Source organism: Pelodiscus sinensis, chromosome 24, assembly GCF_052426305.1.
Source record: "Pelodiscus sinensis isolate ZL-2025 chromosome 24, ASM5242630v1, whole genome shotgun sequence".
Classification (NCBI taxonomy): Eukaryota; Metazoa; Chordata; order Testudines; family Trionychidae; genus Pelodiscus; species Pelodiscus sinensis.
The window spans coordinates 7,070,500-7,286,457 of NC_143075.1; the positions used below are offsets into that span (position 1 = coordinate 7,070,500).

General features: G+C 45.8%; 1 protein-coding gene and 2 long non-coding RNA genes across 4 annotated transcripts; 2 read left to right on the forward strand and 1 right to left on the reverse strand.

Annotated features, from left to right (window-relative positions):
* Positions 1 to 9,215: 9,215 nt before the first annotated feature.
* Positions 9,216 to 174,227, reverse strand: SKI (SKI proto-oncogene). Of its 2 annotated transcripts, none has more exons than XM_075906853.2 (7): positions 172,551 to 174,227; positions 28,056 to 28,181; positions 27,401 to 27,516; positions 23,535 to 23,803; positions 22,395 to 22,696; positions 19,734 to 19,964; positions 9,216 to 14,193 (listed from the first exon to the last, which is right to left on the reverse strand). In XM_075906853.2, exons 1-7 carry the CDS (start codon positions 173,460 to 173,462, stop codon positions 14,005 to 14,007), a joined length of 2,145 nt encoding a protein of 714 aa, XP_075762968.1. In that variant the 5' UTR covers positions 173,463 to 174,227; the 3' UTR covers positions 9,216 to 14,004. The 2 variants fall into 2 exon arrangements, with proteins under 2 accessions (XP_075762968.1, XP_014427050.2); XM_014571564.4 differs by having other exon boundaries at positions 23,541 to 23,803; positions 172,551 to 174,212.
* On the forward strand, positions 100,340 to 104,310 carry LOC142819457 (uncharacterized). Its single transcript, XR_012897375.1, has 3 exons — positions 100,340 to 100,477; positions 101,734 to 101,882; positions 104,173 to 104,310. It is a non-coding gene; the product is annotated as an uncharacterized LOC142819457 (long non-coding RNA).
* A 15,907-nt stretch (positions 174,228 to 190,134) lies between the features above and the next one.
* On the forward strand, positions 190,135 to 191,685 carry LOC106731706 (uncharacterized). The gene is made up of 3 exons (XR_001367961.3): positions 190,135 to 190,364; positions 190,775 to 190,902; positions 191,102 to 191,685. It is a non-coding gene; the product is annotated as an uncharacterized LOC106731706 (long non-coding RNA).
* Positions 191,686 to 215,958: the final 24,273 nt, after the last annotated feature.

Sequence of the window (215,958 nt, forward strand, 5' to 3'; positions counted from 1 at the left end):
AATGAAATTGGCGTCCCTGATACGGAGATACAACTGGCAACTTAGAGGCATGAATATTTTTTTCTGTGCTGGTCTGATACTGCTTCCGAGCAAGTTAGCATCAGAGCTTGTAGACAGTTGGGTTGCTTCCAGGTGCCTGCCAAAACTTACCTACAGCTCAAAAACCCTCCTGAGCTTAGGAGACATCTGTCATATGCATCAAATACGCACCTCACTTCCGAAAGATTTATGCTTAGGATGGCGGGGGAGGCAAATGAAAAACACAGTCTTTTTGCTCCGTGGATGTGTCTGCAATCTAGGTCAGTTTAATAAAGGCTCCCGGAATAAAGTGTAGCCAGATACATTTGGGAAAGCTGAGCAGGAATGAGCCAAGTATAAAGTGGCCTGTAGGACTGGCAAGCGCACCGCCGCACAGATACAGCCCGTGGAGATTTCCGTACGGTGGGCCAATCTCTGGCTGCCAGGTTAGCCTTAGCAGACTCCAGAAAGAGCAGGGCCCGAGTCTGACTTTGCTTTAAACCCACAGACGAGCTGGGTTTCTTTCACCCCAAGCTGGCGTTGCGGGACTTGTGTGCATGCATTTCCTGCAGCCAAGCACCTCACTCTCCATGCTCCGGCCAGGGAGGCCACTGCAGCCCAAGCCACTTTGCTCCAGCACCGTATATGTTCAGCCAGCCCGGAGCTGTTTACACGAGCAGAGAGAACTTTGGCCTGCTCCCACCCTTTTCACGCAGACCAAAGGCCCAGATGACTTCAAAGGGAGCTGTCCCAGAGTGCGGACAGCAGGCTCAGCCTCTTTGGCTCATGTTGTGCCAGTTAACCCACTGGCAATTAATCCTAAACTAGCGCGTCTCAAATGCAGACACCCGGGGCTTTTCTTGCCTTCACAGAGTCCTGGGCGCTGATGAGGGGGAGGGGGTAAGCAGCGTCCCTTCCCACAGGGCTGCCAGCAGGGCCTGGTTCCTGTCCCCTTCTGCAGCGGTAGGAGCAGGCAGGCAGCACGAATTCCCCACCTTCCTGGGGCTGATGGGGCTAGAGCTTCAGGCCTCATCCCTTGGGTGGTGGTGGGGCGGGGGGCAGGCAGACGGACGCCAGCCCCCAGGCATGGGGCTTCAGGCTTCCGTTTCGGGCTTCAGCTCTACTGACACCTACTGCCTCCCATCTATCCTCCTGGGCTCCCTCCCCATCCAGGGATTAATTTGTCTCCCAGCTTGCCAGGGCTGAGAAAGTATGCTGTGAAATTAATATTATTTGTCACAGCCTCCCAGCTAGCTCGCAAGTCTGCTGTGAGAAGTGATATTAACAAATATACAACTGTCACTTTTCACAGTAGCAGACTCACTAGCTAGCAAGGCTAAAAACAAAAAAGCAAGACATTCAAAGCCTCTTAGTTGGGTTTATGCTGTTTAGGTCCAGTAAAGAATGGAGACAACTGTACATTATTTTTAACGATTGAGTCTGCAACAAAAAAATGCGAACTAAATAAAATACGCTGAGCTGGACCTGGATCTGCAGCTATTTACTTGTTAATGTTAAGTAAGTATTTTAGGGGAAATGGGCAGAGTGGCCCCCCCCCCAGCCAGAGTTAGGCCAGCCAAAAATTTGTTGGTGGAACTCCTGGTGCAACCATATTTTGCTGTCAGTGATGCTAGTATAAATCTGGGCTGATTTCAGTGGAGTACGTCTGAATTTGCAGCAGAGTAAATGAGGCCAGGACTTGCCCCCATATTGCACCCAAAAGACAGGTAGAATTGCATGGTAAGGAAATGCACTGGTGACAATTTTCAGGGGCAGGGAAAGTGACGACTCCACCCCACAAGCTGGGACCAGTTATTGCGTGGTTTTTAAAACTTTTTTTTTCCAAAAAGACTGAAAAGTTCCAAGACCAAGGCACCCTGGTGTACTGTTGAAAACCCAGCCAGGCTTCCTGAAGACTCTGTTTCCACCGACCTGCTCCTTGGGATTTTAGCGCACGCAAAACCGAGGTTTTAGCTAAGCTAGTGAGCAATTGGGGGGGAAGGCTTGACATTTGCATTCTTGACTGGAAAGGTCCATTTTCAATACAGGGCAGATAACATGGGTATTTTATATTTTAATTTTGGCTTCCGATAGTCTTAAAAAGCAGGTAGATGAAAGGACCCGTGGGTGAATCTGCCTCTGTAAGAGCAGAGCAGGGAAACAGGTGAAGGGCCTCGGATGTGGCACGGTGTATAGACACATCGCTGAAGGGCCCAGTCCATTGTGAATGGAGAGGGACGAAAACCTCATTTCATTGAGTTACTTTTGTTTTGTCCTTAATTTGGAAGTTGCATTTTCAGGCCTCTGAGGCACCAGTTCCCCACACACTCTTAACCTGAAGGCTGTGGGCCTCTTCAGGTATGTACGTTGGCCCTTGTGTGTTCACAGGCAGAGCCTTAATCCACGTTGTCATTGGACATGGAGGTTTTGAACCTGTCTGTGTTCTGGCCTTTGGAAGCATCTGTGGGTTAATCTATTTCAGTTCTTTGAAGGGCAAGTGTCTGCAGATTTAACTTTTGAAAACAGCTTTTAGTTCATAACGACGGGGTGCGGCCCAGCTCTGGGTGGGGGAATGGTGGGCGCTGGGTCTCATTGGAGCAAGTGAGCAGTGGGGGCGGGGGGGGGGGGGCTAAGGCAGCTGCCTGCCTTTCCTTGCACTACAGACTGCGCCGGGCCCCAGAAGTGGCTGGCAGCAGGCCCAGCTCCTTGGTGTATGTGGGAGAGCACACAGGTTTCTGCTCACTGCCCCTGCCCCGAACACTAGCTTCACACTACCATTGGCTGGGAACCTGCTGCTGGCTGCTTCTGGGGGCAGCATGGTCTGTGGTGCTAGGAGAGGCAAGAAGCTGCTATAGCATCCCTGCTGTACCGCTGACCGGGTGCAAGGGAAGCCCCTCCTGCCCCAGCCCTGCCCCCCAATGCCAAAGCCCCCTCTTATATTCCAAAGCTCTCATTCTCAGCCCCACCTGGAGTCCACATTCCAGTCAGATTATGTTGGGGTACGGCAATTTTCTTCAACTGGGTCATGAGACGTTATGCCCACTGCTACCTGCCAGGATGTGGCAGCAGCGAAAGGGAACAAACCAACCAAAGGCTGAGTCAGAAATAGCAGGTAGAATAAAAATAAAACAAAAGCCAATAACTCCAAACTCACCCTGCTGATCCGTGTCTGGCTTTTCCACTGTTTCACAAGGGTATGCTAAGAAATGTGGAAATTCTGCTGCCATTTCTCAGAAACACCATAGGAAGAGTTACCACAAATTACTTTACCATAAGTTTCCAGCCTCTTCTTTCTGCCTTTTCCCTTTTCTCTTGCTGTAGATTTTTTTATATTGGGTATTAATTTTTATATATATTTACATTTCTCACTTTTCAACAGACAACTCACCGGCTTTAGCTGCAATTTCCCTGTGAATGGACTTGTGTGTGTGTGTGTGTTTCCACTGTATTTTGTGCAGCCACAGGGCTCAGCCAGTGGGGGTACAAAACAATTGTTTATGCTGCATAGTACCTGTAGAGGCCTGTTGCTAAACTGGCTGCGATTCGCTGCAGAGAAAGCCCCCTGCGATAACCCTCAACCCCATGGTGTCTCTGTCTGTGTGTGTCGGAGAACATACAAGACCGTGCATGCAGATTTTTAGTACGCCTCAAGAGACCAAACCCAGCAATAAATCTGAGTCTGCCTCTGAGATGAAAGAGAGTTTGATGCCCCTTCCACCTACAGAAGCCAGAAAGCAATTACTAATGGGAACACAAGTAAGAGACCCTAGTGAAAGGGTGAAGACAGAGAGAGAGAGTGTGAGTGCATGCGTGACACAATGCAGCCCGGGAGCCAGATCCAGCCCACCTAACACTTCGATCCGTCCTGCATCTGGCCGCTTTCTATTTATAGTCTGCTGCCCAGGCCACTGAATTTCCAGGTGGTGGTTCAGACAGCAGGCTCTTTTTTAAATGGCTCACCGTCATGGCGCTACCCTGGCAGAGGCCGGAGCAATGAGCCCTTTAAATAGCCGTAGCAACCCTGGGCGGCTGCCAGGCACCGTGGTAGTGGCGAGGCCGGGAGCTGGGAGCGTTTTGCTGTGTTTTTAATTCAAAGGGGGGGTGGAGCTAGTCACCAACCTCACCCCGTCTGCCCAACCCACGCCCCTTCCGGGGTGGAGCCAGTTTGTGATCACATTCCGAAATTCATTAAGTGGCCCCCAAAAATTATTGCCCACCCTTGTTGTAGATAGCTGTAAAATGGGGCTGAGAGTAGTGTAAAGTGCTTTGAGATCTGCTGATGAAAAACACTAAGGAAACAGAGGTAAGGGGTCACCCCGAAGGCTCCTAGCAGACTTGTGAACAGAACCCAGGTTGCCTGAGTGCCCATGCTAGCACCTGAGGGGATAGCCAGGAACAAGCAAGTTTGGGCCCTGGTCAGATTTGAGGTTTGGGTTTGTTTTTTTTTAAACAACAATTAACGAAACTGCACCACACCCAACTGACCCAGCCCAGACCTGTTTCTGGTTATGATGAGCTGCCGAAATGCTTAAATAGGGGCTAGTGGGACTGGGGTGGGTGGCGAGGAAAGACTGCCTGCCTAGCAGGACACACCATTTATACACCTGGGTCACACTATTTATAAACCTGTATTCACCGAACTGAACAAGGGCCAGCCTGACAAAGGCACTGAGCTGCCCGAAAAAACAACTGGGTGTCTTGTGGCAGCTATAGAAAGTGCCTGAGTTCGGTGTCTAACTGCATTTGACGGCAGCAGCATGTCAGTGCCTAAAGGCCTTCTCAGAGCTGGCCTTGGGTGCTTAACCCTGCCTCACGTCCCACAGCCTCTGCGTGTCCAGCAGGCAGGTTTACGAGATCGCAGTGCCCGTTTCTGCCCACGTTCAACCTTGTAAACCTGCCCTAAGCCAGACAACCTTGGGCCAGAGCTGAGTTACACAGTCTGGGTGCAGCATAACCCAGGTGTTTCCATGGCGATACATCTGGCTGAGCTCAGGGTCTGGGTGACAGCTTGCACCCTCAAGGCCTTAGCTGGGGCCAAAAAGCCCTTCGTTGGTCAGCCTGTGTCCTTAAGAGCAAGTAAATAAAACTCCTCGCGATTCAGCAGTAGAGGAGATGGTAATTTCCTCTTACCAACAAGGCTGTGGCAAGCCTCCGATGGTGTCACAGTGTGAGGTTGGGCAAGTCACTTGGAGGAGGGGAGACTTTTCAAAGCAATATGCCATTGGCTATTGGCCATCTTTGACAAGTCCAGCCATAATATCCCTGTGAGCCTCCTCATCATGGGGTGCGGGATAGAGGGGCTTCCCGCCTCATGATTGTCAGAGCCCTGAACTCCCCCACCCCGCGCCCCCTGGATCTCCAGTGAAAGGGGTCATGGAGGATGTAGAGATTATGCAGTAGGAAAGCTGGGCCATGTCAGACAAGAGCTTCATTCAGGGAAAGGCACTGAAGTCTTTGTCCAGCAAGGGAAGGATGTCATGACTCCTTCCCCACTCTGGCATGATAAATGCAGAAATGGGGGGCCAGCAAGTGTACCCCAAAGCCTTATCTACCAGGCTTTGATATAAAACTTCCCCCAACATCTTAAAAACCTAGATTTTGGGAATAAAATTTCCGCTGCCACCAACCAAATACTAACGAGATTAGGGGAAAGATCACTTGGGAAATTTCACTCCTATTATAAAAATCAGGACACACAAGTAACCACTGCCAGGTTAATAAAAAGAAAAGAGAAAACTTTTATTATTACAACAATATTCCTGTTGCAAGCATAAGGATCAGATGGAAAGATAACAAAATATACTCATGGAGGAATTACACCATGGGCTAGAGCTTAGTTAAAAAGAAAAGCCAAACCTCTCTTAAGCAGTGCCGGATATCAGATCCCATACCCAGCCCTTAAAACAATAAAGCCTAACTAAACTACCTAAACTTTACCCTACTTACAGAAAGTGAAGAATTGTTTCTTGGAGAGAGAGAGACATGCTTGTCCCTCCCTGTAGCTGCAGAGGACTCACCCAGAGAGACAAAGGAGGAAAAAACCCAAATTCCTTTGTCCCAGTTTGAAAGTCCTACCTACATTCCTATTGGTCACTCCACCTGGCTAGGTGTAGTTAACTCCTTAATCCCCAGGCTGCTGGTTAACCCTCATAATCATGACAAAGGGCATTATAGTTACAGTTCCAGAAACTCTATAGCGCTTGGATGTCCCCCCACCCCCACCCAGAGCCAGTTTGTTGCTGGGATAAACTGATGCTATGGTTACATTTGCAGGAGTGAAAACCGAAGGAACCCAACATGTGCTGAGCAATAATTTCACTCTTAAAAGGCCATTTCTTAATGTAGATAGCACATTTCCCACCACGTCTGGGCATGCTTCTGCCCGAAAGTGTCCTTCCTGGTTCTAGGTTTAAAGGTTGTCCTGGACTTTTGAAAGATGGCAATATCGGAACATGCACATAGTACAGAGGGAGGCTAACATGGGGTAGGTGTGTGAAAACACCAGCGCTATGAGCCATGGGGCAGGCCTGCCCAGATTTGAGGTACGGATGTGTATTGGGTGGGTGTGGGTATCTCAATAGACGTAGGGGGAGCAAGCTGCTGCCCCTTAGTGCCAAAGAAGAGGCCTATCCTATATTGCAGTCCCAGGCTGAAATAGGAGGAAAACTAGCGTTCATGAAGGACGCTCAGTGTGTGGTTTAACGATGAACACAAACTTTTCACCGTCACACGTTATGTGGCACAGCCACAGCAGGCACGCCGCATGGAATGCCGTTTACCTACCTCAGTAGAACAAGGCAGGGGGTGGGTGGGTAAACTGGTTCTATGGGCCTAGGCATTCAGATGAAAGGGTGATGCACAGTCCCCTAAGTCAGGCCCTCTACCAATGGAAGTGAATCAAGTCACAGGCTGGAGATGTGAGGCCAATGTTGACAAATGTTTGTTCTACGGGCAGCAAGGTTCTCACAGTGTTTCTCCAGTCACCTATTATAAACTAGGGATGTTAAATAGCGGTTAATTGAATAGTCGAGTAACCTCGTGAATTCTTATCAGTTAGTCGACTATTCTATAGTCCCTGGGGGTGGGGCCAGCAGCCAGTGCGCTCTGGCCTTGCTCCCGAGAAGACCGCTGCCACTCCACGGTGCTGCCACTGTTATCAGAGACAGCAGCAAAGGGTGCCAGCCAGGAGCTGATCTGCGAGGGGAGCCAGTTTAAAAACCAGCTCCCCTCATGCACCGGCTGCCTGTCGCCCTGTCCTGCTGCCTCTGATTGATAAAGAGGAAGTGGCATGAGGTGGCAGCAGCCTCTGTCTAGGGGGTGGTCTGAACGCCTGGACCTGGCGTGAGCCAGAACTGAGCTGGGCTGCCTGCCCATCCAGTTCCTAATACTCTTTAAATGCAGACCTCGAGCGGGGGTAGGTCCCGGACCCATAGCAAGCCAGAATTAAGCCAGGCCAGCCCGCTAAAAAATTTACTGGCAAGCAGGAGGGGGAGGGGAGGAGAGAGAATGTGTGTAATCTATAGCATTAACCTATAAGCATTTGCTTATCGGTTAATCAACTACACATTTACATCTCTATTATAAGCATGATGGGAGAACATTTTAACTAGAAAAAATTCCCTTTGATAATAAAAAATCTGTGCAGATGCCCCTTCCCCTCAATCCCTCCTGCATCTTTTATTGAGAACACATTAATACCCAGTCTCTTGTTATCTCTAAGAGTCATGCTCTAGCTTCCTAAGTGGCCTCATATCCCCTCGCCCAGCCTGTCCTGCTTTCAAGATGGCCACATCACCTTAGTCTGGGGCATGATTCTTTAATACTGGAGGAGGGGAGTGGCATCATGTTCATAGAAGGATCTGCTCCTTTAAATTCAATTGGAATTTTTTGCCACTCTGGGCCCAAATCTTGCGTCACTCACAGCTAATGGCACAGAACTGTCATCTCAGGCCAGGTCTACAGTAAAGAGGAAGGTCGACTCAAGATACGTAACTGCAGCTACGTTCATTCGTAGCTGGACTCAACATACCTTGATACAGGTTTCCTTACCGTCCCCACAATGAAAGGCTGATGGGAGCAAAAACTCCTGTCAGTTTCCCTTACTTCTCATAGAAGCAGAAGAACCAGACACCAAAGGAGGGGGCTCTCTAAATTCAATTTGGCAGATCTTAACTAGACTTGCTAAATGGCACTCTGGAAAATCAATCGTGACAGCGTCGATCTTCCGCTCAGTGAAGACATGGCCTTAGTAAGTGCTCATCAGGCTGGAGAATACCTTTCCACAGCAACGGGTTCGATTGTCATTGGGACCTTTGGCACTACCATTGTAGAAATTTACTCTAACTACATAGGAATTTGCCCCATATGAAAGGAGAGCCTGAGGCTATGTCTAGACTGCAGGCTTCTATTAGAAGAAGCTTTTCTGGAAGAGATCTTCTGAAAAGACTTTGTCTGAAAGAGAGTGTTCACACTGACAAAGCACATTGAAAAAGTGATCTGCTTTTTTGAAAGATAGTGTCCAAACTGAATGGACGCTATCTCACATTTAAGCTGTGATTACTATGGACGGAATGACCACCAGGGCACCTGTGCTTTTCCTCTTTCCTCTTCTTCCAAAAGAACTTCCTCTTCCCTGTCCACACACGCCTTTTTCTGAAAGAGCTCTTTTGGAAAAAGGCTTCTTCCTTGTAGAAAGAGGTTTACCAATGACGGAAAAACCCCTCTGTTCTTTCGATTTTTTTTCGAAAGAATGCAATTGCAGTGTGGACGTAAGTGAACTTTTTCCGGAAAAACTCTGCAGTGTACACATGCTCTGAGTGGCGAAAAGGATCACATTTTTGAGCAGGGAAGTGCATGCGGTGACTATTATCCAGACAGAAGAGGGAAATGCTACCAAACATTTCCTGAAACACCGGTCTGTGGCAGTACTGTGTGTGAGAGGGGAACACACCCACAAGCCTGAATTATCAAGAATGACGCCTGGTTTTTGGTGCCCAACACACAACATGTTAAAGGAGCCTGTTTTTCAGTCCATGGCTTCTCGGCCCTTTCTGAATTTTAGGCCCCTTAAAGCTAACAATCTGAGTTTCTCCAATGGGAGTTAGGTGCCTACATACCTTTGAGAAGCTGGGCCTTAGCCACACTTGAGAATTTAGGCTACAATCTGGTATTGAGAGATTCAAAGAATATAGCTTATCTATTGTTTTCTGGACAAACAATTTTATTTTCGGTAATGCGTCTATACACTGTACATTCAGTCACTGTGGTATATAAGCATAGCTATTTTCATACATAATCTCATAAAGTCCTTTATTTTACAATATCTGTTTCAGGGGCGGGGATGTGGAAAAGGGGATGTAAAAGGACTATCAAGGTACACAGCGAAATAGATAAATATGCCAAGCTTTTTTCTTATTTTTTTAAATCAGGCATTTATAAACAAGAAAGCATACATTAATTACATAAAAATAGTTCTAGAATAGTAGAGTAAGTCATAATATTGTCATTAGCAGCAGCATAGGAGAGACCAGGATAACAAAATGTGCTGAAATGCTATTGGCTATTATAAATGTATAGATTTTTTTCCTCAATTGAAAAAATGTCATCTGTGAATTCTCTTGATTTTTAAAAAAACAAAACAAAACAAAACACCCTCAAAAACAAAACCTCCCTCTAAAACACATTAACTGACACGGGGAAATCAACTTTTTTTTAATAATAAAATACTTTACAATGAAAATAAGGACAAATAAAATGCAAATGATGACGGAAAGTTAACCCACATTGAAAAACTTGCAAAAGTTGTTTTGTTTTTTTTCCTAACAGACAGCAAAAATTCTTCTTAGTTAAAAACACAACTCATAAAACAAGACAACTACCAGGTAAGAAAGAGTTTTGAAAAAGTAAACACCATATACACTTATAATACAACAGTGTAAAATGAAAAAAAAAGTATTTACATGTTGAATTTACTTTTTTATTTTTTTACATTGGCTAGTTCTGTTTGAAAAGCAGAGTATTATGTATACTAGTTAGCTGCTCCATAGATAAGAATGTTATTGCTGTTGTTTTTTTCCCTTCGTTAAGTCATCTTTCAATATAGAAACAGTGAGTAATTAAACTGAATATACAATTATCTAGGTAATATATTTTTAATTATAGGGAGAGTCAATAGCCTGTATAAATCACCTCTTCTCCCTTTTAACTTCTTAAAGGAAACTAAATGGCAAATGCAAAGGAGGGGATGCAATCTAACAATTCCTAGGCACCCTATCAACTCAGGTGCACATGGAATGCAGCTGTGGTCAAAGTAAGAGCAAGTCTATCTATGAGGGATGATGTAACTATTTTATTTCAGTGCAATGTTGCATACACAGAAATTACACACAGAACTCCCTCAATGCGAACAACCATCACAAAAGTTTCTCTCACAAGTGTTACTACCATTCTAGAGACATTTTCTAGATCATGTGGCTAGGTCTTGGCACTACCCAGATATCCCCAATACATTGATTTATATCCCTGCCCAGAATTGCTCAATTAAAAAGAAAAGGACATGCTCTCCAGCAATGCCAAAGATTCTACTGTTTGCTCACTGCAAAATGTAATTTGGAACGACAAAAAAAATCAAATCCCGTTTTACAGAACTGTCCTATGAACAAGTTGCTGGTGTAGTTAGTTTGTTCCCATAGTCTTCTTACACTACTGGGGTACAGTTCTTAAACTTTTTTCTCTGCATTGGTTTAAACCATAATTTAAAGTGATTTTCAATTAGGTTGTTTTCTCCAATTTAAAAGTAATCCTATTTAGTGCTTGATGTTCATTTGAAGCATAGTAAGGCTAGTAGTCCAGAGATTACACTCAACAACTTTATTGTAACACATCATGTGGAAAAAAATCTAAATTAAAAAACACATAGTGGCATGCAGTTTGAATATGGAGAATGTTCTTCCTTGGTGTTTCCTGATAAAGCTATTTATGATCTAATTTTTTTCCTTCCCTGAAAAAATGCAGAGTTCATTCATTTTTGAGGAAAAAGACTTCATACACACAGGAGAAGTTATACCAGTGTATAATTATACATGCTGCATAAATATAATGATGAAACATGTGATGTGCTGCAGGTGAAACGACTGTTTTTCCTGGATGAGATAAGTAGAGGCTTCAACATGCTGCAAATTTTTGTTAGGTCATAGGAAAAAGTGACATGTTCAAAGGATAGACAAAACAATAATAATAAAAAAATCTGCTTCAAAGAAGCCAGCATGGTGAAAAACAACAGGTTTGTTCTATGTGTAATTTCTTGACATGGCAATAGAGCACAACATATGAGAGACCTTGTAAAATATGCAATACTCAGCTAAAGCTAAATTATTTAGTTTCCCTTGAAGAAATAACTGAAAAAATACAGATGTGGAAATCATAAGGCTGAGAACAGTTTTATGCATATTGCATAACAAACCCTTTACATAAGACAGTAATAATGCCCATTAATGAATATACATATGGCAGAGATTTTAATTCCATGCATACGATCCTTTTAATAATTGCAGAAAAATACAAAGAAGCAAAAAACAAAAAAACAAAAAAAACCCCAAACCCACATAAAAAATACCCCTGCATAAACAATGTTCCTTTTGCATTGCACTTTAGAAGAGGAGATTTGCACCTTAATTCGATCTCCACCATCCCAAACACACAAGGGCAAAATCCCCTGTTTAAACGGACAATTTTAATTTCATGTAATTAACTTGGTATAACAATTTTTGTTTTGCTCCCCACAGTTCTGCATTGTCCCCATAATTTCATTCCTTTCATATACCTTCTCTCTTTGTACCTAAAACATATATGAACTTTACTTCCCATTAATGCTCACAGTTACAATGGTTATTATAATGGATTCAAGCAAACAGCTCATTTAAAAAACTTAAAAAATCTTTTATTTCTCTCTAATGCATGGTAAGTAAATACTATAATTTTAGGATTGGCAGCCGCTTTTTGTCTACTGGGAAATAATTTTCAAGCTTACACAGTTTGCATAAACGTCCAAAAAGAAAATAAAAGTTACCAGAAATATGCTTCACTGAGAGAATAACTTCTTGTTAATAATGATGCACAGATTATCTTTTTTTTAAACAGCTGAAACAAAAAAAAGTCAACAATTCCTTTACAAGATACTTGAAAGGAAAAATTAGCTGGAAGGCACATCAGCAGCCCCAGGTCTAATTTTCACTTTATGCCTTTAAACTTGGGTGCACTATGAGATGTGTTTGTTTTTTTAATCTACGTTTTCCCTCGTTCAGTAAAGCACTGCATACACGTGGGGAAAGCCCAAATCTCCACATCCTTCTACCAGTACTTTGTTGATTTGTACAATCATACAAAGCGAGTGTAAAATACTGCTACTAGTGTACGTGTATGGAAAATCCTGATTGGGAGGTTCTATCCCTGGTCTGCATTCACTTGGCTTGGGTGTGAATGATGACACGAGATGCCAGGCTGTGGAGAATCGGGCAGATGTTTTGAAGTCTTTAAAGCACTGTTCAACCGAGAATAATCAACCTGTAAACTTTACAACTGTGGAATAAAATGCAGAGGAAGATTTTGACAAAGTGCAGTTCTTTTAAAAATAATAATAAAAATAATAATAAAAAAGACAAAAGTGATGTAATGCTGCATTTTTATTCCAGGGTTGCGGCTTGGATCCCAAAATTAAAGTAATTTTTATTGTTTAAAAAAAATAAAAGATGTAGCCTTATTCACAGCAGCAAAAGTATCGTTCTTAGTTTTCTGTAGTATCGGGTGTTGCACTCTCCTCGGGCACAGTAATCCTGACAGACATTGCCGAGTAGGTAAATCAATACTGAATTCATGAAAAGATTGTGTAACAAAGACAAGTTCTCTGGAAAACTGAAAGCTGAAGTAAAGATTTCAGAATGACTTCAAAATGCATGTCTCTCTCTCTTTTTTTTTTTTTTTTTTTTTTTTGCTTATCTTTCAACCAACTTAAGTTCATCCACCTTCTTCCTTGCTTTTATTTCTTCTTCCATTCTTTTCCTAAAACTGAAGTGTTCATGGATGAAGCGAGTCTTTTGAACACATCAGTTAATGACAGATAACTTTAAAGATTTTGGCGTGATTTACAAACACTGAAGTCAATAAGGCTGGGTTTGTCTCTCTCGAGCATACACTCTCTCCACACATGCACTCCCCTCCATCCTCCTTTCTTCGTGGGTTTAGCAGAGGAAAATGAGGATCGTTTGGACAAAGAAAAAAATCAACTTTTGAAAAGCACTCTGAAATTCTCATAGAACCACATGACAGTATTAAAACTGTGATGGCTTCCTAAGGGGCGGAAAATTGCTGATGAAATGGCAACATCACCATAGGGCTCCTACAGTAAGAATCCCAAAGCCCGTAACAAGTCGTTTAAAAATTGTGCATCAAGGGTTTCTTTTTTATTCTTTTGTTTTGCTTTTAAAGGTTTGTTATTAAAAAAAATCTCATTAATTGTTTTAATACCAAGTCTGTATAAGGTCATCATTTTAAATAGCTTATAACAAAAAGTTTGTTGGGTTTTTTTGTTTGTTTGAATTTCAAAGTGTCCCAGCAAGCACAAGGACAACGTAAACGCACTGCCATGGTTGCTTGCCATAGACTCTGGTTTGAGTTGGACGATGCTGCTTCCTTGAAGTTTGCCAGTAGAAAATTTGCAGTGGACTGAAAAGTATTTAGTTTATAAACACTCTGTGTGTTATAGGCACAGTAAGATGTTGTGCTATATGGATTGAAAAAAGAGGTGTAAGTCAGTGCTTCTGTTGTAAAGAGTAACATTTGCCCTCCAACTAATAATAAAGTCCGTATTTATAAATGTGTGCAGAGCCGCACACACCCACTCACACATGCAGGTTCACACACACCCCACACATCCTCCCTTACTGTGCATATATGTCATTCTGTATCTGGATTAGATGACGTGGTGTTTGTTTAGTTCTCAATGTCGTTTGCTGTGTTCTCACTGCTGGCATGAGTGCTTGATTTAGGCCACAGTTGTTCCTGAAGTTCCTTGACCACTTTTTCCAAGTGTTCCCGAGCCTCCCTCTCATGCAGCAGGTCAGCTCGGAGCTGTTCCCTGTCAGCCTCGGCATGCTGAAGCTTGACTTGTAGGTCCTCAATCTAGAGCAAAAGAAAAGGGGGGGAATAAAAAACACACCATAGTATTTTGGTTTCATTCTGTCGTCGTGGATTCAGGCAAGAACTAGATCATTTTGGATCAATAACACACGTTGTTTAAACAGGCTATGAGAAGAGTGACGTAATCTCTTGCTTCAGGAGATAAGAGGATCGATGGCAAGTTCAAGAAGAAATTTCATGATCCCTCCTCTCCCCCCGTTCAGTTAGCCGTGTTGCATTGTGGGAACTGTTAGCCTTCTTGGAAGCACTTCACTATCTGGGATAGAGAGACAAGACCAGTGGTATGGTAGGAATTGCAGAAGAGTTAAAGATGGGAAAAACCAAATAGGCCATTTACTGAAGCCCCAGTCAGTTCTTAAGCCCATGGACTATTAAGGTAGTAACATGCCAGGACTCTTAGCTAAAAGAGCTAATGTGACTCATTTGCATGCATTTTAGAGATGTTATTTCCATGATTTTCCAAAAATGCATTCTGATTGGCCAGCTGCACCTCCAATCTGGACACACCCCTAAGAAGGCCAACGGTAATCACATCTTACACCCAAAGAAGAATCCCTACATGGTTTACGGTAAATGGAAGGGACTCCAAGGAAGGGAAGACAATTCTAGTCATGTAGAGGGGCAGCTGGGTTCGAGATGTGGGGCTGAAGGAGGAAAGAAATAACCACCTGAAATTTCCCCTGTCCCCCCGACTCTCAGTCACAGGCAATAGCTCTTTGAGCCCCTCTGACAAACTCAGACTGGAACTAAGGCTGACATTTTTAACATGAAGGGTAAATTGACCATTGGAACAATTTACCAAGGGGCACGGTGAATTCTCCATCACCGGCCATTTTTAAAGCAAGATTGGATGTTTTTCTAAGCAATCGACTCTCGTTCAAACCGGAATTATTCTGGAGAAGCAACAAGGCCTAGCTCTATCAAAGGTCAAACTATGCCCAGTGGTTCTTAACTCCCAGGCCTCTCGGCACACAGCTGCAGCTCTTGTGACATCCCCAGGACCAGTACTGGATGAAGCCCACAATAGTAAAAAGTGGGGCTGTCGATTAATCACCGTTTTAATCTCACTGGTAAACAACCGGACACCAAATGAAATGAATTATTTCAGGATGTTTTTCTAGGTTTTCAAATATATTGATTTCAATTACAACACAGATTATGAAGTGGACAGTGCTCATGTTATAGTATTATTTTTGAATAGCTGACAGACTGTGAGTAAAACAGAGCAGGGCACATACAATTCTCCCCCAAGGAGTTCAGTCACAAATTTAATTAACACTTTTTTTTTTTTTAACCAAGAGTCATCAGCATGGAAGCATGTCGTCCTCTGGGAGGCTGGTTGAATCATGAAGGGGTATACAAATGTTTAGCGTATCTGACACAAATACCTCACGGTGCCAGCTACAAAAGTGCCTTGCATATGCTTGTTCTCACCCTCTGGAGACATTGTAAATAAGAGGGCAGCATTTTCTCCCGTAAATGTAAACAAACTAGCCTGTCGTAGCAATTGACTGGACAAGAAGTAGGACTGAGTTTACTTTAGTTTAGGCACTAAAGTTTTACCTTGCTTTGTTTTTGAATGCAGGTATGTAACAAAAAGCCCTACATCTGTTAAAGAGATGGCAATACATTACGGCTACATCTACACTGGCATGAACTTCCGAAAATGGTTTTAATGGAAAACTTTTCCGTTAAAAGCATTTTTGGAAAAGCACATCTAGATTGGCAGGATGCTTTTCTGCAAAAGCACTTTTTGCGGAAAGCTTCCGTGGCCAATCAAGATGCGGTTTTCCGCAAAAAAGCCCCGATCACCATTTTCGCGATCGGGGCTTTTTTGTGGAAAACAGTACTATGCTGTCTACACTGGCCCTTTTGGGCAAAAGTCTTTCAGAAAAAGACTTTTGCCCAAACGGGAGCAGCATAGTTTTTCTGGAAAAGCACTGATGATTTTACATGAGATCGTCAGTGCTTTTCCGGAAATTCAAGCGGCCAGTGTAGACAGCTGGCAAGTTTTTCCGGAAAAGCTGCTGATTTTCCGGAAAAACTTGCCAGTCTAGACACAGCCTGCTTGTATGAGGTGAAGGGAAAATACCATTTCTTTTGTTTCTTTTTCACAGTGCAAATATTTGCAATAAAAAATAAAGTGATTGTAACTGAAATCAATATATGTAAAAAATGTCAAAAATATTTAAATAGACAGTATTCTATTATTAATAGCATGATTAATTTTTTAAATCATGTGGTTAATAGCAATTAATGCTCTTAATCACTTGGCAGCCTTAGTAAATAGGTTGAGAACCATGCAAGAGGATCACAGCAGCCTCTTTTGGCCTCAGAGTGCTGAAGTAAAAGCTAAACTGGCAGCTGATCAAACTCGTTTTTTGACCAAAGCGAGCTGAATGTAGCTGCTGGGCCATAAACTGATGCTGAAAAGGCTGCTGGGCTTCCCACACAGGAATGGGGCCAGACAGCCCCTGGCTCCTTACTCAAGAGAGGAAGGGTTAGCACCTTGCAGACAGGGAGAGGGTTGTGCTCAGAATCTGGGGCTTGCCAGTTATGCTGCAGTGAGAAGACGTACCAGCATCGAGTGTCAGTCTGTGACAATCCTCGACAACCCCAGGAGCAGCTCAGTTCCTCGCTGACTTGGACCCCATCACCTCGGCATGCAGGGGTATAGAGGAGGAGGACTGTGCTGACATGTCTACTGTAGCTTAGCTCAGTGGCAGAGTTGACACAAACCATCTACAGCCCCCTGGCATGGCATGGGAAAATGAATGCCTTGCCTTCCTGGGGCCAAAATCAGACAGCTACTCTGAATGTGGCCCTGTAGGCGTTCCGGGGCCAACTTGTCACGCCCTTCACTAGGAGACTGCCCCCTGAACTCTTTTAAAGCCCTGGTGACAAGCCCATGCCTGGTTGTATTATGTTTTCTCGTGCTTGTCGGATGCTAGTTTCGGACTAAACCTGGCAAAAGAACTGTGGTTTCTTTGAAATCAATAATAAATTATGAAAATGCATGCACACGGACTCGCTCTCTTGCTCTTCCTGTGCAAGTCTGTCAGCTACAAATGAAGGCCTAAGGACAGAGCATCTAAAATTTTCAGAAGCTCTTGTGTGTGTGCAAGTCCCATTGAGGTTCTCCAACATTTCTAGCCTCTTTAGTCACTTGTGACTATTTTAGCCTTCGGCTTCTAAGTCACTTAGGTACTTTTGCAAGTGTTAACCCCTCGTGCTAGATACGTGTCTCTGAAAACCCCACTACTGGGGGAATATTATGGGTGATGAAAAAAAAAAGTTAAATTTTCATTCTGAGCAAAATGCAAGAGAGGACACACCTGCAGCTCATGCAAAGCTCTAGCCAGTAAGCAAAGTGTTTATTTTATCTGCATGGCCTGTCACCTTGGGTTTTTTTGTTGTTGCCGTTCTTGCCAAAGTGGAAGTCAGTTTCAGGTAACGCCCATGCCTCAGCACTCAGTCTGGGTATGTTTAGTCTGGACACCTCTTATCAGTGAGACATCCCGTGATGCTAGGGAGGAAGACCACATCATTTCCTGCTTCTGGTCTCCTGGTTAGGCATGTCTCAGAGCGGTACATGCCGACCACTCCCCTTCCCGTTATTGAGAGCCAGGGTTAGACAAATTTAGGTTGTTGCTTTTTGCTTTTTTCCCTTTTAAAGAGACTCTTTGAAAGGCTGCAGTTTTAAGTTTTGATAGTTGGGCAGAATGACCTGCAATCCAGCCTCTAAGGAGGGGATGTGTGTATAACGCCATTAGATATCATCTCATGGCAACAAACCTATGTGGATCTATGATCTAATCCTCTTGTAGTTCAACTGCATGCTGCTTATATAGTCTTTGCACAGATGCTGTTCTGTGTCGGCTTATCTCTAGCAAAAACCATTAGGAATTTGCCCTCAAAGGATGCTAACACAGCATGAAACTGAATGCTTTCTGGAAGTTTTGGTGGAAGGATGGGCGGAGGTGGGGGTGGGGGGAGGGAGGGAGGGATAGGAAGTTAGTGTGGGGAGAGGAACTGTGGCAGGAAGGCAGCTGCTTGGACTGGGAGTGAAACCTGCCCCATTTCACTCCTGTGCTCTAGGCTCTCTCTGACCCAGCTCCCTTATTAACCATTTATTCACCAGACTCTTGCACAGAGAACTGACAGGGTTTGGCAGAAGGTGGTCAGGAGTGAGCAGGTCCGAATAAGGCTAGATGGCAGTACTGGAGGCCACTGGGGAGGAGTGTTACTTGGGGTTTGTTTGGTTTTTTTGGGGTTTGTTTGTTTTTTTTGAGAGGGCTAATGAAGAGCATGGGGCGCTGTTCTTTTATGGGGAGGAAATGAGGGGCCAATCAGGTTGTTCGATTGCAGGGAAGAAGGGGCCAAGCATTGCAATGAGATCCTTTTGACTGCTGCCATTCTGCTCTCAGATAAGCTGGGGACTTGGGACAGCGGAAGGCCTGGCATTTCACATGCCCTGCAAGACCAAGACACCACCAGGCGACTTAAGGACGTGCAGCTTGAGCTCCTGGGGCTTGTGGCTTTAGCTGTCAGTAAGTTACTGACTCATTTGTTAGAAAAGAATCAGGCTGGGAGGAGGGAAAGGGTGTGAGCGTGTGGGGGGAGGTGTTTTAATAAGCTGAAAGGGCATAAGACATGCTTACAGCAAAACACTCCTGCTGGCTCATGGCTATAGGCAAAATTCCTTCCCACTGGTGAAGTAAGGCCATGCGGCCTGAGCTACTCCTAGCCTCCTGAATCTGCAGGTGATTGCTAGGGAAACCCTATTATGGAAATCTAGGGGACTCAACTTAGTACTCTCAATAGATGAAATCAGCCCTGTGTAGAAGGACAGAACATGACCCATGGGGCTCAACAGGCACGGCAGAGGTGCCAAAACCAGTGAATTTCACCTGGCAGGAATATTCTTGGCACAGCCTCCAGCTAAAAGGTTTGCACTACAAAGTTTGGCCGTGTGCATGACCTTGCTCAAACTGGGGGAGTATTTGCACAGGCCCCAAGGAAGAATGGGTTTGTGCGTAAGGCCCTGGACTGGGCCTCAAGAGAGTTGGCTTCAATTCTCTGCTTTCTCACAGGCAATGTTCCCTTTAATCGTTTCTATCCATGCATGGAAGAAATTTTGTCATGTGCACCGAGGCATATGTGAATGTGCACCTGGAGAAACACTAACCTCGCTGCTCTGCTAATCAGCTGGGCAGTACTGGGATCTTTCATGAGGGGCCGCATAAGTGCACAGCTTACAGGGAACACCCGTCACAGACTCCCTACGTGACCCAGGCAAGCCACTTCACCTCTCTGTGCCTCAGTTCCCCATCTGTAAAATGGGAGAAAATTCCTCCCTACACCCAAATCCTACAGAGGGGCAGTAGAAGTGCTAGAGGGGCAGAGAATAGCCCTAACGGGGTCAAGAGGTGTACAGACTGAAGAAGGATGGCACTGACTAGCCCTAGAATGTGGAGAGCAGTCGCTCGCGTGCCCATCAGCTCTCAAAGGCCTGGCCTTACCTGGGCAGAGTACTTGGCCCGCAGCCTGCCTGCTTCACATCCTTTGTCGCACACCCGGATCTGCCTGGCTTGCTCCAGTTCCCGCTTTAGTCGTATCCGTGACTCATTGGCTTCTTTCATTTTCTTCTCGTTCTCAGCTCTAAGACGTTCGATCTCTTTCCTCAAGTTGCGCTTTGCCTCGGTGGCCTCTCTCAGCTTCTCCTTCTTTGCCACGCGCAGGAACTCTAGTTCCTGGAAAGCACAAAAAGTGACAGGGTTCCTCAGGGACTGGGGCAGCTCAGACAAGATTACAGCAAGGCAGTGGGTTCAATAAAAGGAAGAGAAGTTCCTGGAAGTTAGGTACGTCAATTGCTACTAGCCACTCTGGTCAGGGATGCAATCCCTGTGCTCTGGATTTCCCTAAACCTTTGACTGCCAGCAGCTGGGACCAGATGACAAGGAGTTGCTGTTTGCCCATGTCTGTTCATTCCCTCTGAAGCATTTGGCACTGGCCACTGTCACAAGACAGGATACTGGGTTAGATGGACACGGGTCTGCTCTTATGTTATAAGGGACGCTGGAAAGGAGAGATGGACCTAAACCAAATCCTAAGATCCAAACACCACTGCATTGTGGGGCCAGAGCCGGGGTGGGAAGGAGAGAAAGAAGCTGCAATCTGAACCTGGCTCCCAATTTTGCAAATGACCAAATTCTTCTATTGGACCAAACCAAAAGCCTTGGCCAAATTTACCCTGAACTCTGGGGCTTTCAAAAAGCCAAACCTGATTCAAATTTTGCATCTTGACTGCCAAGCAAAATGGCCGCCACCGTTAAAGGCTGCATGATGAATTAGTTAACTCTTTTGGAGCATCCGCTGCTTGTGCTGAATGCGGCACTGCCTAAAAGCAACTATCATATCATGAAGGGGCGAATGGGTTAACCCTACTGGCTGCCCTTGATCTGGAAACAGGAAGCAGAGGGTGCACAATGCTAGGACAATGAAGGGCAAAACTGGCCAAGAAAGGCTTTCAACAGCTGCTCCATCGCAGCCAGCCAGGAAGATACTTGTGACGAACCTAAAATTAATTTAATTTCTAACATTAAGAAATTCGGAAGCACCCGAAGACTTGATTGCTAATATCCAAACAGTTTGGTTAAACTTGCACCCCTAAGCCTATTATATACTATATGTATTGCATGACTCTGAAGCAAAAACTGACTCTGATCTGGCTTTTTAAAGGGTTAAATTAAATGAACACCACTTTTCTCTCTCTCCAGAAACTGGACTTCCTCTCTGTCAGAGGCAAACCCTCCCAGAAACGTGTCTCTGTTAAGTAACACGCTGCAGTCGGGTCATGGGAAATTCACTCCTTTGACAATCTCACTTCCCAGCCAGGCCATTGTTAGCTCAACCCCGACATGGGGGGCGCGCATGCATGTCCGCCCTGGCTCTGTGGAATCGGAAACCGAGCGCTGCCAAAATGGAAACTCATGGCCAGACACCCTCCCCATTCCTAGTCTGACACACTCCTTTGCTTGATTATTCCTGCACAGCTCAAGGTGGGTTCAGCACCTGTTTTACGTAAATGGGGTTTGTTTTGTTTTGATCTAAATCTTCTCTGAAACACAAGGAAATCAAGTGGCTTGCCCCCAGGGCACATGGAGTGAGTGAGCAGCTCTGGCTGCCTGGCTCCTGCCTCTGGAGAGCTGGCCCTGCAACCCGTGATACAGAAAACTTCCTTCTAGGAGCAGCAGAATGATGTGAGAGCATGGGCCACAAAACTGGTCCTAATGCAGGACCAATAGGTTGGGCAGACTCGGGTTCAAATATGAATCAGGTTCATCCAGGACCTTTCTCCTGCGACGGAGCCTGTGATAAAACGCCTAGATTCTCATGTTGCTTTTTCTTGGTGCAAAGCCTTTCTGCAAGCAAATTATGCCTGTATCTGAGCCACCGGTCCCCTAAACCTGGCATTTGTTGGCTGACAAACACATGTGCCTGCTTTCAGCAAACAGCAAAAGGCTCTCTGCTGCCTCTGCTCCTACTTCTTTATGCTAAAAATAGCAGGTCACTCCTGGTTAGAGAAAATATCCTGCTCCACTGAACTAGATGTACACTATCACCTAGTTATGCTCCGACTAGTTACCAGGTAGCTCTGCTTCAAATGGAGCATCCCATGAGGGAGACTGGTCCCTGGTTACTAGCACACAGATGTAGACAACTGACTCTAGATTGACAATCCCAACTCCCTCTCTCCCTGAGCGTGTCAATGCTATGCCCTGCCAAAGTACGCATGGGTTGGAGAATGGGGAACATGACAGACTCCCCATCAGACAGAAGCTCTCAAGGGGCCCCTCCTGGGAGAGAGAAACATGCACAGTGAAAACAATTTTAACTCGGCGGGACCCGGCCAGCTTTTCAAAGGGAAATGGGAGAAATGATTTGGTTTTGATTAGAAAGTTGTGACTCTCTTTTAAACAGGGACAGGTAGCATGTGTGAAACTAGGCAAAGCTCCCATATTCCAGGCATTGCCCTTTTCTGTTTAGAACCAGAACCCCAGAGACTGCCGCTGACATTGTGGGAAGGCAGATTAATTATTTTCAACGTCAGACTAGCCAACGGGTTCCCCTGGTGGAGGACATGCACACAGTGACCACAGGAAACTCTTGCCCATTAGTACCTGGTGCAAGCTGCGTTTAGCCTGCAAGGCAGCGTTTAGCTTCTCTTCCTGCTTCACCCTCATCTTAACCACTTCATGGAGGAATTTCTCTTTGGCTTCTTTAGTATCCAGGCCACTGTCCAGGGCCTGCCTTAGATGCTCCAGTTCAGCTTCCAAGCCGCTGTTGTGAGACTCAGCATGGGCGGCAACCTCAAAAGAGTTGCTGATGATGGCCGTGGTTTGCATTCCAGGGGAGCTCATGTCCTTCGCAGAGCTGGACGAAGTAAAGGATGGGGAAGAGAGCGAGGACAGGGACGAGGTGACTGCAAACAAAACACACATACCCTGAAAGTTAGCAAAGGTGCATTTTACATTCAACGCCGCATCAGTTGGCAGGGGCTGAGACCCTCTGAAAAGGAGGAACCACGCTCAAGGAATGTTTTATGCCTGATACCGGACGGATGATGGAAATGCAAATCTAAGCAACGCTCAGGGCTGCAGGGCTCCCACCAAATTCTCCGTGGAAGTTCTGTTTTAAGCACAGACTTCGGGGTTTAGCTGCATGCAATTCTCTGCACTCTCCCTCTGGAGAACACTTCCACTGCTTTGGGGAAGAACTGGACAGGGATATCCTGCTAGTCTTGGTGCAATTTCACCCAGTGCAGAGCCGCCTCACCACCTAAGGTGTGCTGCTTAAGGGCTGATCCTAGCCTGGCTGAAGTTAAGCCATCCCCAGAGGGCTAAAGTGGGCCTGTCACCCATTGTAATGCAAGTGTGAGGAGTTGTGGCTTGTGCTTTTCTAGGGGAGTCCACCTGGGGTGCCTTCCATTTCTCTGTGTCTCACTATTTACGGCTGGGATTTTCAGAGGGGCCTCAGAGAGCTGCGTGCAAGGGGGCTGGGACAATTTCTGCAGTGGGGGGACTGAGAGCCACTGAACTGAACTGTAAATCCTGCATATAATGGAAACCACTTCAAGCCAGGGGCTGCTGCAGCACCCCCCGCACTCCTAGTTTCAGCACTCCTAGTTTCAGCACCTATGGCTGGGTTTGAAGACCACATTAAGGACTCATCTCCCACAGGAGTTTAACTTCCTTGGACTCTTCTGGGAACCCAAAGTCCAAAATTATTCCATGGGGAAAAAGTAAAGGCAGGTAACTCACACTTACATTCCTCCCGGGTTTCTACTTCAATCTCTGCTTCTGATTCTTTGTCCTCTTCGGTAGCAGTGACAGTGGCTGCGGCTTCCAGGACGGCTGGGTTGTCTGCAGTCAGCTTCCTTTTCCGGGGCTGGACCGGGCTGCTCAGTGGTTCACTGTTCCGTGACACCACCGTGGCACATGGGGAATTGCTTACAATCTTCTGCTGAGCAGGAGGAGCGAGAGCCACGTTGGGGGCCACAGAAGTCTCGAAACTTTTGTAGGAGTAAAAACTGTGCAGAAAGGAGGAAGTAAAAGAAAAAAAGGCAAAATGTTCAGTCCCATTTGTGCCTTCAAAGTGCCTCTGAACCAGCATCTTAGACTGAGGCTATGGCTACACTGCTGCTTTTTCTGGAAGAAGATACGCAAATCGTGCTGTCATTTGCATATCTTCTTCCGATTCTTTTTGTGGAAGAGGTTTTGCCGCTATTTGGCCCCTTCTAGAAAAAACCCATCTTTCGCAAGACCCCTTATTCCTCGTAAATCGAGGTTTACAGAGCCTTGCGAAACAGGGTTTTTTTTCTGACATTTGGACCCATCTATACAGGGCCAAATAGCGGCAAAAGCTCTTCCGCAAAAAGAATCAGAAGAAGATATGCAAATGTGAGCACTATTTGCATATCTTCTTCTGGAAAAAAACGGGCAGTGTAGCCATAGCCTGAAAAAGGCCAGATTCTTCACTGGTGTAGCTCCATGGGACTGCATTGATTTCAATCCTGATTTACACTAGTTGAGGATTTAGCCCTATGATGTCCACCCATTAAGTGCTCCATGGTCTTCTAAGTGCACATAAGCTGCCCTCAGTGCATAGGGTTAAATATTGTGAACGCAGAAGAGACCAGACCCTCACGTCTCCCACATGCTAAATGCGGTTTCTATATTTTGGTCTCTGGTGCGTTAGGGATTCTTCCAAGAGATGATGCTTTTACATCTAACTACCCACAATTGCCTTCCAATTTTTGAGATTGCTGGAGAAAAGCCTTTAGAGTGCCAACAACATTTTGTAGTGTATAATTAATTTCTCCACATCACATGTACGTGAGTGTGTGTATATATATATATTATATTCAATGAACTCTGTTAAAAAACATTACGATTGCAATGTCAAGCACACAAAAAGTTGAAAGGTCAATGGCTTGGCCTTACAAGCTTGCCCATGTAACCTTAATTCAGTCCCCCTTGTATATATGCAATGTGAGACAATCCTTAATCATATGTTACAGTCTCTACTTTGCATGTGCAAACGAAGATTTTTGAGGCTTACAACTGCCAAATTTGGATGAATTTTCACAAGGACAGCAAGACACATGCTTGAAATCAGGGTGACTCCCCAGCCAAGTTCCGTTGGCTTTTTCAAAGCACTGAGTACAAGAGTGTTATATAGATATATACAAATCTTATAACAATTTGTTAATACGAGCAAAACAATGTATTTTCCCAACCGTTTCAGCTGAAACTTTTCCAAAAAATTCAGTCTGAGGCAGACAACTGGCACAACAGTTTTCAACCTGTGCAGTTAAAATTTGGCAAAGTTATAAACAACTGAAAACAGGGACTTATAATGGAAAGTGTCAGGCAACCTCAAGTATTGGTAGAGCTGTCACCACTGCCTAGATAGGGACCAATTCTGATCACTGCTTGTACCAGTGTAAATCAGGAGTAGCTACTGCCCTGTTATAAAACCAATATGAAAGCAGAATCAGGGTCCGTAACAGTAACTTTCCAAGGACAGTTGTCAAATCCTTAGCGGCACCATTTGTACACGCAACAGCAACTGGACATGTAAAAGATGGGTACACATACAAAGAGCGCAGACACTGACATGCACTGAACACAAGCACAGACTGCAGTTCCAACTTCAACTCTCTTTATAAGTCTGGACCTCCGGGTGTCAATGGAGTGTACTATGGGCAGATCCTACTGCAGTTACCGCTAAACCAACACTCCTATGCATGCAGAATCACATGGATCTGAGCATCTTTGTACATGTACAGATCCTTTTACCTTCCACAAAACGACAGAACTGTGCAGGAGGGAGAGGGAAAACCAATTGAAACAAAAATCTAAATGGCCAGGTTGGAATGACCACGAAGGCATCAGGTGTGTATGGCAGTAGAGTTGATCTTAGGGGCAGGCAAGCCAGGTGGCTGCCCAGGACTGCCAGAGACATTCAGCAATTAAAAGGGCCGTGACTGCATCCCCCCCCCCCCTTTTTTTTTGCTCAACAAATTTTCACCAATTGATTAGGACAAGCCCTGTGTGGCAGTGCTAGGTAAGGTCATGGAAACCTCTCCAAGAATAACTAGGGATGGGATGGGGGGTCCTTGGAGTCCTAAAGGGTGGGCTGATGCAGGTGGACTGAAGGTTTAAAGTCAGAAGGATGGGACCAATGGATGCTGGGTATCTGGAGTCTATTCCCAGCTCTGCCACTGATGTACCTGATGGAGTTAGCAACTTTGTTTCCCCTCCCAATTGTTTTTCTGAACTGTTTAGATAGTGCGCTCTTAAGGGGCAAGGATTTTTCTCAGTGGATGTTTAGTGCCTAGTATAATGGGGCTCCAATCTCTGGTGTTGCTGTAATAATAATAACACCACCACCTAATAAACAGCAAGAAGAGTGGCTTTAGAAGCTAATTTTGTTCATTCCCATAAGTGGAAGGCCTGTTAAATTCTGAAACACTACAGCTTGAATCTCTCTAGTTCAGCACTCTCTGGTCTGGCAACATCTGTGGTCCGGTATGATTTCAGTTCTCCAGATGTCCACTTATCAGGGCTGTGGCCAAGTTTCCCACAGTCCCATAAAGTTTGTTTACAGCCCCCAGTCCTGGCTCTGTGTTCTGTGCAGTTATTTAGCTCTAATTTATGCCAAATGTCTTCTAAGAGCCCAGCAAACAGTGGCAGTGTTGGTAATGCTACTACGCAATATTGACCTCCCGTAGTCTGGCATTCTCTGGTTTGGCACCAGGGTGCCAGACTAGAGAGGTTCCACTGGCAGTACACTAATAAAACGGGTTTAGGACCTGGTTTGTTAGGAAGTGTGAAATCAAGATGTTTAGAAGGACAAAGCAAACTGATGCCATGAGTTTGAGCGTTACAGCAATATCTCAGTATAATTCAGCCCAAGGGACAAGGCTGTAGAGACAGTAAATTTAATAGATGATTACTGAACAAAAAAAGGGTGAATTTAAGGCATGTGAAATGTGCTCTATAGAAGGTGGAACAACACACATAGCAGTAGTGGACGCTTCCATGCATTGCCCTGACCAGGGTGTCTCAAATCAACTCTCATGAAATCCCTTATATGGCCAAGAGATGGTTTGGGCTCCATGGCCCATTCAATCCATGGAATTTCTGCTGACACTGCCAACAAGCGAGCCCATGTGACAGGAGCACCTGTATGCTACTGACCTGGGCGGAGACCACCCGATTTCACAGGGGGCAACTAAGAGCGGCCTGGTGATCACAGCTGGTCCCTACCAGCTTGGAACAGTTGCCAGCCAGGGCCAAGCCATCTTTAAATAGTAGATGGGTAAGACACAAAATGCTTTTGTCTTTGCACCACCAAACTAGCAACACAGATCCTTCATTTTGCAAACTTGTGAGACACGTTTCACTCAAGGTAACTGAATTACTGAATGCATAAATACTGCCACTTTCTTGTTTTCCCTCCCTAGAATCACTGGTGGCTGCAAATGTTTTCACTGCACTACCAGCAGACTACTTGAACCAAACACGGTCACTAATATCAGTGCAAGGGAACATCCACAAAGGAGATAGCTCTCATAGAACATCGATTCGCCCTCCCACCCCATGGGCCCAAGTCTTCTTACCTGTCTCGGATCAACATGGGAAGATGTGTGGAGAGCTCTTTCTCATTTGCTGAAACCGCGGGGGACCAAGGCCGGAAAGCAGAGAGGCGCTGACGGGGATGGACACAACCAATGCTCTGCAAAGGCGGGAAGGAAAGAAAGGAAGAGAAAAAACAAACAAAAACTGGTCACCACTGAGTACATTGCAAAGGAAAGTTACTGACATGTGCGCGCACTTGGGTTCTGTTACCTCTCACACAATTCCTCAGCAGGGGCAGCTGGCTGGACCTAACTGCTTATCGCTTTTCACCAGAGGAGCAGAATTGGATGAGAATTAAAGTCCCATCCAGTTGTTGCTTGCCAACAAATATGTGGTTTGCAAGAGACTGTCTGGGACTCCAGGGCCTTTCAGGATTCCCATATGGCTGAGGCATCAAGAACCTGCTTATTTCATTCCACAGCCACGCCACTGCTCACTGAGCGGCAGCGGCAGAAGGGGAAGGGCACCGTAACTCACTGTCCCTCGGGGAAAGCAGAGAACATCTTTCATTGAGAAAGCATGGGCCAAAGCCATCTTTGGTGTTGGTCCCACTGGCTTCAAAGGAGGGACCAAGCACAAATTGCTTCCCACCAATCGACTTTAAGCAACAAGGCAAGTGTATTACTTGAGAGTCACCTTATTGGATGAACCAGACAAGGACCGCAACCAACTGGATTGCTTTTCCTTCTCAGCAGAAGTTGGAGATTGGGAAGCAGAGTCATCAATTTTGGGCTTTTTGGAAGCAGGAGGATCTGAAGAGACCTGAAAGGAAGAGGAGGAGAGGGAGCAGAGATTTACTAATTATTCTTTGCATAGTCAATTTGGTGCCAGGATAAAAGGTGATATTTAAAACAAATATTGATCTTTCCCCGCAATCCCTTGAACAGAACTGTCATTTCATGACTACACCGTGGAGAGCTGCAAATGGAAAGAGACAAAGGGAAAGAGACAAATGTATTCCAGGGCACAACACTGGCTTCATTCATTCATTAAAGCATAAATGGCAAGACACGACGTTACGATACAAGGGCTAAAATGAAGTGTAAATATAACTTAGCTATTCACACGGTGCCTCTAAGAAGTATCTGCCTTTTTTATTATTATTGTATGCAGAAAGGTAAATTTTAATGTGGTTCCTGAATTGGAAAGATTATTTTAAATGAGAACAGAGCAGACTTTGTTATTCTGTTTGCAATGGTTGTTATGCCGATGACTTCACTACCCCACAGCTGCAGTGGATTTTGGGGGCGCTGCCAAGAGCTGCTTTGCCTTTTCCACAAGTGCCTCAGCTTGGCCTATAAATCACCCTCAAGCATAAAATAGTCCTTTGGCAAGCAGGACCCCTTTCCTTCAACACCACGAAGAAATACAATTCCTACAGTCCCAGGGTGGCTTGCAAAAAAATTGGTAACTACTGGTTTCACTGGTGTGCGGGGGATTCCGGACTGAGGCATGGCCAGCACAAACACGGCTAGCGGACGGGCCCTGGACCTCGTTCTGCATGAAGAGTACAAATAATAAAACAAGAACACACCAACTTTCTTTCTGGGAGTTGGAAAACTCGTTCCTTTTCCACATTGCTGTCCAACAAGGCTCTTATTAAGAGGCAGCACAACAGAGCAATCTCCAGCAATAATCCCAAGACTGTGTGTTTATACAGAGCTTTTTCGTCCCTTGATTACAAAGCATTAGACAAAGGCAAGTAAGTGTCACTGAGATTTTTCACAAGTGTCCACTGATTCTGGGTGTACAAGTTGAGGCCCCCTGGAAGAGGCCTGGTTTTTAGAGGGCACGTGTTCAGTAATATCTGAAAATCAGGCCCCTTGAAGGCATCTGAAGTTGAGCACTCAAAAAAAAGTCACCCCATGCCATAGTGCCCTGCAAGCTGTGTGCTTGGGCAGCCACCCAGGAGAGATTCAAATGTCTGCCAGCTGATTAGCAGAGTGTCCACAGCTGGCAGCATATATTTCTCCTAGTGGTACACATCTGCACATGCCTCAGTGCACATAACAAAATGTATTCCACACATGAATGGAACAAATTAGAGGGAAAATTGCCAGTAGCCACTATTCTTGGAGATCATGCATGGAGTAACTGACCCACTGTTCACGAAGGGTGTTCCAGGCAGAGTTGAGATTCAACCTCCCTTCTCCAGACATCCAGGCCACTTCCCTGTCCACTCTGCTCACAGCAAAACCTAGAGTTAGACCCTTAGTAGCCTTAATTTGGAGATAACTCTGACCGCCACTGCACGATCAAATCTGCTGCTTTTATGGGTGCCAGAGCAGCCTGGCAGATCTGTAGCTCAAGCTAACCAGTCTCTAGTTAATGCCAGTTCATCTGGCAGGCTGCTCGTGGTCTTTTACGGCCTGATTCGTGCTGTATCATTAAACCCAGCACGGACCTCTTACTACTGCATTCCAAGGTGAGCGCGCGGTGGGGGCGCCTTCCCAAACACAGCAGATGAGGTACGGTGTATGCGTGAGTAACCAAGAGTGCAAAATTAGCCCGGGCTGGTGCCAAATACCAATGTCAATGGATTTGCAAGGGCTTCTTTTGGCTCAGCGCCAGCCTTTTATATCTTTGGGCTGAGTCTGGAAATGTCCGTGCTGCGGCCCCTCCTCCTCCGCCAGCGCGAAAGGGGCACTCTGACATGCCTTCTGCGGAAAGCACCGGGCAGCGGGTGGGGGGAAAAGGTTCGCTGCTGCTCTCAGAGACGCTGTCTGTGCAGAAGCAGTGACAGCATCAGAATGGTATTTGGCAGGCGAGGCGGGTCCCAGCCCTATCCACTGGGGATGGTGAGCAATGTGGGGAGGGGAGAGGAAGGGGCCTGGAATGAAAGAGGCAACAGGTGGCAAGACTCAGCAGAAGAGACCAGTCATCTCCCCCCCCCCCCCCCCAAATCAGCGCTACCCGCTCAGCTGCAGAAGAACATTCTGTTCAGGCAGGAGGGAGGACAGCCACCCCGGGCCCAGCATTGTGCACCCGCGGACAGCACCCTAATGGACTTGAACCCGGGGCCAGTGCAAAACCAAATAGCTTCTGGGGAGTGGGGAGCAAAGTGCCAAGACTTAAAGAGGCTGGAGGAAAGATATTTATATAGAATCCCTCATTTGCATTTTCAAGGGACAATGCGTCTCCTTTCTTCTTCTCCACCCTCCCCGTTTGTCCCCCTCCCATCCAGGCTGATAGCCAAGGCCGGGGGAAAGGGGCAGGGGGGAGCCCAAGCGGCACAAAAGAGAAGTAAACCAGCAAAAAATCCCTGCCCCTCACTGCCAGTAGTCAGCACTGTTCTGTGCACCGGAGCCGGGATGGGGAATCCTGGTAAAACAGGGGCAAAGAAGAAACACACGCACCTCGGTGGGAAGAAAAACACAGACAGACGGACAGACAGACAGACACACGAAAAACAGCTGCTGATAGCCCATGTCGATTGTTCTAAATGAAGCAACATCATCTTCCACCGTGCGGTACTGGCATTTCTGAGAATCTGGGCTGGCTTGTGGGCAGGGCACTGGACTGTGACTTGGAAGCCAGGCAGTCTATTGCACACACCAAGTTGCTGGCACACCTCAGGCAAGTCATGTCACCGCCCTCTGCCTCGGTTTCCCCTTCCACCCTTTCTCCGTCTGCTGCTCAGATTATTAGCTCTCTGGGGCAGAGACTGCCCCTAGGCACAACCGTGGTGACGGGTACTACTGTAACACCACCAGTAATTGCTTTCTCACTCTCCGTGAACAAGGATGACTCAAGAAGCAGAGCTGCTCATGAAGAAGTGGGGATAACGCTTTGAAATCCAAAAAAGCTGGGTCGCTTTTTGTCCCATCACACAATGCCCTGTGGTGTCCCTTCTCCTTACATCCCTATCTGTCTGGGCAGAGCCCCTGAAAATATTTGTTCCCTCCTCAGTGAGCGGCAGCAGCTTTGCCAGGAACCCATCAAAGGCTCATGATCTATAAGTGTCAAAAGCGGTCAACCGATGACCAAGAAGCGCAGCAGAGAGGTCATGTGGGCAGCCAATGAGAAAGCATTACGACATGCCTCTCCTCCAAGCATGACTTTTGCTTTGCAAAGCAGAGTCTGCTGATGAAATAGGCAGAATCTGATCTTCCTACGCCCTGGGAGTGTGAACAACCACTCAAAAAAAATCAGGGTTGAGGAGGTGGACGATGACAAGAAGGGAAAGGACAAAACCACTCGCATAGTATGGACAATATAACGCAAAAGTCTGACAAGGCATGTAGCACAACTCCCCCTTCCATATGATTCACCGACTGTACTCCAGGCTAGGACAGGCGCTCAGCTGGCAATAAATAAGACTGACAAAAGTATCACTCTGTCGCTTTCATCGTGGCCAAAGTAACCGCATGGGGGAGATACGATAGCTCGGTGATGAGCAACCGAGGCTAGTAAGTGGGCTGCATGAGTGGCTCTCCTTCATCTCAGGGGGCCGCAAGATTGTTGTGACCAAGACAGTCTCCCAGGAGAGGGTAGTTTCGCTGCACATCACTTTAGTAATGCTGGTAAGAAAAAAATGACGTGGACAGAAACAAGTGGAATTTTGCAACCCTGAGCGTGGACAGCAGTAAAAATAAAACGTTTCGCAGGCTACACCCAATGGGCAGCAGGTTGCTCATCCCTACAGTAGATCATGTGGGGATGAAAATTCTTTTATTTCAATCCAAACATCTCCCACATACAAGATGCTCACAGGTGGAATTTAAAAGGGCCTTTCTCCATTCTTGCCCCCCCCTCCCCCGCCCCACTGATGTGTGCAAGAAATTCTGAGAAGCTTGAAGCAGAAATCGCTGTTTCCTTTACCTTTCCCCCCTTCGCTTGTGTTGCTCAAGAACAATGGTTTGTGATGCTATCATTCCACAGAAGCACTGGGGCTGTTCATGCTAGTTTGGATTTTGGCCAAATGAGCTCCCATTTGACGTGTCATGCTAGCTCGACTAGGTATTGTGTTATCAAAGCATGAAATCAGTGGAGACAACCTTTACCCGCTGCTTCTCAGAAAGATACCCCTCCCTCCTGCAAACTCAATACCACCGAAACACACGGATCAGGAGTTAACTGGCAAGCCCAGCCAGGCACCTGAAAGTTCCTTTTCAGGCCAAGAGAATGAACACGGGGGGCTCGCACACTTGCAAGCCAATCGAGATCATTCCTGGGGGCTCCCTCTGGGATCTACCAGCTAGTTCCTCTCTAGCTGGTTTCCGGCTGGAGGCATTTGGGCTGAGTGGGTGATTTTTGTTCTCCCAGCTTCTCTATTCCCCAAGGGCAGGGGGCAATAAATGGCCTGTAAGCTGGATGCGGTTTTCCAGGGTTAGCCCCCGGCTTTATTTACCAGTGTATCTGCAGGTATGGCCCCTTACAGCTCCCATTGGTTCATCGTTCTCGACCAATGGGATATGCGGGGAATGGTATCCCGGTCTGTGCTGCTTCCTGCAGCTCCCATTGATTGGGAACAGTAATCTGCAGCCAATAGGAGCTGCAAGCAGTGGTACCTGTGGATGCACCGGTACATAAACGGCATCGGCCCACCAGTGGCTAACCGTGGTGAGCCACCTCGGGCTTACAGCCCACATCTGTTGAAGGGTTTTTTTAAAGCACAAAGCAGGAAGTGCTCTAGGTGTGTATGTTCGTGTGTCTGCCTAAGGCCCTGCTGTGATGTGAGCAGCTATCCAGTGGTGGATAAGCTCAAACCTACAAACAAAGCAGTAGCCTCGCTTGGGGCCTAATCCTGAGGGATGCCAAAGTCTATGGGAGCACTTCTCGAATCTGACCCTGTACTCAACAGGCAAACAAGCGCACATGCCTGTTTCTCTGGTCTCTGAAACCAAGCAGCAAACAACCTCTGCAAACCCAACCAGCCAGGGTTTCCTTCTGCCGCCCGTCACTCCAGTTTCCCAGCACCGTGAGGCTATCGATTTACACTGGTGCAAACGAGAGCAGAAATGGGCCTCGTAGGAGCATGAACTTTAGGTGGAGAGTGGTGGGCAGATGGGCAGAAAGATACAAGGCTCCCCAGCTAGGAACACAGGGGTGGATCAGATGGGACCTGCAGGGCTGTCCCTGATTCAAAGAGAACCAACTGAAGGGACCCAATCTCCGATTCAGATCTCACCACAGCCACGTCTAATCCTACCCCAGACCTCCCCCCCGCCGCAACCTACTGTTGTTAAAATGGGGTAAACTCCTGCACATTGCCATGGATTTTTAATCCTTCCCAGGGTGGGTGTGACGGAAGCCGCCCCTCCCCCAGCAGGGGGCAAAAGCAAGTGAGAAAAGAAAAACTCCCGGCTTTTGCTCTGAGTTCAGTGATGCAGGGCAAGGCTGGCCACTATAGCTATTATTGTAGCTTTGAGAATAGCTGACAGGCTGGAAGCAGGTGCAGTGACCCACGCTGCATGGGGTTACCGATTCATCTTTGCATGGAAATCAGACAGTGAAAGGGACGGAGCATGTTCTGTGCGGAGACTGATGAGGCCAGAGGGTGTCTTTCCCCCAACCCTGCCCCTTCCTTTTAAATGGAGCTTGAAACGGATCGGGGACGTGGGAACAATACTAGCAGAAATCACTTTATCTTACTTGGCTGGCAGTGTCTTTGAAGGCTGGACTGCTGCCTGGCTTCATCTGGTTGCAGATGGGCTAAGATTGGCTCCCACCCTTTCCCACTGCCCTGATCAACTCCTCAGATCACTGTCCTAGGTGCGGGGAGAGGGGACAGGCTGCATGGGGCCACTACTGCCACCTAGGGGAAAGCTGAGTCTGCACTAAGGGGGGAAGCAACACCCCCCAGGTTCCCAGACTCCAGCAAGGGCGTGAGAGCGGGAAGGAACTGTGATTCACAATTCCATCCTCTGGCCGCTCAGCTCCGCACCTCTCCTAACACAGGGCTGAGCCCAGAAGGTCCAAGGTCACCATCAAGAATGAATTATTCAGTCCATCGGAGGAGGGAAGGGAGACTGTCAGGAGAGCAAGCCATAGTAATGCACAATTTTTACATGTACATCTACTCACCCCAGGGAGATAGAGGTGCACAGCTCTGGAGAAGAACTTGGAATAAATCCTACTGCAACAAGAATCTATCTTTTTCATGGTTGCTTTAAATGTCCCTCACCACACACACACTGATCCAAGAAACCTCCATTTTCATCTCTTTATGTGACCCCTCGAAAGAAGTAGGAACTTGTGTGTGTATGGATCTGATTCTTTATCTCCCTGATACGGGCGTACCTCAGGAATAATGCCTATGAAGTCACAGGGGATGCATTCCCCTGAAACGAGTGGCAGCAAAATCAGAAGAAATAGGCCCATAAATCTATGCAGAGCATTATGGCATATTGTTCACACTGCAGCTTTTGCAAACAGCTCAGTTCAGTTACACCATAAGAAAGGGTGGAGCTTCCTGTCTCGGCAGATACGCCATTCGGGCGTGAAAATTAAGTGGATTTCTGACTAAGGGCTAAAACCACAAGACCAGACGCCAGTCTGATACCGGGTTGAAGAAACCTCAAAGATACCCTTCTTGAGGGGTTCAAAACGTGTCAGACACCAAAAGATAAAAATACATTAAAACTAAAGCAGCAAACAACGGCACGGCACACAATAACCTACAGCATGGGTGTCAGCCTCCTGACCAAATAGGTCAACATCACAGGGCAAGGCTGTGACCCTCTTCAGCTGTACAGCATGAAAGCAGAGGTGTCTGTGAAGCTTATAACTGGCTGCAAATACTAGCATGGTGTGGAGACACAGGGATACTTCTTGACTTGTGGTTTGCACATTTATCCCCAGGCAACTTGTGATCCAGGCACGCACCCAGACAGGAGACCTACCCCGAGAGCATGGAATGGCTGCAAAGACGATGCTGCAGTATACTGGGACCAAGCAGATACTCACCAAAGAAGCCTGGCCAGTCCTGAAGAATCATAGAGCAACAGGACCAGAAAGGACCTTGAGACGTCATCTAGTCTAGTCCCCTGCATTTATGGCGGGACTAAGTGTTATTTAGACCAAAGTGGGTTGCAACCTCATTTTAATGGGATTCCCAGGGCTGGCTTTAGACTTTCTGAAGTCCTTGGGCTTTGTCCCCTCCCCCCTCCACCCTCTCCAGGACGTAGGGTATGTCTACACTACCCCGCTAGTTCGAACTAGCAGGGTAATGTAGGCATACCGCACTTGCAAGTGAAGCCCGGGATTTGAATTTCCCGGGCTTCATTTGCATAAGCCGGGAGCCGCCATTTTTAAAACCCCGCTGGTTCGAACCCCGTGCAGCGCGGCTACACGGGGCACGAACTAGGTAGTTCGAACTAGGAAGCCTAGTTCGAACTACCTAGTTCGTGCCCCGTGTAGCCGCGCTGCACGGGGTTCGAACCAGCGGGGTTTTAAAAATGGCGGCTCCCGGCTTATGCAAATGAAGCCCGGGAAATTCAAATCCCGGGCTTCACTTGCAAGTGCGGTATGCCTACATTACCCTCCTAGTTCGAACTAGCGGGGTAGTGTAGACATACCCAGAGGGACTTGGGCTTCAGTCCCTCTCCTGGTGATATGCAGTAATTTTTGTTGCCAGAATGGGATCACGGTGCAATGAAGCTGGTGACCCCCCTGATCTAGATCATCCCGGAGAGGCATTTATCAACCTGCTCTTGAAAATCTCCTATAAAGGAGATTCTACAACCTCTATAGGCAATTTAGAGTTTAACCATCCTGATAGGAACTTTTTCCTAATGTCCAACCTAAACCTCCCTTGCTGCCATTTAAGCCCACTGCTTCTTGTCCTGTCCTCAGAAGATAAGAATAATTCCCCCCCCCCATCATGCTGCTATCATGTCCCCTCTCAGTCTTCTTTTTCCCAGACTAAACAATTCCAATTCTTTCAGTCTTCCCTCAAAGCTCATGTTTTCTAGACCTTTCATCATTTTTGTTGCTCTTTACTGGACCCTCTCCAATTTCACCCCCTCTTTCCTGAAATGTGGCACCCAGAAACGGACACAATACGTCAGCTGATGCCTGATCAGTGCCCAGTAGAGAAGAAGGACTTCTTGTGTTTTGCTCACACTCCTGTTAAATCATCCCAGAATGATGCTTGCTTTTTTTGCAAGTGTCACACTGTTGACTCATCTTTAGCTTGTGGTCCACTGTGACTCCTCCCCACCCAGATCCTTTAGGAGGCTAATAAAAGTGACACGCATTGTGCTCCGTCTGTCCTTTCCTCCTCAGCTAGACAGGTGATTCAGTAGCTAGGGCACAGGGCTGGGAGTCAGGAAACCTCGATTCATCTCTTGGCTCTGTACCTGACTTGCTGTGTGGTCTTGGGCAAATCACTCAGCCCATCTTGCAACAACTGCACAATGAAGACAACGGGGCTCCCTACTTCACAGGGGCTCCGTGCGGATAAAACCAACTGATGACGGAGAGAGGCACAGATAACAGGGGCTACCTAAATGCCTAGACGGACCTAATTCAGCCTTTAGGGTGAGAGACTGACAGCCACGACCATGCATGATCTCTTTCCTGGCCTAAAAGAACATGGGAAGTCTGAGTCCAGCTCTTAGGGGATCGGTGCTAATCTATCTTATTTTTATTTGGCCAGTACTTAGTTTGTAACAAAAGAGGCACCAGGGACCTGCCTGGAGGTGCCAGGTCTGTGACCTGCCCAGCTCGGAGACACTAGGGCTCTGAACTACCAAGCCTACAGATGCCAGGGCTTGATTGGCACAAATTAAGCCCAGCATTTGGGCCAAAGTAGCACCTCTTTTGGCCTGCTCACAAGGGCCAAAGATTAAATAGGACATGATGGGCACCGGGGGGAGGGAAGGGGATTTTCAAAAGCACCTGTGACATCTGAGCTCAAATGCCACTGAAGCCAATAGGACTTGTACTCTCAAGGCCCATGGGTGCTTCTAAAAGCTCTACCCCTATCTGGGCCTGTGGGTGGGAAACTTGTCCATTGCCACCTGCAGGGCATCCATCGTGTGGCTCCCTGGGGGTATGTCTACACTACAAAGTTAGTTCGAACTAACGGACGTTAGTTCGAACTAACTTTAATAGGTGCTACACTAGCGCTCCGCTAGTTCGAATTTGAATCGAACTAGCGGAGAGCTTAGTTCGAACTAGGTAAACCTCATTTTACGAGGACTAACGCCTAGTTCGAACTAGCTAGTTCGAACTAAGGGCTGTGTAGCCCTTTAGTTCGAACTAGTGGGAGGCTAGCCCTCCCCAGGTTTCCCTGGTGGCCACTCTGGCCAACACCAGGGAAACTCTATGCCCCCCTCCCGGCCCCGGACCCCTTAAAGGGGCACGGGCTGGCTACGGTGCCCGTGCCAGGTGCAAGCCTGCCAGCACCCAGCTAGCAGACCCTGCACCTGGCACGGCACAGAGCCACCCACCCGATGCCCCCCAGCCCACCCCCTCTTGCCGGGACCAGGCTGGCGGCTCCCGGGAGCTTGCCCTGGACCGCAAGAGGCGGGCACCTTCCTGGGCTAGTGCGGACATCGTGGACCTCGTCCACGATCTCCGCACTAGGCACAGGAAAGTGGCCGTCTAGGGCAGGAGAGCTGCCAGCCTGGCCACCCAGGACCAGGTGTGCATGAAAATCAAGGGGGTCCACTGAGACCCCCGACCCTGAGCCCTGAGCTTACAATGGCCGTACTGGGTCAGACCAAAGGTCCATCTAGCCCAGTAGCCTGTCTGCCAACAGCGGCCAACCCTAGGGACCCTGGAGGGGATGGACCGAAGACAATGACCAAGCCATTTGTCTCGTGCCATCCCTCTCCAGCCTTCCACAAACTTTGGGCAGGGACACCACTCCTACCCTCTGGCTAATAGGACTCCATGGACCCAACCTCCATGACTTGATCTCACTTCCCTTTCAACTCTGTTCTAGTTCTAGCCTTCACAGCCTCCTGCAGCAAGGAGTTCCACAGGTTAACTATTTGCTTTGTCAACAACAACAACAACAACTTTCTCTTACTAGTTTGAAGCCTGCTACCCATTCCTTTCCTTTGGTGTCCTCTAGTCCTTCTTTATGGGAACTCAGGAAGAACTTTTCTGAATGCACCCTCTCCACCCAACCCCTGCTTTTAGAGACCTCTATCCTGTCCCCCCTCCGTCTCCTCTTTTCTAAGCTGAACAGTCCCAGTCTCTGTAGCCTCTCTTCATCTGGGACCTGTTCCCAACCCCTGATCATGTTAGTTGCCCTCCCCTCTCCCAGCCTTTCTCTTCCCCTCTCCCACCTCCTTTTCCCAGTCTCCCCCAGTTTTTTTCAATAAAGACAGAGTCAATGTTGGAAGAAACGTTATCTTTATTTTGTACATCAATAAGAAGGGGGGCTAGGGAAGGGCAAGTGGAAGGAGGTGAGGGAGGAATGGGGTACGAGCCCCCGATGGGGAGGACTGGGCTGGCTCTGCGGGCTTCTGGGGGTGGAAGCTCTCCTGCAGCCCCCCAATTACTCCCTCTCCCCAGATGGCAGCCTGCGGCAAGTGCAGCCGGGCTGATGGCCGAGTGGTGTGATGTGCCCAGTGTGGGCACTCAGGGCACTCCAAGCCAGAACTTCTTTGCAAGTGGGGCACCCCTTAGAACTGTGTGTCCGGGGTGGGGGTCGGGACCCTTTAAGCGCAGCCCTCGGCTAGCCTGAGACAGTATCTCCATGCTCTAAGTCCTCCTTTTATGCCCTGCCGGCACTGCTTCCGGCCATCATTAAGCCCTGTTCAGAGTCCACTCAATGTGGACTTACTAGTTCGAACTAGCAAAACGCTAGTTCGAACTAGTTTTTAGTTCTAGATGCGTTAGTTCGAACTAGCTTAGTTCGAATTAACTAATTCGAACTAAGTTAGTTCGAACTAGCGCTGTAGTGTAGACGTACCCTGGGAAACATCATTCTCTAGGAGCCGTCAGACGGGAGATTTTCCTCAGCACTCATTTGAATTTAAAAGTAAACCTGCCAACCCAAAATTCGTAGCCAAACAAACAATGATGCAGCTTGTCTCTCTGTCTAGGCCTCTGCACCATACTCACCGCTGGGTAAGGGAGCATGGGGTGTAACACAGAAATTAGCTACTGCTGCTTTGACTCAAGAAACGAAGCGTTCATCCATATCGGAATTAGGGATGTTAAGAAGCGGGTAATTTGCTAATTGTGTAATTGGTAGAATTTTTAAAGCGCTCAGTCCTGGCTCTCACCGGGTTCAGGACCTACCCCTGCCGCAGCTCTGCATTTAAAATGTATTAGGAGCTGGACAGCCTGCAGAGACCCAGTGGGGGTAGTTCCCGGATTCGGCATGAGCCGGGACTGTGCTGGGCCGCCTGTCTGCCTGGTTACTGCTACATGTGAAATACGGAGCTGCAGTAGGGGTCGGTCCCCTGCTGCAGCTCTGCATTTAAATGCATATAGTCAATAGCATTAACCGATAAGCTTTAGCTTATCGGTTAATTGACTATACGATTACATCCCTAATCAGAATCAGGCGCAATCTGTCAGGCTGCCCTCCCGCAGCAAAAGAAAATCTATCACCAGCTACATGGATGACATGCAGCTGACTCCGGATAGGCAAGTCCACGTGGGATTTTGCTAGACAAAACAGAGATCAGGAGCTTCCGCCATTACAAGCCCATGCAGTCACAGCGAGCTCACAGGAAGCCTATGTGCATTCGGCCTTCGCCAGGGAGAAAGATTCTTTCTCCCTTCACCAAAAAGCAAAACCAGCCAAAGAGAAGATCTGAAAGCATCAACCCTTCAGGAACTGCTGCGCTTTCTTTCATCAGAGATGAAAAGTGGGTCAGTGCAACTTTCCTAACCCTTCTGCATGCTGGGTTATTGCAAAGGGCCCCAAGACAGCCTCTGTACGCAAGACATGTCACTCAGTGTCTCCTTGGAAGTCAGGGCCCCCTGGGATCTGTTCTGGCATTGGAAAGGTGTTGTTTAATGATCAGAAATGGGGCCTGTGAGACGTGACTTCTAGGTTCTATTCTAAGCGCTGCTGCTGATTCACTAAAATCACTTCAGTTCAGATCCTTCAGGTATAAAAACAGAGATAACATAACCTCCTTACCCACCTCCAGAGCTCTGTCTTGGAAGAAAGTTGGCACAGGTTGTGTTATTAAGCAGAGCACAACGCCTGTGTTCCCTGTAAGGTGAGTGCTTGGGCAGCCACCCAGGAGATATTCAGGTGCTGTCCAGCTGATTAGCAGAGTGCCCACAGCTAGAAGTATGTGTTTCTAGTGGTGGTGCACACCTGCACATGCCTTGGTGCGCTTACCCAAATTTATTCCGCACATGGATGGACAAATTCCCCAGTGATACCCCTGAGAGTTCCTTTTTAAGGGCCAGAAGGTAGGTTCACACTATTCCACATGTCATCATGACCACACACTGCACAGGCCAAACGGCAGGGTGACTAGGACCCTGCTACAATGGCATGCACCACGTTACCAACAAGCACTCTAAGCTGCTCCTTCAACTCAAGAGTTCAATCCCCAAGGGACACAGGGGTTCAGGTTATAGCCTTCTCCCCAAGCGTTCTTGTGTGGGTATAGTCTCCTCTGACTCGTACCAGTGCAAATCAGGAGTAACTCCATTAAAACATGGAGTCAAACCAGATAGAGCGAGCGAGGGGGGAATCAAACCCAGTGTGCTTACTTGGCCCATGCAACGGGCTCCGTAGGCAGCCAAATTATGAACAAACTCCTGCAAAATCCCAAACTAGGCATAGTTCAGATCTGAGTTCCCTTGCACCCACACCCTTTACAACCATGACACGAGCTCCAATCGCTTCCTAGAGGCTTTTGGCAAAGCAGCCTGCTGGTGATTAATACGAAATTAAAGGGTCTCTATCCAGGACTGTACTTTCACAGGGCCTGCAGAAAAATATTTAGTCTGATGCAGACTGATGGCTCCAAATGACCCGTCTCGGTGAAACAGACTGAGCACGGAGCACTGTCATCTGGAGCAGTAGGAAGATTTACTGCAACTTCACTGTACATATTTAAAAGTGCAGAAACTTACTGCATCTAAACACCAGTTCTAGGAAGCCCTTACTACAGCCCCCCCCCCCCCTTTTATTATTACATTTCTGGTTTTGGTGGCAGGAGTCCAGACAGCCAGAGACCAGAGCTCTCCCTCTTCCCCCTCCTGACAGCTCCATTGGAAACATCAAGTATTCATTTTACCCTGTCATTTTGGGAGGCCTGATGACATGAAGTATTTGCTTTCTATTCCTGCCCTTCCCAGCACGCTCACTGGCTGCCACTCTGTCGCCCTGCATCTGACCTGCGGGGAGGCCGCACAAACCACAGCTGAAAGCACTTCAGAGTGCCCCTGTTACGCGGTGGTTTGAAAAGGCGTTGTGGAAAGCTCCTTGATGGAGCTACTGGGCTCACCTACTAGGGATGTAAATGGTTACCTGGTAATCGGTGAGGCTTACTGGTTCCGGTTAACCCGTAGGAGCTGCAGCAGCTCCCTCCCTGCCGTGGGTAGGGGGCTGCTCCAGCCCCACGGGGCCCAGCCAGAGTAGCCCCTGTCTGTGGCAGGCCTGGCCTACCCCCATCACAGGTAACATGTTAGCTCCCCCAGAGCAGGGCCGGCAGCTTCCAGGTGACCAGCTGCAGAGCCCACAGTGACACCTTCCCAGGAGCGGGGCCAGCTAAAGAGCCGGTTTCACTGCGGGCTTTGCCATACAAAGTTTATAGATAAGCTCCATGCCGCAGTGCGTGTATCCATGTAACCACTAGGGTTTTTAGCGCTTACACAGTGAAATTTTTAAATGACTTTTTACATCCCTGTCACCTACTCCTGGAGTCCTGACATGGATTCACTTTGCCTACCTCCCGGCCGAGCCCTTTGCTTTTGAGTCTGATTATACTTAATGAACACCCGGACAACTGGCACAGCCCCACCAAAAATGTTACGCAAGATGCACAGTTTTGGTGATTTGGTACTTGAGAAAGTTCATCTCAAGGATCTGGGAACAAAAGGGGCTAATTCTCCTCTCCTTTACCCCTGCGTAAAATCCTTTGACTCACTTACAGGAAGGCGGGATTGGACCCATTCTGTCTCCTAGAAAGTGCTTCTCTCACAATTCCGAAATCTTACACATTCCTGAGACTGAGCCTCTTTTGTGAAATATTTGCAGCGAAGCAAAACTTAAAATAGTTTTCTAAAAAATTCTTTGTTTATTCCCAGCGGGCCCTTGGCTTCCATGCGTAAGAAAGCTTTTTGGGGGTTTTATTTTGTAAGTAAGTTTTTGGCCAGGATCCATGTGGTGGTTACACTTGCAACTAGCCAACAGTGGATCCATCTAAAAAATCTCCCAGCCCAATCTCCTAGGGTATGTCTACACTACCCCGCTAGTTCGAACTAGCGGGGTAATGTAGGCATACCGCACTTGCAAATGATGCCCGGGATTTGAATTTCCCGGGCTTCATTTGCATAAGCCGGGCGCCGCCATTTTTAAATCCCGGCTGGTTCGAACCCCGTGCCGCGCGGCTACACGCGGCACGAACTAGGTAGTTCGAACTAGGCTTCCTAGTTCGAACTACCGTTACTCCTCATTCCCGCGGCTATCACCAAAAAGGCTCCCTGACTCTGCAGCTTGGTGTTAAAATGTCCCTGGAAGAAAACAATATTTTATAGGCACAATTTTCTTTTCAAATTGCTCAGTACAACTTAGCAACTCCAGAGAGGCTGTGAATGTAGTCAACTGGTCAGATCTTGGCTCCTGTTATTCACAGAAGCATATTTATTAGGATACAAAATGGCTGTGATTTGTTGTGAACACACCTCCTGGGATACTTTCGGATTGCTACAGGCTGTAGTGTAGTTTAGCACATGAACTTATTTCTGAGATTGTTTCATAGAGTTGGGGTGGTAGAAAGAGACAGCTATTCCCGCCTTGACACATTTACATTCAGAAAAAAAAAAGTTCTACCAGTTGAACTGGCTCAAAGTTATTAGTGAACTCCAGAATTAAATTTTCTTACTTCCTACCCCCACCCCATCCTGTCAGCCTCCCAAGCTGTTAAATTCTTTTAGGAAAATGATTATTCAGGCCTGAGTCTGCATATTTTGACCCAAGGGAAGTGGAGGAGACTTTGCCCATCAGTAAAGCAGGTCTGGATCCACAGAGCTGGACTTCTAGGCATGAGATCAGTCACCAACAGTTAGCTGAAGAGGGACTACAGACACACTTTTGCAGCTTGTTGTTGGTTTACTGTTTCCTTCAAGGGCACGATTAAGCAACCACTTGGATCCAGACATTGGTCCTGATAAGGGCACTTCCCTGCCTGCTCATTATCTCTGACGACTGACTTCAGCAAACGAGACTCCCAGTGTGTATTTCCCGTCTTCCAATCAAAGACACTCTCAGCAAGGGTTACCGTTTTAAACTTCAGTTTACTTTAGGTTTCTGATGCATCTTCACAAAGAAAAAAAATCAGAGTGTGTGTGAATTAAATAGGCAACGCTGTTCCGAGAAACTCTGAGCCAGACATAAACATCTCTTATCCTTGAAATCACTCCCAGACCCCTCCTGGGTTTACCAGCTGACTACATCTGGGGAGGATTTTAGAAAAGGCAGCTCCTGATGGGATCCTTGCTCACAACAACATCAAAACACACACACACACACACTCTCTCTCTCTCTCCACAGCTGAGACTGGACACCCAAAAAACCCAACACACATTAAAAAATAAGGAAAATACAGGACTATGTAGCACTTTAAAGACTAACAAGATGGTTTATTAGATGATGAGCTTTCGTGGGCCAGACCCACTTCCTCAGATCAAATAGTGGAAGAAAACAGTCACAACCATATATACCAAAGGATACAATTTAAAAAAATGAACACATATGAAAAGGACAAATCAAATTTCAGAACCGAAGGCGGATGGGGGGAGGAGGTAGATGTGAGTGCATCTAGGCTGTGAGTGCAGTTGGAATGCAGCTGTGGATATTTTATAATAGGGAGTGTGTGTGTGTGTGTGTGTGTGTGTGTGTGTGTGTGTGTTCATGCATGTGTATGAATATATGTGTGCATGTGTACACTTGCGTATGTGTATGTACAATAAATAGGAAATACTCTGAGCAATCTGGAAAAAATGTACCAAGTGAAATAATTCTATTTATTTTTAGCCGCAAACTAATTCTTTTTTAGATTCCAGCTGCCATCAGGCCTAGAGGGGAAAAAGCAGCAACCATCATAGGGCAGTGTACTACCGGCTTCACGAGAGCTGGACAGACCTGTCTCAAACATTCAAACATCATAGCCTGCACAAACCAGTTGTCTCAAACACATATACAAGAGCCAGAGGTCAGTGCCTGGGTAGGCTGCAGGGAACCAACTCAACCACAGACAGTAACATTTCTATTACTAAAATATGCCATGATTTCTCTCTCTCCCCGCCTCTCCCCCTCCCGTCACACACTTTCTTTCCTATTCTGAGCTGCTATTTTTGAACCAGGAGCTTTCTGGAAGGAGGGCGGGAAGGAATCCCTTCCCTTTCCCGATGTTGCTTACCCTTAATTTTTTTAAAAAAATAATGTTTTTAGTTCTTATGAGTGCATGATACTGCCTGGATTTGCAGACAGCCTGAAACAATAGCTCAGGAAGTCAAGAGAATGGGGTTAACCTGAAGCTGCCAGACCCTTAGGGAGTTGTGAAAAGGAGTTAGAGGTTACCACCAAACTTCCCATCACATGTTGCTAAATGGGAGAGAGCCTCTGGAGGATCCCACCATGGAAATTTTAATAAGTAGCATGTTTAAAATAAACAAAAGGAAGGTTTTTTTTCACATAACATACAGTCAGTCTGCGGAATTTCTTGCCAGAGGATGTTGTGAAGGCCAGGACTTTATCAGGGTTAAAAAAAGAGCTAGATAAATTCATGGGGGATAGCTTCATCAATGGCTATTAGCCAAAATGGGCAGGTATGGTGTCTCTAGCCTCTGTTTGTCAAAGGCTGCGAATGGTTGACAGTGGGTAGGTGATTCTCTGTTACTCGGTGATTCTCTGTTCTGTTCAGTCCCTCTGGGGCATCTGGCATTGGCCACTGTTGGCAGACAGGACACTGGGCTAGATAGACCTTTGGTCTGACCCAGTCTGTCACTTTGGTTCACGATACTGACAGTCAGCCTTTTCATAAGAACATAAAAATGGACAAAGTAACTTTGGAATACAGTCATGTGCTGTAATCCCTACACTCTCCCCAAATAGCTAATGGAGTACAACCTGAATGTCAAGATTAAACCTCCATAGAACAGTGTTCCCACAAGAAATAGTTCATTTGTTAGGAACTGGACTTGATTTTCGGCCCTGGGTTGCAGCCCCTTTTTCCATTGGCTAAGATGCTGCCTTGTCCTTCCAGTGCAAACTAGAAGTTATGGGCTTGAAAAGAACTCCCTACCCTGAGGTTTGGGTGGTTTGGGTTTTTTAAATGAATAAAGCAAAACACACGCACACACGCATGCGCACACAATGCTGGAGTAGATCCAGTCACTGACACACGCGCAAACCAGGTCAGAGGGACTAAGCAGGAAAAATGGACCTTTTTCCTCTGGTCGTTTTCATTGGCAACAGTTGTGTGGGAACTCTTTGAACGCTATGCGGACATTCTGTGTGTGTGCATGTGCGTGAGTGAGTGAGAAAGGAGCTGTGTGAGCATGTACACAGGAGGGAGGACAGAAGTTGGGAGGAAGCTAGGTGCTTTGCTGTGACACCAATGAAGCTGAGGGGAGATTTACCTTTGGGTTTCCTGGCAGCAGGATTCAATAAGGAGAAAATAATCTCCCCTAAATGCCCTATCCTCTGCTCATTTTCAAACCTTGGTCTGAGTCCCTATGGGATCATTGTCCTGGGAACCTAAAAAAGCTTTGACCAGATATTACCCACCCCTTTTTTTTTTAAATTAAAACCAGAATCTGTTACTGTAACTGCCTATAAGTTCCATCATGAAATTCTCTCCACGGCATCAGTTCCTCTATTAAGAGGAGTCCACTCTGCCAGCCAAGAATCTCATTTTAATTTCAAACCTTACATAAAAGGGCAAGCATTCCCCTTGTGGCTTTCGTGAAGGTCGGCTCCAGCAAGCATGTTGTTCTTCCTCAAATACCATCCAACTTATAAGAAACTTCAGTGGCCAGGGTTTACGAACTTGGAAAAAAAAAAAGGGGGAGGGGAGAGAGCGCGCGGGGGACCCAACAGTGATAGAAAACAGATGAGGTTTTGTTGTTGTTTTGTTAAACCCTCCTCTAGTATCTGGGTAGACTGTTAACAAGCTCTGAAAAGGACTGATTTGGAGTTTCTCTGACTCCTCTGGTGCCTGCGGTAGTAGCCCGCGGTCTCCTAAAAACACATAACTTGCCTTTGATTTAAAAAGGGAATGTAGCTAAATGCTGCCAGTACCTGGAGAATGCAAACTTACAGGATTCCTCTGCTGCAAACAATCGAGGAGGCTGTGGATTTCTCCATTAAAAAAAAAATCTGGTTCCAACATGTCACATGGCAGATTTACCACCTTCCGCACCCCCCCTCCACTGGTCTATACAATGAAATGTCTTGGAGGAGGGGAGAGAAGACTGTGCCACACTATTAAACACGCTAGCCATCTTGGGAACTGCAGCAAAAAACAAACTGGCAAAGATCTGCAAGTGTCTTTCGATGGCAACTTAACAAAGTGCATCTCTGGATAGCTTCCTAGGTCTGAAAATAGACCCTCTAATGTCCTCTTCCCTAGGGTCTCTCCACCGGATTCCTGTCCTAGCAGCAACCATGCCAAAGCCCCCTCCCTCAAATTAACCTATATGTTGCCTATATGTAGCTATGTGTTGCCATCCTGCTAAAACTAATGTCTTCAGAGTACTAGCCCCTTGGCATAACCAGCTTCTTCCAGTGGAGACTGACAACAGTTTGCTTCTAAAGCCAGGATCACTCCTGACGGGAACCAAATATGCTAACCGGCAGGCCGCTGCAGCACTGGGCTGTCAATCAGAGCGATCGTCTCCTGTCATTGCCATGCGAACTGGAACGTCAGCAGGAGTTTTACACACACCCAAGCCCTGCCGCTTTTGCCTACAGCAAAAAAGTGAATAAAGCCCTATGGAGGGCTGCCAGGGTGATGCTTTTAAAAAGCATTTTAAATTTTTTATGGGTAGAACATTCTGCAAAAGTCAGTGCAGGAATTTGGTGGGGTTTTTAAAAAAAAATTGTAACCATGGAACAAAAAGAAAAACAGATGCAATGACCCCTTCAGGAATCTCTCCTGTCCCCCTTGCAGAGAAATAGGTCTTCACATCCTCTCTCCCACTCCCCGCCCAGGCACCTAACCTGATACTTGTGGCAGGCTGGTTTGCTATCTGGACCCTTAGCAAAACATGGCATGTATGCATGGCCATGTGACACTGAGGCTGTGTCCAGACTCAGGGGCTTTTTCAAAAGTAGCCTTTTTTCAAAAAAACGTCACCTGCGTCTAGACTGCAGCCGCATTCTTTTGAAATTAAATCGAAAGAACGCGGCTTTTCTTTCGACGGCGGTAAACCTAATTCCACGAGGAAGAACGCCTTTTTTCGAAAGTGCTCTTTCGAAAAAAGGCGTTCTTGAAAGCAAACAGGGCTTTTTAGAAAGAGAGCATCCAGACTCACTTGTTGCTTTTTCGAAAGTTCCACGTGCAGTCTAGACGCTCTCTTTCGAAAGAGGCTTGCAGTCTAGACATAGCCTGAGAGGAAGCAGGACAGGGGAGGCGAACAGAACTGAGAGATTCATCAAACTAAGCTGGGAAGAGTTGCTTAAGCACATCACAATGAATTACTTCAAAGTTCGAAGAGCCAGCAGAGCATGAGAGACACTTTTATTCCGCAGGTTCCCAAGGGACGAAAGTCGGGCACCCTTTCCTGGAGGTACGCAAAGGACCACAGGCATATAATCTTTCCTTTTCATTAAAAGCTGCTGTGTCAGTGTTAATCATTCACACTTATGCTGCATGCCTTATCAGAAAATCTTGAAACACAATTTTCTGGGTGATTATGTCCCTTTTACAGAAAGGTAAAACAGAGGCTTTGCTCAAAGCCATATATAGGAAGTTACTGTCAAAGTTAGAAATGGAATGCAGAAGTTCCCTGCTTTAACCAGCAGACAATACAGCTTGTATGTCCCAAGCTGCTTACAAAGTCTAAGGAGAAAGGATATATTGTCAAGTCAGTGAGTATGAATTCATGTGTACAAATCTTATTAAGGCTAATGGAAACTGCAAAGGGAGATGCCCACCCCTAATAAATGAATCTCTGCAGTTCTTAGAGACTGCCATAATTTTCATCCTATAGTGCAGACTGATGGGAACGCATTGTGCCCATACAGGGTAAGGCATTTTGGGTACAACTGAGCATCCAAAACGAGGATTTAAAGTCAATAAAGATACATCACTTTTTCTTTCCACCTCTCTTTTCAGTCAGGCCAAGGCCACTGGCAAACGCTGCATTTCAGGGAGGTGTCTCCTTCAATACCACACACAGAGCAGAAGAAGAAACCAAATTCTTTGCTTTCAAAATGTTTTCAAAGCTACAGGAAAGACAGGCAGATGCTTCTGTAAGTACTAGACAACTAATGCACTCTGAGGAAAGGTTATGATTCTAGGAAACCCACAAGAAGCTCATCTTCTTTAAGTAACCGTTATTACTCCTGAAGCCTCCCCAGAGCTCCAAGGATAAAGCCAGACGACCAATTACAGTCTTAGACTTTCAAAGCCTCTTTTGCTGCCTTTAGAAATAAGCATCACATGCTCTTTGCACCAGACATGGAGCTGAGGAGGGGAGTTTGTGGAAAGGAAGAAAGCCTTTGCAGCAGCTCAGTACAACTGTGCCCCTTTTCTTCTGGCACGTAAGAAAACCCCCACACATTTTAAGCTCCATTGGATAACTTGTCTAAACAGAACTAACGTGGCCTGGGACATGCATTTTACAAAGGATGCGCTTCACAAAATACATATATGACACACTTAGAAGAGGGTTTCTTTTTGCAAACGTGGCCAGAGGCATTAAAGGCGGGCAAAAATTTGTAACCATTTTTAAAAATAAAAATAACTTACCTAAATCCAACCTGCTAAACAGAGAGGATAGAGACACACACAGACACAACTCCTAAGGAACAAACTCTGGAAAAGTTACTCAGTTCAAAGGAGACGATACACACCTACTTACAATGATCTTTACATACAAAATGCATTCTTCTCCCCTGTTCCTACTCCTATGTTCCAATACAAAAATCATTCTTTCAATCTATAATGTTGTGGACAGGAAGATTTTTTTTTAAATGCAGCTACTATATAGATGCAGATACAAATGTATATGATGTCAAATGAGGAAAGAAAAAGGAATGGGGGCAGGAGGGAGAACCAGAAAGGGAATTAGGAAGGACAAGGGGGGGGGGGAACTGGGACACCACAAGAAGGCTTTCAGCTCTTGTATAACGTGATGGATTTTAAGCCTTAAGGGGGAGAACTGGCTAAGCAATATTACAATGCAGCATGACTGAGCAGCCACATGGATTGTGTCTGCTACAACTCTATTAATAGGATAAAAGCAAAGACAGAAGAGGTTTGGCTATCTATACTGCCTGTATCAACCAATACAACTGCTTGGCGGTGAGGCTTGCTCTTTTTCTATATTAGACCCCAAAGTCTTCCAGAGGATGTGTTAGCAAGCATGACATCTAACAGTCTAATCCAGTGGTTCCCAAACCTTTCGGCATCACGCCCCCTTTTTGATTTTTGAAAAACCCTCAGGCCCCCCCTCAAAAAATAGCAACACTTGTTGAGCGTTAAAAAAAAAAAAGGAGAGAGAGACCGACGGGGGCATCAAAACTTGATTGGGGGCGGAGGGCTGGGTCACTTCGTGCCCCCCCCTGGAATTTCTGCATGCCCGCCCCCCAGTTTGGGAACCCATGGTCTAGTCCTACAACATGTACACACAGTGTATACATTTACATTAGTTCAACTGATGTTACCTATGAAAAAAATTAACAAATGACGAATAGTCTAGAAGCGCCTTAAAGACTAACAAAACATGGTGTTACCTATGTACATTTTTGCATGCCTCAATTCAGAAACCATCTCAAATGAAGTACTGAAGTGTGTACATAAGTCCCATTGAAAGTTAACTGGACTTAAGCACAAACTAACTTTAAGCATACACTTATGGGCTTTGCGGAATCTGGACCCGAGATGGTAACTGCAAAAACCGATCTATTCCTTGTGTTCAAATAATTAAATATCTGAACATTTACTAGCCACCTTTGCTATTTTTCCCCTCTCTTCTCATTTTCCTGTTACAATGTAAGTCCTATTCCACATTCCCATCCCATGTGCGTAATCTGCATGACCCCTATAAAGATGGTCAAATAAATATCTGGTGATCTCAGAAGTATGGAAATAAGTTTATTTTAAACAAAAATTATATCTTCAGGGGAATTGGCAATAACTTTCAATTATTTTTAATTGCCTGGAAAATTGAAATAAGAAAATAGTGCGGTATAAATGTTAGGAAACATTATTAAGCAGTTTTCAAAACTTCTCAGTCTTAGCTTAATAGACAAAAAGAGACTTTTTTTTAAAAGCCTCCCCTCGTGGTCATCTGTTCGATATGAATGGACTGTCTGTTCCCATGTGTCCTCAAGGGGGAAGTGAAGTGAAATGTTCTATGATAGAAACCAGACTCGACTTGACCTGGTGGGCAAAAAGAACTCTACAGAACCCTCAAAACTTGGGTTTAATTATAAACCACCGCAGAGTCTGGATTGTAGCTTGAGAGCAGACATACAGGGAAAGGGCTCAGAAAGGCCTCGTCAATCCCCCTTTATTATTATAAAGCATGAGGTGGGGGTTTTTTCCATCTTCAAACCACAAATGATTTATTCCCTAACTGCAAGGTAAGCAAGATTTTCAAAGTCACAGCCCAAGTCTGTCTTCCTTTCTTCTCGGGGAATCACATTATCAGAAGCCTTTGACATTTCATCCAACATATCATGGGAATCAACAGAGAATTGAAATTCAGCCCCAGTGCTGTGGCATCAAGTTTTCTAATGAAGCCTGTGATGTCGTGCTTGGAAAACACAAGACTCTGAGCAGCACCATTTCTTAAAAACCTTTCAAGCAGTCCAGCTGGAATGCAGTGAACCAAATCTTGCCTGAAAAGTACACGTGTAACTCCTATGGACCATAATACTTGCATTAAAAAAAGAACTGAGCTAACTTTACATTTTTTTAAGGTTCCACCCTCTGTCCTGTAAAGACACCCTTATTTTTAAATTATCTAATAACATGGGCTTTTGGAGACTATTTCTGTATTGCTGGGAAAACAACATTAATCTGACTTTACTCTCCATTTAGTTTATACATCAGCAATGAAGCCTTATCCAAAGTCTACTGGAGTCACTGGCTGGCTTCAATGGTCTTTGGATCATGTGCTCACTCCACTGAAGTCAACAGAATTACACTGGGATAAGTGAAAAAAGAATTAGAACCATTAACATGCTTCATTCCACTAGTATTTCAGGAGGATGTTTAAGAGCAGCTACTAAAATTTGGTATTTTTAAATAATATGGTCCAGCCAACTCGTGCCAAGAGTTTTAAAAGATCTGGCTCAGGAGATCCCCGGACTAATAATATTGTTTTTCAATACAGTGGAGAAGTTCCAGAAGATCAGAAAGAAGCTAACATTATGCCAATATTTTAAATGGATTAAATGTGATGATCTGAGTAATTATAGGCCTATTAGTCTGACACTGATTCTCAGCAAGATAATGAAGAGGCTGATCCAGGACTTGATTACTGAAAATTGAAGGAGTGTAATATAATTAATGCAAATCAACATGTGTTTACAGAAAATAGATCTTGTCAAACTAATTTGATATTTTTGATTCAATTACATGTTTGTCTGATAAAAGTAATGGTGTTGTCAGAATATACTTCTATGAGGTGTTTGGTAACACAACTACCTTTGTAATCTAGATTGCTTGGTAAACTGGGCTCAAATTTTTAATACAGCTAATTATTAATGTATAATATTAACATATAAGAACAAAGAATTAAGGCCATAACTTACAGGATAGGGATGCTATCCCTAGGAAGAAGTAACCTGGAGCAAGATTTGGGAATGGCAGTGGATAATCTGTTGAACAGATGCCATACACAAAAGGGTTTATGCAAATCTTGGCTGCATATACAAGGGAATCTTGAGTAGGAACAGAGAGATTATTTTACCTCTGTACTTGGCCTTGCTAGACTGTTGCTGAAATACTGTGTCCGGTCCTGTTAACCCTCTTGTGTGGCTATCGGAGAAGACATTTACCTTCTTCTCTCCCTCTGTGCAATGCTATTATAAAAAGCAAAACTCAAGGGAAACAAAGCCACAAATGGTACTTGAGAGGTACAGTGGTTTTCAATCTATGGTCCTATGACCACAGACTGCAGACTATGTCTAAGGCATCCAAAGGAATCCACACCTCCCATCTGAAATTTTTTGGGGGTTCACAAATGAAAAAAAGAATGAAAACGACTGCATTAGTGCATCTAACTAAAATGCACTAGTGCACAGAAATTCAGACTAACCGTGAAACTCCAGGTAAACAATCTGTCCTTAGGTCACCCTTCTGTGCCTAGATAAATCAAGACTCTTTGGCGTATGTACCATCATGCACTGTTGAGAGACTTCCACACCAAAGGGGTGAGGTAAGGACAGCATGCTGGTGTCCAGTGCTTTTTCATTTAAGCTCTGAATTTCCCTGTAAAAATAGCACTTCCTATCACATCACCAGAGTTTTGTTTGGTTTAAACGATACAAAATATTAAAACCCAACAAAACAAAAGCCCACTTAGAAAGCTGTGAGAATACACTGTCTAGAGGACGTAGCTTATTTGCAAACCACCAGACACAGAAGTGCCTTGTTGAACCCAAACAGCAAATAAGAAGAATGCAAAACTCAAACATGTGATTAGAAAGAGGAAGCTGTACCAACCCTCCCTCCCCCCTTTTCACTTTTGCATCCCAACATAAAAGGGAGAGTTTTATTTACTATGGCTATGTCTAGACTGCAGGCTTCTTTTGGAAGAAGCTTTTCCAGAAGAGATCTTCCGAAAAAACTTCTTCCGAAAGAGAGCGTGCACACTGCCAAAGCTCATCAAAAAAGCGATCTGCTTTTTCGACAGATTGTGTCCACACTGATTGGACGCTATCCTGCATGTAAGCTGTGATTACTATGGGCAGAATAGCCACCAGCACGCCTGTGCTTTTTCCTCTTTCCTCTTCTTGCGAAAGAACCCTCTCTTCTCCGTCCACACATGCCTTTTTCCCAAAGAGTTCTTTCTGAAAAAAGCTTCTTCCTCATAGAAAGAGGTTTATCAATTTTGGAAAACCCTCTCTGTTCTTTTGATTTTTTTTCCGAAAGAACGCAATTGCAGTAATTGAAGTTTTTTCAGAAAAACTCTATAGTGTAGATATACCCTATCAATGGAGAAGGCCATGGCTAAAATGCCCACTGTATTAACAAAGTGCTGGGAGGCGAGAGGGGAGCCGCACTCGCTAATGCATTTCTTTGCTTTTATTCTTTCTTTAGCCTTGTGTTTTAGAGATTACAGGTAGATGATCAAAACTTCTAGCAAGTGTCTAACTATCCTACCCTTGAGGTTAGGTGTCAAGTCTGTGGGCCACAAGAGATTTCCTTGCAACCAGACCTAAACAGAATCCAGGTTAGTTGGAGGATTAGTGGCATATACTGTTGCAAATCTCCACACAAGACAAGAGTTGGGATGCTATACCGACTGCTTCCTCAGTCACTGGGGCTGTGTCCAGACTCCATGCCTCCGTCGACGGAGGCATGTAGATTAGCCAGCTCGGAAGAGGGAAATGAAGCCGCGATTAAAATAATCGCGGCTTCATTTAAATTTAAATGGCTGCCCCGATCTGCCGATCAGCTGTTTGTCGGCAGATCGGGAGAGTCTGGACGCGATGCCCCGACAAAGAAGCCTTTCTTCATCGACACAGGTAAGCCTCGTGAAACCAGGTTTACCTGTGTCGATGAAGAAAGGCTTCTTTGTCGGGGCATCGCGTCCAGACTCTCCCGATCTGCCGACAAACAGCTGATCGGCAGATCGGGGCAGCCATTTAAATTTAAATGAAGCCGCGATTATTTTAATCGCGGCTTCATTTCCCTCTTCCGAGCTGGCTAATCTACATGCCTCCGTCGACGGAGGCATGGAGTCTGGACACAGCCTGGGACACGGTGATGGATGGAGCCACTCATGGCTCTGCAGCATCTGACTCTGGGGCAGATGCTCACAACACATCACCTTGTGGGCACAGAGAAGCGGGAGATTGAAGGAGTGGGCAGAGGAGCAGACAGGGGGTTCCATTATGATAGAGATTTTGCGGGGAAAGCAGCTGCTCTGCTAGTACTATGCTTGGCCCACAACACAAGGACTGCTTTACAAACTACCAACAGTAAATAAAAGGGAATTGGCAATTAACCCTAGAAAGCCTGCTCAGGTGGTGAGAAATAGCACAGCGTAGGGGAGAATCTAACCAGCCAGGGCCCAGGACAAATATTCTCTAGCTCTAGGGGAGTTGGACAGATGGATCAGGTGGCTATGAAACCAATTACTGGATGGAAGGCCTGCGGCTTCAAAGGTCCCCCGATCAATCACACTAGGGCATGAACCATGCTAATTCACAACCGTCTTCTGAAAGGGGTTTTCAGCATGGCTCTCCCAGACAGCTCCAACAACTGGTTACCAAGAGGGTTTGCTCGTTGTTCTCTCCATCCATTTTGAAGAGGGATCTTTAACTAACATGTGCCGGGATGCCGGGCTGCAGACAAATAACCCTGACAAGTAGTCAGTGGGACACTTTTCTCACTAGGCCTCCTCCTGCTGCCAACTGGGTGTTTTCACACCCACTTCCAGGGCGACTGGCTAGAGCTGCCACAGTGTGGAAGCAAAATGGAACAAAGGCCCAAATTCTTTCCCAGTTTTCAGGGGGAGCAGTGAGAGTCTACAGGACCAGAATTCATTCGCCAAGACTCCAGAACCAGTTTCAAAATAGGTGGAAAGGGGTTAAGAGAAATCCTCCCAAAACCCTCTTTAAAAGGAGGAAGCGAGCGAGAGTGAAAGAATGAATTTGGTGGGGAAGAATTTTATCATCTCTGCTGCTGCTGCTGCAGAGAAAGAGAGAGCAGTGAGGGAAAGGCAGGCCAATAATAAGTCTGGCTCAGCTGTTCAGGGTGGCAGGTGTCCTAAAATCCTCATTGCAGAGAACCCAAGAGGTCATGGGAGTCACGGGCATTTCGAATGGAGCGGAGAAACAATAGGTTTGGGGCCCTCTGTCCCCTTGCTTTTCTTGTCTCCTTTGTTAGTGGGTCGCCCTCCCAGAATGGCCGCTCGTTTTATTTTAGGGAGCTTTTTTTTTTTTTTTTTTTTTAAATCTCCACAGCCCAGTGATTAAAAAAAAGACCCCCCTCTGGCCTTATTGTCTGATTCTGGCACACATGTCACCAACCTTTCAGTTGACAAGGCAGGCTGCTGGAGACTCTTGTTCTTCAGTCAGGGCCGGGCAGAGGCCAGAATAACGGGGCTGGATGCAGGGACAGGCTCTGGAAACTTCGCTTTCTTATACTCCCCCTTTGGTATTGCTCGCTGAAGGGCCTGCTCGCTGCAAGCCTTGGGGACAGGGAGGTTAAAATGCTAACATGACCCATGGCACAAGAGCAGGGATAAAATGTAGGGGGCGGGGGAGGAGAGGATAGTGTAGACAAGACCGTTCTTCGTGCATGCTTTGTGTCCAGAGCTAACACGGGTTGCAAGGAAACTGTGCCTCAATGTCCCTCCTGTGCGCACAAATGGGCTGCAAGAGGGTGACCTGCTATTCAATTCAGGGCTCTTTGCTGCTTACTTGTATGACACTGAGCAAGTCACAGCCAGGAAAGGAAAGGAAAGGAAAGGAAAGGAAAGGAAAGGAAAGGAAAGGAAAGGAAAGGAAAGGAAAGGAAAGGAAAGGAAAGGATGGTCCTGCCTCATTGATGTAGACAGACCCATGGGACCTGATTCTATTCACTTGCAATAGCTTTTCCCGGAAATTCAACTGGAGTGCGCCCTGAATCCACACCGTTCAGAGTGACAAGCTGACTTTTCCCTGCATTTCATAGTCCCACAAAAGGACTTTTGCTGCGTGCTGTCAGAATTCATTTAATGGGATATTCCTGGTGCTTTAATCTCCATAAAGAGACCCATGTGTGGATTGGAGTAACGTCTTGAAAGGAGATTGAGTGTAATAAGAAGGCAGATGGATTGAAAGAAGATTAATAACTCATTTGATTCCAAACCAAATACAATGGCTCATTGCCCCTCCCAGCCTGATCTGAACATGAGTCCTGACACCAGGTCAAGAAAAATAAGGCCCACAAACAAAACCCAACAGAAACCAGCATTTGGATCAATCCCATTCTTATGCATGGGAGATGAGCCTACAATATAGTTAAACCTTTCTCATTTCACCATTTGCCCATCCAAGGCCTCTACCTGTCCTAGGTTAGAGGGGCACTGTCTGATTTACACCACCATCATATTCTGTGAGAGAGGTTGGGACAAGCTCTCATTTCAATGGAATTTGGGCCCCACTGTTCTGAATTATGGTTGTGTTTGGGTTCGCAGGGAGACATGTTTCTGTAAGCTGATTTCCCTGCGGATGAGGATTTAATCAGGTCAAAGTAGCGATTAAAACCTGGACTATAAACCCAATCCTTAAAGGACCAGCTGCGATATTAAGCTTTTTATTTTTTGACTGCAACAAAAATTATTAAATATGTGTCTCTAGTGAACATATCCTTTTTAACGTTAATCTGAAAATCTGCTAGGTTGTGGGCCTCTTTTCCTCTCCAGTGTGGAGGCTGGCCTCTGGAAGGGTATTGCTGTCTAAATACATTTAGCTCGGTACTCAATGTGACTGCATTATTCCCATCCAAACACACTTGTTTTTCTGGTGTTTGGTTTTCCCCATTGTATGTCTCCTAAATTTATGCACGGTAGCCACAATCCCTTTTCTCCAGGTCCCAGCCTTTTCTTGCCAGGTCCCAGCGTGCTACAGTAGGTCTGGGGTTCTTTCCATCCATCCAAAGACAACAGAGTCAGAGCCATTTGCCCACTGAATGTTTTGTAGCCCAAGGCCACCTGGGGAATTACCGGGGTGCACTGATGCCGCAAGCACTCACTAGTGGTGGCGGGAGCCATGGGAAATAGAACAGCCCAGTCCAAGCCTGCTTTGCTCCTCTTCTCCCAGATGGGTCGCTCCTCTTCACAGTGGCGGCTGGAAGTGCAGAGCTCCAACCCCACCCTGCTTGGCTCCCTTAAACGACGCAACTGGGAGCCGGGCCCAGGGGAGTGCAGTGAGCTAGGGAAGTGGTGCGCAACCCATGGGCTGCGACCCCCAATGGGGTCATGTCTTCCTGAGGGGTCACCATAGTGGTGGGCATAAGCCCCGGCCGCACGGATCTAAGTGCCGCGCTATTCAAATTATCTTGGGGGTCATGACACGAATACAATAAAATATGGGGGTCATGGTTGAAAAAAGCTTGCGCACCACTGGGCTAGGGCAGATCAGTCTACTTCCCAATGCCGGGGTGGGGGGGTTACCTGCTGCCAGCACCACTCCCCCTAGAATCCCCTGGATCACATCACTTGGGGGAGGGGATACAGAGGAAGGGGTGGAGATGGGCTGGGGACAGAGCAGGGGCAGGAAGAGGTGGGGCAGGGCCTGAGGCAGAGGAGAGTGTCTCAGGTCCTGTACCCCTCCAGAGATGGCATTAACTACGATACCGTATTTACAGTGGTGAGGAAGGAGAAAAGAAAAAATAAAAAAAATCCCTTCCACACACTCATTTGAAATCTCCTCATGCTTCAGACAGGCAGAACGAAGACCACAAAGGCCAAAAATACTTCCTTCGTGAATTCCATAAGGAGGATGGTTCCTTGGTGAATGAATCAGTAAGTTCTGCCATACAATGGGGCAGCCCCCTCCCACAATGATACAGGAGGAATTCTCATCTTCACAGTGTCTTGCCAAGGGGAACTCATTAATCCTTAGGCCACCCTGGGAAGCGCTGCCATCACCTGCCTCATTTTTACAGAGGGAGAACCTGAGGGAGAGAAGGCCACTCCAAGGAGGAAGGAAATGTGAGAGTTGGTACTAGAACTCATCTGTTCCTGGCTTCTCCTCCTCCTGTGTGCCAACCACTACACCACCTCCTAGCAATCATTGTCCATTTCTACTGGCACGATTCTTGAAGGGAACGCCTGTGAAAGTTCATGGGAGCTGTAGGTACTGAGTACCCCTGTGAATCAGAACCACTGTGGGATATTTTCAAAGGCAAACACCCGAGGGATTTAGAAGCACAATTCCCAATGAAAGTCAACTGCACTTGTTCGAGAGAACCAAGTCCTGTAAACAGTTCACATTTACCCGTGTGGCACCTTTCACTGCAGTGGAGCTCCTCCTTCACAGCGCAATGGGACATCTTCACCCCAAGCTTCCATGATGCTGCACTCCTTTCTGTTCCCGCCATAATTTCTTTTCACAGGCTTAACCATTTTAAAGCTCATCTGTGTCTTGTCTAATAGGATTAGATACTAAAACCCCAGCCAATTGGGAGCATTCATTCCAGGACCAAAAGGCCAGTGTGGAACACACAAAATGATGCTTACACTTCCCTCTTCTCCACATTTAATTATAATTGGTACAGCACTTGGAAAGAGTCACTTCATGCAGCCCCTAGATTTCCACATGCCGCAACACAACTTTAAAAGCAGGCTCTCCGTTAATAGAAGATAATGTGGTTTGGGAGTATTGCTGTCTGTGTCCCGGAGCACCAGTTAAATAAACGAAACGGTCTAATTTTAAGTTTGACTGAACTACACTGGATACGATAGTTTGTCACATACATGGAGGACTTAAAAAATAAACAAAAAAACCCTGTGCTCACAGACTGTGGTGCTGTATAAAGTTCATTTACTTCTTGCTATTTTCTGCATCTGGCTCTTGATAATGTAAATTGCCCATCCTTTCCTGATCCACAGGAATATTTCAGTACCGAGACAGTGGTTCAAGTGATGAATTTTAAGGGTGTCCTAGAGAGCTGTAATTGTGCAGGCATCCTGACACCAATTCAACTGTCTTCCTCTGTTTTCATGACATGACATTTATATGGCAGTGCTTTCCCGATGCATCTGGAGCATGCCCGATGCAGCTGTACGAAGCCCAGGGGAAATCAAATCATGTTTGCATTGCACACTGGAGGAAGTGTGGTCTATTGGTCAGTACAAGGGCCTGGAATGTAGGGTTACTAGTTGTATACTTAGTTCTACCATTGATTTTTGTGGGGCGTCAGAGCAATCACTTAACTTCTCTGTCTCGGTTTCTCATTAAACAAAAATACATACCTCTTAGGGGTCCTGTAAGCACTAATTGATGTTTATAAAGTGCTGTGAGATCCTCAGATGAAAGGTACTATTGAAATAAAACTAACTGGTCTGAACAGAGTACTAACAAAACTTTAGTGTAGGAAACATTCAAAATACTTCTCAAAGTTTCCAGTTAAAACGCAGTTAAACATTTTATATTGTAAGTAGCAGCTCAAGATGAGAATTGTCATTTATGTCTTCTACACACTGTGGGCCCAGTTTTCAAAAGTTGGTGCTTTATATGCCTTCTAAGAGCTTAGATTATCAATTGGGATGAAAATATCCAGTTTCTTGAAAGAGGAGATGTAAGGATTTGAGTGTGTACACACACACACACACACACACGGTATCAACCCTTTTGCTTTACTTAAAAGGTTAGAAAGACAGAATGGTCCACAACACTCCACGATAGGGTGCTTTGGCAGTTGGCGGGATGGGGAGGAAGGTTGTTATTTTTTTCTGTGCATCTTCTTCTGAAACATCTGCTACAGGTCACCAGGTACCAGACTAAAAGAACAATCCAGAGGTTCCCAACCGCCGGTCTGTGGACCAGTGCCAGTCCGCGAACTGCTGGCTGCTGGGCCACGGCGGCTGCTGGAGCTGAAACTGTCTGTTTCCAGCGGCTCGGTAACATCTTATTTGTGCATCTGCACATTCATTATGTGCACAATGAATAGGCACATATGCAAATAAAATGTTACTGGTCTACCAAAAATTTGTGAATGGGTTTGCTGGTCCACGATATAACAAAGGTTGGGGACCACTGTACTAATCAGAGCATATGTACCTGGGATCCGGACATGCAAACAGGTCCCCCTTGTTTGAAATTGGGCACTATGTTGATGATGGAAAACGCATTTCCTAGCTACACCAAAGTTCACAAGGTAGGGATGCAAAATCCTATTTAATTGGTTAACCGGTTAAACGTTATGTTGAACCAATCAACTGAAAGGGGCACCCGGGCACCCTGCCTGTTGGGACGCGGGAGCAGTCCCAAAACTGGGCCCACAGGGCTAGAACAGTCCCCTGCCTGTGGCAGGTGGGGAGCTACTCCAGCCGCCACCAGTTAACCTTTCACGTCCCTACCACAAGCCAGATTTTCAAAGGTAAAGATACAGAAACACCAACAGAGCTTTCAAAAGTGGCTAGGCTCCTAACTCCTTTAGATTTCAATGGAAGTTAGGTACATAGGTGCTTCAGAAACCCCATTAGAGGCCTATCGTACATGAGGTGCCCAAATACCTTTGAGAATTCGGCTGGTATTTTTAAGGCTGGGCTCTCTTTGAAAGGGCCACCATAAAGGATCTTCAGGATTCCCAGTATAATTTTTCCTCATGACAGCTTCATCTTTTCTAAGCCCCTTCGACAGTTAATTAGTCAGGTTTCACTGTAAGTTACACAACCTTTATGTTACATAAGAAAAACCAAGTGTTATTCTTGTGATATATTTCTCCCTGATTTGAACATGCTGAATTACGCTAAAAAAAAAAATGAGCAAAGAGCCCTTGTACAACTTGCGGGGTGGAGGTGGGGGGGGGGGGGGGGAGGGTCTATTTTCCAGTTCAGAACAGTAAGGAAACAATATAACCTCCTTCCAGCATAAGGGAAAAACTTAGAAGTTCGTGGAAAGGAAATGGAAGCTAAGGCCTGGTCTTCACTACCACGAGCCATTGATCTAAGTTACGTAGCTGAAGTCAACATACTTAGATCTGCTTACTGCAGTATCTTCACCACAGTAAATCAAAAGCTGATGCTCTCCCATCAATTTGCTTTACTCTTCTTATTCTGGTGGAGTATGGGAGTCTATATAGGGGAGAGAGCTCGGTGGCATCTATATTATCGCTGGTTTTTAAACTGGCTCCCCTTACAGACCAGCTCCCGCCTGGCACCCCACGCTGCTGCCTCTGATACACCAGCTGCTGGCCCCACCCTCAGGGACTACAGAATAGTTGACTAACCGATAAAATTTCATGAGGTTCCTTGACTCTTCAATTAACCGATATTTAACATCCCTAGACCACACATGCATGCACACACCAAGATGTACACACAAACTGTGCAATTTCACTAGTTTTAACTCTCCAGCTCCATGGTTGGGTCACTTTACCCACTATAGCTGTGATCTTATCCAAGCTGACAGGTTTATTTAGATAGTATTAAGAAAGGAAGGTCACAATTCTGCAGCAGACATCAGCTTAGCTAATGTCACTTCTGTAGGTGCTAGCCTGTGAAGGATTCCAACTACCAAATCCATCTCACAGAGGCATCGTTCAGACCAATCCTCTTCTCTTGTTTTCCTTCTCCTAACAAAGGGTTCTGTGAAACTGTGTCTAGAAGAGAAACAAGGCACCAATGAATTCTCTAAAGTCAAAGCGCGCTTGTGTAGCACTGAGGTTGTGACTTTTCCCTGTCCTCTACTTCCACCTTCCCTTATGTCAGATCGCATTAAACTAACAATCAATTTTTCTGTCTGGTCTTTTCCAGCCTCTCTGCCTTCTCCCCCCAGAATCGCAGAGTCCAGGGAAACTTGTCACTTGGCCACAGATTCATCAGTAGGCGGCTCCAGAGCTGGTGGAATAACCTGGTGGCTGAGTCCCCTCTCAATTTTTGTTGGCTGGTGCTCAACCCTCGCGCCTGCTCAGCGCCGCTACAACAAGGATTAACATTTGCATAGGTGGGAAATAAAAATAGCAGACAGCAAGGACGTCACTGTCGTAAAGCACAGGAATGAACCTGAGCAAAATTAACCCTTTCCTGGAATGCTGTCACGTGTATCTAAAATACTTGGAAAGGTCAGGTAGGCACTGGACAGACAGCATGCCATCATCCTGCCAATGGAGCACTCTAGGCTCATGCGCAGAGCCAGTAATTTATGCCTATTAGAAACTACCAGCAAGGTTCTGCTCTCAGATCTCCAAGGCTGGAGGAATGGGTCATATGATCTGCAGCGTTGTGTTCCTGTCCAAGTAACTTGGATTCCCCAAGTGACCTAAGAACATAGGAATCACCATGCTAGGTCAGACCAAAGGTCCATCTATCCCACTATTCTGTCTTCTGACAGTGGCCAATGCCAGGTGCCCCTTGAGGGAATGAACAGAACAGGGAATCACTGACTGATCCCAACCCTGTCGCCCACTCCCAGCCTCTGACAAACAGAAGCTAGGGACACCATTCCTGACTAATAGCCATTGATGGACCTCTCTTCCATGAACTTACCTAGTTCTTTTTTTTAATCCTGTCATATTTTTGGCCTTCACAACATCCTCTGGCAAGGAGTTCCACAGGTTATGTGAGGAAGTACTTTTGCTTGTTTTAAAAAACCTGCTACCTATTAATTTCATTTGGTGACCTATGGCATAGGGATGTTAAATAGCAGTATCAGAGAGGTAGCCATGTTAGTCTGGATCTGCAAAAGCAACAAGGGAGTCCTGTGGCACCTGATAGACTAACAGATGTGGGCAAAGACCCACTTCGTCATCCCACTGCATGCATCTGACAAAGTGCATTTTTGCCCATGAAAGCTTAGCTCCAATACATCTGTTAGTCTATAAGGTGCCACAGGACTCCTTGTCGAAATAGCAGTATTAAGCAAATTGAGTAGTCAATGGAATTTCCATTGACTACTCGATTAGTCAGTAAGGGGGGTTCACTGCAGCTCTGCCTTTTAAATGTAGTAAAAGCTTGGCTGCCAGGCTCTTACTACATTTAAAAAGCAGAGCCACAGCATCTGGGCTCCCCTGCTGTACCTTTGCCTCCCCTGCCCACCCCAGGGAGACGGTGCTGGGGGGAACTAGTTTTTAGGCTGGCTACCCTCTAGCATCGGTTCCTGCTCCTCCCCACCCCCCGCTGCCTCTGATGCAGAGGCAGCAAGGGGGGCGGGAGCAACCAGTTGAGTAGTAGCTTAACTTGTCGCTTACATCCCCACTATGGCACTAGGCACCTGAGAGATGCCCAGGTATCATCCCCATGAGCTTCTTTCCTTACTTGCCTGCCACAGATGCTAAAAAGCTTACTTCCAACACCTGAAATGCTCTCAAATTCCAAGGTGGACGTTCTACAACACGATGCCTATGGTATGGAACTAATCTATCTACTGTGTGGATTTCAACTCCAACATTCTGCTGATTCCCCACCAGAACAGACACCACTATGTCCAGATGTGTAGAGAAAGTGGAGTACCACAGCTCCACTCCATGTATTTGAGAAGAGGACTTTGCTTTAAGCAGAGAGGAGAAGAGGTCATTGGGACACCGGGCTTGCAGCATGTCAGGTTGTCACCATGTCAAACGTGCAGCAAGAAAAAAGGCAGCAGTGAAGGGAAGCAGTTTGGTATTGTGCTAAAACACCCCACTGCATCTGTATCTGAAACCTGGGAGGAGCATTCTAGGGAGCCCACATTTGGAATGGTGGCTCCTCCCTGGCATTCCACAAAACGAGTGCATGCACGAACATGCATTCAGAATTGGAAGTGAGTCTGCTAAGTACGTGTCAGTGCATATACCTACATATGGGGATTTGTACGTGAAAACTGAGGCATGTGCAAAATGCTGCAGGCACAATGCAAAATGCTCCTTTGAAAATTTGCATTTTCTTGAACTCTGGACTCTGATTAAGAGTGGGGATCTCAACATGTAGTCAACTATACGATTGACCTAGGCCTATCAGTTAATTTTCTCCAATACATGCATTTCCTCCCCCTCTTGCTGCCTCGGGGGGGAAGCAGGAGCCGATACTGAGGGGAGGGGGGGGGGGCAAACTTAAAAGCTGGTTCCCCCCAGCACCGGCTCTGCATTGTTGCCTCGCCCGCCACTGCCTCTATTAGAGGCAGCAGCATGGGGAGGGCATAGGAGGATACTGTAAAGCAGCCTCTGTCTGCGGGGGTCTGAGCACAAACCCCTCACAGACAGGGGCTGATGCCCTATCAGTGCAGGCTGGCAGGCAGCTGGTCTCTGTGGGGAGCCAGAGGCATTAGCTCGAGATGATAGGGGGCTCCCCGAGAGTGGAGCACTGGCTACCGCTTCTGCCCCCCCCCCCCCCGGGACTATCAAAAAGTTTTGTAACCACAAAGATTTCATGCGGTTACATGTGTATTCAAAAACCGATATCAGAACTTCTCCAATTAAAGCATCAGTACGCTGCAACATGGCCCAGTTTACACCGAATGCAGCTCCAGTGCGCCTTCACACCCGTCAATGGTCTTTAAATACAGCACAGGGCCATTTGGATATGTACCAATATTAATTCACACACCCAATCAATCTTTCTAAGGAATTTTAGAACTACTCTGTTTCTGGACACTAGCCCTGCAGTGTAGATATGGTACATTACAGTCTAGCTAAGAATCGCCTTGACAGAAGTACAAATGAAATAGAAGAAATTCAAACTGCTGCTGCTCTGTCGACAAAATAAATCTACAACTTCCTTAAGGAAATGGATATCTAATTTTTGGCTTGGACATTTCACTCAAGAACATCCCCCATTTACCATCATCAAGCACTATCCATCCATCTGCCTACCTCTAAACAGGCATTTAGAATAAATTAATCCACTTAGCCTGAATGACAGTATCACAGCTGATAACGCGACTCACTGTACAGTTGTTTTGGCCTGGGCTTTGGAGATTATTTGGTGAATGCAGGCCATGCACCAAAGTCCAGAGAAGTTCACAGGAGAATCTCTAAGTCACGACATTAGGGAGGGTTAGATCAGACCCTTAATGTACCCTAAATGAGAGATGCATGGGGGGGAAATTCAACCTATCAATTTTTCCTGTTGGACCAAAGTTAATTATTTTGCTCTCTATCCAGGGCTCAGCAGAACCTAGGAGCTGAATACAGCAGAGCAGGTGTCTGTCAAAATGAAAAGAAACCACTAAGCCTCCAGGGAGGAAGGGCAGGGAGGAGGAGGGGGAGATAGTGCGGTTGGGAAGAGGGGGAGCCCTTGAAAGGCACCATGACGACAGAGCAGGGTGATGGAGAGGTCAGTCCCTTTCAATAATGCTCTTCTTTCTCGTCCAACTGGGATACTTGGCCGTGTCCATCACTGGAGTTCAATTGGAGGTAAATAACTAGACCAGGGAGCCATAAACAGTCTACAGATGAAATGCTGTGTGAGCCCAGCCTCCTGACCCTTTTTCCCGATCTTCTACAAAGGCCATTTCTATAGCAGGAGACTCCTATAGTCCCTTACAAAGGATGTCCTTGTGAGTATCACCGGGACAGAGCTACATCTTTGAATGATCCCTCCCCTATCCCCCCATCCAGCGTCTTCTGCTTCCTTCAGCTGTTCCGCATCCGCACGCGCGTGCACACACACACACACACACACACACACACACACACACACACACACACACACACACACACACACACAGAGTGTCATTTTCAATAATGAAATGGGTGATTAATCTTGATAGGCATACGGCCCTTAGAATTACTTTTCAGCAGCTTCTGGGTAGGTGGTCAAATTATACCTTTCCATCACATTTCACACTGTTGCATATCTCTTCAGTACATTTTTCTCATGAAACACTGTAAGGATTCAGAACAATTAAACCTAACTACTGAGTAATTCCCACACTTTTTTTTTTTTCAAGTATGAAATCACTCCTTCTAGTGAGGCATGGAACTGCTTTAGGGAAATAAAGAATAGAGAAGCTCGCAACTACCAATGCTACATTAAGTCACAGGTTTTTACAGAGAGCCACATGGGATAGGTGATTTGAATTAATCACCAAAAATGGTACATTATAACAAAAAAAGTGATGCTTCTTGTTCCACAGCTTTCCGTGTAAGTGATTGTTCAGTGGCTATTTAATGTTTTCTTCCATTCATCACAGGTACAATGGCTTGTAGGAAGAAAGGGCCCCAGCACGACATAGATTTTTAGTATTAAACAAATGCAGAAATGTTCTGTTTGCTACAAAATCAGCTGTGTTTGGGGCTGGGGCTTTTTCCCTGGCTCACTGAGGGATATGACACAATACTCTTAACTCATACTCGTGACACTGGCTTACTCCATGAGTAGTTCAATTAACAATGCACAAATACCATTCCACACTGAATGGACGATCAGAAACTAGCCTACAATTACATATGTCTACAAGGAAGAGGTTAAGAAAAATAAAAACAAACCTAGCATCCTTCACTGTGTGTGATATAATTATTTTAAAAAATATGGTGTGTCCCCTTGATGAACTCCTTAAGAATACTTAAATGATGAAATTCCTTACTCTCTTGTTCAGAATTTTATACATATGAAGGGCCCTGAAATCTGGAAAATAAGAACTGAAACACACACACACATTTTTTTTCCAGATTCTAAGTAAAGAAAACCAAATTCCACCCCCCAACACAATTTCACTGTTCTATTTTTCTCTGGTGTCCCTAAGAAAAAACAATAGTCCTTTTTTTCAGAGCTTTACATAAGAACATAAGAACGGCCGTACTGGGTCAGACCAAAGGTCCTTCTAGCCCAGTATCCTGTCTACCGACAGTGGCCAGCACCAGCTGCCCCAGAGAGGGTGGACCGAAGACAATGATCTAGTGATTTGTCTCCTGCCATCCCTCTCCAGCCTCTGACAAACAGAGGCCAAGGACACCATTTTATCCCCTGGCTAATAGCCTTTTATGGACCTAACCTCCATGAAATTATCTAGCTTCTCTTTAAACTCTATTATAGTCCTAGCCTTCACAGCCTCCTCTGGCAAGGAGTTCCACAGGTTGACTACACGCTGTGTGAAGAAGAACTTTCTTTTATTTGTTTTAAACCTGCTACCCATTAATTTCATTTGGTGTCCTCTAGTTCTTCTATTTAGGGAACTAATAAATAACTTTTCTTTATCGGCCCTCTCCACACCACTCATGATTTTATAAACCTCTATCATATCCCCCCTCAGTCTCCTCTTTTCTAAACTGAAAAGTCCCAGTCGCTTTAACCTCTCCTCATATGGGACCCGTTCCAAACCCCTAATCATTTTAGTTGCCCTTTTCTGAATCCTTTCCAAGGCCAAAATATCTTTTTTGAGGTGAGGAGACCACATCTGTACACAGTATTCAAGATGTGGGCGTACCATAGTTTTATACAGGGGCAGTAAGATATTCTGTGTCTTATTTTCTATCCCTTCCCTAATAATTCCTAGCAACCTATTTGCCTTTTTGACCGCCGCTGCACACTGCGTGGAAGTTCTCAGAGAACTATCCACGATAACTCCAAGATCTCTTTCCTGATTTGTCGTAGCCAAATTAGCCCCCATCATACTGTACATATAGTTGGGGTTATTTTTCCCAATGTGCATTACTTTACACTTATCCACATTAAATTTCATTTGCCATTTTGCTGCCCAATCACTGAGTTTGGTGAGATCTTCTTGGAGTCCCTCACAGTCTGCTTCTGTCTTGACTATCCAAAACAGTTTTGTATCGTCTGCAAACTTTACTACCTCACTGCTTACCCCTTTCTCCAGATCATTTATGAATAAGTTGAAAAGGATTGGTCCCAGGACTGACCCTTGGGGTACACCACTAGTTACCCCTTTCTAGCTGATCCCTCTCAGATATTCCAATAACATGATTTGCCTGAGTTAGGCTTGAGGAATACATGAAGGGGAAGTGTTTTGGTTAATGGATTTCTTGCTCTTTGGTACTCCTCACAAAAAAAAAAAAAAAATCACTAGAAGACAAGCAAACTTTTCCATCCAGAATTAGAGGAAATGTTGCAGAAAAGAGAAAGAAATTCAAAATGAAACACAGGATGTTGGTGGTTACTGAGCTTGGAAAGTTTATTTACTAGGATTCTGAGTAAATTAAAAAGGAATGTTTTATAAGAACACTGAGGAAGTGTGGCTATGTTTATGGCTTTTTGGCTCATAACCAGTTTCTGGGCTCCTTAAGAGTTTTGACATTAAAAGGGCCTGAACAAAATGGCTGCAGGTTTACCCTCCTTTAGCTTACAGCTGTTTAATGGTTTCTTTGCTGAGAAAAATCTTCTGAGTTTTAAAGAAGGATCCATGAGGATTCGAGAGGACATTATATAGGGTTGCTGCGCAGAGTTGGCGGAGAAAAGGCAATTCTTGCGGTGAAGAGAGCACTCAGGCAGTAATTATAATAATCCCTTGTCGCCTCCAATCATCACCATTGCACAGAGAGGGAAACTGAGACACAGGACAATATCAGTGGCAGAGCTGTTACTGGAACCTGGATCCTCTAGTTCCCAACCTGTGATTTAACCTGGCTTCCTAAGGGCAGAATTGCATCTTCCAATATTTTACCAACTACTAAGATGGGTTGGCAGTGGGATGATGTTCCCACCAATAGCCCTTCACGAGCATTCGTTCTGCTGTGATTAACCATAAAGATCGGGCAAACAGTCCCATGATGGCGACACAGCATAACCATCTCCTTGAAAAGCACTGAGCACAGAGGGTGACCCAGGGCTAATGTGGATACTGCTTGACCTACGTCAACCCTAACAGTCCTCCAGCAACTGTCCCACAATGCCTGGCAGTGACTGCTCTGCTCTCAATTATGTCTCTCTATTCAAATACGACTCATATATTTAAAATGCTCTTCCCCGACTACCCAACAAGACTGGATTCAAAAGATAGACGCCCTGTTACATGTACAGACAGTAACTCCAAAGTATTTTCTCCCCACACGTGCAGTGAAATACTTACAGGGACTGCAACATGGGGGGGAGTGGTGTTTCCTGTAAGCTGGGTTCTTGTGCAGCCACTCAGGAGATATTCCAATTCTAGATCATATACAACACAGACTCCTAAAATCTGTTCTTACATCTTTAATCACGGGACTAATTAAAAATTTTTATTATGGGACTAATTCAGACAAAAGCCTTGCTTCCCTCCATATAGATTTGGCAGGAAATTCCTCCATGGGACTTTCTTCTTTTATAACAATATTTTGCAACTCTCTATGCACATATTGCCAAGTGGTTTAAGCCATAAATCCAAAAATTTCTAAAGGAAGTTATGAAGAGGGTGGGAAAGATTCAATTTTTGTTGGTAAATGTCAATTTCACAGTATACAGGCAGTCCCCGAGTTACGCGGATCCGACTAATGTCGGATCCGTACTTACAAATGGGGCTTTTCTTGCCCCGGAGGATGCAGGCGGCAGGACCGCCCAGACGCGCTGCGGTACCGCTGCCCGCGTCCTCCGGGGCGAGATAAGCTGCTCCGCGTCTCCCTGGTCTGCTGGGGGGGGGGGGGGGGGGCAAAGCTGCGGAGGACCCGGGCAGGACTGCGGCGCGTCTGGGCGGGACCGCGGCGCATCTGGGCGGTCCCGCCGCCCGCGTCCTCCGCGGCTTTCCTCCACAGACCAGGGAGACACGGAGCAAAGCCGCGGAGGACCTGGGCGGAGGATCTGGGCGGCAGCACCGCGGCGCATCTTGGTCCCGCCGCCTGCGTTTCCATGGTCTGCTGGGGGAGGGGGGTGCACCTAGTGCGCCCCCCCCCGGCAGACCAGGCTTTTTTCGCGGACCCCTGAGGTAGAGCAGCTGGGGCGCTGCCGGTTGGTCCCGCAGCTCCGCTCCTCGGCGCTACTGGACCAACCCGGCAGCACCCCAGCTGCTCTGCCCCAGGCGTCCTGATTCAGCCACTGCTGGTCAGTTTCAGCAGCGGCTGAATCAGGACGCCTGGGGCAGAGCAGCTGGGGTGCTGCTGGGTTGGTCCAGTAGTGCCGAGGAGCGGCGCTACTGGACCAACCCAGCAGCACCCCAGCTGCTCTGCCCCAGGCGTCCCCAAGTCAGCTGCTGCTGCTACTGACCAGCGGCTGACTACAGGAAGCCCGGGCAGAGTTGCTCTGCCCCGGGCTTCCTGGAATCAGCCGCTGATCAGTTTCAGCAGCAGCTGACTTGGGGACACCTGGGGTAGAGCATCTGGGGTGCTGCCGGGTTGGTCCCCGCAGCGCCGAGGTGAGGCGCTGCGGGGACCTACCCAGCAGTGCCCCAGCTGCTCTGTCCCAGGCGTCCAGATTCAGCTGCTGTTGAAACTGATCAGCGGCTGATTCCAGGAAGCCCGGGGCAGAGAAACTCTGCCTCGGGCTTCCTGTAGTCAGCCGATGGTCAGTTTCAGCAGCGGCTGAATCTGAACGCCAGTTCCGACTTAAGTTCAAATTCAACTTAAGTACAAACCTACAGTCCCTATCTTGTACGTAACCCGGGGACTGCCTGTACACACAAACTGACAAAAATATTTCCACCAATTATAGCTGAAATTTACAAAGAAAGAAAAATGCTGCTTGAGAACTTAAGACGTTAATTTAAGGATAATGACTTATGAATTTTGTGGTACATTTGTGTTCGACCATTTACCACACTCTACTTTTTTGAATCACAACATATACTGACATGAAATAATTACTTGTTTGACCTCCGCATGTTTTCCCACAATGATGAAAATGAAATCGATTAAAAACTGAAAAAATGCTTAAAAACACACACTGACATTAGCCGTCTAAACTGAAGAAAAAAATTCCAATTCTGACATCACTAGATATGAACTGCAGCACTAGATCAGACCATTTCTAGTATATCCTGCCTCTGTCAGTGCTGAGTACCAGCTGCTACAGAGGAAGCAGCATGTCTCATGGGGTATAGATCTACACTGCAATTAAAAACCGGTGGCTGGCCGGCGCCAAGGGGCTGTTTAATGGCAGCGTAGACACTGAGGCTCAGACTGGAACCCTGGCTGCAGGACCCTGTGAGGTGGGAGTCTCAGAGCACAGACTGCATCTGGAGTCCAAATGTCTACCTTGCACTAAAACAGTCTCTTAGCCCAAGCACCATGAGCTGGAGCCTGCTGGTATGGGCCAGCTGCAGGTATCTAATTGCAATGTAGACGTACCCAGCGTGGACAATCATACAGTAACATACCGAAAAGGAAAGTTTCTTCCTATCCATTGACAGTTAATGGTTGGATCGTGCCTTTGTCACAAAGAAGAGGGTTATTAAAAAAATGGGTTAGTCTTTGTCGTCATGGGGATATTCTGATTGTTAATATAACCCCCTGATATGTTTCTTATTATTTTACCAAGGAGGAAACTGAGGCACACCGCATTTAAAAGACTTGTCCAAAGTCATGCAAAACGTCAATGGCAGAGCCAGGAATGGAATCCAGATTCTCTGATTCTCCAGGACCCTCTTCTCTCTCCTTTGTGAGACTCTAATCATGGCTTCACTCCTGCCACCCTTGCTCACCATGCCTTACTCCACAAGTCCCTCTACTCAAATCAGTGGCACTCCTAATAAAACTTCCCATACAGCAAAATCAAACCTAATCGGTAGGATGATTTTTCTGTGGTCTTTCAACTGCTATGTACAACGGAGGCACTGCATATTAAATCTATTAATAATCAAAGTCAGAGCAGGAGGCAAATGGTTCTGTTCCTGGATTTGCCACTGATGCAGAGCGTAGTCTTGGGCTAGTCAATACAAACCCCCTGTAAGTCTTAGGGATGTAAGCAGATAGTTGAGGAGTCAACTACTCGCATTTCCCGCCCCTTGCTGCCTTTGCAACAGAGGAAGGGAAGCAGGAGTCAGTGATGGGGGAGCTGGCTTAAAAGCCAGGTCCCCCCCAGCACCATCTCCACGGTGCCGCCTGACCCTCCTGCACTGCTGCCTCTATTAGCAACATGGGCAGGGGGGAGAGGAGGGACAGAGGAGGCTGCCGCAAAGCATCCTCTGCCCGCGGGATGTCCCAGCTATGCGCTGGGATACGCCGTGGACAAGGGCGGCTGCTACTATGAAGTAGCCTGTCTGCAGCCGCTGGAGTGGCCATGGGAAGAAACTACTTCGGTAGCAGCTCCCTATGCGGTGGGGACACCCCCATGGACACAGACTGCTGGACCCAGCACAAGCCAGGACTGAACAAGCCCGGCTCAGTCCCAGCTTGCACTGGCTCCAGGAGTTACTCCCGGCTCTGTCTTACTATATTTAAACTACAGAGCCGCAGCGGGGGTGGCTCCCAGACCCAGTGCAAGCCAGGACTGAGTGACTCCATCGACTACACAATTAGTGAAATACCTGCTTCTTAACATCCCTAGTAAGTCTCAGTTTCTTCATCTGTAAAATGGGAACGATAATACTTATCTTCTTCATGAAGGACTGAGGTGGTGAGGCTCCATTAATTTAGTATTGATAAGGTGCTTTGAAATCCTCAGCTGGAAGGGGCTGTAGAAATGAAAGGCATTATCCTCACCATCATTATTAGTGCACAAGGTTATAGCCAATGGGAAGAGCCAAATATTTATTAAACCTTGTGAGAGATGTACGCAGAAGCAAGCTTCCTTGAAAAATATAGCTCCAGGAGCACAGTGTCAGGGCTGGGCAGAAGGGAGAGAAACAAAGTAGATTCAAAGAAATAGATGCACTGGCCTTTCTAGTGAGAGTTATAGATCTTTAAACCACCCTCTGCACAGAAAAGAAGCCAGTATTAGTTGTGTCTGGGAAGCTGGCATTCCAGAGCTTGCCAAGTTTCCATGCAAAATAAAACCTTTTATTTGTTCAACTTTCTCCATCTCTCCACACAAAAGCTTCATGGTTCAGCGCAGCATGATGAATTATACATTACAGCTCAATTATGATGAAATATGCTGAGGGAAAACCAGAATCTAAAGAAGGAGGGAGAAGGGGGGAGAGAGAGAAATAGGGAAGAAAATGTTAGGTAGGAAGAAGGGGAAAGAAAAAAAGAAAGAACCCAGGGAGCTTTTGGAAAGTTGAAAAAAGAAGAGAAGGACGTGTGACTGCTCACAGTTTTAGAAAGAACATCCAAATTAAACAGATTGAGGAATGAAAGAGTTTAAAGATGTGCCGTTCTAGCCTAAGTTATACATCCAAATATATTCAGGACAAGAAATCTCCTGGAAGTCAGATGTAAAAGACTTACTTACCAGTTACTCGGTAAGCATTAGCTTTACCAACATGTTTATCTGGAAACTGGCTAACTGTGGGAACAGAATGATGGGAGCAGCCCCTGGTTAAGGCAGGGCTGGCTAGGCTGGTGCAGTCCCACCCACATAGGGCCAGGTAGGAGAAGCCCCCAGATCATTATGGACTGGCCGGTCTCATTGCTGCAGGAGCCCCCTGCCATGGTTAACTGGTTAAACGATTAAAATTATACAATTTAACCAGAGTATTTCATCCTTAGTCATATCAAAAAGTCTAAACATTTCATTCAGAAAATATCAAAATGAAATGTTTTGACTTTTTTAGAATTTTTAATGGCTTTTTCCCAACCAAAACAAATAGACGAAATCGACATTTTGGTCATGAAATGTTTCCGTCAACCCAAATCCACATTTCTCTCTCTCAAAAAAGTTGTGCTTGAAAAATTCTCCCAATTGTGCTGATCTATTTATGCACGGACATGCTAAACACTTAAAACATTTACACCACTGAAGTCAACAGGACTATTTGTGGAGTAAGTTACTATTCAAAATGAATAAAGGTCTCACAATGTGATTACTAGTCACAACTACTAACACTAAGATGGAATAAGGGAGTGATTATCCAACTTTTTCATCTCCCTGGACTGCAGTATGAAAGAGATCCCTTCAGGCACACCTATCTTACCTCTTAGCAACCAAACCCCAATTTTCTGAATATTTTCCATGCTGCATAGCTCCACAGATCGTGAGAGAGCAGTTTGAGAACTTCTGCATGAGGATAACATGACTCACTACAGCATGTGTGAGTAAAGCTGTCATCTGTCAACCACATTTAACATGAAAGGTCCGAACACCACACAGCACCAAAGAGGAAGTCTTGAATTATACAGGACTTCTTCAAAATGGCCCCTTGTTTTTGTTCAAATGAAACTTCAGCTTTAAAAAAAAAAAGCAAGTGGTTATGCAAATAATTAGAATCGCTAATGGCAGCTGTCATCTCACAAGATTATTGCTGGCAATATTGTGTGTATGTGGGGTGGGGTGATTTTAAATAATAAAAAAGGTTTGTCACTCACTCTAACATTAAGCGTTTATTATTCTCTCTCTGACTCTCTCTCTCATACACTCACACTCATTACCTTTCATTCTTCTTTCAGATTACCATGCTACACAACATGGAATAACCACACAGTAATGAATCTCCATTACTGCCCTCTTCTAGAAATGGGCAGGCAAGAGTCATTACTGAGACACCTTTACCAACACTGCCTACCTCCCTAACACAGTGAAGAACTCATACTTCCCTGCCAAAGGGGTTTTAGACTTCAGACTTAGCTGCAATCTGCAAAATATGAACATTATCAGCAGAGGAAAATCCTGCCTGAGTCAATTTTTCGATTGGAAAGTAAATCACTAGACAACTGGACGCCCTTCTCACCCTGAAAATAAGCACGAGAATGTGCAAGCAACAAAATGGGTGGGTCTCTACTGAGGAAGGGGGCAGACAGACAGACATCTTCCTAAGTCCATCTTCCCAGGGAGAACCCCAAGTCCCTTCATTTACTGAGAAAGAATCAGCTGAATGTGAAACCAGCCCACTAAGCTTACAGGTTTCAAACATTATTTGTCCAACAGTCTAAACGGGGAGATGTGTTTTTCTCTCAAATTAATAATCTTTGCTACTCAATAAAATTAAATATTGTCACACCACAGAGGGTAACCCCTGCAGAACAGCTTAAATGGCAGCCTTGAAAGAGACAGCACATTTCCCTTCTGTCCTGCCTCCTTTGATCCAGCTTTACATCACACAACAATTGCTAATGTTTCATGACAAAAAAACAAAACAACAAACAAAAAAACCCCACACACCACCCACCAACCAACCCAGTTCTTATTAATAAATACAAAATGTCACCCAGCTCTCCCCAGGTTAGGAACTGTGCTAAAAGGCCAATCCTGACTTGCTATATATATACACACAGAGAACATATCCTTTACCCATAAAAAGTATTTGAAATTACTTGCAAAATCCCAAGGTATTTTGGATTGCGGCCATGCTAGACCTCCATGGAATGTGTTGGGATAATAAATTCTTCTATTCACTCACCGGCATGCAGCTTTGCCATGGAGGGGGTTTTCCTGTCCTGACGGGTGTTTCACTGAACATCACTTGTCATATAGAACTGATAATAATAACCAAGGGAAGGAAAGTAAGGTCCTTTTGACTTAGAGCAATTAAAGATACATAGGACTAGCTACAAAGTGAACAATGACCTCACTTCCCTGATCGACAAACAAATCCAAATTCACCAGGTACCAATTGGTTCACTGTGTAAAAAAGCCACACCAAATTCTCCAGGGAGCAGAAGTCCACTTTCAAGACCATGGGATTACATGTATGTTATTTATAATTAATATGCTGCTATTATGGGACCCAAAAAAGCCCATAAACCAATCATCCAGCCAGTCAGCCATTTGTTAGACAGTACAAAATCATTCTAAGGAGAAGTAGCTAAATGCATTAAAAGTATCTCCTTGAAATGTAAGAGGCTGTAAGTCGAGGTTAATATAAATACAATGGGCACAAGGCTCTATCCATTACTTGGTGAGGGGCTATGAAATGTACCAGAAAGACCTCCTGACAGCAAAACAATTTAATATGTACACTATGCAAAGAGGACACTGAGCACTGCATGTTCATACACTTAAGGATATGCTGCAAGAGGATCAGTTTCTCAGCATTTGTACATATAAATCCTCATTTATGGCTCTATCATACTACAAAAAACCCCCCCAAAAACCAAATACTTGAAATATATTCCCGAAGAATGGGAAAATGCTTCATTTATAACACTTCTGTTCATTTGCAACTAAATCCGTATTAAACAGCTTCCTGCACTGGGTAATATTTCTATCTGACAAGCCACACCAAAAGGAGACTAACTTAGGTACAAGAGATCTGCTACCATACAAAACTCATACACTGTACTCCCGTCCCAGGGTTTGAGTGCGAGGCTGCCCAGCAAAATGATGTAATCCCTCAAAGAAAATGTTGAGCTATAGTCATCTGTTCATAGACAAAAAGGCTCAAAGCTTGGCAAAGCATATTCCCTTCATTACTATGCAGATTTTGAGCTCGCTTAGGAAAATGTAACAACGAGATTCAGTTATACACCAAGAAGCAGCTAGAACAATTTCAGCATCCAAGATGAAGGAGAGATACTCATGGAAAGAATACCTCTCATATAGAACTCTTCAGCCACTGATTCCAAACCACTTTACAAAGCAGGTGATCTCCCTTAACCCCATTTCACAGATGAAGCTTAGAGAGGGGAAACAACTCAGTGGCTGAACGACACACCCAGAAAGAGAACCCTGAATCTAGGCTAACTCGGTAACAATGTTCTAACACCCACCCGGATCCATTTCTGCTGTCTAAACTATGTGCGGTCTATGGAGATGGATCAAGTCCTTGAAAGAGTGAATATTCCAGACATACAGACAAAATAAACTGCGCCTTGCAACCCAAACATCCAGCACAATGAGACTAAATTGTTGATCATTCCAACAGGCTGAAAAGAATGGCCGATGAAGAAACATCTGTGTAAATTAAAAGGATATTCAAAGCCAGAGGAAACTTGTTTGAGGCCTCAGGGTGCACTGTAAACACCCAAAGGAGTAATCTATAGTCTGTGCTAACCACGGGACAGCTGTTATGTATTTATATTTTGTCAGGATAGTGGCACCATTGGAAATGCTACATAAACAAAAGAATGTAGCAAATATTTTCAGTATAAACCACTTATTTCAGGAGTTAATACTTCTGCCCAAATAGAATATGAACACCCTGAATCACAATATCTAAAACTATAACCGAGAGGTTAGCGGGTGCAATAGAAGGTAGGGGTAAATATTTATTCAAAAATATTTTAAGATAGCTGTACACTGTTGAATTATTAATGTTTAAAACCATCTTGGGTTCGCTGGACACTTTTATGCTCTCCTAAATCAGAATGATCTTATAGAAAATGAAATTTTACATGTTATTTTTCCATAATGTAACATTTGGGACACAGCCTTCCATCAATGTTAGTGCAAACTCTTACCCAAAGGCTATGGGATTATTATGGGTGCACAGACAACATGATATAACTGAACAAAAAAAACTAGGCCTGATCTTGCATTCTTCCTGCACTCAGTCCTTGAATCGGTCTATGAAGGAGCCACCCTCCCCCTATGCAAATCCCACCTCTGCTAATTATATTTATTTTGAAATATGCAATAACTTTAGGAGCCAGAGAGCGTGCAAAAGCTACTTTTAGAACAGACTCATCTGACGGCTGTTACCTTTGGCCTTCCTCTGCCTTTCCCTCCTTTTGGTTGTCTCACTCCTTTGTTGCATCTTGTCTCAAATTAGATTGTACTAGAAGCTCTCTGGGGCAAGGGCTGTCTCCTCCCATGCACAACCAGCCCGGATCCTGACTGAGAGCTTCCGTCACCACTGTGATACTAATAATATCTGATTCTGGACTAGGGATGTTAAATAGCGGGTAAGAGAATAGCTGAGCAACCGCATGAATTCTTAGCGACTAGTCGACTGTTCTATAATCTCCAGGGGAAGGACTGGCAGCCAGTGTGCTTCAACCCCACTCCTGCGGAGCCTCCTGCCATCCCATGCTGCTGCCTTTGAGACAAAAGCAGTATCACGGGGTGGCTGCAGCCCCTGTCTGTGGGGGAAAGGCGGGGGAAGAGAAGTCCGAACTGCCTGCAGACAGAGGCTGCTGGGAGGGGCGGGGGGAGGCTGCCATGAAGCAGCCTGTGTCTACCGGGAGCTTGGATCCTCCTGCGGACAGGGGCTGCTGCCATCCCGTGCTGCAGCCTCGATCCACAGTCGGCCCAGGCTGCCACAGACAGAGGCTGCTTTGGCAGCAGACTGTGTCCGTGGGAAGCTCAGACCCACTGTGGGCAGAGGCTGCTTCACAGCAACTTCCCTGCTCCCCCCACTGCCACTGATACAGAGGCAGAAGGGGGAGAATGCGAGTAGTCGAATAGATTACTGGAAAGGGAGCTAATCATCCACTTCTCCACACTTTGCAAAGATAATGATCAACTTTGAAGGACGGATTTCAATCCATGTTCTTCTGGTATGAATCTGGAGTGATTTCAGCAAAGTCATTCCAGATTTACACCACTATACTTGAGATCAGAACTGGACACTGAAGACCAAAATGTAAGCGCTTTATTTGTATACTTATTCTCATTGTCTCCAAAATGCCCACAAATGAGACACAATGTCAATTTGATTTTTTCCAATGACTCGAACTCTGTATCAGGTCAATTGGTGTAAATGCGCTAAACTCACTAGTGAAACAGGTGGAAACACTGACCATGTTTCTTTCCACAAGTGTTTTTCATTATAGAATCACTAAGAGGACAGAGCTGCCTGTTTAAGTAACTCTGCTTGTTAATTTTTTCCCCATATAACTTACAAACTGAATCAAGAGACCCATTTTATGATATTCTTGATAAAGAGTTCAGCAAAGACTTTAGACACACATTTAACACTCAACGTATAGGAATCAGTGCTTTAACACAGTGACTCTCCAGGCAGCTAACAACTATAGGCATATTAAAAAGAAATTGTGTGTGTGATTAGCAATGGGTACAACAGGCACATCTGCACACTTTTCTGCTAGTCCAGGAGCGTATATGATGACAAGAGGATCCTTTTGGTTTAGAGCAGGGAAGGGAGGAGAGATTGAGAGGGGGGGTAAGAAATCCAAAAAAGTCCGATTGTGTCTGAAAATCCAACTCCATTTCTGCTCTCTTTCTCTCAGATCTCTCTTGCTCTTTATTTAATACCAACTGTGGCTTAGAATGCTGATGTGTGTGTCTTTTGAAAGTTAACATTTAACAGAGATTTCAGGTCTACTGAATTCCAAGAAATAAAAATAAACTCTTGTCCTGCTTTAGTTGCCAGCTGAGGCCAATGTTTACTGAGGGGAGTTTTAGGAACCAAGGAGATTTTTAGGGTGGAAAACTTCCAAGCAGACATGTTGGCCTGTAGCTCCCCACCCCTACGGTCTCTCCCCCACCCCTCTCCCAAGTGAGTAATTTGCAGCCAACATGATTTTTGCCCTACAGAAACATGTCTTTTTTTCTCAAATATTATGCAGAGTACTTATTAATTATCATTGTTGTTGTTTCTTAAGGACCAACCCACGCCGCTTCCCGCAGCTCCCCTTGGCTGCAAACAGCAAACCGGAGCCAATGGGAGCTGAGAGGCTCCGTGGTGGCGGAGCCGGTAAATAAACACTCCAGAGTGGCAAGTTAGCAGGTTTCTCAGAGTGGTTTTGCAGATCGCTTTGAGAAACACTGATCTAAAGACCATATTGTAATTAATGTACATGAAACTGCCTTTACCAGTAGTTGTGTTTTAATTATCTAAAAGACAAATGTACAGACATGGTCAAATTTGCTGATACATTTTTCAAGATCTGGTCCAAAACCCAATGAAGTCAACGGAAAGATTCCCATTCATTTCAGGAGGCTTTAGAACTTTCCCCCTGCTTTCGCAGGTTTCTCCCAATGCTGAGATTTGGCCTGTAGCTACACTGTAGATAATTAATAGATGCTGTTCAGATGTCCCACACTGTGTCAAGGGGCGCTGTATACAACCTGCTAACTCCACTCTCAGCAGGACGAGTCAGATTCTAAATACAATCTGTAGTCACAATACAAATACATTTTAAAAAACCCCACAACTAGGGCACGTCATCTTGGAAAAAAAGGTGAAAAGTTGACTTCCCAAAGGTTGCAAGGCAGAAGCTGAGCAGTTGCACTCCTTACCCCCAGGTAAAACCACCAAGACACCCACAAGAAACACAATGGTCTTTTGAAAAGAAAATACCCTATAACCTGAGAAAAGAGGCACTGTTGTTCCTGGAGCATGTGAAGCGTATTTGTTTCAAGAGCTTGTCTTTAATATGCAATATTCTGCAAAGTTTCTCTTTTATGTGTTCTAAGTAAATCTTCTGTCAGTAAAGTATATATGTGTGTGACTTGTTTTGCAATCATTACTAAGGTTGACTGTTACTTACTCATGGAGTCCCAGGTGGCTACTTACATGAGTAAACACTACTCACAGTGAATGACCATTGTTGATTCTGTGCATATGACACCTCAAATTTGCTCCTCTAGCCTGCCAAACTTCTCTTAGGGTATGTCTACACTGCACTCTAAAATCGAAATAAGATACGCAATTTGCACTGCACAAATTGCGTATCTTATTTCGATTTTATTTAGGAATAGGCTATTTCAAAATATGGCGTGTCTACACGATGCCAAATTTTGAAATGAAGTGCTATTTCGAGCCATCCTTTATCCCTCGTGCAACAAGGTTTACAGGAATGGCAAATTATTGCGTCCGTTATTTCAAAAATTATTTCGTTCTGTGGATGCAGGGTAGCTATTTGGGGGATATCTTTGGTATCTCAAAATGGCACTGCAGTGTAGACGTACTCTTAGTTTCTACAGGAAGATGCTGATCCAGAAACTCTATTGCTCTTCCTTCTGAGTCCCAAAAGCAGCAACTTGGGAAGTTTTTTTTCTTTCTTCAAGGCCATGACATGGTCTTTTACGCAGAGAGAGTCGTGACTCAGCATTTCACAGAGATATAAATTTAGGTCTTAAAAGAAGGGAAATCCTTCATGAAGAGGAACAGTTGAGTAGTTGTCACATGAAACACAGCACTTTCCATTCATTGGGGTTTCTAGTTTGCTTTGTATGTCAACATACTCTTCGAGTCTCAATGAGAAGGAAACAAACCCAAAACTCAGATGAAACCACAGAAATTTTGTCTGTTTTCAGTCCAATGTCATAAATTGTTCCCAGGTTCCCCCAGCATATTCCAGAAGAAAAGCCTGTGAAACTAGGTGAGCCGAGTTCAAGTTTGGGGTATAAAATGAAACCCAAAACCTGGTGACTTGTATCTGGTTTGAGGTTTAGGTCCAGCTTTGTTAGGAAATATCGCACAGCTCAGCAATGACCAGGAAACTTCAGAGAGTAAACCCTGGCTTTCCATTAGGAACAGATCTGTTTGAGTCATCTGTGACAGGAGGGTGGGGATCTGGACTCCAGACACAAAATAGCCCAAAGCTATAAGACTGAGAGCTCAGTCCTGCAAGAGAAGAGAACTCTGGACAAACTCAAGAGAGCTCTTAGAGCACAGAGATAGCAGGGCTGTGTACTATCTTTCAGCGTGTCAGGATAGGGATGTTTTCTCCAAGCCAAGATGAGCGATGAAAATTGGTTTTCAAACAAAAACAAACAAAAAAACCCAACCCTTCTTTCTTCAACAGGAACTCTGAACGAACATGCCTAAAAGGGGACGCCTTCCAAGGGAATAGAAGCCAAAACCCTAACCTGGATATAGGAAAAAGGAATTTGGTTTTGGTTCCTCATCTCCTTCCATCAGAAGGCAGAAATCTCCATGTTTGGTGGAGCAGCAGGCGCTCCCATGTGCGAAGACCTCCGGTCAAGACCATCCACCTGGTTTAAATGAAAGGGGAATGAGGGAAGAGACTCACTCTTCTGGATTAACAAGAAACCTACAGGGATTTATATTGGAGACCTTGTGGTGCCTGCTGCTGGAACATAGGCAACACTGTGAACTGAAAATGTAAGTTCTGAGCCCAACAGAAACAGCACTGGACAGGGTTACAGTTGGAACTCCTCCCAGAAGGCTGGAGCAAAGTGCACTTCCTTAGCCTAACTCTTCAAAGTAAGATCACAGATGAAAGCCAGCCTGGAACTATGTGAACAAAACACTCTCATTGTTCACCTTAAACCCCCAAGCCATCCCATACACCTTCTCCTGTAAGACCAAGCCACAAAAAATGTCACAACAAATTAGAGAAGCCCACCTACCCAATCTCTGCTCCTCACATGCCATTAACATTGGGCTGGTTTCATAGCTCACACCAGAATTCCAAGATGCAAATTTCCACCTGGCTTTGCAGGGCATGGGAGACATACAGTCCAGAGAAAGAAGCCACATTTCACCTCCAGAGTGCATAAGGATCATATTCTTCTTCAATTCCCCTCCCTCCCCCACTACTCTTTTTAAACATACTCTTCCAGGTCTGGCAACCCTCATGTTATTTTTCTCCATAGAAACCGACATAACAGTGAGCTTGAGTCAGTCTCCAGCTCCACAAACACAGGCTGGCCCGAAGCAGACGAGCGTCCAGGGTACCCACAGCCTGCCAAGCACATCTGATCCTTTAAGTTAGCGCTCAAAATTCTGGACACAGGCGACAGCCCCATCTCTTCTGCACCACCCCGCCTAGCTAGGGGAAAAGATCATTTCACACCCTCCTTCCATCCCACAAATTCAGCCACTTAAAAGAAAGAAATGCTTTGCTTTTATCTTCCTCCCATCTTTGCTCAAGCTTCTGGCCCGAAGAGAAACTTATGTAAAGGGGAGGGGAGGAGAATCAAGTATCCACGTGCGAGTCATACCAGCTCAGCGGGTTTTCCGGGGCACTAGCCAAGCTACAAATGTGTTGCAAGGTTTTAAATAATGTGACCCTCCTGCTTTAAATAAAAATAAAAAAAATAACCAGCTCACCTTTCTCTGTGAAACATACACCATTTGCTTCCCAGCTGGTAGAGGGATTTGTGTATAAAATAAATAGAAAGTTTATTTAGACCCTTATATCCCCCACAACATGCTCCAAGCCAGGTCTATATGATATAAGGTTTGCCAAATACAGCTACACTGGTTCCCTAGGCAAAATATACTATACCAGGAAAAGCACTTTTTTGTACCTCTATAAACCAGAACTCTCTGGTCTGGCAACCTGGACATGCCAGACCACAGATGTTCCAGAATCAGCAAGTCTTGCTCACCTGCGGGGTGCAGGGGGAGAGCGAGGAAGCCCAGTGGGGTGGCATGCTGGCAGTAAGGGGGCCAGAAATGACCTCTCCTGGTCCAGCAAAATCCCTCATCTGGGACCACTCATGTCCTGAGGGTGCCGGACCAGAGAGGTCCAATCTGTAATATAACTAGGTCTACACAAAGACTTTTGTCTGTATAGAAATGATGCCAAAACATCACACCCCCAATCAAAACTGCAAAAGTTTCTAGTGCAGACCTGGCTTAAGGCACGCAAATTCCTTTGTGACAGCTCTGCTCTGAACAAACACCAATTCACACCAAAAGAATAGGCTGGTGTTCTACATGCCAGTCTCAGGGTACATCTACACTGCAAGAAAATACCCACAGCATGACTGGGGCTGGCCTGGGCAGACTGATTCAAGCTGGGGAGGGGGGGGGAGTTAAAGATGGCAGAATAGACGTTTGAGTCCAGGCTGGAGCCCAGGTTCTGAAATCTCATCGAGGGATGGGTCTCAGAGTCCGCCCAAGTCAACTGACACAGATTCTGAGACTTGGCGCGGCAGGTTTTTTATTACACTATAGAGGTACCCTTGGGGACCTGTGGGAAGCCATCTTCCTTGGATGTAAATATATTCTGATTAACAGAGAAGCAAATCAAAGCAAAGTCCCCAGTGCCCAATAAGGAATGTTTATGAAGAATTTAATCGACACCTCTGTCCCCAGCTCGGCCAGCTGCTGTGCTTTCCCCTCCAACACAAAGCTATCTCTTTTCTGAAGGTGCCTACCAATCCCAATGGGGAGAGGCGCCATCCATCCGTTGGGCACAGCAGGACTGGCGTGCGGTATCTGCTCTCCCCATCTTTAGGACAGGGCAGCCCGAACGTTGAGATGCTGAAGGAAACCCTGGAGACTTGCCCAGGATATGATGGTTCCATTTAACATGCAAGAAAATTCTGCACCCGCACACACACAACTTACGCCATATGTTTCAAACACACAACTGGAAATTCCTTGCTTTTTGCTCTCTACAACCATGAAAGGAACCCACAGTGGCTTGGCACTACCGTGGCACGCCAGAGAGTAGCTCTGACTGTGTCTTTATGACTCTGGGGGCTCTATTCGGCTTGGGTTTGTTGAAACATGTCAGGCCACTGGCCCTCAATATATCAATGTACCACCCTCTGGGGCAATGCAGCCAGATTGCAACCCTCCCACTCTTTTACCCCCAGGCACAAACAACACAGGGAGCCATGTGATCTACCTTCTGTGCACTCCAATGACCACTTGCCCAAGGGGGCCCAGGCAGAAATCATCCCTCATACAATTTAACTGGCTTTCTCTTCACTGCAGCAGCATGCGGGGCCAAGGATCTGTGGCCAAGAAAGGGAACAGCTTGAGGAAAGGGGGCTGTGAAGCATGGATGTGAGTGTGTAATCATTTACACTATTAACCGATAAGCCTGGGCTTGTCAGTCACAATGACTACATGCATCTCTCCCTCACTCTTCCTTGCTCTGATACGAGGGAGGAGGCAGGAGGCAGGAGCTGGTGCTTGTGGGGAGCCGCCTGCCACGCCTACTGCCACCCCCAGAGGCAGCAATGCAGAGGTGCTGGCAGGAGCCAATGCTCCGGGGAGCTGGCTTAAAAGCTGACTTCTCCCAAGCACCAGCTCCTGTGGAGCTACCTGCCCCCATGCTGCTGCCTCTGATAGAGAGGCAGAAGTGTGGGCAGGGGGAGAGAGTACACATGGGAAGTATCTGTATCAGAGGCATCAAGGAGGGTATAGGGAGGAGGCGGGGGGCAGTGCTCGCCTGCCCCACCCCCGGTGTGTAAACCTGTAACTGCCAGAAAATTCAGCCATTACACGTTTACAAAAATCAACGTTTGCTAGCATCCCTAGTGCAAAGAGATCCTTTGGATCCCCTGTGCTCACTTGCTGTAGCTTGGATGGCCTTAAACCCCACCCATTGATTGTGCTTCTCAGAAGTGCTCCATTGTTCTCTGAGTGCACCTGCATGAGTCCTGTCAAAACAGGGGGGCCAGAGAGACCCAGACTTTTATCAAGCTTTTGAAAGGATATATTAAATCATCAACTGACCCTAAAATTTGGTTTTATCTGGGACTCATCTGTCTAACCCAGCTTAGGGAAAGCTTAGTGATTTGTGTTCAACATAGAAGTGTTGTTGGAAGCAAAGATGGCTGGCCTAGAAGTCAAGATTCCTGCATTCTACTTCTGGTTCTCTGACTTGATGCGTGACTTAGGGCATTTCATTGAACCTTTCTGTACCTTGGTTTACCCACCTTTACAATGGATATAATAATACTTACAAGACTACTCACTGCGCAGGTAATCAAAGCTGAATTCTCACATGACAGGTGAGGCCATGTGCAAACAATTAAATATCACCAAGAAACAGGGATGTTAAAAATCATGTATTTGTGTAAATGTGTAACTGCTGAAATTTCTAGCAGTTCCACATTTACACGCAGGGGAGCAGGCAGGAGCCGGCTTAAAAGCCAGCTCCCAGAAAGCACCACGTCCTCTCTCCCCCCTCCTGCCACCTCTGAGAGACATGAAGTGCTATTTACCTATATATAACATAAAACCATGGGGTTAGCCAATAAAATTAACAGGAAGCAGGCTTAAAACAAACAACAACAACAACAACAACAAAGTATTTCTTCACAGTCAACCTGTGGAACTCCTTGCCAGGGGATGTTGTGAAGGCCAAAATTATAACTGGGTTCAAAGAAGAATGTGGTAAGTTAATGGAAAATAGGCCCATTGATGGCTATTAGCCAAGATGCTCAGGGAGGCACAACCCCATACTCCAGGTGTCCCTAAACCTCCAATTACTAGAAGCTGGGACTGGATGACAGGGAATAGATCACTCAACATTGTCCCGATTAGTTCGTTCCCTCTAAAGCGGGGGTGGGGAACCTTTTTTGAGCTGGGGCCCACTGACTCACAGAAAAATCAGTCAGGGGCTTCACACGAGTGAGAAGTAAAAAAAAAACCCAACACCTCACTGACGTGACCCATGACTGAGAAGGAGAAAGACACTACCCACATTCCCCTCGCACATCAGGACCTAGTGGGGTACAGGCTAGTAGATTTTGTGTGCTCCAGTCCCGCAGTAGACTCCCCAATGCTGGGGGGGGGGGGATGAGAGCCCTGGGCTCTGGGGCTGGATGCAGACCCAGGCAAGCTGGGTGCTGCTTCCGGCCCCCGGGACTGAGGTTCCAGCCCCCTGCTCTAAAGTATCTGGCACTGGCCAGTCAGAGACAGGATACTAAACTAGATGGACCACTGATGACACCCATGACGGTCATGTTCTTACATTCCTTCTCCTGTGATCTTTAAATACTCACAGTCTGCAATGCCACTACACTCTGCAATGAACTGTCTCTGGGTTTTAATTTCCCCCGTTCCCCTCCCATCCTGTCTGTTTCATCTGAGGCTGCGGTTCAAAACAACCAGACAGAATTATTATGGCCCATCTTTTTTACACGCTGTGTTAGACTGTCTCCTCAGCATGATGCATTTTTAATAGGGTTTCTAAACACAATCAGCTTGCTAATGACAAGCATTTTGTCTTTCCTCCTCTCCCTCCCTCCCTCCCCTCACTTCTTCTAGAGGTAAGCTGCTGTGGAGCTGTGATGTCTCACTGCACCTTATTACAAAAAGACATCGCTGGCATGACACGCAGTAATAAAGTTGACAAGGTTTGTTCTCTAAGAGCTTTGCTGCTGCTCATCCACAACCACTGCAAGACTGCAGTCTCATGAATCTCCTCTACCTTTTTTAGGAGCCCACGCAAGGGATGTCAATCCGCCCAAAAGAGTTAGCCGGTCAAGCAATTTGTTTAACCCGATTAACCACTGGCTGGGGGCAGCAGGGATTGCTTCGGCCTGGCCCCGGGGTATGTCTACACTACCCCCCTGGTTAACTGGCAGGCCCCACCTGCGGGAGCAGCCCCCCACCAACGGCAGCCCAGCTGGTAGGACCCTGGCTGGTATGGATGGTGGGGCTGGAGCAGCCCCCAACAAACTCCACCACCCACATCCGGGGGTATGTCTACACTACCCCCCTAGTTCGAACTAGCATTCCAGTAAGGCATACGCTTACCAGGTAACCATTTAACCGTTAACATCCCTAGCTTCTGCAATCTGTGCCTCTTAGGGATGATAGCGTGCAGTCGTTTACACGATTAACCAATAAGCCTTATTGGTTAATCCTAATGACTACTCATCCCCCCCCTTGCTGCCTCTTTATCAGAGGCAGCAGGGGTTGGGGGCGGTGGGAGATGGTCCTCGCAGGGAGCCAGATTAAAAAAACCAACTCCCCACCAGCACCTGCCTGTCTGCCCCCACCCTCAGCATGTAAACATGCAACAACTAAAAAAATGCAGCAGTTACATGTGTACACAAATATGCGTTAGTTAACATCCCTAGTTCTGCTTTAATGCCCTCAGGAGCCTAGCACAAGATCTCAAGAGACTGGACCTGGACATAGAAATAATACATAAAGCTGAGCACATCTCAGGTCAGTTGGAGCTCCTCCTCCAACTGTGGGAGGGGATGGGGAGAAATGTGAGGTGGAAGAGAAAAGCCTACTCCAGAGCCCAGATTTCCCCTGCTCAGCCTTCCAACTCCTCAAAGTCCGAGCTAATCCCTCTGCCTCACTCCAAACATCACAAACGGCAAAGCAACGCTGCACCAAAACCCCCATTTTTCAAGCTACTTAGAGAAGTGAACCAGCTTCGGGGTGTGTTGTTCTAAATTCTAACAGGACAGCCAGGTCATTAACACTATCAAATCACCTCAGAGGAAGAAGAACAGGAGGACTGACTGCCCAGAGACCACAGTAATGAGTGTACAGATACACAAGGTAAGATAGATGAGATAGATTTATTTTAAGGACAAGGCGTCACATTTCTTAATCTGTTTCTAAACGGATCCCACTTAAAACCTCTAAAAGTAAGGCTGCAATTTAGCACTGAAAAGAAATCTGCATATAAATAAAAAACAGGAGTACTGATGTCACTAGCTTCTTTCCCCTCCTACCCCCCCTTCCCTCTCTGTCAGCAGAACATTTAAAGTGGGCCAAAATTAGGGAGAAAAGGCTCTTCTGTCTCCACAGCTAAGATGTACCAGTTGGATTTGGCAGCTGAACAGCCTTCCACTGATTTGACACCCTCCCCCCCTCCTGGAATTCTCCCATCCAACTGCAGCTGGAGATGTCGTTAGAGAAAGAGGAGGCATTTCCTGTGTGGGTCCTCCCCCCCCCCCCCACATTCTTGGCACAAATGGGAAGGGAAGAGAAAAAGAGAGAGAATGTGCATGTGCATGGAAGGGAGGGGGGGAGAGAAGTGAGGGAGAAGCCTGGCTTTCCACCAAAACCCCTACAGACCGGGGGCTTCAAGAATCAGTAGAGGAATGCTATTCCCTTCCCCTTCTGAGATTCTCTCCAGCCAATGCCCTCAGAAACCAGATGAGGGACCCATTTGCGACACAATGAGGGCTTGACACATGGCAATGGCATTATATCCTGGCAGGATACTTTCCCCAAAGTGCAGGGGCGCTAGGGGAGATAACGGATATTCCATTTTGAACCCCATACTGTGTTGTTATTTAAAACGCCTGCACTAAAGTCCACGAGAGTTCTGTAAATGGAAAAAATAACGCGGGGAAATCCAGAGGCGAGGTCTGCTTTAAAATAGCAGAGAAAGATCATGGGCAGTAGATGTTTAGCGGAGTCCATCACACTGAGCCCTCCGAGGTCTCTGCTCTGTCCTCCAAAGGAGGTCTACCTTAGAGAGAGACAGCAGCAGGAATCATAGCTGTAAGAGCAAGGCCACTGCTCCCCCACGGCCCCAAGGACAACATCTGGTTATCTAATGTCCAAGTATTTTCCTTTGCATGGAAGTTTCCCTTTTCTGGAAGGACAGCTCTTGTCAATATCTTAGGCTACCCTGCCTGACCGTTTTTTTTTTTGTTTTGTTTTGTTTTTTTAGCTGCATTACTAGTTATAACTTGCAAGGAGGTGGGCAGCCAGCTCTTCGAAACACTGACAAGCTGCCCTGTCCTTCCATGCCAACGCATGGCACCCATCACCAGTCCCTCCACTGCCCTTGATCCGCTTCAAGCATTCAGCACTGCTCCTAGTGGGATGGGATTTTCTACAGCAAAAAGCCGTAAGTTCCGCTACTGCAACCCGATCTCCCTGGTTTCACTTAGTCATTGTCCTCCAATAGGGATCAAAGCCCTTGTAAAGGCTGAGTCAATTTAAACATTAACTCTGTGAATTAAACATTCTTCGATGGGTGGGCAGGGTGAGGTGAGTCAATCTACCTAAACTTTCACCTACTCTACAGCGGACAGAACAACTAAGGAAGGAGGAAGGATACATTAATAAGTGCTGTTTGTTTAAACTGAGCGTCAAACCAGGTTAGCCTGGTGCGGCATCAATTCTGTTGACGTAAATGCCTCTTTTTCTCATGGGGGTCTATTTTTCATCCTGACTCTACACTCGGCACCTGAGAATCATACCCAGGGAAGGAAGGGTACCAGGGACATGTGACCCTCAACTCATCAAGAACCTCTTTTGCTCAGCAACAAAGCAAAAGCTTCAGGTCCATTTATTTCCCCTGCCAACACAATAGGGAAGATTTTTTTTTCCTTACTAACAGAGAGATCCTGCTCTCACAGAAATCCTCGAACTCTTCCTCTTATTATTAGTATAATAGCTGCCCCAACCAAGGTGCTCGATGCTGTGTGTATGTCCATCCACCCATCCATTCGTCTGTCCGTCCACACACACTTAGAGCCATTGGTCTATAATCTGAATAGACAAGACCAACACGGTGCAGAGGATGTCACAGAAAATATCAAGTGACTTGTCCATGGTCGCTCTGGAAGTCCACGGCAGAACCAAGAATCAAAGCTGAATCTTCACATTCCCAGCACAGTACCTTAACCACAAGGGCCTTTTTCTTCCCTCACTTTCATGCACTTAGAACTTTTCTCAGTAGTACTGATCTATTCCGATGCCAAGCCGGAGATAAGTGGTTATACACACTGGAATGATCTGCTTTTTTACAAGCAATTCCTTAAAATACCCAGGCTGTTTTGATCAGCTGCCTCTGTCAGGGTGGCAACGGAAGCTTGTTCCATCTGGCGTCAAGACTCTTCCCCTCAGCCCTCAAACCAAATGAAAGAGAAAGAGCAAAATGCAGATACTGTATTGATTTGGCTTTCTAGATAAATTGTTACTGACACCTTCAGGTTACACCATCTCATCCCTTTGAGGGCGCTAATCTTTTCTTATCTGTAAATGGCTTCGGTACTCACAGACATGGCAGTAATACGCATTTGGCAGGCGGCGCAGAAATGGCTTAATGCAGTCTGATTTCAAGACGATTTAGTGGGTCACCTCCTACTGTTCCATTCTGCTGGTGCAGAATCTCATTACCGTCCTGATGTTTCACAAGGGGGAGGAAAGGGGGGAGATGGTTTTCAGAAGACCAGCAATGTTTGAAAGAGTCACTAATGTTTCCATCTCCAAGCTCCAAGTTGGAGGCAGTGACTGGGCGGTGGGTTTTCAGCCTCAATGAAGGCTGCTCTCCAGTGCGCTAGCAGCATAAAGGAGCCTCAAAGGGGGCAGAAAAGGCCACCCAGCAATACCCCCAGCAGTGCAGAGCCTCTGTAGCCTCTAATGCAGAGCAATGACTGAGGGTGGCATGTGTCAAAAGTATAGCGACAGTGCTGCATGGGGAATGGAGTTCAAGTCAGAGCATCCCTAAGGCTGCTCTCACTTACCCCAGGGGCCAGGAAGCAAGGCATAATATGGGGAGTCCCAGGTTAAAACCACCCAGGCTTTTCCTCCAATCCCCAGGCTCACACACTGAGAACCCGGCCCTGTGTCGACAGAACTGTACACACTCTTGTTAACACGGCGCATAATGTGAGCGTGCAGGTAATGCTAGAGGTTCCTGGCTTGCACCCTGAGAGACTTGCTGGGCTCTCGCTCATTAAAGAGAATTCAAAGCCTCCAAGTGCATAAGCAAATCTGGCATGGCAGGTAATCTTATATCTATGAAGGTAATCTACATAGATCTCTACACAGGAAAGGAACCACTAGGGCTCAGAATCAAGGGCAACTTGTTCCTAAAAAACAGACCTCGGTTACTTACCTCTGGTTCAGCTGCCCCACTCCTGCGTCACAGCTCAGGATCCAGCTGCAGGAGCGTGGTTGAGCAGCCAAGCAGTCTGGGCATACACTATCTGGGAAAGGAGGTTAGGGATACAATACAGAAAGCAGCTTACATTATTAATGCTACAGATCCACATGAGCTGCTGCATCACACTGGCTGGGCATCTCTGCGGGCCCACAGCAGGCAGGACTGTCAGGTGAACTCTTTTGGGCTATCCCTGCTGAAAATGTGCAACTTTTCTCCTCCAAAACTCTCCCCCCCCTTTTCTGAACGCTAAACTAGAGAAGGTGACCATCTTCCAAAAGCCAACTACAAGTCAAAATGGAAACCGCAGTCCCACTACACAGCAAAAAGAAGTGTGACATCATCTCTAAAGGCTCAAGAGGGCTTAGGCAAATTTCTCCCCTCTTCAGCCCAGGAAACAAGGAGGAAGCTGTGATTAGCAGACTTTGGTTCTCCATATATCCAAGGGATGGAGATTTCAGAAAGTGTATGGGAGAATACTGAGAAATTTACGCCCCGCTCAAAATTGGGATTATGATTTGGCATTTCTATGGGCTTGTCTTCACTGCATAACTCAAGTGTAGCCCCTAACGTGTGTCCCATCCACACATAAAACCTGTTAGTCAAGCGTGGAATTGCTTTTCACTCCAATTGGCTGACCCACGTGGGAGGTGTAAGTTAATGCTCACAGTTCATGGACCAGATCAGCTTACTGCAGTGCAAAGAACAATGGGACCAGAAGCCTTCATGTGACGCAAAAGGGAGTGCAACACCAGTACAGACACATCAGTGCAAGTGTTATTTCACACAGAGGCTGGTCTGACTGAAGTCAAGTTGGATCTACACTAGAGAAAGTGAACCACCTACATGGCTCAGGCATAGTAAAAATACCCCACACCTGTAAGCAATGTAGCCGACCTAACCTCCAGTGTAGACAATGCTAGGCTGACAGAAGAATTCCTCTGTCGCCCTAGATACTGCCTGCTGGGGAGGTGAAATAACTAGTGTCTGCACCAAAGCTGTGCTGCAAACATAGTCTAAAACTAACTCAAGAAGAGCAACTTAAATGTGGGATAACTCAAGTTAATTCTGCAATGAAGGCAGACCCTGTAAAGCCTCTCAGTTTGAAGGACCCTAAAATACTTCACAAACTTAACACAAGTCATATGCAAAGTTGTCATCTCTGTGTCCTCGTTGATAAAATAGGGATAAGGACACTGCAGCCCTTAGTAACGTGCTTTGAGAAGGGCTAAATCAGAACTATGCACTATTAAGTGCCTTTTCAAATCCCTTTCCGTGGTCCAAATATTCGACCATCTATAATTTATAGATGCCTGAGTACTGGGGAAACCACAGGGCACTTTGACCTATGTCCTCCATAATACAAACGCTGGCTAAAGTGTTTCTAATGGTGCCTTGGTAATAAAACAGATCAGCATGGGTTCATTAAATACTGCAGTTTTTCCTTCACAGGTTGCTAGTTCTTTACTACTGTTGCCTGCATGATTGGGTTAGGTTAAGAAATCATAGTTCAATATTCGTGGCAAAGATAAGTCAGTGAAAGAAGGTGGTTAAAGTCAGCAGAGGGGGAAAATACCCCAATAAAGACTTCTAGTGCATGCTTAATTTCTCAGGCCTTCTTGATGTCAGGAGCCATGCTCAGTGTGTTCTGTAAAAAATGAGGCAAATATCCTACTTTTACTGGCAAATCTCCATGGTGGCAACCAGATGTGTTGGAGTTTACCAAGCAGTAATATCCACATGTGGATAAACACCAAGACAAAGCTAACACATTTATTCCTGGGATGTGGATATTACTTGCCAACTACACTCCCAGCTGTTATCACCATTGTTTTTTGTTCCAAAAGGGGGGGGGGGGGGGAAGAGCCACAAACTTCCGAACTGCCAGACCAGTATCAGATGACAATGGCACTTCCATCATATGTTAATCACCCTCGCTGCAGTAGGCAAGTATCCTTGATGTGTCTTCACACTCTGTGACAGACTACAGCACTTAAGCCAATCACCACCCCTTGACGACTGACACATCCCCCCCAATGAACCAAAACTGGCTTCTGTTTTAGCAGCTCTTTCAAAGTCCCTCTTGCTTCACCATATCAACCTGCTTGCTGATTCAGCCCGCCCTGTCCTTCCTCCCCCTTACCCTCAGGTTAGCATGGGGAACACAGGGAATGAGGCCAATTAAATGAGGGAGCAGGTGGCAGCCAGGTGGGACCCTGGGAAGAAGATACGACATTTCTTCTCTTCTCAGTGTTATCTCTGCACTGAGCCCGTACTTATAAAACAGGTGCTGCTTCACCATATGTCTCTACATAAGCCGCACGGCACAACTCCCATCTTGTGACAAAAGAAACCCTTTATCTTTGGGCATTGTGCTACACAGATTCTGGGTCTCTGATCCAAGAGATACAGCAAGCATGCCTTAAAGCTGCATATGTTATGGAAACACAAAGAGGTGGTGTGTGTGTGTGCGTACATGTATGTGCGTGTGTATGTGTGTGAGAAAGAACCTAGATTCCATGATGATTAGTGCTGAGTCACTGACAGACAGACAGGTGCATGTTCTGATTTAAACCTACCCTCTTTCAACTCCCTTAGACAACTGTACAACAACAATGCAGTGCTCAGAAAAAATACATGAGACAGAATTACGTTAAACTTTATTAAGTTATCAGAATCATTAGCAAGGCGTAATAGAAACGCTTAAGCTTTCTGCCTACTGTCCTCTCCTTAACCCCGATTCTTGGCCTTTCCTTTGGAGATAAATATCTTGCACAAACAAAATTACCTTTTGACTGCAGCTGCTGAACTTCTGACTGCATTGTAAAAAGGCTTGCTGGCTACAGGGAGTGGGTTGCCACAGACATAAACACCAGAGAGCAGACCAGAAAAACAAGTTTTAATTAAAGTCACTTTTGCATAATCGATTTTCCCGTTTGTATCACAAATGTCTAATGTGCGTCTGAAGTGTCTGATATAATTCACACCTGCCACAGGTGGCTCCCTGTGGATGAGAGCAGGCAAGCAGGTTATCAAAAGCTTCAAAATCCCAGTGAGGTCAGGATCTAAGCTTTGGGTGGGGGTAGGTTTGCAGAGCAAGAATAATTCAGTCCCCATTTTATAGGACTGGGTGAAACTGTATACAGTAGTCAAAAAATAAGATTATATTATGGTATCATGCTCCCAACCAAAATCAACAGCTCTTTGTGCTAGGCACTGAGTATGCAGTGTGGGATAGAAGCATTTCTGGGCAGAGACTAATTTGCTTAGACAGTTTAGACAGAGGTTGGGAGAGAAAACAGAGAGGTGAAATACTTGCCCAAAGTTACCCACCAGGTCAGTGGAAGAGAACTCATGTTTCCTCAGACGGTGCTCTAAAAACTCAATGATTCAGAAGAACCTAATATTCTTAAATATAAAATAAGGGCCAAATCTCTTACATCAGGACAGATTCAAAACTGAACTGGTGTCAACTGAAAGCAGGATCAGTTATTGCCGGTGTATCAGGTGGCTTTTATTTTTAATACATGGATTGAACAGCTAATACCTATGGTATTTTAGAATAAACACAGATGGACGTATAAAATCAGAGTATACAATATATGTGTGCCCACATTTCCATACATAACATGACCACAACCATCATGGAAATAAACTTCCTTCAAACTAGAAATCCTCAAAATCTCAGAAGATTTATTATTTTCTTAACACAAGAAGGGAGAAAAATCAATCAATAGTATAATAAAGAGACCCAGCAGAACAAAGTGAAACCCCAGCTTACGGGCTGAGTTATTTTCCTAGGTGGGGAACAGCTTGTGTCATTTGTTGTTAAATCAAGAGCACTAGTGTGTCTGCCCCCCTTCCTCCACTCTCTTTTTCCATGCATCTGACAAAGTGGTTTTTACCCAGGAAAGCTTATGCCCAAATAAATCTGCAAGTCCTTAAAGTGCCACAGGACTCCTCATTCTTTATCCATGTCCACAGTGTCCGTAAAAATTCCTGCGCACTATTTGCAGGCAAGGTCACTGTGAAAGGGCATGGCTGTGAGCCAGGGTGTTTTTCAGCAGAGCTGCAGGGAGAGGAGGGAAGCTCAGGAACTCAATTATAAGTTTCTACAGTCTAGCCAGGAGGCTGCAAGCCCAGACTGCGGCTGTTCTGTCCTCTGTGCACACTCCCTCCTCCCGCTTCCTCTCCCCCCCCCCCATTTCCCTCAGTCTGCCCAGCTTGTCTGCCGCCTCACTGTAGCTGACGCATTTCACAGGCATTCTTAAAGTCACAGTAGGGTATTTATGGAGAAAATGCAGTTTCCCCTGATGGCCTGATAAATCCATATGTGGTTTTCCGGAATGACATATTGGTATGCAGAATTCACATTACATGTCCTTTAAGAGTCATTTTGGCTATCAACAACAGGCATTAATATTATTTTTATAATGCGCTCCGTTATGGCAACCCTGCCTAACAATCCGCCAACCTAACAGCACATCTAATAACACAGTCCTATCCTGATAGACTTCATTTATGCAACTGAAATATGCAACCACTCCTTCGCAATCCAACAACTGAGCAGGGTCATCTCAAACAGACAGACAATTAATCCTCGGAAATCTCGTTGTCTGAAGACACACGAATTATAAGTCATGCTGTGCTACAGAAAGCAATGCACGCTAGAATAATGCAGGTTTGAATACAGATTCTCATCCAAAGGGAACCGTCCCCCCAAATCCTCCACACGATTCCCAAATTTAGCTGTGACACTTGAAGAATCTTTTCCAGACTTGAAGAGCAGCTCTGTGTGGCTCGAAAGCTTTCTGTCTCACCAACAGAAGTTGGTCCAATAAAAGATATTACCTCACCCACCTTGTCTGTCTAGTATCCTGGGACCAACATAGCTATAGCAACACTGCCTATAGTTCCCAACAACGGTTCTGGGCCAGGCAATCCCTTAACAGTGCTTTAAGGAAGCATTTAGATTACAGATGCTGCTGCTTTTTAATATATATATATATGTATTATTAATTTGTGGTGCTTCATCTTCCAAAAAACTTTACTTGTATCACTATTAGGGATATAATTGCCTGACTCAGTCCCAGCTTGCGCCAGGTACAGGACCTACTCCCACTGCGTCTCTGCATTTGAAGTGTATGAGGAGCCAGGCGGGCAGCCAGCTCCGCTCACTTCCAGCTTGTGCCAGGTCCGGCTGCTGCCACCCCGCGCTGCTGCCTCTGCCTCCCCTTGTGGACCAGCTCCTGCCTTGACACCTCAGAGTGGCAGGGGGCTCCTCAGGAGTGAGGCCTGAGCACACGAGCTGCCAGCCAAACCCACAGGCACTACAGAATAGTCAAGTAACAGATAAGAATTCAGGAGGTTAATCGACTATTCAATTAACCGATATTTAACATCACTAATCACTATTTGGCCTGACTTCACAGCTTACAAACCAATAGCAAATGGCACCATTCTGGCAGGCAACGATGCCATGCAAACACTGCCTGGGAAGAGACTAAAACAGGAGTCTTTTACTGTGCACACACAAGTCTCCTGCTGCCTTTCAAAAGGGCAGGAAGTCTTATGCATGTAGACAGTGTGCAAGAGGCATAGCTCTAAGGACTTAAATGTTGCAAGCCCTAAAATTAATCAGCTTTCAAACTGCATTCCCCAACCTGAAAATGGATGGGCTTTTGGACCACCCACACCCTGCTGAAATTAAGTGTTCTCGTGGTAATCGAGAGCAATTAACATTTTTAATATTTTAGGCTTCACAAACATGTGTAACCCCTCCACCCAGTATTCATTTGGCTAGCTGGAAAATACAAGAGCAGGTGAGTGAAGCTATATGGAAGCTACACAGGTAAAATGCCAGCAGCATTTTCTTCCCAGCCTGAAAACACGGCGCACACACAATTCAATAATTATGCCCTCCTCACAATATGTGAAAAGGCGGCAAGTGATTTTAGAACGCCAAAAGCCTGAATTTGCTCTACAACAGGGGTTCCCAACCTGGGGTACGAAAAGCTTGCCAAGGGGGTACAGGGAATATTTGGTAAATAACTAGATTATCCTAATTGAAGTATTCCAAAAGTAGTAGTGTTAGTGAAAAAAGTTGTGGATTCTAGAGTCTAGAATTTATTTCCTTTCATATTGAATAAGGGGTACAGGAAGGTTTACTAAAAGTCAAGGGGGTACAGGGACCAAAAAAGGTTGGGAACCCCTCCTCTACAAAGAGGATTCCTTCAAGGCTAGATTCTGATCTTCGATAGGCTAGCACAGCTCCTGTGAATTCAACTCACACCAGCACATTTGAATACCAAATCCACTGTGATATTTTTCAGGTCATATTTTGCTGTAGATTTTTAGATAAAGGAAGGCTGAACACTGCTTGCCTGAGACCCAATTCAGCCACAGAGAAGTCCTAGAGGCGTTGTTACATGCCAACTGGAGGAAGTGATTAAAAATTAATGCAAGCTGAGAGATACAGAAACCTGAAAAGGGTGTGCCCGTAAAACACACTTTCAATCTGTCCCGTCAGCAATTTCCCCCCCACCCTCCTCTTCTGCGTTTTATAATCCTAGTCTCATGGGAAGCAGTTGAGCCATGAACTCAGGTGTTCTCATACAGATTCCCAACTCCCCCTCCCCCCACTGGAAAGCACAAGAAATTTCATGTTAGTGAAGGGGGGGGTTCTTTCTTTCTTGTTGGGGATGATTGGGGGGGTGGGGAAAAGGAGGCACAGCTGCTGGTGGCAATTACAGAATGTGGATGTGTAATCACTTCTAATTCTCCTCTAAATGCCTGGTGGTAGGTTGCCCTTGTACAATTCATTTCTTGGGTTGTTTTTATTATTAATTATTATTATTATTAGAAATAGATTCTTTCAAGGTTGCTTAAGGATGTAACATGTCTGTTTCTCAAGGCTGCTTTGGGGTGAGGCAGTTAGGGCATAAGGAGTAGAACGTACTCAGCAGGAAAGTGAAAGGCAAATGTATAGCTTCCACTGTATTAAATGCAGGGTGTAGCATCTTGTTATGCAGCTAGCTACACAGTAAAAGGCACACAAAACCCCATGCTCGAGGTAATTTATCTGGCTGGCAACAAGATTTAAAGCACTAGCAGAGGAACATCTTAAAATACGGCTCTCCCCTCAAGTTGAGAGCACCAGGAAACACTGGTTGGAAGTTTCATGGCTCTGTGGATTTTAAACAATTTAATTAGCAGCTGTGGCTTTCTTCTTTGGGATAAGAGCAGGGTTCAGTCTGATTTTCCTAAGCTGTCTGAGCTGTTTATGAAGAAAAACACCACATTTTCAGTTTGGACATAAAATAAAAGGAAGCTGCAAGCCACCTATTGGTCATAAAATCTATGGTTCAACTTCACGGAAAGTCTGGACTTCCCCCTCTCTTTCTCTCTCACTCCCCCCATCCGTGCCACTTTCTCTTCCTCCAAGCACTGAAAAATGCCAGCATCCGTTATGGTCATTTCACTAACAAGTCAGAGCTGCTTCTGTTCCTCCCAGTGAAGGGCCCTGACCTGTGACCTTTGCCCTTACCAAGCCCTCTGACTCTTCTATACCCCATACACTGCCCCTGGGACTTCCCATTTTTATTGCTCCACCTACATTGCTGGCAATAAAATGAGAATTGGGAAGCTGAGGGTCAACAGGGATGATGCTAAATGCATAGTGGCCTGTGCATGGTAATGGAGCCTGCACGTTATGGGATACCATGCTACACTGCTGAATGGAAGGAGTCTAGTACTGGATCCGTGGGACAAAAACTGATTAGCTAAAGTGGCAAAGAACTGAATCTGCCATATCCTCAGCAGGCCACCTTGGAAAAACAATCAGAAGCCAAATCTCCAGGCCCCTCCTGTTCAGTGTTTACTCCAGAAAGCATCCAGGGAGTAAAGATAGGCTTGAGGGAGCATGAAAGTACAATGGCACTCACTCCTCCGCACCAGCATCCCACCTCCCTTTTCAGGTGCAGAGCAGGCTGCGCAGTTTCCTTAATTACTCCCGATGTTCCTTGCAGGTTGCATGATTTTGGAATACTGACTGTAACATTTTTAAAACTCTGGTTGCCATGGTAGCACAGAATGTGGCACTTAACTGTACACATTCTTCTGATGGGAGCCTGGCTTCTTCTTCTTCTTCTTTTTTTAAATGTGTCTCCTCTGAAGAAGCTCATGTTATAATGATAAAAAATCCTTGGAAACAGCACACAAAGAAAATGGTGGCCATGAAAAAGGGGGGGGGGTAAATTGGGCAGAATAAGCTGCAAGGATATGTCTCTTTTGAAGGCAGAGCTGCCCATTTCAGATGGACTCAGGGAAGTTGAAAACGGGGGACAAGCCAAGCCACTTTCTTTGCAGAGGAGGCTGTAAAGTGGGATGTAACTCAGCCACTGGCTCCCTTTGAAAGGCCTTAGGCTGGGCCTGATCACTCAAACTCAGAACTTTAAACCTTGAGCAAGCTTTCAAAGAACGACTGGAGGAGATAAGGGATATGTTTCCATGCAACCAGGCAGACAAAAAGTAACTGCTCTGCCCTCTCCCCTAGCCCTGCCTAGCTCCCTCCCTCTCACTCCCTCCTCCCTTCCAACTATCTGCCAGAACTCTGGGCACAGCAGGAAGTGGGTAGGGCAAGCTACAGTCATTGCTAGAAGAGAACGGAGCTATCTGGATGACTGCACTAACAATGAGCCCTTTGACTCCAGTGTGACCCAGGATTCCATTCTGCAATACATAATCCCTATAGGTAGCATGTAAAAGGTACTGCAGGGCTCAGACTCCCAAGAGCCTTTTTCCCAGGGCTTGTCTATATACACAGAAGTTTCTGATTAGTTCCTCTGGGATGTTCGACACTAAAGTTCCAGCCCATCCTAGCAAGATGCTGAGCTCCCTCCCACGCTGACTGGAGGGAAGGGTATTTAGCACCCTGCAGAATCAAGCCCCTGCATATGCACATGGAGGCTCAAGGTTTCTGTTCTTATGGGCCTGTTGCTTTTGCGCTGTTTCTCCCAAGTTCTTGGGTCTTGAAAGCCAGCTGAACATCTCTGGTGAGAATTCCCATAGTTCCCCCATCCAGCCAGCCTACACTTTTCTTGCATAATTTCTGCTGCGGTTAGAACCCAGAAGGGCAGAGGAGCGTGAAAATTGAATTCTTCCAAAACATAAAAAAATTAATTTGGCAAAGGCATGAGTCACAGTTTACCCCTCACCACCAAACAGTCAATGGCAAATCAGTAATAATGGTAATAATCTGAACAGCTCCAAGAATATCACAAGATTGCATAAGAATCGTTGTTCCGCTTTAACAGACATAGGAATTTTAAATCAGAGGCAGTAACAGTCAAAAACTAAATACAGGTATCCTCACCCTCAGTCCTGTGCCCCAGTCACTAGACTACAAACTACTTTGAAACCTAAAAAAACTCACAATGTCAGAAAATCAGCCGGTCAGTTGCAAAAAAAAAATAAAAAAAAGGGAATAGAAAGATATGCTTGACTAAATGATGATCGGAATGACAAAGCAATATACTGATTTTAACAAGGTCATGAGATGCTGCCCAAAGTACTGCCAAAACGAGAAAGGCAAAGTAACAGTTTCTCTTTCACATGATACTGGCTTAAATTTTCAAGAATAATGGATTTTTGTGGGCTCAGTTTGAGTCCCTTTAAAGCTTGGGTGCTCAGCACTTTTTGATAATCAAGTCCCTTTAAGGTGTCTCATAAAAAAAAATCACAAGTCACTCTTGAAAAAGTTTACATTAATTTAATACAATTCTTAGGGTGTCTGTGTCTGCTGGTATTTTCCACACTACGGACACTTCATATCACATGGATATCCCGAATACCTGCGCACTCAATGAGCATCAGGTTCAAGAGACAACCCATCCCAAGAGAATCTTGCCCGCTGTCTGTGAAAGATGTAGCAAAGGTAAGTGTCAACATTAATTTCCCCTAAGTTCTAAAGCCTCTTCATTGCAAAGAGCCCAGTTTGCTGCATACAAAAGACCACTAAATCAGCCTTGTTGGCCTGGGTAGACAGACCGCCAAAGCCTTCTTTAAGAGAAAGTCCTGGACTAACCTGTTCATTTCCATGTTTTCTCTTCAAACAAGCAACTTTCTGGAGGAAAAGGGGAAGGGTAACCCCTTGAACGGAGTGGCAAACTTAAAACACATGATAAATTATAGGCCTGATGAATAAAAGTATTGTAGAAGGAGTCCTGACCAAGTCACACTGTTGCCATTTCAAAACCAGACACATAGCCAGTTTGTGGTTGTGTCCTCCCCCCCCCCCCCCCCGCGCTTCTTGCAAAGCTTGATTAGTTGTTGCCACAGCTGCACAAAACAGCCACTGCCTGAGGTCTCAATGGCATGGGAAGGAGAAGAGCTTTGAAGACACATTCTACTGATTAGCTATTGCTGGCCACGGTTAACCATGTCTGGCTTGAGGGAAATACGTCTCCAGTCAAATTCTGCACAAACTTTAAGTGAAAAAACACATCCAATTTTGCTCTTGCATTTGTTTTTGCACTTGTCACTCCTTTGTTATCAGTGGAGTAATTTACACAAGCATAAAAGGTGAGAAAAATCAGGCCAACATGCTATCATGAGACCTCCCTCACCAAATAAATACACTGAGGGCTCAATTAATTGTATAGTTTTAGGTTGCTGTTTATGTCCTCCACAATACACCTTTTTAAAGTTGCTCAACTACTTCTGTCCCATGGAACTCAGCATCCACATAACAGAATTCCTCTTCCTTGCCATATGCTCAGATCTAGTAATCTAATTGCTTCATTTAAATACATAGAGGAGGTTGAGGTGTGTCCCACCACAACACGAGGCCTGATGCTGCTTTTATTGGTGAAGATTTCTACATAAACTGAATTGTGCCCTCAGTTCAGAGTTCAGCCTTATCTACCAGTCACTCCTGACTGCAGCTTTAATCCCTAAACAAGCTTCCAAAGAATTCCTTATGGGTTAGAAGTGGCCTCTTCATTAGCAAAATAGGCACTGCTGAAAACAATAGTTCTTTTAACCATGTGTACTGTCTTCTTTACTTACTCTCCCCCCACCCTCCCACACACCAAACAGTCCTTCTTTCAAATAAAAACTATAACCTTCACCACGTATCTGAACTTGACTAGGGTTACTCTGGCAACATGCTAGTAGCTGCTTTGCTAAAAGTTTAAAACTAAACGCTTCAAAGAGAGGAATACACAAAAAAAGATACACTGGGATTTGGGGAGAGGGGCCCCCACATGTTTGATACACAAAAATTCAGCATCCATTTTCTCTCTGCTGCTTACTCACTTCTCATCCTGCTACACAATATTGTTCTGCCATTCTTGTCTATCCCGTCTAATGGGGCAGCACTCTACACCTCCTAGACACACATTTAGGACCCTGAAAACACCAAGTAATCTTGCAACAAAGTAGCCTCTGGGGACACTGGTGCACTTTTTTGCGTGCCATTAGTCAGACCTCTTTGAGGAGTATACCACAGAGTCAAACCTGTCCCCAATACTGGAGGATAGTTATGATCACATATGAATATTACTGTGAATGTTACTGTCACCCTTCACACCATTCTCAAAAGTGGCGAGTGATTTTGGGTGCTCAATTTGACAGGTCTCAGAGCCCCTCTAAGGTGTCTGAAGTTGAGGAGAAAAAATAGAGGGTGAGCACAATAGAGAAGGTAGTTGAGGTCAGGCCCGGCTCTAGCGCAAGGTGAATGCCTTGGGCCCCACGCTTTTGGGGCCCTGCACTGATGAGTATTCACCATACACTGGCCGGACCCAGGGCCCCACGCCCAGCATCCTGCCTTGGGCCCAGCAAACCCTTTGGCCAGGCATGGGTGAGGTAATATCTTTTGTCAGATCAGCTTCTTGGTGAGAGAGATTAGCTTTCAAACTTATACAGAAAAAAATATTATCTCACCCATCTTGTTTCCTTAGAATGTTAGGACAGCACAGCTACAACAACACAGCAAACAGACAAAGAAACAAAAACCTCACTGGTTATAACTCAAAATACTGAAAATGCTGGCCAAGATATTGGAGTGCATATATGCATACACTCTCTCTCTCTCTCTCTTTCTCTCTCTCTCTCACACGCACGTTTTTTCCCTCTCCAATAGCAGGAGATCTGACTGTCAGTGGTGGGGAAACGACAACAATTTATTCAGCTAAAATGTCGTTATGTTTATTGTTTATGTGTAGGAGCCCAACACACACCAGCCAGGAGGATGACAGCTCTGGCCAACTGGTCCAATCATCTGTGACCCAGCAAAAGATTTACCCAGCAGACATCAGATCTGATATCAAGCAACAGATGTTAAGTCAGCCCCATTTGCACTGAAATATTCTTCTTTTTTCCAGTATGAATATCTCAAAATTTGTTGCTACGAAATTCATAGATGCATGAAGCAAAATCTGCTAGTGGTAAACCCCAGAAAAGCCCATATTACAAGACCTGCGGCCTAAACTCAACCAGGTTCCTCAAGAAGAAGCGTTACAGTGAAAAACCAAGACCACAACACTAAGATTGCATGGGCTAATGTCGCATGCCGCTCTCATAATGCAAACTTCTCAAACTACACCTTCCGAATGGCCATTTATTTAAGTGCCACCTGCAAGCTCAACTCTGGCAAAAACACAAACCAACATTTCTCATCAGAAAGATCCTGAGATTTTCCTGTCAGCATGAAAGGAGAAAGTGAAAACGATAACTGGGACATCTGCACATTCTGACTTTCCTGTGGTGGCCTTCATAGCAAATAAAAGGGAGTTTTCTCTCCTCATTTATCGTCTCAGTCCTGGTTTGCAATATTTTACAAACTTCACTTTTTCCACTTTGGGGAATAGCGAATACATTTTACTTTCTTATTTGTCAGCCAAAAAAAAAAAAAAAGTAATGTTCTTCACCATAATGAAAGCTGGATTCTAAAAGACACTGCCACCTGTATGCTCCTTTTGGCAAAATACCAAATGCTCCTATTACTGACTCTTTAAAGAATTTCCTATAAATGGACTACAAAAGATGAGAAAGGGAACTCATAAATTACACAAGTTAATAACAAAATACATTTAGCATGTAATATACTTCTCCTATCCTTGGTAAAACCATTCTAATGATCATGTCTTTACTTCTTTAAAGGTGTGCATCTCTTTACTCAACATGATGCTCTGAGCAGCAGTTTTGCAAATTCTTTTGCCCCTAAGGAGAAATGCATTGATATGCCTTTTCCTATCACCTTGCAACCCTTTCATTTAAGATTAAGTACCCAAAGGATCTGTTGGAAGATAGTTTGCTGCAATGGTTGGAAAGACACTAAGTGATAACTAGGGGTTTTGTTACAATGCATAGTAACAATAGCCAACTGCCCGACAGGAAAAAAATATGCAGTCACAGCGTTCAGGTGCTTTACAGGTCATCTGATTAGTTTGGGGTTTTTTCTCCCTAAATACAGTACTGCCACTAACAAGCAGGGTCCCAGAGCCACATGACAATCCCCTGTGAGACACTGCACTATTAACATCTAAAGCAGAGCAGATATGCTCCAGCAGATTCTTGTAAGGTCATGCTGAGGCTAAAATATGTTTCCCAGTCAGATTGCAAGGCATTTATCTAGCAAGATGCTATCAATGCCAACGGCACTGTCTAAATAAAAGGCACAAGTGCACATCACTTACCTGTTCCAAGATCCAGCGGAGAGAGAGAGGAACACAACCATGTAGTGGGAAAAAATAAGAGAGAAAAAAAGAATGTAAACAATATAGAATGTAAACATCAAAGAAGCCAGGCATTAGAATTAGAGGCTCATGCAAGTAGCCCCTCTCCCCGCAAAAGTGAATAGCAATACTTCCATGGTAAAGGTAAGTTTTACTCAGGCCGTATTAACTACATCCTCATCCCCATTTTATACAACACTTTAGGCTTAGCTAAGTGTCAACATATTAAAGAACCCCAACAAACAAGCTAGAATTTTTGAAAGCAGAGACTTGCATCTAACATCCTCAATAACCTTAACCTTGCATAGTGAGAAAAGGTGGTTTTAACTAGCAATAAAGCTCACATTTTAGGTTAACTTTTCACCAAATCTAAACATGACACGGGAAGCCCATTAGACAAAATGTCTCAGAGGGAGAGCCATGTTAGTCTATCGTTTTAAAAACGAGTAGTCCTGTGGCACCTTAGAGATAAACAAAAACATATAGATAGAACCATAAGACAAAGGTCATGATTTTTGACTGCCTGCATTCCTGAATCAATTTTTAAAAGTGCTCCGGGCCCAACTGCACCCACTGAAGTGAAGGGGAGTTTGATAGATCCTTTAGCCCTTTTAAAAATCTGATCACTGATATAGGTCTCTAAATATGGATTTAGAGCCTAATTTGAGGATCGTATTGTTTGGAAAATAGTGGTCATTGGTTTTTATCAGAATACTTAGAGACATTTTATTTGCACCTATGATCTGAAGTCATAGCTTTACCTTTCACACAAGCTCATCAGAGCAAAAAAGGCTTGAAAAAAATCACATTAATGGCTATAGAACTTACTTGGCATTATTGAGTAGTAACCATAAAAGAATTTCACTGGAAGATGCAGACAGGCTGTTTTGTTACGAAAGAAAAACACAAAAGATGTGGCAAAACTACTCTGTTGAGCCCTGAGCAGACACGAAGTTTGTATCCACATCTGTAGCTGCAAAAAAGAGCTGCGGATATCCACATTCACACCTGTGGATAGAGGCAGCAGCATGGGAGTGGGGCAGGCAGCACCACAGAGTCGCTGCTGGGGGGAACTGGCTTTTAAGCTAGCACCAGCTCTTGCTTCCTCTACACCTTTGCTGCCTCTGATACTGAGGCAGCAAGGAGGAGGGGAAAATGCATGTAGTTGACAAGATTAACCAATAAGCCTAGGCATATCAGTTAATCATATAGTCAACTACACACTGACATCCCTAACATCCATAAAAGTAAGCTGCAGAGATCTGTGAATATGAAGTGGATATCCATGAATTTGCAAGGCTCTACTGCCGTGACTCCCGCCCGCATTTCACTCATTGCCTGTTCCCATATTTTTTCCCCTGGAACTGTTGCTCCAGGCCGCTGTGATGTTTCACAACAGAGCTGCTGGTTTTCAGGATTTTGTACCGTTTTAAGGCCTTGCCTCTCCAAAGTAAGGTAAATATGCACTTATCCTTAAATAATAAAACAAGAAATGTGTTAAAGGACAGATGGCTGGTGTTATTTAGACATCTTTCAAATGAGCCTCATAAGGAAGATTCTCTCAAAAGTATCATAAACAAAGAGATAACATCCCTGACCTGTCTGATGCCCTGGTTGGGTGGGGGGTGGTCATGGAATGGGAGTCATGAGAACCAAGCTGAAGGCAGTTAAAAAAAAGGGGGGGGGGCTATGACCTTTTGAACTGTGGGTCTTTTACAACCCTGCAGAACTAGAAATGCAGTGGAGGAAGGTGAATGTGGTGGCCAGTTGTAACTAGTCGAGGAGATCCCTGGGTGCAAAGAAATGAGTGAAAAGGCAAAAAGGAGAGGGGCTGTGAGCATCCCATGGCTGCTACCTTAACAAACCCCATCACACGGCCAGCAATGGCAGGATAATTCATGACAGACACACAAACTGAATTAACGATAGGGGGGAATTTGGAGGCTCAAGAGCATCTTCTCAGCCCTCCGAATGTCATGAGGATAAGATTAGTTCAGCTCCTTTAAATGGACCAGTACCATTTCCCCTCTGCCACATACCATCTGCCCATCAGCAATAACCACATCAAGTCCAGGAGGTGGGCGGGCAGGCAATCCCTGATAACACCTACAATCAGAGATGCCTGGCAGTGTTTTCTGTAAACGGTACGCTTTTGCGGCCACTCAGAAAATACAAATGCTACCCACGTGACTAGCAGAGCGCCCCCAGCTAAGTTTTGTGTTTCTATCAGTGGTGCACATTCACACATGCATTGGTGCACATGTAAATATTTATTCTGCACATGCATGGAAAAAATCTGCACACACATGGAAAAGATTAGAAGGAATATTGATGACTGGTCCTCCACACCCTTACACCCTCTTCAAAAAACCTCCCCATTCTCAAGCATTGGTCCCAACCTCTGAAATGAATGCATCAATCAGCTCTGGTATAGCTACCAACCTGAGTTTTTCATAATGGCTAAATGCAGGTACAGAGCTACCATTCAGGCCATTCAGGCACCAAATATGGCTATTATACAGGCGAGTATGTGTTCCATGCCTCCTAACGTGTTTCAAAACAAGCTTTAAGACCAGCATTTGCTGCTTGGCCAAGGTTTGAAAGCAATTAGTCGATGTTGATGAGGACATTGCTGTGCATCACAGAGCAAGAAAATCTATCCATCTGTGCCAAGAAAATGGGCTCAGAATAGTTTTGTTAATAAAGCTCTATCAGATTCAGCGGCACCCTAATGTTATGCACTTCTTTAAAAATTTTAATATAACAATCTGGTATAATGTAAAAGAGAAGAAAGTAGCGCTCTTGTCATATAACTGCAGTTGGTTTTAATTAGTGGTGCACACCAGTAGTACAGGACAGAGTTAATTTATTTTATTATTGTAATAACAGTGGCTGCTCTTTCCCAGGGTGGACGTCTAAAAGGCAACATTCAGTTTCGGGGAATCACTCTGTTACTTTTACTTTATTTTTTTATCTTTGCATCTAAAAGAGGCTGAAAGAATGTCTCCTCTTCGATTTAGACCAGGTCATTCAAACTAAGTGATGCATTTTGTATACCAATAGAGCTGTTAAAAAGTCAACAGAAATAGTCGCAATTCAATTGTCATGCATGTCAGCAGTCTGAAATTCTCTAAATAGGAGATTTAAACTTCCTCTTTAGAAAAGAGGAATATGTGCTTAAAGAAAGGCATAGTAAAGCCTTGACTACATGGGGAATGTTGCACTTATTTTGGTTTTAAGAGTAGTTCCGTTTAATTGAATCATGCTCCTAAATTATATAAACTAAAAAGAAAAAAAACACTCTTATTAGATCAACTACACAGGGAATTGTACCAGCTCAAATGTATTGGCTTAAATTGATACCTTAGATTAAACCTATGCAACGTAGGAAAGATTTAAGATGGAGACTGGATGTTTATTATATCAGCTCAATTCTTCAAACTGAGCATGTTATATCTTTATTGTCTTCAGTGAGAGGAAAGTACACTCAATACTTCCCAGAATTGGGTCCACAGTTCCTGATATTTTGATTTTTCTTTCCCAACCCTCCCTGCATTTCAAGTGGGTTTCACACAAGTTCTTATTAGCATCAGCTGTCATGCTAACTAGCATGCAGTTTGCTCCCTTTGCTTGCACTTCCTGCACTGTCCATCCCCCACATGAAAATTAAAATAAATATCTGGCAATATTTCAACAACCACCTTAAATAAAACTTGCCGTGTATGTTTCCACAAGGAGACTGCAAACTCCATTTCTATTCAGAATGTGAAAGATGATTCAAATTAACAGGACAAAACATGCCAGGAAGCTGCATTACCAACCCCGAGATGCCTATAAAACTGGGGCCAAATGAAAGTCATGCATAGAAAACATGAGTAATGTAAAGCTTTGCTATAGTCCTGATGCAGCCAGTGAGAAAGTGCTTAAACCTTCCCCGCCACCACCTCTCATCACGCCCTCCTCTGGAATGAGGCCACATGAGGACATCCCTACAAGAAGCACATGTCCTCAGAGGCCAATTTTCTTCCTCCATCTTTGAACACCTGTGCACAAGGGCAACCAGACTGTGTACCCAAACGTCAAAGTGATACTCAGGGCAGGTTGAGACCATGTGAACTGAAACCAAAGGAAACATTCACACGCCCCAAGAAGAAAAACCACTGAGGAGTCTCACAGTGCATCGATCAGCCGACCCACTCACCCCTCTATCATAGGCAGAAGCCACATAAAAAGAGTTGTCCATTCAAGTCCTGCCTCCTTTGTAGATCAGCACACTTTAAACAAAACTGCCACCAGATTATTTCACGCCAGAGCAGGATATACTTGCATGTGTTGCCTGGTGCTGCTTAGATCGTTCATTGATAGCAACGGATAAGAAATGAAAGCATGGCACTTGAGACATAAGGATTCACTGGACAGGAAAAAGCCACTTGGCCAACTGAGTATGTTGTGACTGGAGGTGTACGTAGATTAAGGTAGGGTTTTGTGGTTTCCGGTAGACGGTTGCGACTGACACAATGCTAAGAAATCAGCCTTTCCTTCTTCCTCTTCCTGTCCTGTGATCTTTAGCGTCACTTGTTAAGGTTCTGCTGCATGCAAAAATATTAGGAAATAGGCTCTCAACTGAAAGGGCAAAGTACTGCATCTAGTTTGGGAGAGTGTTGGACCTAGACAACTGCCATAAAAATGCACCAAATCTACTCACCTGTCCCAATAAAAGGGAGTGATATTTTGGGGCCACATCCACTTTATAGCATAATCCCATAGTGTAGACACAGCCTACAGCCACAGAAGGGGGTTTCCCATTGGTGTAGGAACATTGCCTCCCCAAGCAAGGGTAGCTTGTAATCAGATTTCCCCATTCCTCTGGGGTATGCTCATTGATCAGGGTCACTCTTATGGGAAGGAGGATTTGCTGCTGGTGTTACTCGTATCTCATACAGAGATTTACTTTTCCCTTCTGCCAATACGCTCCCAATGGAACTAACCTGCAGGATCTAGATTTCCAAGGACCCGGTTCTTCCCACCTTAGAATCAGATGCACGCACGCATGCACGCACACGACAAGAGTATATTTGAAGGGACCCATTAATCAGCACTCACAAACTGATCTCTTATATGTCCCTGGACTTAGTAGGCTGGGTTGCACAGCAATGCCAAGCTGTGAGCCTCATGGACCCTGGGACTCAATGGACTCCCCCACTGACCATGGCTCCATGCGATGCTGCCACTTTGAAACACTACAGGGAGCCCAGCATCAGGCTTTACGTGGCGTTTCAAAGTGGCAGTGCCATATGGAGCCGGGGTCAGCAGGGGAGTTTCCCTGCTGACGCTGGGTTGCACGCGGCTCTGCCAGTTTGAAATGCCACGTGCAGCCTGGGGCCACTCTCCAATGGGCCCCAGGTTGCACATGGTATTTCAAAGCATCAGACCCCAGGCTCCACACGGCGCTGCCACTTTGAAGTACCCCTTTCCCTTCTCCCCACTTGCTGCCTCTTTCTCATAGAAGCAGCACGGGGCGGGGGAGCAAGTAGTCGACTAGTGTACTGATTAGCTGATAAGCATTTGCTTACCGGATAGTCGACTAGCCATTCACATCCCTAAAAGACGGTCTTCAAGGAGTATTATGCACTGGTTCCCCAAGAACAAAGAGCTGGTGGGTAACAAACTCCACTGACAGAAGCATTCCTTTGTCATCCAGCTAACTAAATATCATGCCGGACCACGGATGTTTCCAGACCAGAGAGTTCTGGATTAGAGAGGTTAAACCTGTATAAGACCCCCCTGAGATTTGAAGTTGCAGGGACTTAAAACATTTGTTTAAAGCTAAACAACTGCATACGGCTTTGTCTACACTAGGGGTGTAATAGTATAGCTGATTAACCAATAAGCAAAAACGTATTGGTTAATGCTATAGACTACATGCATTTCCCCCCACTTTGCCAGTAAATTTCTTAGCAGGCTGGCCAGCAGCCCGGCTCAGTCCTGGCTTGCACTGGGTCTAGGACCTACCCCTGCTGCAGCTCTGCATTTAAAGTGTTTTAGGGGCCAGGCAGGCAGGCAGCATTTTAACTACCATGTCATTGAGACCTATATCCTGTCTTCACTAACCCTTGGCAGGACAGCGCATTGAACCTAAGCGGGCTGTTTTAATAAAAAGGGCTTAGCAATAGGGGTTTGGTAGAATGCAAACATTACAAACATAAAAAAAAAAAACCCAAGGTAGCTCTCTGCAATTATAACAGAGTCCACCATAACACAGACCAGATGTGCACTCCACATTCCAGTGCACTGGTTAATCTGGAGATTCTGAACTGCAAGCGACAATCGTCTGCAGAGCAATCCACATTAACCAGGTCCAACTCCATTTTAAAATGGCTTTTATTATTCCAGGGCTGAGGGGAGCTGATTTATCATCTTAAAAGACAGTTCACATTCACAGTTTAACCTCAGTTTACAGCTTTTATACCCTGTTCAATTGATCTCCCTTTCATCTTTCACATGCTGGATACATTTCTCTTTCGAAAAACAATGTGCTGGGCCACACTGCAACTGCTCACTGATTTTACACTGCGACCAGGTCTACGCTAAGGGTGGGTCTACTCAGCAGGGCTTACCTTGAAAAAAAGCTATGCACATTGAGCTATGTCAATTGCTTAGCCTAAGTCAAAATAGTTTATTTTGAAATTGGGAGCGTCTGCACAGCACTTATTTCCAAATAGAGCACTCGGCCTCCGACTTCCCTTACTCCTCGTACAATGAGGGTTACAGGAGTCGGCGTGAGAAGTCCCCCAGTTTAACAGTATTGTGACATTATTTCAAAATAAAGTTTCTGTGTAGACGTACCCTAAAAGCTTGCATCAGTTTAATCACGTCAGTTAGTGGCTTGAAAAATCCTTGCCCCTGAGCAACGCAGTTATGACGACATAACCCCCTGGGCAGTAGACGTTTTATGCTGAGCTTCTCCAGTCAACAGAGCGGCCACCTCTCACCAAGGCGGATTAACTATGCAGACAAGAAAAGTTCTCCCGTTGGTGCAGTAGTGTCTTCGCTGCACTGGCAGTGTGCAGAGTAGACCTGCTCTGGCTGTGTGCAGTTCCATTCACTCTAGCAGAGGTATTCCCACTCTACATCAGCATTAAGGAAAAACAAATCAAGCCCAATGGTCCAGTGTCCTTCTGATACTTGTAACACAAACCTGCCCATCTAATGAAACGTTAGTCTCGCTTACACTGGGACAGTAAATTGGGAGAAAGGATTTACACCCTCGTGTAACAGAGAGCACCACTTTATACACTGGGTGCACAACTCTGCCGAGGAGGGAAGGGAATCATGCACAGTTGTCCAAATTCATGCGCCATAAGGGGTGAGGTTGGAAAAAAGGATTAAATATCAGTCACCTTCTTTTCTACCCAGAAGCCCCCTTGAGTTGATTTGCTTCTGGGGACAGCACTCCCCTAAAACTAGGGAAGTGAACGGGTACCCATTTGCATAGTTAACTCATTGGTTAATGTGCAGTTACACACACTGCAGCCTCTGTTTTATGCAGGGGTGAGGGGACAGGCGGTAGCTGGTGAACTGGGGGAGCCAGCTTTTAAACCAGCTCCCCGTGCACACTGCACTGGTTCCCACGGAGCCAACTGCCCTCTCACGTGTAAGCCGTGTAACTGCTGAAATTTTTTTCAGCAGTTACACAATTACATCATTAAACGCATTTTAACATCCCTACCTAAAACTGCCTTGCTGCCAGCCCCCCTCTCTGTCCAAAGCAACTGTGTCAAAACTCTACCCTGCAGCCTCTGGAATCCCCAGCTAGCCCTTTTCCTCCAAGGCCTGGCACGGCAGCATTGCTCCCTTTCATGAACTACTTGGTTGTGCACAAAGGAAAAAAGTAACCGAGAAGCCTGAACTTGCCAGTTCATTGTTCGGGGGACAGCCTCACTGCTTCATCTAACGAGAGCATTTTGCAAAGTTCAAGCTGTGTCTAATTTGTCTGTTCTCCAAGTCTTCCAGCAATCAGAGCTTGGCTTGCCCAGCCTCCACTCATAACATAACACATGCAGCCATGTACGTGAGAAGGAAGGAAAGGGGTAGGAGTGGCCGGTCAGAACAAGCCATTTCACAGTGCCTGCATTCCAGCCCCCCTGCCTAACTCCTATCTTGGGGCGGGGAGGGGGGAGGGAAATGAGGGGAGAAATGGATGGCCTGAACTTTTGACCCTCGGTACAGACGCCTAACCAGAGGAGAAAAGAACCATAAAGGTGTCTGGTGAGGGGCGTGATCTCATGACAACCGTCTGCAGCTCGTTTCCTCACCATCCTCCTCAAAAATATGTGGATTGCCCATTTTATGACTGCCAGATGGCAGACCCTGCTGCCTGCAAACCTATCAGCCACAGTGACCATCCAACCTCCTTCGGGGAGGGCTGGATCCCGCCCTCCCCATGCCAGCACAAGGGTGTGGAGAGCTGCAAACCTCAAAGAGGCCGATGGCGTTGGTTCCAGTCCAACAGCACATCAATCTGTTTACAGTCTCATCCAAGGGATTCACACCATGAGCTGGACACAATGGTGTAGGAGTAGTAATTATTAATTTATACGGCAGCAAAGGTGTGGTGTGTGCTGTGCTTTAATAGACAAATGAAAGACGGGGGCTAGCTCTGAGGGCCTGATCTCCAAATGGAGGCTGTAATGCAAGGCACCATGTGTCTATGCCCAGAGCACAGCAGTGTTTATTTAAAAGACAATAAAAAGAATAGGAGGAAATTGTGAGTCCTAGCCTTGGGTTTCATTACGAGTGTGCAGTCATAGCATGAATGCAAGATTGCAACCTGGAAACCGAAGGCAGGTCCACAGAGTGAAAGTGGACAGAATAGCTCTCTGTGACCACAGTGTTCTGAAATAAACGTCACTGGTTCTGGAATAATCAAAGGTACATCTACACTACAGAGAAGACTGACTCTCCGGGGGTCGATCTTCTAGTGTTTGATTTAGAGGGTCTAGTGTAGACACCCTAAGTCAAATGCTGAGGGCAACCCCTGCCAGCATCCCGCACTTCTCATTCTGCAAGGAGTAAGGGAAGCCAATGGGAATGTGTTCTCCCGTTGGCATCCCATAGTATAGACACTGTGGCAGATCGGTTTAAGGTAAGCCGAATCCAGCTACGCATTTTGCATAGCTGAATGGCGTACCATAAGCCAACCTGTCTGGTCTAGTGTAGACCTAGCTCAAGTACACTTCGGAAGTAGAGTAATTATTCTGAAATAAAAAATACTTTTATTCCAGAACACACAGTGTCCACAGAGAGTGCTATTCCAGAACTGCTCCTGCAGAATGGCAACAGCTGTTCCAGTCCACTCCTCCCTGCACACAAACTCAAAGTTCCCACTTGTGGCCCTGTGACTAAGGACAGGCAATCGCATGGATCTGACCTGGGACAGGCATGATTGCCTCACGTACACTTCCTGCATGCAGCTCTTTAATTTTATTAAATAGCTCATTCTAGAGTTCCCCCCGCACTTTGCACTCCTTGCCTTGATCCATCATCTTCTATTTATGCAACATCTAGGTTAACCTTTCACCTCCATCTTCAGCCTCCAGCCATATTCCCAAGACCGTTTCTATTTCTCTCACGCTGCAGACACAAGAGCAGTTAGACAATACAATCCTAGATCCAGCACCGTGATCAGCATAAGCAGGCTTGTGCAACCCAATGGACCCCATGCAAACAGGGCTCCATGGTACAGTTGGAGCCTTCATTCATGACTATCAAGTTTTTGCAGGCCTCAGATCATATATTTCCCACCAAGCCCAAGCCGGCAGTCCAGGACCTGGCATGAGCCAGGTCCAAAGCAGTCCTGGGCTCACACCAGGTCCTGGATCTACTCCCACTGTGGCTCTGTGGTTTAAATGTAGTAGGAGCTGGGCTGTCGGCACCCACAACTCCTACTACATTTAAACTGAAGAGCTGCAGCGGCCCCTTTATGACTAATCATGTATTCAATACAAATTATATCGAGTACACGATTAGCCATTTACTCGATACTTAACATCCTTAATACAGGGGGAGGGAGGTAAGAGGTCCATACATAATTCTACTAACGCGCTCAAATTTTGGTTACTGGCCTGAAATGATCTAACTGCTCTTGAGTCCTCTCTAAATAAAGAGTAACTGAACATTTCATTTTTGAAAGAAATATGGGGGCCAGATCCAGCACTAGTAATACACATGGACATAACTCCCACTGAAGTCAACAGAACTGCACCCATTAATGGTAATAAACACAGGGCCAAAGAGCAAGGCTCTTACAGAGTGTTTTCTTAGTACTCAATCAACACAAAACTACTGAAGTCAAGGATTTGCTAAAAGTAAGAATGAGGCCTGCAGTTAATAGACTGCTACTTCCTTTGCTCCAACCCCATCTCCCAACGCCTGTTATGAGGGCCAGATTTAGTAGTGTGTCACCTGGCCTTGTTTTGTTACTTTCATTCCTTCTTCCTCGCTGCCACTTTAGCTGATAAAGCCCAAAAGTTCACAACCCCGCTGTCCTCAAATTCTCCCCAAATGTAGTGCCCATCCCTCCCATCAGCAATGAAAGAGATTTATAGCCAGGCCAATTGAAGGCCCCTCTTCTCCCTCCCCATACAAACATACCATCATGTCATAAAGTTCAGTCTGACCCTTTTTGTTGTTGCTTACCACAGTCCTGCTTTGGCTTCTGTCCTCAATAGTGATCAAGAAGGATAGTTAGCCCTAATTGCTCTGAGCCCCTCCTAATCAGTATAGGCACCACCTTTTTAATGGCCAGGAGAGAGAAAGGGAAAAAAAATAACCCAGACTTGACTCGGCCTTTCAAAAAGAAAGAAACAAAGCATGCAAGCTTACACTCTGGGGTTCTCTTCTCTCAGGCTATGTCTACACTAGAGTTCCTCCGGACTCTGCTGCGTCCAGGGAATGCGTCCGCTTTTTCGGATCAATTTCCGAAAAAGAGGGAGTGCTCTTTTAGAAGCCCTGTATTCCTCATTTTATGAGAAATAAGGGGTCTTCCAAAAGAGGAGGTTTTTCCCACATTGGGCCCCGTGTAGACAGACCAAATGTCAGAGAAGCCTCTTCTGAAAAAAAAAATTGGAAAAAGGTACGTAAATTGCGGTTCACAATTTGCGTACTTTTTTCCAAAAATAACCTGTAGTGTAGACACAGCCTCAGAGAGCTGCATGCATAACTCCAATGAAGGTTAGTGGAAATGCACACCCAGAATCCAGCATATACCCCTGTGATTAACAGACCTGGATTTAATCTGGGGTTGGATTCACTTCCCACACACGAGTAGTATTCCATTGACTTCAGTGAAATGGAGGACTTATATGTATACACATGTATATGCTGGGCTGCATGGTAAGTTTGCCCCCAAAACGAAATGCTCACCGGATCCTTTGTCCACACGGAAATGTTAAGATGTTGTACCAGATTACAGCATGGAAGGACCAAATGAGGTCACCAACTTCCATCAGAAAAACCACACATTTGTGCATGCAAAATAAGTAGGGTATGTCTACACTACCCCGCTAGTTCGAACTAGCGGGGTAATGTAGGCATACCGCAATTGCAAATGAAGCCCGGGATTTGAATTTCCCGGGCTTCATTTGCATAAGCGGGACGCCGCCATTTTTAAATCCCCGCTCGTTCGAACCCCATGCCGCGCGACTACACGCGGCACGAACTAGGCTTCCTAGTTCGAACTACCGTTACTCCTCATTCCAGTGGACAGGCCCAGTTACCCTCCGAGGAAGTTGAAGGTTTCTTATGCACCAGATTCTGCACTGAATGAATTTTATCTAGCTCCCTTCTCAGGGCACGTCTACACACCAGGGCTAAAGCTGAAATAAGCTAGGCAACCTGAGCTATGTCAATTGCGTAGCTGAAGTCGAAATAGCTTCTCTCAGCTTTTGGCGCTGTCTACACAGCAGGAAGTCCGAGAAAGAGCACTCTTCCTTTGACTTCCTTTACTCCTTGTAAAATGAGGGTTGCAAGAGTTGGAGTAAGAAGTCCTCCAGCTTGATATTATTTCAACATTATGTTGAAATAACTGCTTGCTGTGTAGACAAAGACTATGTCAATTTGAAATACCATCAGTTACTCCGAAATAACGGTGCTGTATAGACATAGCCTCAAAGACACAAATTCCAGGTCAACATTCTCCTGGAAATGGACAAGCTTCTGAATTTTTAACCAGCCCTGGTTTTGGTTTTCTCTAGAAGACCCAGCTTGGTCTTTGCCAGCTTTTTTGCCTTTCCCTATTTCCAGAGGTATGGCTCCATATTTGGTGCTCTTCCCATGTTGGTACTATTCACTCCCCTGACACCAGATTTCAGTGCTGTCACCATAAAGAGCTATTGCTCCTTGCTGTCTGTTGTAAAATCCGCTTGGGGATCAACAATAAATTCTTAGCACAAATGGGGTTTTCTGATTTTTTTTTTCTTTCCCCTCCAACATCTGGCCAGCAGAAGTGCTGATATGTCCCCCTTATTTACTGCGCTTCTGTAATTTACATCTCAATGCTAAACAAAAACCACATGCATGCATCCCATAGTGCCAAAGAGTCTAATAGTTAAAAATACTTATAAAAATACAGGAAGTTATTTACTGAATTTAACATGCACATTCCCTATAAAGAAGTTAACACCGGGAGAAAAACACGGTGTCTAATGTTAATTAACACAGGACAGGAAAATATTTTTTTTAGAGTGTGGTGTGTGGAATCTAGAAATGTTTTATAGTGGCGCCTGCCACACTTACTCTCTTTTCTATTAGCATTCTCATTATACATTTCTGTACCCTTCCTTTCCCTAAACCCCATCTCAGGAACCACTCTGAGGCTGTGTCCAGACTCAGGGGTTTTTTCGGGAAAAGTAGCCTTTTTCCGAAAAAACTTCACCTGCGTCTAGACTGCAGCCGCGTTCTTTCGAAATTAAATCGAAAGAACGCGGCTTTTCTTTCGATGGCGGTAAACCTTATTTCACGAGGAAGAATGCCTTCTTTCGAAAGTGCTTCTTTCGAAAGAAGGCGTTCTTGAATGTAAATAGGGCTTCTTCGAAAGAGAGCATCCAGACTCACTGGGTGCTTTCTTTCGAAAAAGCGGCTTGCTCTTTCGAAAGTTCCGCGTGCAGTCTAGACGCTCTCTTTCGAAAGAGGCTCTTTCGAAAGAGGCTTGCAGTCTAGACATAGCCTGACTGGGGTGCCTACAAGAAATTAGCCAGAGGGAGAGCCCAGGGGGCAGTGTTCCCTCTAAGATTTCCATCTGTGAGCAGAGTGAGTTTTGTCTTGCGCACCAATATTGAGGTCATGTGCGCTGGTTACTATGTGTGCCACTGTGTGCACGCCAGTTACTAACAAAATTACTTATACGCACGTGCACACACACAATTTAAAATGGTAAAGTAAGAAAAAATACTAAAACAACAGATAATTAACAAGGTGCATGACCCTGCCCCCACCTACCCACCCTGAAAACTACCCAGCTTGCTGGCCCGTGCCCCCAACACACAGTGTGTCCCAATCAGGACCCCACACAGCCAGCTGTTACCTGTGTAGGCCTGGCTAACTGCCTACCCCCCCCCACACACCCTGCAGTTGTGCCCAGCCTTACAATCTGCTCCCCCATGTCACCAGTATATAAGCCAGGGTCATATTATCTGCCCCCCAAACACAAACAGCCAGGACCTGGGCCTAGAGCCCACAGCCCAAGCACCACTGCCCAGAGACCTGTGCCCAGCCTCACGTCTCACCTGTTCCCTGCCCACACACATTGCCCAGAGACCTGTGTCTGTCCCTGCAACTTGCCTTCCCCTCTTCCCCCCAGAATTTACCTGTGCCCAGTTCCTCCCACCAGCATAGATGGCTGGTGCCTTTGCCCCCCACCCGGCTGGCTTCTGTGCCAGGTCCCTGATGTCCTTGGTCCCTCTGGCATGACCCCAGTACCAGCTTCACCGTTCTCCTGCCCAAGCTCTCATGCAGCTTGCAGCTTCTCCAGCCCCAGCTAACGCAGCAGCCTCCAGCCACGTGGCTCGCGGGTCCTCCAGTGCTGGCTACCCGTCACATGGCTGTGCGGCTCGGCATAGGAGGGGTGCAGGGTGGAAATGTTTTATGTGCACATGCACAAGCGCGCAGCTTAGAGGAAACCCTAAGGGGGGGGGGTTGTGGGGTTTTTTGGGGGGAGGGGTGTTATTTTTTTGTTTGAATACTTTCAGGTCATCTGGAACCACCAAGTTACACAATCACTAACCTATATAACTGCAGTATCCTCTGATTCGGTCTACCACCTCCCTTCCTTCAGACTCATGCTGCATCTTGTCTGACAAGCTCTACGGGCTTGTGGCAGTGTTCTCCAATGGGTTTATACAGCACTTGGCATAGACAAAGAGTGCTAGCCCTGACTGGGGATTTTCCACCACAAATTATAAACAACAAGAGCAAAGCCAGAATTAAGGGAACAAAACTCTTTGCTTGCACTGGCCAGAATGCACCCTTCCGTGGTGTTACTCCAGAGTGAAACTAAACATTTACAAGTGTCCGATTCTCTTTAAGAACAACGAGAAGTCCTGTGGCAACTTACAGACGAACAGATTTATTGGAGCATAAGCTTTTGTGGGCAAAGACCCACTTCGTCAGATGCATGCAGTGGGAATTCCAGAGGCAGGTATAAATATACAGGCATAAGAAAAGAGTTCCAACCAAGAGTAAGGTTAGAGATAACAAGGTCAATTCAGTCAGGGAGGATGAGGCCCACTTCTAGCAGCCAATGTGGAGGTGTGAATACCAAAAGAGGAGAAACTGCTTTTGTAGTTGGCTAGCCATTCATAGTCTTTGTTTAATCCTAAACTGATAATGTCAAATTTGCAGATGAATTGTAGCTCTGCAGTTTCTCTTTGAAGTCTGTTTTTAAAGTTTTTTTGTGGCAGGATGGCTACTTTTAAATCTGCTACTGTGTGTCCAGGGAGATTGAAGTGCTCTCCTACAGGTTTTTGTGTATTGCCATTCCTGATATCTGATTTGTGTCCGTTTATTCTTTTACGTAGGGACTGTCCAGTTTGGCTGATGTATATGACAGAGGAACATTGCTGGCGCATGATGGCATATATTACATTGGTAGATGTGTAGGTGAATGAACCCGTGATGGCGTGGCTGATGTGGTTAGGTCCTGTGATGGTGTTGCTGGTGTAGATATGTGGCCAGAGGTGGCACCGAGGTTTATTGCAGGGATTGGTTCCAGAGTTAGAGTTACTGTGGTGTGGTGTATAGTTGCTGGTGAGAATTTGCTTCAGGGATCATTGTCCAGGATGGGTTGTAGATCGCTGATGATGCATTAGAGAGGTTTTAGCTGGGGGCTGTAGGTGATGGCCAGTGGTGTTCTGTTATTTTCTTTGTTGGGCCTGTCTTGTAGCAGGATGCTTCTGGGTACACATCTGAATCTGTTGATATGTTTCCTCACTTCCTCAGATGGATACTGTAGTTTCAAGAATGCTTGGTGTAGATCTTGTAGGTGTTTGTCTCTGTCTGAAGGGCTGGAGCAAATGCAGTTGTACCTTAGTGCTTGGCTATAAACGATGGATCGTGTGGTGTGTCCGGGATGGAAGCTGGAGGCATGTAGATAGGCATAGCAGTCCGTAGGTTTTCAGTATAGGGTGGTGTTTAGGTGACCATCACTTATTTGCACTGTAGTGTCCTGGAAGCGGATCTCTTGTGTAGACTGGTCCAGGCTGAGGTTGATGGTGGGGTGGAAATTGTTGAAATCACGGTGAAATTCTTCCAGAGCCTCCTTCCCGTGGGTCCAGATGATGATGTCATCAATGTAGCATAACTATTGTCTTTAAATCATCCAACTCTGCCTTGTAATTAAAAGGTTACTTCCACGCAAGGACCAAATTCTAGCCTCCGTTTCATCCATACAGTTCTTGAATTGGAATGGAAGTGAGAGCAGGTTTTGGCTGCACTGGTTAATTTCACATGCACTGTGGGAAAGGCAAAAAACAAAGAGGGCTGGGGGGTGAGCCCAGATTGGAACTTCATTACACCCCCGGGGAAAACCAGAACAACTGACTTCAGGAGTGAATTTACATCAGTGTCACTGACAACAGAATGTGACCCTCCATGCCCTGGCTTGTGTGCATTTGTTAGACTGCGGTAGTTATTTGAAACCAGAGGTTTGTATGTAGGGTTTAATAAGAGCAAATCTAAGCCTTTATTCTTGGCTCCACGTGAGGCAATTTTTCAACAGCCCTGCATGGAAATCTGGGTGGTTTTCCAGGCCATCCATGACTCATTTTAATAGAATATAAAATGCCCACAATCCAGTTGGTTGCCTGTGCTCCATTTTGAAGGAAAAACAGTATGAACATATAACAGACCGCTGTTAAAATCCAACACCAGTAGTGCTAAGGCAGCCTTTATAACAGCAAACCCATACACACACAATGCATTTTCAAGCTGTCAAAAATCAGATGCATGTAGCCTGCTAACTAACTTCTCATGCTAATGCTCTCCTGCCACATAGGAGTGGGTAAGCCTCAACGGACTAGTAATTTTGCTTGCAAAAAATAACCCCATCTTATTCCACTGACTTTAAACCAAGGCATACTGAGCCAAACTGAGTTACACCAGGGCCAGTCATGAGTAACTCCAATGGAGCCAGTGGCATTTCCTTAAGATTTATATGAGTGTAAATGAGATGCACATTTTCAAAATGCTTCAGGGGGTAGTCGAGTTAGTCTGTAACACGAAAAACTTAAAAATCAACCAATAGCCTGGTAGCACTTTAAAGAGTAACAAAGCATGTAGATGGTATCATGAGCTTCGTGGGCACAACCCACTTCTTCAAATGATCGGAGTGTTGGAAGTCCAGATCCAAGAATAAATAAGGGAAGGAGGAAGGGGGAGGAGAAGGGAAAAAAATTGAAGGGGAGGAAGAAAGAAAGACAGTGAATAAATAAGCTTCAAAGGGATAGCCAAGTGAGTGTGTAACAGGAAAAGCTTAAAAAACAACAAATAGTCTAATAGCATCTTAAAGACTAAATAGTTACAAGAGGCTGATAAGAACCATTAGTTTGCACTTGGAAAGGAAGATAACCAACATCAAAATGGGTATTTAGGAGTTCCCCTATATGCCATGCAGTAGTAGCTGTCCCCATCCCAAGATATGAGAGACAAGTGGGTGGGCAGCAAGGGGGGGGGGGCAAGAGCCAATGCCAGTGAGGAGCTGGCTTTAAGCTGGCCTCCCACAAGCACCAGACCTGCCTGCCACTCCAGCCCACACTGGTGCCTCTGATAGAGAGGCAGCAGCACAGAGGGTGAGGGGGGCAGGTGAGAGCCGATAAACGTCGGGAGCTGGATTTTAGCCTGCTCTCCGTGCATGCTGGCTCCGTGGACCTGCCTCCCCTACTTGCTGCCTCCTACAAAGGTGGTGGGAGGGAGGGGAGAGTCAGGCACCACTAGCTCCATGGAGCCATCTGTCCCCCTCCCACTGCACAGCTGCCTCTATCAGAGGCTGCCAAGAAGCAGCCTCTGTCTGTGACCGGCCCGGGCTCACAACGGACAGAGATTGCTCTACGGCAGCTGCCCCGCCGCCTGTGGAGGTCCGAGTTCCTCAAGGAAAAAAAGCCTGCTCCATGTGATAGCAGAGCTTGGACCCCCCCACTGACAGGGGCTACTGCTACCCTGCACTACTGCCTCTGTATCAGAGGCAACAGTGTGGGGCGGCAGGTGGAGCTGGTCTGCACAGGGAGCTAGAGGCTCCCCAGGAGTGGAGGATGACAGGGGGTCCACGGGAGTGGGGTCGGGAGCTCACTGGATGTCGGCCACCGCCCCCAGGCACTATCACATAGTTGTGCTAACATTTGATGCGGTTACATGACTGTTCAATTACACACTAACACCCCTATTTCACACACACACACACACACACACACACTCTTCAAACGGAAAAATGGAGAACTAATATTAGAGACAATTTTACCAATACACCCAGTGTGTCTGGGGATGGTTATTCTGTCCGCTGTGATGAAGCAAGGCCACTCATGTAGCCCATTCACTAGCCTAGGCTGCCCCATCATTGATCTTAGCACCTTCTAATTTCCACTTGCAACTTATACTCTGAGAAACTCCACTCTGAAAGATGGTTTGGACGTTCTGATAACCATCCAGAGTTATTTTTCTCCTCCTACTTCAGGATTAAAAAGCAAATGCACCATGTAACGAATATTCATACCTACAGGATCTTGTCTACTTTGTCTGCAGAGAGCAGAATCTGTATTTCAGATAACTCTGCAATGGTAAAGGTGGCATCCTGGGTTTCTTTAAGATACATTTTCTTCTGCTGCTGGGTGCGAAGTCCATGCGTTCCTTTAAACTGGAGTGTCGATCCCTCTTTCCAAGGGTTTTGCAGAAGTGTGAGGAATGGGGGGGAATCTGAGCATTTTACTTGTTCCCTAATCTGTCAAGGAGGCACGAGTATCTACTCAACATGACTAACAAAGGCCACATCTTCACTCCATGGAAGATCCACGCTGCCGCAACTGATCTTCCAGAATTTGATTTAGCGAGTCTAGTTAAGACTCACTAAATCAAATTCAGAGGACACCCCTGCCAGCTGCCAGTATTCCTGCTTGTGCGAAGAGTAAGAGAAGCTGACAAGAGTGTTTGCTTCCATCAGCCTCCCACTGTGGAGATGGCGGGGAAATACGAAACAAGGTATGTCGATTCCAGCTATATAATTAACGTTGCTGGAATTGTGTATCTTGCTTCGATGTCCCCTTCTAGCATAAACCTGGCCAAAGACAAACCAAAAACCACCTAAGAAGATCAACAAACAATTCAGTTGTTGAGTGTGAACATGCACCGAAGGAAAAACCAATCTGTATATAGAAAAAGAGATACAATCACACGTGCACACACACACACTCACACGCACTGCTGCACCATTGGGTTCACAATTCTTTAATAACACAATCGCCTCAGGTACCTAGAGACTTTTACAATTTGGAAACAGTTTATTAATTGCAATTCCTGCTTCTCTGAGACAAAGGCAAGCACACGAGGCAGGCATGGAAATCAAAGTAAAGGTTTAGCGGCTACATTCTACAGGCTGTGGCTTTGCTGTAAATCCATAAACATTCCTATGACATCAATGGAGTGACACCAGTGTAAACAAGCGCAGAATTTGGCCTGCAACCCCACTGGCAACCAGGGGACTGCCATGTGCCAATTTTACAGCAGGGAACCACAGTGTGGCTTGGAGAGCACAGTTTTATGTAGCACATGTACATCCAATACAGATGCATTCACTAGTCCACACTAGTTTTTCAGCCTGTTCCAATGGCCCATTAACTAAATACCCCATTTCAATCCTTAAATAATTCTTCTCAATAGGCCACAATGTCCAAGAACACAGTTTCAAGGAGACATACAAGTGACCTCACATGGAAATCCTCAACACACCTGTTAATTGGGATCTGTAAAGTGATATGCATAACATCTATTTTTATGTCTATGTGTTAACTATGTGTGTGTGTGTTGGGGTCAGGAAGGGGGAAGGAGGAGAGGAGACAAGATAACCCATGCCCAGTTTTGCAATACAATGAATTCATATTTATCAAAAACAGCAGCTAATTATATGTGTCTGCCTTTCCTGACTCTTAAATACCCTCTTCATTGCAAAATTAATCAAAGTCAGTATAAAAGCTCTATGCACATCCTCTCAGCTTCCTCTATCTTAGGGTGTGTCTAATCTACGTGACTCCGTTGATGGAGCCACGTCGATTAGACAGGACGGCAAAGGGAAATGAAGCGGCGATTTAAATAATTGAGGCTTCATTTAAATCAAAATGGCCGCCACGCTGTGCCAATCAGCTGATTGTCGGCACAGCGCGGCAGTCTAGACGGGGATCTGTCAACTCCAGAACCCTTCGTCGGCAGATCCTTTATGCCTCGTGAAACGAGTCCATTCCTCTGCCCTCATGGCAGACCCAAGCACCATCTAGATCATCCCCGACAGGTGTGTGTCTAACCTGCTCTTAAATATTTCCAGCAATGGAGATTCTACAACCTCCCTAGGCATTCAGTCCTGTGCAAAAGCCCCCAAAAGCCCTGTAAATTAGGAATTAAGGAGCACCCAAACCTTGTGCTGGCCCTCAGAACACAGATAAATGTCATCCTTGATGCCATAGGTTTCTCACCCATCCCCTATATAGGAACTCCAGGGGTATGCGTCATGGGGAGGGACTGTTCTTTAACTGGAAAGAACTGTCTAGCAGGAGCTGGGTAGCCAGGTTTCCAGGATCCTATTGTGGGCGCTGTAGATCAGGTATAATAAAGCTCTCCTCCCTCTCAAAGCTGTGCTAGAATTATTTAATGTCTGTGAAGTACGCCAAGCAGTGTTGGAAGTGCAGAGAATTGCTGTGGGTATTATCACAAGAGGGGCACTGGCTGTGTGCGGTGTTTCAATGGGCCGATGAAGCTAAACGGTGAAGACGTAAAAGCTTTCTACAGACAAAAGCCCAGCTGGCGTGTCTGTGAAAAAGGCTGTGTGGCGAGCGATGCCGCCTGGCGCAGCAGTGGCTCCCCGCAGTCAATCCCAAGAGCTGCACCGGTACATGCGCACGCGTGTATGTGTGCGTGCCTGGCCTCTCCTTTTCAAAAGGGAATCTAACAAATCCTTCCAGACAGCATTAGAGAAGAGTGGAGACATTACCAGATCAAAACGGCCGCCTCAAGTGACCCCTTTTCTGCTTCGGAGACAGTTACATAAGCTTTCTGCAGAAGCAGGAGCTGACAGGAATGCAGGATGACAGAACAAGAAACCTCTCTCTCGTCAACAGCTTCCCTTCTGCGGATCACTTCTCCTTTAAACTCTCTGCCGCACAGGGCTCCTCACCAGAGGCGCAGGCTGCACCCAAACATCTCGGAAAGGACACAGGGAGGTGCGGGGAAAGCCTCTTCACTCCGTGAAGTAGGCATGGAAAAGCACATGCAACAAAACACAACCCATGAAAGGCTACAGTGTCCGCATTCCACAGCTCAGGCCCTGATTCAGCACTTAGGGCATGCGTGTACGTCCACACTTATCCAGCATAGCACTTCCGAACAAAGTACTCCCGTTCTGTTTGACTTCGGTCAGATTTAGGGAGGTGTTTAAGTATGATCCTGAATAATGCAGGGCTACTGAGTCAAGACCCAAAGGAGCAGTCCAGAAAAACTGCTACATCAGGCTCAAGATCCAGACAAACAAGATTCAGTCACATCTCTGAACCTCCTCTAAGCATGCTCTCCCAGCACATTGCTTTTCTCTGATGCCAACAGGGACCTGATGGAGGTAGAGAAGGAGGAGGGATGATCTGAAGATCATAAACCATTTCTTAAGTGTTGATTGTTTATAGTATGCTCTGGGACGCCCTTGTGAAAGTACTGCACAAAGGTCTAGAAGCTGCAGACTGGGGCAAATGTATGTAGTAATGCAACCTATGATCTTGCCAATCAAGGGAAACTGATGGAGGGAAAAAGGAGAGCAATGAATTTACATGGCAGCTGGTCAATGTTGACAGCCTGGAAGCTCTGTACTTGGGACAATTTTAAAAGAGAAAGCTGAGAAGAGAAGTTGGGGACTTCGTGGGCCTGACTCACTGCCAGCCAATCACTTACATTTGCTAGCTGGCTGTTGCCACTGATATAAAAAAAAAATCTGTTTGTTTTCATCATGATCCAACCTTAATTGCAAGCTGCTCCCAGAAGATATCGGGCCACAGATGCAAGAGTGTTGATGAACGCCTTTTAAGGGCTTTGGCCAGGGGAACTGTGCTGTGGGTAATTTAATTAACGGTTCAGCGTCGGACACACGACTGCAGCCAACTTTGATGCTATAAGCCTCCAATCCCCTTGAGGAATGACCTCTGAATATCCCATCAGAGAGAAAATCCCCCTTGTTTACTGACCTTTCCTAGGCAAGGTCAGTAAGTAGAAAACCAGTGCGCTTCTTCCCTGCATTCCTGTTTTTATTTTAGGGGGGGCTTCTGCTCTTACTAAAACCTAGGGCTTGCAGTTTTACAAGCCTGCCAACATTCGGCACAGGACCCAAAGAGATACCACTGGGCCCCTGCAGTCTGGCTCTGCAATACAGATTACACCCTTGAGTTTCATCAGCAGGGCACTGAAATGCTCAGTGCAGGATATTACAGCGTTTCCAGAAAGGATCTAAAATTAATCATTAGACAGAATCTGACTGCAGGGATCTGGTACTGCGGGTACAGTATTGCTCAGCCTTTGAAGCTGACCTCGCTCAAAATTGCTGACCTTTCTTAAAGGGAAAAGCATGAGCAATACCACAGAAAGCAGGGGAGGATGTCTTGTCTCTTGCTAAATCTTTTTTCTACAAAAGCAGAACTGTCACTTCAAGCCTGAAACAAGTGAATCTGCATTCGGGTGGTTTCTACTTTAGCTCGGTCCAAATGGAAAACTAACCAGCAAGACGGAAAGAGATAAAAAGAATAGGCTGCTGCATGTCTTGGGGTACATCTACACTGCAGGGTAACAGTCAAATTAAGCTACACAACTTCAGCTATGTCAACTGTGTAGCTGAAGTCGAAATAGCTCAATCAAGCTTTAGGCGCTGTCTACACAGCAGGAAGTCGAAAGAACACCACTCCTCCTTTGACTTCCCTTATTCCTCGTGAAATGAGGATTACCATGAGTCGGAATAACAAGTTCTCCAGCTTGACATTATTTCAAAATAAAGGCTTGCAGTGTAGACACGCTCTTTGTTATTTCGGAATAACGCCAGTTATTCCGCAATGACACTGCTGTGTAAATGTACCCATGGTGTTTAAAATAGCCACCCTACAAATTCATTACAATACTTTTATGGTAGTGACTCCCCTCTCCGTCAAACCATATCAAAGGGGGATTCTGAATATCGTCCTGTAATTCAGGGGAAGGGGGACAGGCCAAGTCTGAGGCATTGTTATTTCAAAACTTGGCTTCTTTTTCTTTTTAACGTGTCTGGATCCGGCTGCTGCAGGAGCTTTCTTCTGTATACGGCAGACAGCCGCAGTCTGCCAAACACTGTCTCCTGACTATGCTCACCCTGGTGCTGCTGATGCAGCATAGGGACCGAAACAGAGGTTCTGCAGATATCCCAGCTTTGGCAGCTCCCATGAACCAATGATCAAATGCTCTTACCTCGGCCCCCACATACACATGGGAGCCAGCAGTGCGGTTTTGCTGTCAGCCTGGTGCATCAACACATGATCAATTACCCTGTCATAGGCACCCAGCAGATGGAAGCAATGCAATAAAAACAGACTGAAAAGCCAGATGGACCTAGTCTACCTTTCTTGCACCTGGGCAACTCCACCTACAGGAGCAGCTCTGCCCAGGGTTAGAGGGCAGAATTTGGGCCATTTTACAGATGAAAAGAACCAAGACTGGCATAAGAGATTTTGAGAGTCTGCAGCAGTGTTCCTTGTAAGTTGAATACCACCCAGGAGAGATTCAAATACCACCCAGCTGATCAGCTAAGTGCCCACAGCATTCACAGCCAGCAGCATGTGTTTCTACTGGTGGAGTGGTGCTGTACATCCGCACATGCCTTGATGCGCATAACAAGATTTATTCTGCACACGGATGGGAACAATTAGCAGGAACACTGGGCTGCCGCATTCTTCAGAAAGTGGGATTAGCCCTGTCAAAACCACACCAGAGTAAGGCAGCTCTAGCTGAGATCCCCAAAATCACCACTCACTTTTTGGCAAATCTCAGCCAGTGTGCCAACTTCGGCTCTCTCTCATACTGGTATGCATCCAAACCCAAGTTTACTAGGAGGATCTGGCCCACTTACTTTCACACCTAGTACTGAAGTGTGCTCAACACCTAAGTCTAGCACCAAGCTCAATGCAAACGTGCATTTGGCAATAGCATAAAATGCTGCGTGCCTAAATTTCAGAGTTGCTATTGTTTCCTCTTCTTTTTATAGGGAAGAAATTCCCCATCCCCCACTCCCTGAAACCACTCCACCTCATTTCCATCTGGCTGATGCTGCATTAATGCTAAACCTCCAGCTGGATTCCACACTATTGGCTTGAACATTTTGTTCCAGCAGAGCTGAACTCTAGGAGACTCTCAGCTCTGAAGACAAATCACAAGGCTTTATGTACATACAAAAGTAGCCTCTCAATAACAGACTGTGCCCCTGGTACCATGGCGGGGAGGGTGGAAGTGGGGGCTAGTTCATGGAAGGCGGCCAGTTGTTGTGCTGTGTGGTTCTTTTTTTTGTTTTGTTTTGGTTCTTAAACACTACCTCTTTTCATTCAGGGCAGACAGACACAGGAGACTTTCTCTCTCTCACATAGCAGGATTTAGTCTGCATCTCTTAACACTTTCCTGGGCTGCGGTTTTACTCTGGGAGCGCTTTGCCTCACACAACAACAAACAACAAATTACACGCCAAGATTTTCTGAAATGAATCCGTGAATTTAAAAATATCCCAGACAAAATTTAGAGCTCTCCCAGTGAGTGTATGTGTCTGTGTGTCTGTATGTTTGCGTGTCTGTGTGCCCCTTCGAGGAAAATTACCAACAGCCCCAGGCCACAGTATCAGCCAAAACAAGAATAACCTGGAAGGGGAAGGTGTTGAAAGTACCTCTGGCAAACACTTTGGCTCACGTTTGGTTTAGTAGTTCATGAAGGTTGGGTGAGGTTAGTAGATAAATGCCCAATCCTGCAAACATTTACTACCAGGTGCAGTACAGCACCATTGACTTCACTCTACTAAAACCGTGCAGGTTAGATGAAATTCTCTCTATCAAATTCTAGAAAGAAGCCGCCAACACTGGTAACTCCAGTGACCCACTTAAAATCATAATGACCCATTTTTGTTATGACACACAGGCAGCTTTTACAATCCCCCCCCCCCCGAGCTAATCTAACGATGTATAGCATCTTAATCAAGCTACAAGTAGCCCCCTTATAGAGCCAGAATCCTTGTACTCATAGGAAGAAATAAGAATGTCTAACATTTTTATAGCATATTTCACTCCACTGTCTCCCAAAGTGCTTTACAATCAAAGAAAGCACATTACAAAGATATAAATCAAGAGTGGCTTTATCACTTTCAATGTTTTCCACTTGCTCTGAGCAAAACTAAGAATATCAGCATCAAACCTGGTAAGAATAAGCACACTCCTCCAGGAAACGAAGGGTGTGTCTGCATACACTAGAGGCACAGCAATGGCACTGCAGCTATTTATGCTGCTGCCGTGCCACAGTGTAGACACTGCCACACTATAGTGTAGATCAGTGTTTCTCAACCTTTTTTTATAAAGTACCCCTTTTTCCACACACAAAAATTATAAGTACCCCCTTTAAAAAAAGTACCCCCAGCACCTACAGTTTTCAGACACACACATTTTTTTTTCTACCATTGCAACACATTTGTTTAAAACAACTTAATCATAGCCGGGCGGGCGATGAAATTTTTGGGTGTAAAAAGTACAAACATAATAAAGCGCTGTAAAACTTAAAAAAAAAAATCAGTTTTCTCCAAATTTCAGTTGTGTTGACCTCCCCCCCCAGACTTCTCGAGTACCCCTGAGGGTACTCGTACCACTGGTTGAGAAACACTGGTGTAGATGCTGCTGCATCATAGTATTGACATTGACTACATTAATGGCAGGAATTTTGTCACTGACGTAGCTAATTAGAGAGGCAGCAGCTCAGGGCTTGTTTCCACTTACCGAGAGAATGATGCTGTGGAGATCTATCGCCAGGCGTTTGATTTAGTGGGTCTAGTAAGAACCTGCTAAATCAAATGCTGATCATACCCCAATCGACTCCAGAACTCCACCAGGTCATGAGAAGTAAGGTAAAGTCAATGAGATAGTTTCTCCTGTCAAAATCCCACAGTAGGGATGTCTCAGAAATTCGACCTAAGTTTAGTCGACTCCAGCTATGGTATTCATGCAGCTGGGAGCTGCATATCTTAGGTTGATTTTCTCCCCTAGTGCAGACCTGGCCTAAATTGACAGAAGGATTCCATTGACCCAGTCATGTCTATCCTAGGAGCTAGGCTGACCAAACTACAGGTCTCAAGACATGAATTTTTTCACTGCTCTAAACAACAGAGCTAGGTCAGCCAGGCTTAAGACTGAATTCTCAGTGTGGTGTGATGAGTTACCAAGTCCTATTCTTAATGCTTAGAATTTAAAAGCCTGATTCTCAGTTCCACTAAAGCCCCTTTACACCCCCCTAGCAGTGGGAAGCTGTCAAAGTGACAGAAATTGTGATGTGCACCCATTTTAAGGCATCTTTAACTAAGAGCCCTTTACGCTGCTGGAGCAGTGTAATAGGGCCTTCGTGTAAATGAGAATCAAGCTCTAAGTGTCAACACACTGCATTTTAAGTACACATGATATGATGGTAATGTGAAAACTTGTCCAAGTGCACCAAATGAGAATGCTAATCAATGCGTTGGTGTTTAGCAGGGGAATGGGATATTTATTTTCCCTGCAATTAAAATAAATAAATAAGAAATTTTGGAACCAAGCCATGAAATACAAGGCAAGAGGAGAAGGGGAACAAAAAAAAAATCTGTTATCCCTTTAAATAACTACCTCCTACTATATTACAGCTAACTCAGTAGAGATCACCCCACTGTGATCATGTGACTTTCAGACACCAGGGTTGTGTCAGGGGTAAAAAAGGCACACAAAAAGCTGTGATGAATCACAAAAACCTCCAGAACTTTGAAATGAAGAGAGAATTCAGTCAGCAACTCCTGCCCTGGTGAAAACCAACCAGACTTTTCCCTTTTGTGCTCAACATGATGCTTGCAGTCTGGGGGAAAATTTACTCGGCACCTAAGGAATTGAGACGTCTCCACAAAATACGGTAATTGATAAAAAAGACTGCAGTTCATATTTCATCCTCCCCCAACACAGCTAGTTTTTCTTTCCCCAAAGTATAATTCAAATCCCCAGTCAATAAGTAATGAATATACAAGAATACTGTTTATAGGTAATAAACTACCGATACAAGTGTGCTTAATGAAAACAAATCCCAAAGTGGAACAGTTCCCTACGTAGAACTCACCTAAGGGCCTCGATCCTGCAGAGACTGAAACAAATGCACAATTTTACTCACATAAGTAATCCCACGGAAGTCGACAAAAGTAGAGTTGTGCACACACTTCGGTGTCTGCAGGACCAAGGTAAAAATTCTATTGCAAATTAAAGGATTTGTTGGGAGGAGGGAAGCCCCCTTAAAAGCCAAATAATGACCATCCCTGCATTGCAAATGCTAGGGCTCCAGCCCTGCACAAACTCTGCAGGGACACCACATGCTCAGGAAGTCCACCTGAGCAGATCCAGGACTAAATGACCTTATAGGGAGCCAGACCCCATGGCCCTTGCTCTTCCAAAACACTTCTGGAAGGTCAATGAGAGCTTGGGGTAAAAACAGCTGCAAGCATTAGTATTAAAAAATTAAAATACACGGCATACCCAAAGAACACAAGCATGAGTCTTGAGAAAATGCCAAACACCGTGGCCAAAAGACACAAATGCACAGAGGTCAGAGAGAGGAAGTGTAGGCAAAATGTCGCTGCAGCAGTTGATCTTCCGGAGTTTAACTTAGTGGATCTAGTGAAGACTCGCTAAATTGAACTCAGAGGGTGCCCCCATTGGTGTTGGTGCTCCTGCTCCTCGCAAGGAGTAAGGGATGCTGATGGGAGCATTTGGTCCTATCAGCAGGGCCGGCCTTAAGCCGATTCGGGCCCCGTGCATAAGGGGGCCCCGCATCCCTGCAGCTGGAAGTTGGCTCCCTCGACTTTGCTCAGCTCCTCCCCCCCCCCCCCACCTGTGTACGCTGCCGGCTGCTCCAGCTGTGCATGCCATTCCCAGGTGGGTGGGGAGACGCCCGGGCATGACGACACGTCACGCCCGGGATTTTAAAACTGAAAATGCACTTTTTGCGGAAAAGCGTCCGTGCCAATCTAGACACGCTTTTCCACAAAAAAGCTCCGATCGCCATTTGCGGAAAACAAATCTGAGCTTTGCGCAAAAGGACTTTTGCCTGAACAGGAGCAGAATAGTATTTCCGGAAGAAGCACTGATTTCTTACAGTAGAAAGTCAGTGCTTTTGCGGAAATTCAAGCGGCCAGTGTAGACAGCTGGCAAGTTTTTCCGGAAAAGCAGCTGATTTTCTGGAAAAACTGGCCAGTCTAGACACAGCCTTGGTGTTTTCTAAAAGCCTGGAGTCAATTGATTATGTAGGAATCTCAGCTTTCATTTAAAAAAAAAAGTTCTCTATACTTCTGGGCCTTACAGCTAAGGAGGAAAGCTTTAAAACATGAACCCTAAATACTCAAGAAACAAAAGGCCAATAAAAATCGAACATGTTATATTTTTAAAAAATCTTATGATTTGTAGACCATTCTCATAACTTTGTGTAGGCGTTCCTTGTGATTTTTGGGTTGGCAATATTGCTCTTTGATTGGTGAATTTAGAGAGGTCTCTCCCTTCAGTTTCCCTTTCCACCCTCCTTTTTTGTCACAGGTCATCAGAGAATCATAGAGACAATGGAGAGTAGGGTGAGTCCATGACTATGGTTAATGACTGGTCAGGGTGACTAACTATTATCAGCCAGTGGTCTGAATGAGGTATCTACTGCCATCTGTTAATCAACTGTAGGAAAAGGCTTCACGAGCAGACCTTATTTATACAGACAACTTATTTTGCCACAGAGCTCAAATTCACTTAAGACTTGGAGCTGGGAGAATGAAATGTTATCATCCATACTGTAGGATTAAAAGACCTGAACTTAATATGACCTGGCTTAGGGTCTACCATAACTTGAACACTAAGCAGAGAACAGTAAGTCACATCTAACTGAAAGTCACAGACTCTACACCACCAGAAATAAAACCTGTTTCCATCTTCTATTTGAGAGTCCTCAATTATATCTGACACTTTACATCCAGTGTTTAAAGGCAGAGCTGACTAGAATCAATTGAGAGTCCTTGTCTTGTCTCAGTGATCGCTTGAGCAAAAATCATTGATATAATCTTGTGTAGACTGACCTTGGACTCAACATGCAGGCAATATGTGTTGAAGGGCAGTGCAAAGGAGGCAATGGTGGTGAGGTACCATATTACCTAGTGAAATCATTGGTGCTGAAATCACTAAGGACTGGGATTTGACCACAGAACTGACACTTTCTTAACAAAGACCCCATTTTTGCTATTTAAAAAGTAAATCAATGTAACAAAAAACTGCAACGCTCTCTGGTAACTTTTTAAAAATCAAACTTTAAACTTTATTGAAAAAATTGGATTGTTTCCAATCGAAAATATTTGACCTACACTTAAGGCAACTGATTTAATTTTGTGTAAAATTTTGCATAATAAAGGATGGCATTTTTTTTTTTTAAATGTTCACTTATACTCTGCACTAGTTAGGCCTCAGCTGGAGTACTGTGTCCAGTTCTGGGCGCCACATTTCAAGAAAGATGTGGAGAAATTGGAAAGGGTACAGAGAAGAGCGACAAGAATGATTAAAGGTCTAGAGAACATGACCTATGAAGCCAGGCTTCATGAATTGGGCTTGTTTAGTTTGGAAAAAAGAAGATTAAGGGGGGACAGGATAGCGGTTTTCAAATATCTAAGAGGGTGTCACAAGGAGGAAGGAGAAAATTTGTTCCTCTTGGTTACTGAGGACAGAACAAGGAGTAATGGGCTTAAAGTGCAGCAAGGGAGGTTTAGATTGGACATTAGGAAAAAATTCCTGTCAGGGTGGTCAAATATTGGAATAAATTGCCAAAGGAGGTGGTGGAATCTCCTTCTCTGGAGATATTTAAGAACAGGTTAGATAGACATCTGTCAGGGATGGTGTAGACGGAGCTTGTCCTGCCTTGAGGGCGGGGGGCTGGACTCGATGACCTCTCGAGGTCCCTTCCAGTCCTATGATTCTATGATAGATACACATTTTGATCAGATCGACTTGTGTGATATTTGTGTGTGGTTGTGGGTTTTTTTCTTTTGCTCAGCAAAAAATCCTGAGGGGGGGGCCGCCAAAATGGTTCGAATTGGGCCCCACACTTCCTAAAGCCAGCCCTGCCTGTCAGCCCATGGATGGCGCAGAAACTCAATTTAAGATACGTCACTCCAGCTATTTAATTAATGTAGCTGGAGTTGAGTATCTGAATTTGACCTTCTGCTGTAGTGTAGACAAGGCCTCAGAGCCCTGGGTCTACACTTAAAATTTAGGTTTGGCCTACCTACCTCACTCAGGGCTGTGAAAAATTTCACGCCAACTCCATTACTGCTGCAGAAGTGGCAAGGTCAACAGAAAAATTCTTTCCTCAACCTACCTACCTGCCTCTTTAAGAGATGATTAATGGCACCGGTGGGGAAAAAACCCTTCTGGCCACGTCAGAAGCCCCTACGCTATAATGCTACAGCAGTGCTGTGGTACAGACATACCCCAACTCAAACTGAGACTTTTTACAGGCTTGTAACTGGCCATTGACTGCCTAGTCAAAACACCAGGCTAAGATAGTCTTTGACTCTGAGCTCTCTGAGGCAAGCACCTTGCGTGCCTTTCTGTAGGAAGAAAACACTGTGAGCAGCTGCCAGCACACATGCATAGGGAAGAACTACTGACATAAGGAGAAAGCAGAAAAGTTTACTAAAGATTACTTTGCACCTCCATAGCTTTATTCTCCTAGAAGAGTCCCAAAATTCTTATACACACGTGGAGCCAGGCAATGTGTGAAGGAGGTTATTCTTATGGTAACAGAGGCACAGAGTGAAATAGATAGTGGAAGAGAAGGCAGAAGTCCTGAAAACCTTAGCCTAATTCCCTGTCTGGTATCAGGGGCGCCTGTTTCTGGAGCTATGTCTACACTACGGAGCTTTATCAGAAGAAGATACACAAATTGCGCGCCAACTTCGGGAAAAAACCCTCTTTCGGAAGAGCCCTTCTTCCTCGTAGGAGGAGGAAGATGGGCTTACGAAAGGGCTTCTGCAAAAAAAAAAAAAAAAAAAAAAGTGGAAGAGCAGACGCGTTCCTTGGATGTGGTAGTTTTTTTTCCAGGATACCTCCAGTATCCAGGAAAAACCCCCGTAGTCTAGACATAGCCTGACTGCCTGTGGGCTGCAGCTTTGCCCCAAATCTCTGCAGCCCTATGTGCTGTGGCCACAGCCCTGACCTTCTCCTTCCTGTCCCCGCCTCATGGCCCCCGGGCTCCGAGTGGGGGGGGGGGCTGAAGGGGATCTGTGAAGTCAGGGCCTGCATGAGGGAAATTCTCCCCCCATTGGACCCCAGTGTCAAGCAGCTGGAGCAGGGGAGAGAACCTCACTCTAGACTTTTTGTGCTGTCATTACAAATTCATCTCCCCCCACCCCTCCTGGTAACCTTGACCAACCTCTTGAAGTGATGCAGCTGCAGAACAGTGTTGATTAAAAGAGGAAGTTTGCCCTGACACCACAAGACTGACGCCCTAGAGACAGCCCTTGTGCAACCTCCTGCTGCGTCTGTGAGTTGCCGGTTCCCCTGCCAAATCTCAGTTGTCAGGCTACAAAAATAAATGTAATAAGCAACTTCTCATTAGTAGATATTGTTTTTTCTTCCTCTCTGAAGATGAGCTGGATTTGAAGGCCACACCAGGTGCTCTGCAACAGGAAATGACACCTCTGCAGAGAGGTAACTCAAGACCAAGCCCCTCTGGTTTCCAGCACCAAAAGCTGCCAAGTGACTGCAACCTTCAAAAAGGTACCCGATATTTTAAAGCATTGGCAGCGATAGCTGCTGAGAGCAGAGGTGCTGGCCTGTTCCATTTTACACCACTCCCATTATCTTCTCAAGCCCATTAATAAAAGGACACCTCCATTTAGCATGCAGCCCCTCCCTTCTGTATTCAAAATGCTTCACAAAGACCCTCCGAACATCCTTGTCAGGAAGGGAGCAAATATGACTATTCCCATTTCATATGGCGGTACAGTGACGTGCCCTAGGGCACACAAGAAAAAGATGGCAAGACGGGATTAGAACCCAGGTCTCTAGACTCCTGTTTCAGTACCCTGCCTACTAGTTAGTACTGCCTCTCTACAACTTTAAGAACTATTACTATGAGAAAGGGAAACCAGCTCTTTTCCCACTGCCCAAAAACAAATGATTCTTAATAAACCCTGAGCAATTTCAGATAAAGGACAAACACACGTGTGATCTGAAGAGCTGATCCAGCCCATCACCAGTAGGAAATTCTCTTTCACACCCATATAAAAGCAATAAAATAAACTTTTAAATGTTAAAACAGGGGTCTGATGAACAGAAATTAGGTATTAAAACTGCTGTAAAGGCCCTTAGGTAGACAAAAACATATTCACCACCTCCAACAACTGAAGTGCCTGCAAAGAGACAAACATTCCCGAGTTGAATACATCTTGCTAACCCAACTTTTCCTGCAAAACCCTCTGAGATGTGCTTGTTGCCCGTAGAGATTTTCTTGTTACTGCACTTGGAAGGCAAGAACAGGCTTGATCATCAAAGAATTCACTGATACCTCACTGGGGAATGAAGAATGCCGTAGCCAACGACTGCCAGTTTTTAGTTTCCCGCCTAGAATGTAATTTCTTGATGCTTGAATGTCACTCTGGAATGAGATGCATGCTGGGTCTGACCCCTCTGCTGCCATTCTATGGACTCCTTAGTCTCCTCAGCCCCAAAGCAACCCATTCCCACTCCCTGATATACACGTTCCCTCCCCATCCACAATGGCTTGCAAATTTTGAAACCCATCCTTCTCCAGGAGTTTTCTCAGTGTGTAGATGCACATCCTTACAGCTTAGACCTGGGGTGGGGAACTTTTTTTGGGTCGGGAGCTGTTGACCAACAGAAAAAGTCAGTCAGGGGCCACACACAAGTGAGAAGCAAAACACCAAAAACCAACCCTTACTGTTGTGGCCCCCAACGGAGAAGGAGGAAGTTGTACCCCACATTTCCCAGCACACCAGAGCCTAGGGGGGTCCAGGCTAGTAGATTTTGTATGTCCAGCCCCACGGTAGGGCACTGGGGGGGAGGGGGGTTGGAGTGCCAGTGCAGTCTCCCCAGTGCTGGAGGAGGGAGCCCTGAGCCTCGGGGGCCGGATCCAGGCATGCGGGGGTCCGCATCCACCCCCCTGGGCCTGAGGTTCCCCACCCTGGCTTAGAGAGAGATGGGTCTTTTTCTTTTTAAAAACAAAATTAACAACAAATTAAACAGAAACAGAAATATGCTGTCATCACAACCACCTCCGGGGAAGTACTGCACCCTTCAATTAAAAACACAAGCGCCTGATTCTGCACTCCAGTTACACTGCTGTAAGTCAAGAGTAGCTCTACTGAAGTCAATGTAGCTACAACCTACATTGTAAGCAGCAAAAAAAAAAAAAAAACCCAAGCCTGAAGTGTTTACGTGCATACATAAAACAGATTTATATTTACCTAGAGAGGGCAAAGCCCTAGAAACTCTATTATAAGGAACTCATGTCTAGGTTTAGTTCAGCTTTGCTCAATATAAGTTTTATTTCTTTGGAGGAAGGTTTAAATCTAGTTGTTGTCTTGTATGCCCCCATATCACCATGGTAAATGACGGGGGAGGGGGGTTGTGCATTTGTGAGGCTGGCTATTTGGAAACCATGGTGCAATATATGAGCACTAGTCTGAGGAAGGTGGAGTCAAGGTTATTCACCAGAGTTTCCACAATCATTTTGTCATAGGCATGTGGCATGGATGTGTCACGCATCCATCACGGATGATCGTGGCCTGGCCTACACTGCATGTGAAGGTCCAAGTAAGATACGCAAATTATGTAGCTAGAGTCAACATATCTTGCATCATGCCATCCACACAGCAGGAGGAGCTGGAGTACCAGTACCTACAGGGGTGCCCTCTAAACTGTTGCTAACATCACTGAAGGTGCATTTGGGCTCTAGGATCGGAAAAGGCCGGAATCCAACCACGGAAAGGTTCATTTTAATACCTCCCCTTAACACTTTGACTCCCACTGGCTCAGAAGGAAGAACTGGAATAAAATTAGGGATGGCTCTCCCAAAATATTGTGTTTTCATCTTTTAAAATTATTTTGGTTAACCAACAGCCTGGGCACCAATGGAAAGGATTCATACTAATGTAGCATGTGTATTACCATAGAACATAGACCCAAACATAAACATTCACATCTACACTTTATTGGATTTGTTGGAATAATCAGCAAGTACCAGTGACTCAATTAGCCTCTTAGCGGTGCCTAAATGCCACTAATTCAGCATGCTGGCTGCTGTAACAAGCTTGTCCCTTTAGATTTATCGGTAACAGCACCTCTATTCTTCTGATGACAGCACTAGGGCCCAGACAGTCTCTCTCTCTCGCTCTCTGTTCCGCCAGCCACACAAAAAGAAAGGACCCCGGGGGCTGCCTGCCTGCGAGGGTTGAGTCTGAAGAGAAAGGAAAGGGGAGACACAATTTCTATTCATTTTAGAGCTTCGGAAAAAACTCCTGATGGATGAAGTTAAAATTTAAAAAACGTATTCCGACAAGCGTCATGGTTTAGAGTAACTGCATAATCAGGTGTTAAAAAAAGAAACTGACCTAAATCTTTAATGGTCAAATTTTCTGTAAAAAGGAGAACGTTTGACTACTGCAAAGATCCATCACAGAAACTGGGGCTGAAGATGTGCTATTGGATTCCATTTAGTTCATGCTTTTCCAAGTGCCAGACTAGACCATTCCTTACAGTGTATATAATCTACTGCTTTGCTTTTCGGTTGAAGGAAAAACCACTAACAGGGAAACTGCACTTTTGTCTTAAATTTCTGCCTCCATTACAGTTACAAGTAGCACTATTTTCAATTTGCCTATTTTGTGCATTTGACGCAAATTTTCAATTTGCCTATTTTGTGCATTTGTGTAGTCAATTTCACCATCCTATGGTGTCTAATTAATTTGTCCGTTTCTCCCCCTTCCTGAAAAGGCCCTTATAAACATCAGCAGGGGAGCAGAAAGTGCTGTATAACAAAACAGTGAAAGCACTTTATTTAAATATTGACATCATACTATTTATAAAAGGGGATGGATATTTTTTTTAAGTTCCAAAACATTCAAGCTGACCACCTCTCTAGAACATGATTTTGTGTGTGTGGTTTTTTTTAATGGGCATACTCCAGTTGTGCATGAGGTGTAACTTTGCCCTCACACATCCTGGCTTTCTCTGGGAATAATTCCATCCAAGCAAATTAGATTGCACCAGTAGAAAGACAGTATAGCTGAAAGGGGGGGAGGGGAAATCAAGCACCATGGTAGGTAAGATAAAGTTTGTGCCTCTTTTCTCACATCAAGTAGTCCTTACTCAGTGTAAGCAAGGGGCAGAGTTGCAGGTGCTGGGCACTTATGCTGAGCATTAGACCTGTGTTGCTCAATGATTACTATATTAACTACAGAATGGAACTGCAGGCTTGAAGAAAAACACTGGGAATCCCAGAGGAGAAAGCTTTAGCTAACCAGTGCGCGTGAAGAGCAGAACACTCATACCTCGTGGGACAGTGCACAAAGTGCCCCCAAACTTAGGCACTTTCCCCCGCAGTGGAAGAGGGACGCTCATTAATAATGGTCAAAGGCAAAATCATTGTAGGTTTTGGAGCCATGACACTTGCAAAAAGGCATTATGCCTTTAAACCCTCTCTCCTCCCTCCCCCCATCAACTTCCCAGCTGATGTTCACATGGCATTTAAAAGCCTAGGTAGGAGCCTGGCAACCATGCAGGATTCCTACAACAATATTTGCAAAACAAAACAAGGGGGGGGGGAGAGACCCCCTTTTCACTCACTAGACAAGCAACCATAACTTGTACCTCCCTTCCTCTCTCCCTCATTAATATTCAGCAGCTTAAAACAAAGAGACAAAAGAATGGTAACCTCAGTGCCTGGGGAATTCATTAAACCTTCAGTATTTCGGTTCACCAGCCTCTCAGCTGCAATCGACTGAAACTGGAAAGAGTCATTACTCTACATTTAGCTGCAGCCTGGGCTACAGTGAAGCACGGCTGATTTCACACTAAGTCACAATAAGGTGTCAGACCTCATACTGGGGGAAGAATACTTTAACGTCTGATTTTGGCAAAGGGGCATAGAGGAAAGAGGTTTCTTTTTTAAGTTAATTTCGGGAGGGGGGAGAATAGGGCCAGAAACATCGTTGGTATAAACCAGCCTAGCTTTATGGATGTCACCAGATTCATGCTGGCTGAGACGCTGTCCCCTACATGGCGAATGTAGTGCAAGGAGGTTTGCTGAAAGGAAGGGGGAAAAAAAGCTCTCCGTTTCATATGGTCGTAACGACCCTTCCGTCTGATATCTGGTTCTTAAGAAGCAAACAATGTTCGCAATAAAAATCTTTATGTTTATATAGCATCTCTCCTCCCCAAGGATCCCAAAGCACTTTACCGACTGCTATATAAACCACACGCAGGGATCTGCTGTCACTGAAATGCAGCTGTCTCTCTAGTGGGTAGGAATCAGCCCCTTGCTTTAATTTTGCTGTGCTTGTTGATACAGTAAGAAACCACTTAACGTGAAATTGGTCCACTTACTAAGCAGCGGAATGGAAGTGCCAAGTTGTATCCAAGCACTGCTGAGTGCAATTCCCGTTACAAACCCCTCCCCCCAGAGGCCCAAAACCTCTCCCGTGCACAAAGGCAGAGAAAACAGGCAGTGCTCAAGAGTGCTGTATAGATTCAAGGGGTTTGCATAGCCCCTGCATTTGATAACTGGGGTGTCAGGCAGCTGGGTCTGTGTCATCCCCATGGCCACGGCTCTGCCCGTTCACACATCTCAGACTAGAACTGCCTCTCACCCCCAGAATAACCATCCTGCGAGGATGGTTCCAGGCAGGACTTGCAGCACCCGCTGGCCATGTAAGCACCTGGGACGAACCCTGCAGGGCAGCCACGAGCCAAGACATTGGCCAAGCACTAGGAAACCCTTCGCTTTTTGGCAGTGCCACGTGAAACAGTCCAAGTGCCACCAGAATTCAGTGAGCGCTTCGGCTGCATGGTGGGGCCTCAGGAAGGTTCCTCCCAAATGAATACAGTCCCCTGGCCACGTAGGAAACATACGCTGAGATTGTTTTTAGAACCCTTATCTTGAGTGGGTGATGCTATCGCAGCTCACGGACATTTTGTCTTTCCTCGGCAGAAAGCTGGCTGGCTAATTCATGGACAGAATGGGAAAGGCAAAGGGCAACCAACAGACGCAGAATACTTAAAGCAGGCATGAGAATGGAGACAAAGCTCCCCTTTCACCTCCTGCTGTTATTTACCATCTGGGCTCCTGAAAAGGGGGTGATGGGTGGGAGCGTGACAGGTCTGGGAAGGGGCAGTATATTTAGTACTTTGTGTATGCGAGGAGGTCATGTGTCAGCGCCTTCACAGCACATGGGAACACAACCCCAAAGAAGCCTCAACAAAAGGGCTGCCTCTTCTGAGCTGGCTAGAAATTCTGTGAATGAATGTCCGGGCACCACAACAGCAGCCTGCTCAGAATAAGAGACCGCTTTTTAGAAACTGAACAAGGCTTAGAGAAATATCCTTTAAGACTCTAGCGCACTCGCAATCCCACCCTGAGAGTAACATGCTAAAGGGACACTACCAGGTTAAAAATCTTATATACAAAAAGGCAACGGCTTTCGCTCTTGTTAATAATACCTTCTAGCATTAGAATGGAGAAGGTTTTCAAAAGCAAAATTCAATTTCCCTTCCGCAACGATCCAACTCATTCAGTTTGGAAAACAAAATACTAAGTTTTCACATTAGTCTGCAGTCATTCCCATTTTCTGATTTCCCTGCATTGCTTTTAGGTTGCAAACTCTTCTGGGGGATATTTAAAAGGCACAGGACATATGGTAGCAAGAACCAACTTTTTGGGGGAGGTTTTTTCTTTCATATTTTATTGATATTAATGTACAAAAGATTAACAAAATTTCACACCTAGAAAAGACAAGGTTTTTGTTTTTAAAGTTAATTTTTTGTGATGTGATTTTATTTAAAAAAAAAATCCAAAAGAAGTGTCATGAAATCAAGGAGTTGAGGATGTTTCTCTTCTATTCTTTTCCTTTTTCACTCCTAAGCAGGATTTTTAATAGTGTGCACTGTGCACTCTTTTTCACATTTAGTGCTACTGTAAATCTTTTAACAGGATCCCTTAGTCAAAAGACATGATGGAATATTGAATGTGAGCATCCTAGCCTCTTGCCCAGACTGGCTGTCTGCTGACTAGAGTGTTTCTAACAAAGCGGCTACTATAGACATTACTCTGTGCATTTGCTAAATTATTTAAAATCTATACTCTACAAGATGGGCAGATGTGAGAATCAGTCACCAGAACTAATGCAGCAGTTCTGTTCTGTTTTTCAATCCATGTGGCTCTCAAATTCTGTTAGTGGAAACCACTGCTTCCAGGCGAAAAGTTTGAAACTGAGGACTTTTGTACTGTACTATACAGATGATAATAAAGAAATGAGCATAATTTTTAATGGTGATAATGGAAAGTTAGGAGGACTAAACAGGAGTTTAAAAGGGCTACCAAAAAATACCATTACAGTATGCACTGTAAATCTGAGAGACACTAACTTGTAAATGAACATGTTGTTCTTCTTGTCCCACAACCTTTTTCTTTTGTGCATGTGTGCGTGCACATGCATAATCACAAACCAACTTCACTACAACCAATAAGCACTGTAAGGAATTGCAAGTAGCACCTTTTTGCAATGCACTGAAACAGGGTGAGATTTTCATGCCACTTTACCACAGACTTTCACTCCATCAAATTTCACAGAGAGGCAGCCTTCCCCCTGTACTTGGGTGGCGGCTCAGGAGAGATTCAAATGCTGCCAAGCTGATTAGCAGAGCACCCACAAGTAGGCTTTGGTTTCCATTAGTGGTGCACATTTGCACATGTCTCTGTGCACATAACAAAATTTAGTCTGCACGTGGATGTACAAAATCCGCACATGAATGAAACACAGTAAAAGAAACATTGCTGAGAGGAATGGAACTGGGGAAGTCGTCCTCCCTTAATGCCATCTGACCTACCATCCTCGGAAGCTTTGAAGCAACGTAGCACCATTTCTGCTTTCGCGTCCGTTTGCCTGCACAATGATTGCTTGGCGTCCCATTACACCCTGGACTGCCCAGCACTATTGCATCAGGGATATTCCATGCTGAATGTTCATCCCGCCTTCCTAACTGCCCCATGTGAGGTTCTGTAAGCCCAAGCACTGCAGACAGGTGAGGGAGCAGCGCCTGCGGCCAACAGCTACCGTGAAGATAAGGATGTAAAAGTATAACCGGTTACCCAGTAAGTATTAGTCTTACCAGCATACTTACCACCCAGTAACTGGTTAACTGGAGGGCCGGGCCCAGGGAGCAGCTCCCCACCCATGGCAGCTGAGCCAGCCAAAGCACTCCCTTTCCCCCGGCTACAACATGGCAGGCCCACCCTGGACCAAAGCAGCCCTCTCCTCCCCGCAACATGGTGGGCCCGACCCAGGCTGGAGCAGCCCGTCCCAGCCTTCCATGATTAAAACAATTAAAATTACATTGTTTAACCAGTTAACTTTTTTAATGAGTATTTACATCCCTAGATGAAGAATAAGCTGCCCTACTGCCTAAGAATGACAGGTCTCCTCAATGGGAGATAAACTGAGAAGAGTAGCCCAATCCCTAGCTCCTGCACTCACCACCTGATTGGTGCCTGGAGAGATTTTTATAAAACAAGGAGCCAGCTGTTTTCCTGAACTCTGCCTTATAGCTGGGGGAAAAGGGCTATCAGAGACTTAGCACTGGAACAGTGTCTCCCGTTTCACAAGCAGTACACAGGAGCATGGCAGTGGGTGGCCGAATTTCCAATGTGTGTCTACTCTAGCATCCCCATTAAAGGACTCAAAGGTGCATAAAGCACATGGAGGAGGAGAAGAAGAATAGCAGCCCTGGACGAGTTGCATCACGTTCAACAACGCTACGCTCTGAGGTCAATATGGCTGAGTGACACCAACAGCTTATCTTTGCTCTGCAAAAGATCTGGCTTTGCTACGTCTGTGCAGTTATCGGGACAAATATTCTCTGCTGGTATAAGTGGGCATAATGCCATGAAAACCATATACACCAGCAGCTAGAGATGTAAGCGATTAGTCGACTATCCAATAAGCAAAAGCTAGTCGACTATCCGGTAAGCGATTAGTCCCACGATTAGTCGCTTCCTCCTCCCCACTCCCAGATGCAGTGCCTTTACTTTTTAAATGTATTAAGTGCCTGCTAGTTAGTATATTAAACTAAGTTTAACATCCCTAACAGCAGCCCCTGTTTGATCCATTCTGGGTTTGTGGTTTGGTTTGGGTTTTTTGGGGTTTTTTTTTACAAGCCTTTTTATTTGGTTATGTCAGGAATCTTAGTTGACAGGAAAAAAAGAAGGAAAGGGGAATAGAATTATCTGTTGCCTGTACCCGGGGTAAAGGTGGGTCAGATAATTAAATCTGTCCCAGAACTCTAAATAACAGACTCTATTTACATATATTTCCTTTTTACATGGAGAACATGTACAAGTGACTTTTCTCTGCTCAATCCCCACTCCTTTTTTTCTTGACCCACCCACACCTGCTCACATTTACAGGAGCAGAGCCAACACATCCAGCAATATTTTGTATAAACAGAAACACAGTCACATATTAGCAGGGTTTTCTGAGGGCAGAGGGAATCTCACTGCATTTGCCACTTTTGCACTGGCGCTTTCCACACATCTAAAAACCTCCTTGTCCTGTTGAGCTGGTTTTAATAAAGAGCAGCTCTGTGCGTAGGTTTTTAAGCTGCATGAGATGCAAGGCAAGAGACAATCTTAAAATAACAATAATGGCACAAAGAGCTTTACAATTCTAAGGTCTGATCTTAAAGGCCTAACACAGGCAGAAAACTTCTATTAGGAAGCGAGACTGAGATCAGGTCAACACCAGAAACTTTTGCCAGCATAGCAATGTCAGTTAAAGGTGTGACTTCCCCTCCACCCCTTTGGCAGCATTTCTATGCCAACTAAAAGCCCTAGCATTGACTCAGTTATAACAGCAAAACGTCCTTTCACTGGTATAGCTTTTTTTTAACATAGAGAAATAGCAACACAGGCAAAAGCTCTTTTCACCTACATAAAACACCTCTGAACTAGAAAAGTAGTGCAGCTAGCACTTTGACCACTGCACTTCCTTCTCGTTAGGGCTTCCCCATAACTAACATCTATAACTCCCCTAGCATCAGTCTCCTGTCTCTCCACCCACACACCCATCCCCCCACCGGAGAGAGCCTCACTGCAGGTTCAGCTCTCCCTAAGATGAAGCACAGTTCCACCACCAGTTTTCCCTCTTGGTTTTGGTCCTTCACATTGCACCTCATTGCTCTTTGACAGAAGCTTGCAAGGGCGCACCTACTGAAGCTAACGCAGATGCTGGCCCCACAGCTGGCGAGGAGTATACTTGAGCAGGAAATACACAAGAAAAGGGAACTGAGGTTCTCTGAATGGCTCTGTCACTCACTCACTGTGGGGCTCTCAATAGCATTTCAGTACCAATGCGCTACCTTCAACATCCGTCACTCTCGGACAGGGCTTGGCAACCTATGGCATGCGGATCCTGAGCAGCACGTGGCGGGAGTTCAGTCCCCCACCACCACCACAGCAGGGACCCTGCACTGCCACTAGAGCCCTCCCCTTTCCCTCACCCCTGGCGGTAGTGGAAGGAGGCAGTGCCTCTGGGGACGTCCTGGGAACCATGTGGCCGCAGCAGTGGCACCTCCAGCCTCTGGGACCGGCCGGGAACAGCGTGGCTGAGGCAGCGGCGCCTCCAGCCTCTGGGGACGGCGTGGGAACCACGTGGCTGCAGCAGTGGCACCTCCAGTCTCTGGGAAGGCCGGAAACCACGTGGCCGTGGCAGTAGCACCTCTGGTCTCTGGGACACTACTAGTACACATAGGCTATGTCTACACTAAATAGAAGATTGCCGCTGACGTGATCTATCTTCCAGAGTCCAATTTAGCGAGTCTAGTTGAGACTCACTACATCAAACTCAGAGAGTGCCTCCCTTGGTGGCCAGTACTCTTTCTCCTGCAAGGAGTAAGGGAAACCTTTGCTCCTATCAGCCTCCTGCTATGTGGATTGCCAGGAAAATGCAAAACAAGATACGTCAGCTCCAGATACATAATTAGTAGAGCTGGAATTGTGCATCTTGATTCGATGTTCCCTTTTAGTGTAGGCCTGGCCCTAGTCTCATGAAAATTAATTAATAGCTCTAGTCCAGTGTTTCTCAACCTTTTTTTTTTATAAAGTACCCCCCTTTTAAAAAAAATTGTAAGTATCCCCAGTACCTACAGTTTTCAAACACATGCATTTTTTTCTCTCCAATTGCAACAGATTTGTTTAAACATCTTAATCATAGCCTTGCGGGCGATGACATTTTTGGGTGTAAAAAGTGCAAAAATAATAAAGCGCTGTAAAACTTAAAACAAAAATTCAGTTTTCTCAATTGTGTTGATGTACTCCTCCCCCCCCCCTCCAAGCCTTCTCTCAACTACTCCTAAGGGTACTCGTACCACTGGTTGAGAAACACTTCTCTAGTCTGCCCAGCTTAACTACCAGCACTTGTTTCTTGAAAGTTCTGGGCTTTCAATTTCTGTTTCTCAGCAGACTAAAAAGTAACATGTGCAAAGAAAGACAAAGGCTGGATATGACTGTTTTTGTTCTGTGCTTATGTGGTGGCAGACCTGGGCCAAGCATGGCAGAGGAGTTACTTAAAACATTATCTTAAAGAGAGAGAGACAATATATAGGCAAGGACGGAGGCAGCATAGAAAGGAACAGTGGAGCGAACTGAAAAGGAAAAGGGAAAGCATTATTCAGCACACAAACAACTTCCCATATTCCCCCACACTTTTGTCACAGAAAAATTACCATGGCTTCTGGGCAAGAGAAACCCTCTCTGGGAATATTTTGAAGATATTTGTTCCCTGGTTAAAAAAGGAAAATGCATCAAGTGTAAGCAGTGCAAAAAGATGCAGGGCCTAGTTGCAAGAATGAAACATCATAAGGAAAATGACTTATCGGGAGAAAATAATGTGGATAAAGCTGTGGATATGGCTGAGTGGATCAACCAGTTAGTAACAAATAATTAAAAAAAAAACAACAGAGAGTCCTGTGGCACCTTAAAGACTAACAGTTGTATTTGGGCATCAGCATTCATGGGTAAAAACCCAATGCATCATTCTTCAACACTCTATCCACATCTTCTAGTATAAGTGTGATTTGACAAGTAAATTCCTAAGCTGTTTACTGTGCTGGGATGCTGCTAGAAAAAAAAAAAGTTTAGCTTAGCTAATCCTGATGGCTTTTTTAATTAGTTAACTGGGTTTAGAATCTATCACCCAAGTATACAGCACAGAAAGTTGCAGTAAGAGAAATCTAGAGTTGCTAGTTGCCACTGTCTTTTTCTTATTTTATATTACATAATACGTGCCCCTTATTTTGGAACATCATGGCCACAGACAACAATGGTGATGCCATAAAAGATTATTCCCCATTTTACTTCAGCATAACTCAGTTTTTCTAAAAGAACCCTATTCTATATTGGTTTTCTCAAGAAACAGAAGTGCCAGTGAGTTCAATGGGGCTTACTCCAAAATTACGTGCACTCAAAGCACAGTCATTCTTAGCTTTTTTAGTAACTTAATTTAAACCAATACACCCAAGTTCTATTGGTTTATGTATCACAAGGTGATGTGGCTTAGCGTACGGGGAATGTTGTTAGTAGTGTCACTTTTGTACACAGATGTGGAAGTTGCATACTGGGCTGGACTCTGCTCTCACAAGAGTTTCATACAAGGCTAACGCAATCTACTTCAATGGGAGTTACTCCGGATTTGATACCAACCAAAATTAAAAAGTTCTTGGGAGCACAGAAAAGAATTTATCAGTACTAGGAGTTTTATGGTAGATATGAGTATTTAATGTTATGATAGTCAGGAGGAGAATAAAATTTAACTTTCTTTAAAAGTATTATTAATTATTATTATTACTACTATTATTATTAAAGCACAGAAGTGCATGCACTCCCTCAAACCACACTAAGAGAAAGAGTCAGGGATGAATGGTACCACTCACTCTCCCATGGGGCACACACAACCCTGAGTTCAGAGGCTGAAAGGCAAAAAGTTTTCAAAAGGCACCTTCCAAATGAAAAGCCACCCCAAATTGCCAGCTAACTCTGACCAAAAGCCTTTCAGAAACCCCTATTTTGAAAGTGGTAACTGACACAAACATTATGAACAGAGGAGGAATCATTTTTACACACACAGAGTAAGTAAAATTGTGAAAGAAGGAGGGACTTCCTTCCCTCCTGGAGGGAAGATTTTTCGGCCCTAAGTAAATTAAAACAGATGGGTTATAAACCCTTCTAAAAAGGAGGTAAGTGAGGAGGGGGGTGAGTGTTTCTCTAACAGAAAAGGCAGCTCAGCCTGAATTAAAGCAGGGCACTGCTTTAATGAAGGCTTGAACTTCAAGTGATCTGAGAAGAAGTCCTGTAATCCAGACATCAGAGGCCCCCAGGAGTTCGGAATCTCTAGGAGAGAAGGAGCTGACAGTCTGATATATCTGATAGGGTAAGGAATCTGCTAACCAACCCCAGCATCTCCACAAACCAAAACTCGCAGGCAAAAAGGGAAAGTGGGCATGAAGGATCAGAATGGAGTTTACAACACGCCTGAGGTTCTGTACAACTGAAGAGCCCCCGGTCTGCACACAAGGGGAAGAACAGGCCTCTGTGGGGATCCACATAATTACAAGCCAACATGAAACTTAGGATACGTCTAGACTACATGCCTCTGTCGCCAGAGGCATGTAGATTAGGCTACCAGGCATAGGAAAATGAAGCGGCGATTTAAATAATCGCCGCTTCGTTTAAATTTACATGGCTGCCGTGCTGAGCCGACAAACAGCTGATCAGCTGTTTGTCGGCTCAGTGCGGTAGTCTGGACGCGCGGGTGTCGACGTCAAAGGCATTTGTCGACCACCCAGGTATGCCTCCTGGGATGAGGTTTACCTGGGTGGTTGACAAATACCTTTGATGTCGACACCCGTGCGTCCAGACTACAGCGCTGAGCTGACAAACAGCTGATCAGTTGTGTGTCAGCTCAGTACGGCAGCCATGTAAATTTAAACGAAGCGGCAGTTATTTAAATCGCCGCTTCATTTTCCTATGCCTGGTAGCCTGATCTACATGCCTCTGGCGACCGAGGCATGTAGTCTAGACGTACCCGTTGACACTGCAAGAGCCGATGAGGGTTTTCCTGCGGCTTCCACTCTTCTGGTGTAGGAAGCGAGGGTGAGGAAGCGAACTGCATTTCTGGAGGGCAAATTCTCCTTCCACATGTGCATGTACTGCTCCCACAGACTCGGGAGCTGAAGCAAGCGTTCAACTCAGAAATATTATAGTAGCTCAAGGATGGGTCTTGTGGTTGATGCACAGGTCCTGTCGGGACACCTGAGTTCCCTCCCTCAGTGACTCAGCAGCAAGTCACTTCTCGTCTTGATGCTCCACTGAACCTACTCCACAAGCTAAATGTATTAATGACTCGCAGACTCTGTGAGATCTTCAGCTTGAGGACGCCGGAGAAAGTGTTGGCTGATCTGAAAAGGTGATCTCCACAAAGGGGCAATCAAGAGCCCTCTGGCAAGTTGTTTGCCAGAGAACATGGCAAGCCTCAAAGAGGACAAGAATCTGACCCTTTTGTGTCCCCCTTTGAAGTTAAGGTTTATTGTAGTTTTGTTTGTTGGTTTGATACCCTGTGTAGAGTGCAGATAAAAGGCAAGGCTAGGGATGTTCCTCTCTGCCACTTTTGTATTTGTCTGGGCAGGCAGCCTATGGAGGTTAATTTTGGTTAATTCTGCATTTTGATTAAGGTGTCTAGAGGCTTTTGGGCAGAGGCACTGGAGAAAAATTAAAAATCTATTTACTTACTTATTGGTGTCGATGGGAGTTCGGCGCCCAGAGAAGAGGCAAGGCAAGCCACAACCATAGGTTCACATTCAATTCTGCTCTCAGGTCAAACCTCACCTACCTGCTGCACACCCCCAGAATAAAGGGAAGAGATCATAGCAGCCGTTCTCAGAGCCAACACGCAGATATGACCTGCCTACACCGTGAAGATATTCAGAACTGTAGACTTTAAATTCCACCTGCCTTGGAGGACAGACAGCTGGCTAGCTCTCTCCCGGCATAGTATCTGTATACCCTAGCCTAACTATTGATACCTATCCAGTGGTCCCTATGGGAATCAAATTTTTTGTGAGCTGGATTATGTGTTCCACTGATCATCACTTCTGGGCATACAAGGAAAACCAACAATGGAAAACCACTGACATGTTTCAATGTGTGACCCATGAAAATTTGGGATATGTGTGGGGGGATCAAAATTTACAAGAAAGGGATGAATGTTTCTATGTAAAAGACAAAGGAACCCAAAGATGTATGTTTGACATATTCACGGAACCAAAGTCAGCTGGTGAAATTTACCAATTTCTACCACCAGCTCTCCTGCCATGGCCACTCTTTCAATTTAAAGGGCTGCCGCCATGACTGCGCTTTACACTTTTCAGTGTAGACAAAGCCTAAAAGCAGCAGTGTAGCAGGGAGCAGTGGAAGGCAGGGCAGGCACAGACAGCTCAGGCTTGCTGCCTAAATACAAACCTGCTAAGACCCCCTACATGCATACTTGGGTGGCTAGGCCTAGCCACTGCCCGTGCCATCCCCGACTGCTCTGGATTTTAGCTCAAGTCAAGTGAGCACGTCCATCTACCTGCACTAGAAAGCACGCTCCTAGCTGCTGCATGGACATATCCTGAATGACACTGAGTTCCTGCAGGGACACTGCCTATAATCACACAGCTGGCTTATCCCTACACTCAGCCTATGACCATGGAAAGAAAAGAACAAAGCCCTGACCCTTCTGCACTCTGAAATCTCATGGGAGTCAGATTTCAGAATAGCCTCCATTTTTTTTAAATGAAAGCACTCAACAAATGCAGGGCAGGGTTCTAACCTCAAAGGGGTGGGAATCACCCCGATGTTCATGCAGCTACATCTGTAAAAGCCCCGAGAAAGGAGGAAGGGCTATTTTAAAAGTTAAGGACACAATGGCTATGTCTACACTGCAATGGTAAGTCAGAAAAAGAAACGCAACTGGCAGTGCGCAAATTGCATATCTTTTTCTGCTTTACCGTCGAAAGAGGCTCTTCCGAAATTTGGCACTTCTACACCGTGTCAAATTTTGGGAAAAAGCGTTCTTTTGACATATCCTTTATTCCTCATAAAACGAGGTTTACAGGGATGGCGAAAGAGCGCGTCCACTTTTTAGAAAAAAAATCCGAAAAAGCGGACGCATTCCTTGGACACAGCATTGCTTTTCCGGGATACTGCTGAAGGCCAGCCAGGGCTCCAAGTATTGCCATCTTTGTTCGGCAGGATTGTTTTAGGGCTATTGTTCAACTGGAAGGCCAAGTCAGATGATGTCAAATTCACTGTCCACCTTGTCTTTTCTGGGGGATTTTTCTGGGGGATTGTCCGTTCTCCTCTGCACCTTACTTTTCTAAGCCATCACTGGGACAAGGATGCCTTCTTCTCCCCCGCTACCCTACCAAGTTAAAGAGGGCTACCCTCCTAATGCCAGCGTTACCCAGATGGAAGTTATCCTGAAAGACCCACAGAGCAAAGCTGCACCACTCTCAAAGCTCTGCCACTCCTGAATGGTGTGTTAGGGCCAAGGAATCTGGTAGTGCTGGACTGCCAGAAAATTTGACATCAGCAGAACACAAAAGGCTTACTACAATGGGGTTTTAAGCTTTTTGCATCACTGCCATTGCATGATGGTTGCTTCTTTGCAAACATCAAGCACACTCATAATGCGCTGGTGTAAAAAGCAACTTGAACAACACAAATCATCTTTTGCACCAGCACAACATAACTACACCACAAAAATGCTGCAATTTATATGTCAATGTAACTTCAGCAGTTGAAACACACACAGCTCAGTACACACAAGCCATCCATTAATTCTTTTTTAAGAGCGAGCAAAAGAAAAGTAATACATGCTTTAATCTGAGGCAATTAACAGGGTTTTACTGCATCTCCACACCTTCCAAAAGGAGCTTTATAAATGGAGACAAAAAAGCATGAAGGTCAGATGCACTGGGGATTCTCGAATGTTACCCAAAAAAAAAAAAAAATCACAGTTTTGATAGTTCTGCAGGAAAAAACTTAGCAAATTTACAACAAAACTGTCAAGTAATTAAGGCAAGGCACTTCACACATGAACTTAAACTGCTAATTAAAAACCCCTTGCTTAATTGACTGCATTTGCATTTCATTCAACTCCCAAGTATAAACGGTTTGGGCAACACATATGCCCCTTCCTGGGTAGAGAAAGGCTACATACAGGTAAAATAAACAGGGGACAACAAAAAGCAGTATCAGCAGCTTCTGAAGGAACTGGATAATGCCATCTGAAATCTTGGATACTCACTTGCTCTGCACCTTTGCTGTACTATGCCGGGGCCTCTGAGCATCAAATCCATTTTAAGATCCAAACACAACAGACACTTGCAACTCAGCAAGTGGTCCCTGTTGCTCTTTATCGTACTGCCCAAGGCTTGAATCTGATGTACAGCTCCAGTTACTCTCTGGCGGGGGTGGAGGGGGGGGCTGTTTTTCCAATAGACCCAGAGGCTGCATGCTCAACTTGGAGCCCCAAAAAGAGGGGCATGGAGAATCAACAAATGACTACTCTGCTTTTCCACAAAGCACATGGGGAAGGCAGAAAGAAGTTCTGTAGCCAAAAATAATCAGCTATTCATCAGGGAAAACAATATTGTAACGAGGCAGTCTATAATAGACTGTGGAAGGAAAACAGTGGGAGACCCATCAGTTGCATGGTCTATAAGGGCATATCTGTGCAGCAGAGCTAGCTCAAAAAAAGCTATGCAACTTGAGCAACACTAATTGCGCAGCTTAAGTCGAAACAGTTTATTTCGACTTCTGGTGCTGTCTACACAGCAGTTATTTTGAAATAGTGCACTCTTCCCCCAACTTCCCTTACTCCTCATACAATGAGGGTTGCAAAAGTTGGAGTAAGAAGCCCATTATTTTAAATTTATTTCAAAATAATGGGCTTGCTGTATAGACGTGCACTACTTCAGTTATTCCGAAATAACGCTGTTGGGTAGACATAGCCTAACTAAATTAGAGGATACAGCCTTATCAGAGGGATGTCAAACTTGTTCAGCCGGAGGGGTAGCAGGGGGAGAGATATTGCTGTCTAGGTTTAATTATGATAATGGTTTGGGGTTTCAAATCAGGACTATAAACTCCCCACAACATACCAGGGAAAGGGAACTTTGCCCCTCTGCATCCTTGCCATGGGATGTCTGCAGATTCAGGAAGACGAGAGTGCATTGATTTTACGCTGCTCACATTTGGAAGGCTGCTGCGACAGCCGCGAGGGCTAGAAACTTTTGATTTAAAATGAAACTTCTGGTTTAAAAGGAAAACTGAGATGCTGCAGAATCTGAACCTGTCATGCAGGTCACAAACATATCATATATCAAACAGTAGTAGGACAGCTTTGCAGAACAGCAGGTTTTCTAGTTTCTGTACACTGGAATTTGTGACCAATATTTGGGGACTGCAATATTATTTCTCAAACTGTACCAGTTCTATTCTCTTGGAATCATGGTAAGGAATGGTGAAAGCCACAAAAAAGACATGTGGGATTGTTTATCTCGAATCCACAGGGATTAAATCCATTGCACCGATTTTCAGATCTCACACCACTATAAATCAGGAATGACTCTCTTTAAGTTGATGGTATTACCCCAGTGTAAAAGCAATGTAAAATGAGATCAGAATCAAGATCTGCAACTCAAAATTCTCCTGAAAAATTAGCTAATTAATTATTTAATGAGTTATGCCCTTCAATCAGGTACCTTCTTAAGCCAATAACACACACATTAATTCAGAAGGAAAACCAATAAATTCCGGCTGTGCTAAGGAATCTGGAACGTGTGCAACTCCAGTTGCAGACAACAAATCTGGACCCTAATACCTTAACCTTCCTGGAACCAATTTACACACTCTATAATCCTGATTCCACCACACAAACTAATGTAACTATCTTCATGTCAATGGAGTTACTGGGATTTAAAACAGCATGCTTGGGAGTGGCAGCCAGCTCCTGGCATTTACATGTTTATAGATAACAGAAGGAGTATTAGAATGATAAAACTTATTTTTATATATTTCTAATATACAAAGACTTCCTGTGGGGTGGGGGAACCACAAACATCACATTTAAATAGTTACTCACCAGTATTCATTATTAAGTGTCTGGTTAACCAGACAAATATAAATAGACAAGTATGCACATTGTATCTAAATTGTCCTTTCTGAATTTAAACCTACAGTGATGCCTGCAGAAAACAGCAGTGTCAGGAGTAAAAGCTGTATTTCCCCTCCCCATCCCCTTCATCCCTCAGGGTGCAGCTACACAGCAGGGCTTACCTCAAAATAAGCTATGCAAATTGAGCTACGTCAACTGCATAGCTAATTTCAAAATTGGGAGCGTCTACACAGCGCTTGTTTCGAAATAGAGCGCTCTTCCTCCAACTTCCCTTACTCCTCGTACAATGAGGGTTTCAGGAGTCGAAGAAAGTATCCTCCAGCTTGACAGTATTTTGACCTTATTTCTAAATAACTGCCTGCTGTGCAGATGTGAACTAAGCTATTTCGAAATAATGCTAGTTAGTTCAAAATAATGTTGCTGTGTAGATGTACCCTCAGACTTCAGAATTTTATGGAATCTTATACTCCATGGATCATAGAATTCTAATCAATGACGCAATGAGAGGACTTCTATTTATTTCTCTCTGCTCTGGCTTGCACTATTTTACACCAGCAGTTCCATTAATTTCAGTGGAGTTATTCCCAATTTACACTAGTGTAAGCCTAAAACAGAGTCGGGCGTTCTTGTCTCCAAATAAATAAATAACGAATGGGGCCTAATCAAGAGTAACTCCACTGAAGTCACAATTACACAGAAGTAAGAGCGATGCAAGTGAAAGGAGACTCAAACCCATTCAGTTCATGCAGTGTCTAGGAAACAGTCTAAGTATCATGAGAGGTGCGGGCTGGACCACGGAGCCCTGCAGTAAAATCTAAAGGTACACCCCATTCATGAGTATCCAAAAGTATAGATTCCACCCATCCACAGCCCTTGTCTCTGTTAGTTCATTTTTAAATGCTCCTGTAATCTTTGAAATATTAATGTTCTTTCTAAAAAAGCCAGCAGCTGCTCTGCTAGCCTGTGACACGGATGGTTTTATTGAACGCTTTTTTTTTTTTTTGGTTCAGTGTGGTTTGCATATGAAACAGGACATTCCCCATCCATCCCCTCCTAATCTAACAGGGACCTCACTTCCTCCCCATGAAACAAGCAGCCCATTCAGCAAAGGGGAAATCCCAAGATGCACTGGGGCAGAGCAGCTAAACAAGGAGCTGGGGGGTGGGGGGCCGGAGGAGAGAAACAAACAAAAAAAAGCACTGTGAGTATGTCCAAAGGAGCAGAAAGAAGAGCAACTGAGCTGGTAATTGTGACCTTGCAAACTAGTAATTTAGGATGTGTATCTGCTGTGCCAATCTTTCAAAAAGTTTTCCAAGGAGGCAAGTCTGATCTGTCCTTACAGCAGTAGCCCACAAAGGAGATCCTACGCAGCAGCAGCAATCGACTGCCAAAACAGAACCACCGACAGCCAGACTGGAATGTCCTCTATAATTACGGAACCAGTTTCTGCAGGGGAAATCTGGAGTAACTCCATTGTTACTCCATGATGTCACCAAGAGAGGGTCTGACCTATGGAGCCTTAAGGAAAACTGAAGAGCAGCTGCTTTGGACTTCCCCCTCCCTCTCAAACCCTTTTTATTTTTTAAGTTTGCATGAAAACAGGATCTTCTCCACTCTACATTTCTTCTCGCTAATGCTTGCTTTGTGACCTTACAATTGTCTCCACAACAACTAATTGTGATGTCACAGAAGATTATGATCTCAGATGGGGAAAATAAGCAAACAGAAGGAGAGGGAACTTCTAAGCAAAAAAGGAGCTGTTTTCATGCAAATGTCATAAAGAAGGAATGTCATACAGCAGCATAAACAGAAGGGCTTTCGGGTCTGCCACAAAGAGCATAAGCTGCTCCTTAAAGACTTTAAGGATAGCATGAAGGAGCAACATAAAGGTTAGACCAGATGTATGAATTCTGGGTCTAGGTGATTGGTATAAATCCAGTGAAAACAAAGTCAAATCAACACAAAACTGAATTCAATGGTGAATAGCGCCCTTTAACTACTGTGATCCTTACTTGTTCCTTTTTGGAAACTTAAAATTACATTATATACATTCATACACAAATTCTGCTCTCAGACTGGTATAAATTCCAGTAACGCTAGCAAATCAAGTTATTCTAGATTTCCAGCAGTAATTTAAGAGCAGAGTTTGACACACAAACTGCAATTCACTGCCAAGAAAGATCCAGTTTCTGGAGTGGTTACACAGGCAAATTCTGCTCTTGGTTACAATGGAGTAAATCTGGATTAATTCAACTGATGTCACTAAAGTAACTCTAGTAACATAGAATTTTATCCAATGTGAGGATGCTGGAATTAAAGCAAGACACTTGACCTGGTTCTGATATTGCAGAGGGGTCCGATTCAAAGTCAACTGAAGTCAATGACAGTACTATTGTTGTTTTTTAAGTTTTTCCTGTTACAGACTCACTCCGCTATCCCTCTGAAGCTTATCTACTCTCTGTCTTTTTTTCTTCCTCCCCTTCTATTTTTTTTCCTTCTCGCCACCCCCCTTTCCTACCCCTATTCATTCTTGGATCTGGACTTCCAACACTTCGGTCATCTAAAGAAGTGGATTGAACTCATAATACCATCTACGTGTTTTGTTAGTCTTTAAAGTGCTACTAGACTATTTGTTGTATTTTAAGTTTTTCCAGTATTTCCATTGACGTCTATTGATTTTGGATCACACCCTAACACAGTTACCAGTACAATCTGATGTCAGTAGGATTTAGTCTTTAATTGCACAAAGCCATAAATAAAAAGTGAATTAAGGATCTCCAGAATTTGGCCCAGTGTGAACTGTGCTATTTAAAGCGCCACTCCCTTTTATATGCAAGGCAGAATGGCAAAGGTAAATCTTTTTCATAACTATTCTCTATTTCCATATACTGATACAGTTCACTGTGATTCAGAGCCTAAATCTTTCCTATCCTTCCAATACAGCCTGTATCACGTTTTAAATCTTTTCCATAACATTATCTTTCATCTTGAGCAGTGAACTGCTAAACTCATAAGAAAATAAAAAGATGCATGAAAATCTGTACTAGCACAAATGCTCCAAATGCCAAGACTAACTTATTTCTAAAAATTAATCCAACTCTTTCATTTTTTAGCTGCAGGCCATTTGCTGCCACTCCTTTTTTCCACCCAAACAAAAGACGAAAGGGATGACTCAAAGGAACTTGAATTTCAAGCTAAAGCCACAAAGCACTGAACGCTTGATCTTAATATTAAACAGGTGTGCAGATGCCATTCATTCAAGACTCATTATGGCTGCCTTTTTTTTTTTACTTGAAAAAGCCTTGATTTCCTTAAAGACACAGGGACAAATTCAATTATGACGTAAGTGGTGGTGTAAGACACATCTTGGACAGAAGACAGTGTTGTCAACTCCAAGCATTCAAAAACCATGCCTCAGGCCCCTAAAACTTATGAGGCTGAGTTAAAAGTCATTATATTCGGGGTCCCTTTTTTGTAGCCTTTTGGTTTTGAGCTATTACCAAAGTCACATTTTACAACTTTTCTCCACGGCCACAAGGTCTAGAAACAAAAATTAAAAAACCAGAGATTTTAAAATAATCATTTGCTTCCAGACACTGATGTTTTAAGAAAACAGCAAATATTATGAGACTCACACCTTCTGTACCATCATTTTATGCACCCACTGAATGCTAAATTGGTGCAAGTTATACCACTTTATCACTGACACACCCATTTTATAACACTCTTTACTGCTCAACCTGGCCCAAATATCTGCATGGAAAATAAACCTATCTACTCCTCAGTTTAATACCCTTCACTGATTTTGCGAAAAGCTAAACTCCTATGACAAAAAGAGGAGGCAAAAAGCCAAGCACAGCTAAACTTTTGCTGCAGGAATTCACAGGCTTATTGTATGTTTCTTATTAGTGACAAAATAGGAATACTGTAATATCGGTATTGGACCTCATGCTGCAGTCTGTACTCATTCATCCTTGACTTCCATCACACTTATGCCACATTTGCACCATTGTAAATTCATACCAGCGTCATGCCCACTGATTTCACTGGGAGTGTTGCTGGGTAAGGGATGGATAATCAGGTCCATAATGCTGCTGAGTATTTTTAAAACAATAGTCTACTATCTTTGAACCTGAATACATTTATCAAGAAGGCATAAAAGAAAACCCCATCTTGTGAACTCTAAAGGAACAAGTTCTGATCTAACAGCACATCTCCACTTGATAAAGAACTGACACTCTGGTGATCAATCTTACGGTGTTTGATTTAGCAGGTCTAGTAAAGACCTGCTAAATCGAATGCTGAGGGCACCCCCAACGGGCACTAGTACTCTAAGCTGTCGCACGGAACAAGGGAAGCTGAGGGGAGTATTTCTCCCATCAACCTCCTGCTCTGAGGCCGCAAGGTGCAAGGTACATTGACTGAAGCCAGGCAATGCAGGTAGCTGGATTTGCATACCATGCATCGATTTTCTCCGCCAATGTGGACGTGGCCTCAGTTACAAAAGGATAAATCTGGAGTAACTACACGGAAATCAGTGAAGTCTGAAAATCAGAGGAAAATACTATCCTCATACTAAACATTTTGCTTTTCAGGCCATTAATTAAGGGTTTAATTTCAAGGACTTCCTTTTAATTTTAGGTTACAAACTAGACACGGTGAAAGCTAAAAAGCATATTTTTCTGTTTAAATACCCAAAGCTGAACAATCATCTTTTTTTAAGGACACTTGTCAAATAAAACACCAAAACACATCTTAGAGAATTCTATTTTCCATAGAGTTGTCTTGGTTTTTTTCCTTAAAAGTAATTGATGGTTTCCAGCCTATGCTGTAACAAAAACTGCATCACTATGCAACACATACGTTTTAATGCTCCATAGAATTAATTTAATTAACTAGAAAGATGTTGCAAAAACATCTGCAAGTTTTATGCATGCAATTCAAGATGCCCAGTGCTCCAATAACATACTGAAAGTCACTGCTAATAAATAGCTAGAGAAAACCAACTCAAGTCCCAACCCTGCAACATAATCCTTGCCAAATCCTTCGGCTTGCACAGAGTGCCACTGAAGTCAACAGGATTCTACATGGGTCCCGGCAGGCTGCAATACTGGATCCAGCCATATAAAGCACCCTTGGGTTTGGGTCAGAGTTGAATAAAAAGACTGTAGTTTCTTAGGGTATGTCTACACGACTGAAACACAGATGGCTGCAGCTTCCCCCCACACTCAAGGACTCGGGCTTCAAGCCAGTAAAACTGTAGTGTCAAATTTAGGGCTCCAGGACCCCATGAGGGAGCGGGTCCCAGAGTCTAGGCTGCAGTCTAAGCCCAAATGTCTACACTACAATTGTATAGCCCTCTTAGGTGGACAACTTGTGGCCTAAGTGCTGCATGTGGCCCATCAGAGTTCTATGTATGGCCCACGAGACATTTACTGTCACCCAGGTGCAGGGTTGCCAGATTTTATTGGTTTCCGTTTGCATAGTTTTTTCCCCTCTACTGGTATTATTACAGTAACACACACATGAAGCAAGCACACATGAAGTGAGGTGCAGGCTAACTGCACACAACATTGACTGCCAGAGCCGTGCGCTCCCTCTGCATCTAATCACAGCGCTACTACAGTTCAGTCGGCACACCCTGCAAATTCTAGGTACTCAAGTGTAGTTAGCACAACTGCCCTATCCTGGGAGATCTCCTTGGTTACAACCATCTTGCAGCCCACTGAAAAGGAGGGCCTCTCACCACGATTGCCCATTGCTGCCCTACATCCCAAACCTAAGTCAGATGTCACAAGCCAGCTGTGGGGGATTTTACTGGAGAGTAGGCATAGCCTCCTAGTCCTATCAATACTCTGGTTGGAGGTTTTCTCCCCCCTACTTGCAATCTCAACACCAAGCAGCATGAAAGGTTTCAGCCCAGTGAAAAACAAACAAGATAATCTTTGGCCATTAATAGACAAAGTTTAATTAAACGAGTATCACAGAAGTAAGTCGTAACTCCCAGCCCTTTTTTTTGTTTAGCCTCCGTCACTGGTCTCTTCTGGCTAACACCAGTAATAACGGCAACCACTTCCCCCATCGAAGTAGGAAAATCCAAAGATTGAGGAGAACCATGCGGTGTTGCCTATGATTTTAACAGCACATACTGCTGCTTTACAGATAGCCAGCAAAAAAGAAGAGATCCCTGCCCAGAGAAACCTCCAATCTATTGGCCAACTTTGCTTTATCTGTGTATTAAGGTCTGTTCTACACAACCACAGGGCCTATGATAGACATAATGCAGTGAACAACAGAATAGGGAGGGAATGAGTTCATGGGAGAATGAGGATTGCAGCAGTGAAAACATGGAACAGTTTTCTCTCCTAAGGCCAGCAGATGTTGTCCAATTAAAAAAAGCATACAAATCATCCTCTGCTCTGCACGTCAGAAAACACAAACACACAAAGCTTTCTAAATACATTTCAGTTTAAACTTGCATAATTCTCCCAGTGGAGAAATCATCCTAAACTTATGCAATCCTTAGAAAGAGAGACATTATTATAGCTTGTGTAACAATTTCAGTGCCACCAAGAGAACTGTAATCTGCCTCAGGAAATGCAGACATAGCTCAAGCAGAGAGCAACACACGTACATGCACACGCACGCGCACGCACACACACACACACACGCACACACACATATATGTGGGGAGGGTGGCCGCCATGGGGGCTAAAACCAGAGACTCCAGCTTTCAGAGCAACTGCTCTGTAATTCCAAAAAAAGTCTCAGTTATACTTAACCCAGACTTCCTAACACTCGATATCCTGTCTGCTATTTCAATGCCCTTACTCAACGTTTCAGACAGACATTACACAAACTGGCTGGTGAAAAGGGCTTGAGAAATCAAGCAGCAATCCAAGTCAATGACCTTATTCTTTAAACAAACACCACTGACTGAGGCTCAACAGAGGCTAAAGAACAAAGGTACAGAGGTGCAAGTCATCCTAGTATGACACCTAACTCCTCCACAGGTCAAAAAGGGAGGCCAGGCCATACAAGGAAGGCCAGGCTATTAAAAAATAAAAATATAACCACCCAGCAATCTTGCTTGCAACAAAAGGGGTGAGCGAACCACACATTCAGAAGTGGAAGAAACATTACTGAAAAGAAAACCAACAGGAGCCACGGTTCTCCAAAAAGCATGTGCAAAGGTAACGATACATAAATCTTTCAGAGGGGTAGCAGAGTTAGTCTGTAACAGGAAAAACTTAAAAAACAACAAATAGTCTGGTAGCACTTTAAGGACTAACAAAACATGTAAATGGTATCGTGAGCTTCGTGGGCACAGCCCACTTCTTCAGATGACCGGCGTGTTGGAAGTCCAGAACCAAGTCAATACATAAGGACAGGTCACTGATTAGTTCATTTGATGTTTAAGGAACGATGCTGCAACTATTATTTATGCATGTAATACATAATTACATGTGTATTTCCATTTTTTTTTCATGGAACTGCCAGGACTACACAGCATGAATAAGAGCTATGGGATCAGGTCCTTATTTAGTAGAAAAGGTGATTATCCAGCTTCTTGTTTTAATACTGGAATACTGCTTAATACTGAGCCTGGAAACGCCCAATTAAATGAGATAGCAGCCAACCACTGATTGAGCCATGGGAATTCCCACTGGCTGCAAGGGGAATTCCATTACAGAATAGCGGCAGGAGTGGGGCACAAATTTGTATCAATCTGTGGTTTTGTTCTCTCACCCAAGAACAAATAATATCAAGTTACACACTGGCTGCGTCTAGATTGGCATGATTTTCCGGAAATGCTTTTAACGGAAAAGTTTTCCATTAAAAGCATTTTCGGAAAAGCACATCTAGATTGGCAGGACGCTTTTCCGCAAAAGCACTTTTTGCAGAAAAGCATCCGTGCCAATCTAGATGCGCTTTTCCGCAAAAAAGCCCTGATCGCCATTTTAGCGATCGGGGCTTTTTTGCGGAAAACAAATCTCAGCTGACTACACTGGTCCTTTTGCCTGAACAGGAGCAGAATAGTATTTCCGCAAGAAGCATTGATTTCTTACAGTAGGAAGTCAGTGCTTTTGCGGAAATTCAAGCGGCCAGTGTAGACAGCTGGCAAGTTTTTCCGGAAAAGTGGCTGATTTTCCGGAAAAACTGGCCAGTCTAGACACAGCCACTTTGTTCAGTGTAGAAGGGACAGTGTTCATCAGCCAACAGTCATCTCCAAAAGAAAAAACACGCCCATTCAATCAAACTATAAAACTATATTTTAATTTATGGCATCTACATTAGCATTGGAAACAAACTATAGCCCTTACTCCAGTTTTAGATGGCAGATCTGCTAGGCTGCAAAAATCCCTATTTATTTAACAACTACAATTTAGACTCCTAACAGCAATCTTGAATCCCAATTCCTGCATGGGACATCATTCTTCTTGTGTGAGGACAGAAGGACAACTTTCAGCAATAAAGCACTAGCTATCCCTTTAGCAAGTGTTTTCAGGAGCAGATCCATAATGCACTTTTGAAAACAAAAGCCCAATTTTAAACTGCATTTCCCAAAGCACATATACTAAAGTAATAACACAGCTCAGATTCTGCTCTCAGATGTGGCTATCACGTACCAATGGATATCCAGAGTATCTCTGCTGACTTTAGCGGAGCTACTATGGATTCAAATGAATGTAATTAAACCAAAATCTGCCTTGGTCACAGTGTAGGGTCACACTTTATGATGGCTAAGCAGCCAGTCAAAGTACAGGAAGGAGTTTGATAAAGCTACATACAGTATTTCTGTGGTTTGTGGGCAAAAAGGCTTCAGTTACTTTGTCTGCTGACTGCTTGAGTAAAAAACACCAGAACTAGCCCCAAACTATCCTTAATTTGCAGAGACTTTTTGTTGTTGTTTTTAAAGCTATAATCCGAGTGGTAAATTTTTGAAAAAAAAATGTAAAAGGAGCTAAGAGGTGGAGGGAGAACACAATACATCTTAACTGAGCAATCACCGTTGCTTGCCCACAGTGAATTCTGTGCATTTCAATAATAATTTTCCAAGGTAAAATAACACTGTATCAACTCAGTCCCATTATTTTCCAATCTCTGCAGACGGAAGACTACTGTTAAGCTTTTAGCTTGGAGTAGCTGAATGACACGCAAAGATTTTGTGCACAAAAATGTCAATGATTACTACCCAAATTCAGAAAATATTTTAATAAATGCATTCAAAATAATCAGATGTTATGTTTGTTAAGTCAAATAAACTTCATTTAATAACAGATTCCACAAATTCAAAACACAAAGATGCTAAACTATTATGGTTTTAGATGCTGCTTCTTTACCTTGAGGTCATTTTGATGTATGTGTCTTGCCCAGCCACTCAACCAAACTAAAGGAGTCCTATTGACTGCTGGTATTCTAAAACTACATTATGTAGGAAGTTGTGTGATATAAGCCACCCATGTTCATTTCTTAACTATTATATTTCTTTTCCAAGAGCTCAGAGATAAAGGTTAAATCCTCCCATTGGAGACACCAGTACAATTCCCATTGACTTTAAGGGTGTGTCTAGACTACATGCCTCCTTCGACGGAGGCATGTAGATTAGCCAGATCGGAAGAGGGAAATGAAGCCGCGATTAAAATAATCGCGGCTTCATTTAAATTTAAATGGCTGCCCCGATCTGCCGATCTGCTGTTTGTCGGCAGATCGGGGGAGTCTGGACGCGATGCCCCGACAAAGAAGCCTTTCTTCATCGACACAGGTAAACCTGGTTTCACAAGGCTTACCTGTGTCGATGAAGAAAGGCTTCTTTGTCGGGGCATCGCGTCCAGACTCCCCCGATCTGCCGACAAACAGCTGATCGGCAGATCGGGGCAGCCATTTAAATTTAAATGAAGCCGCGATTATTTTAATCGCGGCTTCATTTCCCTCTTCCGATCTGGCTAATCTACATGCCTCCGTCGAAGGAGGCATGTAGTCTAGACACACCCTAACTGGAGTTGCATCTGGGCAAAGTACTATAGTGTTGATGCCAAAGCTTCCTACTGTATTTGAAAAAAAGAATTAAACGTGGCTTGAACAGAACTGGGTCTGAATGAGGCAGCTAGAGATGGATTTTTGTGTGTGATATCTGGGGAGAGCATGTGCATGTGCAAAGCCACTAGTGCAAATTCCCACCATTACATTTGTCACTATCAGTGCTGCAAGACGAGCACAATTTTTGGCTGTGATGAGTTGTGTGAGAGATCCTCTTCAAACTGGAATTAGGACCATGTTAACTACAACTGTGTCTACACAACACGGACACTTGAAATGTTCTAGCATGGTTTCCCCAATCAGAGTGTAGACAGATTTTTTTTATTCCTAAAAAACAATGCTAGCCAAAACATCTTTAGTGGCTCCATGGTTTGGCCAACACTAGGATTAGCTTAAAATTTCCCACCACTCTAGCAATGGTGAAAGATGCACCATAGGTTACATGAAAGCAGCTGACAGTATTTTAACCACTGTGTTGTCTAGACATGCCCTGGAGCCTAGTATAAACATCTCCAGATGGTGTACGGCATGCTATTCTAACACCAATCTGAACACAGTTCCCAAGTAACAAAAATATTCCCTCACTGGTCAAGAAGATCAAGTTAGACCCCTACTAGCAACAACCATGTTCCAATTCTAAGGAGCAGTTCTGATGTTTGGTCCCTGCAATGCAGTCAGAATCAAACTGTGTTTGCCTTTGCCCCCAAAGTGTATGGAAGCCTTGGAAAGGTCCAAGTCCTGAGTCCATGAGCCACAAAAATAGTGAGTCAGAATAGGCCATGAAGAGAGGAAATGTTCGCAAATTTGAATGTTGGGAACTACATGAGAGCAAAAAGGCGGCAGTGAGGCACCCAAAATCTCAGCGTAACAAAATATCCGAAGGTCTAAACTCAGTGGCTCCTATTAGGAGGTGAGCTAGTTTATAGCAACTGAGAGCAGAAGTTGGCTCAGAATCCTCACTTCATTATTTGCAAGATATACACATAACACACACACACACACACACACACACACACACACACACACACAAACACTTTTCTTACTTCTCAATCCGCAACATCTGTAAATCAGTTTCCCCTTCTGTGGGGAAAAAATAGCTGTTGCCTGCTTAAAACATTGACATCTCCACAAGTACACAGGGTTTTTGGTTTGAGCTTGGGTATCATTTTTGGAGCTTAGCTTCTGAGCTGTAAAATGGTACCCCAGCTTAAGCTGTTGCTCCAAGCTATTGCTGGTTTCTGCTTTGGTGGCTTTTATTGAAGATTTTTAAATAACATTTTTTTATAGTCTGATAATGCCATGAGCCATTTCAATCCTGTATAATAATGACAGGCCTGATCCTACAGTCTTTAGGCTAACAGAATTCGCCACTGACTTTTATGCCATCCATTTAACGGTGGTCTAGATAATCATTTGGGGACCACAAGGCTGAACCACAATTTCTCTACTAGGCCTGTCATAGGCCATATATTCCTAGCAACGGCGATTCCAACTCAGGGGCCTGTATTAGTGGAGCAGAAAGATCTGGATTTTGTCCCTGCTGCCAGTGGGAAGTTCTGGGTGGCCATGGCGTGCAATACAATGACAGCTGTGAAGTACTTAAGTGGCCACAGCTATCGTACAATGTCATTCAGAGCTGCATTATTTCACCGTGCATAATTTCTGTCCTTTGATTTGGCTGCACACTTGACCCAGCTAAACCTTCCTCCAGCTGAGAAAGCGCCATGGCGCAGCAGCAGCGCTGGATTTGGAGGGCACTGCTTAATAAAGTGGAAGGCCTGCTGGGCTCATTTGCATATCAATACCCAGAATGCTCACAGAGACTTCATAGAAAGGCTGGGCCCTGAGCCATGGGAACACTGCAGCGCTGGTGCGTGTGGGAGTGTGCACGTGTGTGCACGGAATTCTCTTCTCCTCCTGTCTGATTCTATGTAGTCTTACTTTGGAAAAAAAAAAGTAGAGATCTGTAATGCAAGGGAGGGGGATATAGTAAAGTATGATCAAACAGTGTTCGCTTCAGTGACCCACAGAAAGCGTTATGGGGCAGGAGGACAGGATCCCACACTATTCTACTGGAGACTGCCCACCAATCAAAGAAGCTTTAAAGCCCCCTTTTGGGGCTTTAGTAGGTCAGACACTTTAGAGATATGCTGGCATGCAGAAAGCAGACAGTGCGCACCAGGATGTAGGAAGGGCATCATACATGGAGCACAGGAGGGATGGGTTTGGCCATCCAGACCTGGCCTTTATTGCCCAAAGGAGACCTCAACTCAAAAGTTCTGGGCACCACACTTCAGGAAAGATGTTAAACTGGAAGGGGGAAAAAAACAGAGGAAAGCAACAAATATGATTAAAGATAACTCTAAACAACTTGACCTATAGGGAAAGATAGAAAAAAATGGGTTTTGTTGAGTCTAGAAAAGAGAAGACTGAGGGGAGATATGATAACCATCTCCAAGCACATAAAAGGCTGATATAAAAAGGAGGGGGACACATTGTTCTCCTTAGTCATTAAAGATAGAAGGAGAAGCAATGGGCTTAAAGTGCAGAAAGGGAAATTTAGGTTGGACATTAAGAAAAACTTCCTCTTAAGTATTGGGACAAATTACCTAGGTAAATTGTGAAATCTCCGTCATTGTCTAACCTGTTTTTACAAAGGTCCAAACACCTGTCTGTAATGGTCTAGATAATACTTAACCCTGCCCCCATGGAGGGGACAGGATGAGACAGCCCATTGAGATCCCTTCCAGGTCTATGTTCCTATGATTTTATGCAACTATACCAAAATAAATCCTGGCCCTCAGTTTATGGGACCCATTTTTGCAGCCAAGGAAGTTTTTAAATCTTAGGACACAACACAGAACTTGGTGACTTTGCTCTGAATTGCTCCATTCCAGACACAGCGGGTGAGAAGGGAGAGGAAAATGGAGAAAAGAGAACAGGACACACACAAAGCCAGAGGCAGTTGCAGGAGAGAAGGAAAGATGCAGGGAGAGCAGTGCCAGGGGGAAGTAGGAGAGCAAAGGGGGAGGGAAGAACCAGGTGACAAGGGAAGGGACTAGGAGGAGGGCAAAGGCTGAGGAGGTATAGGAAAGATCCCAAGAGAAAAGGAAGCTCTGGGAAGTGGGTAGGAAGGTGAAGGTTAAGGGTGGAGTGGATGTAAAGAATCCCGCAGGTCAGTACAGAGGAAAAACAGGCTAAGGAGGAAATAAAAAGGAATAAAACTTTAAAAAGGGGGGGGGGGAGAAGAGACAGTCTGGGAGGGACTTGTGTTCTGCTGGGCTACAGAGTTCAGAGCTTCCTCAAATCTGTGGCTTCAACCCACTGTCCCCTGCAGGCGGGTTTCACCTGCACTGCAGCTCTAAACCAGAACCACTCCTGGCAGGAGCCAAACCACAGACACCACACCTTGCAAAATCACACAGACACAACGCACTTCACACAGTCTCTGATACAGCAACAGAGACCCCCCCCACCCCCAAACACCCCAGAGACATGTAGCACACAGGCCAACACATATGTGCACAGACGCACCATGAAACAGAGACAAAAATAATTCAAATGCATCACAAAAGAAGGCGCACGTTGCACACACACATGTACACAAATAGAAAACGAAGTAACACACAAAAGAGAAGCAACACAAACATGCATGCTTCATACATTTATCCACACACAAGCACCATGCACACAGCTAGAGAGATATACAAACATGCAGGCAGAAAGTGATTCACACAGCACACAAAGCCAGACAAGAGAGCTTCCTTTCATTTGCTTGCTAGGAGACCTAAAATTTACTCCAGTGTTATTTGCCTCTGGCCGCAGTCTAGCAGCCCTCAAGCCAAATTGAATTGCTCCATAATTATCTGCAAAGGCTGCTACAACACAAACCACCTTAACATATGATATCTCCTCGGCTACATTGGGATGGAAAAAGGCTGGAGAAAAGGAAACAAGTGAGGCAACTCCAAAGCTCTGTCTGGTCTGCAAGGTAAGTTGTTGACAGGGTCTCTTCAAGATTATGCTGTGTTAATACAGGAGCCCTAAAGCCAACTCAAAAGCCTTGAAACTTAGCCCAGCTCTGCAACAGGAAGCGAGATAAAACATTTGCCCTTCCCCACCCTATCCTGAGAACCTACACACGCCACCCATCCCTTACAATATTGCATTTTAAGTCAACCCCCCTGGGGAATTTCATAGTGTTTTGCCCAATTTTTTCCAAAGTAATCACTGATTATTGAATATTTTTGATGTCACATTTCTAGGAGTCCAATTTGAGCCTCCTGAAGCCCGATTTTGTCAGAGATAGGAGGCACCTTTCCCACAGACCTCATTTGAAACCTCCAGTGCTAAGAGCTTTCTGAGAAAGTGAAATCCTTTTCAAGTTGGGCTCCACCCTTAAAAAATAATAAATCAAAGAATCCCAAATTCAGCAACCATTTTTGAAAAATGTTGCCCCCTGTGTCAAAACTTCCCCAGATTCCTCCATATAGCTCTAGTCAAGGGATCTGAATATTATTTAAAAAGATAAAAGTCCATAAAAATTATTGTGAGAAAAAACCACCACCACCTAAGGTTTGAAATTCTTGACATGAAAGGGATCATCAGCTGGAAATGGGGTAAGGAATCAGCCAATGTGGTAATATTCTGGGTGTCTGAGGGAAGTGAGGAGAGGTGGTTTGGGGCTGGATACTGCAATCACAGAAACGTCCCTTCACCCTAAAAACCCTGCTTCCCCATCCTGACAATCCCACTTCCTCCTGAACCCTTCCCCTCCCCACACATCGGTACAATCAATCCCACCATGCCACCTTAGCGCATGATTAGCAGCGGACAGACAAGCCATTAAAAACACATCCACCTCCAACTATGGCGATAATGTGGCTCATTACAACCCAACACGGCCACAATTGCTCTGACCCTCCAGCTCTGGGGAGGGGAATTTGGAGGACAAGAGGGAAGAGGAGTCTAGCCACTGATTTAAACAGGGAAGGCAAAAAAAAGAAAGAAAAGAGAGAGGGAAGAAGCTGGATTAATTGGGCCTCCCAAAGCTAGCTGGGTTAAGTGCAGCTTTGTGTGCGCAGCACTTCATAAGCCTGGATACTTCATAAAAAAGAAAAGTTAAAAAGCGTGTGAGTGTTTAAAACAAGCCTTGGGGAAGTGCTGAGAATCTCCCTGCCTACTCACAATAGGCTTTAAATGCTTCTCCTGGAGTCTGTTCCTAGCTCTGTGCACCCCACAACAACCGCACCTTAAACACCCCCCCCCTCAATAAAATGAGACCAAATCCACCCACCAAGCAAGCGCAGCAGAACGCAAGGGAAGGAGTTAACTCGACTTCACTGTTTGTTTGGTGGGGGAAGGAATGGACAGCACGCTGCTCATCCCACAGCCAATTACACCACCACCGGTGAGCCAGACATCCTGGTGTCTGCAAGGAAGTTCTCAGGGCCCTGTGGCATTGCTGCCCAGTGACCAGGACTGGTGCCAGGGGCCACCATGGCCTGCCACCCACATGCTGGGGATTCAGACTGCTCAGACTGAGAAAAAAAAGCCACCTACAATAAATGTGGTTTAGCAGTCTGGAGGGGCAAAGTCACCACCGCCTGGTGTATCTTACAGGCTGCTGCAGATACGTTTGTTCGATGTATACAAAATCCAATACACAAGAGCCAGTCTCGGGGTAGGATTCTGACAACAAGCACGGTCTCCGTTCACACACCAGGCGCTGGCTATTAGTTTGCTGACCTTTTGTCAGCATTATTCCTGTAACCAGTCCCCATCGAGGCTTGGAGATCATTTAGTCTCTGCTCCCAAACCTGATCAATTTAGGAACAAATACGTTAGGAAGTAGGGTGTATTTCTGCAACGAGCACTTTGTTCTAATTATTGGGCCTTGCCCCAGCTTCCATACTTCCCCATTCAGGCTCTGGTCCCAAAGTCCTGGCCTGGTCAGACCTCCCTGTGAAAGTATGGGGAGAGGTGGAGGGAGCAAAGGCAATAGGATCGGTCCCCTACTGTACGTTTCAAAGAAGGTATTACAAAGCAAAAAGTAATAAAAAGTCAAACTTAACAGTCACCAAGAAGAACAATTATTTAAATCTATAAGAAAGCAACGTGCAGTGTCTACGCTCTTCCACAGCAACCCCACTTGGGTCAGATTTCACAGCATGGTTAGACGGCTGCATGCCTTTAAGGGGAAAGGGGCCACCTAATCGGGAAACCCCCGAAACTGTAGGCAAATTCCCTTCCCCTCCCCCCTCCCCCAAAAAAATGAGGTGCCACCTACCCTGGGTGCTTTTCTTTTGTATTTGTTACTGTAGTCGAATTTCTCTTTCATCTCATCCAAGAACTGGCCCAGCCTGGCTTTCTCCTCTTTCCCGGTGTAATCCTGGCTGAGAAGGATATAGGCCCTCCAGTTAGCCGAGTCAAAGCCCCAGTGGCAAGTCCTGTTCTCCAGGGATTTATGAGAGTGGACCACAAATTTGTGAGGCGGGTACATGAGCCTGCAGTCCAAGCACTGGATGCAGGCAGCGCTGGGGTTGGTGTACAGCTCGGGCACCAGCAGTCCCTTGCACTTCCCGAAGCACTCGTGGTACACCTTGAAGCTCTTCTCCGTGAGCTCCAGCTCGAGGGTGCTGGAGAACTCCTTCTTGCAGTGGGGCGGGTAGGTGCCCCCGTAGAGCAAGGCGTTGCAGAGCCGCTCGGCGTCTGTCTTGGTGATGAGGCCGCAGGACGGGGCCGAGAAGGGCAGGATGCCCATGACTTTCAGGATCTCCAGCTGGTCGGCCGTGCAGCGGGAGCAGTAGATGTGCAGCTCGTCGCACACCGAGTTGATCTGCTGCAGCGAGAAGTCCCGGAGCACCGAGTTCAGGATCTGGGGCAGGCACAGCCGCTTCTCGCCCCCCACCACGAAGCAGGAGATGGTCTCCCCTTCCAGGATGGTCTCGCACCGCTCCGTGGACCGGTCCGAGGGCATGAAGAAGGGGCCCGGCATGACCGGCGGGGGCTGGATAGGGGGCAGGTGGAGGACAGGCTCCGCGGGATCTTTGCCATGGTCCTTCTTGTACATCTCCTGCGCCCAGCGGGCGGAGAAGGCGGCCGGGCCGCCCAGGGAGCTCATGGAGCTCAGGTGAAACTGCTCCAAGGTCTTCTGCAGTCCGGGATGGGGCTGGAAGCTGCTTCTGCTGACAGTCTCCATCTTTCGGCTCCTGCGGCCCCTCCCGGCCCCCCGAAGCCACCCGCCCCCCGAGCAGGAAAGCGCCCCGGCGGGCCCCCTCCCCGGCTCCGCGCCCGCTACAGCAGGGGAGCCAGCCCCGTGGGCTGAGCGCCGCCCCGGCCCCCTCGCCCGCCGCCCCGGCGGAGCCACCAGCGCCCAGCCGGCAGAGCCCCGCGCCCCAGTGCCGCCCGCCCGCCCCCTGCCCCGGGCTCGCCCGCCGCCCCGCCGCCCCCGCAGCACGCGCTGGGCTCGCCGCCCCCAACCTCCCACCCCCCCGCTAGGAAAGTCCGGGCCACGCTCCAGCCCCCGGGAGGAGGGGGCGCTCAGAGGCGCGCGGGCTGGTGCGGTGCTGCAGCGGCCTCCCGGCGGTCCATAGCCCCCCCTCCTCGCAGCAGCAGGCGGAAAGCTCGGTCTCGTGCAAGGAGAGGAGGGGGGCAGCCCCCAAAAAATGTTGCAATTTTTTTTTTTTTTGCTGCTTTCCTTCGGAAAAGCCCCTTCCCAGCGCGTCCGCAGCTCCGAGGAAATGAGCAGGAGCGGCTGGGGGGGGGGGGGGTCGGCAGGCGGGGTGCACGGGGGGGGCTCCTCCACTTTCCCCCCGCGGGGTCGCTCCCCGGGCAGGTTCCCTTCGCTTTCAGTTCTTCCGGCGCGGCTCGCTCCTAGTGGGCTGCCGCGGGGAGCTGCAGGCAAGCAGCGCACCTCCGCCCCGCTCCTCGCCCCGGCAGAGACTGAGCGCGGCTCGCAGCTGAGCTAATGCAGCCTGGCTCCCTCCTCCCCCCCGCACCCCTCCCCTGCCTGTCGGTGTCTGCCTCAGTCATTGAATCCCAGCCAAGAATGTGACCAACTCCCCAGGCTGGGCTCTTCCAGGAACGGGCGGCTCCTCCCCCCGCGCCGCGCTGCGCCCGGAGCCGCTCTGCAAAGGCACAGCAGACAGAAAAGCCCTGAGCAGCCAGGCTGGGGAGGAGTAAAGTGCTGGGTTCACAGACCTGCCAGCGAGGAAGTCAAGGGGCGGGAGGGCGAGGGCTTTTTTTTTCCCCCCTCTGAGGGTTTTGGTTTCTGCTTTTCCCCCCCGTCCTGATTCTTCACCGGTTTTTTTTGTGACGGATGCACATAGGGGAGCATGCAACAAACACAGGGGCCATGCAATTAACAAAAAAAAAGTTGCAAAACATACCTGCCCCCTCTGTATGTAGGAAGAAAAATCGTTCTCGTGCGGCGAGGGGGAGGGGGAGATGTTGCAATTTTTTTCCCCTCGGAAAACCCCTCCCAATCTTTTGCACTTCCAAGGAAATCTGGAGGAGGGGACTGCAGGCGGACTAGTAGGGGAGTCCTCCACTTCCCCTCTTTTTTTCCCAAGAGGTCCTTGGCTGGGACGGGGAGCTATGTATGTAATTCAAGGCAAGTACACACATGACAAAACACACACACACACACACAACACACGGAGTTGCCCCTAACCTATATACGGGATAAAAATAAACACAAATGTTATGCATAATACTCATCTTCAAATGTAAAACATGTACATCTCACACAACCACAAAGCACAAACACAAGCCATAGAGATACCATGCACAAAACACATGCATTGTGTAAAACAAAATGTGCACACACATGCACAGTACAAACCATATGCCTAATGTAAATGCGTAACACAAATGGACCATATATGGATGGAACCCAAGCACAACCTATAACATAGCCTGCTGCAATATAAACACAGAGTAAAGAATCAGAGGGGGAAAACACATTTTCAGCTGAAACTGCAGGGGGATTTTTAGGTCAGAAAAATTAAATTTGTCCAATCAAAAGGTAATCTGGGATCTTTAAGGGCCATGACTAATGCAGGACCTCCCTTTCACATCTCACGCAAAAAGACCTCTCTGGGCCACCCTTGAGGCATTGCTGTGCACTGACTCACAGGAAAGAGCACCCTCTACTGAATCATTAACACCACTTCCTTCAACACCAAGATTTTCCTAACAAGTCTGCCATGCAATCCCTGACCCTAAGCAGCCCTACTTATTATAGGAGAACCTACCAGAAGATACCCATGTTCGCACGCACCATTTTTGCTCCACTCTTTCAGTTTCTTGCAGTTACAAAAATAAACTAGAACTAGAAGACATTCCCCAGAGTTCAAGACTTTTTAACAAATCTGTTTTCAATAAACAAACCCTTTTGGATGAAACGTATCTGGTTTTTCGAAGAATTATACTGCCGAAATTCAAAATGGAATTTTTTTGACAATCAAAATCCATTTTTAACTGCCTTTTCAACCAGCTCTAATACAAGAAAAGTTTCAAAACCAAAGAGAGAAACAAGGATTATTTCCCTCACCCCTCATGAATCAACATTTTAACTGTAATGTGCAGACAAGACCAGGCTGCATGCAAGCTGTGTTCAGAAATACTATAATTAATTATTATTTGTATTGCCATTGCATGTAGGACCTCCTCCCCCCTGCCTAGGAGCCCCAGGTGACCAGAACCTTGCTGTGCTGGATGCTGTGAAAACACAAAGCAAAAATACAGTTTGTGCCCCAAAGATCTTACAATCTAAGTATAAAACAGAACACAACAGGTGCAGGCAGATTGGGAAAGAGTGAATAGGTAAGGGCCAAATAGATACATTAAATTCGAAAGATAAATGCAGACACAAAAATAGGAGGAAATTTGGCCAACAATATGTACTGTTGGGGGAACACAATGCCCTTTGGAATTTGTATAGATACTAAGATTTTGAATTCCCTCTCCACTGTGATTCACTCCCTTACCATCTGATCTGGCATTTTCTGGGGCTCAACTCCAGAGATTTCAGTCTCTTGTAAATCATTCTTAGTTACTTTTGTCCAACCATTTTAATTATTTTAACATTTATAATTGTGGGAAAGCTCAGACCTCTATTATGTAGGCCAATATACAAACACATCTGAACGTTTCAGGCCCTGCCTTATATTGTCCTCACTGTGACACTGATGGCAGCAAAGTGCAGTACAGTGCACTAAAAAGGGCTGTCATCCCTCAGTTTGAATTAGTCGGGTTGGGCCCAGGGTTTCCATTCTCATGTCTGGAGTTGAATGAAGCATCTGGGTTTAGAGTATTAAAAGAGAGTGCAAAAAACTTCATGTGACTAACACCTGTCATATCACTTCATGTACTACAGAAGGCAGTCTTGGTCCTTGACTGGTTCTCTTAGATGCTACTGCAATACAAATAATTAATAATAGGCTCTAAAAGTACTAATCAGTGCCCAGGGCCCTAACATGCTTGGTACTGTATATTTATTAATGAAAAATAATCAGTCCCTCATGCAAAAAATGTACAGTTTACTGGCAGAATTCTGAACTGTGTGACTAGTAATCTCTAAAGGCATTGATTTAAATTTATTTTAAATGCAAAATTCAATGGTGCCTGTTTGAAACTCTGATGGTGAATGTTACCTCCTGACAATATGAAGTGTGCATGAGATCTACCCACCCATGTGTCCTTTTGCTTTCAAATCATAAGGGGTTCTGGATTTGAAAACTAAAGACTTTGTCCCAAGCAGAGTTTTGACCCCAAAAGGAGAGAAGTGCTCTAGAGATCTCACTAGAGAATTTATTTTATTTGGAAGGTACCCAAATGCTACAGGGATGGAACACAGAATAATACTCTTCTGACAAATTTAATTGCACTTCCAGCTGGTTTTAGATCCATTAAGATCTAAGAGAAAAATCCAGATGTATTCAAACACCAACAATAGAGTCCCTGATCCCTTTAAAGATACACACACACACACACACACACACACACACACACACACACACACACACACTTAGAAGGAAACTTACTAAGGTTTGTTAGTGTATGGTTAAAAAACAACCATCCCCACCCCCCCACAAGGCTTATTTGAAGAGAGGCAGCTCCTCCCAATCAAGATGGTGTCTGCCACTCAGATATCCATTGGATCATAAGAACATAAGAACATAAGAACGGCCGTACTGGGTCAGACCAAAGGTCCATCTAGCCCAGTATCCTGTCTGCCGACAGTGGCCAGCACCAGGTGCCCCAGAGAGGGTGGACCGAAAGACAATGATCAAGCAATTTGTCTCCTGCCATCCCTCTCTAGCCTCTGACAAACAGAGGCCAAGGACACCATTTCTATCACGTGGCTAATAGCCTTTTATGGACCTAACCTCCATGAAATTATCTAGCTTCTCCTTAAACTCTATTATAGTCCTAGCCTTCACAGCCTCCTCTGGCAAGGAGTTCCACAGGTTGACTACACGCTGTGTGAAGAAGAACTTTCTTTTATTAGTTTTAAACCTGCTCCCCATTAATTTCATTTGGTGTCCTCTAGTTCTTCTATTTAGGGAACTAATAAATAACTTTTCTTTATCGGCCCTCTCCACACCACTCATGATTTTATAATCGTGTAAGGAGCTGTTTGTGGGCTGGCACTAACTGGAGTTCATAGAGGAAAGAGAGGACCATACAAAGGAAAGGGAGAATGATCTGGTGGCTAAGGCACAGGGCATCTGGGTTCTATTTCTAGATCTCCCAGGGACTTCCTTAAGTTTTGCCTTAGGGCAAAACTTTTTATCTCTTTGTGCCCCATTTCCTCATCTGTAAAATGGGAGCAATGCTGATTCCCTGGGAGCAGGCAGGCCTGAATTAACCAGTGCAGCATTATCATAATCACTCGCCATTGACTGCAGGCGCCTTGCCAATAAACTAGGTGCCATTTGAATCTCTCCTGGGTGGCCGCCCAAGCACTCAGTTTCCAGGGAACACTGCAGGGCTTCCAATGTCCACAGTGCACAAGATCCCAACATACTCTAGTCAGGCCTGGCCAGGAAGACTGAGGGTAAAATTAATGTGTGTGTGTGAGCTGCTCAGGTACTACACAACTGATGGCCATAGAAAGGCTGATAAATAAATGATTTAAAGAGCCTATAGGAGTTAGGCAAGCATTGATTTCTCAAAGATCTGTCATGGGGGCGTGGGCACAATTTCCTTTAGACTGCTTTGGAAGTCTCAGCTGGTTAATATGACATGCCCTTAACAAATAGAGCCTAAGATCACCAAAAACGCTGATTGACTTTAAAGGCAGCAAGATCAGGCCCTGAATCAGAACTGATCCTACTGAGGCTAAAGGAGACATACTAGTGTAAACACAGCATCGGGGCCTAATTCAGAGTCTAGCGAAGTAATGGAAAGGCTCCCTCTGACCCCAGCGGGCTATGAACCTGGGTTGAGGTGAGATCAGAATCAGACAGCTGAGGAGAGAGGAGATATTGACTGCAAGGGAGCAGTTGTGTTGGAGGACAAGCATTTCCCTGGCTCTTCCCCTCTACAGATAAATCATGGGGTAGAAGGAAACTGTGTATGTCCTCCTATGAGCAGTTTACATGCCAGTGGTAACCCTGGGTAAGTCCATTCCGTGACTCAGTTTCTCTATTCTCACAACTGTAGGTAGTGACCCTGCCCTGTCTCAGAAGGAGGATTAGTTCCATGAATGGGTGTAACACATTTTGAGATCCTCAAAAGACAAGCAGCTTTAGAGAAGGGGAAAGGATTAGTATCAAATTGCTAAACGCTGTGGTTTTTCTTAACAGGTTTAGGCATTAAAAGGCTGGCATTCGCAGCCCTCACAATACAGTAAAACTTCCGTTTGTCCGTCTCCCAGAGGCTTTGCTGAGTTAAATAGCAGCAGGGAGGTAGCAAGGGGGAGACTGACCGGGTGGGGTGGGGGGGACGGGAGATCTCTCCTTTGGTGTAAGGTTTTGAAGCCTCCTGCCTCCTTGATGAAGGACTGCAAACAAACAAAAACAAAAACAAAACACACACAAAAACCCCACACACACATTTCACCCCCTCCAACCAATTCAGATCTCTCAGGTTCGATAGCCCCCTAGCTGGAGAAAGCAGAAACAGAGGGGAGGGGGAAATCTCAGAGGAAGGGCCCTAACACCACAGTGTTTTCTCTTTCTCTCTCGCTCCCCCCTCTCCCCCCTTCATTGGCTTCAAGGCCAGCAGCTCCTGGAACACAAATGCTCTTGTAAACTTCTGAACCACACAACCCTATGGTGGGTGGGTGTTTGCTCCCTGCCTGCCAGTTTCAATCCACCCACAGATTCCAAAGGCCCAGAATGAAAAGCAGACTCCATTTTCCATACTGAACAGGCATTTCATTCCATCCGTCCCCCCTCCACTTTTGGTTCTCTTGCAAACCTGTGAATGTCCGGGGAGCATCTTCCCCCATCACCACCCCATCTCCCCAAGCAGGGAAAGGGACCTGTTTGTACCTGAAACATTCCACACAGCAACATAAAAGTGAGCTCTATTCCTCTCCCTCGCCAGAGGTGCCGCTCACAAGGAAGGCAGAGGGATTATGGAGGATAGGACTGCACTTTGCAACTCTTTTATAAAACATCTGGGAAGGTCAGCATCTGGGAGAGGGGGCAGGGACAGGTGACATCTGAAAGCAGAAAGGAAAAAAGGCCACGTAGAGATGCCACTCAGAGCTACTGAGATCCTAATGTAGTATCTTGGTTTTAATTGGGAGGGTAAGGGGCCCGGGACTGGTCTGAACAACACATAGCACAGTGTAGCCCCAATCCTGATGGGATTTGGGCACTACAAATAATAAACAAATACAAATAAAGTGAAAGAAGATATGTACTTTCTTACCTAGCCTGTCCTTTTGGGAACCTCAGGCTGAAGCAGATGTTATGATCACTGATTATTCATGATTTGCATTATGTGGTGGCAGCTGGAAGCTCCAGCCAAGACTTCACAGAACCTAGCATAATGGGACCTACATGCTCTCTCAAAAGAGCTTAACTACCACCAGGCTCCTAATAGAAGAGGCCAGATATTCCAAAGCATGCAGCACCCAACAATTCCTGAGGCTCTCAAGGAGAGCTCTGGACACTAAATGGGTTTGAGCATCTGGCTCGCAATGTGACACTTTATGCCAGGTCTACTCAACATGTGGGCCGCGGCCTGTTTGCTTGCGGCACACGGTGTGGTTTGGGTTTTTGATACACTGGGGGTATGTCAACACTGCAATCACACGTCCACACTGTAATCACAGTTATTTCGGAAAAAAAATTGGAAGAACAGAGGGGTTTTTCCAACATTGGCAAGCCTCTTTCTATGAGGAAGAGCTCTTTCGGAAAAAGGCGTGTGTGGACAAGGAAGAAGGAGCTCTTTCGAAAGAAGAGGAAAGAGGAAAAACCCCAGGTACCCTGGTGGCCATTCCGCCCATCGTAATCACAGCTTAAATGCAAGATAGCATCCATTCAGTGTGGACGCTATCTTTAAAAAAAGCAGATCGCTTCTTCGATGCGCTTTTGCTGTGTAGACACTCTCTTTTGGAAAAAGTTTTTCAGAAGATCTCTTTCAGAAAAGCTTCTTATGAAAGAAGCCTTCAGTCTAGACATAACCTGGTTGTTACAAGGCTAAAAATGTAACTTTAACAAAAATACACTAATCCTGCTTTTTTCTTTCATTGCAGCCACCTGCTGTTTTCATCTTGTCAGTAAGAACATGAGATTGTAAAAACGATCACCAGCCAATTACTCAGAGTACACCTGATCCCGGACATGTACTCTGAGTCCATGGTGTACTCTGATGACCCGCTCTGATCACTGGCAATTTCATTACTGCTGCACAGTGAAAGGAGTTCATGGGAAGTGCCGCTTGAGCTGCATCTGGGCTCCCCTTCTGCCATTGCTGGGGCATTGTCTAGCACACACACGCACACACTGCAACAGGCAGGCTGCAGAGGAAGTCAGCTGGCATTGGAGAGGGGAATCAATAACCTACTGAGCTCAGAGATGAGTGAAGGTTTTTGTTTATATAGCTCTCTAGCATGTAGGAAGTTAGAAAAGCAACTACAATGACCTGCATCCAAAGTTAAGAGTCCACTCCATTTTAGTCGTGTCACCTCAAACAGCATCAGAAACAAACATGCATCTTCCATGTTGTTTAAGGGATTGCACTAAATAGTTCACACTACAGGAACAAAAACTCCCTGAAGACACAGAGCCCTCTCCCCCTAAACAGAGTCCCCATTTACTTTGTGCAATTGGAACATGGAGGGGAAAGAAGATAAGCCTCAGTGGGGAATTGTGATTTACTTTTCATGCACCTTCACTGGGCTCCACTGGTAAACCAAAAGTAACCATTTACACAAAATGCCCCCTTCTGGTGCCCCTATGCCGAGACAATCCTTCGGTGCTGGGCTTCAGAACAGTGCAAAAGAGTGTTTAATTTAATTGTTTTGTAAAGGTAGCTTTAATTGAAATGTAAAACAAAACCACATGCAAGTATTTCTACCCATACTCTGTTTAATTAAAAATGTATTTAGTGAAAAGGACATAACACTTTTGCAGTGAGGCCTTAGATTTAGGTTAACCTCGGGTTCAAAACTTAGCCCCTAAATTTATATTCTGGCAGCAGAATAAGGGGTTTGACTTGCAAATAGGGCAAGGGACCACAATTCCTCTTGATTTCAAAAGGAATGACTCTCGGTGTATATCTGAGATCAGATGCTGGCCCAGAAACAGGGCGGTAAATAGAGGAATACACAGCGAAGCTCTCAGAACTCATCTTTGAGACAACCCCGAGGAGCAGCGATGGAATGGGATTCACAAGGAGCTAATAAAGCATATCATCTCCTAGCTGGCCCAGTGGGTTGTGAGCCTGGCAGGGATGAAACTGAGGGAAGATGCAGTTGCTAAACTACAAAACAATTCAGTGACTGACTTAAGAGGGAGGGCCGGAAGGCAGGGGAGTTCCCTTCGGTAGGCTAGTCCCGCTGGAGCCCTGCTGTGTGGTTTCAGTGAAGAAACCCAAGTTGGCCGGGGACCTCTGAGACTGTGTGCTCTGAACCGCAGAGGCTGGGGAGCTGCAGAGCTGAGCTGCAGAGTCCCGGGAAGGCAGAGCCACAAATGCAGCTCTGTGGAGTGGGAGGGAAGGTCAAGGCCAGGGAACCAGACAGAGAGGATGGCCAAGCCAGAATGAGGGCAGAACAAAAACACCACACCCTGGGACGCCAGCACACGGCAGACATGTGGTAGGCAGGGGAGATCACACACAGTGCTAGAGTCACCCTCTCCTTGCCTGATTATTATGATGCAGCCCCAGGGTGGAGACGATAAAGTCATTTTCCTCTGCCAGACTCTGGCCTTCTCTGCCACTCCTCCTTTCTAGCTGCGTACCTGTCCAGCACGGTGACAGCAGCAGGCTGGCTTGAGTGTGTTGGACTCTGATCCACTGGCTGTTTGGTTTTCCAGAGCTGGGCTCAGGGTTTCTGTTGCTCTGACGCAGAATGTCCCATGGTGCCAAAGGGTGGTGGTGGGGGGGAAAGTTGGCCCCTTATGAGCATCCCATCTCTGCAGTGGCTCCCATCCCTCTCCAGCCAATCGCACTTCCTGCCCTGTCTCCGTGTCCGTTGCCCTGTTGTGGATACACACAAGCTAATGCAGCACAATGGCCAGTGTGTGTCGCCCGTCCCTCCCGGTGCTAAATACACAGGGGACATAGCGCTGTGACAGCCCCACTGCAGAGTCCCACGCTTTCACTTAGTCGCCAGCATGTGGCAATCACTCGTGCCACAGTTTGCCGAGGTACCTCATCCTGTTGGACCTGACTGCTGGGGGATGAGCTCCCTCCATCCAGGGGAAATTGGTCACCCGCTAGTTGCGGGGGGGGGGGGGAGGGGGTGATGTTCCTTTTCCCTGCTCTGGACACGAGCCACAGGACCTAGTTCTGAAGCTCAGGCTGTAGAGCGGGGGTGGGGAAACTTGTTTTGGGTCGGGGGCTGCTGAGCCACAGGAAAAAAAAATCAGCCAGGAGGGCCGCACAAAAGTGAGAAGCAAAAAAATCCCCATGCACATTCCCCTCACACACCAGAACTTAGGTGGGCCCAGGCTAGTAGATTTTGTGGGCCCTCTTAGGCTCTGGGGTAGGGCCAAAAATGAGGGGTTCAGTGTGTGGGAGGAGCCTGCTGTGAAGTGGGCTTGGGATATGGCGTCTGGGTGGGAGGGAGAGTACAGTGGTGGGGGGGTGCAAGGTCTGGGGGAAAAAAGGGGTGGAAGGGCTGGAGCACCAGCTCCCCCATGCTGGAGGGGGTGCCCCGCGCCTCGGAGGCCAGATCTAGGCAAGCTGGAGACTGATTCTGGCTCCTGGGCCATAGGTTCCCCCAGGACAGGATTAAGACCTTTAGAGGCCCTAAACACTGAAAAGATTATGGTGCCCCCACCATATGTAATTCAAAATAAAAACAATACTATACTGTAAAATCTCTTTTTTTTTCTTTTTTTGGTGCCCCTGCTTTGCTGGTGCCCTAAGCACGTGCTTAGTCTGCCTATTCGGTAATCCAGCCCTGGTTCCCCACTCCCGCTGTAAAGATTCATGCTTTCTGCTCTACACGGCCCCCATGTTGGCCCAGATAGAGACCACAATGCTAGCACACCTCAGCAATAGGGATGTAAAAACCTCCCAGAATAGTTAACCACTTAAACAATTTGTTTAACCGGTTAACCGCCTGCCATGGGTTGCAGGGGCTGCTCTGGGCCTGCCACCCACTGCGGACCTGCTGGCTGGGCCACCATGAGTGGAAGAGGCTCTGGTTAACCAATAAAGCAGGCATGGGGAACCTCAGGCCCGGGGGCTAGATGCAGCCCCTGGCTTGTCTAAATCCGGCCCCTGAGGCTCAGGGCCTCTCCCCAGCACTGGGAAGTCTGTGCTGGCACTCCAGCCCCCCTGCCGTCCCATCACGGGGCTGGAGCACACAAAATCTACAAGGCCAGGCCTCCCAGGCTCTAGTGTGTGAGGAGAATGTGTGGAGTGTCTTTCTCCGTCGGGGGCCATATCAGCGAAGGTTGTTTTATTTTGTTTTTTGTTCGTTTGGCTTCTCACCTGTGTGCGGCCCTCGACTGATTTTTCTGTGGGTCGGTGGCCTCCTACCCAAAAAAGGTCCCCACCCCCACGCCCGCAATAAAGCGTGTTTACCACTTAACTGGTTCACCTTTCACATCCCTAAGCAGCCCATTTGGAAGCTGAGGCTGAAATCTGTCAGCTGCCCCCTCTGGGAACTGGATGCCCACGTCACATTAATTGTCATGGAACCCGGGTGTCCAAACCCTGTGGGCATCTTTTAAATGGCTGAATCCAAATCTTTACAGCCCCGTCGCCTCTGGCTGTTTTGCTAACAGGCACACGTGCGCGGCGAGCAGGGCTGTGGTGGCCCATTGCTCTCACTCCTGATTTTAGCATTTGCTAAGCTCTCGGAGGTGGTGGGGGAGGCTTTAGGGCCCCCCCCCCCCCTTGCAGGATGTCTTTTCCATCTGGCTGGAATGCTGCCCAAGGGCCTCCCCCACCTCACCATACTGTGTCCATACATGCCCCAGCAAAGGCTGCCACACACCTCATTAAAAAGCCAGGCGTGCCTGCCATTGCCAATTTAAAAAAAAAGTTAATTTATTGGGAGAAGTCAAAGGAAGGCATACAAACCTGGAGCCCTCAGGATTCCCAAAGGAGCTAGCAGAACAGCCCTGCTAGGTTGTCAGGACAGCAAAGGCCTGAAGAGTCTACAGCGACTTTCATTCCCAAGTATGTTTGGGACATAAAACACCCCCTCTCCCAGGAAAGAAGCGAGTGGCCAAATCGCAGCTCCCGGGGAGGGCACTGTCCACCACTCACTGTCAGCACCTCAGCAGGGAGAAGCTGAATCCACTGCTGGATACACCAGAGATGCAATCCAAGGCTTCCCAGCAAATTGGGCATCTGATGGATGAAGATTCAAGCCACTAAGGTCTCCCCTTTGAGTCAGGATCTGCACCGTTCCATGCTAAAGTGACCGCTAAAGAGGGTCAACCCAATCCCACCCCCCAGGGGAGTCACTGTAGTTCTCTCTTTGACTTCCACCACTGCTTGGGGGGAGAGGAGGAGAAAATTTGGGGGCAGCATGTGCTGAATGATTCGAGAGTTGACTAAGCACAGTGTACCTGCACCAATGTTCTCTCTAACTTTTTTCATCCATGTGCAGAATAACTGTATGTGCACCAAGCCACGTGCGAATGTGTACCACCAGTAGACACAAAAAAAAACTAGCTCAGGGCGCTCTGTTAATCTGCTTGGCAATGCCTCCTTGGCTCACTCGGTTTTGGGCTTTATTAGAACATGGCTCCCCATTGTTCAAAGTCCCCAAACAACAGTGGGACCAAGTGAGCAGTCCTTCACATGCTGCTGGCTTCAGCGGAACCACCCCAGAATACAGAGCCTGGAGGGGTGGCCCCCGAAGCTGGCATGTTTTGGCTTGTGGAAACGTATGCTTAGTGGAAATATTTCCTCCCATTCAATCCATATAGAGGCCATGCATGAATTAGAGCCCAAAACCTGCCTTCCACGCAACCACGTTAGAGATCCCTCCCTCCTTCACCAGGAGACTACTGTGAGGGTCAGTGTTCCCGGTGAGCTGTGCGCTTGTGCAGCTTGTGCAGGAGAGATTCAAATGCTGCCCAGCTGATTAACAGAACACCCACAACTAGATTTTTTGTTTCTACTGGTGGTGCACATTCATGCATGCTTCAGTGCACATAAAATTTATTCCACACACAGATGAAAAAAATTAGAGGGAATACTGGTGCAGGTACATGGTGCTAATGTCAACTCTTGTGTCATTCAGAACACGCTCTCTCCAAACCCACTACTCGTCTCTCCAGCCCCACCACGCTCCAGTGGTCTGACATCATTTTATGCATAGGCTTTTCTGTGGCTCCCATCACCAGAGTATCTGGACTCCTCAGCTAGCATTAATGACTTCATTGTCACAAGCACATCATGAGGAAGGGAAGAATTAGGAATCCCATTTTATAGATAGGAAACTGAGGCACTAAGAAGGGAAGCAATGTGCTTGAGTTTAATACAGGGAGTCTGTGGTGGAGCTCATCTCTTCTGTCCAGTCCCAATCCAGACCACCCTTCATGTTCCCTACTGAAATCCCATCAAAGATCCCTGGAATTCCTCCCAATTTACACCAAAGCAAGAGATGAATCTGGGGCTAAATGTCAAGTGATTCATCTCCCCATGCCCTGCTGATTAAGCCAAGCCATCCCTTGAATCAGCCCCACCACTTGGTATTATAGCACCAGCTTGTGAAAACATTTTGCAAGATGGCAGCTTTCACCAGCACGCCGGCACCGTTTCCCTTTCTACCACCCCCCACCTCTTCCTCAGGAAAAGAAGCCACAGTTTGACATCAGGACAGAAAACTGCCTGCTTTGAAGAAGTTATGAGGCTAAGATTTTATGTGAAACTTTTTTTTTTTTTTTGATAGCCACACAGGGTCAGAACAGCTCAGGGATTGCAGATGGAGAGTTGAAAGCAAGACATGAGTAGTCATTCATCTGCTCTACTCTGTGCTGATTAGGCTTCAAATGGAGTAACGTGGCCAGTTTTGGGTGCCACATTTCAGAAAAGATATGGACAAACTGGAGAAGGGCACCAAACATGATTAAAAGTCTAGGAAACATGGCCGATGATGGAAGATTGAAATAACTGTTTGTTTAGTCTGGGAAAGAGAAGACCAAAGGGACATGATAACAGCTTTCAAGTACCTAAAAGATTACGTACTACAAGGAGGAAGGAGAAAAAATATTCTCCTTAACCTCTGAAAGTCTAACAAGAAGCAATGGGCTTCAATTGCAGCAAGGGAGGTTTAGGTTGGACATTAGGGAAAACTTCCTAACTGTCAGGATGGTTCAGCACTGGAATAAATTGCCTAGGGAAGTTGTAGAATTTCCATCATTGGAGATATTTAAGAGCAGGTTAGACAGACATCTCTCAGGGTATGTCTACACTACCCCCCTAGTTCGAACTAGGGTGGTAATGTAGGCAAACGGAGTTGCAAATGAAGCCCGGGATTTGAATTTCCCGGGCTTCATTTGCATCTCGCTGGGCACCGCCATTTTTAAATGTCCGCTAGTGCGGACTCCATGCCGCGCGGCTACACGCGGCACGGACTAGGCAGTTTGGACTAGGCTTCCTATTCCGAACTACCGTTACTGCTCATTTCACGAGGAAGCCACTGGACACATGGATTTCGTGAGAGCTGGAATGAGCTGACCTCATGCCGTTTTTGTTTCTGTTTTACAAGATGAAAGCAAACAAAAAATCGCAGCTTTAATTTGATTGTTCCAGGAACATCACCACTTTCGAGTTCGGAGAGATTTCATTTTCACCGCACAATAACTACATTCCCGGGCTGAATTATACAGCCATGATTTGGAAGGGGATGCAGAGAGAGTCCCATTGTTGCCCTCTCATTTTAAATAAACATTCAAACATGCTAGACACATGGTTGCATCAACCGTATGCCCACAACGGCAAGATTAATTTACATGGACATTTACCATGACAGCACATGTAAAATTAGGAACCTGCAGACATAGGGACGTGCAGCTCACTGCTGCGTGCAAAGGCACAGAAATGGCACAAACAACGGTGCCCTTCACTGGTCTGAAAATCTGGCCTGCTAATCTCAAGCACACTGTGCTGGGGAAGCGTATCTATCTAAATATCTATCAATTTTTAGAGCATGTTTGTCTGTCTGTCTGCGAGTCCATTTGTTCAAGAACCCTTTCTAAACAGTAAGAGCCAGGGTCACCAAATTTGGTATGCAGCTTCCTCTTCTCCTAACTCAACGCAAGATCAGGGGTTGGTTATAAGAACATAAGAACGGCCATACTGGGTCAGACCAAAGGTCCATCTAGCCCAGTATCCTGTCTGCCAACAGTGGCCAGTGCCAGGTACACCAGAGGGGATGGACCAAAGACGATAATTAAGCAATTTTTCTCCTGTCATCCTTCTCCAGCCTTTGACAGAGGCCGGGGCACCATTCCTTACCCCCCTGGCTAATAGCCTTTTATGGACCTAACCTCCATGAATTTATCTAGCTCTTTTTTAAACTCTGTTAGAGTATGTCTACACTAGCCCCCTAGTTCGAACTAGGGTGGCTAATGTAAGCATTCGAACTTGCAAATGAAGCCCGGGATTTAAATATTCGGGGCTTCATTTGCATGTTCCCGGGCGGGCGCCATTTTTAAACCCCCTTAGTTCGAACTGACTGCCCGTGGCTACACGCGGCAATCAGAAGTTACTCCGAACTAAATCCTTAGTTCGAATTAACTGTTACACCTCATTTCAGGAGGAGTAACAGTTAATCCAAACTAAGGACGTAGTTTGGATTAACTTCTGACTGCCGCGTGTAGCCCCGGGCAGTCAGTTCGAACTCAGGGGATTTAAAAATGGCGCCTGCCTGGGAACATGCAAATGAAGCCCGGGATAAGTGGAAGGAGGTGAGGGAGGAATGGGGTACGAGCCCCTGATGGGGAGGATTGGGGTGGCTCTGTGGGCTTCTCGGGGTGGAAGCTCTCCTGAAGCCCCTTGATTGACCCCCCCCCTCCGGATGGCAGCCTACGGCAAGTGCAGCCGGGCTGATGGCCGAGTGCTGTGATGTGCCGAGTGTGGGCACTCAGGGCACTCCAAGCCAGGACTGCTTTGCAAGCGGGGAACCCCTGAGAACTGTCTGTTCAGGGTGGGGGTCGGGTCCCTTTAAGCACAGCCCTCGGCTAGCCTGAGACAGCAGCTCCACACTCTAAGTCCTAATCTGATGCCCTGCCGGCACTGCTTCCGGCCAGCCTTAACCTCAGTTCAGGGTCCACTCAGTGTGGACATGCTAGTTCGAATTAGCAAAACGCTAATAGCGAACTAGTTTTTAAGTCTAGATGCACTAATTCGAATTAGCTTAGTTGAAATTAACTAATTAGAACTAAGTTAGTTCGAATTAGTGCTGTAGTGTAGACATACCCTTACAGCGTAAACAGACAGTAAGTGAGAGGGGAAAGAGAAACACAGAGAAGTAAAGTGACCTGCCCAAGGTCCCGCTGCCTGTCAGTGGCAGAGCCAGAAATAGAATTCAGTTCCCCAGAGAGCCAATACACCTGTTTGCTAAATAATCCCGCCCCCAACAGTATGAAAAGGTCTCCCCTCCTGCACTCTTCAATTAAGCAGTGGTTTCCCAATAGTTTACTGATTTGCTTCTCAGTCAAGCCACTTTTTCAAATAGCCCAGTCCGGAATGACTGAGTGTTTCTGCTTTGTGGCTATTCTTAGCCCACATAGTATGAGTTCAGTAGGTCTCAGTCCAGTGTCCAATGGACAATTCTCCATATGATGCCAAAATACCAGCCTGGAGGTCATTAACGGTGCCCCATATGGGCTGTCTCTGCCGAGGCCAAGGCGAACAGCCCATGGAGATGGACATGCCTCCACACACACACGTCTGTCTTCACGTGGCCTTCCCAGCCTGTAGAAGTGCTACCCAGCACCTTGCCACGCTGCTTTCTGAACAGTCACTCCACCCCCTCCCCCTCCCCCTGCCACCAGCCCTTCACTCACACCCAGGAAGGGAAAGGGTGTCTCTACCGAGGAGAACATGATCACCAAGTCACAATTCTCCAGCCCTCTGAGCAGGCGGCCTGGCCGAGGCTGGTCTCCCCTTGCCTCTTCTTTTCCCCCCCTCCTGCTTTTCACAAGTTCCTGTTCCATTTCTTCCAGGCATGCAACAGGCCTAGGAATGACTCTTTCGCCCTCCCTCCCACCTCCATTTCCCGTGTGTAATCCAAAACCCATCCTGAAGCAGTGACCACGATCTGTACCATGCATACGCCATAAGATCTGAGATGCACCGGGGAGGAAGCCAGCTGGCATCTTCCCCTCCCCTCTGCTTTCTCTCTGCCGCCATTCTGGGGCTCATGCTGGACTCACTGCTTTCTGGGCTCACCCTGGACCTGCACTGTTCCTGGTAACGAATGCAGCCTGTTCCAACCAAGGTGAGGCATATTTGTGAGTCCAGAGCAGGAGTCAACTGCCTGATGTGTCACATTTCTCATCATAAATCTGGGTAACGCTTTATTTTAATTACTGGGACATTTTCTAACTTTTATTGTTTCTGGCAGAGGCATGTGAAGTGAGCTCATTCATTATATAAGGCATCTGAGCTATTTCTTCAGGGGAAATGGTGTTCTATATAATTCCTGCCCTTTGACAAGGTGCCATTCACCCCCTTACTTAGTATCAAGGGGATTCATGGCCAGGATCAGGGATCTAACCTGCTCCTGAATAATGACAGTGGCCTTGGCAAGGATTTATCTATCCATCCGTCCACTGCACTGCATTTCTAATGCTCCCAGCAGCATAGGTAGCAATATATCACATGTTTCTTTCATGTCTCTTCCTGCAGCTCCGGGAATGCTGCCTTGAGACATTACGGTGAAAGCACAGATGGATCCAAGCTGCAAAATTTGGATCTGAATTTCCCCAGCATTCAGGAGCATGGCGGTCTTGTAGTTTTGATAAAAGCCCATCCCGGTAAGTCAGCTTGTAGGGAAGGGGTAAATAGTGAAGCAAGCCGATGGAGGAGTGCTGCAGCCAGACCAGGATTTAGGAATATTGTGGGTAGAGACAATTGGCACTGGGCAGGTGGTAGTCAGTCTGGGAGGTGGAGGAAACCACAGCATTTGTTAGTGTCCTGTAGCCTTAATGAAGAATCCCCTTTGTATCATTACAGCCAATGTCTGTTGCTGTGCTACTGTGAAGGATGCTACAGGCGGGAGCGACTGGGACTTCCTCTTCAGCCCCACTCAGGGGAGTGACGCTGCAGCAAATCAAGCCCAGGCTGCTGCTCCCATGCCAGTCACTGCCCACGCATGTCAGAGAGAGAGAGATCAAGCCAGGCCTTCTGTCTTCAAAAGGAGACGGAGAAAGCGCATTGAGAGCCCAGATCCAGCAGGTGCTGAGCACTCAATATCTTGCAGGATCAGGCCCTAGCTTCACAGCCAACGATTAGAGGTTAGACAGAAGGGGTCATAACTCAAGCGACCTCTTTGGACAATCATTTGGGCTTTAGGAATTGACTCCTGGCCTTTGTGCTGTGCAGCAAGTCATCTCCCCTTGTCTGTGCATTCTAGCTCCTCCTCAGATGGTACCTTCCTTGTTCATATTGCCGAGTTTAAGATGATGGAATTGGCCACTTGCCCAGGCTGGGAATGGGGGGAGGAGGGAAGCAGTTAGCATAATGGAATGGCTTGCTGAATAAAGTGAAAATCCCATGCAGATAGCACATGGCGTGTATAATGACTCATGGTCCATATTTTCACCAGGGGAAAAATTTAAGACCTGCGTTCAAACTTAAAAGATGGAAATTGTTATAAAGACTTCCATGGTGATAGGTTACCATCTGTTCTGACATAAAACAAGCTAATGGAGTAAATGGGCTGATTTTCCCCCTCTTTTTGTTGTAGGAATTTTCTGCTTTATTGATGAGGTGTGACTCTCTGGCCTGGAGAGATACTAACTTATGCCGTCCAGCCCAAAGAGAATGGAGTGTTTGGCCTAACCACCTACTAGCTAGCCTATTTAAGCTCTTAAATATGAGAAAAGAGCCGTAACTTATAGAATGGAAGATTAAATTGTGATCAACAGTGGAGATCTTCCGTGTGCGCCTTGGCCCCAAAAAAGAACTTTCGCTTGAACAATCTCTATAGCTTCTGTCCCTTGCGAACCAAGCCACTGAGCAGTCGGATACAACATATGCAATAATAATAATAATAAAAATGGCCATGTTTTGGTTGGAGAAACCAGAAATCCTTTTCAGCAGCCTTCCTGTTTCTCTCTCCTTCCTTCATTCTTTCGAATAGATTCATAACAACACATAACTTTTTCCTTCTGCTTTTAAGCAAGAACATACATTTCTTTCTTTTCAGAGAGTCAAATTCTTGGAACTCATACTATATGCATTTTGCTATTTTTACCCACCCTGCTCCTTCCTGTATCCATGGAGTTTCAGCAAAACATTAGATTCCAGTCTCTAATGACATAACCTTCCCCTTTCCTTCCTGCTCGCAAGTTGACTCTCATTTTCTCACTAGGTCTGCTGGCTTCTCTGATTTTTGGAGGCCTTTCCTCCTGTCCCCCTTTCAAGTTTCTTGTTTTCTTTAGTTTCTCTGCAGGCCACCACCTTCTCTCTTCTTTACAGGGGGAAAAGGAATGTCATGTACCCATCATCAGCTAGGTTTTTAAAAGTAAATTCAGAGGGACAGAATCTCTTCTTACACCACAGTAAGTAATTCCTCTGACTTCAAAGGTGCAATGGGCCTGATTCTGCTCTTTAACCACTGTACAACTGGAGTAATTCCATAGCCATCAGCAGGCCCCATTCTCACCTCGGATTGCTCTGGTGTAATTCAAGAGAACAGGATTTACAGGGATGGAACAGATGAGGACGTGCCCTGATCTGGCCTTTCTAAATGCAAACTATATTTTGCTAGGGTCATATCTCCCTAGAGGAGATGGAGGCATTTATGACGCTAGGAAAGTTACAGGGAATCTAGGGCAGGTGTCAGCGGGTTTTTACTCACCCATGAGATTTCTAAATAATTTTTTAAAAATATATAATGTCGCTGATTTAGCAGTGGTCGCAGTGCACAGGGCTTAAGGCACCTCTGACAATCTGCACGTGCTTGGTCTACTTCGCAGCTCCAGCGCTGTCTATTCATGTTATTAACAGGATGCGAGTGAGTAGGAACACAGAGACACCTGGGTCATCGGGAGTGCCTTTCCCCGGCATCCCTAGCATTGCATGTGCCCCAGCATGTCACTGTGAGCTCTGCTCCCATCCTCAGTTGGCAGCCTACAAGAGGGTGCATGATGCTGCCAGTCCAGGCTGTCCCCTGTGACTTTGTCCTCACGCTGGAACCTGTCAGAGGCTGTCATTCCCATGGCGTCACTCAGAGGCTCCTTGTCAGATTTGCTCTCAATGACACACTCTCAAGGAGATAGCATCTCCGGTTTCTGGGGCAGAGCGACTCAGGGGCACTGAAGTTTGGCCATCTGAGCTCTTCTGTGACAACCTGCCCAGAGCCCCATGCCCACACGGAGAACCACCGGGTGCTCAGCGCGCTCCATTCCAATGAAGTCAATGGCTCAGTGCCTCACACGATCAGACCCCTTTCCTCTGCCCAGCGTTACATACCCCGGATGTGCAGCACAAAGGTGCCATCCACAAAGGCTAGCCATCCCATCCAGCACAGGCTACATGGCTCCAAGGCCAAGTACTGGGTGAGTCTCTGGCACGAATAGCTGTCCCCAGGTTAAGGGTGAGGGTAGCCACATAGCAGCCCAGGGAGTTCTACGGTGCTGCTTTTGAACAGCCCTGTGCACACATAATAATTTCCATAAGAGGTCATTCACCAGAAAGTTCATTTCTGGGTGTGGAGTGTCCCCAGAGTCTGGGGTTGTTCAGATCTGGAGATCTGATTTGGGCTCATCCGACCCTTCCAGCAGTTCACGTTACCATGCTGTTATCCCTCCCTTGCCTCTGGTAGCCACATTGTTGAATACCTAGAACCCACCCACCCAATCACACAAGTCGGGTCCCCTGAGTTCCATGCCTGGCTCTGCCACCGGTTTGCTAAGTGCTCTGAGGGGGAGTCATCTTTCTTATCCCTGCCTCAGTTTCCCAATTTATACCTTGGAGATAATGAGTCTTCCCTCCTTGGTAAATTACCTCCAGGTGTGGCTGAACAGCGGTAGGCCGGAACAAAGTATTGTTATGAGAGGCAGTATGGTCTGGGAGTGGGACTCAGGAGACATGGATTCTATTCCTAGCTCTACCATACACCTGGGCTGTGTCTAGACTGGCCAGCTTTTCCAGAAAATCAGCCGCTTTTCTGGAAAAACTTGCCAGATGTCTACACTGGCCGCTTGAATTTCCCCAAAAGCACTGACGATCTCATGTAAGATTGTCAGTGTTTTTGCGGAAATACTATGCTGCTCCCGTTCGGGCAAAAGTCCCTTTTGCGCAAAAGGGCCAGTGTAGACAGCTGAGATTTGTTTTCCACAAAAATGGTGATCGGGGCTTTTTTACGGAAAAGCGTGTCTAGATTGGCATGGATGCTTTTCCGCAAAAGTGCATCATTATAACGTGAACTCTGCGCCAATCTAGACGCTCTTTTCCGAAAATGCTTTTAACAGAAAACTTTTCCGTTAAAAGCATTTCCAGAAAATCATGCCAGTCTAGACGTAGCCCTGCTGTGTGTCTGTGGGCAAGTTTCTTCCCTTGTCTGTGCCTCCCACTTCCCCTCTCCCCGCCCCCTTAATTTCTCTTGTCAATTTACATGGTAAAGACTGCTCAGGCCTGGTCTATATTTAAAACATAGGTTACGTAGTTATGTCTTTCAGGAGTATGAAAAAAACAATCCATCCTCCCCACTCCCTGTTGACCTAACTCTGCTGTAGATGCAGCTAGGCTGAGAGAAGAATTGCTCATGGAGGTGGCGTTCCTACCGCAGTGGGAAAACACCTTCCAGTGCTGTAGACTGTGCCTATGCTACCGTGTAGCTATGGTGCAAACCTCCCCACAGTGTAGACATGGCCTCAGTGCATCTGGAGAGTGGCCTCGATTTTGGTCAAGGTCTCTCCAGCTATAACACAACCACCACACGGAGCTATAGGGTGCAAAGGCACAGGCCGGTGTGAAGGGCGAGTTCTCTCTGCTACCTCACTACACTGCTGTCCAGAAACTCTCATTCCAATGCCCGCCTTCCCGAGTCTGAACTCGCCCGACTGACTGAGCACAAATGCATGTGCCTGCAAGCTGGACCTTTTGTGTCAAGCCTGACACAGGTACCATACCCAAGCGAGCTGTCAAAGGAATGTAACCTGAGAACTGCAGCCTCAGGAGGGGATTTTTTTATTCATCAGTTCTTGGTATGCACCGCCTCCTTGTGTTTTGGGGTGGGGGAGGGTTGTACTGCGTATAGAGGCTCTAGCAGTGATCTGTTGTTATTTTTATTCTCCACCCCAGTGTTTTGCTGTTCCATGGCCCTGTTTCCCTCACCAGATGGGTGCATGAGGCTGCGGCCCAGTGGTGGATGATGCTTTTGCAGAATTGTGAGAGTTACTAACCCAGCTTTCCAGGCTAGATTCTGTACTCCGTTACATCTGCGTGACTGGGATGACTCACATCCGAGTAGCTCAGTGAGCTCATTCTGATTTATAGGGGGCAGTTTGAGCGCAGGATCTGGGCCATGGCAGAGCAAGTGCAGAAATAATATACCAGGGGATGTAGACTTCCCAGCGGGAGCCTGGCTTGGATCTTACTCCTATTTTACACAGATGTAAGTCATTTCACTGTCGCCTAGAGGTTCATTAATGTACACTGATGGCACTTAAACTGGATTTACATCAGTTAAAAATGGGTATACATGGCAAAGTAGTGATACTCGTCTTAATTTGGTGGCTGTGCAATACCCATTTTATATTCAGTGGGGATTATATTTAAACCCAGTATCAAAAGACAACTCTTGACATCAATCCAAGTTGCATCTGCCTGTGCCAGAGGCTGAATTCGGCCCTGGTAGTACAAGTTATGGTGTAAGTGAAGTGTTTCAAACAGATTCTATTCTCATGGCAGTATAAATCAATCGTAAATCACTGGAGTGACACTGGTTTAGCAAAGATAAGACTTGGGACCACTTTCTTACCTTCACTGCTGTCCCTACTGCGCCTTTTAGCTACCTTGATATGTCATTCATGTTAACCGTCCTTGCCCACGGAACAAGTTGATGCACGTTACACCACTTTGCTGTTTACAGCCACTTACCAAAGTCTCTTCTGAATGTGGCCCATCAACCACCCTTTAGGGCTGTACTAGGCCCCAAGACATCAAGTCACAGACACAGATTTTGTTTTCATTCATAGAATCATAGAACCACAGAGCTGGAAGAGACCTCAGAAGGTCATCAAGTCCAGCCCCCTGCTCTAGGCAGGACCAATCCCAACTAAATCATCCCAGCCAGGGCTTTGTCAAGCTGAGACTTAAACACCTCTAGGGATGGAGACTCCACTACTTCCCTAGGTAACCCATTCCAGTGCTTCACTACCCTCCTAGTGAAATAGTTTTTCCTAGTATCCAACCTGGACCTCTCCCACCACAACTTGAGACCATTGCTCCTTGTTCTGCCATCTGTCACTACTGAGAACAGCCTTTCTCCATCCTCTTTGGAACCTCCCTTCAGGAAGTTGGAGGCTGCTATCAAATCCCCCCTCACTCTTCGCTTCTGCAGACTAAACAGACCCAAGTCCCTCAGCCTCTCCTCATAGGTCATATACTCCAGCCCCCCAATCATTTTGGTTGCCCTCCGCTGGACCCTCTCCAATGCATCCACATCCTTTTTGTAGTGGGGGGCCTAGAACTGGACACAATACATTCAAAGAAAAGCGAGCCCCAGAGAAGAGAAGTCGATTCTGGGCCGCATAAGCTACCATTCCAAATACTTTGTTCCTGGCAGTCTCCACCAATAACTGAGTAACTAGGAGGTTCCACCCGAGTCATTTCCAGAGGCAGATGATGAATCGAGATTGTTTATGTTGATCGCCATCACCTGAGTGAACAGCCATCTAGATATTTTTAAAAAGGGATTTTGCTGCGAGAGGGTTTAATCAAACAGAAACATCCAGTGTTTATGCAACTTCCAAGTGTTATCTGAAAGCATTTGATGTGCATCACAAACATTTCCTTCTACTTCCACATCGCTCTCATCTGCCAATACTATTGCAGTACTGGCTTCCACGGGCATCTGTCTAAACAAATACACAGGCAGATCGTCTGAAAATGGAGCAGTCCCATCTGCTGGACCTCTCTGGAGCTGACATTTGGTTGTGACCATCACCTTCTAATGTGCAGATTTCACCTCCTACAGAAGATGGTGCCAAGCATGTTCTAATTTCCATGTGTAATATTGAACTTGGAAAGGCTCAGTGACAAATGCAGAGTAGAAGTTAACGACCAGTTGGAATTGATATTAGCATGCCAGAAACAGGCAGTGCAGGAGGTGGGGGGAGAAAACTTGACCCAGTGAGCTGTGGACTGTGAGTGAGAGTGATCGTCTCTGAAGGGGGAGGAGAAGGGCACAATCTGGGTGAGATAAATGGCACAAGAATAACCAGGAGATGGGTTATTTGTGAAGGGCAGAAGCTACAAATATTCCACATCAGAAACTAGGTTCCCTCTAATCTTTTCCATCCATGTGCAGATTTTTCCATCCATGTGTGGAATAATTTTATGTGCACTGAGGCATGTGCACCACCAATATAAACACAAAACCTAGCTGTGAGTGCTCTGCTAATTAGCAGGGTGGCATTTGAATTTCTCCTGAGCAGCTGCACAAGCACCCAGCTTACAGAGGACACTGATCAGCACCTAGCTGGGAAAGGCAAAACTCACTATAGGAATTCCAATTAAAAAAATAACTCTGGTGGCTGGTGAGATACAATATACTCAGAACAAATAGTATATAGTAGCACAACAAACATAGCTGCAGCATTATGGTAGTCAACCAGCGCTGAGGAGTTATTAGCGAGAGCACCCAGTCAGCCAATGGCAGATAGTTCTGATGAAAAGATCATAATTTGTGTTTTCATTGGCTGAATGGATGCATAGTCAACCTTTGGAACTCCCTGCCAGAGGATGTTGTGAAGGACTTTAACAGGGATAAAAAAAAAAAGAACTAGATAAATTAATGGAGGATAAGTCCATCAATGGTTATTAGCCAGGATGGGCAGGGATGGTGTCCCTACCTTCTGTTTGTCAGAGGTTGAAAATGATTAATAGGGGAGGGATCACTTGATGGTTCCCTGCTCTGTTCATTCCCTCTGGGGCACCTGGCATTGGCCACTGTCAGCAGACAGGATACTGGGCTAGACAGGCCTTTGGTCTGACCCAGTATGGCCTGTCATATGTTCTTATGAATGCATTGATCTTCAGCCACCTGCTCAACTAGAGTTGTACAGCTGGAGCTCTGGAATGAGTCAGAACTTCCCTGGGCCATCATACTCCCAAGAAGGAAAAGTAACTGCTTTTTTATTCGCTGCTGGATTTTAACATATTGTGTCTCTGGGCTGTTGGGTTAGGAGTGACATCTCTATTAGCAAGACACAAGGATACTATCAGAAGTAGACTGCCATGCCGTGCTAGCAGGGCAACCAGAGGATAGATGGGGCCATTCCAATAAACATTCACAATGTGCTGCCCCAAAGAGAGAACGTTGTGGGGAAACAAGCCGACAATCGCTTTCAGGGTTTATTTGGGTGCTATGTAAAAAGTGCAACGGTCTTTCGGTAAAAGGAATGGACTGAAGGAGAAGATAAAAACATGGCGGTGCTTCCATCTTTAAAGGCAGCATTGTTCTCTGGTTTACATTCTGACAGCTCCACTGAAGCCCGTCCGAGTGCCAGATGAGGGGAGAATTTAGTCCCAGGGTTTTGGAAGAAACTCTGCACATGAAGGTGGTGACTAAGTTTAGTGCAAATAAAAGTCTGGGCAAGATGATCTAGAAGTCTGTAGAACAGGGTGTTTCATGAGGGGATCGCCGTCAATGGAACTGCATTAGAGATCTGGTCCCTGTGTCCCTGCCTTGGCAACTTCCTTTGGCCTTGTCTGCGGAGGGAGTCATGGGCTGGATGTGGAGTTGTGGATGGGTTAGAGCCAATGATGTAAATATGCAGGTTCATTGGCATGCACATGCCAGAGGTTGGGAGGAGGAGAAGACATCTCTGTAACCCACAGGCTCCCCCTACAGAGCCCGGAAAGGGTGTTTACTTTCCCGCTGCACTCCCAGAAAACTCCCCAGTGCCACTGCCCCTGCCCCATTTGCTGAGGCTCAGATCAAAAGGAAGGACTGAAAACTGGGATTTTCCAGAAGTTCCAGAAAGGAATGTCAAAAAGAGGGAGAGAATCAGTTTGCTTGAAGAACAATGAAGCAGATTCTGAGATGGAAGGACACGGGAGAACATTCCCTCTTCCAAGGACTGAGGTTGCCAGCCCAGCAAAGAAGCATCTGGTAGAAAAATTGGTGATGTCCTCCATCTAAGTATGGCAAAGCTCTTTACAGAACTGAGCCTGGCAAATTGAGCAACCAACCCTACGCAAGGACACACAGCAAATCTGGAAGAGAGCATACACTTCCTGTGCTTTTAACCAGTCGCCAGTGCTGCTCTGTCAAGCCCACACGTGGAATGGAAACTCACCACTAAATGAGAATCAAGGATCATAATACAAGAAAGAGGATATAGGAAAGACAAGATAGATTCATCCAGCAACTCACTAAAGCCACAACTTAGAACAGGAAATTTCAGTCGTCAAACTTTCTATTCCCACACCAGGTTAAACCAATCTAAATCAAATACATTTAAAGAAAGAGCCTTGAATGGAAAAAACAGTCTTTCTGTGTGACACCCACTATGAGAGAAATCATTGTTCTTTCTTGAAGACTATTTCCCTTTGAAAAGTGACTTGTGTTTACTATCCTAGGCACTGGCTTCTGAAAATCCCAGCATACCCCAGCAAACCTAGAAGCTTGTCTTGCTAACGGTGGTCAAAAGATAGGGAGTCAAACATTCTTTGTTCTAATACATTTATGGTAGCATCTCAAGATTGGTGTTGACCCCAGAGGATTCGGTAACATTCTAAGTCATTCCCCAAATGAGTCACGTACTCCACATTTTCTACTACCTCTTAGAAATCCGCCGCTCCGGTCTCTAACAAGCATTAACATTGCCACCACAAATATTGCCATTGACTTTTTCAGAATTCAACAGCATCTTTACAGGGGCATTGACAATTCTGATGTTGACAGACTGGAGCAGGCATCCATCTAGTCCAGGATCTCATTCCTGGCGGTGTTAAAAATACCATAGGAGGCATGCAATAATCTGCCTACTGGGAAAATCTCTTCTCAACCCCCATTAAGTAGAGTTTGGATTAATATTAAAGCACAAGGGTTTATTGCCCTTCCAAAATTCTTGCTTTAATAATTGTTACTCTAATTCTGGAGAGTCTTATTACTGCATCAACATCCAGTTCTTTTCTGAATGCTGCTAAATTCCTAGCCCAATAATACCTTGTGGTAGGTAGTTCCCCAGGCTAATTGTGCTTTCTGTTATCTAGTTATAGGCTCAGTTTTAGATTTTTGCTCCCCAAAAGGGGAATGAGGATGAAATGGATACAAGCTTTTCTGTTTATCCTGTGACTTTATTGCCAGTAAAGGGTGTCACACTGAAAGCCCTATAGACTGGAGTCCTTTGTTTATCTACAGAACTGGTTCAACACAGGTTGTGGCAGAGGAAGCATCATCCTCGCCCTATCCCATCAATGTGCTACAATACACGATGATTTAGGGTACGTCTATACACAGGGATAAAAGGCCAACTGCACAGCCATGGTTGGCTAGGATCAGCTGATTCAAACAATGGGGCTAACAGTTGCTGTGTTGATGTTCTGGCTCAAGCTGGAAGCTACTCCAGGCTCCAGAGCTGGCACTTTAAGCTGAGGCAGACAGGATGGCTACACAGAGATTTTTTCAGCTCTGTAGCCTGAGTCCTGCTGACCCGGCCAGACACAGAGTTTTTTTTAAACCCTTGTATAGACATGGTTAGACCGAGAGACCAACTCTAAAGGCAAGAGTGCCTTTGTCTCCAAGACCATACGATCCATAGCTCTGTGCTGAGATAGCCACCAAAGATGCCCATCAGGGGCCTATTGTGTTTGTAGTGTCAGTGAGGTGGACCCTGGAGAACTGAATTGAGACCCTCAAATTCATTTCACAAGGGTCACTACAGAGTTAGCTCCTTTTGATTGCTATTACCACAGATTGGATTTGAAACAGCTACCAGCCAATTAAAGACCCATTCAATTATCAATTTACTGAGCAGTTTTACAAGAACCCGGGAAGAACTATATGCTTACATACATTTTAAAAATGTAAATGAAAACATCTCTTAGGCTTTGGTTCCCTGGGTGTTTTGTATTATTCCCCAGCTGCAACATCCTGTGATGGTCTACACTAGCCCCCTAGATCGATCTAGAGAGGCTAACGAGGGCGACCGGAATTGCAATGAGGTTTACCTGCTAATTCGAGTTAGGGGCTTTAAATCGGAATCCCGTTTCACTGTCGCGTGTAGATGCGGGCAGTTACTTCGGGCTAGTCAATTTCTAAAATGGCGACCGGCCGGCAACATGCAAATCAAGTGTGGGATATTTAAATCCCGGGCTTGATTTGCAATATTGGTCGCCCTCATTAGCTTCCCTAGATCGATCTAGGGGGATAATATAGACATACAACGTGCATGGGAATCAGGAGGGGAAAAAAAAGAAGCAGAATAGAAGAAACAAGATGGCCGTTTTTACAGCATCCACATAGTGCAAAAGGCTAAAAAAGAACAAACAATGCACATTGGGAAAATTAATATTTTTAATATGCATATTTTATGCCACCACTGTTCCTGGATTGACCCTTTCCTTCTTGCCATGAGGAAAAAAAGTGCAGTTTCCAATGAGAAAAGTTGGGAAGAGTTCTCGTGGGAAAATCCTGTGCAACTCCGATGATGTTTTAATGTTTTTTATTCCATGTATGTTGCTAATAATCCTGTCATCCTATTTCTTACAGTATCTTCTTCTAAAGATAATTATATCAATATGCCTCTGACATTTTATAATTGGAGTGGTTCCTTTTTCCTAGGCTTTGTTCTCACTTGGGAGATTCAAAACAAGGTTTAATTGTACATTCATGGCCTTCACACTTTTGTGCAAAGCCTGCTGCATAACACAATAAATAACCAAATAAATGTTGGTAGCATGGCACTATTTTGCAGAGCACTATTTTTAAAGCTTCCAGCTTTTGTTTTTAAAAAAGTGAGATTAAAAAAGATCAGTAGACATCTGTTGCATTTTGCAAGGGGGGGGGGAGATCATGTATGTATTTTGTGTAGTGTCACTGTCACACCAAGAAGCGATGCAAAGGAAGCTGTAATTGGATGTTGTATGAAGAGCTGCTGTTACATGCCCAGGAATACTTGGTAGATGATAAATAAGGACCTTGACAAATGCCTGAAATATTTAGGCACGAAGGGAAACTTCCCAAACAAGGCTTCTTATTAAATTTTGGTTTTTGACACTACTGAAATAGTATATTGGTAAGACTGACCATGCAAATTACAGGGTCTTGCTACTACAACCAAGAAATATAAAACCAGGTATCATTCACTCTCTTACCTTATGCGCTATTTATAATATAATTTACCTTCCTACCTGGCTGTTCCTAATGTGCCTGTCATCACTTGTTCCATATTTAGTGCATTCATGCTGTATGTTTTATCCTTTTTGTTCCTTTTCTATTATTACTGTAGCACCTAGAGGCTCCCAGTGAGATCAGGGACTCATTGTGCTAGGCACGATGTTACCAATGGATAATTCCTACCCTGATGATTTACAAATCAACAGGGGGAGAGAAAACTTGGGCACCAAGTGGAACCATGACTCACCCAAGGTCATCCAGCACAGAGCCTAGACTAGAACCCAGACCTTCTGAAGTTCAGCCCAGTGATCTAACCACTCTGAAGCGCTCCCTCACTTTTCATCTTAAGAGAGGTGGTAACTCAGACTAACAGAGCACTTTTGCATTTAATACAGTGCTGATTTCTGCTGACGTTTAAGGAACCTGCATGCCCCATGCCTGTCTGTCCCCTACACAGACTGTCTGCAGGAGCGCCAGCTAGTCTCCTCAAAGAGGCTCATTGCTTAAAAATCAAGTTAGGGGAAGTGCAGAGTTGTTTATAAAGGAAACCAGAAGTCTTTGATGAGATACAGTCTCCCTCCCTTCCTTTCTCACAGGGCTCACTCAATCTAGTCTGCAGCAGCAGATTTTTGGCACTATTGCCTGGTGCTATGGTGCTCACAGGGTTTCCATGGAGTCCCACTCGGGGCATGACATGCAACTAGCCACCCATTCCCTTGCTCCTCCTTCGTCACAGACAAGGCATACAAGGCACATGTGCTGGGATTGGTTGCAAGTGTTCTGGTCGGTCTGACCATAAATAATTAATAGAGGTGTTGCTCAAGAGCATGGCGAGCAGTGCCTGGGTTTTTGAGGGCAATGAAGCCACCGCGCGTGTGTGGTGAATGGCTCTTGTGCAGCTCATCACAAGGAGCTCTTCACTGTGGAACAAGCTGCTCCCACAATGACACCTGGAGAGCGGTGCGTGGCCCAGAGTTTCCAGCCATCCAGTGCAGCTTGCTTGTAAAACGGAGGAGCTGGCTTCCCCCATACGCTTCAATCAACTGCAGAAATAATCCTCAGGGAGGCCAGTCTCCCCTAACCAGTTGTCCCTTAAGTGTAAGGGCCAAAGCAACTTACAGAGCAATCGGAGGAGTGCTGCGAACATGGTGTGTCTGCAGGCTCCTGCTTTATTCAAGGAGGAAACACGAAGGGAAATGGTTTTGTATCTTCGAGACCATCCTGCTGTGAGACACCCGACATCACTGGCCAGCCGGGCACCATACCCAACGGGCTGCCGGAGCTCTGCTAGTATTTAACCTACCACTTCGTGCCAGACTGGATTGACTTCCCACCAGACAACAGAAGGAGGATCTGTTAAAAGCCTGGTAACAATATTTAGAAGCCTGATGTCAGATCTGCATGGCCCATCATCAAATCCCTAAGATGGATTAGACAAGCTGCCCTTTCATTCCATTACGACACCAGGAGAAAGAGACAGGCTGAGGTCTGAGCGTGCACCAGGAACGTCGACTGCTCTCTCAGCCTTGTACCAAATGGGTTTATTGATTCTGTGGGGAAGGCTGAAACAAGAAGTTCTGATAACCTATTAATAGATGATCTAACCACACTTTTGATACTATATTCTGCAGAAATTAATATACTGAGTTGAAAAATAATACACACCCACATTGTCTAAAAATAGGCACCAAAATTTCCCCTCCTAGTTTCCTTTCTTAGTCTCGTTTCCTCTGAGCTGATGGCACGATTCTTCTTTTTCCTTCGGCTTCTTCTTTTTTTTTCTTAAGCTTCTCTCCTGTCAGACTTCATCTGCTCTGGGTCACTGACTGTGCGGGGGAGCCTTGCTAAAGCAGGGCTCTAGCTTTGGGAAGTTATGACGGCTTTGGCGAGACTAGGGTTGGGCAACCTGCGGCCCAAGGGCAGCATGAGGCCTGTAGAGGTTCAACGTGAGGCCTGCCAGTCATTTTGTTTACTGATGCCCATGATTCCGCTGGTTTCCGTCTGCGTAGGTTTTTTTCCTACTACTATTACTAAAGTGACACGCGCTTAAAGCCAGGGCACACGAAGCGAGGTGCCAGCTCACTGCATACATTGCCTGGGAGAGCCGCGCGCTCCCTCTGCATTTGAAGTGCTGCTATGGTTCAGTTGGCACATCCTGCAAGTGTCTAGGTACACGAGCGCAGTTAGAAAAACTATCCTGTCCCGGGAGACAGCGTTGGTTACAACACTCTTGAAATGAAGGAGGGCCATTCCTGAGGCCATTCCTGAGGCCCCACTGCTGTACTAGACCAACTGGAACATTGAGACATTGCCTGAAGTAAGGAATGGTCTCTTGTGAGACAATAAGGCTATGTCTTCGCTAAGCGGAAGACCGATGCTGCTGTGGTAGATCTTCCAAAGTTCGATGTACAGGCAGTCCCCGGGTTACGTACAAGATAGGGACTATAGGTTTGTTCTTAAGTTGAATTTGTATGTAAGTCGGAACTGGCTCCAGATTCAGCTGCTGCCACTGAAACTGACCAGGGGCTGGCTACAGGAAGCCGGAGGCAGAGTTGCTCTGCCCCCAGCTTCCTGGAATCAGCCTGATCAGTTTCAACAGCTGCTGAATCTGGAGCCTGGGACAGAACAGCTGGGGCGCTGCCCGGTAGGTTCCCACAGGACCAACCCGGCAGAACCCCAGCTGCTCTACCTGAGGCGTCCCGCAACAAAAGCCTGGTCTGCTGGGGGGGGGGGGGGGGCGCACTAGCTGCGCCCCCTCCCCCCCCAGCAGACCAGGGAGACCCGAGCAAAGCCGCACAGGCGGAGGGACCCCACCGCCCGTGTGGCTTTGCTCCTGTCCCCCTGGTCTGCTGGGGGGGGGTCCAGCAAAGCCACTGGACCCCCCCCAGCAGACCAGAGACACCCGAGCAAAGCTGCCGCCTGGGCGGCTTTGCTCGTTTGCCCGAGAGCAAAGCCGCCCAGGCAGCGGGACCCCCGCCGCCTGGGCGGCTTTGCTCCTGTCCCCCTGGTCTGCTGGGGGGGTCCAGCGGCTTCGCTGGACCCCCCCAGCAGACCAGGGAGACCGGGAGAAGCTTTTCTCGCCCCGGAGGACACAGGCGGCGACCCGCCGCCCGTGAGCTCCGGGGCGAGAAAAGCCCCGTTCGTAAGTGCGGATCCGACATAAGTCAGATCCGCGTAAGTCAGGGACTGCCTGTAGTGAGTCTAGTTAAGATGCACTAAATCAGACTCAGAAGGCATCCCTACCAGTGGCTGGTAGTGGTACTCTGGCTCCTGCAAGGAGTAAAGGAAGCTGATGGGGAGGGCAGGGAAACTCAAATCAAGATACAAAAATCCAGCTACGTTAATTACATGGTTGGAGTTGATGTATGTTGATTTGACATTCCCTGTTCGTGTAGACCTGGCCTAGGATGCATAGATAGAGTGCTACAGTTACGTCGACTGTAGAACTCACTGTGTTGTACCAGACAGAAATGAGTGACTCCTGGAGTATTTTCTGTATTACACATACCGTGTTTAGTTTAGATCATTTTAGCTCTCCTCAATCCAGTCCATTTAAAATTCCTTTAAAAAAAAGCCAATGTAAATATTAGAAGCTTATTGACTATGCATTACTTTAGATACTCAGATGTAAAGTAGTCCTATTTTCTGCAAATATGAGAATGTTAAAAGCATAGCTTATAAGCTATAAAGAGGGGGGCCATAATTTAGCAAGAGTGCTGAAGAAACTATTGGCAGCCTTTGCCAAGCAAAAAACCCTTCAAAAAAGAGGATGAATGGGCTAGAATTCAGATGAAGCAGTCTGGCATGGGAAGGTAGAATTCTGTACATTCCTTTGTTGTACTGAAATAGTCAGACCTAACACACCGTATCTACAAAATGCTTCACAAACATTTCACTTGCCTCTGTGAACCAGACCATACAGGCCCCCATTTTACAGATGGGGTAAGTGAGGCAGGGAGGGAAACAGTTTGATCCAGGGAGTCAGGCCCAGAACTGGATTAGAACCCTGGAGTTCCGGGCCCTGTGCACCTGCTGCACCAATTCAGGTATTTCTTAGGGGTCTGCAAGGGAGGAACAAATTTTGGTTTTTCTTCTCCACCCAGCAGAGACCCCATTCCTCTGTGTGTGTGTGTGTGGGAAGGAGGGCGGGGAGGTTGTCTCCCCTCTCTCTGCCACACAGTGCATGAACCAGTATTGCCAGGAGTCAAGCTCTTAGAGGACTCCCCTGCACCCCACCAGAACAAACAATTCAACCCAGCAACCCTCAGTTGGAGGGACCAGCCAGGCCCAATTTAAATGGCATTCAAATGGAACTGTGGCCACATGTTTCAGACCATAATATAGAAGGGTGTTGGGGGTCAAATTTCAATGGTATTGCAACTGTGCAACTGGAGCAATGCTCCTGGCCTCTCCGGCAGCATCCATGCTAATTTAGGATAGGATCACTGCTTAAAAATGGTCACGCTGTGGCCTCACCAGCTCTGTGGCCCATGCAACTTTGATCAAATGCAACCCCTCCAGGGGGCCTTATTTGCCTCCTCCCCGATCCTTCCAGCTGGTGCTATCCTGCCACTGCTACATATGTCATTTCGAGATGTTTGTCAGGGCAGGGGAGATTTTTTCACCATGTGTGTTAACGGCACCTAACGTAATGGGTCTCCAACGCTGATCTTGGCTCTGCTGCAAAACAAGAAAACGCCTCACGTTGGGAGCTTTAAGCAGGACTCTGCTGGTACATGGGCCTTGTGCTGACCCTCAGCACAAGGGGCGCATTTCACACCCAGAGGAATGCCACGCTTCCCAGATGTACCTCTTCACCCCCAGAAGCAAAACAGACCATAGAGAAACACACTGTAAATACAATCTATATAGTAGTCCTGCAAATTGGATCAGGAACCTGGCAACACGCCAGGCACTAGCACAACCAAGAAAGGAAAAACAACAGGAGGCAGAGAAATAAACGACGGTTGTGGTCTCCCAACTAGAGCAGATCAGCACATTGTATGTTGTCCCCATACGGGGGGGGGGGGGGACGACTGCCCACGCTGATTTAGGAACTCCATATTTATCACCAATCACGCATGAAAAATACTACAGTCAGAAATTATTCTCCCAACACAAACAGGCATCGTTAAGAGAAAAGGAGGCCTGTGGTCCACCAGGTGGATGGTTGCAGTTGCAGGCATCATATCAGAGCCAAAACAAAACCGTTTATTCAGCACCCAGCAATACCCTGGCAGTGATGAGATAAGAACATAAGAACATAACATAAGAACATAAGAACGGCCGTACTGGGTCAGCCCAAAGGTCCATCTAGCCCAGTATCCTGTCTACCGACAGTGGCCAACACCAGGTGCCCCAGAAAGGATGGACCGAAGACAATGATCAAGCGATTTGTCTCCTGCCATCTCTCTCCAGCCTCTGACAAACAGAGGCCAAGGACACCATTTTATCCCCTGGCTAATAGCTTTTTATGGACCTAACCTCCATGAATTTATCCAGCTTCTCTTTAAACTCTATTATAGTCCTAGCCTTCACAGCCTCCTCTGGCAAGGAGTTCCACAGGTTGACAACATGTGATCCAGGAAAGCATGGTCCAGAAGCAGGTTCCCATTCCTTTTAAGTGACTGCAGTGTTGCTGAAAGGTTCTGGATCAAGTGCCCTCTGGGAGGAAGGCGGTCCTTATTGTCAGGGGCACCAACAGTCTCCAAGGGCCCCTGGGCAAGGTGGAGGGGGGCCCAGTTCCTTGTTCCCGGAAGGGGCGAGGCTGGGGGCAATCAGCCCTCAGCACCACCCAGAGCGTGGAATTGCCCCTCTCAGCCATCAAAGCCGTATGGAGCAGGTGGTGCTCCTGCATCAAAGTAAAGGGCCCATAGTACTGGCAGCAATAGCTGCCAGGAGTCCCAGGCCCCTTTGAAACACCGGGGCCCTGGGCAATTGCCCTCTCCCTCCCATCCCTGTTGGCAGGTCTGCTTGTTGTTAAGCCAACACTCCAGAGATCCAGGTTCCAGTTTGTGGGCCTGCCATCATGATCTCTGGTGATTTACTTAACCTTTCTGCGTTACAGTTTTCCATCTGTTTAACAGGCTAACAGAGTGTTTCTCAACCTTTCCACTGTACTGTACCCCTTTCAGGAGTCTGATTTGTTTTGCATACCCCAAGTTTCATCTCACTTAAAAACAACTTGCTTACACAATCAGACATAAACGTATCACCCTGCACTATTACTGAAAAAAATCACTTACTTTCTCATGTTTGTCCGTATGGAATTTTAGTTTGTACTACTTTTTATGTAGTCTTTTGTAAAGCTAGGCAAATATCTCAATGAGTTATGTACCCCTGGAAGACTTCTATGTATCCCCTGGTTGAGAATGACTGGGCTTCCTCTAGTTCCTAGATTATAAAACCAGAGGGGCCCATTGTGATCACCCAGTCTGATTCCTGAAGAACAAAGGCCAGAGAACTTCCCTGAAATAATTATCAAATGTGAATTCTATTTAGAATGCTAACTCTTCAGAGCAGGTACTGTCCCTTTTGCAGTCTGTGCTGTGACTAGCACAATGTAGCCCTGACGTTGGGTGAAGATTCTAGTGATTATGACAGTACAAATGAATAACAGTCATCCGTAGACCTTGTGCACCATGAGCAAGTTTCTCCAGCTGCTACACTAGCGCGGTCTCAAACCAGGTGAGCCTTGAAGAGTATCTCAGGTTCCACAGCTGATTCCATCCATAGCTTACATGTGCCAATATTTATAATTCTCAATGATGTAGACTCCTGCCCTCTAGGAGCTAGACTGAGACTCAGCAGCTTATTTTATAAGGGGGATGTGTGAGACATCCGGTGGTACAGCAGCAACCTTTGCTGATTATCAACCCTGGATGGAGATGAGTTGCTACCCTAACGATGAGTGTTTCTGCATCTCTCACTAATCTTCTAAGCCATCCAATCCTACAGGGCATATTACTAACTAGGCACATGTATCAATGACTGGTTTTGAACCCTGGAACGTTACCTTTTATCAAAGTTTTCCATTTGAGTTGGACAGTCTTCTTCACTTCCTGTCCTAAATTGCTGTATGACATCATGGTGCACTGTTCCTGATACTACATTCCACTTCACCGGTGGCCATGACTCAGTGATAGCTGCAATGGAACTAAACCACTTTCCACCAGCTGAAAATCTAGTGAGGTGAGTTTAAGGAGCAGGCAAGGGGCTCAGAGAGAGAATTGTCAGAGGCCAGTTGGAACAAATCTATGAAAGGCTTTAGAAAGGGCAATTTGGACATGGATAGGGAGCCAGAGGAGATATTTCAGTGGTCACACAGCTTCATATGTGACACAATGGAATATGAAAAGTTAAGATTCAGTAAAGTCCCAGACGTGGGAGCTGCAAGGTGGGAAGAGATGAAAGCAACATGTTCTGTAAGACCTCCAACCAGGTGCCACTACTCACAGCTGCTAGATCTAAAGGTACTTGTGGCGTTGCTACACGGTCTGGCTTGAAGTCATTTCCATTATACCCAGGGTTCACAGTTTGGTTCAATGGCTCTCATCACCCCCCACTAGGCAGAAGCACTGGAACAATTTGCAATGATTGCAAGACTGAGGTACATCCTACATGCAGGAACTGCTTGATATCAGTTCAGTGAACTTCAGCCAATGTAAATAAGGCTGACTTAGGGCAATGGTGTGTGTGTGTGTGTGTGTGTGTGTCCATGTCCATTTTTTCCCCCTGATCACATCTGGTTAATCAGATGTAAACGTCAGCTCTCCTGAGACAGTTTTGGCTTTCTCTTCCCAAAAGTCTCAGAGGGGTGGCAGTGTTACTCTGTAACTTTAAAAACAATAAGTATTCCTGTGACAGGTTAGAAACTAACAAAATATGTAGTATCAGCTTTCGTGGGTAAAACCCACTTCCCAAGAGCAAAGCCAATGATAGGAGATACGGAGGCTGAATAAAGTCGGAAGAGTATTTAGAAAGGAAGGAACATGTTCTGTGTTTACCTTAGAGAGATTTGCATTAGTGCAATATAAACATTACACTATTACAGCCCCCCCCCAACCAACTGAATTCAGGGGAGAGACTCCCATGGACTTCAGGGGGCTTTGGTTCAAACCCTGTTAATAGAGCTTGCTGTAACGTGGCATCCAGTAGGTACAGCTTCCAAAGCACAAAACCCTAACGGAGGCTCTCAACCACCTTCAGCAATGCACCAAACAGACCTTCTTCCTGTGAACAGCCTTCTATTTTCAACTAGTTTTATTAAATACGGCCCCAGATAACTAATTATTTGTGTTATGGATGGGATAATAGCACATGAATAGGAAGGTGGGTGTTCGTCTGTCAGCATTTCTGTCCATCTGTTGAGAGTTTTCATGCCTGCAGAAAAAGTGGCCTTTTGCAACAACCGATGCCATTGCTTAACTGCCTTGGTACAATGGTATAAGATGAAAAATAGCAAAAGTGAAGGAGAAAGAGCCCAAGAAGCTATAGCCCAGAATACTCCACAACACCAGATTTAAACAAAACCAAACACACGACACTGCAACAAACCAAAACTCACAGGTAAGCTCAGTAAGCATGAAGGAAGTGCATAATCGCCCTCAGGTGGATCACAGGTTTGTCCACAGAGCCCTGGATTTCACAGCCTGCCACCCTAATTTTTGTTTAGGATCCACACTGCTCTCTCCTGGAGAATTTAGATCCCAGCTCTCTGCAGCATTCCAAGACTACAGTGGATGTTGAGAGCTCAGTTTTCCTTGTCTCGCTTACAGGCTCTCACCCCACACATGTAACATCAGGCTCTAGGCCTGGTGGCGATGGTACTGGACAGGGACTCAGGAGACATTCAATTCACAGCTCTGGGTGTCTTTGAGCAGCTGGTGCACAAAGTAAGTAGCCAGACAAAAGATCTCCCTCCTGATCTCCCACCCGTCACTAGCCAAAGCCTCCCATTTCCCAGAAGACAGCAGTCACTTCCATCCTCCCCCGAGCCAAAACATCCCTTCAGCAGTCAGAGTCACAAGAGCAAACCATTTCCACAAAGGCAATTCCACCAGATAGACGGCCCCCACCAAGGAAAGACACCCTGCTGGGCAGCACAGCCCTCTAACACCCCTGCCACAGGCAGCTCTCTGCAAAGTCACGCCCACCCTCTCCCCCAGCCATCAGACTCCAGACCAGGCTATCTAGCCCCATAGCTTTCTTCTACCCTGAGCTTCATCCCCACCTTCCTACCAGGCCAACTTGCTGCCTCTGCTCTCCATAATCAAAAGCTGGAGCTGGGTAATTTGACTCACTCCAACACAGGTCCCCTGCTGCAGCACCCCCGCCAGAAGTGGGTATCTGCACTAAGGCTGCCTACACTTCCTTTAAAGAAGGCCTGAGGAAGTTCCTTGTGAGCATGGACATGCTCAGCCTCAGCCCCCACCCTCTTTGTTCCAGGGGAGGGTAGAGCTCTTTTAGGCTCTGTATAGAACAACTTGAAGGGCTATGCCCCTTCCGGGCACTGCTGGTAGGGTGTGAGTTGTCTGCTTCTCCTTCCCTGGACTACACTGGCAGAGAAAGGGGGTTTTGTTTGTTTGCAGAGAAACAGAGAGGGGGATGTAATTGGTGTGCTTTAGCCCCAATTAGCTTCTGGTTACCAGCTGCCACTACTTGGGTCAGATTTGCACAAGAACTCAGTAGTGTGTTGGACCCTTTTGCACTAGGGTTCTAGATCTCTGTGTGTCTTGGTTGCCCATCTGTAAAATGCTCCTTTTCTCCCACCTTTTGTCTTTCTTGTCTCTTATGACTGAAAATTCTTTGTGGGAAGGCTAGCCCCTTACCATGTATACCTATACCTCCAGCAAAACGATGCCACCATCTCAATCAGGGTTGAAATAAAACATTAATGTACTAAGAGAACCAATATATCCAACAGTCCAACTGTGCAGATTATCTCTAAGTGGAAATATATAGGTTTGTTGTCAATTTAGACGGGACCTGTCCCTTGTCCCTGTAAGCTGGGCATTTGTGTAGCAGCTCAGGAGAGATTCAAATGCTGCCCAGCTGAATAGCAGAGCACCCCACAGCTTTGTTTATACCAGTGGTGCCCATTCAAACATGCCTCAGTGCACATAAAAATTATTCCACACATGGACAGGAAAAAAAACGCACATTGGTGGAAAAGATTAGCGGGAACATGGTGTGACGGCGCGTTGGGGGTCCCCCGTCTCCTGCACCCCGAAATGGCACAAACAGACTGCACCAGCTGGTGGAATAGAGGAAGTTTATTGCCTCTCCAGGATACAGCACAGCACAGATGTAATCTGGTCACAGAGCTGGGCTAGGATGCCTCAGGCCCCCTTGAGATGGGGGAGACTGGGCCCCTAAACTCCAGCCCCTTTCCCTAGGCTGTCTCCTCCATGCTTCCAGCCAGCAACCAACTAACTAACACTCTTCCAGCCCTGCCCCCCAGCCAGGGCAGCATTCCACCTTCCTTTGTTCCTCTCCATGGGGGGTGTCTGGCCATACTGGTTTGCATAGTGACTCATCCTGTTTTGCTGGGTCGTGGTACCCACGGCAGCCAGTGGGGGTTACCCCAGAGCCAGCAGCATAGAAACCAGCCAGGTACCCCCACTACGTCACACATGGGACTTGTCTATGTAAACAGTGAAGCCAGAGTAATCTTACTAATCACCTCCAGCCATGGGATGGTGTGAGAATGATGACCGAATGCACCATGCTCTCTCGATACCATCGGCCAAGGGTTAGGTGATCTCTTCTGGGCCTGTCCTGCCAGCATGGCGTAGGTGCTCATAAATTAACAACACATGCAGAATTTTTTCACATAATAGTAACAGTCCCCTGGTGCCATTATCTGCCATGGCATTTCATTCACACAGAACACTTGTGGGCACATCACATATGCTTTGCCACTCAGTGTATTTTTAAATGTTTCCCAGGCAACTGTTTCAATACAATATGTCTACTTGGCAACCTTGGGTGCCCACAAATGCCAAGCCAGTCTCCCCGATCCTCTTTTTAGTTTTTTTCCATCTTGGCATATAAATGTCAGCAGGAGTGATTGTGTGTGGAGAGCCATGTGGGACTGAACTTTCATTATACTCTGGCAGACTGGACTTCCTGCAGGGGGAGCTGGCACATGTATCACAAACTAACCATCTACGCCCACCTACACTGAAATTGGCATCCCCCTTCCAAGTGGATGGAATACCATAGTAACACTTGGTTGAAGGGACAAGCAGCTGCAGGTTTTATGTTGCGTTCATAAGGCTTGTTCTGGTTCAGATTTTTGCCTCCCATTTCTCAGCATTCGACTGCAACCCCTACCAACTATATTGATACAGTAAGATTTCTTCCAGATGCTAAATGGATACTACCCCTTCCATGGCACCATTCCTGATGGATGGACATGTCACATGGAAGCCAGCAGAACAAGCACATAAGGGGAGCAAGGAATAGACTAGCCAAATGTGGCATCCTTGGGGCATCTGGATACCTCACACACAACTGAACACAAGAGCAGAGAGGAAAGGGCCTCGGTGGTCTTTAGCACCAACAAACCACTGTCTGCTCAGAGCTGGAGTTCACCTACCAGTTGCGCGTCATGTGTGCTTCAGCAGCAAGGCTTTGTAGGCACTCACCCCATGGGTCTCCCTAACCACTTAGAGACATGGCTGACTGACTGAAAGGGTATTTTACTAGGGCTGGTAGGAAAGGGGGGAAAATAGCAGAGACCCTAAGTACAGAGGCTTAGAGTGTACTCAAAGCGAGCCACAGTGGTCTTTGCATAGGACCTTGGTGACAGGCCACTTGAGAGTCAGGGATTTTGAGGCCTAGTGTCTGGGGCACCTTCTCAAGTCCAGTTGCTATACAAACAAACAGCAGCTTGCAGGGTTTCCAGGCCAGGATCATTTGATGGTGTCTCTCTCACCGGAGCCATGCTGCTTCTTCCTTGTAGTCCCCCCCAGTAACATCCAACATTCATAATATGGCCCCCACACAGCTCTATCCACAGTTCCTTGGGGTTCCTCTCTACAGCTCCTGGATGACTGCATGGCTGCTGCTTCCCACAAGAGCCTGGCCAATTCTTGTTCAGGGCCAGGAGAAAGGGGAGGGCAGTGGGAAGAGGGCTGAAGGGTGCTGCAATCTCCTGCTTAGCAGCTCCACCACAAAAGAGTCACATTGGGCTCCGAAGACCAACTTTGACTCAGATCAATTGCCTGCAAAATCAGTGTCCAAACTCACTGAAGGCAAATGGTCCTACCCTTAACACTCGAGCCAGTCAGCAAAAATGTCTCCCTTGATCTTATAATAATTCTTAATCAGGAAATGGCAATGGGCTTGCATTTCTCAAAATGAGATGCCACGTCAACTTCCTTCAGCTGACTTAGCTAGAGGAAGATGTTTCTAGATTTGAAAATTTAATGGCTCTGAATTGTGCTGCATCTTTAGTTGTGATGCAAAATGACATTATCTCCCATTCCACTGGAGTGACAAAACCTGCCCCATTGACCATTGAGACCTTTCAGTTCTAGCCCCAGTCCCTCCAGACCACACATCAGACACTTTGGCAGGGGAAGTTTGCCCTCATGTTGTCTGTTCTATAACTGTTCCGGCAACAAAGCAGAACTTCAGTCTACAGAGGTGTTTTTGTGGCACTTCTCAGTACACCAGCTAGCACAATCAGTCCCTGATCCTTGATTGGTGTTGAATAAAATTTTCATACACACTCACCAATTTTTTTCTAAACAAACTGAAAACAAGTTTCTTGATAAATCATAGCTTAGCCTCAAAGATTTTAGTTCTCTCATATAATAACCATTGCTATAGTTTTATAGTATTGTAGGTTTTATCATCAACTATTAGCATATGTCCTCACCTAAAAAAGTTTTGCGATACATCTATATTTTGTGTCAGTGTCACAGTACCAACAGTGGGCTATGCAAAACCATACCATGTACATGTGATTACATTGGTATCAGTGGGAATCGTAGCACAAATGACAGTTTCTTTTCTCCATTGATAGTTCTAGAAGAACAGCTGAAACATGACAATTTTTCCAAGCTGTAAAATGCCTAATGCAGGTCCCACAGTGGAAGCACAACCCCCCTCCTATCTTTGAGTTGCTGTGTCTCAAATAGAGACCCCCTCCATTACTTCAAGCTTTCTAATTCTTCCCAAATGCAGGAGCTCTCATTTAATGCCGCAGCTGTTGGGGAGGAAATCAGAAATAGCAGAAGGCGGATTAGTTGATAATGTACCAGTTCTTCCCCAGCAAATGCTG

Coding starts and splice junctions, on each gene's coding strand:
- SKI (XM_075906853.2), bottom strand. CDS start 173,462: ATGGAGACTGTCAGCAGAAGCAGCTTCCAGCCCCATCCCGGACTGCAG. Junction 28,182..172,550: donor ACAAAAGAAAAGCACCCAGG/GTAGGTGGCACC, acceptor TCTTCCTTTCAG/GTCTCTTCAGATCCTCCTGC. Junction 22,697..23,534: donor AACCCGGGAGGAATGTAAGT/GTGAGTTACCTG, acceptor TTTTGTTTGCAG/TCACCTCGTCCCTGTCCTCG.